At 45.1% G+C, this 272,605-nt stretch overlaps 4 protein-coding genes, 1 long non-coding RNA gene and 1 pseudogene across 5 annotated transcripts in view; 1 reads left to right on the top strand and 5 right to left on the bottom strand.

Moving 5' to 3' along the window:
* Nucleotides 1–20,949: 20,949 nt before the first annotated feature.
* On the bottom strand, nt 20,950–24,058 carry LOC121047961 (vegetative cell wall protein gp1-like). The gene is made up of 3 exons (XM_042287237.1): nt 23,969–24,058; nt 22,387–22,467; nt 20,950–22,059 (listed from the first exon to the last, which is right to left on the bottom strand). Exons 1-3 carry the CDS (start codon nt 24,056–24,058, stop codon nt 20,950–20,952), a joined length of 1,281 nt encoding a protein of 426 aa, XP_042143171.1.
* Nucleotides 24,059–45,490: 21,432 nt separating this feature from the next.
* LOC8043555 (tRNA methyltransferase 10 homolog C) lies at nt 45,491–47,025 on the top strand. Its single transcript, XM_002399979.5, has one exon. The coding sequence runs from the start codon at nt 45,613–45,615 to the stop codon at nt 46,777–46,779; it is 1,167 nt and encodes a 388-aa protein (XP_002400023.4). The 5' UTR covers nt 45,491–45,612; the 3' UTR covers nt 46,780–47,025.
* A 1,115-nt stretch (nt 47,026–48,140) lies between these two features.
* LOC8043554 (L-fucose kinase) lies at nt 48,141–89,318 on the bottom strand. Its single transcript, XM_029982191.4, has 27 exons — nt 89,033–89,318; nt 88,661–88,812; nt 88,482–88,532; nt 87,942–88,049; nt 87,522–87,591; nt 82,003–82,100; nt 76,834–76,914; nt 74,111–74,230; nt 73,626–73,803; nt 73,093–73,208; nt 70,079–70,252; nt 63,613–63,723; nt 63,424–63,525; nt 63,202–63,314; nt 63,032–63,109; nt 62,791–62,927; nt 59,985–60,142; nt 59,698–59,844; nt 55,750–55,914; nt 55,260–55,294; nt 55,095–55,195; nt 51,985–52,125; nt 51,736–51,830; nt 51,032–51,250; nt 50,467–50,569; nt 48,965–49,188; nt 48,141–48,452 (listed from the first exon to the last, which is right to left on the bottom strand). The coding sequence occupies exons 1-27, from the start codon at nt 89,097–89,099 to the stop codon at nt 48,363–48,365; spliced, it is 3,234 nt and encodes a 1,077-aa protein (XP_029838051.3). The 5' UTR covers nt 89,100–89,318; the 3' UTR covers nt 48,141–48,362.
* An 11,766-nt stretch (nt 89,319–101,084) lies between these two features.
* On the bottom strand, nt 101,085–154,681 carry LOC115321905 (protein O-mannosyl-transferase Tmtc3). The gene is made up of 20 exons (XM_029982194.4): nt 154,373–154,681; nt 144,484–144,620; nt 140,246–140,327; nt 139,514–139,628; nt 135,063–135,178; nt 129,270–129,415; nt 128,245–128,497; nt 127,778–127,929; nt 127,061–127,144; nt 123,320–123,457; nt 122,797–122,890; nt 121,100–121,237; nt 119,599–119,681; nt 119,423–119,495; nt 118,414–118,500; nt 115,176–115,249; nt 114,830–114,950; nt 114,075–114,176; nt 107,072–107,155; nt 101,085–104,579 (listed from the first exon to the last, which is right to left on the bottom strand). Exons 1-20 carry the CDS (start codon nt 154,679–154,681, stop codon nt 104,295–104,297), a joined length of 2,673 nt encoding a protein of 890 aa, XP_029838054.2. The 3' UTR covers nt 101,085–104,294.
* Nucleotides 154,682–171,460: 16,779 nt separating this feature from the next.
* Nucleotides 171,461–172,743, bottom strand: LOC121833723 (annotated as a pseudogene).
* Nucleotides 172,744–202,175: 29,432 nt separating this feature from the next.
* Nucleotides 202,176–272,605, bottom strand: part of LOC121833679 — a 103,218-nt gene continuing 32,788 nt past the window's right edge. Inside the window, exons 2-3 of the long non-coding RNA XR_006076753.1 lie at nt 255,822–255,881; nt 202,176–202,219 (exon numbers count right to left, since the gene is read on the bottom strand). This is a non-coding gene — a long non-coding RNA (uncharacterized LOC121833679). The remainder of the gene's footprint in view (nt 202,220–255,821; nt 255,882–272,605) is intronic.

The raw sequence follows: 272,605 nt of genomic DNA, 5'->3' as shown, positions 1-272,605 counted from the left end.
TGTATATATATATATAGAAGACGAAAAGAACCCTTGGTGAAAACAGCAACAACGGACGATTTAATCTTCGACGTTTTGGCCGGAGTCCGGCCTTCGTCAGGAAGATTCGTCAAAAAGAACCCTTGGTGAAAACCTTCGTCAGGAAGGTTTTCACCAAGGGTTCTTTTCGTCTTCTGTACCCACGCCTTCGGCCCCTCCGCCACCATGCCCGTTATATATATATATATATATATACATATATATATATATATATATATATATATATATATATATATATATATATATATATATATATTATAGCCCCCATTTCCGCAATGAACAGAACCACTTTCTCTTCTTTTTTATTATTTTTATCCACAAAATTTTTCAGGTGAAGCAAGGTGAAATATTATATTGATTTTTGTACGCAGTCTTGTCGGTTGTTAGAAACAGGTAAAAACGAAAATACAGAAATTTTTCTTTTAAATGTATAACGCATGTCCTATTTTTTGTTTTAAATTATACTGCTTTGGGATATTTAATACCAGAAATAATTAAAAAAAATAGCCAAACATCACATCTTTGACGTTTTGGTGACACATTTGGTGCTTTGCATCTTAAAATTCATCACACATTTTTCTTATTAAATACTATACGATAATAGGCCTATAAGGGGTATTCACTGGACGCCATGTTTGAGGGCAACGTTTAGAGCGCACGAGCTCACATTAATCGCCTGCTAGGACCGGTAATATTGATGGTGCGGAATGCACGTTGCAAAAGAACTGCGGAAGCTCAGCGTCAGCACGCACTCATCAGCTGCGCACACAGATAAGGTCGCCAGTGAATACTCTCTGTACATGTACTATCGGGGTGGAACTCAGTTGGTCGAACGACGTTTTAGCGAACGAAGTCCCGCCCCCGACTTTTCATCGAAAGACACTTTAGCGAACGGACGGCCGCCGCGATGCGGCGTGTACGGGTGGGCAAGATGGGTTAATAATATACTTGTAGTCAACCGCCGCAGACTGTCGCTGCGAAGCGGCGTGTCCGGGGGGGGGGGGGGGGGGGGGGGGGGGGGTCGGGGTCGGGTCGGGTCCCTTAACACGCGCCTTAGTGATACACGTCATTCGCAAAAACGTCGATTCGCTCAAATGACTGCTGTTCGACAAAACGTATACACGAAAGACCTCTCGAATTGAGCGTGTCAGGAAGCGCTTTGGCACGAACGTTTTCTCCCCGTCGAGCATGACAGAGATCACGTCCTTCTGGTTGGGACCTTGGCGCGAAGATTGTAGCTCGTCTTTCGTGAAATACTCTAGGGCAGCAGACACGTTCTCAAGGCTCACTTTGCACCACGTGTAAGGATCCGGCTCATTCCACACGTCATGCTTTTCCTTACCTAGAGCGTAAACACTGTCGCCATGTTAACCGTTCCTAGGTTAACATGGCGACAGTGTTTACGCTCTATTATATTTAGGCGGGGCTCAAGTATTTGGGGGTTCTGCTGTCTGTCGGTGTGCCTCTTTGTGCCTGATACTATCGTCCGTGACGCCAGCGAGTGGGATGACGACAGGTACCTCAGTAGAAGGCATCGGTGGCCATATTTTGCTAATTGAAGCGAACCCCCTAATCCTTGACAGCGAGCGGGGAAATTAGAAAAAATATTGTATCGGCCGTTTTGCCAGAACTAACGACGAGTGTCGTCTGCTACTTCTGTCAACTATTGCGCCATAGTCGTGATCTTCGCGAGGAAATAATTGTTGCTAGCTATCACGCAGAAAGGGAATGCTTGAACATGTTTTTATTCTAGATATAAGTAAGGGATATATATAAGGAGAGATGGAGATAGAGGGGAAGGGAAAGGAGCATATAGTGTCGCAGGAAAATAAAGCAAACAAAGTTCCCAGTGGCCGATAGCTGCAGGATCTTTTCTCGGATCACTAGTTCGTAATATGTTAGCTCTTTGTACACAGTAGTTTCTCCTCACTTTTACTGTGTGAACGATTGCTATAGTTATCAATTGCCTCATCTGAATAAAAATATATGAAAGATGTGTGTTAGTTTCATGAAACTGGAGCTCAGAGTCACTTCTCGCATAGGCGGCACTGCTAAGTGTAGGCTTTGAAAAAGGACCCTACTTTGGGGAGCTGTGTCTTCTTTCTCAGTGAAATAATGCAACATGTTTCTAATCGAAATGAATGCCGAAATAGAGTATGACAGGGTAACCAAATTTAAAATAAATATTGAAAGTGGTGTTTTTCTTTTATTTGCGTCGGAATTTTTCGTTTTTTTTTCCCCCATGTTTGCCTAAATATATCCCAACTATCGTATCACTCAGATACCTTATATATATATATATATATATATATATATATATATATATATATATATATATATATATATTTTTTTTTTTAGATATTGGCTATATGTAAGTAGAATACTATCTGAAAAGTATATGATAATGACTAAATTATTTCATGAGATACAGACCTCCAAATTTTGCCATTTGTCGTTCGAGCAGGCATGTTTGGCAATTTGTGGAAAACGAAATATAATAGAAATACATATAATTACTCTATATTACAAGCGCGCTCTACACACAGTTTATTTCCAAAGAAGTATTAGAATTCTCATAATCTTATCGTTTTAGTTACTCACTTTCAAACGTGCCCCCTCCATCAGTGCGCGTTAATGCAACTGTCCACCTCTTCATGCCTTACGATTTTTCCTGTCCCCAAATATTCTTTCTGGTCAAAACTATGTGTGGATTTGTTTATACCAGACACTAGACAATAGCACTTACAAATATCAGTTAATTTAAAAATGCCGACCAGCCACCCTTTGATCGATCTTATATGAAATCACCCGGTTGGTGTTTAATGTGGAAAAGGAATTTAAATCTTAAAAAAGTGTGTTCATATTAGTTTCACAAAGAAAACAAAAATCGAATACCAGTATTTTATAAATAACGATCAAGTTACTAAGGAGCTTACATACAGGTATTTAGGTATGACATTGTCATATGACTGTTCGTCGGATGCTGATAAATGCTGAAGTCTGGCAGGGCAATGCATTTCATCCAATGGAACTTAAAATGCTCAGAACCTAACTAAAAAAAAAAAAAAAAAAAAACTGCTTATTTGACATGTGTTAGACCAACTCTAGAGTACGCCTGTGTCGTCTGGGACCCAGCCTAAAAAGCATTATTAGGTAAGCTAAAAAGAATACAAAACAGGGCGGCTATTTTCGGAAGATATGGAGGATAGGAAGCTGAACAGAACTGAAAAAAAAAAAAGTGTTAAACTGGGAACCACTTCCCGCGCGTCGGGAAAATTAAAATTTCCGTTCACGATAGCCAAAGATAAAACTGGAATAAATAGCGAGACCTACTTAAACCAAATTTATTATGTATCTAGTCGGAATGATCGCAGTATAAAATTAGAGAGTAGCGCACAGTGTTGTACGGAACGGCGTTCCTGGGACGCGTTCCTTTTAGGAGGAACGAAGGAACGCCGCCGTTCCATTTTGCATCACTGGAACTGGAACGGGAACGCGTTACATTTTTACTCGAACGGTAGAAGTAACGGCGTTCCTTTTTTCGTCCAGTGGGGAAATTTTTATTTTATTTCTCACAGGGAAAGTATGAAAGTACAAAAACAATATCTTTACGACGTGCAGGATCTCTTTAACTTCTTGGCTACTAATATTATGGATTATATTGTGTGGTCCTCGCTTGCTAACAGTTTCGGGTGCATGAGAGCTGGTGGGCATTTATACTTTTCTGAGTGCCCGAAACTGCGGTACAAAAAGCAAAACTTTTAATTGTAGGAAAAGACAAAGAAAGAGGGTTGTTTCGAACTCAGCTACTTTCTTTGGTTCCATGAATCCTTATACACCTAGAAATCTTATTCTGACTACAGCCATTTTTGAACTTCGATAACGAGACCTGCAATTACAACAAGATCACAGATTGCCAGATATCGGACTCACCCTTGTATCCCGAACATTATTCACTTAAAAGATAGACAAAAGAAAACATTTATTCCTTCTCTTGTCCCCTACCTTCAAACTGAACAACAAATCCAACCGTCACAACGAAGTATTTGTAGCTTTCAAGACTGACTTTCCAAAAGCCCTACCCTCTCCTTTACTTGCTCGTCTTGCGGACAGCAACATCGAGAAGCAACTGTTGTTATGTTCTAACACGGGACTCTGTTAAATTGAAGCGTGTGAGGTTGTTGTAAAACGCTCGTGCAATCTTGGATAAAAGTACATTTGGCTCGTCTGAATTGTCCGCTACAAACATGGACATGGTTAATAGCTGAGATTTTGAACATGAATATATTAACAAATGAAACCCTACTTCCGCGTGTTTTCTCTCCTGGTGCCCTTCCATCACGACATACAAACTCGTATGTTGACTATAAATGGGATAGATAAAAAACTCTGCTTGATTTAACTAAATGTGGTAATTAGCAAAAAATACAAATGTAAAGTATATGTAACGATGCGTTCCATTTTTTAAACTGTAACGGGAGCGAGTTCCTTTTTCACAGATGGAACTTGTAACGGGAACGCGTTCCAAAAATCAGAAGGAACGAGGAACGAGCTTTCGTTCCTTTTTCTGAGGAATGTGTACAACACTGGTAGCGCACTAGGACAAACATGCTTTCCATTTTTTTTTGTTCGAACGATTGCACAATGCAATCGACTCACAGAAAAACAAGGTACGTGCTTATTAAATTAAGATTTTTTTTTGTTTTGTGAACCCCCTGCTGTTACGTCCATGGGCACCGCGAGGTAATTATTGAATAAAACAATTATTTGATAAAAATGAATATACGCTTTAGCTCACTCACTCCGTCGCCCCTTCACCTCCCAAACACGTCCGTCCGACCACCCTTGGCATTTTAAGGCGGAAAATTTTGCGGTGAAGCCAACTTGCGAAGCTAGCCTTTGGCCGATTGGGGTGCATCTATGTGCGTTAAAGCACTTCTACAGAAAAAAAAAAAAAAAAGAAGTGGAACTTTGATATGCCCGGAGAAAGTTAACGTTATTGGGAACAATAAAAAAATAAGGAAGAAATAAAAAATGGAATGTTTCAGTAAGGCGGGTTCCAGGGTTGGGCAGTATTGCGATACAAATGTATCGCGATACATTTTGTTCACCAGTATCTGTATTCCTGTATTGAAATACATTTGAAATGCTTGTTTGTATCGCGATACAATCAGGATTCAATGTATTTCGTTACATTTCTTAAAAAATACCCCCCCCCCCCCAAAAAAAAAACAACAACAAAAAAAAAAAACAAGTCGAAACGTTTTTTCTTTTTTTTTTACTTCTGAGGTCATCAGGGTCAGGGAGATGCTGGGGCATTGTTACTGTGCTGAACAAGGTTCCTTCCGATTCTCCAAACTATTTTTCTATGCGTCTTCTTCTTTCTTATCAGAAGTGTTACATAGTCGAGGACTCGAACCAGGTGGCGTGCCAAGAGTGGAGTCAGGGCATCTTCTGCCGCAGGCCCCTAAATAGAGATTTAATGAGTCATTCTTTGCTGGTATCCAATGCCCGGTGCTGACCGTCTCTCTTGCCTTAGCGTACACAGTACACCCAGCCGGCAAAGCTGAGTCACAGTCCGTTGCAACACGAGCCTGGCGGTGGTTGACTTGAAATAGTACGATGACACACGCAGCGAAGTTCAAAACATATCCGAATGCGTCTGTGCCCGTAATATTGCACGGCCCAAGGGTACGTCATCAGTTGAAGTGAATGTGACCCGCTGCTCTGGTGATCTGATGATACCCAGGATGGAGGCCAAACATGGTCTCGCCGTGCCACCCCAGACTTCGTACACCTGCGACTCATCTCGAGTGCGCTGTTTCTCGGAGGGCTCGCACCTGTACCGGCCATCTCAGGTAGCCATTCACGAGGTCTCTGTCTGGGTCATGCTAGGCGAAACTTGAGGACTGCCATTCATGCGCTGGAGGCGGAGGGCCGGCAGGAGGGACCGTCTCAACAGGGATGCACCGTATCTTTTTTCAACCATAACAGAAGATAAGACGTGCGCTCCAGGATGCTTCAGGTGGTCCACTATTAATGCATCTGCCTACACGATCTTCAACAAGATCACCTACAACGAAAGTACGCATTGCCCTTTCATACAGCGGTGTGGGTAAAGTTTCATGTTCAAGGCAATTCCTACAGATGCAAGAATACCAGTTCATTCCACCGTGACGTCATGTGATCAATGTTGACAGGGGCGTCCTTATTGGACAGGGGCGTGGTGATGTTTTGATGAGATTTAGGATGACATAAAATTTATTTAGAGGTCGAAGTCTTTTCGCATCGCTCGTCAGACAGGATATCAGGGAAGGGACCACAGTCAATCCTTGATGGAACGTTTTTTCGAGCCCATTGAAGATGCTTCTTTGTCCACAACCAGTACCTTCGAGGCAAAGTGCCAAGCCTACGGGAAAGTAATTTCGGGATCAAAAACTTCCACTTCAAGCTTCAATTCAGTTGGCGTCTCAAACAAATTTAAAAAAAAAATGTATTGCAGTATCAGTATTTCAGTATTTGTATTTCTGCCCTCCCTAAATATATTAATGTATTTGTATTTCCAAAAAACTGTTTGCCTCTATAAAAAATGAATTTCCAATAAGTATCGCGATATATTTTTCAGGGTGTCGAACCGGAACCGAACCGAACCGAAAACCGAAACCGAACCGGTATTTTTTCCGGAACTGAACCCGAACCCGAACCGTTATATTGTTATCGCGATGAACCCGAACCGGAACTGAACCGGAAAAAAATAACGGTTACCGGCTCATGTCAAAACGGTTCGGCCACGCGCTGTTCACAATGAATGTGCATTCAATGCCATTTGTTTTTTTAAGTGCCGTCAACTGACGCACACCTCGCTTACATATTTTTCTTCTCCACTCAGTCTTAAGAATATAAACGCTGCATCCATGAATCTTGACAAACACTGCATCCATGAATCTTGACATAGGAACCGGTATTGCGCTGGTCGCGGCTTGCACGGAAGAAAGAAAATTAAAAGACTGTGCAAAAAAAAAAAAAAATCGCGTCACGGGATTTTGTTTTCCTACAATCTCGTAAATCCTAAATGCTGCTGTGTGCTCATTTCATAACACGTTTCTAGAACGCGCGAGTTCTTGAAGCTTGCTTCCATCGGAATGAGAAAAGAAAATTCTGTTTAGTTTGATAATAATGCATCCGGTTTCGTATAGGCACTTAGAAGCTAACATATTTGTGAGACAGCGAACTCTTCTATTTTAATATTTATCCTATTACGTCCTTCTGGCGTTGCGTTCGGTGAAGTGTTTTTCATATTCCGTATCTTGTTTAATGAAAACTTCTTTAAGGGTCTAATTTGAGTTACCGAAGGCTAGTTCAAATAAAGAAAGCTGTATTTTCTCCCCACTGTTCCTTCAATTGCTTACACGCCGAGGTGGCGGGATAGTTAGCGGGTTCTACTTGTAAGTGGGTTTGTAAGGAGGTCGCGGATTTTACAGCTACTGCGTCGGACCCAATTAGATGAAGTCCGGAATGCGTAAACGTCGGTGAGGTAAGCTTTGAGTGCACATAAAGAAACCATTCCTGGTAGAAATCCCTGAGCCTTACACTACGATGTATCCCGTTTCGTATGTGCTGATTTCAGATGTTTTATTTGTAATTTATTTTGATGTTGTAATTTGTCATTTATAATTTCCAAACCCGTTCGCGAACCGGTTCGCGGATCGAATTAATCGAACCGGAACTGAACCGGAACAAAATAAATTTACCTGAACCTGAACCGTAACTGAACCCGTATTTTTTTTTGGTTCGACACACTGATATTTTTACAGATATATTTGAGTATCAGTATTTTAGCTACTATTTTAAAGAGTATTGGTATTTCCAAATACATTTTTGAGTATTTCTGCCCAACTCTGGCGTGTTCAAATTAGGGTTACCTTAATTTTTTTATGAACTTTAAAAATTCGAGTAAATTATTTCATGAAGAAAATTTAAACTAGAATGGTACCAGGCGACAGGACATGTATTGGCCTATTTGAGCATAGTATCTAATAAGAAAAATGTGTGATGAATCCTAAGATACAAGGCTCCAAATATGTCACCAAAACATCAAAGATCCGATTTTTGGCTTTTTTTTTTTTATTTCTAGCGTGAAATATGCTAAAGCGGTTTAGTTTGAAGGAAAACAAAATATACCATGTGTCATACATTAAAACATATACTGTGAGTGTTTTCGTTTTACCTATTTATAACAATAGACAGAATTAGGTAAAAAATCAAGCATCCTACATGTAGCATTTCACCTTTCTTCCCTTCAAAATTCGCGTGGAGAAAAATTACTGTTATAAAAAAAAAAAGTGGTTTTGTTTATTGCAGAAATGTTGCTATAATATAAAGGGTGTTTTTTTTTTATTCTTACACATTTGTTTAAGAAAACCGTGAAAGCTGCACTAGTGCGGTCTGTGCAGGTGGGTTGTACGGCCAGGCGGACATTATGTGGGTGGCTAATCTTTGCGATAAGTCGGCTAATTAATTAAAATTCGTTAATTAACTTTTTAGTTAGTGGAAATAGACATATGGTTTCAATTAGAAACTTGTAGAACATAATCGAAAACCACTATGTCAACTATTTTTGGAAGGATATAACGCCGGGGAAGCATTTTACAGCGTTCTGTAAAAACGCTCCATTTGGACGCGTTTCGAGATTTCGGTTTCTTATCGGAGCGCATCACCGCGCCCGCGGTCCTGCTCCCCAGTGGCTGAGACGCGCAACACACGTGCGCCGTACTTCCCTCCATTCTACGAGGGAGGCGAGGAGGTGGCTGCGCGCCGCGACCACCGGGGAGTTAATTAGTTAATTAACAAAAAAAGTAAAAGTGAAAACCAAGTAAAAAAGTAAATTAACAATTTTTAATTAATTAGCCGACTTATCGCAAAGATTGGCCACCCACATAATGTCCGCCTGGCCGTATAACCCACCTGCACAAACCGCATCAGTGTAGCTTTCACGGTTTTTTTTAGACAAATGTGTACAAATAAAAAAGAAACAAAAAAACACCCTGTATAATGCTTGGGAGAAGAGCGTGTTGGTTCAAGTGATGGATGAGGAAAGAATAAACTATTAACAATGGGACAACACAACCACATCTTTCAACCAGCAACAGACAATTAAAAATTCCCACAGCGAGCAGCCGACTAAACCCAGGAGGGAAAGGGGGAGAAGGGGAGATAAAAAAAACGCGAAGAGCAAGTCAGAAAGGTGGGTTTTTCTCGGATTTTAGAAACTGAACCTCAGTTTTCATCAGCAGGAGAGAAGGGTTTGACACGTTGTTTGCTGTGGTCATGGCGAATGAATCTATGATCTCCCTGCCGAATCTGCTGTTATGCTCCCCCAGGATTTTTGTTTCATCAAAGAGGGGATGACAAAGCGAACACGAACTGGCATGTATGACTATGGGATGATAGAAATCTGGAGAGGCCTCAGAAACTTCGTTGTGTTGTTCCCGGAGTCTGTGATTGGTGCATCTGCCGGTCTGACCTATGTATCGACGGCCGCAGCTCAAGGGAATCGAGTAAACTTCCTTCTCTTTGCATGGAGTGAACTTCGTTTCGTGTTTAACAGTGCAGCTAATCGGAATCCGGTTGTTGTTCACTTGTTGACAGAGTTGCTTAAGACGCATGCGGCACGAAAAGACAACATTCGTGTTTGAAAGATGTGGTTGTGTTGTCCCAGTGTTAACTGTTTATTCTTTCTTCATCTAATATATAATTTTTTGAGGCGAATCAAAGTACCCACCCCGACACGCGTGTTTGATTTCAAATGAAACCACGCTATCGCAAAGCGTGAACTTTTCTTATCTATGAAAAACAACAACAACAACAACAATTTCCGCTCCGTTTTTTTTTTTTTTTTTTTTTTTTTTTTAGATTTTTCAAAGTCAAGGTGCTAGGGTGAGCCGACATAAACCAATCCAACGATCAAAGAAACGTTCTTTTTTTTCTTCTTGAGGAACTGGATGCGTGTGTTCTTTGTTGTTTGTTTGTTCAACAGTCAATAATTCCAGTCTATGTGAAATGTCAGGTGTACCTCCAAGATACTTATATTCCATAACTTTATGAATTGAAAGGTTGCCAATATCATAGTTAAATTCTAAGGCTTGTTTTCTTTTTCATTTTTTTTGCGCGTTACTTTGCCCGAAGACAGTTCTCTTTATAATCATCTCAATTTACCAGTAAGCCCACCACTTGAGTACGTTTTGCAAATGCCTGTTCAGATTATCTTGATCATCGGTGTAACTGGCATTATAAGAAATAATGTTATCCGGGAAGTGCTTTACAGTTATCATTGAATCGAAGCTTCTACTCATCTCGCAATAAACAGAATAAGGAAAGGGGGTCTGAGTATGGAACCTGTGGAACGCCAGTTAGTAGTGACAATAAGTCTGCCATTTCCTCTGTGCGAGGCAAACAAACTGTTCTCGTTCTGATAAGTAGGCTTTCAACCAATTGATATGATTGTTCTTTAAAAGGTGACTAAGCTTATACAATAGTTTTGGATGCCCCCTCCTGCAAACCCAGAGAAACAAAATCCTCGCTACCTCTTCAATGGTATCGGAATATGTCAATTGAAGCACATTCCCGGCGAAGGCAACAAACTGCACATTAGAAAAAAAAAGAAAGAAAAAAAAGATGCCGTATTGGTTACAGCTGAGACCGGTTATTAAGTTTAATTGAAAAATTTCTTACTAAACAGTAAGGCTGCCATTAGAAACTTGCTAGGCATTACCAACAGTCACTAAATGAAAAAGCATGAATGTCCGTTCTTTGGCTCTCTTACTCTCTAAAAAAAATCCTGTGCGTCTACTTCCCCGCACAACACTCGAAAAGCCAATCAGCGCAACTTACGGAGGCAGCTCAGCGAATGACGATGTTTAGACCAAAAAACGCAGTCTGAGTTGTGATATTAAGCAATGCAATCGTGGCGTTTTGTATTGCTTAATGTCACAACTCAGACTGCGTTTTTTGTCTAAACATACGTTTCGGCATCGTCATTCGCTCAACTGCCTCCGTAAGTTGCGGTGATTGGCTTTCCGAGTGTTGTGCGGGAAAGTAGACGCACGGACTTTTTTTTAGAGTGTATAGTTCGTCTGCGGCGTACTGGCGTGGACGGCCACGTTTTGCTACTGCCGAGTTGGCGGCCGACGGCCGAGCGCGCGCTCTCGTGAAGTGGCCGCGCCGGGCTGAGCTCGGCCGTACAGCCACTCCGGAGTTTGCCCGTGCGGGCTCTGCGGCCTCCGCTTCCTCTTACCGGCGGCCCGGCGGCCGGGCCGCTGCGTGCGCTGCGCCGCCATGAAGAGGGCTTCTCTGGTGGCGTTCCTTGGAACTACGCCGCGCGATTGCCAATGGCAGCCTCGTTCCTTGAAAATATGTCGCCCACCAGCCAATGGGAGCATATATCCATCTGATTTTTGCTACAGACGACAGGCTTCGCTCCATTGGGACAAGGGAAGGTGCCGCTGGGCGCGACTTCAAAAGCTGATGACGTCGGTTCGCTCCATGGGACAATTACTTCTTTCGCAATAAATAATACAGGCGTCTGTTCTGCTTTACCGCGCCCTGAAAAAAACATCAAATTCGAGGTCGCTGCCGTGGTCTCGGTGTGGTTTTGGGCTGAGGGATGCAGTCATTGAAATAAGTTTCCGAAGTTTGGGTCTCTTATTAGCTTTTGACACTTACGCGATTCTATTAGGAAAATAAAACCTCGGCGTACGTTCAAATAGTTGCTTTTTTTGTTGTTGGAACGCGGTCAAATGCTTCACGCGCCTTCGTGAAGCGATATACAGTAAACCGCACAATGTAGTCGTATCATCATAAAACATGGTGCCGAAGGCCTTGATGCTATAAGCTACTTGCCTTTTTACGATGGCATCCCGAGCCAAAATAAATATCACTATTAATAATATTAACCTATCTTTCTCAAAGTGATTTAAAATAGCTCCCTTTGGATTTGGGGCAAATTAAAGGACGCTGCCATCTTCGACATTACATTTTTCTTCACGAGGTACTATAGTACCTCGTGAAGTACCTCGTGTCTGCAGCGGAAAAAAAAGAAAAAAAAAAACATTTTGGTGGTGCCTTGGCAATATAATCTATAGATTATATTGCCAAGGCACCACCAAAATGTTTTTTTTTTCTTTTTTTTCCGCTGCAGACACGCGTCATTGCTGAAAAAAAAAAAAAAAATTCGAGGCGAAATCTGAGATCCAGCGCCGAGAACTGTGCGACGTCAAGAAGCTCCAGAAGTTGCGGGGAGTCACTCGAGATGTCTCACTCCATTCGACTATGTGGGCTCAAAGTTTTTTAAAGGCGATGTCGGTGTTTCGCTGGTCGTAAAAATTGTTTCGAAAATACGAAAGAGCTAGACAAAGAGGACGGACAGGACAAACACGAAAGATGTCTGTCCTGTCCGTCCTCTTTGTCTAACTCTTTCGTATTTTTGAATCTATTACCAACGCGTTCAATCCAAGTATAAAAATCGTGTTTCATGAATTCGGTAACCTTTTCGTTTTATTAAAGAAGCTGTGCCACAAACCTCTCGTCACCTGTGAAATATTCTGAGGTATGTGACGTCACTCTACGTGATCAAGGAAAAGAGTGAGAGAAGCCCTGAGCAACCGGTTCTTGACCGGCTGCTTATTTGCGGAATAAAGGTGCATATTATGTACTATGTATATTTGATTGATTGTTGGTTGCGTTTCCGTGTAAGAATCTCGACGTGCATAAACACCTTTACTGAACAAGTCCTCGCAACTAAGCTGCGAGGCCTTTTTTTTTTTTTCATTTCCCTGTTTGCAACAATGGAATGAAGTAGTGATTCCGTCTGCTCCGGTACTAGGTGGTACAGCACATGACAGCATTTGCCATCAATGGCGTCGAGGTCGAATCGACACCTCACTAAAGATTCTGTCTAGTTTGCGTTGGCATACCACTCAGATAGCTTTCCGCGAACGAATGCTATGGGGATTAAAGTCGACTACTGGGAAACTTATATTATTCGCTGGAAAAAGAAAATCGCTGACGTGTAGCAAAGGGGGGGGGGGGGGGGGGGGGGAAGAGAGGAAATAAAACCAAGAAAGTACGCCTTTAGATACCATTTAAAGTTGAGCCAATGACAGATGGGTTAAAACTTTCGAAAACCCCGAAGATTTCTTAAAAACGCTGAGACTTTCAATAAACATAATTACTTGTCGGTGCTTTTTTTTTTTTTACGCTGCCTGGTTGGTAGTAGAAGACCAAAATACAAAAGTGACCTTCCTGTCTGGTATAAACCAAAGTCATTAGGACAATGTGCTGCTAGTGACGTATGGTATGAACTGTTCCACAGTCGATTAAAATCTGCAGCTGCTCGTGGTGCAAGTTTGAAAAGCAATCGAAGCACGGCGCCAAACGCCGTAAGATTTTAGGTCTGTTCGATCGGCCAGAAAATTCAGAACTAGTTCTGTCCGAGTTTCATAGTTGTGCAGGAGTCGTGCAGCAGCTGCGCAGAACCAGTGGCGCTGTGAGCGGTTTCCGGAGCTGTCGCCTGCATCTGTTGGCTCTTGTTTCTCCACGCTACGTCGTTCGCTACATTTAATTATTCGCGGTTTCATGAGACCATTCGCGTTTCCTTAATTTTAAAGTATATAATGAAAATATATTTTTTGGAGAATATTTCTTCATACTAAAATCATTTTTTGCACGAAATGCGTTTCTGTCTACATTTTTAACGGCCGTCCGCTTCCTAACGTTTCCACAAGCGTTCGTGGCCTCTATATTCATTTAGGTATAGTGGGTTCCTTCCAAGTCTCTCGAGTTTCGGATTTCGACGCAATTTTCGCGGCATCAAGATGATTTCGCGTCGGAAGTTACCGGAGGCAGCGTGCGGTAGCGGTCACTTCGAAGACGAAAGCCTAACGAGAGTGTCTTGGCCAAATACAGTTATCGACAGTTATCAGTTTGTCGTCAAGTTGAAGCGTTTATTCTGACTCCCAAGAAAGACCCGCGTGGAACTAGCAAGCCAGTGCCGGTTCTCGGCGTTTTTTCCCAGGTTCGTTAGTGGGCACACGCAGATACCAGCGGACAAAAGCATGCAGTATTATGCTCAGTATCGGGCATACGAGTGTCAACGTATTAAATCCGACACCTCTGCAATGTACCGAGATCGTCAATCTGCATCCAAAAGGGGACATCAAGAGTGTGACACTTTTTCTGCGTCTTTTAAGAATAATAGGCCCATATCATAATACCACGTAGCACACAAAAAAAAAATTACGTGAGCCAATTTTTTAACGCTTACCACAAGGAGCCAAACCTGCACCAAATGGTGCGTAAAACGCTTTCACAATATCATAATCGAGCAAATTCCTATCCTCGATTAGGATCTCGGTTCCGAGTCAACCACGGGTACATGCATGAAAATCTAACCTCCGTCTCGGCGTTATTGTTAAACATCGCAGACATTTGAGCAAGTACTCCGAGAAATGGTACCGCGAGCAGAGACGGACGAGGAGTGTCGTCTGCTCTCGTCGTCTACTTCTGCACGGACGCTGAATTGACTCCGGAGCCGGTGCAAGCTTTTGAGGAACGGGGTCTAAACTCTTTCAGAACTGGGATGAATCGAACGCGCCAGTGCAGCGGCCGTGCAACTTCCGGTTGAATCGAATGCGCCAGTTCCTGCACTGCTGAACTCGTGCAGCCAGTTCAGGCGAATCAAACCCTGGTACAGAGTATGTAAGAGAAAAATCATAAGCAACAATTTCTGTGACCGCTAGTGCGCGGAAGGAAAAACTAATGCGTGCGGTGTTGGCTATGACCGTCGAGGATTCATTTTGTGCCTTATTTAGCGAAAGCTAGAAAATCGTGACACCTTTACACATTAAAAGGGAAAATCAAAGGCAAGTTGCATTTTTTTAAATTGTGTTGCACATTCTAAATTAGTACTGCTACCTATTTTGTACGCAAAGCGGGTTAAACAGGCGTCAAACAATAACGCATACTTGATTTATTAAGGCTATCAAAGGAGATCCCCAATGTTGTTCTCCTCTAACACTGTAACTTAACCAGCACGCTCCATTTCCACGAATAAAAACTAAATTTTACATATTAAGAAAAAAAGAAACTATGGGACGTACGCGAAATCGCACCTAAGCTAAGCTTTCAGACGGACCCTAAGTGAAATGGTAATTGTAGCCGTCAATTTCCTAATTAACTAGAACCAATTAATAAACGTTTTGATTAGATTAATTGGAGGATGTTGAAAACGCCAAGGCGGCCGTATTCAAAGACTAGAGATGAGTAAAGGTACAGGCAAGCTGGTAAATTGCAAACATATATCTACACCTGAGACACCAGAAGAAGCAAAAGGAGGACACGAAAAAGAGGACGAAAAAAAGAACGTCTCGAACACAGTTGAAGGTTTATTCTAAAACCATACCCTTTTATAGGGGTACACCGCAGTCCCCGCCAAGAATCTTCACACCAAGTCACACCCCCAGTTTGTCGGCAAGGGCGAACAAAAGAACTTTCCTCGATGCTTCCACTCTTGCCAAGGTCAACCAAATGACAAACCAGTTAAAAAAATAGTTGCAAAAGGTTTGTCAATTAGCACCGACGGGACATTTACATATTTTTAGCAGTACCACACTTGTCAAGCTAAACCAACTGACTAACACACACACACACACACACACACACACAAAAAAAACATTTGCTAAAAGGTTTGTACCCGCTAGTCAATCGCCCTTGACAAGACACCTACACAATTTCCGTCAGAACCAATACTAAGTGCTTCTTTTACTGCGCGTTTAGACTGATCTCACTCTCGGCTTATCACCGTGGTGGCCGTCCAATCCGGGTGGCAATTGTTTCGAATTTCCAAATTTTTCACAATTTCTTTTTCTATATAAGTGCGGCTAATCACGCATAAAAAATTACGAGGATCGGCGTAAAAACCCTCTCCGGTTTGATGCAGGTCGTACGACATTCCGTATGACGACGGGGCGGAGCTGATAAAAGTTATTTTCTCGCTCTCGGCTGGTGAAGAACTGTTATCAGCTCCGACCCGACGGAATGTCACACTCAACGACCTGAGTCACAGCGGGAAGGGTGTTTGCGCCGGTCTCCGCGTCTTTTTTAAAAATTTTTTTTATGCGTCATTATAGCAGGATTGGATGGCAAATTGGGAGACGGATATCTCGGCACACGGGCTGGTTACGAGAATTGTACAAAATTGAAGTCTCTGAATACGGCCCCCCTGAAGTTTCAGATACAAACTCATACCCGCATTACAGTAATTGAAACGTTTATTAATTGATGTTTGTTAATTAGGAAATTGACGGCCACGATTACCCTTTCACTTGGGGCTAGTTCACACACCTGCTTTTGGTCGCAACCGAGTACGTTGTAGTATTACTTCACGACGAGAGAACAGGCACACACTGGCACCATCTATGAAGTAGCCCTGCAACTCAATTGAACTAGGGTGAAGGATTTGCAGTATTTACCAGATAAAATGTACGTGCTACCTATGAGAAACAGTCGTTCATAACGTTTTCAAAAGTTGTTCAAGCTCAAGGTGAAAAATATACATCAACTCAACCCTCTGACGTGACACCCGATCGCAAGTGTGTGAGTCAACCTTTACTGTCCACCTGAGAGCATAACCTAGGTGCAAAAACAGATTTCGCATACCTCCCACAGTTTCGTTTTTCAACAAAATGTGCAAAACATAGCTTCGAACAGCCTGTATGTAAGTTCTCAGAAGTTAATTGAATATCACAGGTGAAAACAAAGACAACAAGCAAGACGCACTCCGGGTTTATTTGGGACTTTCCAAGAGTCCAAACAATCGAGACAATTCAACGCGAGCACGTGATCGGCACTCGCTTTAAATTTGTACTTGTTTTAACGTTACACAAGTATACAGTAAAACATAAAGAAGAAAAAGGAAAATACGTCCGAGGACACGCCTCGCAAAAATTGTGAACGTTGTGAGCATCATCCGCGTGGTCCATGCCGAGACCGCAGAAAAACCTAACTTGAACTTTTTGTTGTTCGTCGTACAAATGGGAAATGGCAGATTGAAAGAGGGAAGAGGCGGAAAATGTATATTCGTTGAGAAATAGAACAGAAGCTACGAATGAAGATTAAAATAATACATGCTACTCAGAAAGCGCGAACACGCGCGATATATGTACACAACTGGGACATCGATGAACACAAAACCGAGCGACTCGAAGTGCAGAAGTGAAATGAGGCGGAAGCCGACGTTGGTTGCCGGGGCTCCGGAGCCAGACTGCGTTCCACGCCGGCGTTGGCGATGCTTGGGGAGTTGAAGTGCGTAGTGGGGTCCCCTGTGGGAAAGAGGAAAGACCCACACCGGGCGTGAGCCGATCTCCTGTCCAGAACTGTGACAGCAATCGCCTTTCACTTGTATTACAAAAGCTTTCAGACTGAAGACTTCACGGAGTCCGCAAGTAAGCTCGTGATCCCGACTCCGCGCGCGCAACTCTGCATGTTCCGGCAGTCCATTTTAGTGAAAGAGGGCCAGAGAGAAGTGGGAAAGGGCTGCCGCGCGCTTTCCTCCTTGCTGGGTTGGGGCAAACGGGAGAAAGATCCGGATGGTGATTATGGCGTATTTCATCGGACATCGTCACTTTCCCACGTCAATGGCAGATGAAAGAGGTCAGCTTCCGCCTCCAACCAGCGCGGCCGCAAAATCCGACGCATTCCAGGTGGCGCTGTTGTATTCAAAATGGCGCTGCCCGCGAAAAAATACGGTCTACACAAGCACTCGGTCTAAAGGCCTTCGAAATGCCCTTGAAACAAGGGCATAAAACCAGATTGGAAATGCGAAAAAAGAAAATCAAACTAAATTTCACTGTCTCGATAGCATTCCGTTTCGAAACTCGGTCAACTAGTTCTAAAGATTTATATGTTTTTTTGTTTTTTTTTTCTCACTAGGAGGGGGAGAGGGGACAAGAAAATGGAAGGGGGGGGGATAGGGGGAGGGGGCTTGAAGGTTGGCTGTGAATACTTTTGCTCGCCCGAGTTGTGGTATCGCGGACAAGTCGGCATTCCAAGCAAGCCTGAATAAAAGCAGAACGTCTCTAGACTGAGCTCTCTGGGGACTTCATCTATAAGCGTTTGCCTGAGGTCCCAGCTAAGCAAATAAAACATGTTCAGAAAGAGACGTAGAGGGAAATGTCAGCCTCGTTTGTTGAAGGCAAGAGGATCCTGGAATGGTGTAAATACAACCTTACTTTCAATGCTGGCTGGCGCGTTCATGGCATCAGCATCAAAAGTATTTTAATAACGGTGACGTAAACGGTAAACTAGCTACGTCGGCCGATATTTACAGAAGAACCTGTGCCAAGCCGGGCCGAGATTGACTTGATCGCCGTGTGCTTGGAAATAGAAAATCATGTCTAGGGAAACGCCCGCACGCTCAGAATTTTTTTAAAAACGACCGCTCTGTCACAATATTTTACTGTTTTTGTCTTGTATACGGGGTCCCTATCATTTCGTCGAAACTCGTTTCGTGGAGTTACGCTTGGTGGACAACTTTTCATGGACACAAGTTTCGTCGACATTATCGTTTCATCGACACTTGTTACGCGAATTGCACGCTGTAGGTAAATTTCGTCACGCGTGTATCACTGGGGCGATATAGGCGTGACGGTAATTATCCGTAACAGAAAAAAAAAATCGGTAATAAAAAAAATTCAAAAATTTATCAATTGTTATTTCCAAATTTCCACATTTTCGCAAATTCTTTCACTTGGTCTGGCCTCTAATTGTAATTACCTTCAATACCGCAATTGTAACATGACTCCAAAAACCGATAATTAAAACAGTTAATTAATACATTTTAGTTAACTAGCTAACTTACCATGACGATTATCCCCTCATCTAAAGGCCTCCGAGCCTGTTAAGGAATTGGTGAAGGTGGCACTCGTCTAACTCTCACTTTTTTTTTTTTTAATATGTTTGAATCAAAATTAAACACCCTGTGGAGCGCACGGTAAGCACACCCGCTTTGTTAAGTGCTTTGCTGCGATTTCGGCACACGACGCTGACTTTTATATGTTTATGGATACGTACTGAAGCTTTAAACAGTACACACGAGAGCATAACGTTTAAAAGCGCAACCCGGAGCAGTGATATGGTGTGCTCTAAATGTTTGTCACTGGTGTATTTAGCGTTCGATGCGTCCCATGAATCGGAGCGTTCATTTAAAGGTCAACCAATGACGTCACCGAGGCCTGCGAGAAACAGGTCAGATCGTCTCGATTCTGGAGGTTGATCGTAGATTTGGAAACGCAGCAGGTGAATGAACATTAGGGTCGTTGGCATGGAGGCATTCGAAGCCGAGACTGCTGGAGGCTCCGTCGGCTGGTTAGCTGGTACTTAGCATGCCGCTTCCATGTTCTGCTCCCAACGCGAAACGCGCCGAACGATTCCGGCAACTACGCGCAGTGTCGCAACGACCGAACAGGAAGCTCAATATGACGTCACCAGACGGAGATTCAGCGGACAAACTAAACAGGTGTCAGTGGGAGATGCGTTCCAGGCACTTCTGTTATGCCCTTGTAGGAGGTGTAAATCTCACATTCTTCCAGCAATGATAGAATTCCTTTCATCGCACAGCCGATGGCCCTCGTCAGATCGCTTACTGCCAACGACGGTACGTCTGCAAGCAGATTCCAGAACATCCTTCAAACCAGTATTAAGTCCTGCACACCACCCCCTAACGTAGTGACCGTAGCAGTAGTATTGAAGCGCCCGTTTGAAGTCAAGATGGCTGCCTAGACTCCCTTATAACACAGATGGGAGCACTGTCCTTAGTAAGGGCTACAAACATGGCTATATAGAAAACGCCTTTTGCTTATTGACCTATGCCAGGGGTGGCCAGGCTGACCCGGCCTAAGAGCCGCAAACGAAACCACGAAACTTCTAAGAGCCGCGAGAAGGGAGGGGGGGGGGGGGGTGGACGAACTTAAATTTTGTTCAGTCTGACTGTGCGTTTGGGGGCACAAGGCTGCCAAACCGCAAGGCGCGCTTTATTCTGAAATCCTTTCTTTGTTTTCCTGGGGAAACGCGGAATGGGCGCGAAGGGGAGGGGGGGTCCTCTTACGAGGGATCTGCGAGCCGCACTTGGACCAGCAAAGAGCCGCATGCGGCTCGCGAGCCGCGGTTTGGCCACCCCTGACCTATGCTATCGATGTCAACTGCTGCAAATACGGTGGGGGCTGAGGTCAAGGCAAACATTTCATCTCAACGTGCTGGAGGCGCTGTTTTTGTGTTTGTCCTACGTTCTTTTTTTCCCCCTTGAGTTGCCCTTCGTCTTGGGTTTTAATATGCGTTTACCTCAACACGTTTTCTTTATTCGTTTGATCGCTTGATTGACGGATTGTTGTCCTATTTCTCGACTGTTGTTCCCGAAATAATGCTCACACGATTATGGAAGTGAGGCTTGGAACGTTAAATGTTAGGTACTCAGATTGGTTGAATAGATGTTTCGACAGCGGGCAGTGTCTTGAAATAAGCTGACCTGTATCTCCACTGTAGGGATGCGATTTGAGCAGTGCAGTATGACAGCTCACCCGGGGTCCTTAAGTTGCATCAAGCGGCAGTGATAGCTCGAATACCTCTCGGACAGCCTAGAAAAACAAATACTAGAATTGTCGAGTCTGGCTCGCCTACGAGAGCGCTAACCTTCTGGAACCACTTTTGGGTTTTTAAAACTGTCATTCTACGAGTCCAGCATAAATAGCAAACAAAAATTGAGCGGTTACTGTTTGGAATTTAAGACCTTCCTTCCATTCTTTTTTCAAAGTACTACAACGGATGCAAATTATCAGTCACCTAAAAAGTTGATCAGCACGATCAAACTCTGGGTTCCTGGTCGATGTAGTAAGCAAACGTGGGGTTTTCGTTGACAGGCTGCGGCTCGTTCGAATGGAACAGGTCTTCCAGGGACGTCTTGACATCTCCTAATCTCCGTCTGCCAGCGGGAGACGGCAGAAAGCCACGCCTGAAAACCTCATCCGTGTCTTGAGCGGGAGCATTTTCTGCAGATAGAACCGGCGGATCCGACTGCGGGTCAGCGATCTCGTCGCCGCCATCATCGGGTATTGGAACCGGCACAGGCTGAGTCGCCGGCCTCTGAGGTGGCTGCGGCTGGGGTGGTGGAAGTGGCCGGGGCTGGGGTCGGGGTTGGGGTCGAGGTTGGGGTTGCGGCTGTGGCCTGGGTAGGGGTCTTGGTTGCGGAAGCGGCTGCGGCTGTCGTCTTGGTGGAGGAATAGGGTTCGGCGGGAGTTGTGGCAGTGGCCTTGGCGGTGGCAGCAACGTTGGCCTTTTCGGAGGAGGCAGTCTCGGAGGTTGCGGCGATGGTAGCCTCGGTGGTGGGAAGGGACTTCGCGGAGGAGCGGGCTGTCTCGGAGGTGGCAGTGGCCTAGGTGAAGGCGGTAGTTGCGGGTGGCCCGGAAGAGGCGGCAACGGCGGATAGCCAGGCGGCGGAGGCGGTAGGGGAGGAAGGTACGTAAGCTCTGGGAACAAACCGCCAGGGTGAAACCCGTGCGGGTAGATGCCAACGGGGTGCGCCCCTGTCACCGGGTGGAACGGGTGATGTCCGGGTATCACGTAAGGAATCTCGTAAGGGTACGTCGATACAGGATGGTAGGGCAGGGGCACGGAAGAAGGTGGATATACGGATCCTGGGTAGTACAGAAAAGGGGATGACGGGTCGACTAAAGCCTCGGAGGCCTTCTCTACGGCTCCATCCGCACCGCGGGAAATCTCCGGGGACGCGACGGCCGTTGCCGAGTCTCCACTTCCTGGAGTTGAGTCACTGCTCTGACTTAAGCGGTCAGGAGAGTGCGCGCTGTACAGTTCGTCTTTGTAAGCGCCGTCAGCGTGGTTGTCCACAACCCCGGGCACATGGTAGATGAGCTTCGGGTCCACAGGGTGGCTGTTGGTCTGCTGGGCGCCGCTTTTCTGGAACGAAGCAATAAATCCAACAATGCCCAAGAGAAATTAAAATCAAAGCAGTTTATAAGTAGTCGAAGTGAAGTGACGTTGATATTCATAAATCCGTTTGGGAAACTCTAGAAAAATTGCGAAACATCGTGCTATCTAGCTTCGAGCAATGGCTCGCAAAGGCAACCATGTGAAGTAGCTGTGAAAACGAGCGTGCAATCAAAGTTTTTGCAAACACCGCTACTTTGCTCTTTGTTAAATGCTACTCGGCTATGAACAAACTCTTCATTGAATGCTTCGTAAATTCAGCAAGTATCTTGAAGAATGTGAAAAATAAAGACTCACGTCCAAATGTTCCAAACTGCCGATACTCCCAGCAGGGGATCCAGCCAATGCCGCGGCTACAAGCCCGCAAAATAAGGCCACCTGAAAGAACCAAGACCGTCTTTGTTTGCAGGACCGTGCCTTTCTTTAGCGATATACCAAACGCTTCTCACACTGTAGCGCAGTTTACCTCAGCATCCAGGCACTAATAATAAGCAGTGATCGAGTGCAGACGAGCTGGTAATTAATCGACATCTTGTAGACCCTAAGATAGAAAACAATAAAAAAAAAAAAAAACGGACGAACACACAATTTTGTTGTGTTCGTCCGTTTTTTTTTTATCGTTTCTCATCTCACGGTCTACAAGATGTCGACTAATAATATATTGCTTATAGTTTGTTTTCTTTCGTAGCATAAAACCTTAAAAAAATAGAGTAGTAGCTAAAAGCGCGGTTAAATTCCCCTATCAACACCGAGCAACACTACAAAAAAGTATAAAGTGAAAATGGGAGAGAGAATTGGGATTTTCCTGCAATAACATTTCAGCAACATCTAATTGGCCGCAATGTAGAAAAAAAAAACAAATCGATAATCCGGAGCATGCACGATAATCCCCCGCCTCCCGCCATAAACTAGATTAGTCTCAAAGAAGCTGTTTTACGCTCAAAGATTAAAGAACCTAATCTCTACGAAGTACAGCTTCTAAACCTAAGCTTGCTTACAAATTCTCATAAAGGGTTGATGTTCTAGAAGAAATGACCGGTTTAGTTTCCAAAAAAATCTGCGGGCACGAAGATCGCGATAAAGGACCGTCGCACATCCGCCCCCCTTCGAGGGAATGCACCCCGGCCACAGAGCCCGGTTCAAGGTCTCGATCCCCCGTAAGACTCAAAACAACATCCACCGCGCACCCCGCTCTCCACAGCAAGCTCAGCTGCACCTTACGCGATAAAAACGTGTAATGGATGGCGAGATTACTTTTTCTTTTATTTTTTTTCCTCCTCGTTTCGTTGCGATTTCTAAACATTGAATATATTTTAAAGACTGCGCTGGAGATTTATTTTTACTATTTTTCTTTCTTTCTTTCTGACGAGCCGCTGAACATGTTTGACAAGTCATAAGATAAATATATTGACCCTTTGGAAGATTGAGGATTTTAGGATGGTCGGTAGTAATCAGCTTCCAAGGGGCAAACGAGTGCCGGCCATGAACCTGGAAATCGGACAACGTCAACTTTGTTCGTCGACGGCTACGCGGGTGTCATACATATTTGCCGGATCAATTTTCGATTCCGCACTGGCCAATGATGGCTCATGCTTGAGTCTTTTGGGCCATTTACTGCATAGTTTTCCGAAACGGTTTAGAAGAGCATCATACTTTGGCAAGCGAATTGTTGAAGTGTGTGTCGTCAAATTTCGTTCTTCCTTGGTCACACCTTTTCACAATATTGAAATTCACTGTTTTCAAAGTTACACGGCACCTTTTCCGCAATAAGCCTCCGTCAGGAATGTGGGCACCTCGAACGGGATTCGAACCCGCCATGTCGGAATTCGTATGCCGGCGCTTTAATTCGGAGTCACCGAGGCGGCGTCAGTATGCTTACGTACAGGAAGCTGTTTAACAGCCTGACGTATTTGCTGATGACTTTGACTATTACACGGAAATGTATAACAGCAGATATTGGGGACACCATGTTAAGTGGCATTATTTGCAACTTCACTTGGTTGGTCGTTCATTTTACTTCAGCTGCTGTATATGTTGTAAAAAAACTGTTCATATAAGTAATAAGTGTCATAAGACATTTGCGTCAATGAGCCCAAAACACAAAGTAAAACGAGACCTAAAAAGGGCTCACTAAAACAATGCAATTGTTTTAGCCTACCTTTTTGGCCAGAGACATAAACACACACACACAAAATAAAGACACGTAGCGCGGTAGGTAGTTTTTAGTACAACCTGCGAATGTGAATGACAAGAGGCGGGGGAAGGGAACATAAAACTGTGATTAATGGCACATGGTTCGGTAATCCACTGAGGGGGGATAAAAAAATAAACACTATGTTTTACGGTTGTTTTTTTCCAGGTACAAAGTGGATGTTCTTTATTTTATCTTCGTGTAGGTTTTCTTGTACAACCTAGGAACGCAAGTGTTTATCAAGAAGCATGCAAGACCAACATCGTAATAAAAAAAAAAGTCCGGCTCCCCGCGGAGCATTACTAATTTCCACCTTTATGTGCTGACATAAGATAAATGTAGGTGCATTTTAGATTAGCTATATGTTAGTTTATAAAGATGGGCACGCTTCAGATGCCAATATCGTCGTTTATTGATTCGACAACCACATCTTGTCAAAACCACTTCGCGGAGCGCACGAAGAATGCGCAAAACTTGCTTCTTTCTTTGTGACCAAGTAGAGTCTACACTCTAAGAAATGCCTGCGCATCTACTTACCCGCAGAACACTCAAAGAGCCAATCTCTGCGATCTACGAATTAAGCTCAGCGAATGATGAGGCGGAACATCTGTTTAGACCTCAAAAGTGAGTCTGCGCTATGGCGTTACGCAATGTAAGCATGACGCTTTGCATTGCGTAATGTCAGAGCGCGGACCTCATTTTTAGGTCTAAACGGATGTTCCGTCTCATCATTCGCTGAGCAGATTTCGTAGATCACAGAGATTGGCTCTTCGAGTGTTTTTCCGGTAAGTAAACGCGCAGGCATTTCTTAGAGTGTAGTTTAAGTTTTTCATGAACAAAGCCGTAGGCTTAGTTGACCTGCGAATCCTTAAACAAGATTAAATAAAAATAAACATATCATGATCCTAGCAGTTTTTCTGTGGAAGGAAGTCCGTACATTGTCATAGCTTCCGTTCTCATAAAACCAGTATGCAAATGACACACCCACCCTCCACACTCCTTCCACATACACACAGATATACACGCACACATTTCTTGAAGGACTGGTGAAGGCGAGCGGGTTGAACAAGAATACATAAAATTGAAAGAATAAAAGAATACATAAAATTGAAAGAATAAACACAGAGTCCTGTGCTTGTCCTCTGTGTTTTATTCTTTCAATTTTATGCATTTATTGAAACTTACAACTTTTTCACACAAACTATTAGTCACTGACAAGGTAAAAAAGGCGCGGAGTCTCTTTCGAACGCGCGGCTTCCAAGTACACGCTCGTTGTCTTCCACAGTGCTTCGGCTGCTCGAGCACGTTCGAGGCTCACTTGACGCCGAAGCACTATCAAAGGTAGGAAGCTAGTGCTGGAGGCGGGACAACTGAAACTCTTCTGTGCCCTTCCCATCCTGGCAGTCATGGCTACGCAAAGAGCAAGTCGTCTGCTTCTTGCGTAGGAGTTGCGAGTCGTCAGAAAACACATTGAGCTCTAATTGACTCTGATTGAAGGATAGTGAATAGACCTCAAAGCAAGCTGCCTTGAGGTCTACCCGCTATTCTTCCTTCAGAACCAATCGGAGCTCGGCGTTCTGACGTCACCACAACCCCCCGCAGAAGTAGCAGACGAACTTGCAGGCATCGGAGAAATTAGGCTTCGGAGCATGTAATCCATCCGTCACTGGTACTCTGTCTATGAATTATCGACCAATTAAGGGCACTTAGGGATGAGCTTTCTATTGTGATTGCTGGTATCAGAAGGGTCGGTAACGGCGTGCTTTCCGCGCGCGGCGCCGAACTACGATAGCAGCCGCATTGATCGTTCGGAAAACCTCAATTCATCTGTGATGTCCAACGAACGAAACCAAAGGTCAGTACGAACCCCGGTGTGCGTATGTGTGATCTTCCAACGAGCGCATTAACGTTCACAAATGTGCGAGGCCCACACAGAAGGTTGAGGGATCACCAAGACAAAGAAGAACCAAAGCGTGCACGTCGCGACACCCGCACCAGTGGCGCACTCAACTGGATCGCTAACGGCTTACCCCGAGATGCATGCTTGACAGTGAAGCGGCCACTTCACAGCATCCGTATAGGTCTGGTCGATGGACGGATGGACCCGCAAAACTTTCAAGCTGCCCAGGTGCCGCTCGACTGGAAGGAAGCGCGCTCACGAGAAATGCCCACGAGGCCTCGCTCCTCGAAAAAACCGAAAGATAAAAGAAATTCGGACCTGGGCGACACGGTGTCGACCCTTCTTATACCATACCAGGAGCTCCACCCTTGCCGAAGGGAGAGGGGCGAAGGCGCGCATCATAGAGCATCAACAGCATCAACAACACCAAAAATAAAACCAATCGAAGAGGCGACGCCTGCAGAGATTTTAGCGGGCACCGCGAGAGGCAGCATTTTTTGCGCACGTGTTTGGACAGCCAACAAAATAGCAGCAAGATCGGGAAAAAAATGGGAGTATAAAATAAAGTCGTCCGCGTGTCTCGTGCCTGCCGTCTGAGCTGTGCCGCTTGTTCCACGACTCACACCCTCTCTCGGCCGCTAGCAGGACTCGAAAACTCTTCTCAATCCAGTTTGCACTCCCCCTCTCTCTCTCCCGCTCGAGGCAATCGAGCGAAAACGAAATATATATAAAACAAACATAATTATACTAATATTGTGACGAGAGAAGAGTGTAAGCTCGGAGCAAGATGATTGGAGCATACGAGCTCCCACCTGATGGTGGTTCCGCAGCACTACTCCCAATGAAGGTTGGCCGGCGATTATCGTCGTCAGAGACGCGACGACCATTGACAATGAGAAATAAACGGTGGCGATTGGAATGCTGGTACATGACATGTATCGCCACCAGCAGCGACGTGCCGGAAGATTTGTTTGGAAGTTGCACTGTCTGTCGCTGGGTGCAGCGTGTGAATTAAACATGGGCTCGACGGGAGTTTAGAAAAAGCAAAGCCACAGTTCCGCGTTCCTAATAGTGGCAAGATATGATATACATGGACGCTTTCAGGCCACTGCGCATGGGCGCCGCCATAACCGACCTTCAGTTTTTGTTCCCTCTTATTTCGTTCGCTCCACTTCATCATTACCACAGCAGGACAGGTTATGGCCATTTTAACTGTTACTGTGTCCTTCTCCCTAGCATAGGCATTTCTGAAGGCTTGTCAACGCCAGCTTCAGTGGCTCGACATCTTGGTAAGACAAGAGAAGGTCGGCTATGGCGGCTCAATCTGGAGCGCGCTGAAAGCGTCTATATGGTCACCAGCTGATCAAGTCACCACGAGCACCGATAGGCTCATTCTAATGTGAAATTCTCTGGCTGGATTGGGAGCGATCGAAAAGCACTTAATGCTCGCGCCTTTAGTACGATAGTGCGAGCGCGCGCTTGCACGCCCAAGAGGATACCAACAAAAATGGATTAAAAAAACACTCCAAATTCATTGAGAAAATTTTTCATAAGGTACCCCCATGGGACTTCGATAACAAAAAACGTACATGATTATGAAAGACTACGCTTTGATACGTTCGTTCGAGTAAAACCTGGTTCAGACAGTTGCGTTGGACTGCGTTGGACAGCGTTGCGGCTGCGAGAAACAAGGACATCCCTGCTGCTTGTATCGCGTGCCAAGATGATTCCTTGAATCATCTTGGCACACTTCATACGCTTCATACGAAGCACAGATGTGCCGGTGACTCGCTTTCGGCTCTCGACACAACGCAGTCAAACGCAAGTGTCTGAACCGGCCTTAACTCTCGAAACGATATGACAACGCGTGAACCACTAGCGTGCTGAAAAGCAGAGTGCTGAGAATGTTTTTTGACGAGAAAAGACTCATGCTAAGCACGCCTTGAAGGTGCAGCGTGAGCCAACTAAATCACCAATCCCGCACCATCACAGACTCCAGCCTCGAACCCTCATGGCATTTTTAAACAGGTTAATGTAATATAAAATAACGTGGAGGACACTTACGATATCTGCAGCTTATGTATATTGTCTCTAAACGTTTCATTGGATACCGGATTTACGTTTTCAGCATATAGACCTTTCCAGCGGCAGTCTCGAACGAAGCGATTTCCAGCGCGCGTCCCTGGTTTTGAGAGTGTATGTCAGTGTTGCCCGACTGCACTGAGCTGTGGGTTTTCTCGTCAGTGGGCTGTGGCAGCCTGCGTAGGCGCAATTCCGGACGCTGGGGGCGGCTAAATTGTCGCGTTTATTTTTTTCTTTCGTGTTCTATTGCGAATAGAATTTCTCGAGATTTTTAAGAAAGCATTGTACTATTTTTGGAAGCAAAAACAAAGAAATGAAAGCTTTTTTTGTGAGTCTGTGCCCAACAAAACAAATGCAATTGGAATGTTGGTTTCATTTTATGTTGATTTTTGAGTACGCCATACACTTAGCCGCGTCAATCTACAAAGGTCTTAACTGTCGGAAATACGTGACCACACAGGATAGCCGAACTGCATAGGTATTTCCCGCTCACAACATGAAATTCAACGAGTCTCATCAATTGAACGACATATATTGTACGTACCCTACGGTGCCGCGTTATCCGAATAGGATTTCAGAAAGGTCTCGAATAACACAGCATATCCAATACACAGTGTCGACGATCGGACGGAATCCGGCTTGCTTTAGGGCACGTTTTGAAAAGAGCTGTTTTTGTTGTTGTTGTTGTTGTTTTGCACCACACCAAAGCAAATGAACGAACGTTACCGCGGACCCTACCTTATCAGCTACTTTTCGCGAAAACCGGGAACATAACTGGGAAGGTCTTTCGAAGATTATCTCAGCGGAAATAATCCTTGAAGAACGTCGAACGACCCGCGTCGATGTCTGCTTGACGTTCGCTTTTTTCGTTCGTTTCCTGCGAAGGCCGAGCACGCTACGAGCCCTGGTATTCCCTGGTTCTCACAGTGGAAGGTAACACACAAAGGGTAACACACATTACCGCTCAACGTGCGTGGGACGAAAAACAAAAGGCAACTTTTCTACGGTTATGGGTACGTACTTGAACAGGCAAATAAAGTAAAAAGTTGCAAGAAAAGCCCGCGAACTCCGAATGCACAATGCAGGTAGGGAGTCGCGCTGACCGGATTTCCACAGCTCAGGCGGGTGGGAGAATTTTGTGGCTCATAGGGGTCACCCCAGTCGCAAAATGGCGGCGGCCAGAGAGTTATTTTTGCAAAGGTCTATATAGGGTGTCCGATATACCGAGGCTCGATCTACCTGTGAAATACACCTTTGACGATACGTTTAGACAGCTACGTGTAGGCGCCGATTTTTACGTCCCATTTTAGATCAAGCCTAGGGATTTCAAACTCCCTATATGTATAGCTAGGGTATTTTATACGAGTGACAAAAAGAATGCAAAACATGTCCACGTGCAGTCTGCTCACTTTAAACGTCTGCAAACGCTACGGAAAAGTTGAAATCGCAAAACACTGTCGTCTGATATGCCTTGTCATATGCTCACAGTCCTGTTCGCCTTCGGAAATAAATGTTTGCTCTATAGACATTTCCAAACAGCCGCTCTTCGAAGGCTAGTCTGGCCACCCTGGACGGAAAACGCTTTGTTTGGCGCTAGTCTGGAAACCGTGGGTACGCTTCGGCAACGCTTGGCTATCAGACGATCGACTCACCCCAGCAGCAAGATGGCGGCGCCCAGAGGCCATACTTGCAAACGCAGTGACTTCTTATATTCACGCATCTTGCTTCATTCTTGGGCTTTCTTTTCGACTAATCCTTTAATGACACTGGCTGCGGAGGGATAGGAAGAGGCTTGAGAGTCGCCATGGGGTCACACCTTTCTTAAAGGGGCCATGAAGCGATGTTTCGGCTTTGTTTGTACTTTCGCTATATACTACTCAGAATCACTCCCTCGCGTTAATAACCGAATAAACTTGCCTTAGTTTTTCTTTCTAATCAATGCTAGTCGGGCAAATAAATTCGAGAAATATAAGCATCATTCATCCCCTCAACTCGGAGCCAGAACAAGCGGTCACGTGGCCGGGTGTCTATCCTATGCCGCCAAGGTTAATCATAGTCACGCGCTGAGATTGGAAAAGTAGTAAACGCGTGCCGAGCTCCAGGCATTGTTAGAGTTCGGCTATTCTCATTACCGCAGTGGTTGGACTCGAGCCACTGCACTAGTGTGCGCCGAGGCATTGATTGTTACGAGGCGAAGTCGAGTGCTCACGCAGTTCTCGTGTCCAATTCACGAGCCGCGCTCGACTGTCGTCAGGCGGTTGGTTTCGATCCCGCAATTACGTCATCAAGCTTTGCGAAGGCAAGACTGAAAGGAATAGACATCTTTTATCCTCGCAATTTCACCGCCGCAAAGAAGCTTCTGAATCAGTGGTGGTCTGTGCGAGTATACTTTGGCCAGACTATAGGACCAGTACACCTCTAGTCATCAGCATTCCAGCCCGATATCGTTTGATGACCCCTTTAAGCACTCAGTGGCTATTATGGTATACAAACAGCCTTCCCCCTTTTGATGCACATGCGCACCAGAAAATAAAAAATAAATACAACATCACCCCAGCCTCATTAACCTCAAATCGAACCTGTCAAAGGACATATAGACGCTTTACACACGCGCCAGATTGAGCCGCCATAGCCGCCCTTCTCTCGTCTTACCGAGATGCCGAGCCACTGAAGCGGGCGTCGACGGGTCTTCACAAGGGCCTATGCTGGGCACAAGAACACAGTAGCATCTAAAATGGCAATAACCTGTCCTGCTGTGGTAATGATGAAGTGAAGCGAACGGAATAAGAGGGAACAAAAACTGAAGGTCAGTTATGGCGGCGCCCATGCACAGCTGCTGTAAAGCGTCTATACAGTGTCAACCAATTTCTCGAAATACAGGAGTCATATTACCGCGTGCGTGGCCTAATTGGCAGAAACCGCAACCACCGCGGACAGGCACGAGGCTTCGGACCCGCGACTCGAGGTTTTCATTCCATCGTCGCGGCTCTTCTGAAACTTTCCAGTATAGTCTCGCAACTTGCCACCCGTTTTGAAACCTACAATTATAAAAGAAGCCGTGGCCGGCAGCTTAGTGTAGGTCGCACTTTCACCCCCCCCCCCCCCCCCCTGCTTTTCCATCCTTTCTTGTTTGTTTGTTTGCTTTAGGTATCGGCACAACTTTGCCGTATTAAACATTTCGGGGCATGGGAGGGGCGGGGGAAAGGGGGAAGGGAATTTCCCTTCCCTTCCCCCGAATTGTTTCCTAGAAATATCGAAAATGTCTCCCCCCCCCCCCCCCCCCCCTCCCTTTGCCCCCCTGCTCCGAAGCCAGTGTAACCAGTCTGTGCCAGTATGTGCATGACTGTTCGTACAAGTAATTAGAAAGAGGAGTGGCTGAAAGTACTCTCCAAGAAAGAAAAAAAGTAGCGGGACCCTCCCTACACAACCTTGGCCTTGTTTAGACTGACACGGAAGAAAAAAAGAAAAGAAAATAGGACAGAAGTAGTCGGGCAAGCTTATATAAAATCTTAAACACGTACTACTTGTGTTTTTCATTTGACAAAAGAGCGTTGTCCCGGTGCAGCATTGAAGTTATACTCAATCATTAATTAATTAATTTACTTTATTTTCAGTGCCACAGAAACAGTTAATAGCTATACGCCATTTTAGCGGTGCATTGCGTCAAAGTGATAAAAATTCACATCGCGAGAACAAACGTTGACAGATGAAAAGTTAAGGAAGACGTCAATGCACTTTATAAATGTTTGTTCGCATCCAAAAGTATCAATATCAAATTTATCTAGGTTTGAATCGACTTTGTCAAAAACCAGTTTCAGACAGAAAATAGAAGGATAAAACAATAAGCGTGCACGATTAGACATTTGAGGACCATGCAAATATACACAATTCAGTAGCGCTGTGCAAGCGAGAAAACCTTTAACCTTATGCAGAAACATGAAATCACGCATCATCTGTCTATTACATAAAGAGTGTAGGCCCCCCAATCAGTTTACATATTCTCGCATAGTCATAAAACACCTTGATTTGAAGGTAACGATCATAAAAGACAGGTATCGTTTTTGTTTGAACTTCCCCGAGACTGGAAAAGTTAGTCCCGCCGACGCTGTTCCATAAAACCGAAAATAAATCAAGACGGCCTCGCACAAGAGAACGAAATAATATTAAAAACAAAACAAAACACATAGTTGATTTTTAAAATTATTCGATATACGTGTTATGACACCGAGAACACGTAGAGAGGAGCTGATGAATAAAATAAATTTCAGTGTATAAATATACACCTAAATCCCTAATCAGAGACACACGGCTGATAACAGTAGTGTTTAAAACATAGCAGAATTGCAAAACATCTCGTTTTCTACTTAGAAAAATAACTTTTATTTTCGATTCGTTCTTTCAAAGACCATTAGACGAGCACCACAGAGAAATAGAGCATAGATCACGCTGACGATAAGCACGGTCCTCCACAACATTTGTCAGTCGATACAATTTTGTGTAGCAAGCAAATAAGAGCATTGTTTGAGTATTTTACACACGAAGTAAGGCCATTTACAAAGATCAAAAACTAAAGAGGCCCAAGATTGCTTCCCTGTGGAACGCCCGACGTAACCAAGAAAGGAATAGATAGGTAACTAGACACACGACCAAGTTCCCGCGTTTAGATAAGTAACTTTCAAGAAGATAGCAATACCTCGGGCATATACCATACATATTTAATTTGGCCAACGGAAGCCGGTGATTCACTTTATCAAATGCCTTCGTCATGTCAAAGTAGATCACGTCTGCCTGCTCTCGATCGGTTATGAACAATCGCCACAACGTCACACAAAAAAAGGACACAAATCCGTCTCCACCGAACGACCTTTCAAAAATCCGTGCTTTTCAGGTACAATATTTTGACACAATACGCGTTTTGGGGATCATGTAGAATAACTTTAAAAACTTCTGACATAGTGCAGGATAGTGACACACGTCGATAACTGTTCACTTAATTTTGGTCACCCGACTTAAAAAAAACTGGAATAACAACAGAACTCTTCCACATTATCGAGATCGGCCCGCACACCTCACTCGTCGACAAGAGACATTCATTATGTCGCCACTTGTTGCGGTTAATGAGGTCATTTTTATAGGATCGATACACGTCCTGGCCCACGGAGAACGACGTGTATCGTATACAGCCGATCGGTCAATAAACGCCACCGCCTAAATATGAAGATAGCCCTACAGGTGTCTCCCATTCCAAAAAGCATTTGGTACAGTTAATTGGGGCGACGTTATGGTACGCGCCTCCCATAAACAGAAACCGTAGAAATGCAAAACGTGAGCCTAACTGTCATATCCATTTACGCTCCTATGGCGGTGTTTCTATACCATGTTGTAAAAAAAAAAAAAAATTATAACTACTATAGAAGCAAAAACAGTAATACTAAGATGACAGCGGTTGTTTACGCGTGATCGCTGGCTACTTTTATCTCATAGTATTCACGCTCACAAACTCATCTTCCACAGCCGACATGTCTATATCTCAGCTTCACTACGCAAAGAATACAAACCCACTAAATCTTTATAAAATTAGCAAACCAGTGCCCGAGAGCATTAGCCGCGCTTTTTCAAGGTCATCGTAATTCATCCGCCGCTATCCAACTAGCACCGTCAAAGGACGCGTATACATTGCATTTCCAACTAATTAATCTCACTCGAAACAGCTTGTTGACAAGCCAAAGTGAAAAAAAAACACCGAGTAAAAACTGGCAAGAAACTAAGAATAATAAGTCAACTGATTGCCATACCGGTCGCGTTTGCGCTCATGGAAACGTTTACCAAAGCCACCTGTCCACTAAGGTCAGTTCAGGGTCGGTCGTGCAGAGCAGAATCAAATGCTCTATGCGAACGCTTCTGAATAGTTCATGACTCGTAGTCCGCTCGCGAATCGCAGTGATTAAACCTCAAGACGCTGGGAACAGTCTTGAGTAGCAACGCGTTACTAGTAACGCGTTACTGTAATTCCGTCACTTTTTTTGGTAACTTGTAGCTGTAACGAGTTACTTTTTCAAAACGTAACTTGTAACTGTAGTTCTATTACTTTTTTTCTGAGGTAACGATGAAAGTAACGACGTTACTTTTGTCGTTACTTTCCAGTGTTTTATGAATATTATATACCTGAACGAGTACAATTTAGATATTCCTTACACTTTTCAAATCGTTTATTCCAACATTTCGAGTGTCAAGTTGGGCTTGCACGAACCTGTGAATACGTTCTTTCTCACGAGTCACGACCCGAATATAGCCACGTGTAGATTTCATGAAAAAAAAAAAAAAAAAATCTAGTTATCTTTACGCACGCGCTTGTACTTTGTGACTGAACGCTTACATCTTAGTGTCTTGAAGCACTATCTATGTTGTGGGTTTTCTTTTTTCTGTGAAAACGCTTTTTAATCGGGTGAATCAACCATGAAACAACAATACACGCGGAGGGCACTGCGCATGTTTCGTATTTTGATTTGCGCCACTGCTCTGGCGTGGAAATTTTCAAACACTAATCTTGAAAAGCAACTTCTGCTAAGTTACAACATGAAGTAAAAAGCGTACTTTTTAATGTTATGCAATAAAACTTGGTGAAGGGCGTTTTCTAGTTTTCCGTAATTTTTTTTTGTTATAGAAAAGTAACTGAAAAGTAACGTAGTTACTTTTTAAAAGTAACTGTAACTGTAACTCTTTTGTTGCGGTAACTGTAACGGTAACTTCGCTACTTTTTCCTCTGAAAATAACTGTAACTGTAACGAATTACTTTTTAAAAGTAACTTACCCAAGACTGGCTGGGAGCGAGTCACACGCCTTGAAACTGCCCCTACACTCTACAGTAAAGGCGCCTCAAATCGAACAATGCTGCGCTCGCGCACGCAGTCTCTCGTAAGCTGTAGACTGTGCATTAAAAAAATGAAAAAGAAATCACGAATGAACCACCATAGTTATTTATTACAAAAAAAAAAAAAGAAAAGATGTTGAGGTGTGCACGAGAAGTAACAAAATAAAATGAAGGGGGCTGAAGTTCCATCCAAGTATACCAACCTCACTCCCTCTATTTGTTCATGGTGCTGATTTCTTTCGACCTTGTAGTGGGAGCGGAAAACATGAGTACACATGCTTCACTCATAGTTATGAGGCACTGTAAAAGTCACAAAAGGTGGCTGCACTTATGCCAACGGGTAGCCGGTGGTTCCAATCAACTATTGTTCACGGAACAAAAGAAAACTAGATCGTTTTATAACTAAAAGGTTTTAGTGCATTAGTGTAACAATATCAAATTTTTCAGGGGCAAAAAAAAAAAAAGACTTGATTTTTTGTTTGTATTTTTAGGTGATATATTACCAATTAAATAAAACGATTTTAGGCAATCTTAACTCCATTTTTCGAACGTTCCGAGGCCTGCCCTTATAAACAAATGTGTACAAGATACGTAAAAGAAATATAAATAAAAAGCAGAAATGTTTTTGAATATTTCGAATTCAGAATATTATGCTACAACTCGTATGCAGATTCTACAGACACTAAAATATTAGGGTGGGTTAATTGGCTAAATATATTTAACATAAATGGCGCGAAAAATAGACAAGGACATGCAGAAGATGGGACTAGCGCTAAACTTAAAACTGACACTTTTTCCTCTTTTTATTAATTAAAACGCTTTGTGAGTATAGCGTACCGTCTGCTCCGTGTACTTCGCGCTATTTATGTTTAAGATCCCAGACACTAGTAGCGTACTCTGGCATTGCTCTAACAAACGGTTTATAACACAGCAACTTAGCATCAGATACTAAAAAGATGGTCAATACGCTCGCTCAAGTTCAAGCCAGACGTTATAGTCACACCAAGGTATGCCTATGGGCTTCAAGACACTCGGTTTTGACTGCCGACAAAATAATGGAAGTACACAAGACATTTTTTGGATAGATGACCATCCAGTTTGCATAGCTTCAAATTACGAACTCAATGCACCTACAAGAAAAATATTCCCACTAAGTGTGCAAAATAAAGCCACCTTCTCGTGACAGACTATGAGAACTTTCTCAAGTTAATCGTAGGGGCGCCATTGAAGTTTATTTCATTTCATTTTCGAATAACTGCTTCCTCACGCATAACCGCTGGTGTACGTGTCTGAACCTCAAACAGCGATAAGACCATTATTTCTTCATTTTATTTATTTAACAATGATCTCGCACCAGTAATCAATCCAAAACATTTTTTTTTTCAAGTCGAGGTCGACAGCATTCTTTACTTCGTTCACCTTTCCGATCGAAGGTCAAAGCTATAGATCGTCTCTGGCAAAGATCGGTACTCAATAAAGCCATGCATTGTCACGTGACTCTTTAGAGGCATAGTATTTGTGTGGACGGCTTCTAGTCAGAGAGGAAGATGAATGAAGTACAGTTAACGGTGCACTTCGAGCAGCTCAGGTATATATCAAAATGTTATAACTAGGGTTCGGAGTTTTCGGTTTAAACCGATAAAAACCGATAAAAGTACGCCGAATCCATTTTCGGAAATTCGGTTTTAACCGGAAAAGGTCACTTTGACCTTCCAGTCGTACCGCAGAGCCGTGGCAAAAGGGTGGAACGACAGTGTCTATCGAAACGTGTCCGAATATATGGGATACACGGGTGCCATCACGACGTTTTGGTTTAATGTGCGCATCATGGATCGGAAGGTGAAATCCGAAATGCCCCATAACTTCGTCATGTACGAGCGTGTTTTCAAACTCGTTGTAAGGAAGACTGACTTGATGCAAGCTCTGCATGTTGTGTTGAGCTTCAAAAAGTTGCACCGTCTCTCTTTTGGCGGTCACAATTGGTTGATTGGCCGATTTTGGCTCAGGCAGCGCTTCATCTCCTCAGCCTGCCACTGTCCAGTATTAGTGTTAAGAGGGCATTCTCGAAGCTCAGGGCCATATTAACAGGAAAGAAGGAGTGCGGATCAACGAGGAAAACCTGGGAACGTACATATGTGTTTACTATAACAGGATAACGTAATCCTGATGTACAGAAGGTGAAGTTTCATGTTTTTCGGGCATAGGCTTCACATCTGACTTCTTTGTGCTTCTCAGGTTTTTTCTGGTTACTTTTACAGTTGCACACATTTGCCAAATAAAGTGTCCATTTCTTTTTGAATGTATCTGTGCCGTTATTTTTTGAGCGATCACAAATATCAGAGCTACAAGATCTGATCCGGTGTCCGTTGGTGTTTATTTTATATTCACCGAAAAAAGCCGATAAACTTTTGTGGGTATAAATATACGCCGAAAAAAACCGAAAATTGAATTTTAAAATAAACACCGAAAAAAGTACGCCGAATTTTGAAAAAATAGAAGCCGAAAACGAGCAGAACCCCAGTTATAACGTATATGCAACGGGAAGAAAGTGTGTTACTTTGTCTCAAGGTTATGTTTCTTCAATTGTTTCTGAGCCTCCTCCTCTTAGAAGGAAATATATTTATTCCATATGGTTGATTCGTTTGCAAGACCGTACCCCTGGAGACGCGAGTGTAAGTCATCGATTATGTTAACTCAGTCGCAGCCTGCGAACGTCTTAAATTGCTAAGATATGCTACGGTGGTTTCGCTCAGATCGCGTACGACCCGACCCGAAAGAGCGCCGCAGACATATACCTAAGGTGAGGTGTGCAGAATCGATCGCGTTTAGGTGTAGTGATTTACGACTGCGGTGACCCTAAACAGTTCCTTTAGTATTCGGAGGGCATACTCGGACGCATCGAAAAGCGTTCGTACTCTCTTTTCATTCGTGGCCTCACTTACTGCTCCATGAACCAAGAAAAGAAAAGAAACAAAACATTTACAAAACAGAACCTTCATCCAGTGCTTTCATAGTATACAACCACAAATGCGTATAGTCTCTTCGAAAATGTTTTGTTCTTGCTGGGTGCGCTAACAAACCCCACAAAACACACGGGGGCTCGGTACCAGCGCACCCAGCAAAATGCTCCCAAGGTTTCAAGAGAATTCCGCAAATATGACGTCACATCCATCTCCTTTATTCACGATTTAAAAAGATAAAAAAGGAAAAAGAGCTTTTGTGGTGGAATTGTTTCGCCAAAAAGCGAGAACACGGTAGCAAAACTCCTCGCTGTGCAGGCACGAATAGAAGAGTGTGAGTACTCGACGCAATACGCAAGCCTCATGCAATTCCGACTCTGACCGTTCGAGTCTTTGGGTTTACGGAGACAGGCAAAAAGAACGCCGCTGCTTCTGCCTACTTCGCAAGACTCAACGAGTTGAGTTGCGCGAGTCTTGCGAGGCAGGAAGCCATATCTCCCATTCCTTGGTTGACTGCGCGAAAAACAAACGCAGTAACAAGCTTCAGTCAGTGAACTCAGCCATAAGAAAAACCCCACTCTAATTTCAATAAATTTCAAGAAAGAAAGAATGCCCCTACTTGTAAGATGATTTCCAATCACGCTTAAATAAAAGTATCACGCTCGCGTTAAATTAAAGGGATCTGAAGGGCCCTCATATTCCTTGGAGCACATGTCGTTTTTCTTTTTTTGTTTGTTTGTTTCTCTGGGAGGGGCTGTAATTAGCTGAGAAGTGCCTCAATTGGTTTTTGACGAGGATTTATCCCCCCCAAACGTATTTCCTCAGCACTGAAAACACCTAACAAAGTTTTTACAGTCTTCAGCTCTCAGAGAAAAGGAGCGAAGTTCGCCGGCTTAAAATCGTGAACATTGTATAATTATCATCGGCATGCGCATCGGTTGCGTGTCTCAAGCATACTTTCCGTGCAGGGAGTTGCTCGACGGACGCGCTTATCAGTTGCTGTGCAAGTTATTCGACGACGCTTTCTAACTTGTGCAAGTAAACTTTCTACGCTGGTTTTTAATCCGCATAGCAAAAACCACCACCAGGTATTTTTTTCCCCCTTCGCAATGATTTCGTTGTGGTTCACAATTTAGTAGACTATGTTTGTCGCGTACAAGATTAACTTCATACGCAAGAGAACATCTCCAGGAAGGATTGTGGTAAACGTTTAAAATCAAGATAAAAAAAAAAAAAGAACAAAAAAGAGAGAAAGAAACTAGGGGACGATGTTTTATAATCTAGTAACTAACTCTGTCATTCAATATCAGAAATACCTTCTGAAATACTTAGGCGTGTCTGAAAATTACCGTTTTCTCTTATCAATTAAAGGACGGCCGTCATGGTTAGATTCCCTCGGGACCACGTCGGCTGGCGTCGACACCTGTCCTTGAGACATTCAGGCAAACGAGATCGCATTTATAATACTCCCGTAGCTATGTCGCTATATCATATGCGAGACATTAAGCGGACACGAAACGGATGCCTTACACTATTCGTTTCGACGCAAAAGTTAACTGTTGCGCCGAAACGTATAGAGTAAGGCATCCGTTCAGTATCCGTTCAATGTCTCGTATGTATGATAGAGCGACATAGCTACGGGAATCTGCCGATCTATGCCGCTGTCAGATAGCACGACGTGCACGCCGCGCTAAAGACGAATCGGGTTCCCTTGCAAGGAAATCGCCCCAACGACATCTAACACGGCCACGGCCGATATGAAATGCACAAACGTGAATGTTCGATCCGCTTTCGTGCCAAAGCCATGTCGAGAGTAGTTTTGTGCAGCGTTTTAAGAGTCACGCGGACACGAGCGTCTGGATTTCAAAAGGCCTCTCTCTCACCAACCCTTGTTCTACACCCATACTTTGGTAATAATTAAATTTAAAGTAATCAAAAATAAGTAATATCTTATCAGGACCCATACCGACAATTTCCTAAGTATTCAAGTGTTTGAGCCTCCGTTCGATTCTTTCTTTTACGGCGGAAAAAACGGGATATGAGGAGGGGGGGGGGGGGGGGGGGAAGGGTTCTATTGCAAATGATAATTACATCGACATCGTTGAAGTTGGGTAGGACTCAAAGCAAATACATTGCATTACTTCCTAAAAGTAGTGCGTACTTGAAATAAAATACTGTTTTGTGCGCTAGTAATTCTAATTACTTCCCGAGCAAAGTAACTGTAAATGGAACTAAATTACACTTCCGAAGTAATTTACCGTATGTCATGGTATAATAATAAATCACTCCAGTTATCACAAATCCACAAAGTGTGGAACTTTCACAGCCAGCACGCGCGTGTTCGCCGCGTTGGAAAGCGCGAGCTCGCTGGTTCTCGCAGTACTTTGGTTGCGCGTGCCTGAACGTTCCCACTTGTGTTAGCAAGGGCACAAAGCTCGCGCTGAAGGCGGAACTTCTAGTCTCAGCTTTAAGGCCTGAACGGAGTATAAAACTGAAAGTTGCACCGGCCGACCCCTTGGAAACCGCGTTATCGTCCGTTACGAGCGAAAACTTTAATGCTGTAGAACGAACGCTGCGGTAGCTCGGTGCGCGCCAGTTGTGGGCGAAATTCGTTGATGAAACTGGAGCGATTCGTAAGTGTTAGCAATGCACACCAGATTGTGCGTTTGCACGCGCACAGAAAACGCAATGCAAATAAGTCATAAGTAGAAAGCTCTTCGATTTAAAAACACATTCATGCGAGGAACGCCCATACAAAATAGAGAGTTTCAGTATTGTATAGGAGCGAACGCAAGCACTGTGCTTGTTAGCGCTAGCGTTGCGTATTCCATATTGCGCAAGCTTCATACGTACGCAACGCCGAAAAATCGCAATCGATTTTCGCGTGCGGACGCAGCGGTCCTCTGCATTCCCGTCTTCTTGCTCTCGTCGAGCGCGGGACAGCGCGAGACTCAGGTTGGCTTCACCGAATGCTTAGAGCAGTTTGCATGCATGACACATCTAGATGGCGCTTGCTTGCGTATTGTTTTATTGCGAATGCCTTTGCGTTCCGCTGAACTAAAAGCGCGAGTTTGACGCGCTCCGCAGCGTTCCACTGAGAGCTTGCGTGCGTCGTACGTTGCTAACACAAGGGTCTTTACGCTATTCTCAAACTCTTAATGTGTAGAGACGTGGCAATACTGGAATTAGGGATAGGTCCCAGCTATAACTGTTTCATTTCAAATGCATGCGTAGTGGAAGCTACAAAAACGAGGTCCGAGCATTTAGTGTCCCTGCCTGCCAAACACACGCGCTCATGCAGTGAAAACATCGTTCAGGGCAACATGCTTGTACTTGTAGCTTCAGCTTTGCTCGCGCATAAAGTGGAACAAAATATCGATACAACTTTACGTAGACTTTAAACATCCACCCACCCCAAAACAAAAACAGAATTACAAAGAAGTAAGGTGAGTGCTTGGAGGGAGTGTGGGCATAAGGGCGGTATATTGCGTTAATATAACGCTATAAAATCGTGGCGGTTTAGAAAAACCAGCAACACAAAATATCTACGCTTCTTTTGGGTCTTACCTTTCAGGTATTCTTCTTCTCTGAGGTTTCACTCTGAAGCATTAGGCGGTTAACCACCGACTCTAAGAATAACCCTCGGGCAACTCTCACGGCAGATGCCACTGTTTGGCGGCACTCTTCAAGAACCATTTTCCCGCGCATGATTGCTATAATCTCACTTGATCAAAAATCACTTCACTTGGGCGGAGTACCGCGAGGGGTGGAATGCCGGAGGAGGCGATAACGCAAAATCAAGTCACTGCACGTGACGGTTAATCAGCGTGACAAAACACACACACAAAGAGACACAAAAGACGGTATAATGAAACGATGCGCTACCGCTTAGTTACTTACGGCGGCATCCAGAGTCATCTTTTCGTTACCTTGGCCAACGCGAGCGTCCTCGAAGGGTTACGCCCATCTGTACGTGATTAGGCATTTCGCTGCTGCGCGAAACCACGGCAGAGGTACTAAACGTGTGCCAAATTAAGAGCCCCCTCCACGAATGGTAATCCTCGCGCAAACTTTGCAAAGCTATGCTGGATTTAAAAAGGCGGGTTAGGCGAGTTGGGGGAAGTTTGACATTATAGGGTGCTAAAAAAAAGGTCGCATCGCAACGCAGAACTCTGTGTGATACGAAAGCCGCAATGTCGGGATTCATGTAAATGTAACAATACTACACTCATCACGGGGAATATAAAAAGGACCGAAAGTTGTTCCATGCTTCCCGACGCTTATGAGCAGATCCATAGCCTTCCAGGTTCCCTTCAGATTCTCAACAAAAGTGTTGGCTGCTCGACCGATGCAGGACTGTAAATAAATCGTTTAGCTATAGTCTTTTGCAATCGTGCGGCCTGTGCGAGCAGTATCAGTGGTTGGCGCCTAGAAAGCGCCAAACAATGGCTTCTCTGGTTCTTTTTGTTTTAGAGCGCAGCTCTTACGCGCCCGTTTCCGGCTTGAGCGGCGTCGGCGTAACCGTGAGGTTACGTGATCCCCATGACGTCACGGGGGTCACGTGACACCCCCCCCCCCCCGAAGTCACGTGACCCCCCGACACGAGGGGAGAAGGTTGAAGGATGACTGGAGGAGGAGGGGGAGGAGGAGTAGCAGCAGGTAGGATGACGAGGTGAGGAGGAGGGAGAAGGGGTATACCCTCCCCTCAGTACCTTTCCATCCTCCTCAAGAGCTGCGCTCTAATTTGGCGTTACAGGGAGTTGTAAATGCCTTTCATTTTAGAGCGCAGCTCTTAGGGGCCCGTTCCCGGCTTGAGCGGCGTCGCCGTCGCCGTCGGCGTAACCAAGGTCATCCCAAGGTCACTTGACCCCCAAGGTCATCCCAAGGTCACGTGACCCCAAGGTCACGTGACCCCTCCCCAAGGGTCATCGGGGGTTACGTGACCCCCCAAGGTCACGTGACACCCCAAGTCACGTGACCCCCGGGGTCACGTGACCCCCGGTGACGTCATCAGTGACGTCACTGATAACGTCACCGGCATCCGCATCGTCATCATCACTGATGACGTCATCAGTGACGTCACTGATGACGTCACCGGCATCCGCATCGTCATCATCACTGATGACGTCACCGGCATCCGCATCGTCATCATCGCTGATGACGTCATCAGTGACGTCACTGGCATCCGCATCGTCATCATCACTGATGACGTCACCGGCATCCGCATCGCCATTGTCATCATCACTGATGACGTCACCGGCATCCGCATCGTCATCATGACTGATGACGTCACCGGCATCCGCATCGTCATCATCGCTGATGACGTCACCAGCATCCGCATCGTCATCGTCACTAATGACGTTATCAGTGACGTCACTGATGACGTCACCGGCATCCGCATCGTCATCATCACTGATGACGTCACCGGCATCCGCATCATCACTGATGACGTCACCGGCATCGTCATCATCACTGATGACGTCATCAGTGACGTCACCGGCATCCGCATCGTCATCATCACTGATGACGTCACCGGCATCCGCATCGTCATCATCACTGATGACGTTATCAGTGACGTCACTGATGACGTCACCGGCATCCGCATCGTCATCATCACTGATGACGTCACCGGCATCCGCATCGTCATCATCGCTGATGACGTCACCGGCATCCGCATCGTCATCACTGATGACGTCACCGGCATCCGCATCGTCATCATCACTGATGACGTCATCGGCATCGTCATCGTCACGTGACCCCCCTAGGTCACGTGACCCCCACCCAAGGTCACTTGGCCCCCCCCCCCAGTACCCTTCCCTCCTCCTCCTCAAGAGCTGCGCTCTAATTCGGCGTTACAGGGAGTTGTAAACGGCTTTCACTTTTTTTATTAGAACGCCTTTTGTACGCAAACAAATGCTGCTATTTTCATGATTTACGCTACCAGCTCTGCGTTTCGTACGATTCCCATGTCTAGTGTAGAAGGGGTTAGTACCGGCTGTACCCCGAAGTATTCTGTGCAACGTGGCACTCAGTTGAGCTGACACTGTTCAAAAAGCTGCGAGTTCCCAGAACGTCTTAAGGCTATCGTCGCGGGTTTCTCGAGCGGCAGTCGAGTCTCGACAAAACCTGTGTCTAGGTGCGCCGGTGGTAGCCTCTAGTGATGGGCCGAACTTTTGCCGAAGCGAAAATTCGGCGCCGAATCGGGATTCGGCAAAGCCGAAGTTTTGCCGAACTTTTTAAAGATTCGAAAAAAATACATTGTTGTCAGACTTTGATATTGATCTTTGTTTATACATATATATATATATATATATATATATATATATATATATATACATATATATATATATATATATATATATATATATATATATATATATATATAAATGAATTTGTGCAGATGAATGAACCGTACTTAACCCAATGAATTAAAGAATCCAAGTTTTTCAGGAACCCGCCGCGCGATCTTCCGTTCTTGAGGCATAACATATTGAAGAGAACCACACTCGCAAAGGCTGACAAACACACAGTTACCATGTCGCCTACACCGCACCTCGCCGTAACCGCTGGTAGCACTTCACTGTACTATGGTAACTGCACAACCTCACGGCGTCCATTTGTAATCCATGACCCCGTCGCGTTCTTGCGCGTGCACAAACATGTGCCGAATTTTCGCCGAATCTTTGCCGACCTTTCCTTAAAAAGTTCGTCATGTGCCGAACTTTGCCGAATCTGAAGTTCGGCAGATTCGGTCCCATCTCTAGCCTCTCTCTTTCTTCAGTGCCACGTGGAAGATACCGCGGGGCAGGGAGCATACAGGACATTCCCATAATTCACAGTGCCTTTCGTATCACCAGATAGTTTGGAGTGCCCACCAAACAATAGGCCACTTTCAAAACTTCCTCCATGCAACACTGCACGCGTTGCAAGCTGGGGACCAGTTGACCACGGAGCGGAGTGGCATGGTTTCGGTTTTGATCAGTCAGCCGGTGTCTGTACTCCTGCAGCCAAGGACGTGAACTTCCAAGCCTGCATAACTTTGCTTCACGCGCATGCGAACGTGCTTGCACACCAGGGGCACCAGCAGGGACGTTGCAATCCATCGTTCTACATTTGCCCAGAATCCGGCCCCCCACATCGGGAACCACAAAAATAGTACCAAGTGTTTTTTTCGGCAGCGTGTTACGTTCGTGCCACCGTGCCACCAGGGGCGCTTCAATTTGAAAAAAAAAAAGATCTATTCGGAGATTTCGTTAGACAATTTAAAATATTCTCAGCATAAAGTTTTCACTGGAAAATTTTACATTTCGAATTTTTTCCACACTACAAAAACTCCCTTGTGGTTTCGCTGGTTCTAGTGAAGTACAAGAACTGCAACGCTCTCAGCTCACAACACTGACAAAACATGGCCGCGTCCATTGCTGATTGCTTTGACCGTTTCAACGGCGAGTAGCGTGCTACGGTCGCGTGAGTTTTCGTGTGGTCGGGACGACGGCCGCGGTAACAGTGAAGAACGGAAATGAACTCTACGGTTCTCCAACAGACTGTGTTGCGCCATTCATCATTCCTGCTCTTTCAAAGCAGCAAGTATGCGAAGATCGACACCAGACGTGGACCGTTCTTCAAAAATGCCCGGCTATGCAGCAACCCTTCTGTCTCTATGCAGAGGACCCATCAGTCGGTAGAACTGCAAGAGGAGGAATGGTGCGATATCCGTCGGTACAGCGTCACAGATTTTCCAGACCTGGCCGCCGACAAGGAAACTAAGCGACGCCTACGACCGCTACTGCGTCAGCACAAGCTGAGGCTACGCCACGGCTTATTAGCGCCGCTAAACTTGACTCGGGAAAACGTGATCGACTTGCTAGCTCAGCCATCGTTTACCAAGAAGTGTAGGTTCTTCGAGTACCTCGCGCACAAGGAAAGGAAGCTTCTCCGGGAACTTGAACGCGAGGCGGGCGTTGTAGTTCCCGCGACACCCGAGCCGAAGCCACCGAGCCTGCCGTTCGTGCCGCACACGGCAGACTACACGGACGAATACCGGCTTTTCGGCAATTGCTTTTTCATACGCCTCCGCGAAGCAGCCATAAACACCTTCTACGAGTCGAGACAGATACCTGCTGTGCTGTTCGGCCAGAGCCTCGTGTTCGATATGGGCTACGACGACCAGATGACGCCCAGGGAATGCAACAAAGCTGTCATTGATCTCAAGGCAGTCTACAGTCGGAATCGGTTCAGCCGCGACCCTTTTCATTTGCATTTTTGCAATGCGAACCCGAAGCACAGAACGACGGAGTTGCTGCACAATACGCTGTTTAAGCCCGCGAAGCACACTACGCTTTCAGAAGTGACAGAGCGCAGCTACCTCGATCTTTTTCCCAAGGAAAAGATCGTTTACCTGACTCCGGAAGGTAAAGAAACGCTCGATGTCTTCGACCACGATGCCGTGTACGTGGTCGGGGTGTTGGTGGATAAGGACACCAAAGAAGGCGCAACGTTTGCAAAGGCCATCCAAGAGGGAGTAAGGACAATGCGGTTCCCACACACCTTCACACTCGAATGGGAAAAGGATAAAGCCAAAGCATTGCACTTGACTGACGTTATGAAGATTCTGCTAGCATTGAAGCAAACAAACAATTGGGACCATGCTCTTAAATTTATTCATCCCAAGCTAAATGTGTCCTAGCAGTCAAATATAATAAGCATCTGCTTATTTGGTGATAAATACAAAATAAATAAAATTTGCATGTACCATTTCTAAGATACATACCGACGGTTTAATAGCAGTGTGCGACAGCTGCTATTGTACAAGCACAAGGTTGTGTAGAATGCATGCTTCAAACACTAAAACCTTTATATTTGTAGCATTATCTTTTAAATAAATTTAATAGCCCTACTCATGTCTTTAAAATAAAAGCATATTGACGAGCTTCTCCAAGTTGTTTAGTTTGCTACCCTTGGTCTGAATTTTGGAGAATGTTAATTTTATAATCCACTCTCTCCGTATTTCAGTTTTGAGGATTTTCGGTACGAAGCTGTGTGGTCGTGGTACGAGCGAGTGCGAACATTCCTTCGAGTGAACATGCTATACTCCGTTTCACCTTATGTTGTACCGCAACGAAGGCTAGAAGTGAGAGCTCATAGCGTTGGCAGCTGCCCTTAATGCACGAGAGCTTGTGCCGCAGAGATCTTCCCTAGAGCAGGGAGCTCGCGCATGTAGCCTTTTCTGCGGTACATCGTAAGGTGAAATGGAGTATAGATCCCAAGCTTTTGTGCCCATTCTGGCATATTTTTTGCCGTTGGTATAAAGAGGCTCCTCCCCACTCCTTCCTACTATCGCCTTTTCCTTCCTCTGGTTTCCTACCAAGAAATCCTCGATTCTCTTGGCACTTCTGCCAAGAGAGGTGGATTTGCAAACAAATAGAAGCTCCTGCAGCACATACAGAACATGTTGCTTTAAAGGGCAACTCCGGCTGAGAACAAAAGCGATACCAGTCACCAAAGCGACTGGTATCGCTTTAGTGACAAGAAATATGATCACAGCCAAAATATAACGTCAAAGTGAAGCCGCATACTCCACCAAAACAGATTTCAAAGATGCGACCAGCTGCTCTTTAGAGGGCGGCAAGCAGGTCAGCTTTTAGTCAAGCAACACTGGACGATGCGCACTGCAGCAGTCCAGTGACGTCATGTCGTGGTGGCGCTGCGATTGATTCCGCACGTTGTACCGCGTACCGCAGCACCCCCGTGACGTTGCGTCGCAGCCGTACAGCTGATGATCAGTGTTGCTATCCCTTTCTAGCAATAGTTTCGGTTTAGCCGTAGACGCAAGAAGCCAAACTCTGAGCCGCGACATCTATAAAACTACACACAATATCGCAAAAAAAGAATTATACCTTGTAATTCAGGGACACTGACTCAGCTGAAAACAGTCGTAATCCCAAATTCGAAAATATTGACCGGAGTTGCTTTTTAATTGGCACCATCCTATGGCAAAACTTAAGAAGCAGCATACATTGTCAGATACAAACACAAAAAACATAAAAATGAACAAGTAAATAAACACCATATGTTCATGCAGAGCTGGTGAATGCAGCCTGACAAACACTAGGTGCTTCCTTTATTTCAATTTGATACAGTTCAAAGGAAGAGCTCCAAGAAAAGCTGAAGAGCTTGGGTAGTTTAAAAAGTGGTCCTCTCCATATTTCATAGAAAACAACACGTGTAGATGCATAGGTATGTTTTTCCATGTGTGCAAAATGTGCACTTTCAGTGCAGGGGGATTACATTCCCCCTAACACAAAGCCTCAGACCAGCCAAGTCAATGTCCACATGGTGCACAGTTACCCTTTCCATGCCCTGGAATAAAGAAAAGGCAGCAGTGTAAAACTCTTGTACACTGTCATACCCTTAATGTTCACGAGTCCGATTTTCATGAATTTCGAGAATTAGAAAATTTGCCAACTTTAAGAGCACACAACTATTTCTATTGCCCACAGACGAGAATTCACGAATATAGCCTTGCTGCCCAATTCGTGAAAAATTGAGGCCGCAAAGATAGTGTTTTAAAATATTTCCCATTAAACTTTGAAGATCACACACCAACGATTCTAGCACTACTCATTCTTGGTTACGTAGCATCCAATTATCTATATAGTTTTCGTAGATACCAGGTTATGTCATACTTATCAAATACCACCAGTTTTTCCCCTAGAGGCTTCTATCACACATCATGGTAGCAATCTTTATTTTAGACGTACAAAAGAGGAAAAATGCCTCAATACTGCGATTAGTTTGATAATGCTCCCGTCTTCCAAAAACGCCTATAATAGCAGCCACGCACTTTAACAGCAGATAAAACTTCAACACACCTCGGCATTAGCCAGGAGTTTCCTGACCGAGTCGACCATGTGCGGCTGCTTCATCAGGGCACAGAGGAATCCACCTCCACCAGCTCCAAGCAAAAGTTGCCCGTGAACATGAGGACTGAGCAGGTCCATCAGACGCCGAACGAACTCTGGTTCGCAACCCACAGCGAGCACCTTTTTGAGGCTCCAGTACTTGCCCAGGCTCTTGCCGATTGCCTCAAAGTCCCCTGTCAGAATTTTAAATGGTCGAAATGGCAATACTCTCACCGGATGTCGCGAAGGCATTCACTCGCATAGCCCTTACACCCTGTGAGTTCTGGCACACTCCAACATGTTCAATTTGTGGCAATAACGTTTGGTAATTTGTGAAAATTACCAGGTGCAGATTTTAACTGTGTTACACAGTATGCTAGCTCTGCACCATCAGAGTGTGAAATAGCTACACAATGCAAATTATCAAACTAGCTACCATGCTTTTGAAGTTAAACAATTAGAAAGAGGAGACATATAGAGGACGATACAGATGGGAGAATCTTTGAGTAAATGGAATTCAACTGAGACGGTCATAAAACACTCTGGAGGAAAATCATAAATTATGACATTAATAAAACAATCAATTGATAGGTTCTTTGAAGTGTGCTTGGGCTTGGTAAAGGTTGAAGGAAGAGAATAACCCACTTAAAGGGGCACTGATACATCGAAATCATATTTTTTTTTTTTATTATCTGTAACGATTGAAAACTATGCCGGGACATTACCCTCAAAATTCGAAACTGGGGAATTCAGTATTTCTGAATTAAAAAAACAATTTCCAAGTGCCGAATTTGAAGTTCCTGCGCGATCCGCGCCAGTGCAGTAAATAAAATTTTGTGGTCTCCTGCGACTCGACTTTCTTTCGGACCTCCGCTCCACGCTTCGAAGCAAAGCGCCGTTGGCCGTTGCCGCCGCGACCCGAAGCGAGGAGGAGGTGAGGAGGCAGGATAGAAGGGAGCCGCCGCGGGATAAAACCGGTTTCTTCCCCGACTCGCCGGTCACCCTCTGCTTGAGCGCCGCCAAGTTTTCCGAGGGAGGATACACATCCAGGAAGCGACATCTCACCGAACTCTGATTTTTGGTATTTCAAAAAGAGGAGCCGTAGTGCGTTCGCAATTGCGTTAAAAAACATGTTTTACGATTGCCGCTATTAAATGTTATAGAAATGTCGCCTACAAAGCTCCTAAATTTCCCGATTTTTGGCGTCACCGATCAAAAGAAGCAAGGAGGTGAGCGCGGGAGATATAAACGGCAAAAATAAAAAGGCGCGCGCGCGTGCGGGAAAATTTTTTTTCGTGAGGCGGTTTTTTTTGCGAGTCTATGACTACAACTTGCATCGTTTTAGACAATTAAAAAGGATACGACCTTTGGGGTGCCAGTGCCCCTTTAAAGCAGACTTGAAACGGCCTTAAAGCTATTAAATTATCACTATATCACTAAATGCTGATGTGATAAATACATAAAAAGCTTACCTGACAAGAAAACGTCTCTCACACTTGTCTCACACTGATGCAAAAGCTCCCTGAAGCATGCAATCACCTTGGTATCCCTTGTGTACCAGTTCCTTATGACTGTCTGAAAAAATACCAATTCCTCATCTTTAGGCCCGATTACATAACCTAAATTCGCTTGGCATGCCATATTCAATTCTGCTACCTGACTACATCATAAATATTTCGTTATGATCAGGACAAAAAAAAAATACTAGTATGTACAGTTGTGGCAGGCAAGATTTGCCACAATGATCACTTCACCCAAGCTCAAGCCTACTATCTAGGAAGCTTGAGGCCAAAATGTGAAACACTATTCTATTTACATATAGATCCTGGGTATCTTCAAAATACTGAATGTTTCCAGCAGCTCTCTTCAATTTTTATTCCTGTTCTTGTAATCGGCCATGGAAAATTTCTGATGGCTAATGTTGCAAAAATGGGCGATCTCGGCACAAATTCAAGTCAATGAGTTCAAGTTGGATGAATTCCGAAGCACGCTTTGGGCAACATACACTTTCATCTTACACCCAACAGAAAGCCATACCTGGAGTAGATTTTTGGCCAGCCTCACTTTGCCAGTGTAGAGGAGCACGAAGTGAGCACTCAGCTGTGCCAAAAGCTGCTTGGTCAGAGGGAAAGCTTCAATGTGAATGCGAAGGGGGAGTCCAGGGTTTGAGTAGCCCCGGACAAGGCCACCAGTGACCCCACCCACTTGGTCTTGCCATCCACCACCGGTTGTGAGGAGCTGTTCCACACGCAGAACCTAAACACCACAACTTGGCAGTTAAGCATTTTGCTTCTCAATCCTTCGAATGGGTTTACACCCGAGACAGTCAGTCGCCCAAAGGTAATGCGGAGCTCAAGTTCGTCTGCTTATTGCACAGGGGTTGCGATGATGTTAGAACGCCGAGCTCTTATTGGCCGATTAAAAAAATAGTGGGTAGATCTCAAGGCATCTAGCATTGAAGTCTACCCACTATCCTTCCAATCAAAGCCAATCAGAGCACAGCGTTGTTCTGAGATCACCGCAATTCCTGCACAAGAAGCAGACGACTTACTCTCTGCATTGTTAAAGGCTCATATGCACCTCGTGCTTTCCCAGTTTGCTCCCTTCCCCATTTTCCACATTCTCTCCAGCTCTCATCTTGCCCCAACATGGCTCCCCTCAACGTTCAGGAGATGAGGACACGAGAAAACCGAGGTTGCATGTCAGCCTTTAAGAGAGAGCCAACAATAATCGTGGCTCACGCAGTGGATCAGGGAGCTTTTGTCAAAAGTCCAGCCTACTGCTGCCCAGAGAGCTGCCACAATTGCACTGGCCAGGATGCTGCTAGTCCCCAATCCTAAATTTGAAGGAAACAAAAAGAGAAAATCATCCATCTTTCCAGCACTTCTTCGCAAAATTTGTTTTCATTTTTTAACCCGGAAAACTGCACACCGGGAATCGGTCCTGGCATGGGAGAAATGGAAATTTCCAAAGCAATTAATTTGAGAGACCTGATCCTTGAGGAAGGTTTGACCAGCTGTCAAGTTCAATGCCTCCACCGTGCTGCTCCTTAAGCTGCTTCGACAGTGACAGATTCTCGTCTGTAATCTGTACAACGTTGGATCCAACAAGGCAGGCTTTCAAGAGTGCACCTGCAACAAGTACATGTCCCAGCTAAACTTCACACTAAATTGTACGATCTTAGAGCGCTTTTTGGAACGCGGGCCAAACCGCTCCTGTAAAAAGTATGCGTGGCACAGAAAACAAGGTTGATGTCGATATTGGTCTATGCCAAAGGGCGTAGAATTTAGGAAAATGAATAATGTTAATTATAATTAGCTTCTTCGTTATTTTCGAGTAATTAACTTTTTAATGAGTAAATTTAAAGTTATGGTTTCCACTCAGCTTTTTGGGCATCATAAAAAAAACACTAAATTGGTGCACTTTACAAAAATATAAGGCACACAAAGCATTTTATGGCACTCCCCCCACGAAACTACTAAATTTGCAAGAACTATAAAAATCCCTGGAGAAAGGGTACAAAGGACAAACACAGATCTCTAAACAAAGCTAGGTGAATGGTGCATGCTGAAAGAATCCGCCTGGTCCTGGAAACGAACCAGGGAGCTCTCCATTTCCAGTGGAGTGCTCTACCAACTGATCTAAACAGGAGTTAGATGTCAGTAGAGCAAACAGCTTTTATCAGCTGCCACCAGCCTAACACCAACAAGAGTGAACGGCCTGCATTTCAAGGTTATGATGATAATGCAATTAATGCAAAGGTGCAGGTGAGCTGGACAGAATAAACAATAATAATCCTTGGAGAAGGGGAACAAGGGGGACAGAGGACAAACACAAATCTCCAAACACAGCTAGGTGACTGGTGTATGACTAAAAAGTTCCGTCTGGTCCTGGTATCATACCAGGGACCTCTACATTTCCAGTGGAGAGCTATACTAACTAAGCTAATCAGTATCGAGTCAGGCGTTAGTAGAGCAAACGGGTTTTATCAGCTGAAACCAGTCTAAAACCAACAAGGGTGAACGGCCTGCATTTTAAGGTTAAGATGATTATGCAATGCAAAGGTGCAGGTGAACTGGACACAAAAACTATTTTCAGTGTACACCAGTCACCTAGCTGTGTTTGGAGATTTGTGTTTGTCCTTTGTCTTCCTTGTTCCCCTTCTCCAGGGATTATTATTGTTTATTCTGTCCGGCTTACCTGCACCTCTGCACTAATTGCATTATCATCAAACAAATTTGCATGCATTTTCAAGTTTCAGTTTCCTATGAAAGCGCATCTCCACGCCACTGGTCCTGCTCCCACGTGGCCTAAGCATGCAACCAATACACACCGCCACGGATTCTTCATATGATGGAAGGTTAATCTAAAAATCAAAGCTTATTCTTGCAATGTCATTCAAACAGCAAAGCGTGTCATCTGGCTGGTTCGCACCACACTTTTTTAGGCAAGGCAGCTTTAGTCACAAGCTTTGGTCACAGGTTACTATCTTGTCCTTTATTCTACAACCCACAATCATTCTTTTGATCGCCCAAATTCATTTACTAGCATAAAAAAAGATACTTAGTTTCGGTTTCCCGGGGAGCTCCTCTCTCAGCTCTACAAATACGTCACGATAGATAACCAATAGAGAGTATTTGTTGTCTGTGCAAGATGGCGACGTAACCTGGACTTGATGAACGAAGCCAGAACGTCAGATATCGCTCCAACAACGGGACCTTAATGATGTCCTGCACGCAAGTCAATGGATGACATCAGACGTCTGATATTATGCTCAGATTACTGTAACATGGCCAACCTCAATGAGCTTAGCGCCGCCTATTACACCGCGGTTGACTTTTAGGTTATGAGCCGTACGCCGACACTGTATGTTGTTTGTGCTACCATAATCTCCTCTGCAACTGTATGTCATGCAAAAAAGTAAAGTTTGAGGGAATGGTCGGCCATTTTGATCGGTTGAGCCGTGTAACGATACGATCGTCAAATGACGAGCCGTGAATGTGCTATTGCTTCGACCATAAAATTGCTGATCCAATCACAGCAAAAGAATGAGGACGCTGGAAATATAAATAAATTGAATCGCTTTTGGGTGCTTGAGGGAGATTGTGGTAATGGAAAATTAATGGAAAACTTACGACCATAAAGCCAGTTGTGGAAAAACTGGTACAACGCCCTTGGACTTCACTTGCAAAAATAAGCGGCCAAAAACGGACGTGCTCATAGTCGAAAAGTCATGCGCACGTGTCCTTCCTTGCCACTGATTTTGCTAAGTTCTGGGTTCAAATCCCCTTGAGATTATGACTTCTTTATTGCTTGACTTTATGTTTTACTATATTTCTAATCCACAACCAGGTTTCACAACCTCATTCCACAATGAATGCGAGCTGCAGCGGGACAAGCAGCATGACTGCGATGGTTAACAAACAACAGAAGACCCAGATATGTTTGATACCGAAACTATCGCGTTCACGTGATGTAGTGGCGTCTAACTAATACAAGAACGGCAATAAATAATTCAATCTATTTATTACTCCCAATCTAATATTTGAAAATTATATAAAGTTGAATATCTGTTGAACCTTTTTACATAGCTACCGTGACATTTTGTTGCTCATGGTGCTGTAGGGTGTCGCATGGTCGTTTCAGACAGTCTAAAACGCACAATATTTAAACATGGTTTATAAAATGCAGACGCTATATCTCGCCATAATACTTAGGAATCAACGCCTTTGTGGTTTAATGAATATATGAAAATTAAAACCCGGCAAATGCACTTTCTTTTCTTGTGTTAAGTGTACTAATTTAGTGGTTTTCGATGATGCACAGAAGATCTTTAATTGAAACCATACCTTTAAATTTATTGATTATTAAAAAGTTAAATACTGAAAAATAATTAAGAACCTAATTATACTGAACATTATTCATTTTTCTAAATAGGCTCTTTGGCAGAAAGCGAAATGACATCAACCTGTTCTCTTTGCAATACTTTTAGCGAGAGCGATATAACCCATATTTCGAGAAACACCCTGTATATATAATCAATCCACACAAAATGAGCGAAAGATGACAGAAATACCAGCAACATGTTGTCACACCTTACCTCTGGCTCCAGGTTGATTGTAGTCAAGAAGGTCAGCCATGTTTCTAATGGTTATTGTCTCAGGCACATTGTGGTGCAGTAGCGTGAGAATGATGTGTGGTCTGAAAAGACGTGGAAGGCATAAAATATCTATTCAACTATGCAGCCTTTGTTTCATTTACTTACTCAGTCAACCTCCTTGCCTTGGCTCCAATTGGTCTCTGAAGCAAAACAAATAAGGATGTGTAAGTCATTAGATGAATTTGCAAAGGACATAAGAACATGCACCATTCATTGCAATGGGAAAGGTAACAAGTGTCCCTTGAAGTGAGCTTTCCATTGCCAGTAAATGAAAAATGGCATTAAAATTTTGACCACCATAGCAAGGCCAAGGCAAGAAATCCAGTAGCAAATAATGCCTTCCACAGTCTAGGTAGCAGCTTTTCTGGTATAAAGTTACAGCATGAGTACAACATGCAACAGCATGAGCTGATGACAATTGAATCACGCGGCAAACCTGAGCGAGGCAGGTGCGTGTGTGCTAGGCCACGCAAGCTTGTGGTGGCTCAAGGCATGCAAATACAGCAAAAGTGTTCAGCATCTTTCGCAATCCTGTAGGCTGGTCATATTTTCATTCTACCCATCAAATATTACAGGGCTGCATTGAAGTACTCACCTGTCCGTCAACGAGCACGGCCACATTGATTACAGAGCCGCCCAATTCATAGCAGATAGGCGGAGTGTCTGTCCACCCACCAAACAGGTCCATGCGAGCCGGGCATTCGGCCACAGCCCAGACGTCATAGGCGAGGCCTTCTCCAGTTGGCTTTGCAACGACAAACTGAATAGGACAAGAAAAATGCCACGCTTTCGGTATCAGCTGTTGGAGCAACCCTCCTTACTGCAATGAGAAAAACCAACCAACGCAAGAAGGTAGTGCAGTAGGTCTCAATGTCTCAATTTCAACACTAAACAGGGAATAACAGTGCACTTGACTTAGTGGATCCCAAGCTGTGGTCTGTGGACCCCTGGGGTACGCAGCGACTATGGTGGAGGTCCACACTGATTTGAGGTTCGGTCCACTGGGGACAAGTAAGGCACTGAAGAGAACTGAAATCGTTGGACAGAACATCTTTGCAGCTATAGTAGAACTCTCACGATTCATAGTGCGTTCTTGCTTGCTTCCAGTTGTGAGTGCATTTTTACTACAGGCGTTCTTGGAGAAGGCACTCAGACATATTTTAACATTTTCACTTTCTGCTGATGTCTGGACTCATCCACAAGATGCTAAAGACAATAAATGCGAGTTATATTCAACCAGATAGACTTCAAATTTCTCAGATTTATGGCGACATACATTCTTCGGTGCATGTTCCTCAATGTCAATAAACATATTCAAAATAACACCTAAGATAGTTGGGGGTCTGCAACAATGCAAAGTTTGAAAAACACTGCACTAGACAATAAACACACCACTTAACTGCGCTTGTCCTTGTCCACTCCTTCGTGTTCGTCCTCTCTGCTTTCGCATACAAGTTTACTCAATACCACTTAACACATACAAAAGACCAATTCCTACCAAATTACATCTTTAGTGCAAGAATAAATGTTACAATCGAACTGAGATGAAAAACATGGCTTTGCCAAAATGTGCAGGTTTACAATAGACGATTCGGCAGTGCATAGGAACTATTTCATACATATTTTAAGAAAATCATAGATCAACCGAGTATGTTTAAAGGTAGTCATGCAGACTACAGTTTAAAGGGATGCTGAACAGAAAATCAAATTTCAGAAAACAATGCAGAATCGATAGGCGGGACGCTACAAATCCCAAAACGTCACTCATAAAGCGGTACCTCCAACGGATCGTCGTATTTTTGTAAAAGAAGAGTGCGCTCGCACAAGGCCGAAAAAACATGTGACCTCGCGATTCTCATTTCCTCCTCTCTTCGCTTTGACTCCGCGAGGGCGTGGAGAGGAAAGGGAGCCCAAGGCCATTTCTCCTCCCTCTCAACTCTTCTGCGATAAGATGACGTCAACAGTCTCCCTCATTCGCTCCTTTATTTTCCAGAAATACGGCCACGCGCTTGAGATATGGCTATATGAGTGATGTTTTGTGGTTTATGGCGCCCTGTTGAACACATCTCCAAGCTTATTTCGTGAAACCCGAATTTCGGTTCAGCATCCCTTTAACATGTGACAAAGCCCATCATTTTTCATTTGGAAGCCCTTGTGCTACATTTCTTCTATGTGTGCTCCCTTATTTCTTATAACTCAAAAACTCAATTTTTTATATGTACAATTACTAGCATACTGCAAGGTGCAAAGTCTTATATATGCACACCTAGAAATATTAAAAAAAATGATGCACACAGAGTAGGATACTTTGTCGGTTCTGCTTTCTATCTTTCTAAGTTCGCTACCACCATGCACTGCCCCTTTAGGAACTTTTGCTTACCATAAAATATCGGGGGGAGCGCCCACCCCATTTTCACTGAAGATTCCATTAATCTAGACATAGGCCCTTATCCAGTCAAATCAGGCGGTTAATTTGCAGAATTCCCAAGTTTGGGAAATGTAAATAGTGGGCGCTTGAACGAAGTGGGCACTTCTGAGGTATTTTATGGTAGCTGTGCTGTCTTTTTGCGTGCGTACATGAAACAACTCTTGTAACATATACAGGGTTATTTGCTACCTGAAAAACAGACTAGTACATGCCCCCTCCCCCCCCCCCACACACACACACTAACACCTTGTTTGGTGTGTGTGTGTTAGTGTCCCGCATCAGCTAGAGCTGGTCCCGAAATATTTGCTCGCTTGACCACGCATATCCTAATCCCTGATACATTGTTGAAGTGAAGACAGAAACGACTCCAAAGAGCCGATTCAGTAATTTGCAGTTTGCATCCTGATATCCGTAGATAGCTAAAAAACAAAGGCAGTGACTATTTTGACGTCCACATTCAAAATAATTTTAAGTATTATTTTGACATCCCTGACGTGGTGTCAGGAATGTCAAAGTATTTCCCTGTCTTCAGGAAGTGGCTTCCTGAAGACAGGGAAATATTTTGAAAAACTATTATTGCGTCCTCCGTCAAAATATTTTTTTTTATTATTTTGACGTTTAAAACTTGGAACTTTGGACAGCTTTAGAGCTTCGGAGTCCGGACTGGAAAGTGATCTAAAGTGGCGTTCAAAAAAATATAATCTTGTTTGCAGGCGGTGTTGCAGTTCAACCTGCATTTTCCGAAAAACAAAAGTCGTGCAGTCGACTGCAGTTTTTATAGGCCACACGTAATGTTTGCTTGGTTGCGCTAAGCATTACAGAACGCGTGACAACGTTGCATTTCATGATTTATTTCGTGTTTTATAGACAAAGAAGCTTAATCCTGTGTCATAAAATTTGTAGTTGACTGGACGACATTTGATGTCAGAAAATTTGTAGTTGACTGGACGACATTTGATGTCAGAAAATCTGTGTATCTCGTACAACCACGGCGCAGATCGCAATATGAAAATGTTCTGCTCAGTGCGTCAGAATCTTTGTTGTTCTTTCGCACCGGTCAAGAAACATCAAGGGAGCAATGTTTGCATTCACAACATTTTATGTAACCTCCTGATCGTTTCGTAGTTAACCCACTCGATATACACGAACCAAAAAGAAAGTCTAAATTAAACAGCGAACTCACGAAACCCGGTTAAAGACAGGGTGGGAGCCAAATGCAAAGCGAGACTGCAACCATACGAAGACGTGCTTGCACGGTAGTGGAGGCGTGGAGGCACAGAAAACGTGCCACAACTCTCAGTGTTACCTAGTGCATGCACTTGCATGTGTTACGTGCAGTAGAGGGGTACCCAACTCGGCTTTGTTGTGGATTCAATATTTTAGGAGAGACGTGTGCCGAAATGATGTGTGATTGCTCATAACATCGACGCCGGGCGTGCCACGTGCGAAAGGATTGGCTGTCGAGCCAGTCAAGCACACACACGCTGAATAAGATTTTCAGCGCCGAGTAGGATCGAAACCTCTCAGGCATGGGACACAGCGATACCTGACTCTGTCAACACGTCAACACAACAGCGACAACACCATCAGGAACCAAACAACGCAATGGCTATCACAGCGACGGCTGCCTTTGACGGGGGACGTTGAAATAATAAAGCCGCTATTTTGGCGTTTTACAGAAGTGCCGTTACAGACGCCAAAATAATATTTAAGATATTTTGACAATGAACATAGAAATAGTCACTACCAAAAACAAATGCAGCAATCGGCTGGCAGAATGAGTGGTCGACAGCCTTCTTCCACTCCAGTCCAGAGGCTGGGTAAGTCCTGTGATGCGATCGGCACCTGATGTGATATCCACTAGTATAATGCCCTTCCGCCAAGTCGGGGAGTAACATACAAGTATGATGATAAAGTGACAAGTTTGCATTTACAATCAAAACGCCACGCTATATGGATTTTCTTGCATTATGAGGCTGTAGGAGAGATGGGGGGGACTTTTAAAAACATCAAAGGCCATTGTCATGGGCCTCTGTGAAGATGAACCTGCTTCCCCGTTTCAAATCTAGAATAACAAAGTATAACAATAAAAAAGCACTACATTTGCACCCTTACCTGTTCAGCCGTCAGCACAGCCCTGCGTATGAGAACCTGAAGGGCCCCTTCATAATGCCTCGCTGCTCTTATCATGCGATCAGAACGATCCATCCACTTGAGACGCTCCTGCTTCAGGGCTACTGATCCGTTGTGTGTGTCTCCTTCCTTTTTGAAAAACGAACGTTCACAATGCATTAGTCAGGCAGTCCACAAACATGCTATGCTATTATTAAAAAACACAAAATGCCAACCACAAGACATTTTGGTCTGCAATAATGAATTGCTACAAATCAGAGTCTGCCTACCTCTAGAAAATGGAAGGCAGTTGTCCAGGCCTTATTTCCCCCAGGTCCACTTCTCAAACCTCCAGACTTGCCAGCCATAGTTCCCAAATAGTCAGCAATGCAAGAAAACACCCTACAAGCCACAGCAACATCTTTGTTTGCTGCTTCGCTCTCTGCAACTGAAACGGAATGTGACAGTGCAAAGATGTAAACAGGAAGCTTCAAACGTTTTGCTACAAACTATTTCCAAAAGGACAAATTACAGGGGAAAACAACTGTGATAACTTTGAAGAGACATGTTGACTGAGCACTGACTGAAAAAAATGAGAGGAATAGGCAAAAACATTTATTTGAAAACATACAGAGGACAGGAAAAAATTTTAGTCACTCATCTACCCTTTTAGTCACTCATCTACCCTAATATCTCGAGAGATACCCAGCCTCATTTCCTGCCCAACTTTCTAATTTTGGAGAAAAAAACAAAAAAAACAAAAAAAACAAAAAACACAGAAAGAGAGCACACTTCTAGCAATTGCATTTTTTTTTGTTTCATATAATATGTTCCAAGGGGCTGGCAGGCAATATGAACTTTGAAACAACAATAGCATGTTTATTCAACAACTTACAAAGCAATTGAATAAATAAAGCTCTTCCTTTGTTGCTTGAATATGATACTCATGACACGGTTTAGGGCAGGTGGTGTAGGCATTAGTGGACAAAGAGCCAAGTCTACCATTTTTTCGCAGCTTTTGTTCGGGGGTTGCCATTTTGAAACTTAGCCTACCTGCTTCTTCTACCTCATCTGTCTTCTGTTGTGGGTCGATTGTCCTTCAGAACGTTACGATAGTCCCGAGAAAGTGCAAGAATTAGAACATGCAAATCTCTGTATGCATTCATAACAAATGGCAAGCCGACACTGGAATGGTGAGAATTTGGACTCTCTAACCTTCGATATACCATAGTTACTCGAGTAATAGCTGCACTGTTTATGAAGAAAACCTGTGGGGTTGCTTTTCCGCGGAGCACGTGGACTACCAATCACCGCGATCGACAGCATGACTCCAGTGGTTTACAGGACGGAGATAACGTCTTTGCGCGAAGATACCATCTATGAAGATTGCATTTGCATGGAGAATCGTGTTCTCGATCTAATTATTCGCTATGTTATTTATGCGCAACGCAATGATTGGCTGTATATGTGCTTTGCGGGAAAGTAGAAGCAAGGGCCTTGTTCATAAATAGTGTGGCTATTACTCGAGTAAATATGGTAACTATAAAGGTTCTGGACCTTAAAGGGCAACTCCACTCAATACCGAAAATTTCAGGATAATGAGTGATTTCACATTAAAAAGCACTAATGAAAGGCACTTGTCATTTGCTTCGCGAAAACTGGGATATACATTGTCAAATCTTACTTTAAACATGAGCAGAAATCGAAACCAAAACTTTGGTTCCGTACGGCAACATTGACCTCGGGTCGCCAAAAACATGGTTATCAAGTGGTATGAGATGTCACGGGATCCTCTACGCAATGAGGGGCGGGATTGGGGCAGGCCGGCAGGCCACCATTGGGGAGGGCATGGGCCAGGCGCAAGTGTCTTCTGCCATGAATGGTGCGGTGTCTCTGCACCTCACCTATCACCATATTTTGGTGTCTACGACATTTGACGACGTCTGCACAACTGCGGTATCAGTCTTCGCACGTAGTGTGAACGAAACTCCTGAGACAATAATCACAAACATTGAGACGACGACAGAGGTTGTGACGTAAGACACGGCGGTAACGGTGGGACAGCTCTTAAGAAGCGTGCTGTGCAGGCGCGCTATGCAAATCACGTGGACACTACTGATCACCGAGAGGAAACGCTGCCGACGTCACCCATTACGCTTGCCCAGAGAAGTAAAAACAAACGAGACGGGGCAATAGTGATGATATTTCGCTCAAAAATGGCTATGCCAACGCCATAGCTTCGACTGCGCTGTTGTTTGTACCTCAATTCACCCGCTAGAGTCATCCGATTTCGGCAACCTGGCGCGTTGCAAAGTTTGCCGGTCCATTTTAGAAACATTTAGACAGAACTAGGTCTCAAAAGGAAACTGAAGCAGTTCTGTATTTGAGTAAAAACAATTAAATCGTCTGCATCTGGCTTCCAGAATCACAAACATGTTTTGCAAAATTTGGTGAACGAAAGCTGCAGAAAATAATTTTCAAAATACCACTGAAGCCCCTCCTTCCCGGGGCGTGACGTCATATTAAGATTTTTTTTAATCTCCGCTCTCACGCATCTTCAGCGCCTGTCAAAGCTATGCATGCGCACTCTTGCTATTTTAAAACAAAGGTCAGAAAAAGATGTCACGACTGGTGTCAGTGTGGGGGAATATACCTGGCAAGCTTGCAACTGCACGCGCTGCCCACACAAGCGACACGCGCTAGGCGGCCCAAAGATCCTACTATGTTTGATGTCACGACTGGATGGAAGTTTTTTCTGTTTTCTCGCATTTAGTTACATCTTCAGGGAAAACAAACGTGATATTCAAATTCATGGGAGAAAATTACGCCAGAAGTCACCTCTAACTCGTTTTTCTCCAAGAAGTGTTTCAGACGTGTGGTCTTCCTAGGTGATACTGAAGAGTACTGCACTGTTTTTTCAAAACAAAAATGAAGCAGAGTTGCCCTTTAAAATACTATTACACAAGCTAGACTGCTACTGCAATCTTGCAGTATTCTAATTCAGGCAAATAATTAATGGATGGCAAAGACGAAAACTGTCCAGTAAGTATCTAAGAGAAAACATAGATGAGACAAGTTTTCAGACAATCAACGCACCAGAGTCAAGAGCATCCATTAAAGCTGCTTCCCGGCTGCAGGCACAAGCCACACTCATGTAGGGGGTGATCAAGACGTCTGACCCTTCAGTCAGGGATTTTTTTATCACCGAGCTTGCAACAGCAATAAAGGTGTCCCTATGAGAAGGGTCACAATTATTTTATCACTCACTTTTATCATTTAGACACTGTACACATACACTTCCGATTAAACTACCTCCAAAGTGTCCCGTGCAACGCACCAGCGTTTCGAAAATTGCTGTTTCAAGTCGTGACATGCCATGATTTCTGCCAAAGACAACCTCTCTTTTTTCCTCCATCTGAACGAGCAAAAAGAGATGAACATGAAAGACTGGAACCAGAATCTCATTTTCCACAGAGAGCTAGGTGTCTGCGAGACTAAAATGCGGACCTGGTCAAAAGTTCCTTGTCAGACTTGCCACTACAAAGCCACAGTGCATCCTGAAGGCTCTCCTCACCGACTGTGAACAGCTTGGCAGTCAAAAGGCAACTGCTTCCTCCAACCTAGAGCAATAAGGGTCACTGTTGAAACCAATAGGATATTCCATACTGATCGACAATCTGCCAAACAAAGTAACTATTCGTCAGAAAACGTAACAATGGAAACACAAACCTCTGAAAGAGACCACAAGTCCTCCATCGAAATCGAAAGATGTTCGCAGAAGTCTGTCAAGGGACGATTGAATATCGTGAAGCCTCTGTCAGTACATGAAACCTTGCAAAAAAAAAAAAAGGATATTGGAGACATGTACCTCACACATTAATATGCTAGAAAAAATTATCACAGAAGAAGCAAGATTACCGTAATGTTGTCACGTGCCCCAAAGGCAACAGCGACTGGAAATGTTTCTGCACAATCAGCCAACCAAACTTCATACTGTAGCAGACAGGCACCGTCAGGAATATGTAATGCCTGTAAAATGAACAAGCATATTTTGGCAATAAAACCCAACACATGTGCCGCATCAGTGGAAATGTAGTGTCATTGCAAGTGCCTAATTGTTAGGCTGTGTCAGCACATGACTTTCACTTGTTTATATCAGCTATGTGTGTCTGCATTCAAGCATTTCATTGTTATCGGGGTTCAAAAAAGTGCATCCCTTGTACCGATCGTTGTCACGTTTGTGTTGGAACAAAGCATTAACCCTGTTCGAGGTGGGGTTTAGGCCGCACGTCCGGAAGCCTCCTGGCTTGAGACGACGTCCATTCCCCGAAGTGAAGAACCCAGGGGTTCAGTGGAGGTGAGAGACTTGGTAACGTAACGAACGGTTTAATTACATGGTAGCGATACAGTCGTCAAATCCGAGAGAACAACGGAGCAGCCTCACGCTCCGCCTTATATAGGGTCCGTTTCTTTCTCACTCCCCGCCAGGGCAGCCAGTGCGATGCAGCAATGTCCGCCGACCAGTGCAACGTAGCCAAAGTTCTCCGCAGTTAGGCCATGCCTCTCTCCCTTTCCCGAGCGCACCAACCACCATGCACACACACATGTCCCGCTAACGTCACGGGTGCGTTGAGACTTGTTGCCGCAGGCCCCGTCACGCAGGCGACGGTCCCGGACTCGTCGGGACTCGTTTCGCGCAGGCCCCGACAAGCGGGCGACGGTCCCGGACTCGTCTTGACTAGTTTCCGCAGCGTTGAAACTCGGAAGAAGATCGCCGAAGGTTCCATTCTTAACAGCCCACACATGGAGTTTGCGGATAAAACAAATAGCAATGAAGATGGAATAAGGCTCCAGACGCCGACAATGACTGCAACTCTGGAAAAGTAAGTAGAGTTCTGCCCAAACTCTGGCAACATTGACCTTGAAAGATGGGAGAGCGGAGGAAAAAATTACCACATCTCCACGTGGTGGATGATGTTGATTGGAGCGAAGCTCTGGTAGTGCTGATGATACTGATTTTATTGTTCATAGGTAGTGCTGATTTTTTATTGCTCATAGGTAGTGCTGAGTTCCAGGTTGCATTTCAACTTCATTATTACTGCTTTATGGTCGGTGAAATGCAGAGTCATGCATGCAAAGTTTAACGCGATTATATACGCATTAGACCGCAGTGCCCTCTCCTGTATAGACGTTGAGCGGCTACATGCAACATTTCATCCATGACAGAAACCCCAGCTCTTGAGCTACAACCACATCTCAGAGCCCCCTACTCGTCCCATAGTCGTGGCCAAGTGGTTAAGGCGATGGACTAGAAATCCATTGGGGTCTCCCCGCACAGGTTTGAATCCTGTCGACTGCGCAAACATTTTTTCTTTTTTTGTGAGCACGGACGCCGGCCGGACGGACGAATGGACAAGGCTAGACCCTAAGGAGCTTCACCCCTAAAAAGGCTTATATTCACAAAGAGGAGGTTAGAAAATTAATGGAAATGCCTAGAGCAGTGGTTCTCAAAGGGGGGTCCACGGACCCCAAAGGGTTCGCCAAGACATTCTAGCGGTCCGTGAACCCTGCCTTATCAGTCAAGCCCGCCGATAAAAGTTGTTTTTCAGATTGAGAAGAAACGTTCCAATTTTCAGGCGAGTTTTCTCATGCGTATGTCAATGAGAGAAGCCTACTTCACGCAAGCCCTTAATTATATGATTTATTAAATCATTATCATAATTAACCTATAACTTTTTCTTCCCCTCACCACAAGGGATGCCGCGAACTTTTTTCGAATCGAAGTTTCGATGATCGAATCAAGCGGTTCGAAGGGTTCGAAAGATTTCGATTTTTCGAATTGTCTATATCGTAAAATTCGACGGAGGTCGAATTTTCGAACTTGTTAAGCTAAGAAGTTCGACGCTTTTCGAACCGTCGAACTTATTACGCTAAAAAATTCGATCTTTTTCGAACTTTCGAACTAATTGCGCTGCAAGGTTCGATGCTTGTCGAACTTTCGAACTTGACTGACCAAAAAATTCGATGAATTTCGAACTTTCGAACTTATTTATCAAGAGAATTCGAAAAGTTTCGAACTTTCGGATTCTGAAAAGTCAGAAGTTCGACAAACTTCGAACTTTTATGGTAAAAGTTCGACGTTCGTCGAACTTCGAAAGACCGGCGGACGGTTTCATTTGATTTCAAGTAGTGGGGTACATTCGTAATTTTTTTTCTCGAACTTTTACACGCGGTGCTGCGTTCCTTACGAAAGACAATGTCGTTTATTTCAATGTTCTGGCATGCTTAGGTTTAAAGAAATAAATCCCCGAAGGGGCGAGGAAGGACGACGGGTTTTTGACGATTATCGTTTGTGCCAGATTTGAAGCACGCTGCAGCCATTTATGGTAGATATGTTATACTTTTTTTTAAGAATGATCTATGTATAGCCTAGGTAAGTGCCGTCTTAAGATGTGATTATTGTTATTCAACGCGAGTTTCGAAAAATGTCCAAACATGTATCTGCATGCAATTATAACCTAAACTTGATATTTATTTTCGTCTAAGTTGTTTGAGGTATCGCATTTAAATTAACACCACAGACAGTACATATCATTGCCATCTGCAGAATACGAAATAATATATTTATTGTTTTTTCACGTTAAGGAATAAATTAACTCATGGGAGAAGATTTCTAATAGTGTTCAAGTTCAGCACGTCATTAAAAAAAACTTTTTTTTTTTTTGCTTCACGTTCCTGGGACGTGTTTCTTTTAGCCTGTACACATTTTGGTAAAAGAAACTTGTTTCGAAGTTCTGAACCTCTGAATATGCAAGAATAGAACACTTCCGACGAATTCTTGACAGTTTTTTTTTTTTCTCCTGCTTTTTATTTCCGCATTTATTCTCTTTTTTTTTGTTACAATCGGCACAGGTGTTTAGGTCGAAAAGACAGCTTTGAACTTCCGAACCACTAAGCATGTGACGAGCAGTGCCTTCTGACAACGAGTTTCTAACAATGACCATCTACGCAACCTTTTATGCAGTGAAGAGCGACAGTAGCTATACATATGCATAAATAATTTCAGATTCAAATAAGCTCGACCACGCCCTCTTTCCCCGTATTGTTTTCTTTAACAGTTCGAAATACCTGCAAGGGAGAAAAGGAGGATGAAGCCCCCCCCCCCCCCCCCCCCCCCCGCTACCCTCTTTCCCCCCGTTTTTCCTCTTCCGACGCCACTTGTATGGTAGAACGCTCCTCGACCTCGAGTTGTGTCGGCTTTTGTGCTTTTTGCGAAGCGATTCCTCCGTCCCAGAAAATAAACCTCCAGGACAATTATAAACTTCACCGGATCGGATTGCTACCAGCGTGCAAGGGGTGGCGAGCTAGTTTGCCAGGTCGCTTCAAGGTTTTTCTGAGCCTCAACCTCCTGCTCGCCCCTGGCCGTTTCGAACGGATGAGTCTCGTAAAACAGTGTGTTCGTGCAATCACTACTGCGTGATGCAGGTTAAAGACCCCCGGGGCTGGCGGTCACAATTCTGCACTGCAAATATTCTAGCACGTCCGGGACACTCGTCGTCTCATTTAATTGCCTGACCAGCTTCGCAGAATCTAGATATCACACCCTAACTTTTCTAAACTTGATTTCGTGAAAACCAGTGAGTCGTGAAAACGTTATTTGAAACTGAAACTGTGGAAAAACTTGAAAATCGGACTTCGAACTTTGAAAACTTGGATTAGAAAGAAATTCAAAATCTTCAAAGTTTTTTTTTTTTTTTTTTTAATTTAGCGTTAAAAGAGAATCGAAACCTTCGAACTTTTCGAACTTTATGCAAAAAGAAATTCGAAATCTTCGAATTGTTCGAACTTCATGTCTATAAAAATTCGAAGCGTTCGAAGTTTTCAAATTTTTTAACAAAGAATTTCGAGATCTTCGAATTTATCGAACCTGAAGTAAAAAAATATTCGAAATATTCGATTTCGAAATTTCGGAAACCGTGAAAGCTTCGAAATTTTCGAATTCGAAACTCCGCTGTGGTCAAAAGTTGCGAATTTTTCTAAATCGAACCTCGGTCGGTACGAAAATATCGAACCTCAGTTCGCTTCGCAAATATCGAAACCTTTCGAAATCGAACCTAGGGTGGTTCGCGACATCCCTACTCACCACTAAAGGGGTCCTCCATCATATCTGCCGATCCACAAGGGGTCCGCGAAAAATCAATGGTTGAGAACCACTGGTCCAGAGAAGTGCGATATTGAGCGTGACCCGCATATGAAGTGTTTTTGTCGTGCGTTGACGTCAATGCAACGTCATTTCATATGCGCCTGTTTCTCGCCGGGCCAGAAAAAAGCGCACGCCTGGGGCCGACGTCGGAAGTAGGGGTCTGCTATCACCAATGAAAGCTGTGCAAGGTCATTACGACTGTGTCTGTTCGCAGTACATTATTGGGCATCATGGTGGAAAAGAGTGCGCTCAGTGTAGTATTCACTTTCTTTTCTTCTGTTTTGCCACACAGGACGCACCCAGGTTGGCCGATCTTGCATTTAAGCCTGCTTCAGCACAAGCATGCTTCTAAGCAGGAGCAACTTTTTTCTCCACTCCATAACAAAGGCTGCGGCAAGTTTTAGATCACTCTAAACTACCGAGGTAAAAGTGTGAATGAGCCAACGTTGAAACGAGCGTACGAGTCTGCAAGTGAACAACAGTGCACAACACATCACTAATGATGTAGCTGACTCAGCATGCAGTCGAAGGACATTTTTGTGCACTCCAGAAGTCCGGTAACTTTGCAAAAAATGAAAAAGCCTCGTGATTATGCTGACTAAGCTTAAACCACAACCATGCATGCACACTTTATCACTTTTATCTACTGTTTCTGCAACCAAGAAAAGAACAAACAAGCGCGTTGCGTGGCTAAACCACCAAGCCAGCGAGCAGCCAAGCAAAGCCAAGCATGGCAGCGGGCGTGTACATCATGGTACCATCCCTGCCGAAGTAACAGAAGTGATTGACAGCATGGCCACATGGCATGCAAGGCCAACATAGTGATGGAAGCGGCATTTGACCTTCTGTAGCAGGTCTTGTAGCAGGCAAAACATTGGTTTGAGTAGCACCCGATGCTTTTGGAGCAAGTGCCAACATGTATGTTAGCACGTTACCCTCCCCCCCCCCCCCATACTTGAAAATAAAATAATAACACTCATAAACACCCATCTTTGTTGATGACTGAAGGTTCATATTTTTATATCAATATACATATTACTTATTTCTTTTTGCAATAAGAATATGTACTTATTTTAAAGAGAAGGCTTAGGTATTAAAAAAAAAAGAAAAAGAAATCGTTGAAATATCTTTTTTTCATCCAAACAAAAAGAATTTCATGTGGATCAAGTGCGACACTTCAGTTCAGATGATGCCATCTACCCCCCTCCCTAACACTTTACTCCTGTAAAATAAAAAAAAAATAAAAAATACACGCATATTTTCTGAAACGTTGATTGATGCAAATACATTCACCTAGCTTATACCCACAAAAAGTGTATAAACTTACATATGTGCTTTGAAACCACCATCTCGCATTACTCTGCATCATAAGAGCGGCGTTGGAGCTAAACTGAGTCAGAGTTCAGTGTAGTGACTTGTCAATCAACTGATGGTTCACATCCCATTTATTAAAATGTAGAGCTAATATTTTTTTTGTTAACTGTTGGTTGACTTATATTACTTGTGAGCATAATTTTTGAGACCATAGAGATAACAGAAATGCTCTCGCACATCAGCCGCTGCTCCTAGCACGCTGATGCAAAGCAGTGAAGCTCGACCCGTGTGCTTTGGTGCAAAGCAGTGAAGCTTGACCCGAATGGCAGGGCGCAAGTTTTTCAGAAAAGTCTTCAAACACTCACGCATGCTACTGGCTTGATTTGACCAATCCGCATACTTCCAGAAAAAGCCAAGGGAAAGCATTTCCATTCTAGGTCATAATCGCGCTGCATGCTCCTTTACAAAGACCATCTTTTTATATTTTTTGCTTCGTTCAAGCTGATCTTGGTGCAAGTATGGTGCAATTTTTTGCAGAAATGGTATTTTGGCACGGCTTGCGAATATGGAGCAGTTTGATGCAGCACCTTCATCACTGCCAACAAAGCTGGCCTTGAAGGATTACCCAGCACTCGGAGATGTTTCATTCATCCAATATATTGATATCGACAAAGATGCCATGGTTCGTGGTCTGCTTTCGGACAGTGAAGTCATGGTTCGGCCTAGAATCCGCTCTGTTGCCAGCTGTGCCGAGTGCCGCTGATGCGAAGATTTTGTAGGGTGTCAGAGAGGACTTTCCACCAGCCTTATCAGTCTACTGTCTACTACTATTCATAAAAACAGTGAATATAAGAAAACACAGCTTACCTCGTCCTTCAACGCCAATGTCACCCCATTTACGTAACAGTTCTGGCCCACAAATATATCAGCCGCTTCCAAGCAACAGTCCTTCAAAACAGAGCAGTCGCCGACATGACACCGCCCCGGGCACCTCAACAATGTGTTCATAAGAGCACATTTTGATCTTTCTTCCATGCATCCCTATGAACGAGAATCAGGTATTGTAGTATGAACTATAATGTTTGCTCTGGAATCATAGATGCCTGTCCTGGATTCTCTAGAGAACAAAATTTAAATCTATATCCAGCTATAAAAATTTAGACATATACAATGTGGGTCAAACAAATAAATTTTCAGAATAAATTTCACAATAACTCATTGTAGGAAGAGGCCCAACTTAAGAATAAATATATAATTTGAAGGTTTGAAAGACGCTTAAATAAATTTGCCACACTCCATTGGAATGCAGTTTCAGCTCCAAATCTAAGACTTGTTCCTCTGACAAACTGGTAGTGAATGAAAATACCATAAAAAAAAAGAAAAAAAAAAAAAAGATGTGTCAACATTTTTAGGTCATGTGTCCCTGCCAAACTTGTTATTGCGGCAAGGGGCAAAGAAGCAAAGATGATTGTACTTCCCGTCAGCAATGTTCACTTATGTCCCACCATAGCTAACTAGCCGCCTTTACGCCGAGGCCATCATTGATCCCAACACTACTATTACTAAGAGTGGGGTTATCCTAGAGTTCAAGAAAAAATGGCAAATCAAGCCAAAAATAGGGGTGGGTTATCTTTAGGGGGTGGGGCATCTCTGAGGATCTTACAGTAGGTGCAAGCTGCTAATTGAATTGTTGGTTTTCAACAAGAATTACTTTCCATTCATCATAGAAATGGGCATGTTTTACAGTAACAGCATTTGATAGTGATGGCTTAAAGGCATGCCAAATTTTTAGTTTTCAACAAGATTGCACATACAGTAAAACCTCATTATAACAAAATGGGATATAACAAACTAATGGATATAACAAAGCAATCATAATTCCCCTTGCTTACTAATAGTGGGAAGAAATGGACATTGGCTATAACAAACTAATGGTTATAACAAAATAATTACGACCGCCCCTTCAACTTTGTTATAACGAGGTTTTACTGTAATAATAAGCTCCCAAAACTATCACTCTGCTTGTCGGGTGGCCCAGGCTTTCTCAGACAATTAAAAGTAAAAGCTACTCCTACTACAGGGGAATACTCAGACCCTTCACTGGGCCTGCATAGGCAACCTGCAATGCAGTTTGGCGCTACACGTAGCGCCATCTAGCGGCTGCAAAATAAAGAAACTGGGTAGGCCAGGACTACGCGGGCCGCGGGGGCTGCGGGTGGGCGCATCCAGAAACCACGAGTGAATGTTGCATTTCGGATCGGCGTGAGTTTTTTTGGATCCGTTTTTCGTAAAAGTCCCAACTTCACGTCTCTATAACCTCACCGGGTTCCTGTGACATCTCGCCTACTCCTAGAGTTCCCCTAAAAAATAAACACTGCTACTGCTGCATGAAAGACGGCCACAGTCGCGAAGGTGACTCAAGGATCAAACTTCACCGCTTCCTCAGCTTCCCTTCGAGATCTTGGGAAGCGACACGGCGACAGAAGTGGATTACTGCAGTGCGACGCAACAAGTAAGTGAATTTTACAGAAACTGTTGGGAGGGAAGTGAACGAAAACATATGTGCAGGCTTGGAAAGTGGTCGGACGAACTCATTTTGCAGACTACTCGGCAAAATAACATATTTATACAAGTTGTATTACGAGTCGCTTTGACAGCCACATTAGGGAAATAGGATAGGAACAATCGGGGCGATTGTTGCTTCGCTGTGGTGTCGAGAATCGGGCGATCAGGTCTTCAAGCGAAAGGCCCGTCGGCCCATTCCGGCACTCCCAATGCCGTTCGGCACGCGTGGTCGCAACCAAAACCTTCCAAACCTGCGAGTTTTCAAATAGTGGATTTTCGTAGCACAAAGTTTTGTTTCTTTCAGCAACCAAATTTAATGCTGAGTCTGGTAACAAATGTGACGGATTGCAGAAAGCAGGATGCTAAAGTTTTTCTTTAGAAAAATCTCATGCGAAGCGTAAATATCCTTCTTACGTGTACACTTTGTTGGCTGTCGCCATTTTACACCAGGCTTTGCAATGTGCGTACGGTTCTGTAGCATGCAGAGTTTGGTTCTAATTACCCAAATTTTATTCTAGTGTGTGTGGGCGTCGGGAGGTGAGGACGGACGAGCGAGGCGCGAGCAGGGGCCAGCCGGCGAGGAAAGAGGAAGAGCGTGCTGCGCGAGGCTGGGGCCGGGCAGGAACGATAGAGCCGTTCTGGCTGGTCTGGCCCATGGCGATTCCCGGGAGCATTCCACCAGCGAAGTTCAGATCAGGACCGGCGGAAGAGGCGAACCCTGACCATACTGGCCAAGTCCATGACGATCCTGCAGTGGTTCCGCAGCGAGACTCTGGCAGTGATAGCCCAGAACAGCTAGCCTACGCAGCACTGGCGTGGGAAGGGCGATCCGCAGGCCTGGACACGGGCTCCGATTGTGAGTTCTGAACGACGGGCGACAACTAGGGTCGGCAAGTCCGGAGTGCCGGCTCTCGAAGACGGGCAACCGGGATGTACAATAAACCCATTCGCTGCCTTCTTGTTGTATTGTGTCACTTCCTGGGAAACGAGGGAAGCACAGACCGATCGGGCGCCGGGTGGCCACAAGTAGTGAAGACAACTCAAACTGGTGTCCAAATGACGACTCTAGAATATTCTCTCAGCACTTGGACCTAGCAAGGCTCCCGATTAAAAAACTGCATAAAAGAACCAGGGACGCAGGTACACACGGGGACTGCTGAAATCGGGGTCGCTGCCGCTCGCAACGGCCCGACGGGAAAACTGGCCGCCCCATTAACAGAGACGCCTCCGCTTGTGGCGCTGAATGCAGTGCTCTCGTGGCGCCACCTGGCCATTGCCGGCTGCCTATAGCAAACTATCCATGTAACTAAACTTGCCTCCAATGCAGAATGAAGAAAAGGGTTCACTTCGGATGTTCCAAGAAAGCGCTTGGAATGTTCCTCTGCGGTAGTATCATTTGAAAGATACTGATAAGTGCCACCTTCCAATACATCTGCAAGAAATGCGACACAGAACAAAGCTCAGAAATCGCAAGAGCATGCCAATGCACAAATGCATGAAAAGTTATTTCTGCTTATACATTTGCAAATCTCAAAAACAATCTTCAGAGGTGTGATGATAGCTCACATAAAATATGATTCCCCAAGATACATGACTGCAGGCATTTCCTAGGTGCCTGCAGTTAGGAGATTTATTAATGTGGAAGAATCTCTCACGATAACCATACTTCAGTTGAGACAAATCTTGCATAAGGCAGTCAAGATACAATCCCCACATCTTGAGTGCCCAAGATCAAGGAGTGGGCAATCTCGGAGCATACCTTCACAAATAAGAGCCCATGTGGACACACTGCTTCAGTAGAATTTTGAAACACTAGCCCTAGGAAAACCGGGAAAGATGTGTTTCTCACAAGGCTTCAAAGTGTGCCATGAGAGTTCTTCCCAGATGAGACTCCTGGCCCTCTGGGCAGCTTCTTTCCTAGCGAGACAGAACTTGTGGTCGTACCATCGCCCACATGAACCGTTCTCAAAGGACTCTCGAGACACCCCTGTGGTCATTGCAACCAACAGGTCGAAAAAGAGAGACATCTGGTGGAAGAGACAGAAATGAATTCCCATTTAGTATTTGAAAATTCAAAATTTGCACTGGCATCTTCAGTCACATTTTTATCATGCATTAGACACTGAAATGCAAATGGGTTCACATATTTACGACTAAAAAACAAGTGAGAATTTCTTTTGCGGGGCTTTGCTAGATTGAGTGGTTGAGACAATGATGATGAGGCACGAGCAGCAACGCACTCCGTCTACTGCAACATGAAACACTGAATGTGCTACAGGTGTTGAATGTAAGAATGCAGCTGACTTTTTAATGAAGTGATCTTCCAACACAAACCTGCATTGGTTCAGCCCCACTGTCTACGCCCATGTATGTGCAACTGTCCAAGGGCGACTTTGCCTGCAAGGCGAGAAGGCTTTCTGCCACTTCAGCACTGAGGAACACAATGCCAGACACCTGCAATATACACATTAGCAAGAATGACTAACAAATCCATATAATTCTCTAAAATAATTATATTATTAAAAAAAAAAGCTGGATTGGGTGCTGTTTATTATAGCCTTTTGTCTTCTTAATTGCGTTACCACACTCCAATTGGGTAGGATTCAGCATACACTGCATATATTATTAAAAAAAAAAAAAACAACCCTGCGGGAAATGCGGTGAACCTTTTTTCCACCTGTTATCTATCAAAAAATGCCATTGTGGGCATCTGCGAGTAAGGGTCGCCTGACGCCGCCAATGACATCACTTTTGCTAGGTTTCAATTTTCCTCCCTTCCTCTCCTGCGGTTGGCAGGCAGCAACAGCAATGGAAAAATCTTAATTTTCAAATGTCTCTTATTTTACACACATTATTTTTAAGGTGCCTACATCCAAACTCAGTTTTTGTAATTTGAAAACTACTTCAGCTTTTCTTTAATGTGCACTGTAAAATACTACTCCCCCAAGCAATCAGCACTGAGAACAATATACTATAGAAACACTCTACCATGATTGATACTCTACAGTGCTCCATACCATTGGCCTTAGTTAAGGGGCTGCCAATTAAAATTTTTGAAACCTACAACCTATCTGTTATCAGCACCAAAATTTCCACCCCATCTAGTATCAAGTGTAGCTTCCTTAGGCATACATTCTTGTAAAATGCAGTGAATGGTAGCAAACATTAAACGCTTTGATAGTGCACGAAATTCATTTAAAAAACTCTCCGAAGAGACTTGCAACTGCTTATGCGTAGGAATGCAAAAGCATTCTACAAGCAGCGCGCAACGTCTTCCTTTCACAACAAAATGTTCAGTTGGGCTAGTTGCTTTATGACTGAATAGAAGCATCGAAGGACAGGGACAAACTGGAGGAGGTATTGACAACACGGAGTAAATTCGCACACGGCGCTCCGGCAGCGACATCATGCGCTCCCCCACTGCGCAGGCGTGGTGAACCTTGCCGGCTTACGTGACAAAGCATCTGTGTTGCTGTGCTTTTCTTTGTGTTTTACTGCCGACGCGTGTCCGCTTTGACCTCGAGCTCCCCCGCCGGCTACCGTGACGAAGTGTGGCTGTTCTATTCTTTGTGTTTTATTTCTAAAGCGCACTCAATGATGTAGTTTTATGACCATCTTTCGGGGACAACGCTGATGGCTTTTCGCGTAATGGGACAAGTAAGGCTTTCGCCTTAATAAATTAATCAAACAGGTCTCTTTGCTTCATCAACTGTAAGTAAGCATAAAAACAGGGCTGTGTTTCTGCAGTGCATCACTGCAGACTATGTCAAACTGGAATAGCACTGCTCATCTTCTATGAAAACAGCACCTTCATAAAAGGCAATGCTTTCATGAAGCACCGTTGCTCTCACATCGGCTTCATGAGGGCTCATTCGACTACGACTTCCTTCCCTATCCTTAGTCAAACGTTGCTTTCTCTCTCCTCCAGCATCTCTTTGACACGTCAAACACAGTCATAATTCAGCATGTAGCGCCTTCTGTTCAGCTATTCAGTCCACTCTGTCCTCTTGCAAGGCATTGTGAAGACTGTGGCACATCCAGTGGGCACCTCATTCCGCAACCCACGCAATAAGAGGAGAACAGCATGTGTACCTCACTCTAATGAGCATGTGCATGCATTTCGACGTGCTGACTAAACCTTTTGAGGTGGGGGGACCACACTGAAAGTGGTACAGATGTTGAACCTAAGAATAAAGCTCGCATTTTATCAAAGTGACCTCCCAACATAAACCTGCATTGGTTCAGCCCTACTTTCTACACTCATCATCCATAATATAGTAGAACATTGTTGATGCATTCTCGTTTATGTGTTTTCCTGCGTGTTACACTCACAAACACGGGTCCTGTTGAACTCCCATGGAGATATTCACATCAATTTACTGTTTGTTGCACTTGCCTTTCTAGCTACAACGTCCAAAATGTTGTTTGGCACGGCCAGCGCTAGGAGTTGGGCTGGCCAACCATGGCTGTCCTATTCCTCTTTTTCTACTCTCCCTCTTTTTCAGCTCTTCGCCTCTCTGTGCCACGCTTCCCGCCCCTGGGCGTGTATTACCTTCATCTAAGCTTGGAAAAGATTCAGGCTTTTGCAATAGCTCCCTGATCTTTCATCTTGTCCACCAGCACATGCACATGCTTCTGCTGTGTTCGTGGCTTGGGCTTCTCCTACCCCTGGTTTCGAGTAAACCTCGTAATTGTGCACCGCACGAAAGCCGAGCTTCACAGCTCTGCATTCGCATGCTAGGAGCAGCGGCGGATGCGGAGAGTTTTGGGTTAGCTCGACGGGCAGAAAAATTTTGCACACTCTTAAAAGTCAATATTCTTTGGTTCATTTACATTTGAATATAGTAGTTCTCCACAACCTTGAAAGTCCATCAGAAATAAATTGTTGATCGAGTGTCGCTCCCTGTCTCATCTATAGGTCTCAAAAAACGTTACTGGTTGCTAAGTTTGCCCAATCTCATACTTGTTTTAACATGGTTCTACTGCATCATAAATGTTAAATGATGCACCGAACAAGTCAAGCTAAATTAAAAAAAAAAGAAGAAAAAAAGCCTTACAACAGGGACTGTGCCATCAGGTCTTGTGTAATTGTGCAGTGCTTCCAAGGTTCCACAATACAAAATGCTGGATACATTTCCCTGAAAGCAACCAAAAGAATTATAACAGTAATACCACATACCAGTCACCAAGGCTCAGATATGACCAATTTGCAAATTTTCCTATCACAATCTAATGTAAAATAAATGCTTCAAAAACATTGTGTGCAGAATGGAGAGTATTACAATGCACCAGGGATTCATGTTTTCCGAATAAATTTTTGGTGAGGTCTGGAGAGCATTTTTGGAGCTCATTTTTGTATTCCAAATTTGGCAAGAAATTTAATAGCACTCTCTCAAGGTGAAAGTATTACGGTGGCTCAAGAATTCCCCTACTTAGATTGGATTCTGGCGTGACAGAGAATGGAGCAACATTGACCTGTCGTCCCAAAAAGTAGATGACAAGTTGTCCTTCGTTGATCGTCCAAGGTTCGAAAGGAGATAAGGATGATCTTGCTTTAGGGCCGCTGACCTGGTACTCTAACAAGTGTAATATGAAGTGTTGGTTTTTCTTCAATGCTATGTTAAATATCAGTTTTTCAGAAGTCCAAATTGATAAACATATTACCAGTAAGTATTTATCAGATTTCGTTAATTTTGTCCCAAAACACAAAACCCTAGTTATAGGACATGAGCAGGCTCACAAAACAACGAGACATAATTCACACAATGCATACTCACATCAGTATTAATAACAAAAATGCAAGGGAGTTTCTCAACCACCAAAGAGAAAAAATCAGGATTAGTGTACAGTTCCTCACATCTTTCTCATGTACTGTCACTTTCCTTAAAAGTTCCTCTCTTTGAGTTCTTTGTAGAAAAACTCATCCTCCATTTTTTTTTTTTTTTCAATTATGCAATGATTAAGAGAAAAGCTATATGCCTCAAGATCTGAAAACAACGAAAAGCCGATAGCAGTTACAACATGAAAATTATGAGCTATCGGTCGGTCGTGAGTGCAGTTCATGCTGTGGGCACTTTATTTTTTTTATCCTATTAGCAAATGGAGTTTTTAGTAATAGAAATTGTTTCTACATGTGCTATCATGCAGAACAAGCACCTCTTGAGGTATTGCACAGACACAAAAAGTTTTCACTCTGCTCCAAGCTAAAGCATAGTTTTGCTATTCACCACTGTACACATTCTGGTACAGACTCGTGGCATATGGTAATCCAGGCCTAAACTTCTTGACCCACCTCTTTTTCTGTTTTAATATGCTGTTCCAGCTTCTCTAAGTCACCACATACATTGTTGCTAACCCATTAAAACACAACACATGCTTACAAAAAAACTGAAATGAAAAAAATTTTTAGAGGGATTATTTAAAACAAAATTTCTACCCCCCCAAAAATTTGTTTAGCAATATTTATGTTGTTAGACACAATTCAAGTGGTGGTAGCCTGCCCAAACCCCGCCCAGGAACATAGCTAAAAACATTCCATTTCTCGGCTCTCATTGGTTGGAGAGACAGACGATTGGCATGCGGATTATCTGTTGAAGAACTGTTTCACCAGGCCATAATAGTATCTTTATCGACAATATTTTTATGTTTGAGAAACAAATAATCTACACAGTAATTTTTATTCTCAAAAATATCCCGAGATTGCCTTTCCGCTTTGGTTTGAAACGTGACAAACATGGCTACTGCCATTTGCGGAGTGCTCAAAGAGCGTAGTTCGTTGAGATCGTTTATTTTGAGGAGTGCGAGTCGTTCTGCATTCACCGAGATGTTTAGAGGAAGATCTCCTCAACCAACCTAGCTTGCAGCAAACTGTCACAAGTACACGCCTTTGGAAGTGCTGTGCGGGGTGCTTGTTTTCGAAGCGGGACAGGCATAAGCCTAGTGTGCCACATTAATTAGTGATATTTCGAGAAATAGCTCACCTAAAATCAAAAGCAAATCTGGTGGAAAATAAGGAGTGGGCTAACTTTCGGTAAGCGACAAAAAAAAAAAGTTGAAAAAAATACTAGCTTTAGATTTTGTGTCCTGCTAAAACTTGTGATCGCAGGGAGGGGTGATGAACCAAAGACTGTCCTTTTCAGTCAGGAACGTTCGCTTATCCCCTGCCATGGCTAAGTAACACCATTTCTGCTGAAGTCACCATCGGCCAGTGCCCTGCAATTACAGTCAAATCTCGTTAATTCATACTCGAGGGGGATTGAAAATTTGTTTGCATGAAGCAAAGTTTGAATTACAGGGAGTTTCCTCCCATAGAGACATATAGGATGGGACCTGCATGTTAGTTTCAATTACCATATTTACTCGCATAATAGCCGCACTATTTATGAACAAGGCCCTTGCATCTACTTTCCCGCAGAACACTCATATACAGCCATTCGTCGCGTTGCGCATAAATAACATAGCGAATAACTAGATCGAGAACACGATTCGCCATACAAATGCAATCTTCACAAATGATATCTTCGCATGAAGACGTTATCTCTGTCCTGTAAACTGCTGGAATCATGCTGTCGGTCGCGGTGATTGGCAATCCGCGTTCTCCGCGAAAAAGAGAAACCTCAGGTTTTCTTCATAAACAGTGCGGCTATTACTCGAGTAAATACGTACGGTATCCGCAAGCTTGAATTAAGAGAGTTTGAATTAACGAGATTCGACTGTACAAGAAGTGGGCTATCTTTCTGTGTTTTTTGCAAAAATACCAAATCATGCCAAACATAAGGGTGGGTTATCTTTCGGGGGTGGTATCTCTCTGGATATTACGGTATGTTGCTTGATCTGGCTTGATTTGTTCCTTTGCGCGTATTGATGCTGAAGATGTTGGTTCCCGTAAAAGCAGCCCCGCTGCTCTGTGAACTGTGCAACCGACATGATTGCAACCATGGCTTCAATACCAAGAAGATACCTACAAAAGTAAAAATTTGTGAGCCATTTAGCTGGAGGCAATCGGGTGTTCGGCTCGCTTCAAGTTTGTCGAGCATGTTCCTGTCATTTCGCTTCGAAAGGCAAGTAGCTCTCAAGTTTTGCAGTGCACCTGGCCTGCCAAAGCGAATATTTTTAAGGCCCTGTCACACTGAGGCAAGAGTTGGACAACTCTATCCGGCAATAAGAGGAAATTGTGTTACTGGAGGCCCAGTCACATCGCGGCAACAACAGCAGTCGGGCAACATGTTGCTGTCGCCCGGCAACCATGTTTGCCAACATTCTGGTCCGACCACCCTGTCACACCGTGCAGACGGCGGGTCCAACACGGGGAGCACTACGCCATCTTGATTGTTTATCTCCCTTCGTGTGTGGCGCGGCGTCGACGGAAATGGGTCTCTACGAAGTGCTAGTGCGTTTGAAGGGCCGGAAATTACCACGGGACGACATCAACCAGTGACTGTGATTAGAAAGCTTGGCACGGGGAGTATTTTCCACCCTTTAGTTTATCAAAATGTTCTTCATCCGCTGACAAAGCAGATAGCCCTAACCGAGGAAGGCGAGACCGCTGACATATGTTTGCCATTTACGCCACCTTATGAAGTGTTCCTGTCCGGTTCTTTTTTTCATGCAATTCCAATTTCTCCTGTAAAATTGATTTAGCACCGGCAGTACCCCCAAACCGTCTTTTGTAGTAAGGTGTTGAGCTAAATTGAGTGCTTAAAAACCGCGACACCTACACGATTGGTCTTCATAACAATCGGTGGAATATTTTTCAACACTGTTTATTTGCCTACCACCTTCTATGTGATTGCTTCCTTCCCCAAAACGTCCTCGGGATTTTTGAATCAATTCAGGAGTCTGGTAGCGGCTGTTTCCACGTTCCAAGCATCAACAATCATAAGAGCGGTTGTTTAAATGCTTCAATTTTTTAATATTTGCTTTCCTGGATTGTTTTTATTATACTTTAGCAGCGGGTGAGTAGGCATGCCATTTTATTTCCCTAGCAGTAATGTGAACTGGTCTCTCAGCAGTTCTAATTTAAACACCTGTCTGAATGTTCACAACCGTAGCTTTGACCATTTCGACAATCACTTTCCGTAATTATGCAGTAAAAACATTCATCGAATTATTTTAGCTGCTAGCCAGTCTAAATTATTGTCAAACAACGTTTTCCAAGCCCTTATTTGAGTAAGCTCGTAAAAAAAGACGCTGATAGGGAACTAGCTCTACCATTGAAGCTGTCTGTGTTGTCGTGATGCCGCCCCGAAATTCACTCAGCCACCGATTAGGGCAACACACATTGTCCAATGCAAGGTGTTGCTGTTTTTGCTGCCGAAAGCTGTCATACCGAGGCAACATTTCCATTGTCGTCCATGTTGTGCTGCTGTTGCTGCAAAGTGACAGATTTGACGGAAAACACGGGGAGCGAGCAACAAGTTACCTGACTGTCGGACGTGTTATGTTGCTGTTGCCGTCGTGTTGCCTCAGTGTGACAGGGCTTTTGGGTTGTGTTTTAATTATGCGTCAAGATACTTGCCTGCCTGCCATGCAAAAAAAAAATAATAACAAGAACAGAAAAGCTGCAAGGACTGCATATTTATCTTGTTGACTTTTTTTAGTCCTCTCGGTCGCTTTTTATTACACATTGACCGACGCTGAGAAACGCTTGTGTTGGACTGTGGCTCGTACATGATGGAGCACTAGAACGCCACTTTCATGGTCGCGTCTTGTGAGCGTTGCAGAAGTTTTTAGATGGGGGCAGAATAGCAGACGGACAAAGGAGAAAACGGAGACCAAATCGCAGCTTTCATGTCCGCGTCCTACGGGCATTGTAGACGACGATAGACGGTGGTGGAATAGCAGACGATACCAAAGGCTGCCGCGTGTCAGCTCGCACGACTAGCAGGCGGTGTCAAAAGCCAGACTAGACGCACCGAATGTCGTGAAAGAGAGACACTAGGCTTGTTAGCATGTTTGGCCGAGCAGCCAAGCCAATCCATTAGCAATGGGCAGGGTCAGTGATTTGTGGGCGGGGCTTAGAGCGGGCCGTGACCTCTACCTAGATTGCGTCTAACAACGTAAATAATGCAAAAAAAAAAAAAAAGCTTTCTTTGTGGAAAAATTACAAAAACGGATACTAGGTGTCCCATATATGCCCTTTAAAAATTTTTTTTTTATTTCAGTGTTTTTTTAAGCTATTATGCTACTTGTTCATAACCAGCACTAGCCAATCTGTAAAAACTTACATCAGGGTCAGTCATGACAGCACCATGACCAGTAGCATATTGTGGATCACTTGCACAACAGACAAGCAAGCCACCTTTTACAGTTTCCCAGTTGATGGCTGGAAGTAAAATTAATTAGGTTGATTAATGAACCAAAGCCTCCTACCATAGCCAAAGAATTATGCAGGGTTCTGATAAAACACAAAGATGCACATGAATGATGAAACACTACCTAATTTTGCACATGCAGTCATCATTTCACTTAACTTCATACCAGCCACTGCAACCAAAGTTTTATTAACTTTGTCTAAGAGAAGATATAGAAAACAATGATTTTTTTTGAGTGCACCAATGGGTCAAATGCCTCGCCGTCTCCACAATAACATGTCTAAAAACATTAAAGGCTATGCTGGATCCCATTTTTCATAGATCCCATTTGGGATGCCACTGTCTAAGCATTATCACAGATTTTAGATTTTTTTTCTCTTCATGTAAATTAGTATATCTCTTCACACAGCTGCAACATCGCTATTGAAACCTAATTTTTTCTAGTCTATGTTTCTCTCACACACAAACCAGAATTCAGGCATCTCGTTTATGCTGAGGATGTCATGTAGTACTGAAAAGCATACAGCATACAGACCTAGAAAACTATTTATGGTTAGTTTATGGGACAAAGGCCTAATATTAAAGTTGCTTACAGAAATGCAATAGATCCAAGTCGTTTCATAGCACCTTTTGGAGCAGCTAAAAGTATTCTTGGAGCACATGCACACACTGCATTTTAATCCATTCTACCACAAACACTATGTTAAGCCTCTCCAACAAAATAGCAATGGCTTCTTTGACTTCTCACTTCTGTGCAACCCCTTGTTGGTATCCACTGCAGAGCAAGTTTGATTCCCTTCAACACTCAACTTGCTGCTTCGTTATGCTCAAAAGTGCCAGACATGGCAACGAAAATGCTGTTTCAGGATCTACTATTTTTGTTAAAAAAGGTTCCTTTGTAGCAGCACTTCTGAAGCACGACTGATGAACAATACAACATGAATGATAAACATATGTGAAGGGTTATACTCTAGGTGTAGAACTAAAGGCAAACCAAATAGCACTCAGCTAAGGTAATGTTTGAATAGAATAATATACTAAGTAACAAATTGGACTAGATAACAGAAAGTATAAAACAGAGAGAGGACGAAACACAGACGAGTACATACTTTCTATTATCTAGTACATCTTACCAACACGCTCGTTAGGAATATAACAAATTGGAGTTGCAATAAAACTGGGCAATTCTTGACTCGCTTATTAAAAAAAAACAAAAAAAGAAGCTTTTATTTAATTATTCACATCATTGGCATCTTACATGTAGACTGTTAATGGTGAAAGCCGATGGACAATAAATATACTATCTTAAAATGCCCAGCTAAACTCATTCAGGTTCCATTCCACTGCTATAGTTAATTTAGTTTTTAAACTTGATTGACTGCACCCTCAAACACGGCTGAATAAAAATCAAACCTGCAGTAGAACACACTGAAGCGGGCAACTCGTCTGGATATAGCAGTTTATCATCTACACTAGCCATGGTTGATTTTGTGAATTTTACCACAAGGAAGCGTTGTCACGTCATCATTCACTAAGTTTAATTTTTTTTTTCCGACACCTGACACATGCACACATTTTACTTTGGAAGAGTGCTTTTGCTCCTTTGTACATGGCAGTGATGGAAGCAGCATTTGACCCTTTGTGGCAGGTTCTGTAGCAAGCAAAATAGTGGTTTGGAGCAGCCACTGATGCTTTTGGAGCAGATGCCAATATCTGTTAGCACAACACTTGGAAATGAAAAGGCGATTACATCACTAAATGAGCTCATCTTTGACAATGATTGAGGGTTCTTCATTGATACTGGAGCATGTTACTTATTACCTTTTGTAATAAAAATAGGTAAGGCACAAAAGGAACACAGCCTTCTTTTTAGAAGGCTCTGGTCAGCGTGGCTTCCATTTACAAAGGGTACTAAAAAATGCTTGAAAAAGGAATCGTAGCACAACACTTCAGTTGGGATAAAGCTTCTCTCCCCTCCCATTTTTTCACCCTGTAGTTTATTTAGCCTGCAAATATAAGGCAGAGACTATTTCGACGTTCACTTTCAAAATAATTTTGAATATTATTTTGACTTCCTTGATGCCACTTCCTGAAACGTGAAATTATTTTCAAAAACATTTTGACGTCCCCCGTCAAAATATTTTTGTAATTATTTTTATGTCTCCAACTTAGAAGTTTAGAGCTTCAGAGTCCGGACTGGGGAGCGATCGAAGGTGGCAGTAAAAAAAAAGTATCATCTTGCTTGCAGGCAGCGTCGTGGTTCGACACACATTTTCCGAAAGCAAATGTTATGCAGTCGACTGCTGTTTTTATGACCTTTTAGGTGATGTGGAATGGAAAAAGACCTTCTCAAAGTACATCATGATCATCTATCAAGCCGAAAGTATACATTCTTGATTGTGCCAAACATTACAGAACGCGGCACCGCTGCTTTTCATGATTTTTATGGACAAAGGAGCTGAATGCCGTGTCATAAAATTTGCAGTTGATTGGAAAATGTGTTCATCTCGTACAACCATGCTAGAACCTTTGTTAGCTTGCACCGGTCAAGAAACATCAAGGAGGAAATGTTTGCATTCACATCCTTTTACTTATCGTACCATAGTTATAACTCGCTCGTTATACATGAACCAAGCAGAAAATCTAAACTAAACAACAAACTCATGAAACCTGGTTAAAAACCGGGCGGGAGCCAGATGCAATGGAAGACTGCAACCATAGGAAGACATGCTCGCACAATATAAAGGAACAAAAAGCGCGCCAAATTTCTGTGTTACGTAGTGTACACACTTACATTTGTTACGTGCAGGGAGACGGGGGATATCGAGCTCGCCTTTGTTGTAAATTCAAAATTTTAAGTGAGACACGTGCCGAGATGTAAGCTCAGAATGCTCAGAACATTGCCACTGGGTGTGTCACGTCCGAATAGATAAACTGTCGAGCCAGTCTCACACACACGTTGAATAAGACATTTCCACTGCCAACTAGAACCAAAACTATCTGTAACAACGGCAACACAACACCGACGACACCACCAAAAACTAAAACAGAATGAAACCACAAAACGGCTACCACTGCTACGGCTGCTGTATTGAAGGACGACGTCGAAATAAGAAAGCCACTATTTTGACAATGTTTTATAGAAGTGACATCGCAGACGTCGAAATAATTGTTGAGATACTTTGACGGTGGACGTCGAAATAGTCACTGGCTAAATATAATTTCTGTACAATGCCAGCAGAAAACAGCCATATCTGCCAACACGCCAACCTATAAAAAAGCGACCCCCAAACTTTACTTTATGAACCTACCAAACTCAAGACTCCAATATTATAAACTGCAAAAACAGCCACCCACAAATATTATGAAAATCTATATGTGCGCTTTAAAAGTGACGCTGCTCTTCAGTGGCATTGGAATGAGAATGAAGTCAATGTTCGCTGCTTTTTCGATCGACAGCTGCACGGGAACAATCTTGACTGCCGTATTTATTCAAATGAACACATTTGCAAGTCCGGCTTCAGAGCGCTGCAATCTTGCTCGGTTGGGGTGCTTGGGCGCAGTCATAATTTAACTAAGACGCCTTAGAAAGGCTTCGTAATCGGATTATGACGCGTCCAAGTGCACCCCAGCCGAGCAAGATGGCGGTGCCCTGAAGCCGGACTTGCAAACGTGTACAGACATGTGGTTGTTGTTGTTTTTTTTCGGCGCAGTTTTATTCAATTAGATATCAACCTGCAATCATGACCGAAGAAGGTAGACCTATAATAGTAGTGAGCATAATTTCCGAGCCTATCTCGCTAGCCCAGGTGCTCACCCATGTCAGCCGCTGCCCCTAGCACTCCGGTGCAAAGCGGTGAGGCTAGACGCAGCACGGAGGCATGTGGCAGACAGGATAATCAAGTGATCGCACAGGAGTGGAAGACCTTGATTCTGTCTTATCACAATAGTTGCCATCATACTATTTTGCAACGTTTTCTCACAACTTTTAGCTCCTGACATCGCCAACATCTTCTGGAAATTTAGACAATGTCGGCGATTAATTGGTTAGCGCATCAACTGACCAGCGCGGTTGACGAGCAACCTCTTTACTTCGTTCCACCTTAATTTAAAGTGCAGCCGACGCTACGAGCCAGTGGGACCTACCAAACAGCGTCAAAGCATGACATCATGGCATGACATCATGGCATTTGTCCATCTTCCTGTACGTGTTCTTTCGTCAGCTAGACCAATGGTTCTGGAATGGAGGTCTGCAGACCCTTTGGAGTCTCTGAAGGCCTTCTTCACAAAGCCTTAAATTGCCAATCAAATGGAAAAATATTATTTTTTTTCCTTTTTAAAATTTATGCTGGTTGTTTTACTTGCGTGCTGAGTGAGTAGGGTTGATTATTCTATGCTTCAGAGCTTCAAAGTTGGTTTGCATGCATTTATATTTGTTTATTTACCCTTGTTATCGTAATCAAAAAATGATTCCCCTTTCCCCCAGTGGAAGGGGTCCCCCGTCACTTTTTCTGATCCAGAAGGGGTCCCTAAAACATCAGTGGTTGAGAACCACTGGGCTAGACCAATCAGGTGCAGTGAATATCCTGTGACGTTCGCTTTTTGTACGTGTGTTTGTGGTTGTATGTGTTTGAGCCTCCAACTGTGCTCTGACCCAAGATGAAACAAACTACATGGTAAGTAGAGATGCTGTGAAATAAATATTTCTACCGTTTTCCTTTCCTCTTACTTCTCTATATATTAGAATCAGCCAATAATAAAATATATTTTAAAATATTTTGTTTTGCTTAAGCACATCTCGGTGCAGGTGTGGCGCTATTCATAGATGTAGCAAGCTTTCGTTCATGGTGCAATTTGACGCAAAGGGCACAGCACTTCCATCACTGACATGACTGGGCTAGGATAAAGTATGATGCAGAAAATCACAATTTCCACTCTGCAGGCTCCGCAGTGCACCAGCGCTCGCTAAAAAGTGCACTCAGAAGAGCTAACTAACCAGCCCGAACAGATTATGAGAAATAAAAAATACTGAGGAACGTCCGAGTAGTGCCAGGGTTTGATACGAAGATCAAACCGAATATTGAGTTATTCTAAACAATAATTGAAAGTTTTGAACACTCACAGAAGCGAATTGCAATAATCTGGCAGCGTAGCAGCATCTAAGCTCCGTATTGGTAAAGTGAAATGAACGTTTGGCGCAATGTTGGCACAAATTCCTCACATTCAGTTGATACAGGGTAAGTTTGTTGGCCCACATCACTGTACTTAACTAGAGCAAGGCTTTTACACAGCATTGCCTATTACGTGAAGTAAGTAGTGCAACAGTAATGGAGATTCATTCCTGACGAGTCAGTGGCTACATTAGTTTCCAGCCAGCTTCCCACCATGGAAGGTCATTACTGAGATTATTCCAGACAGACCAGGACTCCTACCAGTCTCAGAACAGCTTAGGACCATGTCTGTGCTGCAAATCCACACACCTGGCGGTCCACTCTCTTGCATCTAGTAGAAAAAAGAAAGATCTTGGAATCAAATTTTTTGTTAGACAGGAACAGTCAATAGTCTGTGACAGGTCAAGAACGAAGTGGAAGCTACTCCCATCCCTTTCCACTTTAGCAGAGCGATCGCCGATGAGGAGGCAACCTCCTCTCCACCGTTTGCTCTGCTAGTACAGAAAGAGGTGGGAGGAGCTTCCACTTCATTCTTGACCTGTCACCGACTATAGCATGAAGCCATAATGGAGCTCTAAGAGACTGTAGACACAATCGAAGCAAGCCAAAATGTAAGGTCCATGGAAGTTTCATAAACTTATAAAGTGCAAAACTACAAACAATGATACTCATCCGTCGCACCTGTGACACAAGCCGGAGAAGGTTTTCGAGGTTGGAGGCGGTGCCGTCGACTTTGTTTGGTAGGGCCATGAATGCTTTCCCACAGGGCTCATAAGCATATTCTCGGCCCTGAAGAAAAGCATAATAAAACATAAAAACAAACCAAAAAAAAAAAAAAAAAGCATTCTTCCTTTTAGACCAAAACGACTGCAGACTATATCTACTGTAGACACAGAAAAATAGCAACGAAAAAATAGTCCGAGCGCAGGCGAGCTGGTCTAAGTTGAACATGATGGTAAGCTTGAGACTGGGGTAGGAAAAGGAAAACGGAAAGAAGACAGACAAAGAGCAGGCAACCTGACACGTTGCCTGTTCTTTTTCCGTCTTCCTTTGCGTTTTCCTTTTCCTACCCATCTCAGGTTCACCCTCATGTTCAGAAAATTTGTGTTTCCACTTCACAGAAAGAAAATGAGAACGAAGAAGTGAAGGCCATCTTTCCACAGTAATGATAATAGCATCATGTTGAAAACCAAGAACAGGAAGGGTGTGTTGGGGACCTACATGATGTAATACCAGGATTCGGCTCTTTGTAAGAACGTCCGGCGATATAACCTGTGGAGTCAAATAAGGAACAAAACATTCATACATTCACTTATTTGTTGTTCCACTACAAAAGCGTGAAATCCATCCCAAGTGCAATAAACTACTGATATCAATCTTCATTTGCGCATCGCACTCACTGTGTAACCGCTGTCGGCGCTCAGCAACTCGGTGACAACCAGCAATGCATTTAACGTAGCAGCTCCACTACCGATGTTGTTCGCAGGATCTTCAACTGTTAACGTTTTCGTGGATGTGGGTATAATATTCCGATTTCGCAGTATTGCAAGCTCTGTTGGAAAGCGAAACACGAGGGTGGTGTCTCAGAACAAACCGTCCAACATGTACAACACGCTTAGATCCTTAGATCACTTAGACTTAGATGTCAGAACGCAGCCGCGCTTGCTGCTGTCAAGCTGTGACGCAATTTGAAGTAAACACGGAAAGACGACGACACAAAAACAACTACCCCTCACAGCAAAGGGTACACGAGCAAAATCAGGCGGACTCACCGGCTTCAATCGCAGTAGCCCACTTCAGAGAAGCGCAAGTTACTGCGATGCAATCAAACTTCGCCATAGCAGATTGCAAGTGCAGTGTACAGTACGCCGTAGCGTTGCGGCATAGAGAGACAACTGAACAGCGTCAAGGAGCGTAAAAACCAAAAGCCAGCGGGGAAAACCGCGGATGGTCGTGGTTTTGACCTGACCGGTTTTGGCTAGCCACTAGCCAGCCGTGCGGCCGTGCCAACTCATCAGCCAAAATCAGCCGTCCAGCCGCGGGTAGATGGATGGTAATAACATACCTATAATCATAGTTTTGTTTAACCCGAGACTGGGGTATTACGGAAAAGGGACGAGAAGAAAAGAGGCCACAAGGAGGCGACGTCTCAAAAGGGACGCTTCTCGTCCCTTTTCCGTAATACCCCAGTCTCGGGTTAAACAAAACTATGGTTAACTTCCACCAGCTCGCCTGCACCCTTACAATTTTTTCAATACCTATAATCTTCGCAATGGGTAGTAGCTAGCGCCATCTAGCCTATATAAACTCTCCAAAATTATTTTTAACCTTTTTTTGCTCGTTTGTTCACTAACTGATCACTCCACACCTTCATTAAGTGAGGAAGTGTGTGTGCCTGTGTGTGTGTGTGGGGGGGGGGGGGGGGGGGGGTGTCAATAACAAAGTAAACAAAAAAAAAACGATGGCCGACAGCGATCAGCGATGCGTAATTAAATATTTTTTTATTAAAATATATAGAAAGACAACCTTACATATTTCGAGGACACGCTGTACGTATAAAAATTAGTTGAAGTAAAGTAAAAAAAAAACAAAAAAACTGAGTACTTCAACCTAATGAAGTAAAAGACTGATCTAAAAATAAATGTAACGCCTTGCAAGTGGGCTCATTTTCGTCTTCTGCGCATAAGAAAGGAAGTAGCGGTGACGTCAGAACGCCGAACTCTGATTGGCTGATCGCGACCCCCTATCTCAGCGTCGTCTGCTCCTTTGCAACGTCGTCTGCTCGCAACGTCGTCTGCGTCTGTCTTACCTTTCATGCGACTTTCGGAGCGAACTCGACCTCGCCTTTAAGAGAGGGCAGACGAAATAACTCGAGCGGTACGTTGTTTTTGTCTAACAACTAGCAGACGCGCATCAAGGAGGGAAGTCAAAGGACTCCCTGGCGAGGTGTCCCGGGGCGCCGAGGTTTTTTTGCTTAGAACCGAGGGAAGTTCCCTCCCAAATACTTTTCCCTCCATTCGTGTGCGGCGAGACCCCTCACTCTTTAACGGCGTCGGCGGGTTGGCGCAGTTAACGTCGTCTGCTTTACATCTGCTAGTCAAAGCGGTCAAAGCGATGGCTGCTTTACCTTTGCTGCGTCTGTCGGAGATTCACCGCTTTTTCATCGGCGAGAGTCACCGTTGCCTCGGGAAACAAGGAGATAACAAGAGGAAGAAATTGACATTTTAATCTAAAACTGAGGTCAGCAATCAAAATATTATACGGGAAGGGTTCACAAAGGTCGCGCGGGCATATTCCACTCAGCACGCCAGCCGGTCGTGGGCAGACGGTCGCCGAGTCGCGGAGAGCCTGCTAGGCCTAACTGCCCAGCTCGTTTGGTCGCGTTCGGTGGGATCGTGGCCGTGGGAGCTTTTCCCGGGTGTTTGTGGATCCAGCGTTCTTGTTCGTCGTGGTCTGTTTCAAGTACTTTTTACTTTTTTCTTGCTGCTTGAAGTCGGGACGCGTCAAAACCGCACGTAAAAAAATAAACGTCCGTGGGTCGTCGCGACCGCGACGTTGTCGGCCATGCTGATTTGATCGTAAGAAGTGCGTAAGACAGCTTCGGAGCTGTCGTAGGATTTTGTCGTAACCTGCGCAAAACGTACGAAAATTTCGTTTCGTGAATACGAATTTGTTCTTAAGTTTTGTCTTACGCACATTTTTGGCGTAAGATCGTTTCGTGAATCTGGCCTCTGCACTTCCGAAAGTCGCAGGAAAGGTAAGACAGACGCAGACGACGTTGCGAGCAGACGACGTTGCAAAGGAGCAGACGACGCTCAGATAGGGGGTCGCGATCAGCCAATCAGGGCTCGGCGTTCTGACGTCACCGCTACCCCCTGCGCAAGAAGCAGACGAACTTGCCCTCCGCATACGAGTATGTTGTGATGATTCGCTGTCATAAAAAAATAATTCTGATTGTATAATGATAGCATGGTGAGTCTGTTTGGTTCAATTTGGTTGTGTAATTTCTTTTTTGTTTCCTTTCTGAGAAGGTAATGCGATTATTTCATGGAGTGCCTCCGTATCACCAATAACGAAATAATTTTTTTGAGGAGGAAAAAGAAAGGGGGGGAGGGGTTGAGCGCTGAGGAGGCTGGGATGTCCATGAGGTGGGGAGGAGAGGAGGGTTCAGACTGAATTTCAGGCAGGGAAGAAGGGGGGGGTGGGCCTAAGCACCGTCCCCCCCCCCCCCCCCCCACTCCCCCTTTCTTGGTCCTCACCCAAGCACGACAATGCTTAGTGAAACAGCACTGCATGATAAAACAAAAACAAAAAAAAGCAAGCAGAAATTGCGTTAAAATTATTATTATTATTAATATTATTATATTAAATTATTATTATTATTATTATTATATTTTTAATCTTTTGTAAGGCGATTTCGTTCCCCTTACTTTTTTTCTTTTCTTTTTTAGTGTGGTACGCGTAGGCTGCTTAGCTCCCTAGGGATACTCGAGTGCGTGATCAGGGCACATTAATTACTTTGGAGTCTGTGAAGAGCCTGAGTTCCCTCGGGCGTAGGTCTTGCCGTTGATGCGCGAAAAGGTTCAAAGCCAGGAGGATGGCTTCGAGCTCTCTTCCCTTGATCGTGGTTCTTGCGGGTAGTTGGCAGCATTCCGTGACCCCCGCAGCGGGGGCGAGAAACGCCGCTGCCCCAGCGGGCGTTGGTGTGTCATCTCTTGCGTGGTCTGTGTATACTGCCAGGATCTCGCTCGGGTCGGTCCAGTGCTGCACCATATTCCGGTGTGCCTTGGCGATCCGCTCTTTCCTTTTTTCGTCCCCTTTCTTGTCTCTAAGAGGCCTCCTTTCGGTGATGTCTGCCATGTCTTCCCACGGCGGAAGCCATTCCGGCAGGTTTGGTAGGTCTTCTAGGTTGTTGCCTAGCAGCCCCAGGATCTGTCTTCCTTGCTTTGTGTGTTGAAGTCTTTCTTCGTGCGCCACGACCCTGGCCTGGACCGTGTCCTGTAAAGTGTTGAGCTGCGCCCATTTCTCTAAATCTATCTTTTTAGTAAAAAAGGGTAGGCCCGTAATCACTCTCATCGCATGCCTATTGAGTGTCTCGAGTCTTTCCCACTGAACTTTAGTTAGATTGTAGTGTCTCGCGCCATAGCAAACCCGCGATGTCACGAGTGCCTTGACCATGTTCTTGGCCACCTCTAGAGTCGCTCCCCCTTTAACGATGCATAGTCTGCGGATGACTCCCAGCGCCGAGTGGCAATGTCTGCTTGTTTGTCGAAGCCAGATGTCCCCTGTACCAGTCTCCTCGAAGACCAGACCAAGCACTTTGACCTCTCGAGACGGGAGAATCCTTTTCCCAGCCAGCACCAGGGTCATCTTCTCTCCAATCTTTTCTGTCCTCTCCTTAAAAGGGGCTAGGACCACATACTTGGTCTTCTCCGGTGCCGCACTGAGTCCCACCTTCCGCAGGTGATTCTCGATGACGTCCAAGCCTGCTTGTAGCGTTTCTTGTTGTTGGTACAGGTCTCCGGTCTGCGTCCAAATGGTCACGTCATCGGCGTAAACCGTTAGACCCAGTCCTTCGATCTGTTCAAGTTGGTGCGGTAAGGCTGCCATCACTATGTTAAAAGGCATTGGTGAAATCACAGAGCCCTGTGGGACACCAATTCTGTTCGTCCTCCTCCCACCTTGCTCTCGTCCGCAGCGAACCGAGTATGTGCGGCCCTCGAGAAAGCTTCGAATAAAGTTTAAGGGTCTCCCGGAGATTCCCAATGATTGAGCTTCGCCTATGACTGCGGCATGTGGTACCGAGTCGAAGGCTTTTTTTACGCCAATAGCGACGATCGTTCTAATAATCCTTTTCTTTTTCTTGATAATATCCTTCGAAATGAGCATGAGGCTTTCCTGCGTTCCGAACCCCGGCCTAAAGCCCGTCTGCGTAGCGTGAAAACCTCCTGTTGTTTCAAGGAACCACTCGATCCGCTTCAGAACCATCCTTTCCACTACCTTGCATGTGCAGGATGTCAAGGATATAAAGCGATAGTTGATGATGGATCCCTTGTCTTTTCCTGGTTTCGGAATGGGTACCACGCTGGAATGTTTCTATTCCTCCGGCAGCTTACCTGTCGCCCAGACGTTGATGATTTCTTTCAGATATTCCTCTTTTGATTGATCTGGCAGATTCCTTAACATAGTCATTGTAACTTTGTCTGGCCCCGGTGCTGTATGGGCTCTTCCGACATGAAGCGCTGCTTCCAGTTCCCCTGACGTGAACGGGCTGTCCATTCCTGGGTTTGGGGCGAGCATCTCAATCATGTATGGTTTAAATCCATCTGTGGCGTCCGGTGGAGGCTGCGGAAAAACGAGCTCTCCCGCCATTTCCGCCAGGTCCTTCTCGGGCTTGTTCATCTTTAGTGCTAAGGACTGCGTCACTCTGGTCGTATTCTTTTTGCCCAGCATCGCTCGGCTCGTCGCCCACAAACGTTCTATTGATGTCTTTTCTGAGAGTGAAGTACATTGGTCAAGCCACCTCCTCATTCCCAGCTTTTCTGCGTACACCTTTGCTTCTACCGTCGCTCGGGTGATGTTCCTTCTGTTTTCCGGTGTTCTCGTCCCTTTCCTCTATTTTTGTACGGCCTGCAGTCGTGTTGCCCAGAGCTTTAGGAGGTGCAAGTCTGGGGTTGTCCACATTGCTACAGATGGTCGCCGCCTCGATCGCCTTCCTTAGCCGGGCCTCGAAGGGGGCATCTTCCAGGTCGCACTCTTCCAGCTTTTTTCGGTACTTGTCCCAATGTATCGTTCTTGTCTGTTTTTTCTTTTTCTCTTCTTCAGGCTTCCTCTTGACCGAAAATTCGAAAACGATCGGGAGTTGGTCGCTTCCCCAGCTGTCTTCGAGGCAGTTCCATTTCTGGTATTGTGGGTATGGGTTGTCCACCCACGTGAGGTCCGGTGTGGTGTCCTTCTGTCCTGTTGTGCCAATTCTCGTCTTCGCTCCTTTCGAGTTGGCCAGGTGTAGCTGATATGTCGTCATCTCCTCAATCAGATCTTCTACTCCATTGCTTTTATTGTGGTACCCCCACATTGTATGGTGTAGGTTGAAATCTCCTCCGTAGACTTTATGGTTTCTAGGGTACATATCGTGCAGGTGAGCGATCCAACCGTTCTCTGGTTGGCGTTGCTTCTTTGAGGGCAGCGGTCTATAGTGGACAGAAGCCATCGTTATATACTTCTGTTGCCAGGAAATCTTGATGGCGACAACTTCTTGGTCGTCGGTGCCAAAATTGCGTGGTGTCGATTTGGCAGCGTGGTAAGTCTGTGCTCACATAGATCATTGCTAAGCCTGTGGGATACTTCCCAAACCTTTTGTTAGTGATTGATGGGCACGAATACGCCTCGAACCCTGGTAATGCAATCTCTGTCGTGTTAGTTTCCTGCAGAAGTAGGATATCTGGGCGTTCTGATGGTATGTCGAGAAGTCGAGCCCTGAGCTCCGCAGCCCTCTTGCGCAGCCCCTGGCAATTCCACTGCAGAACTCTTTGCATGATTCTGCAGGGGAAAAGGACTTGTGGGTTGTCATGAAGTTCTCCTACTGCATGATCATCTTGTCTAGTTTCGCCTCTATGCGACCACATTTGCACTCGCCGTCGAATGCCCCGCTGGTCTCGGACGGCTTTGGCGCTTGTCCTTGTGCAACCTTGTCTGCCCAAACCCTTTCGCTAGGCGGTACTGGAACCTTGGTGGCCCGTTCCTCGTCCCGTGCTTGTGTGTTCTGGCTGGCTTTGTTTTGAAGTATGTATCTTGCTTGATCCTCACGCATCTTCTTGTTTGCCGCAACCTTGGTCGGGCATGCCTTGCTGCTGGTCATGTGACCCGTCTTCCTGCACTCCTGGCAAAATAGGCTCACTTCCTCACACTCCTTGTGGCCCGCTTGCTGGTCCGCGATGTCTTCTTCGTGCCTTCTTCCACACCTTCCACATACCTCTGGGTTGTAGCAGATGTCGGCTTTATGGCCTATCTTCTGGCAATTGTCGCATACCACCGCTTTGGGTCTGTGTGGATAGACCTCTTTGTAGACATTTCCGTAGAATATCGACCTGGGAAGCATGTTGCCATCAAAAGTAATGATCGCAGTGTTGGTTTTTCCCAACCGATGCGCTCGACTCGCACGCTTGAGCCAACCAGCGAGCGACCGGACGTGACGTGTAGACTTTTCCGGTTTGGACGTGTTTTCGCGGTTTTTGTTTTCGATCCACAAGGAAGTCGAAAAGGCAGAGGGGTCAAGGGATTCATGAAGTTGTCAAACGCCGCTGGAAACATTTCAGCGTAGAGAGAAGCAACCTGATTGTAACATCTGACTGTGAGCAGTGTTTTATGTGCCTGTATGACGTCGCGAAACTACTTTTCATCGTTTGCGCGAATGCCGCCATCGAAGTTCGCAATGCCTTCCGAGCACCGACTGTGCGGGAGCGATAACTCCCTATGTGTTTGGTGTATTCTTTGTGTGTACGGCCACCACTACGGAATGCAACAGTTCTTCTTCGAAAACACAATCGCACAAGTTGCGTGCAGTGTAAAAGGCACGCAGCTTGTGCGTGCCTTTAACACCGCACGCAGCAGGGACGCGCGAGCGTAGCACCGTGCTTTGTTTGCATAAAAACGCGGTAAAAGAGCCCCTTCTAAAGATGCCCGCTCGAGTCCGTGCCTTTCGCATATGCTGCATACAATCAGAGTGTAAACTTATATGTAATCATCGCCATTATCCATTCAGTGAAGACGGTTGTCTCCAAGCGCATATGCAATCGCGGAGGCAAGGTAACAACAATCTTACGAAGCAGACGAATAAAAAATTTCGTGTTCTTTCGACAAACGCAAGGTTCCCCGGGAAGACGCCGACGTCAGGTGGCCCTGTGCGACTGCTTCGTCCTTTTCGACGCCGGCGTCAACGTGGACCGCAACGCGCGTTTTTTGCTCAGTGGCCGCGTAGCCCGCCCGGGCAAACTCCGGAGAGGGTGCACGGCCCAGCTCAGCGCGGCGCGGCCACTTCACGAGCGCGCGCGCTCGGCAGTCGGCCGGCAAAACGTGGCCGTCCACGCCACTACGCCGCAGACGAACTAAGGGGGTAGAAGAACGACATTCGTGCTTTCGCATTCATAACTAAGAAGTGCTTAGGCGTCCTCGGACTTTTTCTAATAGTCGCATATAATAAATATCTTCAGAAAGCAACCAAGCGCGAGAAATGCGATACAAGCACCTACATATAAGGGAGTTTTAGAATAGCGCACGCTAAAGCTTTGCGCACGCAAAGAATAGCGTCGTCGCCACTGCGCATGCTCCGAACGCAAACTAGGTTTTGCGCTTTGCGTACGCAATTTTAGCGTGCGCTATTTCTCGGAAATAGCGTGCGTACGCAAAGAGTCTTTGCGCTTCTTCAAGGAGGATTCGTGATGGCAAGTTGGCTGAAGCCAAGACGAGCAAAGTTAAAAAGTGGCGGCTTCCAGGATTATGTCGGTGGCTAGCTGCTTTGGCGGCGTCGTGAGTGCGACGTCGGCGGCATCCTCGCGACTGCGCTTTTCAATACGGGACGACGTTGTACTCGGTTTGACAATGATCACCGGCAACTTGATGCTTGCGACGCGCGAACATTGCTGGGCGAAGGTACGATGTGCGAAGGTCAGTACGCGAGACCTCTCTTGCCGAGGCGACGCAAGCGGACACGACCGGTCAACCGCTCGCGTCGCATTCTCATGTTTAAACAAATCTAAAATGGTACTCTGGACCAAAAACCTTTTTTTTTTTTTTTTTTTTTTTTTTAAAGTTACAGCATTTCGTGTGTGAAATAAAAATTGTGACTGTATCTTGGTGGCGTCGCAAGCGCGAGATGCTTGGGCTTTTGCGTCGCGACGCAAAAGCCCAAGCATCTCGCGTGCGCTAATACAAGCGCTTAATTTAGCGCTAGCGTGCGCTAAAATTGCGTACGTTATTCTAAAACTCACTATAGTCATTTTCTCATGGCCGCCGTGGTGCCTCACCTAAAGGGGCCCTGGAATGACTTTTTTTACTGTTTTTTTTAAAATTTGCACCGAACCTGAGCGCACTGAACGTAGTAACTTAGTGAACTTTTTATTTTCTCGCAATTTGCTTTATTTTAAAAGGGTTCGACATATTAAAATTACAAAAACAAGCAAAAAATGACCTCCTTCATGACGTCTTTGGTCCTCTGTCCCCCCTTTTCCCGCGCCAGACGATTCCCCTTGCCGCGGTGACTGAGGAATGTGGGAAAAGAGGGGAAGACGGGAAAAGGAGGTGAGGGCGAAGAGAGAAGCTGCCCGGGTACGGGGCAGCTCTCTCTCTTCGGCTGAAGTCTGAACCAAAAACGTCACGATTTCTTCATATGTCGCACGCGTTCGACACCACGAGGCGCCCCCGTAGGAGGAGGAGGTCTCCGCGTCGTCCGGTTAAAATATGACGCACTGATATTTAGTTACTTTCTCCTTGTCCGCTGGGTTACCCGAACCACAAGAGACGTGGAAACTGCAAAAAAGGTACACGCTTAAATAGGATTGCAGGGCCCCTCTAAGTTGACTACTATTCCTGACATTGTTTCCCCTGTAACTTATCTTCAAGGTCTTAATTTCTGCTAGAAAAAAACGTTAAAATTATACAAAAATTTAAACATGCCGATGTCGCGCCAATAACATCCGAATTAGAGGTGTTCCCAACTATCTTGCTAGCTTCCCAGAACGTTCGGTTGATGAAAACTGGTCTCTTTATAAAAGCAAAATGATATTTAATTGGCCGCTGTATTAAAAATAAAGGAGGTTGATAGTAACCCCGGCTCGCCTTAGTTTGATAACTCGCTAAAACGAGTGCGTAACAAAAAGAAGCGAGTGTTCCCTCGCTCAAAATAAACAGGCCATCTCGATCGATGGTCTGCCTATCACTGCGTGGAGGAGTACGTCAATGCTGTTGACAACGCTAAGAATTTTGTGTTTGTTTTTGTATATCACTCTTACACTACTTTTACAAACCAATCTCCATAAATTCTGGAATATTGTTAACGGCACCAAGTGCAGATATATACAAATTTGTAATGCTAAGAATTCCATTGTTCCGCCCAGTCAGTGTTGCACAGTTTGTTAACAACGCCTTTGCATCACTTTTTCAGTACAGTGTACCTCAAATTGTCTTCATTTCTAAAATTTTATATTTTATTAAAGGACCCAACTAGCATTGATTGGGTTGGTGTTAGAGACTCATTAGCAATTTGCCTATTTCCTCATCTGCTGGCCCCGATTTAATAAATTCGAAGATGTTAAAATGTACTGAAGTATATTCATTCATTTTTATATCTGACATTTTTTACCACTCCCTACAGTGCTCTTTTATGCCCAACGATTGGAGGATGGGGAAGGTGGTTCCGGCTCATAAATCAGGAAGCACTCATACATCCGATAACTATCGTCCCATTTTCTAACATGCATTTTCTGAATCATTAGAGCATTTAATAAATGCTCACCTTATTCAATTCCTTGAGACTAATTCGTTACTCAGTACTTGACAGCATGGCTTTAGAAAAAAACCTTTTCTTGCGAAACTCAGCTAGTACCGTTTACTAACGCTGACGAGGGATTCGACACAGCTAGTATCGCTTGCCAACGCTGACCAGGGATTCGACACAGATTTCATCTTTCTTGCCTTTGCTAAAACTTTTAATGCTGTCAGACACGACTTACTAATCCTCAAGCTTAGCCAGCTTCGTATAGATCCGAAGGTGCTTGGATGGATACTCTAACACTTGGGCAGTAACATCCGGAGTGCCGCAAGGCTCTGTGCTAGGACCTTTCCTATTTCTTATTTACATTAATGACCTTCCCGACTGTGTCACTTTTTGTTCAATTAAACTTCTTGCAGATGATTGCGTGCAATATAAAAAAAATACTGATCCGGTTTATTCCCGTAACCTTCAGGATGACCAAAATATTGTGTCCAGTTAATGTGGCAAATAAATGGATTATAACATATCAAACGTAAAAAAATGCCAGATTATGCAAGTTTCCAGCCGCCCTAACCCCAAGAACCGACGTGCATACCTCCTTGATAACTTTGCCCTCTTACCTGTACATTCTTATAAATATTTAGGCCTTTATATTCCCAATAACCTATTATGGAATCCGCATGTTGACTATGGAGCTAACACTGCCAATCGTATGCTTGGCTATCTGCGTCGCAATTTCTCTTCTGTGCCTAGTTCGCTTAAACCCTCTACAAAACCCTTGTCAGATCTAAACTTGAGTACGCGTGCGCAGTATGGGACCCCCATTTAACACTTGATCTTACCCGTACGAAGCTATTCAGAGTCGTGCGGCTTGTTTTATTTTATCAAATTACTCTTGACATGCTGGAATTACAGCTATGAAACCAACCCTTCATCTGCCTGACGTCTTCTTGCACCGCAAATGTTCCCGCATTTGTTTATTTAATCAAATGTATTATCATAACTGTGTCTCAAAAGAAGCGCTCGTCACTCGACCAGCTTACATCTGACCGTGGTCAAAAAGTGGGCATTCCATCGTTTTCTACTAACATGTAATAAAATTCCTTCATTCCCAGAACGAGCCTTGACTGGAGACACCCCCACACCCGTCATCGCCATGTTGAACGCTACAAAATTAAATGACGCCGGATATAAAGCCATTTGTTAACATTATATTATTATTCGCTGCAAATATAAAATCATCTCTCCTTTCTGTAATTCCCTTGGGCCCTGGAAGTATTTAAAATAAAATGAAATAAAAAAAGAGTAGATTTTTTTTTTGTGCGTAAGCTGCTCTATTAGCACGGGGAGCCGGATTCCACAGTCCAGATTGTAAAGTCACCCGAAGCCAATAATGGGTTGTACAAATACTGTTGGACTGCCACTTATTCAGCTATAGTTCTCTTTCAGTGCTTCCAGTACCTTCCAGTGGGCTCCCAAGGATTAGCCAATCATTGCCTGCCTCGGCCAGGACGAAGTCCCATGTACTTTGGTTTTCAACCCAAAGTGATAAGAAAGCTTTGTTGTGATTGTGTTTTTTCCTGTACACTTACAGCGAGTTCCGTGAACTGTAATTTCACCACTCCGTAGCGAATTCATACTATAGTTAGTTCATTGCTTTTGCCAATTTGTAATACACTACGGCATCAATCCCTTTGGTGAAATATGAGACATGCCTCTGTTATGTAACGACTCAGCTTGATTTTGACTTCGTATGAATAGTTTTGCCAATGCAACCGCACAGTAAAGGCAGATATTAGTGCCAGAGTTTTTTTACATGCATGTATTATTACAGTTGATTAAATAGACACTGGAGGCCGTCAGGGTCAAACTGGCGTTCTGGCTTCTCGTTGATTTGTTTTACAAAATACAAAATTAAGCACAAGAAAACCAGCAGTCGATTAAACGAAAAGTTTGGCTGATCATCTGAAAGATGGAAGAAGTGACGTTCCAGTTGAACTCCGCGCAGGAGTCTACTGAGCTTAGAGGATAATGACACTGGGTCGTTGGAAAGTACGCGTTCGCTACGCCAGCGGCGACCGATTGCGACCAAGGGTAGTGAGCTGTTTATCCCTTAGCCGTAATATCGCGCTTAAAAAACAGGCACCATCTGGTGCGCCACCGAAATGGAGGACCAAGAGCAGAAAACACATGGACACAATCCGGTCAGGAACATTGCAGGCTTTCAGAGTTGTCCCTCCTACCTGAACGCAAGCCGAAGCTGAATCCATATCTTGTATCTGCGGACAGGCACCTTTGATAGCCGACACCACGGATCAATACTAATACAAGGCACACAGGGGTTGTGACTCTTTTATTTCTTAACGCAAGCGACGACAACACTGCATTCGTTTTATTCATACCGCCTTTGTCATTAAAAGAAAGAAGAACGCACAAAAGCGAGCTTACACCAAATGACTTCCTATAATTTTTGCTCTCGTAAAAACGTATGCGGTCAGTCTTCCTTGCACGAAGCGCACCGCGGCATAGTTAAACAAGAAGCAGATAGAGGTCAACAATCAATAGACAATCAGAAGAACCGCACAGAACAGAGATGTGTATTTGTGTGTATAGAATATATATTTATATATATATATTGAGAAGCGTGTTCGCGGCTTTCAAACATTCAAGTTTACAGGATTTTAAACATTAAATGACTTACCATAGACAAAATATAAAATGAAAAAGGGAAAACTTTTTTTCATAAAGCGGCTTGTGAGCCTCAAAGTTGACAATGACCAAAAATGACGTTGCGAGTACCATGGTCCCTAAAACGTTTTTTGTTGCTGCTGTTTTGTTGTCTCTTTACACGCCTGTTTTGGTAATAGAAAAATGCTTGCGTCCTTCGATATTGTATATACACTCCAGACAGAACTACACTCAGTCCTGTCCATTCATCGCTGGCCGAACAACCGGAAATTTCCAGAAGCTATACAAAAGCACCATTCTCGAAACACGAGTTCTACCGTCACAAAAAGAAAGAAAAAAAAAATAAACAAAAAAAAAGAAAACAATCCCCCATATTTGCTCATGTCGCGATTCGACGGCATACCTCAAAATAAGACGACGTTGCTCCAAGTATGTTCGACCAGAAGATTTAGAAACTAGGTATATACAGGCTAGCATGTTATATTTACAGCCCGAGCAACATCTCTGTCTCTCCCTATATATGTATATATTTATATCGGATGCTCCGCTATGCAACCGGAAATCCGGAGCGCTCTCTGCTCGATCACAGCCATTACTCGATTCCGGCGTATTGTCCCGTGCCAAAAATAGAATTCACGGCGTGTGCTAAAGGAACACCAGTGACGTGCTCCGTGCTGTTCCTCCGAAGCCGAGGCGCTGAGTTGCTGTGAGAGCCAGCACCGCAAGGTGAGTCGTATACCGTCGTGCCACCAACCCTGCCTCATCCTTGCTGCAAGTTTGCAAACATACGCTCGCCAAAACCCTTGTGAAGAGCGTTGGGATAGACTCGCGAGTTCCACGCAACGGGGGTGAGGTGAACCCGGCGAGCGCTCCCTTCTAGGAATGGCGAAACTCGCATTCTAAGCGCTCCAGCATTTGTGTGGGCACTGCAGAGCATCGTGCAGTGCGGCGTATCGTTTACCGAAATATAGATTATATGTCTGGCGTCCGTATGCGTTTTGTGATTAAGTGTTTTGCTCGAGAGACGCTGTATATATGTACAGGATAGCGCCACACAGTCGTTGCTTTAGCAACTGTGGTAACCGCGGCTACAACAATGCGTTCCCCCGGAGAGTACGTTAAGCGAAATCAAAGGGGAAAGTTGCTTCGTTGAATGGTGGAATGGTTGCGCGCATTTCACAAGCGACGCTCGAATCAACAAAAGATACAGAAAAAGTAAAAAAAAAAAAAAGTCGGACTTCGGAACGTTGGCTTTGCGACAGAACAAAAGCTTCTGGTACTACCATCTATTACGACCATTCTTTGTGACTATTTTGGCACTTTGGATACATAAAATAGAAACTCTGTCCGGATAACGTTTAAACGCTATCACTTCGCAGCGAATGCGACGTCAACAACATCATCATCATCAACAACAAAAACGTAAACGTGAAAACTGACTGACTCGTTCACCGTTGGTCACACACTAAATGCAGCATCGAAGGGCTGCGGAGAGCAGCAAACACAAGACGAAAAAGAAATCAATATGTGTTCGCAATTTACATTTTCTACATGAAGTTACTCCAAAGCATAAAACGGTGGGTCTCATTGTTCCACACGCAAGCGAACTATGGCACAGTCACGTGGTATTCCACGCAAGCTACCCCTAAAAAGCAACTTCGAGTGCACGTGCTAAAGAAAGTCCACCAAAAATAAAAATAAGACAAAACGAAATAAAGCAGAAAACATCACATTTCTCTTCTCTAGGTGCAATCCTGCGACACTGAGCGAATGTTCAAAGCCCACAATCCACTATAGTGATTGCAATTATGCTCTTCTACTTTCCGGATCGGCGTTTGTTTCTCAAGAGCATTCCCACCCTAAAGCGGAGGCATGCGGTTTAGAGAAGCTCGTTTTAGCGAACGCCATTTTACCGACCCCTGTTTATCGAATTCCTTTATAGAGATCCCAGTTTAGAAAAAAATTGCGATGAGCCTCCTTTTAGCGAATTCGGCCGCCGCGAACCGGCGTGTACGGGTAAATCAGGTGAGTTACCATTCTTTGTAATGAGCCGCCGCAGAATGCCGCCGCAAAGCGGCGGGAGCGCAGCGGGGGGCCTGGGTTAACACGCGCACCAGTGATATACGCGAGAAGTAGGAAAGCCTTTTTTTAAAAAGCGTCCCCTTTTCGATAAACGGCGTTTCTCTGAACTGAGGTTCTGCTTTCTCTAAACGTGCTTCAATAAAATGTGCCCATTTTCTAAAACGTGCTTCGATGAAATGGCATTCGATCAACCGTAGTAAACCCTCCGTAAAGTAGTTTGTTACAGAAAAAAGAAAACTAGTAAGATCCCCTTCGAGTAACATTTTTCTTAGTTTCGCATGTTATTCGTGCATTTCTCGATAGGAACGTGCGAGTCTGGCTATCAAACAGACGCGAGCGCGCCAAAGTTGACCCATGCACAATAAACGTAACGCACAATTCAACACAGCACGACACTTCACAAGCCCCTCCGCATCTCCCAGTGCTTACAAGCAGTAAAGTGGAACACCTAATCCGACAGCACAAATCATTCAAGTGCGAAAAACGAGCATCGATCAATACACCATCACATACAAGCTTGACCAAGAAAAGGCAGCCTTCGCAGAAGCAAACAAGAATCGTCAATCAATCACTCTACCAATAAATCACGCAGCCAGTCAATCAATCAATCAATCAAATCACAAAACAAACTGTCACGCTGAAGTCATTTCCTCCTTGTAGTTCCTTTGTTCGTGGCATTCAAGCCAGGCCAGTTACGGATGGAGCCAGGCTACTTAAGCCTAAGTATGTTCCTCGGTTAGGCCTAATGGACCAATCATCCGTCCACAGCACCGATTTCACTGCACGTTCGCCGCTGAAGCGGCGGCGGCAGCGAAGGGTTGGAGCACGGGCGACGATAGCGCGTCGTGCTCGGAGGCAGCCGCGTCCCCGGATCGGTTTCGAAGAAGCGTCTGGGTTACTTGGAGGTGCTTGCGGATGTACGTGGCGTTGGGGTCCAGGGTGGTGGCATGCTTGAAACACCTCTCGGCTCGACTTAGTTCCCCGCGTTCAACGTACACGACGCACAGGTTGTGCGAGCCTTGCACATGGCCCGGATCTAGCGCCAAGATCTTGCGGTAGCACTGCGTAAGAAACGAGGGAAGGCAGGAACCACTCGGTTATATGTGGGCGACACCGACAGTCAACCAACTTGTCTGTATGTTGGTCATTGGCTAGGATCGCTGACTTCCCGGTCAGAGGACGTTCGGCAGACGAATTTTCGTTTGTACACACTCGTATAAGAGAAACTTATAAATAGCCAAATACGCTAAAAAAAAAAAAAAAAAGTACACGGTTAGAAAACAATTTGATACGCTGCTCGGAACAAAGCCATACTGCGAAGTTTTACGTGTTGCTGACTCAGATGAAAACTCTGAGAGAATTAATTGTAAATTTTCAATTATGTTTGCTTCGAAGGCACTCATTCCACTTTGACTCCGAAGTGATGTCATTGTGACTAAAATTTAATTTCCTATCCAATTTAATTTCTTATCCTTCAGGCGAATCAGAAATCGTAGTTTCAGTTTTATATGTTGCAGGAAATAGGTCTTGCCTGGCGAGAAATTCCTCGACTACAGTCGAAAAATTTCCGCCCAGGTATACCTGGGCGGAAATGGGTCGCTCGAACCAACCTTTAGTCCCAACGACATCACTGCCCTACGGTTCCTTTTTTGTTCTATACAAGTTAAATAAATGTGTGCCCGGGCACTTCGCGTGACAAATAATTTAATATAATACAATTTTGATGAAGCTCTAAAATAGAAAGAGAGGCAATTTTATTCCGTCGGAATTAGCCCCTTTATTTCACAAATGTCCCGCGCGTCTCTTTTCCCGCAAAAAAAAAAAAAAAAAAAAAATATATATATATATATATATATATATATATTTGTTGCGTTTATTTTTGCAAGGAGCTCAGCCTATGACAAAGCCAGAAAAAAAAAGTTTCGGCTTTAAAATATTGAATTGCGCGGTGGCACTGATCCTGACGTGAACACATGTGAAAGGTTTACTCAGTATGGCAGCTCACTTCAATTTTTAGTTTATTTGTCGAGCGTTTTTAGCGTAGATTGGAGGCGTTTGCCTTCCGAGTTCACCAGGTGTGCTCGAGACTAGCTCCCATTTTTTTTGTCAGCTAAGAACGAGGATCCTGCCTGGGCGGAATGTCCGATGGACGTGCATAATCATGCATTTCCCCCAATGAAGATATTCCTTCTTGGCATGCAGGTGATAAATGGGAGCTGGCTCTGAGCATGCTCTGCGAACAGCGACCATCAGCAAGTTTAAAGGGGATTCGTTAAAAAAAAAGTGACTGTTCTTTAGAATTGTATGTGTCTCATGTTTAGGTAGATAGCTTACCGAGTGCCGCTTTTGTTTCCCGCGTACTGCATGCATGCAGCTACTTATTTATTTATTTATTTATTTATTTATTGTACATACCCTCAAGCGCCGAAGCATTGTAGAGGGGAGGGGCAAAGCAAAATAAAACAAACTGACAAAACAATAAAAAACAAACAACAAGAAATTGAAATATCAAAAACACACAGCCATTGGCAAAAGCGGCAAGCAATATATTTTACGGAAAAAAATAAACAAAATAAAATGACTCATGTTGGCTCATCAAACAGAAATGTAGACAAAGATTGGCGAAAAAGAGAATAATCAGGTATAGTTGCGATATCTGCTGGAAGGTGGTTCCAGTCGTTTGATGTATGCGGGATAAATGAATAAAAAAAAGTGTTTGTTTGGCAACGTGTTAATCCAACTTTATTCCGATGGTCCAGACGGGAAGAGTAATAGCTAGGCAATGTAAAGAAATGGTCTCGCAGCGACTGATGATGATACACTTTATGAAACAGGCAAAGTCGAAAAAACTTTCTGCGCAATGACAAAGAGGGTAACAATAAACTGGATTTCATTGATGATATGCTAGCTGTTCGATTATAATTAGACAGAATGAAACAGAGACAGAATCGGCACCTTTCGAGACTCCGCGTATTCGTTCTCTTTCCGCACACTCGGCCACCTTTGCAGACGTTTCCACCAAGCACAAGTGTGCAAGCCAAGCATAGGCGGACGTGTGTACGCACATTCCGGAGTCGGTGCTGGTACGCGAACGTTAGCGTACTTCTGGGTGTTTCGTGCCGTCGCCATGACAGTCAACGGCTCCAAACTTAATCCCAACGGGCTTTTCAGCACGACGTAGTCAGTAGCTTAGATATACGTAGAGCCCGAAAGAAGGAGAGGTTCCTACGAATATGCACGCGAAAGAGCTATAGGTCTGAGCCCGAGACAAGCAGAGGTTCCTGATGGCGCGCGGACAAGCGGAGAAGACAGCCGGGCCCTTGCGGACAAGCGCACACAGCGTGAATTGAAGCAACGGCGCAGGGGCTTCTTAGGGGCCGAACCCCTTCGTCTATTCTTCCGGTGCAAGTTGTTCGAGATGAGCTTGTTCCGGGCTTTGGCTCGTTTGATTGGACGCCTCGCTCTGCAGACGCCCGAGATCCCCGAGTCGCGTGTCCCTCAGTCCACGCAGAATTAGGAGCAGCATTCCGAGCCGCTAATCCGCCCAACTCACCTCTTCCGCTGCCTCGAGATCCTTGAGGTGATTGACGTTGATGTCGCCGAGCAGCACTAAGCCCTTGATGTGGTTCGGGTGGTACTGAACGAGAAAATAAGAAAGAGAGAGATCGCCTTGTTTGCGGAGGCGTCCGGCACAGAGCACGCTGTCTGAGACGACGTAGGCTCGCGGCTCGCAAACACTCCCGAACACGCTCTCGCGCGCCGAGACGGAAACGAGAGCGCTCAAGATCCCGTGGATTCACCCCGAAAGGCTGTGCGCCGTGAGGCCGAATGGGGAGAGTTCTCAAGCGTCGGACTTAGTCCGTTAGCCTGTGTCCCGTGGCATTATAGGCTTAGCACATATGTTAGAGTTATAGAGTATGCCACGCAGCGACACGTGATCCAACCATCAGTGTTTCAGTGTAGCCGCCTATAACGCATAGGTGCTTCACGCTGCGTATGCGCGTCGTCGCCATAGACCCGTTGCTCTCGGGCAGGGGGCGCGAGCGCGTCCGCAAGACGCGACCGTGTTATGCTGGCAGCACCATCCAGGCGGCACTATAACGTTCGATTTTGCACGTGCGACGTTCGAATGCGAGCATCTGTCAGCATCCGTAGACGCGCGATAAAAAAACCTCTAAAAAAAAAAAGAATTATGCAGCTCGCGGACTCAGCGTTCAGTTCAGCTTTATTACTTTATTGCATTCTTTCATGGCTTCCGGGAGTTTGTATATTTCATTTTACGTGATAGCGACGCTGAAGCTACTTGCAAGAACATGTTCCCCTGAACGATGCTCGCATTGCACGAGCGCGCGTGCTTCCTTTGAAGGGACACTGCAAGCTCGGCCCTCGCTCCTGTAGCGTCTGCTACACTGCAGCACTTAGAATGGAACGGAGTATAAAAAAGTGTAGTGGGGAAGCGTGATGACGCACGTTCGAAACGCGAGCCAAATATTCTATTTTTCTCGCCTGGAGCGCTGCTCAAAACTTGAGAGCTACGGGCCTATTCGCCAGTCCAAGACTCAGTTTGGGCTACGCGCACGCGCAGTGTGGAACACGCAAGCGCACAGAGCTTACGTTCGCTCGTATACGGAATACTAAAACTCGCGCATTTTAGCATACGTACGCAGAGGCCGTCTGCGTGCCCATCTCGTTGCTCTCGCGGCACGCGAGACAGCGTGAGACTTCCCCATATTCAAAAAAGCGAATCACACCTGGAACTGCTACCCGTGTACTTATTAATCTAAAAAAAAAAAAAAAAACAGACAAAGCACGTACACAGCCGGCACCCGAAAGTAAGTGATCGAAGTTTGGGTCGTAATGGGATTCGCGGCATCGAATTGGCTTGACCAAATACCGCCCTTCGAATGCTTGGAGCAGTTTGCACGGGCATATCAAGGTGGCGCTGCCACTGCTTGCGGAGGCACTTGCGTTCCGCTGTACTAAAAGTGTTGGTTTGACGTGCTCCGCAGAATTCCGCTCAGAGCTTGCGTGCGTCGTACGCTGTGATACTGCGAGGGTCTTTACGCCATTCTAAAACTCTCTATTATCATTACGTTTGAAATTCTGGATTTTGAATCAGACGCTGCTTTCTTTCCGTGCCGGCAATCGAAATGGCCGTTACCTTACTACACTACGGCACCGTTATCGCACTGCGAGATCGGAGTTGAGGAAAATGTTTTTGGTACTGGTCCAGAAAATAAGAAAGAGAGAGATAGCCTTATTTGCGGAGGCGTCCGGCACAGAGCACGCTGTCATGACGTCATGTCAAACTTTCAATCGAAATTTGTGGACTTTTCACTGGGTGGGGCATGGTCCGGAAAATACGACAATACAGAAATAACATAAAAATAAAGTAGGCTTAGGAGCACACGAATGGTTGTACGCTCATCAACACGTTGCACCGGACACCACCAAGGACACGATATAAAGGCCCGTGCACTTCGAGTCGTCCACAGCGAAACGTCAGAGCACTTGGCGTGACGTCATATCAACGCTATGCACTGATTGAACCATAGCGTCCAGAGAGGAATCGCCGCCCAACGACTGCTCCGGCACCGGTCAAAGCCAACGCCTTCTAGGTGGCAAGGTCGTAGTGGTAGATGTTTCCTCGTCACTTGCAAGAGGCCGGCGCGGTATACAGATTGAACATAAACGCTGCTTCAGCGCTCGTCTAGAACTCGTGTTGAATCTGTGCCCCTCCTTGGCCTCTTATAGGGGACGTAGAAGACCCATCACTATGGCCTTCTGTATAGGTGTTGTTGGGAAAGCACGCTGACGGTTTGTGGAGGTGAGTAAAAGTATGCAGGCCACATTGTGTTACCTACGTGGTGCAGGCATAGCACGGACAACACATTTTGCGCCTTGCTAAAGCTTTCTACACAACTAACAATCAATTTGATACTCTCTTTCACACCATTCAAGGGATGCTGGACCGACATTTGGAGCTCATATAACAAGGCTCGAGCGATAGGGGGACGCTGCAAAACCCCAAAACAGCATTGATAGAGCGATTTCTCTAACGGTTGGCTGCATTTTTGGAAAAGAAGTGCGCGATTGAACACGACGGGCGAGTCCGACGAGACGTGTCACGTCACGACGCTCATTCGCCCTCCTCTTCGCTTCGTCCCCTTGAGCAGGTAAACCGAGGTGAAGAGGAGAGAAGCAAGGCCGCTTCCCGTCATTCTCAACTGTTCCAGGAAGATCGTGACGTCATAGTCCTCGCTTAATCGCGCCTTTTTTCTTTTTTTTTTTTCTACAAAAAATACAGCTATTCGTTTGAGTTATTGATGGATGAGCGATGTTTTGGAGTTTGTAGCGCCGCGTTCAACACTTTTTTGGCCTTATTTTGCGAAATCCAAATTTCGGTCCAGCATCCTTCTAACACTGTGAGAGAATAAAAAGTTTCAAGTTTTGGCGCGTTTTAAAGAATAGTTTCAGAGAGAATGCTGGCTCGAATATGCATGAGACTATGATTCACAACGCCAACAAAGAAAGTGTTGAAATCTGTTCTCAGCACTAGCTCTTTTCGAGCTCCACGCGTTTAAATCGAATTTTACGATCCATACACAAAAATAGGCATCCTTTAAAACTTATTTTAAATTCATCCGGCTGCGTTAATAGATCGTTATTCTTCCTCTAGGTCGCTGCACTCTTTAGTTGTACTTCCTTAAGATTTATATTTTATTTATGGTACGCGAAGAATATTAGCGTGCGCATGGAATGCTACATCATGCAACACCGCAGCTCTAAAAAAGCAGACGAGGAAGGCGGGGACGGAAAAAGAAAGATGGGGAAGCCTTATAAATGGCCATAAGGAAAGTAGCGCGAGTGAATAATACCAACTCTAGTATCAAGCCAGTAGCTAGATGTTCTGCCCGTCACAGCATGCAGTCGTCTCGCGATGGGAGACGAGTAGGAAGTCAATTTGCTTGTCGTATTCGTTTTTTTTCCCCTTTTTCTTTCTCTTTTTTTCTCGCTCGGCGTGAGATGCCACAAATCAGCCGCAGTTCCACAATGACCGAACACAAAGAGGGAGCGAAAATGACTGATGAGGGCCCCAAAATCCCGCCAGTTGAGAAACGGGGAGCTTTTGAAAAGATCCCGAAAATTTTCACGTCTGCCTCTGATAAATGAAATCTTGAATTGTAGGCAGCGCACTAAAAAGAAGCGGAAGGAAAGGGATAAAATAACCAAGCCCGCGAGCAAGGCCTCCACGCGCCATTTCGGAAGTTTCCCATGCGCGGCCTCGGGCAGAATGCGTGGAGGAAAGGAAGGGGGGGGGGGGGGGGGGGGGCTGTCATTTCGAAGACGGTCGAATTTAACCTGACAGATGAAGCGACAGTGTACCGGACGGAAAGCCCCGTTAGTCGTATTCGCGACTCCAACTGTCTATAGGTGGCGCCACTCGTTTTTCTAAATGGCGGTTATAGTGAGGGTCGGATATGCGTGCTGGGAATGGAGGTTGCTGAGCCCTGGCTGGCTTCACTGAGGGACACAAATTATTCCCGCTTATACGAGGAAGCTAGGCTGTTATGACCGCAGGTCACCTCTTTATATTTAAAAAAAAGAAACGGTGTTTAGCCGGGAGGCGCGTTTTAATTCCGGAACGCAACCGAAACCAACTTCTATTTTGGATTTAATTTTCTGTCCTAACTTTATTTCGTGACAAACATGTACAATCTAGGAAAAATATTTCGGAAAGTTCAGTGTTCCTTTATGCTGCTTATGCGGCTTATGGTGTACCGGGTCTTGCGTACACCACACAAAAGACGGGCTGCAAACTCGAGCCACCGCAACATCCGTGATTCGAATTCGCGTGCCAAGTCTCTCCTTATTCAAGTGTCTTCATGCGGCATTCGAAGCACGGATCTCGCGGTGACTCGCCTTCGAATCTGTATGCTGACTGTCTTTTGTATGATGTAAAAACAGTGTGACCCCGGCTTTACAGGTAATGAAATATTGTATTTGTTGAAAATATCTGCGCTGACATTTGTGTGTTCTTGCTCCCTTTTCTCATTCAAATAATCGTAATGTGAAATATTGACTTATGGGTTTTGGGGCATTTAGTCTATTAATTGCTTTAGCATTATTCCTAACACAATAAAAGTAGAATCAATCAAAATATTACAAAATATCTCCACGGGTGATGAGTTTAGAGCATATTCACAAAAAATATAAATTAAGGCACGCTGTCCTCACTACAAAAACTCAAAAACAAAATCCGAGTGAGACAACAAAATTGTGTTTTTTTAAGGCAACGCGTGACGCATAGGACTTTATATTACATCCAGTATTTATGTCTATCTTGACAACGACGTCAATGTTTCTCATGTGCTAAGAACGAAATAAAATGAGACCCATGTAAAAACTGTTATGGTTAAATAGCGTATATTTGTGATTGGGGCGTTTATTGGGGGCCTACATTACGGCAATCTGTGAAAAATAATACCATTAAGATATCTTAACAAATAGTGTTTCAAACTCTAATTTAATTTGTTGCTCACGATCTAATCTCAAACGCGCCAAATTTGACAATCCAAAGTTGGAAAACTATCACCACTGGTGCTAACTGAAGCATTCCTAATTAACAAGGTATAACATAAAAATATTCTAAAATCAATTAAATCATTATAGCTGCTCTGAGAAATCCACGTAAAATTACATTAATTGTGCATAAAGCATATGGTGATATCAAAGTCGCGACTTTATATAATTCGCCTTCCGAACCAAATGCCCCGAGATACTAAACAACAAATTCCGTAGTTGTTATCATTACAAAACTACACAGAACATTTATTTTCCATTATTTGTACGAGCTGCCGTTTTGCCAATCTCAGCCTTTCCAGTTCGAACGAGCGCTTAGCCGCTTGCAAGTCTGCTCACAGCAGTACATTTCGTTGGTGTTGGAAACCCGATGAAACAGTAGTGAGTTTTAGTATTGAGTATACGAGCGAACGCAAGCACGTTGTGTTTGCGTTAGCGTTGCGTGTTCCACACTGTGCGTGCGCGGAGCCCAGAATTGCGGTCTTGAAATGGCGCATAGCAACAGCGCGCATGTGCATCGTGGAGCACGCAACTTTAACGCAAACGCACAGCACTTGCGTTTGCTTTTATACGCAGTACTAAAGCTTTCTAGTAAGGTAGAATCACATGACGGCTGCAGCACTACATTGCGACAGTGAAGAGTGTTGTTTGCATTCAGAAATGACCGTTCGCGAGCCATGATCGAGAGTTGTTCCGCCGTGCCCGCTGAGCAGGAGAATCGGGGGACCCTCACTAAAGCGCTTCCCGTTTCCGCCGCGAGAGGGAGAGCAACGAGCTGGAGACACGAATGGACCAACACGCGGTTCTGACGTCACGCCGCTGCGGTGGCGCTGCTGCCGGCACGGCGCATGGGCAGGCAGCTTACCTCAGGCGAATCTAGTCCTGGTGTGGACAAACTATTTTCGAACATCAAAGATGTTTGAAAATAGTTTATTAGTAGGCCGCGTTTGCAAACATAAACATTTATCGAAGTTGTCAAGCAATTGAAGACCCATGAAGGGATTGACAGTGTTAACATTGCCACTTTCTGCAGGTAATAAGGTAAAAAGAAGGTTTGCGAACACGTCCTAGCAAACGTCTTTTGAATGTATGTTCTATAAGACGACGAACGATGCTTAGACATCGTACAAACATTTAGTGTATTGAACCATGGTTAAAAGCGCTAAAAAGACGTACATAAGATAGAAGTCAAACACAGATGCTACTCACAACTGTATTGGGAAAGGAAGATGGAAGTATATATCTATCTATCTATCTATATATATATATATATGATACAGTTATCGTCACCCAGGCTACACATGCGCGAGATACAAGAGCATAAACCCATTTGCCATATATTTATCGAAAAAACGAATCTCAGTATTATACAATGCTATTGACGTGTCGCTGACGCACTGGGGTCCCCTCTTGATAAAATATGCTTCTTGCAGTTCGCGTGCGCTTTGAATTCTGCTTCTACCGAGAATCTTGGTATCGCCGAAGCGTGCCTCGCATTTGCAGGCTCTACAGTGCCCGGGCAAATGTGCCCCGTCATTTGTCTTTAAATTTTGTGCGTGCTCTCTTAAACGGTCATTCGCCCGTGTTTGTCTTTTATCTTGTGTACGTCTTTTTAGCGCTTTTAACCATGGTTGAATACAGTAAACACCAACTAGCCCAACAGCAAGTTCTTTTACAAACATTTAGTGACGAAACAAGCGACGCAAAGGTTCGTTCTGATTTCGAGACGTTCTTCCTAAGACGCTAAGATAACTTTGGAAAACGTACAAGCTGGTTGCGTAAACTGTGATATTGTTGCTTTCACACTAATGAGGGATAAATCAATTCGAATACTTTTATTTTGCATTTTAATACTCACAAAAATTCCCGATGGCGAGTAATAACTGGGTCGTTACTAGGAATTTAGTCGTTTAACTTTGACACGTTTTTAGAAACGTATATCTAAAAAAAAAAAAAAAAAAAAAAAAACTCACCTTAAGGAGATCTTTGAGGAACATCATGGCCTCCATTGGTCGGTGCTGCTCTGACAGAAGAAGCGCTAAGTTGAAGAGTGCGCTCCGTAACTTTGGTTGAATCTAAAAAGAAAATCAGAAAAAAAAAACAAAAAAAAAAAAACATGTGAGGTGAAGAACAACAACGAAAGGCGTTTAGAACATAAACGATACATCACTGAGGAAACTCTGTATTCCGATTTTTGTTGAATACTTCCACCCGTCGTACAGAGAGTGATGTAGTTATCAGGAACACGAGATATACAGATTTTCTGGTTTTTCTTTTCCACAGAGCTGAAATTGAGTGACCGAAGCTTCTACTCAGTTTGAATGTGCTTATGTGCGGTGCTAAGTAGAAGAGTTTGATATTTTTGACCTTAAACCTGCACGAGTGATATACAATAATGCGCCGATGTGATGTTTGCACTAGATGCGCCTCGCAGTGTACGTGTGCACCTCTGAACCCGCCCGCGTATTATATGTGGACGTGTTAGCACAGGGACACATGATCGCACGCACGTGCACGCTCGCACAAACGCAGTTTCAGAGAAATAGCAGTTTCAGAAAGCCTTTTTTTCAGAGAAAAAAAGGCTCTCTGAAACTGCTATTTTATGCCATTTCTTCAATGTTTCTATTATATTTAAAAGTCGTCTGAGTGGGGTGGGGAAGTTGTTCAACAAACGAATAAAAGAATTAGAGCCGTTCGTGGTCGTTACGCCCCGGTTTGTCGGACTTACCAGGACGGCCTTGCGAAGCCAGTTCTCGGCGGCGGCAACGTCCTTCTTGTCAAGAGCGAGCATGGCGAGGTGAAAGTAAGCCCTCTCGTCCCTTTTTCCGCTGTGCACCACCCTCTGCAACCTGTTTGTAACAAAATGAAACACAATGTTTTGTTTGTTTGCCACAAGGCAACGAGAAACCAGAACCACAAGGTAGATAATCTAACAAGGTCTACAGCACAGCTGGAATCAAACTACTTTCTAAAAACTTTGTGAAATAGCACTGGACAACGTAGGCATTGACTTTTTATGTATATAGGAAAGTGTTCAGTTTTTTCAATTTAAAAAGGTAAAAATGACACCTCACCGTTCGTTGGCCATCTTCTTCTGATTTGCCGTGCCGGATTCTTGCAGCAACAGAGCAGAATTTACCAACGCGTGCTGCGAAAAGACAAGACGAAATGTTATCTTAAAAAAAAAATACCGAAAATCGAAGAGGATTTAAGATAATATATGATAATAATACTCTTTATTTCCAGACATACATTTGTCTGAGGGGCTGCGGCAAAAGAAGACAACACGTTTTTTGACGAGGCCATCAGCCCCTTTTTACAGCAGTCAACAGTGTGCAGGACCAGTGTGAGTGTAAATAAAATATACAAAAATAATCAAATTGACATTAGCTCAGCATCGTAAACACAACAATTAACATCAAAGTCATAAATATTTTCAAATCAAAATCATTCCCATCGACATCATTGAGATCACATTCATTAACATACAATATCCGCGAAACGCTTTAATCCAAAAAAAAAACCACTTCTGCACATTCAAACAGTTGAAAAAAAAAATACATAAAAGTCATTGGTACTTTTGTTTTCAGCAATCCAATTATCACTGGACTCAATATTTAGAAAATATTAAAAGCACTAAAAACTCTTTGAAGTCCGTTAGCCACTGGTAAGTGGCATTCGCATTCGCGGAACAAATTGCAAGTTTATGTCACTACGGCTACACATATAGGCTTTTACTATTTTCTTGAACATGAGGATTGTTCGACCTTGGCATGCTATTTCAGCTACATGGGGGTGGTTATTTAGAAGCTCAAATAATTGGTAGTTAAGTTTTTGAGTTTCATAGCTTCTTGTAACGTTTGGTTTTATGAAATAAGTGTGTCTGAGAGTGTAACCAGCAGGCCTAGGAAGGTAAGTGTCGAAGAAGTAAGCGCAATACTGCTTTGTTTGATCTTTGCCCTTTTTTGGTTTCCAACTATACACCCATTTCACTAACCAGCGTGAGTTGGAAGACTCTTGACCATATAATTAACTCTAACATATTTCATCACTTGCAAGCAAATACATTTTTTTTGTCCAGTTTCAACATGGCTTTAGGGCAGGCTTCTCTTGCGTCACTCAGTTAGTCGAATTTTCGTATGATGTGTTTTCTTCTTTTGATTCTGGGAAGCAGGTTGATTGTATAATGTTAGTCTTTAGTAAGGCTTTTGATACCGTGCCACACTCGTTATTGCTTTTAAAACTCTCATCTTTAGGTTTACCTGTTTCTGTCCTTGGTTGGATAGCTGACTATCTAACCGGTCGGTCCCAAAATGTAGCCCTTAATGGCTCAGAATCTTACTTTGTTTCAGTAACGTCGGGTGTTCCCCAAGGATCCGTGCTTGGTCCACTTCTGTTTTTAACCTATATAGATGGTATAGGCTACGGAGCTAGCTCAAAAATAAGATTATATGCAGATGATTGTGTGTTGTACAGGGATATAAATAACCAGACGATGCTGCCGCTTTACAAACTGATCTTGATCAAATACTCACATGGAGCAACAAATGGAAAATGAAACTGAATTTTGCAAAGTGTAATTGTATCCGCTTTAGCAATTACTACCTAGATGCAAATCAGATTACCTTGGCGAAGGATGTGATGTATTTAGGTGCTATTTTTTCATATAACATAACGTGGAGTACTAATGTTGAATTTATAACAATGAAAGCAGGACGTGTACTTAACTTCATAAAAGAAACTTTAAACAAGCGCCTCGTGACGTCAAAGAAATACTATACCTTTCTAGCGTACGTTCCTACTTAGAATATGCTGGTGTAGTATGGGATTCCAACACTAAAACGTTAATAAATAAATTTGAGGTCATCTAAAATCGCTCTGTTCGTTTTGTTACTAACTTTTATCATTTTGATATCAGTGTCACGGCATTAAAAAAAATCATTGTCATGGGAGTCGCTCGATCTTCGCCGGAGGTTATCAAGGTACTCTTTTCTGAATAAAGTGATTCGTGAACGTACCGGTAATGATAAGAGCATCTACTTAAAACCCCTTACTTTCACTTTCCAGAGATTAGACTACTCGGGTAAATAGCATGCCACACATCTGTTTTTCAATCGTCATTTTTCCAACGAACAATAAATCAGTAGATTTATTGTTCGTTGCTCCCCGAAGCTGTAGTTTCGGCTTCGGATGAAACATTTGATTGTCTCTTATGTCTTTACTTACACGAGAATGATCCATGAATAATGCATTGTTTTGCATTGTGCTGAGGTTAGCAGCTTATAGTAAATACGTGTAAGTTGTGTTACTTTTTTTTTTGTGATTGCGCATTGCATTATTTGTAGCAGATGTCACCATGTATTGATATTTTTTTTTGCATTTCCATTTGTGTATTTGTTGTGTTTACATGTAAGTTACCCCCCCCCCCTACAATAATGCCCCCAGGGCTAAATGTAGGTAACAAATAAATAAAATATATAAATAAAAATTACGTTCATCAGTTTTAAGAAGTGAACGTGTTTAATTAATAATAGCTTATACTTTACAAAATAGAGCGGTGTGCCGCTCAATAAAGCATAAATTGTCGATAAATCTTACAGCTTTCTTTTGCAAGAGGAGTACCCTGTTATTGTTCATACACGTCGTCGTTCCCCAAATCAAGAGACAATATTGTAGGCAAGAGTATACAAGGGTATAGTAAAGTTGCAGCTTAAGCCAGTTTGGCAGTAACGGTCTGAGTTTGTTCAGCATTCCAATCGAACGTGAAATGTCAGACCTAAGAAGATTGAAATGATTAGTTCAACCTAAAAAAATTCTTCTAACCAAACTCCAAGAACTTTGTGCGCCGTAGTGGACTCTATAACTGAGTTTAAAAAAATGATGCATACCTTATGTTGCATTGGCGTGTTCTTAGATCTGAACATAACATATTTTGTATTATTTGTGTTTAACTCTAAGTCTCTAACTGATTACTTTCTAACCATGTAAATAGTTCTTTAAATTACATGTTTGCCGTTTCTTCAAGTTCTTGAAAGTTTTCCCCGAAAAAAAACAACAACATTAGTGACATCAGCAAACAAACAAAACAAAAATAACAGAGGTCCAAGGATGGAACCCTGTTTGAAACAACCAATTTGAAACATGCTTTTGTTTTAGACAGGAGGTCTAATAAGAACACTGATTATCTGTCTCTGACTCTCTCACCAATTTGCAGGCTTCTTTCCACTCATTTGTTTTATTCTTCGGACAAGAAAGACAATGAATTCATTTTTTTGCGCCGTTTGTCTAGCTTCTACCTTGCGCGTCACGTACCTCGTGGTCTGGATCGAGCTCCAGGGCACGGTTGAACAGGGTCATGGCCTCTTCGCTACGACCTTGGTCCACCAGAATGACTCCAAGCTGTCGTGGAAAGTTAACAGATGTGTCCGTTGCAGTTTTGTTTTTCCTCAAAAACATGCAGTTCTTACTGTTAGTCCAATACATATTTAAACCAATGCAGTAAAAAGTATTTTGCACTAGACTCGATACTCGTCCTACTCTCGGGAACAACTTCTATTGGCATTTCCGAGAAGAGGAGGAGAACTCGCGCACAGCGTTATTCAGCACTCAAAAGGAGAGAGGGCAAGCGTGCCCGTACCTCTGACTGCATTGCCAAGAAAAGTTGTCCCCTATAGTCGAAAGACGTAGCTACAACTCCTTAGCCCATAAATGTATTTTTACAATTAGCGATTGTGTTAGACCCGGCAACGAGCTAAAGTGTAAATATTAAGTGAAATATACACAGGTTAGTGTAACGAGAAATTTGGAAGAAAAAGAAAAAAAAAAATCAGAAGAAAAGATTAAAAATAAGAAAAATTAAGAAGTGTGGGAATAGTGGTTAAGATGGAAGCCCAGAGTCATCCCCAGCACCACTGCAAAGGGAGCCTGTATTCGTGGATTACCCTAGCACTGTAAAGTATACATGAAGAACGCAGGGCTATAAATGAGGTCATCCATACAACCTCTGCTCGTTGCGCACCTCGTGCGTTTGTTTACCCGCCAAAAGCACCTACGTGGTTGTGTCCCCCCCCTCCCCCCCTCCTCCGCCACCTCAATCAATAACGGCGCGAGCTATGCTGCCTCGTCATCGCGCGTTCCCTGGGCGTTCTCTATGTTACCCTTTGACTGGCGCGCACCTCCTTGCCTTCCAATGCGCCAAAAGAGGCATTCTGGAACACTTTCTCGGTGTATTAAATTCAAACGTCTGTTCTCACACCCCTGATATTAAATAACAATTGCTCTAATTGAGAAAACAAAATGAAGAACCATGAGTCTTACTTACGTTGTAGTAGAGGTCGGGATTATTCTCGTCCAGTTCCAGCGCCCTCTCGTACATCGCTTCGGCTTCTTTCGTCCTGTTTCAGAAAGGAATTAATGCGCTTGGTGGATCTCAAGTTCTCAACGAAAGGCTGACGGAAGTAAGTCAGGCTCGCGACCGCGGAGTCGCGGCGCCCCTACCTGTTCATCCGCATCAGAAAATCGCCGCGATTCAGATAGGCGTCCGTGAAATCGGACCGGAGGCTGATGGCTTCCTTGTACAACTGCAAGAACGAACGTCACGAAAGATCCATATGAGTGACACAAGCGTACACGGGAATCAATGGGCGTTATGAACGACACGTCCGTTTTAGATGTGTTTTTCGCGACATCGTATTGTTTTTAGAGAGAAGCTGAAAACAAGTATTTTGGGCGATCCGCTTCTATGAGCATATTCCTTGTATCCACAAGGTAGCGCGTGCTTATGTGAGGATACAATCTGCTGTGGACATAGCTCCAATTATAGAGCGAAATAAGGTGCATATGCAGAATGTTTCATTATAATATGATTTTTTTTTAATTTCAGTTTTAGTTATTCAAAATTTTAAAGCAGGCAGCAGGCTAATTGGGAGAATTGCGAGCGGATAATAATCTTGCACTTCACTGTTTTTTCTTTTCTACATATGCACACATAGAATGCGGCAGGTGCTGTGACGCTGAAAGTACTAGAGTGCATCAACGTCGCATGCTGGCTGCGCCTTGCTAGAGGGGCGACATTTTTTAGGAGGGCAAGTGCCGCCTTTTCGGCCGCGGCCACCATTTTGCCTCCCACGATATGGTGACTTCGTATACGTGAGACCAGTGGATCGACTTGTGCCCGTGAAAATGCAAAATTATGAAGTATACTCGGTAAGGTCGGAATATATTATTCCAAGTAGAGGCTTCCTCGACTGCTACAAAACGTCGCCAATGCAGTCATTGGCACACTGTTTTCGCATTATCAATATAAATGCAGCGCCGAAAACAAGCGCATAGTTGACGGAACACGTAACGTCACATGTTAAAGTTCCCACGTCATTTGATAAGTGATAATGCTCAATAACTGCATAAATAGCTCATAAACCACTACATATGAGTGGAAGGCAAAATGGCAGTTTAGCAAGCAGACAACAGAGTTGTCTTCACTCTGCGAGGGCCGCCAGCCCAGTAACACGGAGGCACTCTAAACATCATAACGTGAAAATCAAGACTATCATGATCGGTGTCTTAATGTTTTTAGAATGTCTTCCCTGGTACGTCATCCGTCGAGCTCCACGCGTAGACTACAATGATTGACTTCCCAAGTGCTTGGGAACGAAGGCGCGAGTGACTTGGAAAGAGAGAATTTAAGTTTTTATTGAATACAGATTTCCAGCACTTATCATCAAGGCAAAAATGTTGAGTCACTGGGCTGGGGGCACATTATTCGCATCTAAAATATTCCGCAAAAGAAAGCTACTGCGCATGCCCACAATACAAATAGTAGAATGGCCAAAAAGATGCGAAAGTTCGTACTACAAATAAAACGAAACAGAAACAAAAATACTACGCATAAAAATGTGAGATACTGGTTCTGCTACAGTGAGTGTTGTGGGCCACATGTGTTATAACACACTATAGTGTGTAAGAGTGGCAATGCAATTGGCCGGGGGAAGAGACGTACCTGATCAGCTTCCTCGACCCGGCTGCTGTTCTGGGCAATGAGAGAGGCGAAGTTGAGGTACACCTGCAGGTGGCTCGACGTCACTCGAATCAGGTGGGGCGACCGACTTGGTTCAGGTTTCGGGAGCAGACTCAGAGCCTGAAAGCCAACACGCGGAATTACGACCCCGGAAAACAAAACGGTAGCAAAAACCCAGTAAGTCACGTCATTCTCCGAGTGTAAAGCCCCAGTGTGTTAAAATTAGGTGTGTGTGTGTGTGTGTGTGTGTTTGTGTATGTGTTTGTGTATGTGTGTGTGCCTCTGTGTGTGTGGATGTGTAATGGATAACCTGATATACCCCAAAACGCAAGAAGCAATTAATCGTTTCACCTTCGGATCCCCAGGTGGCGGGTTCGAGTCCCGTTAGAAGTGCCCACAATCTGACGGAGGCTTATTGCGGACAAGGCGCCGTGCAACCGAGCTTTCGGTTGCACATCAAAAGATCCCTATAGGTGGCTGAAATTAATCCTCAATCCTCCGCTGGGGCGTGCCAGATGCCCGTCGTTGGTTTGGCACGTAAAACACGCACAATTGTTTTTTCTTCTTTCGTTTTACTTTAAGACTGAACGCAGCCGACGGTACAAGCCGAGTGACCAATCAAGCTTTGTCGAAATAGCAGCGTCACGTTTTTCGCCGTCTTTTTGTGCGGGCTCATCCGCCGGCTCATTCAATCCAGCGCCGAGTGCGCCGTGACTTTACGCTATTAGTCTGTGTGTATGCGCTCGTTCGCTTGTTTGTTTTCTATAGGCTTCGACCGCCGCTCAGGCTTAAAACTAAATATAATAGAGAGTTTTAGTAATACGTATAGGAGCAAACGCAGACCCCATACGTTAGCGTTAACGTTGCGTCGTTCACACTGCGCATGCGCCATACGTACGTACTGCGGCGAGCCTTGCGTACGTACGCTCGCTATCGATTTTTGCGAACGTACGTAGCGGTCCCCTGCGTGCCATCTCGTTGCTCTCGTCGCGCACGGGAAAGCGCGAGACTAGCCCAGTTTGAAAAATGGCGGCGGTGAGGCAAACCAGCGGAAGTGCTACGGGCATTGTACGGGTTCGCTCTACCATTGAAGATGACATCAACCTCCTCAAAGAAGTCAACGCGACGAACCCTTTCGAGCACCCACAAAGATGGGTGTCGATAGCCAAGAACGTTGGCCACGCCGTCGAACCCAAAAAGGTGTTTACCGTGCGGTCGGTACAAAAAAAAAAGTAAAAACACGTACACAACAGGCACACGGAAACACGCACTTCCCTAACAAAGCGAGGAGAATCGGGGCTTTGGATTGGCTGGACCGAATACCCGCCTTGGATTGTTTGAAGCAGTTTACAGGAGCACATCTAGATGGCGCTACAAGTCTTTACGTATGCGTTTTTCTTCCGCTGTACTAAAAGTGCGTATTCGACGCGCTCCGTAACGTTCCGTCGACGCAACGTTAACGCTAACGTAGGGGGCTTGCGTTTGCCCCTATACGTATTACTAAAACTCTCTAATAACTCCCGTTGTCCCCGTCACTATTTGTGTTCTACAGTCGCGGGCGAAGCTGCGGAGCATTTGACCGACGACAGAACACAACCAAAATACGACCTCAAGCCAGATACTATACGTCTTTTCTCTTATTGATTTCATTCGATCATGTGTGATCTTGAGCACTTTACCTTGACAAAAGCGGCTTCCGCTTTCTCAAAATGCCGCATGGTCGTCAGGACTCTGCCCAAGTTTAGATGACCTCGGATATCGTCCGGTTCCAATCTAAAAGGGAAGCGAAACCGCGAGAACCAAGACCTTGGTTGAATTTAGAATCATAAACTTTCGTTGTCACAATGCAAAAAAAAAAAAGTAATTTTAAGTTTGGACGTTGTGAGAATATGAAATAATATTCGAAACTTTATTAGAAATAATAAAAAATGCTGATAGGGCCAGACGTGCTATTTCTAAGCTTAAGCTCTAATTAAATGCGCGTGAAATAAAATAGCGTTATTTCGAAGACTACGAACAAGTTAGATGACAAGTTGCAACTGAACATAAAAGGAAGACGAACATCAGGAGGCGTCTCGATTCTTGAGATTCCAAATAGAGATCAAAGTATTTATTCGAAATCTAATCGAAGCTATCTCCGAGACTGTAGGCGCGTGCAAGCTGGGAAGTTTGGATAGTGAAGTGCTGCCGAAGTTGGCTTACCGGACGGCTTTGGTGTAGTATGAGTGCGCCTCTTCAAACAAGTTGGCCGCTTCCATCGTCTGCCCAAGATTGTTCAGCATCTTGGCATTGCTGGGACTCACGCGGAGAGCCGACTCGTACAAGGACTGCTCGGACCACCTGCCCCAAAAAATGCAAAAAGTAAATCAATAAATACAAACGAGTCTAGATTTGTGACAGATACGCTTTTTTCGAAAAACAAGTATGACCAATAGCTTGATTTCGTTACATAATATGTGATTATAGAAAATCGAATTATTCGAAAAGGTTACGCCGATCGACATCATTGCACTAGATAAATAAAGAGGTTCTAGGGTACCCGAGTGCCAGCACAAAACGTGCAGTATTAACGAGATCGTTGAAACGTCGCTGTAGTAGACCGCGCAGGAAACGACTTTGTGGTAGCAACGCAGATCGTTGAAGTCTCAGCTATTTGTTTGCGTCTCTTGCTTGGCGGAATTCTGTGAGAGGTAAGGACCGCAAGTGCGTCGCACTCACGCAGCTCCTTGCGCGACTTAGATTTTTATTTTCGGAGAAATCAGCTCGCATAACGCCTCGGCCAACTATACCAGACCTGACGTTAGCAACTACGTAGGCAGGTAGGTCTTGGCCAAATTCATATAACTCTAAGTGTGACCGGTTAAAAAAAACAACAACAACAGCAGAGGAAATAGGTGACGAGGTGTCTTAGTGGCGCCCTCGTGCGGTTTATAGCCGTGACGTCAGGACCAGGACAAGGCCTACAAGAATTTTGGCACGCGAAGCTCTTCTCCGGCCCTTCTAAACACTTGGCTGCCCAACAAATAGAGCTTATAGCGCAGCTTCTCCAGAGCTCCGCAAGGTGGGGAGTGTTCGGGGCCACACCTTTAGAAACACCGACATCACAAAGATAAAATTTGTGCATGCGGCAAAAAGGCGGCATGAAAAAAAAAATGTTTTGCCTAAGCTATAGGGCACGAGCAGTGAGGCATCTGATATCGAGTCTAAAGCGCCGGCGCGTTTGGCAGGCTTTTGTTTCAGTTTCTAGCTTCAAGCCAGCCGGCCCTGGTCATCTGCAGCAAGGTAGGTGCAGCTCTGGTGATACGCTATTTTTACTGCTGCTTCTCATTTTTTTTTCTGCATTGCTTTCGATAGACGAGACCCTCAGCCTGCAAGATTATGCAAATCAGTAAGTTTGCTTTCCGCAGGTAAGGCTTGGGTCAGCAGGACACAGATACAGCTTCTCCTGTCGTCGTGAGAAAACCTTGTTTAACGTCGTTTACATATTTCAACTTGCTCGTTATAAAGATCAGCAAACTCTTTTGCCGCGGAACGGCAAAAGAGCGATATCGAGGTGAATGAAAGGAAAAAATAAATAAATAAAAATAGGTGGCCCTGCGGGTTGCGCGATAGTTTCACCCGGAGGATGGAACGGCCTGGGTGGAGCTCAGTGTGCAAAAAAAAAATCTAGGAGGCCATGACCAGAATTATGAGCTGCGGACTGCAAGTTCGATGTTGCACGTAAAAAATCATTGTGGGGTCACGATCTCATCGCGTTCTTACACTAACACTATCAAAGTTGACAGTCTGACATCACTCTTATTTCCGTCGATGAAAGCAAAAATTAAGCATCCCAGGAGAAACGTCATAGTGAGCGTTTAGCCACTCGTGGAAGACCAACTGCAGCGACACTTCTGGTCAAGCACGTTACCCATATTCGTGGCTTCAGTTATTCTAACGGAGCGAAACGACTTTTCTCATCCACCTGTTTGTTTATTAAACAAAACAAATATTTGAAGACAAGGAAGACAACAAATGTGATTGTACGATTTATGAAATATAATCTAGCTACGTTATTTACGAAACCAATACAATTTATTGGGTTTTAGAAACGAAAAACGTGAACTTATGGGGGTTTCGAGACGCGTTATCGGCAGTCATGGAGTCCTTTCCTGGTGAACCATAATCTATCCAGAGGCTGAAATAGGAGCTCATTTCATATTCATGCACAATTCAAAAATAGTAGGAAAAACGAGATCTCCCAGGAAGAAAAATATTCAAAGCTGAGACGTACGTCTGTACAGAAATATCGCAACTGGGGTAAAACACACAATAGAGCGAAAACGAGCCTCCCGACACTCAAGAACAATGCAACGATCCACATTAGGTTCTCGGGGCATGTTTTTATTCCTGCGTTTGTCGACGTAAACGCCAGCGTTGCAAAGAGAGCACGTTCGAAAATGGTCAGGATATCGCGAAAGATGACAGTGATTGATTGTCCGGGCCGGAGTTCGATTCCGCGAAATCGATGTCGACATGCATAATTTGTTTTTGTTTTATTTTTTCTCCTCGCCGCGCCACACACATGCTCTCTCTCTCTTTCTTTTTTTCTTCCCCGTTTTGTTGTAGGCTCCAAAGGGGATCGTTCTGATCGCTAGAAGATGCATATACCCGAGACCCCGTTTCGCTGTGCAACGACAAAGAAATCTTCAAGCACACTCGACGCTCTTCCATCCACGATTTTATTCACGTTTGAAAGAGATCCCTATTGGTATCTCTTATTGACGTTTAGTATTGACGTACCAGCACGAACATTTCTTTTTTTTTTGTTTTGTTGTGTTTAAAGCATCTCGAAATACACTATATCTCCAAAATTTTGTTTCGTTCCTTGCAACTCATTAACGTCGAGCTAGAAAGGTCCAAACGACGTTCCTTATGCGAATTCATAACTCAAGCCGCTGTCACGCTCCTAAAACATCGTACAAAAGGCGGTCTGCCTATATCACTGTCTGAGGTCTTCCTCGCATGACAAACACTGTCCGCAGACATGTCCGAAGCACTCATGAAGCAAACATACTCTTGGAACGTGCTTCAGGTGTGTCCGCATATGAATATGTCATCATATCTGCAGAGTAACTCCGTGTCTTTTTTTAGGATGTACGGGCAGCGTGACAGCGGCTTAAGGCCACCACAGTGTCCACAGGAAATACACGTACGCAGAATTTCGGCGCAGTTGGAGGGTCCGAAATGCCGTTTGTGCTCCGTGACGTGTTTATTTTTTTTCACTGAATGCGAACTATTAACCTCCGCAGGGTTTGTGAAAAACTAAAGCTCCGACTTTGTTCACAAAGCCTCTTGCACTATCTGAGGGAACGTACGGTGCTCACGAAGTGGGACCTCTACGGCGGTTTCCTGCTTTGTTAGCCGCCCAAAGGCAGTTGGTAATGGACATATAAAAAACAATTGAATCTAAATACGGTCTTTATGTTGTAGTTATACTTTAAATCTGAGGAGTTCGAAAAACAGAACTAACAGATTTAACGTATTTACGCATATCCGATTCGATTGTTTCTGATCTTGAGAGAAAAAAAAAAGAAAGCCGTTTACAACTCCCTGTAACACCGAATTAGAACGCAGCTTTTGAGGAGGAGGAGGGGAAGGTACGGAGAGGGGGCTGTGCCCCTCCTCCTCTCCTGCTCGCCTCCCATATAGGGGAAAACGTTCCGCTAAATTTAGCGGAAAAATTCCCCACTAAATTTAGCGGGGAAATATTTCTGCTAGATTTAGTGGGGAATTATTTGGTGTGGAAATTTTTCCGCTAAGTTTAACGAGAAAATTTACCCATCATGCACCGCGCGGTTACGCCGACGCCGACGCCGCTCACGAGCTGCGCTCTAAAATGAGGTTAAAAGTGACCGCGATGTTCCAGCCCCATTTTATGACGGGTGAAGCACTGCAGCTTACCAGTCGTAGTTGCGCAGGAACGTCTTGGCGGCGTGAGTGAGGAGAAGTACAGCGACACCCAGCTTCAGCCAGGCACAGTACCTCCTGAGAAGAGCGAAGATACGTTTGTTGCCAATACACTCCACGGCTCGACTTAACCACCGTCATTACGTCCAGGAAGACATGGGTGCAATAGGCGCAGAAATTAGAACACGATTTCATCCAAGTATTGCCAACTTCTAAATGAATAAAATATAGTATTATACAATTCAGATAGAGGTCTGCAGCTGTCTTAGTCTCAGTTGCGTAGCGAGTAATCAACGCTTGAAAACAGCCTGGCTTAGCTGCTGAAAACGCGTACCTAAAAGAAATACTATCACGAAAAAAAAATTTCAAGGTGAGCTCTGAATGGACAAGAAAGAGGTGCATTTTATAGATCGCATAGTAATACCAGCTTACGCATACATACGCTGTCAGTACTCACGTTTGTTTTATAGACAACTCATTTAATAGCCAGTTGTTTCTTCGCAGCTGCGAATTTAAAGAAAATTTGAAGAAACACTTCGACACTATTATATTTTTGTTCGTTTTGTTGGTTGCCTTGTTGTACTAAAGATAAATTCCGAAACGTTATTGTAAACAATCTAATTATTATTATTCTTGCGAGGATAATGCTATCAAAATAGGAACACTTAGCGCTTAAAATAAAACTGCAGTTTCAAGCTAAACGGAGGTTACCTGTACTGCTGGGCCAGAAGGCTGCACCCTTGCGCCACCAAGAGGCAAAAGCCCAGACTGGGCAGGTAGAGGACTCTCTCGGCCACCACGAAGCCCACCGGATGCAGAAGATTGGACGCCGGCAGGTACGGAAAGCACACCAGGGAAAGGCCCTGCACGAGTCACCAGAGTGCCGTCGACAAGGGTTCTCCACCCCCAAAGACCAGAAGCACCTTGAAGACAAGGCCTTTCCCCTATAAAAGCCATTACTAGGGGATCCAGGCAGCGGCGCCTAGCAGGTGTCAGCATCGTCGAAAGCGCGTCTCCCAGTGTATCACAACAAGCGCTACGATAGGACGCACGCGTGTGCCGCTTGGAGGCGGCTCTTGTTGAGCGTGTTTACCGCTTGGGCGGGTCGGGAATCCGCTAACAATGGCGTCACGCACAGGCCTTGTCTTCTAGGTGGTATTGCGGAGCCTCGACCGTACCATGAGCAGCGGTCTCCTATGTCGCTCGTCCGATTCCAGCGCCGCTCTAGTAGCCACCGCGAGAAACAGGTAGACGGCAACCGTGGCCAGGTTCCGCGGATCCGTCAATGACGTCACCAGAGGCACAGTTCCCATGGTCCAATCACAGCACAGATCACAGGGGAAGACTAGGAGCCAGGCGTTCAGGGCCGCCAGATAGTTGTACGTCAGCTGGCGTGCAGGCGCAGGCGCCACCGACGCTGGGTTGTCGAAACTGCGCCGAAGAGACGCTGGGTGTCACCACAACCCTATGGCGACACGGGATCGCCCATGCTGAAACCTCTGGACAAACGGATAAATTTTTAATATTTGGAACAGTTCATATTTCCAGAGCAACGTGGAATGTTCTCCGTCCGTCTTGAGGGATATTGCTGTCTTGGTTTGTTTGCTTGCGTCGCTGTAAAATGCAGCTACTTTCTAAAGTTTTTTTTTTTTTTAACATTTTATATAATGGTCATAAGTTTTTATTTTTTTTTATCAAAAACTGCTCCGTCATCATGGCTGTTTTAGAGGAGTAGCCGATTTCAGAACTATGTTGTTTTTGTTTTAGCATCTAGAGCTCGGGTTAGATTGTTAGCATCATTTCTACATATCCCTTTCAGTTTACAATCAGAGGAGAAATAAGCGTTCGGGCGCAAGTGCGGCTTGTATATATATATATATATATATATATATATATATATATATATATATATATATATTTTTTTTTTTACATTTAGGCACAGAGAAAGCTTAATTGATATGGGGCGCTGAAAAAACGCTTGTCGCATTGCTCCCTTTTTTCTTTCTGCTAAGTAAATAAAAGAAAAACAGACAAACAAAGCGTAGTTCTAAACTTTGCCACTCCGCCTTCGTTATCTGCGTTTCTCAATATAAGATATCCGATTTAAAGGGCGTTCATATCAATGAGGTTAGGACCACTAACGCCGCTGCTTCTCTATTTTGGCCGAGAGAAAGAGAAGTACCTTTGCATTTTAACAACTCACCGACTGAAGGCAGGTAGGTGCGGCCCATTCAACCGGAGGCGCATCAGGACAGCCGCGATGGCCGACGATCCAAGGATGATGACTCGGAAAAACGCATCTTTGGACGCCAGCCATGTGGTTGTCCAGGCAGACGAACTCCAGCACGGCTAATGGGACGCATTGTAAAGAAAAAAAAACAAAAAACAAAAAAAAAAACAAAAAAAAAACAACGCCAATGAGCGAATTAAGATCAAGTTACGACTTTGGGGACAATCAGTGTCTTGTGTTATCTTTATCTGTCTATGCGTTCCATAGTTAACTTCATCTTCACGCTATTTCTGTGTCATTAGACATATTTGATCTTCCGTGTTTTCCAGTATTGCTTATCTGCGGCGACTGGACGTATAAGGGGTTTTGACCCTCCGATGACTGTAATGTTACCAAAACCATCTTTGTGAAAACGACAAGAAGAAAAACGTCGAATAGCCCATATTAAAAAAAAAAAGAAAAGAACAAAGGGAGCAAACACTGCTCCAAGAACTAAAAAAAAAAAAAAAAGAAACACAGAAAAAAAAGCACATGCCCCTGGGAGCTTTAAAATGGCAGGGAAAGGGGGAGAAGGCGGGGTCCGGCGGCCAACTGGGCTAGCGCACACCAGCTCGGAGCACATGGAACGAAAGCTCGCGCTGCAGAACCCAGGGATCCTGGGTTCAATTCCCAGCCCTGCCCGTTTTGATCTGGATAAGCATCTCACCGGCATGCGGTCGTGTGCCATTACTGCGCGGTGCACGTTAAAGAACCCAGGCTAAATTGCTCATCTACCGCTGAGGGACAAGTCGCCCGTTGAGAAAACTAAGTGCAGGCTGTGTAGACATGCACCCACACCAAATTTTTTTTTGTTTTTTTCAGAATGACATCTGTTCTGTTTTATGACCCTGAAGAAGCCAAATCGGATAGAAAAACGGCAGTCTCTATTTAGAAAGTCCGCAGAAGTGACTTTCTTTTTTAAATGTGAGAGTATTTATTTTGCCTTGCATTTACAATGGGCATTACGTTAGAAAGTGCGGAATTCGGAGGTTTCAAGTTCTGCCCAAAGTACAAAACTCAAGCTCGAAGTCCCAGGAGTAGGGCTTTCCCACGGAGAGCATGTGCCTGTGGCAAAGACTGTTTTAAGCGAAAAAGCGCTGTCGCCCAGCATAGCATTATTCTATTCGCATTTACTTTTGCCCCGTAAACACATTCACCGGGGCCACTACGTTAAAACAGTAGAACACAGCGACCATACACGTATGCACGGAACAAATAATATGCCGCCCGAATATTTTAAGCTCGCCGCTGCAGGAACTGGAAAATATCGAAAGGCGCGCCGGACAAAGCACCTCATTCGCGCACAGAGTTGAAAAGCACCTTTCGGCCGTTCTTCCAATTTTTTCCAAGTACTATAAATAACACAACAAAAATATAGAATGCCCCGGGGTCTCCTACCACACTCGCGATCCCCTTCAACATTCCGCGCTCCCAACCAAAAAAAAAACAAAAAACAAAAAAAAAAACGGACGAACGGTCACGCCCGCGAAGAGTCCGAGCCGACGACGACACGCGCGAATTCGGCGAGCCAAACACGATGATTTAATTTTACTTATCGAGAGTTGAAGCGGACTCCCGAAACCATCTCCTTTCCTCCCTCGTCTCCCTTGTGCGTTCGTGCTTGTCCCCCGCGTCTCTTTTGAAATGTGGGCGGAAGAAAAAAAACGAGGGCGAGTCCGGGATCAAACGCCGCGGCTCCGTTCGGAAGGGCACACACACACCGTTCCACGCACCGAAATCAGGGGGTCCGTTTTGTTTCCGTTTCGGTCTCGTGATCTGACGCGATGCAATCGATTTGCGCGTCGCGTGGCGTCCGCGACGACGCGCTGGCTCTGCCCTTCTCTCCCTCGATAGTGAGCGCCAATGTTTGCGCCTCAACTCGCTCGTCCATGGAGCGGCACCGATAATGGTATTTGTCACGCTCGAAGCGAGGGCGCCGCCGCCACCAACTGCGCCGTGCCGCCGCTCCCCCCCATCCACCTCGCCCAGCCGCCCCGGGCAAGCACGTTCACGGACGCACGCGAACATCGTCAAGCATTCCACATTTCTTCGAGTGGTCGGGATGGCAGAGTTTTTGTCCTTTCCCCTTCTTGTTTTTTTCTGCATGTTCGGTGGTTGTTAGCAGGTTTTGTTTTCTGTTTCGCCTTTACATTAAAGCTTTCAGTGTTTACTTGCTCTTCTCCTCTTTCTCATTGTCTCTCTCTTTCTTTCCGTATACATACATACATATATATATATATATATACGGTGCAGCATGTTTTTATGAGGAGGAGTGGTCGCTTAAATACCTGGGAAGACAGTCTCTTTCCGACATTTCCGAGCTGAAATGACGTGTTACGTCACTTCCGCAACTCGGAACATTAGCATGGGCCTTATATCAGCAACGGCTGTCGTCTACCCGGTTAAGCGAACTCGAAACTAACAGTACACAGAGAGCGGGGGAAAAAATTGAGTCGGCCGAAACCAGTGGCCGGGATGGTCTAATCGGCTAAGGCGTTGCCCCGGATAGGACCAAGAGCGAGTTCGATTCCCGCTCCTGGCCCAATATATATATATATATATATATATATATATATATATATATATATATATATATATATATATATATATATATAAAATGCTTACACAGTAAAGCCCGCTTTTCTCTGTGCGCTTCTACATTTACGGCATGTTGGCTCACCAACATTGAAGAGGGAAGCAAACTTCATAGACTGTGTGTCGGCGTCTCGTCGCCAACAGAACGACTTGGGACACCGCCTTCTAGGTTTTTGTGAAGGAGAGGAAGTATAATTTCCTTAACCCACCTAAGACTGGGTGGAGAACGAGCGGAATCCAAAGTGAAAGAGAAAAGAACTGAATGACAGAAGTCTCAAACTCAGCTGACTTCTTTAGTAGGATCTTTATATATAAAACATTCTTAAGGTCGCCACCCCCCCCCCTTTTTCTCCCTCCACTTTCTCACAAAAAACAAAAACAAAAAACACGCACAAGTTCAGAACACAAACACACACCAAAAAAACCCGGCCTACCTCCTAAAACTAGTTATAAAAAAAAAATATATATATATATATACTTTCTTTAATTTTTTTCAGTCATTAACATATAAAAAAGCAAATTTGTTTTAATGTTTTTAGGATGATTAGTTCTAGGAGGTATGCCAGTTCTTTTGCGCGTGTTTGTGTTCTGCAGTTGTGAGTGTTTTCGTGTGGGCGGTAGTTGTTTGGCGACCTTGAAAATGTTGTATATTTGAGCATGCTACTGAATAAACAAGTCCGCTGAGTTTGAGTCTTCTCTCCTTCTGTTCCTTTCTCTTCCACTTTGGATTCTTCTCGTTGTTCACCCAGATGAGGTGGTTTAAGAAAATGGTAAACCTACACCAGCTCGCCCGCGCCATTCCTGTTTTATCGAGAATGTATACCTAATTTACAAACACGCGAATAGGGGGGCGGGGGAGGATAAGAAAAGAAGTTGACTATTGTACGTGAGACATGACTAACATGATTATGTCTTCATAGCCAATAATTTAACCCATGTAGCGAGTTTTAAACATGCTTGCAACTTTTGCCGAACGAAAGCCATTGAAACGTAACGCGAGTTTTGTTGTCAATGTCGCCTCGATACATTGTTTTTAGTTCAATTATTTTTATACGCTCCGCTATTTTTGAATCAGCGGAACATCTTTACAAGCGAGCTCATGCGCCCCATCGCATATTGTAACGCGTCAAGGAGCGCAAGACACGAGACACTTTTCGCAACTCCGAGTGGCTCTACCATCGTTTGAATTCAACAAGGACTGATTAAAAACTGGCTGTATGTTTCGTGACGTAAGAGTTCTCCAAAACCTCCATGTAATTATTCGTACGGATCTTAGAACGCAAAGTAAAAGTTGATAAACAACGCACCCCCGATGCTAACACTCTTTTCGTAAGCGGGGCTTTTCGCCTTGTATTCTAATTCATTTTTTTAGCAAAGAACGAAATATCTATTCGTCAATAAGAGTGACTTACGTTCACATCAATCAAAATTTGTCCAGTGAACTCATTGGAAGCCCCAAAAGTACAGCGGTATTTAAAACTTGTCCCATCGGTGGCGACAAGTTAGTTGGCTTGCTATATGCAGTGTCGCTGCGAATAACAAGCTAAATAACAGGAAACTGGGCCGAACGTGTAGTTCGCAGCCATAAATAAGCCAACTGTTAAAAGTATCGATATCTATTTGTTCGTGCAACGGCACTAGAGTCAGTGAAAGGCTAAAATGCAGTAGAAACTCCACCGCCAGCACGCCTTCGCAGCCTTCCGCTGGGCATTGGCTGCACGCACGTGCGACGAAGTGCTATCAAAGACTGAAAGCTCGCGCCAGAGGCGGATCATCTATTGCATTTTTATCATGCCACCAACAATAGAGTATGAAACTCGCGAGCGCACCATGTAAACCTTCGCTCGCAAGCAGCACACGTAGCAGTAAGTATGGAGGCTAACTAACTCTCCCAACAGTGCTCCTCTTGCCGCCAATCTAGGAAGTGGAAACGTAGCTCAAGAGGTATCGATCACTCATTCGGCTAGCCTACTCACACACTTGACCTGGTTAACTCGAGGGAACATCTGTTAGGTTAGGGATATCATAAATTAATTCGCATCGTTCGAGGATCGATAGCACCAGCGGTGATTCGTAGTACGGTTTATCTTACGGACAAGCATATTATACTAGACATAACAAGACCCAAGACACCGGAAGAAGAAAAAAGAAGGACACGAAAAAGAGGACGACACAAACGTCCTCTTTTTCTTGTCCTTCTTTTCCCTTCTTCCGGCGTCTTAGGTTTTGTTATGTCTGCAATTCACCAGCTTGCCTTTTACTCTTCTCTCATATTATACTATATGCTCGTAGAAAGTACTGTCGTTTTATTCTTTGTAGATACATAAAAATACTCATGAGAAATGACCGAAACGCACAAAAAGAGTAGGGATGGTAGCTTTCGAACAAATTAAACATACCCTAGTCGGTAACAGGTGAAAAAACCCAGAAGATGCTTCACCCGGAGCGCGAACTTTCTGTTTTGATAGCACTTAGTTGCACGCGGAGTCAAAGTCCTGCGGAAGTTAACGAGCGCGCGCGATAGGCGGCGTATCTACTGGCTTCTTAACCTGTCACCGACTGGCCTGTTTAACATCCCGGAAATGCAAACACACTCGCCAAAGAAATAATGAAATAAGTCCGCCCTTGCTCTGTTTCACATTACGATGGACCGTAGAGGACGTTAAGAGTCATCGGAACCAATCCAACGTTGAGTAAGTGTCACGTGACTTTCGGGATGGGCGCAGCGACGCGCGGGGAGCGTGGTCACGTGATCCTTCTCAGCGCTGGATTGACTGGGATGGATCGTAGCATCCGCCGCGATCCACCGTAAAGAGAACGGGAGTATTGCAGACTGGGAGAACGGAAACCGCGCTAGGGCGCGGTGGCAGTAATATGAACGTATCTTCAAGGTACGTTTATACTCCAACGTAACTTCGACGGGCGCGGCGTAGCGCAGTGCGCGCAGATACTGATAGGTCGCAGATATCGAGTTCCTGGTCGGCGGCCAATGAAATGTGCGCGTTCTGCGCTACGCTGCGTTCACTGCGCTCAACGTCGGAGTATAAACAGCCCGCCACTTAAAAGCACAGCGACAACAACAAAGCTCAAGCTCAGGCTAGCGGGTGAAGGAAAGTCCAAGTAATGGCTCACAGCAAGTGAAGCAAGCTCGTAGATGCAGCATACAGCAATTACTGTGATGCCCTGTTCTTTACAAAGCATCGCCACCATGGCCAACGTCGCTGTAACCAGGCAGCGCCGCCAAGGACCTGAAATAAAGGCAGTTTCCTTTGATTAACTGCAAGTAAATGCAAAGGTGCAAGCCAGCTGGACAAGAATGACGAAAATAATCCCTGGAGAAGGGGAACAAGGGGGAGAAAGGTCAAACACAAATCTCCAAACACAGATTGGGGGACTCTTGCGCGACCGAAAAAATCCGCCTGGTACGGGTATGGAACCCGGGACCTCTCTTATTTTCGGCAGTTCTTCGTCCTAACGGGTCATTGTATGGACACTAAGAAGAAACGAACCATACCACTGCCACGAGGGAATTTAAAATGGCATTTAGCCAAATGTAATGGACCTTTTGCCAATTTACCTAATAACCTAGGAGCATGCTGGGAACGTAAGTACACACGGTGCACGCGCTTGTCATTGCCAGTATACACAAACTCATCGTTGAGAAAAGAGCATGTGGCCACGTGAAGACTGTGGGAACTACACGTATGCAAAAGGCCATCTCTGTTTCACCATAAGTGCGAGTGAAATAAAACCTACAAGGGCGTGCATACTGCCTTGAACTGCTCTTGCGCTGCATGAGCGCGCGTGCTCGCAAGGCCAGTTTAAACCGCGGAGCTCGGTTAGGGTGCACTAGAACTGGGAGGTGTGCGTCGACCTCTCCATAGGGGCTGGCTGTAGTGTGGCCCAATTCCGTCGCAGGGGCCTGGGGTGGCGCTGCCAGTCGCAGCGCGACTAGGAGGCCGGTCGGTCAGTGTTTATCGAGGGTGGCATTGGGCGTGTTGGTCTGACTATTTTTTTTTAAAGGGCGAAGCTCCTTAGGGGCTAGCCATGTCCGTATGTCCGTCCGCCGTCCGGCGTGCCCCTGCTCGTGAGCTCACAAGCAGGAGCTCACGAGCACCTGCTCGTGAGTTCAGCAGCGAGAGCAAAAAAAATAAAAAATAAAAAGATGAAAAAAAAAATTTAAGGGGCTCTGAGATGCCATTCCATCTGTCTTAAAAAAAGAAAAAGAAGAAAACCACACATTCTTCTACTGACATGAATGAAAACGGCGCCATCAGCGCTACCTTGACCAAAATCAGTATCAAGAAAAAGAAGAAAGAAAAAAAGAGTAGGGGGTTCTGAGTTGCCATCCCATCTGCCTTCTTACAAAAAGAAAAAGAAGAAAACCACACATTCTTCTACTGACATGAATGAAAACGGCACCATCAGCACTACCTTGACCAAAATCAGTATCAAGAAAAAGAAGAAAAAAAAAAAAGAGTAGGGGGTTCTGAGTTGCCATCCCATCTGCCTTCTTACAAAAAGAAAAAGAAGAAAACCACACATTCTTCTACTGACAGGAATGAAAACGGCACCGTCAGCACTACCTATGACCAAAATCAGTATCATCAGCACCACCCGAACTTCGCCCCAATCAACATCATTCACCACGTGGAGATGTGGTAATTTTTTTTTTGCTTTGCGTTGTTTGCGAAGCGATACAATGGTGTGTGGCCGCTAGCTGTGTCGAAGAGACGAGGTACTCGCAACGATGCCAAATATTGTGAAGAAAAAAACGGAGCGGTTGTATTTTGTGCCGGGGTGCAACATGGGTTACAACCGCCGTGGTTACAACACATGCAAAGAGAAACACTCCTTGTTTTGGACGTCGAGTGACGCCTCTTTCCTCGCGGAATGGGATCGTTTGATTCCAAGAAAAAATTATAGTGCATCACGCGTTTGCCTTTCTTTCTGAAGGAGAAAAAAAAAAAAAAACTGGTGCAAAGACAAAATAAAAGATTAAGAAAAATGTGTGACCTGTGAGACATGTCAGAGAATTTTGAAGTGGGATTGCTTTTTATTAAAGACAGCGGTTGAAGTTGCGTCATTATCTTGTCAGTCTTAGTGTTTATTTCCAGATGATGTATGCTCACTAAATGAAATAAATTCAGACATTTCCTGGTCTATAAGCTCTGGTTGAGAATGCAGAAGTCAAGAAAAGCTCGGTTTCAATAAACCATGTTACACACACAGACACACACAAAAGATCCATTGGCACCAGAACAAAAGCTGAGTATTTAAACGTCTAAAAAATGTACAGCTCCGCAAAAAAAGAAAAAAAATATTAAACGAGCTTTGACACTAAAGTGGAAAGGAAAACATGGCATATCATATCATACTCAAAATTCGCTTTCTTAATACCGCAATAAAAAGTGAGATTGACATATATTCTTAAATAGAAGCAAGACAAAAATCCCGAAAAATATTAAAGAAACGAGACTATGTAAGTACCTGACCGCTCCCAAACGGTATTTTCGCTTTGAATAAGCTTCTGCCGCTCGCGCAAGTCACGATTTTTCAAAGAGGTGCGAGGCAGGATGGAACATATTCTTTCCCACAACCGAGCAGACAAAAACAAACGAAGGAAGCGACCATTTTCACGCCGAACAATGCATCTGTCCTGTGACCGCCAGACCTCTGTAAGCCATCGAATGGCCTCGCTCTGCCCCACAGCGCCCTCACAGGCGTGCTTGCACATCGCGACACACTCACGGCCGCCGGACGGCACACCTCCCCCTTCTAGGACACCACAGCTTGGTCTTGAAACATCTGCTATGTCGAAACAAGTGATGCAGGCGCGCGCCAAATACTCACACTTTGCGCGTGAAACATCGGAACAGTGCCACCGCTGTGGAGTGACGTCGAAGGTATGAGTCGTGTAAAATATTCAAAGTAGCCAATTAAAATGACGCATGTGCCAAGTGCCATTTGGTTTACACTTTTGCTTTAGTACAGCTGCTGCTACTGCAGACGCCAGCACGTGCAACGCGCGTAACTACGTTCGAAGCATGCTCCTTGGTCCTTGGGCAATAAAAAAAAAAAGAAGGTCTATTGGGACATACAGTTCGTGATCTAGACTCTGCACGTGTCACACGGCATGCGCTGATAAAGCACGCATGCAGTGTGAAATTTGAAGTGCACGTGTGGCAGGGTACACTAGCAAGTGAGGGCCCTCGTGACACGAGCCGTGGTATGTGTCCGAGGTTTTGCCGGAGTTGTCCTTGTCTTTCAAATTAAAATAGAATTAATGTAAAATAAGAAGGAAACAAAATTGTAACCAGAAGAGACAAAAACCTCACATATAATCCGCCACTAAAACGTGCATTTATGTATAGTAAAAACACTGATGCACGAAACTCGGAGGGTCAACGCACTGTCGTTGTTTCTTTCACTGTGCAAAGCTCTAATCTCTATAATCAACACGCTTAAAAAAAAGGCATATTCTTACAACCCCCGTTTTATATACGACACCCCAAAACTTCAGTTCGACGTACGGCGTACTGAAGTCGAACCGACGGTACCAACTTTCACGAGCTGCTTGATAGCCGAGTGGTACACTTTAGTAATATAGCTAAAGTACGTGTTACTGACCATAACAAAATAATCGGGGTTTTCTTGGCTCTACTGCAAAACCTCTGTTTGTTTGTTTTGTTTTATAGTTTCGTGATACGTACTTTAGCTGTTTAATAAGTTGTATCGCACCGTTATCAAGCATGCTGCACCAACGCCCATCTTTTACTTTCTTTATTGTAAGCGCCATCCGCTCTGACTAACAAAGAAGAAGTTAGGTTCTGCTCGTGGCTTGATTGACGTGGTCGCTCTTATCTGCTTACAGGCACAAGCTAGAAGGCTTCTGCCCTCAGATTAGTTTGACGTCATCGACCTAGCCGATCGCCAGAACACCGGTGTCTTCACCGCCTTCTAGGCCCGCTGCTAGTCGTCAAAAGCAAGACCCTACGGTGCAACCATGATTGTGGTCGGCAACGAGACAGCCATCTGCAGAATCTGTTACGAGAGAAGTCCCGTGGCAGGGTCCCTGTCGCGCCCTTGTCGATGTTCAGGAACCATGGCCCACGTTCATCAGTCCTGCCTGGAGCCATGGCTCGAGAAAGTCAGCAGGGACACATGCGACATCTGCAACTACCGCTTCCGGTGGGACGTCCATGGGAGCCTGCTTCCTTGGTCCCACAGCAAGCCTTCCAAGGTGACAATCCTGATAGACGTGATCTTCCTCGTCTTGGGCCTCGTAGCCATGCTGGCCACTACAACGTATCAGATCGTATCGCTGGACCTGGCGAAAAGCTGGAGCGGGATATTCTACTTGACCACTTCTACTGTTTGCCTCATGAGTTACCTGGACATACAGTTCATTGCTGTCCTCAGGAGAGATCTGGCTGCATTTAGAAGCTGGCACAAGCATCCTAGAAAGCTCAGATCATTGCCAGCACAATGACCAACACGTTCGGGGTGGCGTTTTGGATGGCAGTTTGGGGGGCTCGCGGTGATAAAGGGCAAAATTTAACGGTACCAACAGTCGCGCTCACCGTGGCTTGGAGTCTTTGGGCCACAGGTCGAACCTCCGCTGCGGATGTAGAAAAGTAAGGCACTCAGGAAGAAGACGGCGGACAGAAGTTCCGCTCGGCCCACGACGCTGGCCACCTGCACAGAAATAGAGGCGCTCTTGGACTACCTTCAAAATTTATGGTGATATAATTCAATAAACGAAAACTACCCCCGGATGTGGTTCATGGCAACGTTCTCAAACGACATTCACGTTGCACTATGTCTTCAGTAGCCGGAAAATCAAATTTGCTATTCTCGTATTTTTGTTTTTACAATGTAAATGGAGGGTGCTCTTTCCGTTTTCCAAGACCGGATGCGAATGCAATTATGGTTTATAGTACGGGAAAAATCTTCAAATACTGGAACAAACAACAAAAAAGAGCAAATTCTTTAACGCCAAAACTTTTATATTATAATGCTCGTTCTATTGCACTTCGTAGATCCGCTTAAGATTGGAACGAAAACACCTAGTTTTACTGGAAATATATCAGAAGTACTGACCAAAACTACGTAGTGTCAACCTTGGGTTCGTTATTTCTTATAAAAAAATAAGACAAGGGTCTCAGGTGGCACCTCATAACTTACCTGAACAACCCCAGTCGCCGTGGGAAAAAGGCAATCGTCAGCCGACGTTGTACGAACATTTTGCACTTAAATGTCCCTTCAAAAACCATAATTAAAAAAAAGAAAACTTAAGTAACGGCTTTACTTACCGCTTCTGTGTGAATTGGGTGGGTGGAGAAGAGCAAAGCTGCGAGAAGAGACGTCCACCCTGGTAGCAGAGTGAGGCACATCCTGTAAAATAGAAGCACACGCTCTTGTCCTTAAAAAGCCTCCGCGATTTGCTACAAAAAAAATCTGGTCGTAAAAGTACTTTGAGGGGTTCTTCGAATTGGACATATTTCGCCCCCTAAAAAGTTAGTTTAAGCACCCCCTAAAAGGGTTCCTCGTGAATAACCTATAAGGGGTTCTTTTGAGCTCTTTTTTTTATGTGAAAGAGTTCATTATCGCCCAGTTGACTTACTAGTGCGATAGTGCTTAAGGCCAAACCGTTCTTTATGAGTTGATAAAGTTCTTGGGACGTCGAAAAAACACTGTCCAGTCGTATAAGAAAAACCCGACCGCAAAACCGGGCCTCCAAAAGTGAAAAAAAGAAGAAATCAAAACACACTTGCAATTACTAAAAATGACTGAGCAATTCAGTCGTGTTGAAGCGAAACACAATGAAACAGAGCGGACTTCGCCATGCGCCGATGAACGCTCACTCAGCGTGTGTATAGACAGGCTAAACCATAAGCTTCGTTGTCTCCAAACACGGTCGAACACGAAAATATTTGTGCAGTTGGAATTCCGCTATTCTTGTGTTCACTGGGCGCATTAGCCACCTACCTTGTCGTGTTGTCGTTGTCTCTATTTTTGACATGCATTGTTTTTTGTCTTCGTAACGGTGTATCCGCCTACTGCCTTTTTAATAAACCTAATTTACGAACCTCTAAAAAAAAAAAACTTATTTTACTTTTTATGCGCTTCGAGTAAAGAAATGCCCCAGAAAATACGCACACAAAAACAATACCCATATTCCACTCCCTATGCAGTCCCCCCTTGTACACACACACACAAAAAAAGCGTCGATTTAATTGTTAAACGCCTTTCCGCTAAGAGATGGCAGTAATGACATTACTATAATTAAATTACTTTTTGCGGTAATGAGTAATGTAATGCATTGCTTCTCTAGGCTGGTAATTTAGTAATGTAATGAATTACTTTCAGGAAGTAATTTGGAGAAAAACACTCATTACTTTTGAAATTACTTTTGTCCCAAAATAGAAAGTTCGTCTGCAAGCTTTAAATAAAAGAAGAAGAAAAATAATTTGCATGCTCGAATGTTGCGAAAAAGACATCAGAGAAAATACACGACGGCCGCCTGAGTGCAAAGCCTCGTACGATGAACTGAACAGACGCACAAGGGCGGACAGGAAAGGCGAAGGAGATATGCTTCCGTGTAGACATCGCTGGAAGGTCACGGCTCACGAACTCCAGGCGGTACGTTATCACGACGATACTGCACTTCGTTCATTCCTAAACTGAGAGTGCGGTGGGAGCTGCCGAGCTAACAACAAGTAATCAAACACCTCCATTTAATCACCTGACCCGTCCCTCTCTCTGCGCGTGGGTATGAACGAGGGCTTGGTTACGTGGTGAAAAATAGACGTGTGACTGCTCCAAGAGCACGAAGCTTCTACCGCGCTCTCAGCTTATGGATGAACGGCTTGTAGGATCCAATGCGAAGGGCACATCACCAGTGGTCAATACATTTTAAGACTTGAGAAGAAAGGACAAACAGATCCCCAGCCTTCTTGCTCTTTCGTCAAGCAAGGTTTTACCGTAAGCTTCGACCATTGTGAACAATAAACGGCCGGTATAAATAATTAATCCTAAATGCCTCGTCAAGGCCCCAGAACGTTTCGTGCGTCCTCGAGCAAAGCAGGTGCCGCTCGCGGTATGCCTCGCTGCCTTCCCTTGGGAAGTTTATTCAAGAATAAGCCTACTAGCTAATATCGCTACCCGTTCGTTGGCAAAGTACGCGATTTAGGAAGCTCGCGACATTCCTTTCCTCACCTGGCGACTCTTCTGCTTAGCAATTATCCAGCCCCATTTGTGTGACAATGCGCAAAAACTTGGGCTCTTCGGGGGTTGGGGAACAGTACATCTTGAGAGGAATGACCGGGGAATACGTCAGCTAGTGCGCTTGGAACGATAGGATTATACTGCGTCCGAGGCCAAAGGGAAACGTTTCACGTGACGACTCCCTGTAAGAAACGAGCTGCCATTGCCTGGCCTAAAAAGTGACACGGACTATAACTTCGTCTAAATCAGGAAGACGGAAACATATCACCCTTTTAGTAAAGACCTTCGCCTTTGAATGAACCGCAAAACCGGTGAGTGGACTGTCTTTGAGTCACATCTAAAAAAGCTATTCGTCATATTTAACAAATATGCCATGTGCGCCAGCAAAACGACTGTTCAGTATAGTTCTTTGAGGCGCATAAGGCATGCTGCAGTGTAGACAGGAAGGTCTGAGTTTTGGTATATATACGGTAAATCAAATGAGCATGAATTACTGCCTCAAGGTATTCAAAAGTAATGTCATAGTAATTTCATTACTTTTGGAAAGTCTTCGTAATGTCATGTCACTAGTTTTAGTCTGCGGTAATTTGTAATGCAATTTAATTACATTTTTTTAGTTTTCAGGAAAGTAGTTACTAATTTATTTTAATTACTTTTTAAAAGTAATTTTGCCATCTCTCAACTTTCACACGGGGTATGCTTTTCGGGGAGGAATGTGCGTGACCTCTGTGTGCGTGACCTCTGTGTTTTTCTACTACGAGAGTAGAAAAATGGGGGCGTACATGAAACAGCGATACGGGATTAGGGCAGCAGCGCTGTAAGGTGCAGAAGACGACCAACTGTTTCCTGCTAATAAGGAAGATGCTTCTCCAACGGGTGGATGCAACGCAAAGGACGTTGAATCGAAACCAGTTGTACGAGGAGCAGCTTGAGGACGGCATTGATGAATATGATTAGACTCCTTCAGGTGCCTCGGACGACACGCGCAACAGCGCAAGCCGCAACAAGTGTAGCTCATCCCGACGCCACCGCCGGCATCTCGCCGAGCAAAATCTGCAAATGTTGCCAGATATGCGAATAAAATACCGCCAATTGCAAAGCGATCCCACGCCAAGGCGGGGGGGGGGGGGGGGGGGCGTTTCTGCAGCCAGAGAAAAAGCTGCCCCCTCCCCCTGGGATGTCCACGTCAGTGCGGCTAAGCGCAAAAAAGCGTGACGTAGTTACCACGTGATGCGCTTCCCGGGGAGCAAAGGGAGGGATTTATCCCCCGTGTGAATAGCCCTATAGGACAGGAGCGTCTCAGCAGAGTTCGAGAAAAACCTGGCTACCGGACGGAACCAACTGCGGCAACCCGAGGAAGTGTCGTCTCGAAAATCTCAGCCACGCGTCTCTTCTGGGCGTGAACAACAAAACCCGGTGCGTTCTTCGACCCCGACTGATCCTTGAGCACCGAACTCGAAATTCCAGGTACGAAAACGCCAAAGAAGCGCGCTGCGGTTCGTGTTCGGGACCGGCGGACGTCCTTTCCTCCTCGCGTTGTATACGGTAGCCGTGTCGTTCGTCTCTTGGGTTCCCGACGGCGTCGGCGATGGAACGGTTCCCTCTCAGGGCGCTCCCGTAACGCATGCAAGAACCATTAGGCTCAGCACGGACCATCAGTCTCTGTCGAGGTGGATCTCCTGGCGCGGCTGCACTAATGGTTCGCTCCTTGCCAATGTCGTGCTTGGCTCAGGAGCGCGGGAGACTCCCACGATGGTGATGTCCGGAAGCTAGCCAGCGATGCCTTCGCCATCCACGAGTCGGCTCGGAAACGATGCGAATTGCGTCGGTTCCCAGCGGCGCCCCCAAAAAACGGCTCCGAGAGGTACTCGGCGTTCGGCTCGAGCGTTACCGGCTCGTCCATTTCTCTTACGAAATCGATACAGATACGTTTTTAATAAAACGGTGCTGTTCGACATCAGTTCAACATTGGCCAGAAATTTGTTCAACATTCAATGATAGCAAGTGCATCTAATATGTGTTACCACGGATCGCACCCGCACGTTTCCTTTCTCGCAGCAATCCACGTATACAAACCACCTGCTTTCTTCGACTCCCACTGATCCTCGGGCACCGGACTAAAACAAAACTCTAGATACGAAAATACGAATGTTGGTACAAAGATTTCATTTACCGTCTGCACGGCAAATATGCTTCGTTATGCCAACTGACGAGCCAGGTGATCTCGACTGATCAGCAAATTGGCCAACGTCGTAACGATCCGCGTTTCGTTACTTATGTTTCAATACGCAGTCATTTTCGCAAATAGTGACAGAGTGCTTACCTGTGGTAGAGGAGGCATACCAGGGCATGCAGGAGTAGGTTCACGATGTGATAACCGAACGGGTCGATGCCGTGGACGGCGAAGTTGAGTCGGAACGTCAGCACGGTCAGTGGACGGTAAGACTTGTGACTCTGCTCCTGCGTAGACAATAACGCCGAATAAAAAACAAAACAAAATAACAACAACATCAAAGCTGTTTAGAAACAGTATAACGTACACATTTCGCAAGTCATAGTTATTTTTCGTCATCTCCCAATTGTCACAGCGTCGGAGGTTTACACTAATGCCAAGCTCCTGGTGCGTGTTCTTCTCTACCACTACAAAAAGGAGCGCACATTGCAAGCGTTGAAGTGAAATAAGAAAGTGCGGGGAAAAGGCTTGCGGGCACCAGTGACGCCACGGATTGTCTAAAAACAATTTATATTGACGAGAAGGGTAATGTCAGTGTTCTTTTAGACGTAATTGCAGAATTTCGAGGCAAACAAAAAGGCTTCTTTTTGGCTGGGGCGTCTTTGCACGCGATGGATTACCATACCACTGCCGCAGATAAGATAATACGAAAGACACAGAAATACAGAGACTAATCAGAAGGATGACTGGTGCGGAACACCAGGCTGAAGATAGTACCCACTCTCTGTTGGCCAGTCGTCGGGTTTCTAGCCCGTCAAACTCGACTTACGGCTATAAACAAAGCTACACTTTAAAGAAAGAAAAAAGCAGTAGACAGTTCTCTTTCTTACAGAATACGGAGACAGCCAATCACGGCCATCATTAGAAGGATCTCATTCTCAGCGTATGACAAAACTCAGAATACGATGAGACTAAAAAAAACAAAAATGCGATGGGTGCGGGGACAGTAAGCAAGTGAATCATCATGCTCACTGTCGCCTGTGCAGATCGCATTGCTTTGGTCGAGTAGTAGTATGAATTTCATCATTCGCTGGGGTCATTTTATCGTTCGCTCTGGTTGGCTGTCTCCGTGTTCCCTAGACAAGCTAACTCATGGACTTTTTTTTCTTCTTAAGTGTACGGTGCCAGGGACAGGGCGGAGGTTATCGATTCACGTCTGCGCGCCAGGACTTTCTTGTCGATAGTTCTTCAGTCCGTCACGTGTTCCATTAGACCAATCCTGGCAAAGGCTCGTTGGTTCTCCGCATTTCCGGTAATTCGTCGGTTGGTGACCGCGGGCGGTGCTACGAGCTGCAAGTCTACGAGCTGCTCAAGAGGAGGGTGAGATTTCCGCGTGGCGTGGAAGAGTAAAAAACGCATCAGTAACGTAAACATAATTTAAAAAAAAAAAGTTGGCAACGTACGCGGCTTGTTCGAGGCTCCCACGCGGAAGTGGGGGGTTCAATGCCCGTCGTTAGAGCTTTTTTTTTATATTACTTTTACTCGTCCAGCCCTACCTCGGAAGTTATCATGCGTTCTGACATATAATATATAGGAATATACGTTGTATAGGTTGTCTTAGGGCAGAAATCGTTATGACCCGGCACCTTTTACAGTAATTTCATGGTAATATGACGCGCCAAAATGTTTCGCCTTAGCTAGAGAGTGTAAAATTGATTCGGTCCCAATTTCAACAGCACAAAGCGCCGGCGCACACATACGTGACGCGCGACACGATAAAAGAATAGCGCCATTCACGATCTCTTCAGCGCCCTCACTGAATGGATGGTTCCCAAGGAGCGCCAAGCCGCTTATTCAAAGTAAGATCGGCCTCCAGAGTCTGGGTGGACGGAACGCAATCAAAGGCCAGACCATTAATTTGTAACTCCTTAAACGGGCTCCTCGCAACTTGCTTTCTTTTAAACGGCGCGCGGCCACATCAGCGCCTCGAGCGAGCGCGGGGAGCGGCAAACAAGGACCAATCGAAACACGCGGCTCGATGCGAGCCCTGCTTTTGTCTTAACGAGCCGACGCGGGTGAAAGCAGAGCCAAGGGTATACGTCGCAAGTGCACCGACGCACAGGCCCACCGGCGTCGCCGAAGCAAACGCATTAATACGAGGGTCGATGGCAACTCCCCCGCACCCCCATTGCGGATGTAAACAAGGCTCCGGCTTTCTTTGATCATTACGCGGGAACTTTCTCTCCAGCCGGAAAGTCGAAACAACAACAACGTGAACAACAACAACAACAACAACAACCACAACAGCCACGGCAACAACAACAGCGGCAACAGCAACAACGCGACCGGCACAATGGGAAAGGCAGAAGATGGCGAATGAGGCAGCTTTCAAGAAACAAAACGAAGTACGACGTTGCTCCTCGGTATTGGGATGTCCTCCCCACTTTCCCTTCTCTTATGCTTCCTTTCTTCTTCTTTTTTCTTTTCTTTTTCGGAAATCAATGAGGCATTTTGAAAGTAAGGAGGGGGGTGAACAATGTTGAGAAGGGAGCAAAGTGGCCCAAAAGATGGAGAGGTGGGTTTGAAAGAGGGGGGGAGTAAAAGGGGGTGAAGAGAAGGGAGTTTTTCGCAAACCTAGCGAATTGAAACTTCCCCCGAGAGCCCCGAGACGAATCACTAACGACGCAGAATGAGGCACGCGGTATTTTCCTCCCTTGGCAGAGATCCCTCTCCTCGCAGCGCCCTGGTGGGCACTGGAGGTGTTCCTCGTCGACTGTTTCGTTCTCTCTAATGAACGCGTCGAACCGTCCGCGCACGAACGAACCCACCCGTGCCGAGACTGCGCACCCGCCCGAATTTTCAGCGATCCTTTAGAATGTTCGCCATTTATTTCTAATTATTTCTACTTGGTTCGGATGCCTTGTAATGACTGCTTTACCCAGGCAGGGAAAGGCAGGCTCGAACAAAAATGATGCTCGTATATGGCGAGTACCCGAAATCATCATTAGTAGGAGGCAACAGAAGGAGCGAGACGGTTTTTCGAGATCTCATTGAATTCGCTCCACTCAAAAGCTTAAATAAAAAAATGCCTGCCAAGTAGTAAGTTCCTAACTCACGATGGAAGATATATTCGCGAGCCGAGACGCGTGTGCTTAATTCTACGTTGAAACTAAGGGCGTCTTTTATTTTCCCCCAAAAAAGTTCACGAATCGAGTTGAGGTGTACATTCGAACTCACTTAATGCCATGCAATTTTCTAGGGGAGCGTGGAAACGACAGGTGCCTGCAAAAAGAGACGATTCTGATCGTTCCAAATTCTTTGCAGACTTCCGTGGTGTTTTGTTGTGTTGGCGCATTCGTCGCTAGTTATGTGCGACTACAACTACAGTACAGATCAGCAGCTGCAGCCATGCTCACGGAAGGAAACGAGTGCTCGAAATGCGAATTTACCCTTTGGGTCTCTGGGGCTGACTCAACGCTGTTCAACAAAACCTTTCAGGGCGTGGTGAATAAAGCGTAAAGTTCTCGAGTAAATGTATGAAAGTATACGTGCTTGGAAATGCCAATAGATCATTCCAGATAAACGGCACAGAAAATATAATTTTGATAGCCTTTTTTTGTGTTTTTTGCGCGTGCATTTTTTTAATTTTTTTTAGAGCGGCAGGTGTGCGACTGCAAAGGAAGTGATTTCGCACATTTTTTACGTGACTTTGGTGCGAAGTGAAATCACCTACAAAATAAACAAATCGAGGTTGTTGTTTTTTTTTTTGCGCTGGGATGCTGCCGCGCCAATTTTAAAACAAGTTTCACATTAGAGAGTCAATGCGAACAGATTAAAGATAAGTAAGCCGTCGTTGTCAACGATTCAATTTTCAAATCGGCCAAATAAAACTCACTGCTAGTGCTAGGTGCATGACAAAAAAAAAACAAAAAAAAAAAACATTTATTTGCCAAAGGGTGGAACGAACGCCGGACCTCTTCGCTGCTACAGTATCCGATGTCTTGTCCGACATTTCATTACCACCCGGGGACAGCGCTCTCCTTACAGAGAGAACCCAGAAATTCGAGCCCTTCGAAAGAACATCGAGTCTCTAATGTTTCCCCAGGAGCCGAATTGGCCGAAGGAAGTTGATGGCGGCCACTACGGCTCCATTTCCCAGCTGATCCGGTTCAGGGAACGATCCCTTCAAGAGGCGAGAGGCGTGAAACGCGCTTAAGGTACTCGCGTTATTCCCACATATTGCGACTAGGTTTTATTGCCGCAGCTCGCGAGAAAGACAGACAGCGATCAAAGCGATGACGAATGATCAGCGCATTCTTTTTCTGTCCAATTGGTGCGGTGTGCTTTAAGAAGTTCCGGAAGATTCAGGACCGCCCGCTTTTTCCCCTCGGCTTCTAGAGACCAGAAGAAGACGGCGTGCCACATGCACTGGTACCAGAAACGAGAAGAAGCGACGCCCGCAAAGGAAGCAAGCGGCACGGAGGAGAAGACCAAACGTACGAACAGGCTAAGAAAACGGGGCCGATGCGTCTCATTAAAAATGCATAGAGGCGCCTCGCTCCTCCCGCAGAACCGACCCTCTCCGCGAGATGTGCAAGGCAGCGGAGTGATACATCATGCACGAGCGCTGGAATTGAATGTAGTCCGGGCAGCGCGCAGACGCGCGTCGTTGATGCACTTCTAGGTTTTTTTTTTTTTTCTTTTTTTGTTTTGCTGGGGACGCACTTGCTGCGGCATGTCTTCTTCGCGGAGTGCTTCGCTTCTTCGTCTCGCCTTCCTTTCGATGCGTGTTTTTCCCCTCCTGTGTAGGGCGTAACTCAGTTCGACGTTTCCGTTCAAACCGCGAGCACAGAGAAGTATGAAAAGCCATCTACGTGTATATATATTCGCCAGATCCTGCGGGTGCCTCTAATAAAATGCTGGAAGGGAACATTCGGAGTACGAAATGACTATGGTGAGTCGGATTTGATCAGCTGACAGGCTCTAATACATCTACTTGGCGCGCAGACGTAAAGCAGCTGCAAGAAGAGGTAGAACATTCGTTGAATTACTGGGACAGACTCGATATATATGCATTTTGTATTTGGAGAAAGCTAAGGGTTGTTTCGTTAGTTAAAAGAATCTCTGCGAAAAAAAAAAGGAAAGAATTTGTAAGTTACTAAAAGGCTTCAGTGAAATAAAATACATTGATTACGAATGGCTCTACAAAATACGAAAATACTGAAGCGCTAAAACGAGGCAACAAAATGACAGACACTGCGTCAACATTTCGCTTGGAGCTCTTGCTGAGTTTGTTTCGTCTTTCTCGTGTAATACAAACGGACGTTGAGGGGCTCTTAGTAGAAAATTGATGCGCAACTTCAAGCGCTCAAAGAGCCCGGCATTTTATTTTGATTGCTTGCGCTCGATATTTAAGTTATATTCTTAGCCGAATAATGTGTCGACAAATGTGACGCAGATGTGACCAGGGAAGACGCTGAAATGGTAGAGAAAGTTGAGTGTACGCAGGTATATTTTAAATATCGAACTTTAAAATATTAATCAGGTAGTATAATGATTTGGGTTTCTTACATTGCCAACGAACTACTTACCTTACCATCATTTTATTTTGCCTACTGTAAGACATATACAATAATACAACAAATGATCAAACATTTAGTAAGTGGCCCATAGATTCAAGCACAGTACTTATAATGTTCCTTGATTTAAAGGAAAGCTGGAGCGGTTTTGAATTTGAACAAAAACACATGATTATTTTTACTCTGATCTCAAGCATCACGAATATCACGAAAGTAGGCTGTTTCATGCCCGTGTTACCTGATAAGACGCCTCTGAAGTTGGGTTGTAACCACGCCTCTCCGCGGCAGCGGGAGAGGGCAGTAAAAAGAGAAGGAAGGGAGAAATAAAAACATGACGTCACGAAAGGTTACTCGCGCGTGCTCCTCAGGTCGCAGGGCCAGCGTCGTGCGTCGTCGATACTGAGCTAGTATGTGATTCGTGCTTCTGAAAGACGCCAGCTGAACGTAGGAAGATACACGAATAGAGAGAGCGAGAGAGAAAGAAAAGAGGAGCAACACACTGCCGGACTAGCAACAATTTACTGAAGATCTTCTTTCATACCCATAAGTTTCATATCTGCGAACTAATGGGTGTGGAAGAAGAAGAGGTTTACCTTCAGTAGTGTTGTGTTCTGGACACGGCAGAGAAAAAGAACAGGACCAGCCCAGTCAACGTTCCAAATTAGACTGACTTTTATCGAAAAAGAAGAAAATAAAGTACAGATCATATGGTGATGATGATGATTTGTACATATGTTGCTAACACAACGCAGCTATGCAAATCAGAACACAACAAGTAGATGATTGCCACTCCAGCAGTTCCAAGCATCCTTCTACAGAAGAGGCAGGCACCTCAACGAATCCGAGGAGCTTATGCGAAGCGAAACGAGGTATGGATTGCCAGTTGATCCTTGTGGAGAAAGATGCAAATGGAATCGAGCCTGGTGATTGTGCGACGTCACGGCTCGACCAACGAATGGCGTTCGGCGGCGGCGAGCGGCTGCATGTTTTTCAATTTATTTCACGTTTAGTCCCACCCCTACCCGTTTCGATCTGGATGAGCATCGTACCGGCGTGCGGTCGTGTATCAATACTGCGTGGTGCATATTGAAGACTTCAGGCTAGCGGTTGTACTGCACTGGCTAAATTGCTCATCTATAGATGAGAGGCAAGTTGCCCTTTGAGGAAGACCAACTTCAAGCTGTATAAACATACGCACAACAGAATTTTTTGTCTTCATGTTTAGTGTCGTTTTCAGGACAAATGATGGTGATATGAAGATTCTCCATGAAAAACTATGCCATAAAGAAGCATTGACTAATAAAAAAAAATGTTTCAGCTTTTCTTTAACGTACCTCAGTGCTACTACCTGCCTTTTGTTTTGTGTTAGACAGATTTTTTGACACGAATCGTCACTACGTAGCGAGCCATCTCAAACTTACAGTGAGCACGTTGCAATCGAGAAGCCCGGCGCATCGCGAAAAAAACGAAGCAAGACGGCGACCACATAGAGGGAGACCAGAAAAGCAAATGAAAGACACGCGTAGCGCTATTTCGTGATGAACGCGAACGGTAGTATTCACGAGATGTCGGCGTGTGGGCAGGGAAGACTCCGTGTGGGACTACATTCTCCGAGACGTAAAAACGTACTGCCACGCAAGGCACCGACCCAGGAAAACGGACGGAGCGGCCGGAGAAAATGGAACCGAAATCGATGGAAGAAAGAGCGGTGCCGTCACTGCTGCTGCTGCGGCTCCAGCCTTCCCTGCGAAAGAGCTCTCTTCCCGAAACAGACTATAGGGACGGCAAACAAAACCCAAAGAGAGAAGAAGGCGCAGATGCTCCGATGCAACGATAACAAACGAACGCAAGAAAGACACGGAGGAAAGACACGGAGAAAAGAGGAAAGGACCCGTGGAAGGAACAAGGAGAAGATATTGTTCGTGAATTTGCCGTTTTACCGCGGTCCCGGTCGATGGATGCACCCGCGCCAGCGGAATACCGAGGGCCTCCCACGCAGATTCTGACCTTTGCCAGACAGCGCGGCCGACACGAAAAGAAAAAAGGCACAAAGGCACTGAGCGCCGGATGGACACAATTGCGAGTCGCGCTCTTGCCGACGCCAGAAGCGGACTGCTAACGTCACCTTCCGGCTCCCCGTTCATAGTGGAACGCGAGCTGCCTGTCGGACGTTATGCGGCCCTGGGGCGATTCGTTGCGGAACAAACACAGGAATGTGGATCGTTCCCTCTCCTTTCTTCCATATGCCATATAACCGGAAGCGCAATTCGGCTCGCGTTAGACGTGCGTCTTGCGGGGCAGTCGGTGCATTCCTTGCGCGTGTGCGCCCGCGTGCATGGCCAGACGCCGAGTTAATTGGCCCGCGTCATTGGCGCGTGCCTCTCTGCCTATCAAAACACGCGGGTCGTCGGAGCTCTTCGCCTGCACAGTGTCCGAGGGTAGCACCAGTTGTTGATACTAGCGAGTGTTCAGTTAATCGGTATTGACAAAATGACCGTAGATATTTTCTAACTAGGGCGTCGCGCAAAAAAATTGTCTAGTTGCTGTTTTAGATGGGACTGAGGTTCACAGTACAGGGTCATGCCACGCCAAGCGATCCAGGCTTTCTATCGACCATCCCGGTGGGGTCTTGGCAACGTAAAAGTACCTTTGCTGATATATTTTCGCATTACAAGTGTTTTATTTTTTATTTTGACGCATTGATTATCGCAGACTATATATACTGTAAGGGGTACCAGACGCTATTGTTTCCAAATTTTCTTTCGCAAGTCATTTGGTCTCTTTGAAAGTCAAAATAGTTTCCATCGTGGACTTTTAAGTGGTTTCGTAAGAGCTGCGGTCTAAAATGATTATAGTCGCAATTTATATCTAAAGCATCGCAAGCATAAGTCGCAAAACCTTAAAATTATTTGTATTCGCAGCATTAGAAAGAACCGCTCGGGGCCTGTAGTTTGCTATAATCAAAGCGTCGCAAATAATAATAATAAAAAAAAAAAGAATTGCGGCGAGAATGTAGCGAAAAAAAAAAAAAAAAACCAGCATAACACTGCCGAGAAAAAGATAGCACGCTCACACACACGCAAAAACCGTTGCAAAGTCGGCTGGAAACCGACTTTGCAACGGTCGATAAACGGCCTGGGTCGTTTGGCGCGAAATAACCCTCGGGACGTCACGAGGGTCACTCGTGAAGGTCATTGTAAAGGTCGTGACCTTCGTCGTGACCTTCAAGAGCGACCTTCGTGACGTCACTCGTGACCCTAGTGACGCCACTCGTGACCCTCGTGACGTGACGTGTGACGTCAGGGGAAACTTCCCGTAATGCAACGCGCGGTTACGCCGACGGCGACAGCGTCGCCGCTCAAGCCGGAAACGGGCGCCTAAGAGCTGCGCTCTAAAACACGACTCTTAGAGTGTCTGCAGACTGTCGTTTGTATAAGGAGTATTCACTGGGCGCCATATTTGTGGGTGCTGTCTAGAGCGCATGCTCAGTACGAGCCCACATTAATAGGCTGCTAAGACCGGCAATCTTGAGGGTGTGGAATGCATGTTACAAAAGAACCGTGGAAGCTCGCCATCAGCACGCGCTCAGCAGTCGCGCACACAGCTATGGCCGCCAGTGAATACTTCCTATAGGAGTGCGACCGCGGCCCAAGAGTGACCAAACCGACAGTGCTCCAAACTGAGTCGCGCATGGAGAAGCTGACGTGGATGGAGGTGCCATTACGAGCGGTGTCGTGACCGAGCGGTTGTCCGCGACTTGGAGCACGGCAGGGAGCCGAGCCAGGGCAGGACTTCATCAGGAGGCAGGAATCGGGAAGGATCAGGGAGCAGGAGGGGTGTCTCGTAAAACTCTGTTTATTTACATATTGACAGGTTTAACTTGAGAGCACACTCTGACAGCCTCCTGCTGCTCCTTTTATGGCGTCGCATTTCTCCCATATCCCCAGCAGGAAGGTCACGACGAAGGTCAAGACCTTCAAAGTGACCTTCACGAGTGACATTCGTAACGTCATACGTGACCCTCGGGACGTAACGAGGGAGGAGGGAGGGGAGGAGGAAGGAAGGAGGAGGAGAGGGTACGGAGAAACTTGAGCACACCCTCCTCTCCGTACCCTCCCCGCCTCCTCCTCTTCAAGAGCTGCGCTCTAATTCGGGATTACAGGGAATTCTAAACATCTTCCTTTATTTTTTACTTGTATGGCAGTGCTGTGCCATTGGTCACACCAAAACTGTCCTTAGACATGTTCGAAGCACACTCATGTGTGATGCAAACATGTTTCGGACATGCGTGAGGCTGGTCCGAAGACAATTATGACATCATGCCTGCAGAGAACACCGCGCCTTTTGTATGACGTATGAGCAGTGTGATTATGGCTGTACTCATTATCATAAAAATTAAAATCATCCTGGTCTTGATTAGCTCGTTTAAAGTCGTCAAGGCCGTTGAAAGGAGTCCTTACTTTTCTTAACGGCGTGCCCCAGAAGTCGTTGAAGAAGAGGTTGACCATGGGAGTGCCCGGCCGAAGGTCTCGGTTCCCCTTGATGGCCGCCAAGTCGTCGTAGACGAGGCCGGCGCCCAGCGAAGACGCGTACGCCGTGCAGGCGGCGGCGGCCACTAGCACGACCTCGGCGGCCCGGTGCGCTGGACAGTGTCCGGGCCCCTGTCCGGGGCCCTGGCCAGGGCCGGAGCCCGCGCGCTCCTGCCAGGGCGCCCAACTCCGGCCTCGCCCGCGGGACGGAGATCCGCGCTTGGACGAAGGCTGCAGCATTCTGGTTTCCTGGGGGAAAAAGGAAAGGAGAGAGAGAGAAAAAAAAGAAAAAGTATGCTTGCTTATGTTCTTAAAGAGGCCGTGCAACGAAATCCGCTTGGAATGTTTCTCAATTTACACATGCCTTACTGGCACTATACTTTGTCTCCACCCTACGACGGACTAAACGCAAAAGCTACCGACCGCCAGATCCAATCACGAGCCACTTAGAAATTGCGTGGTATTGCGCTTCGATGCCCGTATCGGCGCCCGCGTCTCGGAACGCTGATGGGGATGGGCAGACAGTGGTTTGAATCTAATAGCTGTGAGTGATTCAACAATTTTGCATAAAACAACAAAAAAAAGCCACGACACACAGGCTTTTTTTAGTGTCGAAGCTACACTCTAGAAAAAGCCCGTGCGTCTACTTTCCCGCACAACGTTCGGAGAGGCAATCAGCGCAACTTACAGGGGCAGCGCAGCGAATGACGATGCTGAAACATACATTTAGACCAAAAACGCAGACTGAGTTGTGACATTAACCAATGCAAGTAAGATCATCGCCATTCGCTGAACTGCCTCCGTAATTGCGATTATTGGCTCTCCAAGTCTTGCGCGGGAAAGTAGACGCACGGTTTTTTTTTTTTTTAGAGTGTATAGAAATCTTGCACCGCTTTTGGGTTCGGAGCATTATTCGTCCTCCCCTAGTCAATGCTAATTATGTCATAGATTAGCGTGGAACGTGATTAGACCTCTCGGCCCGTGGCTTTGGCCTTTAGCCCATCGTAGGATGAGAGAAACGATAGTGGGACCCAAGTACATACGCACACAACGCCACTGATGAAGACACTCTTTTGTTGCGGCGCCATTTCAAGGACAAAAGCGAGCGTTTTTTTTCAATCTCGCCTTCGCAAAACTTGATAAAGAGTTTTAGAATAGGAGGCCCCAAAGCTTGGGGATACCCCCAAAAAATAGGGGCTCACCACTGCGCATGCGCCGAACCCAAACTCCGATTTTGGGTTTTTTGTTGGCGCTCGCCCCCAACGCAGAATTCGAAAAAATAGCGTGGGGCCCCTATTTGCTTGGGGCCGGGTTGCGTCGGCAAACATGGCGGCGTCCTTTCCGCTCGCTTCGGAGCAAATTCGTCATGGTCGCTCCAGTATTAGCCAATTTCATTACCAATGAATGGTGCAACCGACTTTCACTTTGCTTTATCTCGCCCAAGTCACAAAGAATAAGGTTGTGGGCTCTCCCCATTTTAAAGATCGTCCCTGATTCTGGCCGCTCCTAAGCCTAAAGAGACGCAGTAACCGTTGACGTGGCAACGTATCGCCATTCCGTGGTTCCGAGTGGACTTCGTTCGTGACACGGTACCAGCTAGCTTAAAACAATTATTACAAGGCTTCAAAATCGCTCCACCTAAGATCTAAATAGAGCAGCTGCTCGCAGAGTATGCTCACTCGCGTTCGTCTCAGTTTCGGCAGAGTTGAAGGCCTAAGTCTTCGGCGACAGACGGTCAAAGCGCGCACGAACTAACGAGCTTGAGTATTATTTTAGAGCGGTAAACCGGAACCCACGGCCTGCAGCGGAAATGCCCCCCCCCCCCCCCCCCCCCCCCCCCGGTTGCCGTTATCTTGCCTGTTTGCAGCATTAGTGATCACGTGACGTTAAGATGGCTGCGTCCAAAGGTGGGCCAGATCAGATTGGCCAGATCACGGTCAGCAGATGGGCCATCTGGGGTTGTGTTCCAATCTTTATTCGCGTCCAGCGGAATTTACTCTCTCTCACGCTTGGATAAAGGTCTTCTACCCGTTGCGTTCGGAAACCTACCCGCGTCCAGCATTGCTGTATCTGTCTTGTTACATGACTTGATCCGCCGGAATAACTCTGATCCATTGAGTAAGACTCGAACACAACCACAGAGGGCCCATCTGCTGGCCGTGATCTGGCAAATCTGAACTGCCCCACCTCTGGGCGCAGCCATCTTTACGTCACGTAATCACTAATGTGGCAAACAGGCAACATGGCGGCAACCGGGGGGGGGGGGGGGGGGTGCCACTTTGGGCCGCTGGTTTATCGCTCTAAGTTTACTCGAGCTCGTTGACACGAACGCGCAAAAAATCCGAGAAAGAGCGCCAAATTAAAGCGCTAAGGATTGGATTGTTTTGGCTGAATACAGCCAACAACATATATACTGATTTTAGATTGTCTCTTGTTTTAGCCGGCTTGATTGGGATTTATCTTAACTATTATTCGTAAACGAAGAGTACTTGCTAAGCGCACATGTTTTACGTTCTTTTTTAATCTTTTTTTCTTTTTTGATTATTACGCTCGTTAGCCGCATTGGCGCTGTAAGCCGGAGGCGTCAGAGCCGTTTATACTGAGAGAGTTTGGCCAATGGGCGGAGCTTCTTGCCTGCTAGAACCAGCGGATTGCGCGATAACACAAAATGGAGTTACTTCTTTTTCTTCTTTATTCCTGAGAAATCGCATAGAGTTCCTATGAGTCAGAGCCCCAAAATGGCGGACGGAAGTAGTCATCCCCCGGTTGTCAGACTACGCTGCTCTGGTTGCCAGGCTGTTAAAATTTTCTTAAGAAGGCCAAACTCTCCGAGTATGAACGACTCTGGAGGCGTAAGCGCGCTGCGCTGCTGTTGCGAAACCCCTATTCTATAAGCCGTCACGCCAACCTTGTTGCGTTTGGGTCACCGCAATCTCTTAGGAAAACCCAAACATTGGGGCCCATTATTCTCAAACTCTCTAATGACGTAGCTGGCGGATCGCAGTATCCTCAAGTGACCATATATCTAAATGCGGCTCATAGATTGGACCAGAGCATTGCGTGAGCACTCGATTTGGGTTCGTGATAATCAATAGCACGACAAGCATTCGGGAAGTGGCCTGTGTCCAATCGCTGCAAGGACGACAATAGCTGAACCATAACAATGTCTGGAACTCAGCGCGTGTTATGTGCTTCGCCAACCCCAACGCGTGGCTATGGTCAACATTGGCGGCGTAGAATCGACTCCAGATCACGTGGCCTCTTGTTCTGGCTACAAGTTGAGGGGTGAACGCTGCACGTTTTTCTTTTATTTTTTTCAGCGACTTCTATTGCGCGTGGTGAAAAACGAACAGGCGTTTCATAGGTCCTTAACGTCAGAAATTTGTTCTAGGTGGTAGCTGCTAAAAGTACAAAAAAAAAAATGTTACATCAGCCCCTTAATGATATACTATAAATAAAGCTGGGGGGATCGGTGGCCGAGTGGGCTAGCGCACACCAGCTCGGAGCACATGAAGCGAAAGCTCGCGCTGCAGAACCTAGGGACCCTGCGTTCGGCCCGTTTCGATCTGGATGAACATCGCACCGGCGTGCGGTTGTGTATCAATCACTACTGCATGATGCACGTTAAAGACTTCAGGCTAGCGGTTGTACTGCACTGCTTAAATTTCGCATCTACAGCTGGGAGATTTGTCGCCCCTTGAGGCAGACCAAGTTCTAGGCTGTAAAAACATACACACAACCCATTTTTTTTTTTTTTAGAGAAAGCTATATTTTGTGATTTCTTCCGTCCTTGAAACTGTTCGTTTCAGTTTTTCCTGTTTCAAATTCCATTTGCAGGGCCACGAAACCGTAAGATCGTGTGCGTCCGTCCGTACCGGCTCGATGGATAAGTCTAGAGGGAAATCCTGAATTGGTGTATTATTATAGTTACACTTGAGTTAATGAAGCAAACAGTTGGTTCAAAATTATACACAAATTCAATCTCTCCGCCAAATATAACGGAAAGCGTTTTCCCTCAAATATAAAGGGAAAACCTAAATTGTTTGTATAATTTTGCACCAATTCAATTTAGGAAGAATTGGCGCGTAAACGACCTTGGTCTAAAACAGATCGAGAGCACTGACCTCGAAGGACGTCTGAAGATGTGAAAAGGAACCGAAATGAGCATCACGTCTCCTTTGGCAGCAGTCAGAGATAAGGCCGTAGATTTCTATTCTCTCTTTCCCAAGGCATTATTTGTTAATAGACGTATTCATTATCTTGCGATTGTATATTGCTGTTAAACTACAGTTGTGGGCAACCTAAACTAGAAAAAAACGAACGAGTTTGCGCTGCGTGTTCGTACTACTGTCTAATGAAAATAGGTATCTCATGGGATAGTTCTACTAGGCGAACGAAGAGCCAAATGCTCGCCAACATAACGATGGTAGCTTTTCTACGACCCGCGCCATCTTTAATATGCACCTCTTGTTCGCAGACGAACTCTTCTGTCGCTGGTTGGCAACGCCCAAACGTATACTAAATGCTGCGACAAGATGTCTGGCATGTCTGAGATTTGTGTTCAGCGAACGTTTGTACGGTGGAGCTACTTGTGGAACTTAAAGTGGAAAACCTTTAAGGAGCTACGAGAATTCTTTTCTCTTCGAGCTTTTATCTGTCCTTACTTGGCTCCCAGTTTATAAAATATACGCGTAATTACCAGCTCTTTGCAACACATCGGACAACGTGAAAGTCTGACGCACTAGAAATGTGTTCCCTTTCCCTTAAAACACCTTGATGGGTTTGTGTTTGTCTTGTAAGTAGTGTCAAATGCACCAAAGCATGAAACCCGTGCCCCCAGTAGCCTTAGGAAGTGAATGGCGGCACATCTCTGTAATGAACGGCCCTTGGAAGCAAATGGCGGCTCAGCACCTGCTGGAGGCATGTGTTTTGCGCGTTCGCACAACAATGGTTGTCGGTACTTGGACGATATGTCGAGCGTGGATTTTATTAGTGGGCATTATAATGATGAGTCGGTTTGTTTGTTTGTTTTCCGCCGTCATAGTTGCTTCAGTAGTTGCTTGCGTTACGCAATCACATGAAACGAAAAGACGTTTGTTCAGAAGGGAAAGGAATCAGCTGCAACAGTAAATTTGTTTGCTTTTTCTGTATTTATTTTCTGCTGCTTTATTTATCTCTTGCCGTCTAGTGACGCCATTTCTAGCCTGGTGGGGACAGGAAAAGAAGAGAGGGTAAAATCCTTGGCTGTGTTATGCGACACATGCCAGCGTCGATGATTACCTGACACGATAAAAATTAAGAACGTTCATTTAATAGTAAGGTGTGTAGTTGTGGGAATCGGTACATGATAATAATCAATAAAACAGAGCAAACAAGAACACAATGAAAAGGAGAAGAAGACACAAACACAGCGCTGATTATCGACTGCAATTGTTTTTCGTTTGTTGGGGAAAAAAAACTGTCGATAGTCAGCGCTGTGTTTGTGTGTATCTTATTGTCATTGTGTTGAGTTTTGCGCCCCTTTATATATTCTGATCTTTGACTCTCCTCTAATACGACAAAAAGTCAACATAAATTTAATTTAAAAAGAAATTGCAGGCGGTTGGTAGTGTAACTTACAGTGTATGAGTTTGTTTACCCGTCTAAATGAGTATTGTGTTGTGGTGATTATCACTGGCTTGGAAACTTTTGTTACACTCACAAAAAACAACACAAAATGGCGTGATTTTTGATATATATATGTTTTTATTTTACAGTCGACCTATGGAAACACTAAGTGATTAGACCACAACATTCTTCAAATATTTGAAAGTCGTTTATACGTGAGGATGCTAAACATTCACAACCCAATAATCAAAACATGAGGTTGATAAAAAAAAGTCGTCAAAAGTTAAGACAGGGTTGGCAATATAGTATTATGGTGACTGTGCTGACGCTCGACTTACCTTAATTACATATTGAATATAGGATTTTATTCTTGCTGCGTACAGATGGAAAAGAAAATAACACATGTCTCTGGGAAGAAATTAAGTAGTTTGTGTCAATTCAAACTTGAGATGCCTATTAGTCTTTCGTCCGCCAAGCGGAGGTTTACTCAACTATAAAGTCAAACCCGCCACTCCATGCTTTGTGAACACTTTGTAACGGGGGGAGGGGTGGGGAGGGGGGGGGGGGGGGGGGACCCGGTATTAGTATCTTCAAAACATTGCAGTTAAAAAATACAACATAGTAAAAACAAAAAGCGATAAAAAAAAAAGAGATAATGGCCAAATTTCGGTTATTAGAACACACATACGACTTCTAACGAATTTGCTTTCTAAGCAAACTGGTGCCTTCGTATTCTGAGAAGCCCTACACTTGTTTGCAAGGAACGTTGTTGTGGAATGTTGTGCACGATATTATGTGTACAAAGAACCAAGCAACTGCAACCCCGGCGACGCGTCCTCATAAACCGAGAGTGCGGCGGACTCGAATGGTCACTGATGGAAGCATTCGTCTACTAAACCAAATGACCGAAAACCAAATATTTTCCGACGTCAGATTGAACTGGAGTCAAATAGGGACAAAAGGATCGTTGTGAGTGTGCGCATGTGTGTGCACGTCTGTGGACGTAATAAAGAGAGAAAGAGAGAGAGAGAGGGTGAATAACTTTGAAGGGGTCCACAACAGAATCTTAATGCAGGAAGACCCCGAGTATACAGCGATCGTGGATAAAAGAGACGAAGGCAAGAGATAAATGGTAAAACAAACAAACAAAAAAAAAATACCGGGATTCCTAGCAATGTTTTATTCACAACGCTTCGCGATCGACACGCACCACCGGTTCAGGCTGTGGTTCTAGGTTCGCTGCAAACCCCCGTTGTTTTATACGGAGCGAGGAAGGAAGAAATACAACATAAACAAGCCTTCTCTATACCCGACAGGGGGGAAACAACAAGGAAGCCATCCCCTCACGACGCGTGCGTCGCATGCGCGCGGGCTCGCGCGCGCGAGGAACATGACGCGAAAGGATGAAAATGCGTTCGTCTTGCTGGTTATGGGCCCGACCGCCCCGCAGAGTCCCGGCGATCGATCGGGTCTAATGGTCTTCGGTTACAAGTAAGGCTTAGAACCAGATCGTTGTTGCTCAGAACGGAAGGAAAATAGCTCACGGCTCAGCGATAATAAACAACGGGAGAGCGGTTCAAATGGTCCGAATATGGAAATATATATATATGAAAAAGAGACGGCGCTGAAACATGAACTTGCTGTTGTTGACTTCCAGCAATCGAAAAACGACAAGGGCCAAATGCATTCGGGGAAATAAGGGCTGCTGAGGAAAGCGGGATTTCGCCTTATTCCGTGCGCGTTAGAGTTGATTCATTCCGCGTGGCACTGCCATAGAGATAAATCACCATATACCAGCGACAATATGGACTTCGTGCCGCTCAATCGAAGCTCCGTATTCATGTTTATTGATCGAAAACTATAATAATTTCTATTCCGTTGATGCACGCCACATGCTTCTCAGCTTATAAACGCATTGCGAAAACAGGACGAAGTTAATTTCACGAAGAGTCACGGCTGACTGCTTTCTTTCCAAAAACGAATGATGGAACTATACCATTCGCATGTGCAACTTTAACATCAGGATGCATTTATGCGTCTGGTAAATGTCCTTACATAGGCATGCGTTCCGAACATTTTGAACGTAAACGAGCATAACTCCTCATTTCGACAAAAAAAAAAAAACCGAGACTGGGTCAAAAAGGGACTGACAAACACAAGTCTTTTTGAGCCTTTGTGTTTGTCCGTCCCTTTTTGACCCAGTCTTGGGTTTTTTTTCGAAATGTTTAACCACCACCAGCTCGTTTGCGCCCTTACCTTTTGTTCAATAACTCCTCAGAATGCTACATTTAAGAAAACTATTGTTTTACACATCGCAAAAATAGAAGAGTTGTATTTTTATACATGATTTGAATTAATAAAAGATTTCTTACCTCACGACCCCCCAAAAACACGCGTAATATTTCTAGAAAACATTAAATGGACAGCGTATATAGTTATGTGTTGTAATATGAAAGGAAACACGGCTTTTCACGATGCTACATGGAAGGTGTCTACTGTGAAAAAGGAAGCAGCTGGCCTTCAATATTCTCTCTCTCAAGAATTATCCAATACGCGGGAACTTGAGTGTGGTGATCTGCACGACGCTTGTATTGCACCAGCTCTCGCACTTGAAAAAACTTTTTTTCCCCACATAAACCTTGCGCTCGCAGCCGTGTTTCACAGTACACTGCACAGAACTTCTGAAATAAGTGTAGTTGACGAAGTAAAGGTGCCTTCAAGGTAGGAGGGGGCAGGTTCGCACCGTCCGCGAGTGCTTGCGAGGGTTGTAACCCCCACGGACTATATATATTAACTGAACCGCCCAAGCCGGCTTTCCTCGGCGTCTGCGGGCCCCTCATGCTATATTATCTCTCAAGTTGTGAGAGAGTACAAACTATGGGGAGTTCAGAGTACATATCTCTCAAAAACTGGCAGGTACGCCAAATAAGCATGAAGGACATGTTGTCTGCGGTAGTACGAATGGAGATTGTGTTATGTTTTAGTTCCGTAGTAACTGTGGTACTATAAAAGATTCTTTTTTATCGGTCCAAAATTGAAACGAAACAAAAAATGAACTTGAGTTATTGTTTTTTGTTTTGTTTTTACCCTAGGAACCAAGTTGGTGGCCATGGGCCAATGAAAAAGAGGCGAAAAGCTTTAACTATTCATTTTGGCGGCATAATTTACATAGAGAATGTACACCCGACCTCAAGCCGTGCTGTGAAATTTTAATTAAAAAATTCGTAGTGGGTGCTATGCAGGGCTTCAAACCAAAACTGAACGCGTAAATAGTACCAATGATGTTGATCCCTTTGTCCCCCGCAGCCTCCACAACCGAAGCAGGCAGCAAGAGCGGCACTCTTTGCCCACTTAGTTTCCTTTGAAGCCGTGTACAAGGATGCCATTTCTCGCCCCGTAGCGAAAAGCTACGAATAAGATTCCCACGTGCGGGGCCAGCAATGGCGCGCGCTCACTGTCCGATCGCTCAAATGTCATTTGATGAAAATGACAATCTTTACCGTGTGAGATGGATATAACAGATAACAAAGTGCACTAAGCCTCGAGCGCCATGTGATCACCTTGGGGCTCATCCGCTGTCAGTTGCAAGCGATAGAAACAGGAAGAACCAATCGGAATTTGGGACAAGGAAAGGTCTAATACAAGCGCACCATTTGTGATCACGTTTAATCGAATTTGCATAGAAGTGGGGGATATAAGATCACAGCGAACTGGCCAGTCAAGCAGCCGAAGCAGATATCCCAACTATCTTGACAGGAAGACCGCAGTAGAGCGCTAATAGAAGGTGAGACGAAAACAACCCGAAAAATAAAAGTCTTCCAAAGTGTACCTTAGTGCTTCCTCGAACCAAAGATAACTCTTTCTCGCCCACGTGTCCAAAGGAGAACATCTCGGGCACTCTCCGACAAACTCCCCGAAGGTTGGATCAATTAAGAACTTCTCAATCGAAAATTCGTTTTTGGAGCAGTTCACCACGCCGTCGCCACCGTTGCTCGCCTGCTCTTTGATCTCGAGCTGGGCTAAAAGGGTGTCTTTCGTCTGCACACGGTCTCACTTTTTTAAAGTTCCCGTTTCCTCCGAAGGCTTCCGCATAGAGTGCGGTTCGGTTCGCTCCCGTCCCCCCCCGCCCCCGCCGACTCTCGTGGAAATGCGGGGGGCTCTTAACGTCGCCTCCGCCAAGAAACGAAGTTCGCTCACTATTCAAAGCACGAAATGTTCGCATATACGTGCTGCACAAGCGATCGTCGCGAGACTGGGAGCTTCTTCTTTTCTACGTCCTTGCGAAACCGTCGCTTCCCCTATTTTACATCCTTTTTTGGGCCTCGCTCTCTGCGTCTCGCACTCAAACCTCCCCTACAGTCGCACACGCGAGGCGGCGGCGGCGGTGGCGGCTGTTTCAAAGCTTTCGGCCGCCGCACGTGCACTTTCAAAAACGATCCTGCAGCGCGGCAAAAGCGCGAACCGTCTGGTCGCTCGCTGCCAGCCACTCTTCCCTCCCCTCTTCCCATTTTTTTTCCCCTCTCGGTTATATACGGGAACCCCACCTAGAAACTCTCGCACACGCGGAATCCTAATCGTCATCGCTATCAGCTCCGTGCTCCGCTCGCGATGCGGCTGTCGTCGTACGTGACGGGATTCGGCAAACTCTCTTTCTAGGGCCCTTGTCGGCAGCCGCGTTTCATTCAGTCGGTAGACGAGGACGGCCAGATTATGGCACGAGGGAGGCAGCCTGCGCGTCGGACGGAACGGAATAAAGAATGCATTAGCGGCATAAATTGGGAGAGAGGGGAAAACCGCCGCCGCCGAATTGTAGCCATAAATATGTAAGCGGTGCTATGATGAAGGAATGAGCTCGCGTCGGAGTCGCTGTGTGCGAGCCGCGCTGGGTCCTCGCTTGAGTTTGGAAGTAAGCCACGAATTTTGTTTCTTACATTTCCCATTAATTTTCTTTTTAACCGACGTCGGCGATGAAAAATATATACCACAGGGATAAGTTCGAATTCTCTGTAGGGTACTTTCAGTAAGCACGCGTTGCTCATTTGTCAACCCGGAATTTGGCTTTCTCGATGCGCGTTCAGGGTTAGAATCCCTATCAATATAAAAAAAAAAAAAAAACAAAAAAAAAAAACAACGTGCGTCTACTTTTCTGCACAACACTCGGAGAGCCAATCATCGCAACTTAAGGAGGCAGCTCAATGAATGACGTTGCCGAAACATATGTTTAGACAAAAAAAAAAAAAAAAAGAAGAAAAAAGCAGTCTCAGTTGTGATATTAAGCAATGCGAGCGTAAGGTTTCGCATTGCTTAATGTCACAACTGAGATTGCGTTTTTTGGCCTAAACATATGTTTCGGCATCGTCCTTCGCTGAACTGCCTCCGTAAGTTGCGGTGATTGGCTCTCCGAGTGTTGTGCGGGAAAGGAGACGCACGGGCTATACCTGAGTTGGCTTAATCTCGTGGCACCAATAAATGCGCAAGTCATTGGGCTTCTCCCGCTTCTTCGCGGGCATTTAATAAAATGACTGTTTCCACTGCTGAGTTACATGCTGATTTATGATGTCGAAAAAACTGTGATAGAGAGTTATGTAAGGTATAAGCGAGAAGAAAGAGAGAGAGAAAAATCAAAATAAAAAGTATCTACTTCGTTTCAGCTGAAGTCCAAACGCATCCGACGCTACGAGGTACCGGAACCAACCAAACAGCGTCAAAAGCGCAGGTCGCCTCGATATCACGAACTCGATAACACATTGCGCGAAATAGTGGGTAATTGTACCTGGCGCACTATAGCGATATAAATCACGGCGAACATGTGTACCTTAATGCCACTGACTCCTTCCACATACACAGAAGGCATTAGATACGGGATGGTGGGGAAGTAAGCAACGCGCGTGCTTATAAATGAGAAATACAATAGTTTAAAGTTTGAGGTTTCCGGACCGAGTGCGTAACGGGACATAAGCATATTGAAGCGTACATCTAACGATGCAGAATCTTCATGTTCTGCATGAAATGGCAACGATCAAAGGGGACTCGTTCTTTTCTACGTCGATACTACGCTGCATTATCGAAACCAACGACACACCAATCTGTGTGCGCGATGAACCGACGTTAAGATGCTGCGAATAAATGCGGCCTACCATTTGGACGCGAGCACCGCATCAGCGCTATACGCTCTCGAAAGTTCCCGCGCGTCTACTGTCCCCCCCCCCCCCCCCCCCCCAGTACTTGTAAAACCGTTCACTGATACGAAAGGAGTGAACCAACTCAACTCTCTGACGTCACGCCTCAGCGGTGGCGCTGGTGTCGGTGCTGCGCATGCGCGCACGCTTCCTCTCACGCGAATATGGTTTGTGCGCACGCGGACTGCTCGCACCCGGTGTGGGCAAACGCGGGCTTGTGTGTAAACTCTGCGTTGGTGTTATAGTCAGATACAGGTTAACAATGCGCCAGAAGTTCCTTTCTTGCCCTTACTAAAACCCCAGCATCTAAGAATGCGCACTCCAAGTTCCGTGGGTCTTTTTTCAAAAAGAGGACAAAAAGGTTACGTTTTGGACACGAAGGTGATTGTGGCGTATAGGTGGATAGCCCTCTTATATTTTCACGTTGTTTATTATTTCTAGTGTTCTGTATTTGTTGTGTCCCGCGGTAACCTATACGGGACCTTTGCCGGGTGTTTTTATTCAGCTTTTGTCTCGGCCAGCCTACCGAGTGGTTAATAAATACAAATACAAGTCAAGTGTGCGAATGAAATATACAAAGAAAGTTACGGAAAACAATGCGTCGGGACTGCAGGTATCCGACCTTGAGTCTTCTGACTACCGGTCAAGAGACCCCACATATCAAATTCGTTGGCAGCTTTCTTACTTCATTTCATTAGACGGTTTATTCCCCTGCATGTCTGAATTAGAAAACTAATTATATATGTCAGTTTCCCTTCCAGTATGCCTGCAAGGTAGGACGACTATTCGATCTTTTCTCACTCTTTTATTTTGCGGCTGTGAACGAGAGTTCTATCTGTTCTTTAGGCTCCAACACACTAGCTTCGTGTCGAAACAAGCGAACCACCAGATAGATATAGGCAACCCAAACTCAAAAGAGGCGGCGAGTACTTTGATGACGAAAGTAAGGCGTTTCGTAACGTTCTGAAACCAATGCGGCCAGCTAACGCAACCTGCCTTTCTTTGCCGGTTTCAATGGAAACAAAAAGGACGCTTGACCGGGGAGAGAACCTGAGAACCCTTAGAATCTTTTTTGATGCGACCCTGCAGCCCCAGATAAGCCAAAGAGCGCTCTCGCCGTGCGGTACATCTCACTCGCTTTTACGTTTTCGCTCGGCCCGGGGCTCCGTGGTACCACCGCGAAAAAAAGAAGTCGGACGACGCCCCCAGAAAGTACGGGCCGGACAGGCTTACCAAAGACAAGGACAACACTTCCCGTTTCTATCCGGTCGCTTCATTGTTTGCCGCAGTGCAGCTGTCTGGGAGAGCTTTTATACTCTCGGCTGTCTACGAGCACTCTCCTCTCCTCCTTTCTTTTTTATTTTTTTTTCTTCGCTGCATGTTTGCAGGCGTCGATGGACGTTGGGCACGACCGTGCTGTCTGTCCGTGCGGTGCGCGCGCGCGGGCGGACGCCGATGGGGCCGGAGGAGAGCGGGGGAGAGCCTCTAAGTGCTTTCCATTTCGGCTGCTGAGTCCGTCGGAGATAGCGGCAGACAAAGACAAGATGGCGGCGCCGTAGTGCACACCGAGCGGACGTCTACTGAGGCGTTTTCTCCGCGCGAACTCTAGCCGATGATAAGGCTCGCCGGACGGTGCGCGCCGCGTTTTAGCAGAACGTCTCAACAGCTGGGGCCGCCCAACACCACGGCGAGGGTAACGAACCGACGCAGACGTACCATGTATCACCATTTCGTTCGTTCCTGAAATCGGCTTAGAGTTTGACGCCTCGCAAACCCTCAGTTAATCTGTTCAAATATTTATTCGAGACAAAAATAACATTAGAATATTTGGGACGATTTCAGGAGCTTCATCAAAACTTTCCCCGAAAAAGCATAAAAACTCTTCGCAAGAAAGAAACAAACAAAGATCAACGAATATATGTTTGTACGAGAGCGCAGTACACGCGCTGCAAAGACCTCGACATACAAGTTCATTCACCATCTATGAGGATTCGCTGAAACAACCTACAGAAATAAATGTTTTTTTTTTTCTATTCGTGCTCATAAAACTTAAGTCGTTAACGAAGCGTATATAACAACATTTATTCCGCGTTGCGGAGTAAGCCTACGTGTGAAACGGATGACAGACAGCAATATCCAGCTTCCAATTGGGATCTGAACGGATTAATACAAGAGTGATAGTTGATCTTAAAAAACAGTGTAAGGATGTTCGTCTTTTATGTGAATGTTAAGGCGCAGGGAAAATTCGAGTGTATAAGATTGAACTTAGAATCGTATGTAGACATTGTATGACGAGGCTTTGGTTATTCACATCCTGTATTTTTCCTCGACTCGGGCTTGCTTCAAGTGCCTTCGTGATGTTTTTGCTATACTCAGGGACCACGTTTTCTGGCATTTCTGAAGAATTGAAGACCGCGCGAACACAGCTGCGATCGGCGCTCAATCTGCTCGAGCGCACGGGTACCCATATTTTTTACTTCATTGCCAAAAAAGTTGTCCCCAACAATACATTCTAAGAAATTCCTGCGCGTCTACTTACTTGCAAAACACTCAAAAAGCCAATCTCTACGACCTATGAAATCAGCTCAGCGAATGATGAGGCGGGATATCCGTTTAAATCTAAAAATGAAGTCTGCGCTGTGGCATTACGCAATGCAACGCATCATGCTTGCATTGCGTAATGCCACAGCGCAGACTGAATTTTGAGGTCTAGACAGATGTTCCGCCTCATCATTCGCTGAGCTGATTTCGTAGCTAAAAGAGATTGGCTCTTCGAGTGTTTAGCAGGTAAGTTCACGTGCAGGCATTTTTTAGAGTGTAGGTGGTACAAGTTTAGACAAGCGTACAGGCTGATGTCATTGGTAAAGTTAAGCGCCTGCAGTGTCACAGACAATCCAAGGACCCTCGAAACGAATATCGACGAATCAGCTCGCGATCTCGACTCTGCGAGTGCCAATGTCTTATGCTATTCTTCAAAGTAAGAATAACGCAAGTTTCTTTTCAGAGTAGAGCACAAGAAAAAAAAAACCTTGCGAGTCTACGTGTTCCGTCTTTGTACATAAATAAACGCGGATAATGCACAGAATGTCTCATGGGAACAGAGGCGATATCAGACGCGTTCTTTTGAATCGTGTAGTAACATACAAAAGGCTTTGATCCATAGGGGCGCCTCCGCAGAATCTTCTAGTACCCACGGCCGTGCGAAACATAAAGCGAAAGAAAGGTTTCGCAGACGATTCCGTCTCGGTCGTCATTGCGCAGCGCCCCAATTTGATTAGACACAAGGCAAACAGAGGCCGGAGGAAGTAAGCGAGACAAAGACGTGAAAAAAGAGAGTACGCGCCGCACGAAAGTCAATTAAAGCGCTGTTATTGCAACCTGGACGAACTCTCAACGGCGACGCGTCTCGCTCGGAGCATACAAGAACCGAAATTACGTGCGCGGTACGACCGCCCGAACCGGAAGTAACGCGATGGTTTTCATCGCCACGGGGTGTCGCTCAAAAAAAGTTTCTTCATGTATAAAATATATGTATATATATATATTTTTTTTTCAACAGTGTTATTAGTTGCAACGAAGTGACAGCTTAGAAAAGTTGTTGCTCCGTTGTCAGTAGTGTCACGCTCAGATGCATGTCGTAATCAAAAAGCTAGGATTGGGAGTACCGCTTTGTCAACAGCTGAATTCGGATGAACATGCATGATTCGATGTCATTCAATAGGGTAAAAACTTTAGAACACACACACCTACACACAAAAGATGTGCACTGGAGTTATTGACCAAAGACCCGAAATTCCCAAGCTTCGATTCAGAACCACGTCGAGATGTTGCACTCGATGACTGTGTGGCGCAAGCCGCCGCCCAATTTAAAGGTCCTTATGAATCCATCCATCTATCCGTCCATCTATCAACTATTGGAACCTTCTGAATTCGCTAAGTTAGAAAACAAAGATGGAGAGGTTTATCAAAACGCCTCAGAATAATCATCTGGGAAGAGATGAGGCACTACAACCTATAGAAGCTATCGGACAAAACTAATGAGAAAAATCTGAATTATTTTTTTTTTACTTTACTTTCTACAGGCCCGGATAGTATGACAATTATTTTTGCAATAATTTTAGATTCCAAATTTCAGGCAAGATTGAGGCAGGTATTCAAATCATAATGAAAGGAAATTTTCCAAAATATTGAAACTTAGTAGAATTAGTCCAATATACAATAAGGAACAAGAATACAATGCTGATGTCAGCAACTACCATTGAGGCCCGTTCGCACACTTGCGACTTCTTGGAACCGAGTATCTTGAAACCGCTAAAAATATCTTACGACGAGAGGGCACACTGGCACCACCTATCGGGTAGCAGTGGAATATTCGGCGGTCTATTATATTTTCTATTTCTTTTTGGGATCATTCTTTCTTTCTTGACTCCAAAAACTTATGTTATAAGCAATTATTTCTCATAAGTAGTACGTATATTTGACCTCGCAAATACCGCCAAACCCTCGCTCTACTGAAACGCACTTGCAGGGTCACCGCATAGATGGCGCCAGCGTGCCAGTGTGTTCTCTCGTCCCAAGAGATTTTAAGAGGTTTGAAGGCGCTCTATTCTAAGGGGTCACAAGCGTGTGAACGGGCCTTCATGGGACAGTGGCACCAGTTGCTAGCGAAGCAATCGTGCAGATCATAATGGGCATGTTAAAGAGATGGATAGAGAACGAAGGGGCGCTAGGTGGGCTACAAGATAGATTGCAGAATCCAAAGAGGTCGGAGAAAACAAGTTTATTTTAATGCAGGGAATTTCCTGAATATCAAGAGAGTTTACGACAATGTAAGACGAAGAGATCCCTAGGCATTGTCTCACAATGTTTGTTTGTACCGTGTACTTAAATCTTAGAAATACTGCCCGCCCCCCTTATGTAAAGCCCCACGTGGGCATTTAAGGGATAAATAAATTAAATGAAATGAAATCAAAGCGTTCGTGTGGGTGTCGTAATTAAAGAAGGCAATTAACGTGAAAACAAAACACAAACTGTATTTACACTAATAAATCAATTGAATATACATCATTTAACAGAAGTGTCTCAATCGGCTTCTGTCTGTCGCCTCGTTCCGCTCGTGTCTACAAACTTCTTTTTTCTCGTCGTTTCCTCGTGAGCGTCTAATTCTTTCCAATCTGCAACATCCTCCCCCCCCCCCCCCCTCTTTCTTTTTTCGCATGAGAGTTGCCTTGGTTCATTCACTTGCCAGTTCCAGGGGGTAAAGGAGCTGCACGGGGCGCCGAAGCGTTCCCCCGCTCGGTAGGCGCACCAGACAGGAACGCACGTGGTTGTCCCTGCCCAGCTGAACTGTTTCGATCCTCCCCGTTTTCTACATGAGCCGTGGGGTCTTGTCTTCGTGAACAAGAACGAGGTCCCCGTTCTGTAGGTCGTTTGACCGCGTCTCAGGGCGATTGGTGTGCGGAGCGGAGCTGAAGGAGGTATTCCATCCGCCATCTCCTCCAGAATTCGTCTAGCAGTTGCTGCATGTGTAGCCAACGTCTGTGATGTCCCCTCTCGCAGAACCTCGTATAACTTCTACGTTGACTGATGGGAAAGCCGTCAGGCGCCTGCCCAAGAAAAAGTGCGCAGGCGTTAAAGCATCCTGCTCGTGTGGAGCGTCGTGAACAGGGGCCAAAGGTCTAGAATTTACGACGGCTTCCACCTCGTGTAGCATGGTTGTCAGTTATTCTAAACTAAACTTATTCCTTCCTAATATATTCCGTAGACTACGCTTCACTGTCTAGACTATCCTTTCCTAGAACCCGCCCCACCAGGCTGCTCTCTCAACGATAAACTTCCACTTTATCCGATGCGCTGAGCAGTGGTCCTGGAAGCGTCGGTTCGTGAGCACGTCCCATACGCCGCATAAGTCCTTTGCTGCCCTCTTGAAAGTGAGGACATTGTCTGAGTAAACGACGCTGGGTAAGCCCCGTCCAGCAGTGAAGCGCTGGAAGGCCATGATGAACGCTTCTGTCGATAGGTTTGAGACAAGCTCTAGGTGTATGGCTCTCGTCACCGCACAGGTGAAAAGTGCAATGTACGATTTTTTATCTGATGCTGCAATCTTTACCATCAGGGGGCCCGCAAAGTCGATCCCGACCACCTCAAAAGGATTCGCTTGGGTAATCCGATCCTGCGGCAAAGGTGCGGTCGGAGCGTTGCCGGCCGCCACCCGTACATTTGTTGATGACCTTCTTGGCCAGCTGTCTTGCTCGCGGTATCCAGAACCGTTCTCGAACTTGGGTTAAGGTGTCCTGAAGTCCGCCGTGCAGTGTTCGACCGATGGCAGTCTCTTACCAATAACTCAGTGAAGCGGTGATCGGGAGGTAGCAAAAGCGGGTACTTGACCTCGATTGTTTCATTTAATTGTTGCAGTCGTCCCCCCACCCACAACAATTGATTGGGGTCAATGAGGGGGGCGAGCGAGACTATGCTGGATCGCCTTTCCAGATTCACGCTGTTCGTTAAATCGGACATCCCTTGGTCTTTGCTCTTCTCATTCGTTGATTCGGACAGTCACGTCAGGTCTCAAGTTTGGCGTCCTTGACACACGAATGTGCAATAGCATGCAATGGTACTGTGTGAAAACATCACAAGACACCCCACTTGTACTACGCCAGCACGGCGGCCACGCTCGGTAAGGTGACCCGATACCTGAATCGAGCCGGTGCCAACGGCCAGGCGGAGGCATTCGCTACCTCCCAACGAAAACAAACGAAAAGCGGTCGCACCGAACCTTACAGTAGTAAATACTAATACGTTAGTAAGTATGAAAACAATGCAACTGCTAAAGGCAACATGGAAGCAGTTGTAATGCATATTGTACCATGGAACCACAACCGGTATGAAGTGATAAGAGATCTGTAATTATGTTTTGCTGCCTTGTCTGACTTTTGAAAATTCAGTTTCCTGCATGAAACTGGAATGCCAAGCTGCTTTCCCTCATTTCTCTAAGATCTCTTTTTTTTGTTTTCTTTTTGTTGTGATGTCTTAGCGGTATTTATTACAAATGGCAAATCAATAATTGCGAAGAAAAAAAAATTCGCAGGTTGAAGCGAAGAATCTGCAAAAATGGAAGGATAAGAAGTAAAAAAAAAAAAAAAAAGGAGTTTGAAGGCGATGTTTTCGAATTCCCGAAACAGAACGATTTACAAAATGGTTCGCATAGCAATGGCTTGTCAAACCAAAGTCTGCTATAAAAATACTCGGGGTTCCCGTCAAAATATCAGGCGCCCTCTCTTGGGGTTATCTGCGTCAATGCCTTATAACTTCTCGCGGGGAAATGCGGGCAGAGTTGGAGTGAATGCACGAGATGCGGGACTTCCATGCCCACGTATCCACATTTACACATTTATAGGCTTCATGAGAAATGACAGGTTTGTCTAGATCACTCAAGAGAAGTTTCCGCCAGAGTCTTGGCGATCGGTTCAGAATGAAGCAAAGCGTGGGATGCGGGTTTATTTTCCCCGAAAGGGTGCTGTGTAAAAGCGGCGCCTCTGAGGAATCGCAGAAACGCCGACGAGGAAAGTTCGGTTTTAAAGAGAAGGTATTTCTACTTTTTTTATTTTGTTTTATTACCAGACACGAAGGTATAGTAGAAGATAGAAGAAAGACCTGGAGCAGAATATCGGCAGTCGCCATAAGGTTGCTAGGATGCGCGTTTTAAAGGTAATAATTCTGAAACCTAAAGAGTAAAAATGTCATACAAGCTTCAAGCACTATCGGTTTAGCCTACGTTTTATTCCTTTTTTGTCGTTTCCTTCTCCGCTTCCTTTTGTTTTTCAGAATATAAGGTTATGAAAAAAGCTGGGAACGAAATAAGGCAAAAAAGAAAAAAAAAAAAAAAAAAACCTTAGAAAGATGCCTGTATAGCAAAACGCGGCTGAAGAGGAGATAACAAGGTGAGCGGGCTTCAGTGGTATTCCTCAAACACCCTTCTTTCCACCTAAAACGTGTTCGGCCAGGTAAGTCCCTGTCATGACATGTAAAACTAACCGCCCCCCCCCCCCCCCCCCAAAAAAAAAAAGAGAACATTATGGCTTTAGTACTTTCTAGGGACCAATAGCTTCTTAGCTCTACGACCAGTAGCTATTTCCGATGGCTCAATACCTATTGGAACAACTCTAGGACCAATTGCTATTTCCAATAGCTTAATAGCTATTGGAACAACTCTAGGACCAATAGCTTTTTCTCGCTCTCTCCGCTTTTGACACCTATAGCAGATGGGGACACAAATACATAGCTCGTGAGCTGCACCTCAAGTTTGAGCGGTCCCGGTGATCAGGAACCGCCGGGACGCCGACCCGCATATATTTGACGACCCACACAATTTCGTCATACGATGGAAATGGCGACCTTCGTCGCCCGCAAGCAGGCGACTAAAGGCTGGACACCTTGGGGCAAATATGCCGCGAAAAATGGACTAATTTTTCCTGGAGGCTTAAGCTCTGCGCGTGGCATCAGCACAGTGGCTGCTATACGCCGCCCGCAAAGCGAGCGTGCCGTCGGGCGAAGTTCGTGAGTTCTTCGTCGCGTAATTCGCTCCACGGAGCTCAGCCTTAACTGTTGGACAGTGTAACTGGCTCCACGCCATCGTCTTCCGCCTTGCACTGGTTGATCGGCTCGCACTATGGAATTCCTCAAAGGCACGTGGCCACGGGTGCTTGCCGGCTACCTCGCCAAAGCGCACGCACTCCGCACGTGCCTGATGCACGGTGACAGAAATCATAAAAGGCACACTATAGTCACTAACAGGGTGAGAACGACTGCACGTTTCTTTTTCTTTCTCGGACACCCAAGCCTTCAGCACGCGCACGTTGCCTTCTTTCGTGCTTTAACTGCGCGTGCGCTCTCGAATTTCACGAGACGCCGAAACGTTGCCGAAGGTGAGAAGCTTGCAATGGAGGCGGGAAAACTGCCGTCACCATCGTGTCGGTGACTATAGTCAGAACCTTGGCCTCACTCTCAGTGAAGATTAGAGGAATAAAGATGAGAAAAAAAGAAAAACAAAAAACAAAAAAACAACCAGAACATTAAATAACAAAAAAAATCTCTTAGGCTTGCCGCGAGAGAATTTGAGTTTTCTAAACAAAGTTCAAGCATCCAGTATACAGTCAATAACCGCAATCACGAGGTAAGAAGCAATACAAAAATGAAGACTAGAAAAAATAACACGCAGGTACTTCTTTATTTTATTTTGCATCTTCTGGGCTATACGCTTCTTTATCACGAAATGTGGCGGCCAGCTAACAGGTTATTTAAATTGTACCAAACATACGTCGAGGACCAGAAGCGATTGCGAAAAAGCATAGTGACCATAGCACCTAGCTTAGTCTTGGGTTGGCGCAGGGTGCCCCTTCATCGCAGTAATTATATTGCCCCCCCCCCCCCCCCTAAAAAAAAGAAAGAATAAAAACTACGTTCCTGCTTTATCTTGTGCCCTTCTATAGGGCAACGGAGCCAACAGAAGGACGGGCGCAGGTCCCTCGGGGTGGAGGAAAAGAAAAGGCAGCTACTTTTATTACGCCGATATAATTAAAAACACAGATGGGTAGGCGCATCAAATGACGTTCATTAAGGAACTTCCGCAGTGCACCGACGCGCGTTTGAATAATACATTGCTGAGCGGTCCTGGCTCACATTCCCCAAGAAAACCATTTTCGACCTGTCTTCGAGCCTGTTTTCTGACAAAACCTAATTATTCTCTTTCTCTATTATTTTCCTCATATTCTTTGCACATGTTAAAAAGAAAAAAAGAAAAAAAGAGACCCAACCGAATTTTGATATGGTAGTCTTCAATCATAATATTTACAGATAGCTACCGTAACGCTCTACAGCGTAAGAAAGTGGAATAAACGTGCTTTCATTCATTAGAGATAAAGAATGTTAATTATGTATCTCCTCCTCTCGGACGCAAAGCAACTATAAAGGACGCTAGCCGCAGTAACTCATATATAATATATAAACTCGGATCTCTATACAACTGAGCCCCGTACGCAATTAAACCGCAGATATATTATATTTTTTTTCTTCGTTGCCGCCGTAATTAAAGCACGAACCGAGACCACTATTACAAAGCCCCGGAACATGCGGTGGTTCGCCTAATCGTGGCTTCATTTGTAGCAATTAGGGGGCCCCATACGCGAAGTGTCTCCACGTTCCTGCGACGCCTAATTCAGAAATATTGACTGCTGTCTGCCAGGTTTCTTGTGCTCCATTTTTTTCCTCGCCTTCTTTTTTTTGGGGGGCTTACCGCCTAACGCGCTGTATTTATTTTCATCCACCTCGCACGGCCTTTGCCGGAACACGATGGTCGAATGCGGGCCTTCGTCGCTTTCAGACAACGACGGGGGCGAAAATGAAACGCGACGGGCCGTAAACTGATACTCGCCGAGTCGTTAGCATTTCCAGGGAATGTGATTAAGGCCTTCCCTCGAACATCATTAGTCGCTACATCTTGAGGGCTAGATGCGTCCCCTGCGAGCGTGCGCCCTGGCCCGCGACGCACATTTTACCCAGTGATGAATAATTCGCGATTGGGAGTCGATACTGGCTTTGGAACGAGGCATTTGGTGCTGCGGACCGGTTTATTTAGTCCACCCAAAGGTGTCCTAACACGTGATAACGAATGAAAAAACAAAACAAAAAAAACAGTTCTTCGCGCGAAATATAATTTAGAAGTTAACCGCTCTCTTAATATAATTTTAATGCAATTAGGACGGGCGCACTTCAGACCGCAAAAATTAGGGAGAAGCTCTACATGATGTGCCTGCAGCAAGGTGGTAATTTTAAGCGCGCTGAGTGGGGAAGGTGCGATGTGTTTTACTGTGCATAACAAAAACCGAGAGACTGCGGGTAAAAACGACACATACACTAAAAGGTTTAAAACTCAGCTGAATGATTTATTTTCCAAAGAAGTGTTGAAATAGGAGGTGCGCATTTAAGCACTTTTTTGAAAAATAAACAAAACACAGGCCATGCCCTGCGGTTTTTTTTAAATCTCACAGTGACTATAGTAGTGTACAACTGTCGAGCGCGGATGCTCTTATTCGTGTTTTGATAATGGCGGCGTATGCACTAATTTTGTCAGCGGCAACCTAATTGAAGTTTTGTTTTGTTTTTTTTCCCCGACTTTCGAGGTCCGCCGCACGCCAAAATAAAGCGGGAAGAGATATTTTAGACAAAACCCCAAGAACTGTGTGGAGGGAAGGACAACACAACACGAAATCTCAGAGATATTTTGGCAACGAAGAAGAACGCTTTGATGAAAGAGTTTGAAAAGAGTAATACCAGTATGAAGGAATATGCGCGAATGGTACAAGAGTATTGACTTGCAAAAACAATGGCCCTAGAAGCTTGGTGCGTGACATATAGCATTAAAAAAAAAACGCCTCACATCTTAAAAAAAAGGCATTTTCTAACGTCGGTCTTTTAAGAAGCAGGCATGCTAGCCAACTTCATACAAACATTTCCTCTTAGACTCAAAGGCGCTTTCTTCGACCTCTGGGCACAAAATAAGGAGTGAGCACATGACTTCACTTATGCACTTCCAAAGTTTGTTGGCCATCGAAAGGCAAAGTCCTCCTTCCACATCTACGAATTGAGTTCGAAAACATTAAACAAAAATCGCTGGCTCTTCTTTTTTTTAAATTTTGTTTTCCTTTTTCGGGGGAGCAAAAGAAGCTCCACACTCCGTCACGAATGCCTAAATGAACCTAATATACAACACTGCAACAAACGTGATAAGGCAGGAGTTAAAAAAGAGTTTCAATGAAAAACGTCCCGTGAATAATGTGCCGTCCTGGCTGATATTTGACAACCAGTATGCACGAATAAGCTTTTTTTTTTTAAATTTGTTTCGCTTTACATGTATCGTTCCGCTTTTGGTATAACTTTTTCTCGCGGCTGCAATGAGGAAGAACGGCACCGAAAGCAAGAACTGGAAGTTTTGAGATAACAGCAGCAAAATAAAATAAAGTTCGAAGATCGTAACAAAAACGGGGACGGGGGAAGAAGAGGGTGGATTGCCGGGGTGCTTTGACGGATGAGGTGATGAGCTAGGGACCCAATGCTCCGTCAGGAGCCGGGGCGGGAAAGGGGGGGGGTTGCACTAGGGGTTGAACCCGGCTCGGTTTAGTTGCCGGGTTTAGCCGCACTTCATTTTCTCTATAGTGGCAGCCACCCCCCGATCTCCAAATCCCGTCCCGATTCTTGCAAGCTGTGCTATTTTATCCCATTATTTGCGTCTATGTGAGTGTGCGCCTGTGTTTGTGTGTGGTGTGTATGTGTGTGCGTGTGGGGAAAAAGGGGGGGGGGGCAGTCGTCGAGTGTTGAAGCGGTTTTCCCCGAGCAGGGGGGGGGGGGGGGGGGGCGATGTGCGACCCTGCGTTGTGCATGGCAGTTTTGAGAGATCGCTATCGATTTTCGAAACGCTTCCAACGACATGAAGCGAGGTGTGCTGGTTTATGTATCGTAAGGCCGGTTCATGAAAATAGTTTTCTCGTTACACGTATAAAAATGAAGTGTTGTTGGCGGTGGCAAAAACATACAGACAAATTAAGCATAAAACATGAGCCGCTATGCCGAACGAGGCGCGACTGTCGACCTGTAATAGCACTACGATAATGTCATTAACTCGCCGAGTATTCCTTATGACTAGACAGGGTTCGGCCAGATAATACGTGGACAGCCTACTTTGCACCTAAAACCGACGAAACTGTCAAGGATGTATAAAGCCCTGGATTAATTTTGCGACTTTACGGACAGACAGTGTTCATTTAGTGGCGATTTCGAGCCACGACGACGTGCGCCAATCTTTTGGGATTGCTACTTCGATTGCACTCGCGCTTGTCGACAACATAGAGGAGTCAAGGATCAGGCATATAAAAAAAGAGGACTAAAAAAAAAAAAAGAACTGGCATGGCTGACTACAGTTTTATTTATTGACACGTAAATTGTGATAACATGTTACCAAAGCAAAGCATTTTTTTAAGCACTAGCGTAGCTTGTAAGGTTCAAGCACAAAGTTTATGAACGTACCACGGGCAGAATCGCAGTCAAAAGTCAAGTTTGTGTGGACAACGGACGAAGAGCCTTCGAACAAACCGAGCGAGCACCCCGAGCACAAAGCAGCGGTATTGTTGTACTAACCGAACACAAAGAGTATTCGCAAATGGGTTAGTACCAACTCCAGGATGCGGCTTCCAGCCAAGTCCTCGCTCGCTCGCTCTCGGCTCTTGGGACCCCGTCCCTAGACTTCCTGGGCGTTCTGCTAGGGGCGGCGGAGTCGGGCTCCGAGCTCCGTCCCCCCGGCACGACTCGTGCGTCCACACAAAGACCAAATGAAAAGGCGATGAGGAGAGCGGGACAACGTACGCTGGAGACGCGGACACACTTCCGTTCTATCACCCCGCATTAAGCGACACAAGAGAAAAAAAAAAAAAAATGGAAAGACGGGCGAAGCGTGAGCTAGGAGCAGGGGAGTCTGGCGGGTAGCGTACTAAATTCAAATTACACGGGGCTTTCGGCTTCCATATTCTGCGTGTAAACGCGTGTTCCGTATATTTTTTCTTCCGCTTCTTTCATTCGCCACGCGAGGTTTAAGCACGCCGGCCAAATGCGATGGCGTGGAATAGGGATTTACGTTGTTTGGGGCCCACGTTAAAAGCCTGCAAAATTTATATCCTCACTAGAGTCCAAAAAAAAAAAAAAAAAAAGGTTTGGGGAATATCAATTTTTTGCCCGAGCGTCACTTTTAATTTTAGAGTTTTCTGTTTGTTATGTCAACTAACTGTTATCGACAGTTGTTCCTGGAAACCGATGATGCCTAGATAACTTATTGCACTAGGAGTTGCTTTTCAGTGACATACATCTGATTTCATTCATTTACCCTTAAGGGTCCTAATTACATAAAGGGAGAGGGGGGCGAAAGGCGTACCACTGAAACAGAACAAAGTGCATACTTCAATATCACGAAAACAACAAACAAATACAAAATAATAGTAAAAAATACACATTCAGCTTTATTACATTAAATAACATCTGGGAAGGACAATCACCTAGGACGTGATTGTTGAATCTCGTCACACGTACACCAAAAAGGAAAAAAACGACAACGAGGAAATAGAGTTCAACATGAGATTAATTACATGAGATTAATTATTAAAAAAAAAAGTGAGGGCAATGATTTACGAATTAATTTTGAGCTTCAAACGTCTACTACGGAATTCGGAAAGTCGTTCCGATTTCGGGGTCACCTATAATTTCATCGAAACTCGTTTTGTGGAATTACGTTTAGTGGACAACTTTTCATGGACACAAATTTCGTCGACACGAACGTTCCATCGACACTCCTTATGCGAATTGCACGCTTCAGGGACATTTCGTCACGCGTGTATCACTGGGGAGCACGTTAACCCCCCCAACCCCCCCCCCCCCCCCCCCTCCGCCTCCCTTCCCCCCCCCCCCCCCCCCCCCCCCTGCGTTCACGCCGCTTCGCGGCTACAGTCTTCGGCGGCTTGTTACAAAAATGTTAACCCACCTGACCGACCCGTACCCGCCGCTCCGCGGCGAAAGTCTCATGCAGCTTATTACAGAAAAAAAGCTAACCTGAGCTGTCAATGAAACAATCTGTCGATGAAACATCGCGTGTCGATGAAACTTTGTTCGATGAACTGATCGCCACCGCCAATTTCGGATGTCTCGTGAAATGGCTGAGTTGATGAAGGCCTTAGCTCTACAGGTTAGGTGCTTGAAACTTCTGCTGTTGCTGGTTCGATGTAAAGATCTATTAGGGGGCTCAAGGAAGGAAACACTTGTATCCTGACACTAGTATAGTTTATGCATAATGAGGCATTGAAGAGAAAATTTACGGCGATTTTCAAGAAGCAGGAGAGAACATAGATTTTTTAGTCTAAAAACAATTATATATACGAATAACTAGATGTTATAAAGCGTGCCACTTGGTTTTGAACCGTCTCGAGGCGTTTTGTTAGGAAGATTTGATGGGGGTTCTAGATCGGGTGAGGCATATTCCAGTTTAGGGAGAACGTAGCTTTTATGGGCTAGTCTGCGGAGATGGGGATGTGCGGCTTTGACATTACGTTTAATGCAGCCGAAAGTTCGAGACGCGCAAGCAATTACGTTGTTAATATGTGTTTGCGTTGTTCATGCTATGTTATTAATGTGGGTATTGTAATACTCAATGAGCGGGATTTCATAATTATTGTGGCTGCTTATTACATTTATATGTATAGGCGAGTGCTGTATGTTTTGGTCATTTTGTTTTTCCTTCCTCAAGCGGGCTCCCAAATGTACGAGAGAGCTCACTGAGTGCGAAGTTCGTGGTTCTCGAGGCTGGTGTTTATACAGCCCCAGCGCCGAGAGAATTCCAGCAACCGACTCCCTATTTCGCATGGCCCCGTGGAGGCACGGCTGACAGGCACCTGGCCATCTACGGCATCGGATGGCAGCCGAGCAGCGCGGAAGACAAGGGCCAAGACGAGCAAGTGTCAGTCATTGTGCAAGAGTCGGAGCGTTTGCGCGGTTGTGGGAGCGTCATACTAACCCCGGATGTGTATTTTATCTATATCGCTTATTAGAACTGTAAATTGAATTTCTACGTATCCCTATTTAACAAAATGTTTTACTCCACCAATGTCATCTTATTCGCCGCCTTCGAGAAGGAAACTCGCTAACAGATGGTTATGGTGGCACTATACTCAATAGTAATACTTCTTTACTAGTAAAAGCTCCCAGTTATTATCATTTGCATAACAATGGTGATTGCACAACACTAGGAGCATCGTTAAGCAGTGCTTAAGTCACTGATTTCCTACGCTTATAGCTTTTAAGGAAATGAGCACCACTGAACGATATGAACCATACTTCAAATCAGGCACACTGACAGAAAATATATATAGCCACGACGTTCACGGCAAGTGCAAATTAAAATTACTTTCTTCGTACACTCTTCGTACACACTGATTTGTTGAGAAGCCTTACATCGAAATACAAATACACAGCTCAACAAAATGATGTGCCAAAATGTAGTACACTGCTCGTGACACGGTTGGAGAAGCCCAAGCCAGGCATTTGAAAGCAATTTGCATTACACGAAAGCGTGTAGCTCACGAAAATAATCTACAATAAAAACAGAAATGACAAAAGGGGGAGTAGCGCGACAATAAATTCAACGTCGATACCACTTTGCAGCGCCCAGAGACCCAGAGACCGCAGAGACACACGGCGAAACCGACAGAACCAAACAGCACACCGCAGGCGAGCCAAGCGAAACCACGCACACACGTACGCACCGTGGGAAGGCTTAAAAACAAAAGTGAAAAAAAAAAAGCGAGGAGCCCACGAAACGCCAGCAGGAAGAACAAAAAAAGTACTCTTCCGCGAACCAAAGAACAAAAAAAGAGGACTACAGAAGAAAGAGACCAAGGGGAAAAAAAGGATAAAACAAAAATCGAGACCGCGTGGTGTCGCCCACCAGTTTGCACGTGACCACGCGACGCGGTGCCACCCCCTTTCTGTTCCTCTCTTTTCCCGCCCTCCTTTCCTCCAAATTGCACACAGCTTCCCTACGGAACCTCTTTCTGCTCCTATGACACCTACTACGATACAATCGTTGCCTATGTATGTATGTGTGTGTGTGTGTTTGCGCGTGCGTGAGTGAGTGTGTGTGTGTGTGTGTTTGTTTTCGTTCTACCCTTTCCCCCTCGTTTTTAAAATTATTTTCGCTAGGAAGTCGGGCGTACAGGTGTGCTCGTATTTCTACGTTTTTCTTTTTCTTGCTTCCTTTTTTTACGCACGATGTCCGAAATCGCTCTCCCCCCCCCCCCCCCCCCCCCTGGCCACACACACACACACAGAAAAAGACACCCTAGGGCACGCGGACGCACATACAGAACCGCGGAGCGTGGAAAACACATCGAGACCGGCATAAAACGTCAATAGCCATCCTGGGCAGTGCACCGAGCAGCTCAGTGTCGTCGTGAACCAAGTGTGCGTTGGCAGGGGGGGAACCGCCAAATTGCCGTGAGAAACTTGCGTCGTCGAGAGCAGGGTGTAAGGTACACACTGAAAGCGCATTTAGCGGCCCCTGCTCCCCCTGGTGGCGAGATGGGAAAGCAATCACGGGGTTCCGTGCGCGCGTGTTTGGGAAGGCCGAGAGGTTTGGAGGCGCCAAGCGCCCCGAAACGAGGGCCACTGTGTTACGCACGCTCGAGGCTGCCTGAGGACCTCGCCCCCTGCTTTATTCTTTTGACGTTGTCCGGGAGAGGCTGCCCCTGGATATGGCGCTTACGTCGAGTGCCAGCTCCCGGAGGCATGGCAGGTTCGTCAATTTAAAGTAATCCGATAATCGCCTTTTTTTTTTCTTGTTTTACGCCACTGTATTACGCGGAGACTTGAGAGACATGCGGTTTTTATGTAAAATATTGACTCTGTGTCGTCGAGGCTACTGCTGGAGCAGGTTTTTCCGTACAAAGCGCGCATCGGTAATTTAAAAAAAAGCAAAAAAAAAAAAAAAAAGAAAAACGGAACGCCGATTAGCACCTACAGAGCTTTTATATCGGGAAGCTATCTATGTCGTTGTTGTGGCAGAGGTCGGTATGAATTGGCTTCTCTGAAGCTCCATACTGCTGCCCTATTCGACTGATAACAGAAGCTCTTTCATCGTTGTAGATCTGATGTTGTGTACAATGTTGAGTTCTATTGTAAGGATGACGCACCATGAAGGTATATAATTATTTAGTCAAGAGCAAGGTTTTTGCGACATTTTGCTACTGTCCAGAAGGATAACCTACGGAACTTCATGTCGAACTTCTGATATGCTCGAAGCCCTGGCCTCCCATGCATTATTCTCTCTTTGTCACAAAGTGAGAGGTGTTAAGAAACTATCTTATATCACCAAATACGGGAGTCACTAATGGCCTGTGTTTTGTAAAAAAAAAAAACAAGTTAAGCTGAAAATACAGTGTCGATCGTTTTTCTTTGTACATTACAAGCATCGAAGCCGTGGACACTGTTGAATATTTTCAATGACATGAAAGCATTCGTAATTTTTTTTTCTTGTAAAAACCTTTAGGTTTTCTCACAGTTGTTTCGCTTGTCCGTCCAGTAATCTACTCAGCTAAAATTCAAATAATGTAGTCGTTTTTTTTCTTTTCCTTTTTTGCGATCCCTTGCAATCTAGATCTACTTCTTCCGTCAGAGGCTAACCTCTATCTTAAATTCATATTTCATAGGTCAGAATGCACAGCATAGAAGGCTCATAATATGATTATATAAAAAGATATGCCATTCATAATTAAAAACAACAACAACAACAACGAAGCAGCTTTATAATCTGTTTTGGCTGTCAGTCTATCATGTGCATATAGAGTCCATAAAATATAATGCTCACAAATGCCAAAAGCCTATTCGTTCGCGTCCTATATACGTGCAAAGCACAAGTTTGCGTGAGGCTTTGTCTATAGACGCAAAATAAAGCGGACCCCACAGTTCTCATCTGCAAGTCAAATAAAGTCTTGCAGAGCTCCATGGGCGCGCTTAATTCGGGTGAAGCGAAAAGGATTTGGAGCGTCGTTCCTCGTGTATAAATAATAGGCCCAAAGTCATTGTGGTCAATACTGAGGCGTTCGGCATCCGCTCGCAAAGCGCTCCAACGCCCCAAGCACAAAGGGCCGGAATATTAAGCGAAAGCATTCATAGTCCTTCATACTTCCTTCCACAATAACTTGGCGAACTGTGGAGGCTAGGACCCCGCGACCCAATAAGAGCATCGGAGCGAGGCACGTGATCCGACCTCACGAAAGCATTTGTGTCACCACGCCAAATGCGAGGCGCGTGGCCCGGAGGAACCGGCTGTCGTCTGCTAGCCAAGAGTCGTCTGCTCCGAAACCAACCGACTTCGGATGAACGTCCTCCGCAGCACCATTTCCGTCCGCTAGAATAGCGAGCACTTCGGGAACAGTTTATAAGAGAACCACACGCTCAATCTAGCCGCGAATCTGGGACGGGTGCTAATGCCAGGGGCCAGTGCGATGTTTTGAGCGGAAACGGCCGATTACACGGCTGCCATCACCGGCGATCGCCAACGGCCACGGCGCTACAAGGAGGAAAAAAGTCGAGAGTGGATACGGATGGGGCGTTACATTTTTGCTTTAAATATAATTAGAACTCAGAGATTTGTGATTATTTATCTTTGATTCTTCACATCTTCTCGTTAGAAATAGAATCGCGTGAACTCATTTGCCATTAAAAGCAAAAAAGAAGCCTAGAACTGCTTTTTGTCGCGAGCGGCTTTGTTGCTGTGGCGGTAACGAGGCAGACATCTTACCACTAAGCTACGCTCAACTTAGGAAATATTGTTTTGTCAATTTGTTTTATACGAGACTTTCGGACGGCACGAAAGTCCTGAGTGGAGTACCATCGGACGGCACATGAACACTCTGCAAAAGTGCCGTCGGACGGTACTCTAGACACTACGAATCTTCATTTGCAACAAGAGTGACGGATGGCACCGGGCGAACGGAATTGGAAAACGCTTACCTTGATGTTCCTGGATGTCGGCAATTGATACGGAACAGAACGCGACGAGCACAGGCGGCAGGTCGACAGCACAAACCAGCGAGGACACCGCCGAGCACCCGAACACGCACACACTCGCCGACCGATCGACGTTTCAAAATGCAGTCGGCGGCATCGAAAATAAATGTATTTACGTTAAAATAACAAGAAATATAATTTTGACGCCCGTGACGTCATTGGCCGCGCCCCCTGTACAGCAAATTGGTGCCGTAAATACGCATCCCGGTAACGAGGCCCCCGTGGCCTCGACCATGGAGTGTTATCACGTGACTTGCTCCGGCGTTCTTACTGGGTCGCGGGGAACGCAGCCTCCACAGTTCGCAAAGTTATCGTGAAACAGAGTATAGACAGACGTAAGCCCCATCATTATCAAAGAATGGAGGCGCCTGTTGAGATACACGTGGATGCGAGAATCAAAACGTCCGCAATCATGGAAAACAAACGAATGACCTTTTACTTCTTATGCGAGGCAATTGTTCGCGATACAATTAAGCATTAGGTGTCCAGGAAGAACAGTTGACTTATTCATCGCTTTGGCGAATAGTTTCCATGTGTGTAGGTGTGTAAGCTATGTAGTGCAGAATTTTGTGCAAGCCAGAGCTGCAGTTGTGGCTGCTAACTTGCTCCATGCTAGGGTGGTTAAAGTGCTAGGTTAAATAAAGACGATACGACGCACCGAAGGGTTTCAGGGGCACCGTTAAAATGAGAGTCCCTGGGGCCTAGAATTTGTCATGCCAAGCAGAAACGTATTTGTGCGAAAATTTCTTACATTCCAATTACGACGAGAGACCAGGCAAGCAGCCGCCTAGGAAAATTTTGAGGGTCCGAGGATGTTTCTTATTTCACCGGCAAAAGACAATTCGGTGTAAATTGTGAGGGTACCAAATATTCTTAATGCGGGTACTCGGCGGGCTTGTTGGTGGCTACCTTTACCCTGCCTCATAAAACGGTATAGATTTGTTTTTAATGATCGAAGTCGTAAGAAAACGAGCGCGAGCCAACTGTAGTTGTTTTGAAGGCCAAAGAGTGCCATGAAATTACTCCAGGATTTAAATGAGGCATGCCGTGATTGAATCTAACGACTCCGCGTCAACGAACTGTTACTGTAAAATACGTCGATTAGCTTGAAAGTTCGTCTTTTGAACGCAAACAAACTGGTAAATTGAAGATTTTGTGCTGGATGTCCAAATCAAGGATTCTTACTCACCCGGATGAAGCGAAAACCAAGTTACACACGCGGCGAAATTCGGGGTAGTTCGAAAGAGCTATGATAATACAGATAATGATCAACTTTTCTCGACTCAAATTACACCATGGAAGGACACGAGCGGCGAGGAAGACAATACTGACTTTAAAAACCTTGATCGGTTCTTTTCTCCCTTGTCCCGAGATCACGAGCCAATTCCGAGATCGATGACAAATCTTATTAGTAAATACTGACAAAAGTTTTTACGCGGCCCGTTACTTCAAATTTAGTCCATTTAAACATTCACGGCCCGTAATAGACAGCTTTGAAGATGCAGTTTAAATAAAAAATACCGCAAAAAAAAAAAAAAAAGGTTTTGATTATCAGAGCGATCAAACTTTGTTTGCTTTTTTTTTTTTTTTAAGCAGAGGTCACTATTAGCAGCTTATGGGGATCGCTAACTTCATGATAACATGGTCCGATGTCGCGGGTGAGCATTTATCAACTACCTCATGTATGTCATCCTTGTTTCTTCTGTCTCAAGGTTTTTATTTATGATTGCGTACCAGCTCACCTGCGCATTGACTCTTTTCAGTACCTCATGCGCATACGTTTCACGTGCATTCTAGGGCAAAGCTGTAGAGTTTAGGCAATTCTTCTGGTTGTTGAAAGTTTACATCATTGATTTCTGAGGCGAAGTTTACGCTCTAATATCCGCGAATTAATGAAAAGCATGTTTAGAGACTTATAATTTACGAGAGGAGGACACTAATTTGATTTACTCGGCCATATCAACGAGGCGTGTGACATCGGTAGTTTTATTGTCATCAACTTTGTTTCTAGAGGTAAACCTGGTATGCTCGTGTTCGCGGATATTTAGAAGAAGAAAAAAACTATATATATAACCACCTTTTCAAACTGTTGTCTGTCGCATCGCGAATAATAAGCAGCAACCGTGAAGGGACCGCCATCCAAAAATAGAAGCAATAATAACGCTAATAGCAAAAATACGAGCAGAGGCGCTCTCTCTCGAAACGCCACGCTAGAACTACCCCACTGACGCGGCACGGGCGTGTACATCAAACAAGGGTCCCAACAAAAGGTAAAAAAAAAGAAAAAAAGATATGAAAAGAAAAGTGTCCAAAGAAGTGATGCTGAAGTAATAACGTTACGCCGTTCAGGAGACAGATGGCGTTCGGAACAAATTTTTGTTCCCGTTTCGCATTTTGCCATGGTCGTTAGGCGGCGTTCCAGTTTGTTTTCATGGAGGGGCGCAATCGTCGCTCTGCGCCATTAGCGAGGGGCACGCGATGCGTGACGCCAGTCGCTTCTCCCCGCGTTCACGTGCGTCAGCTGGCACGCGCTGCCCGTTCCGCGGACAAAGAGCCGTCACGTGACTAGTCTCGACCAATCGTGGTACCAAAAGAAGCAAAACACAGGTCAATACACCCCCCCCCCCCCCCTTCGCCCCCAAATCCCAGCCCCTCTTCTTTTCATTCTACTCCCCCCCCCCCCCTTCCCAAACCCGGGGTCCCCTCTTACTGCTTTGTTAAGTCTCCTCGAGCGTGCGTCTGTACTAACCCTTTCTGCGAGGTTTGGTTCCGGATATAAGAATAGTGTTAGGGGAACAATTTATTATTGCCATGAACTGGGATTGCGTGTTTCGGTAAAATTCTCTGGAACTTGGGCGGAGGTTTCGAAAAAAAGATTCCTGTGCATACGTGGTTCTCGCACCTCCTGTGGATAAACGCGCCAGTTCATATAGAAGACGAGTGACTGTACACCGGTGATGAATTTTGTATGTTTTGAATCTTTTGCTCTATGCTGGAGACAGTCGGTACGAAGCAAACGTCGTTAAAGTGCGCAATTTTCGGTGCCCTGAAAACCGGTTCAACAACACAGCACAGCGCCAAGTCAACACTAAAACAGTGCTGATGGAGCGCTTATGCGATTCTTGCCCTCCTTCGTGCATTGGCTGCACGTGCACGGCCGAAACTTACGACATGCCGAAACGTTACCTATGGTAGGAGGCTCGCGCTGAAGAACATATCTGTTGTTCTCATCCTATTAGCGGCGAGATGTTTTGGTGGCGCCCTCCTATGGTTCCCCCTTGTGACGTCATTACCTTGCGGACAACAAGTTCGATGGTGTTTGTAAATAGCGTGGTGGAAGCCTGAAATCCTTGCGCTCTCAAAGGAACACTGCCAACACCGTCGAAATTAAAGTTCTTTCATTCCTCTTATTTCCGTCGATGGTATACTGTTTCCGACGTCATAGTCAGCTTTTGGGCCAATCGTGGAAGGCCGATCACAGCGACGCTTTCGGTCGCGCACGTCGCCAATCAGTGACTGGAGTCCAGCTTAGGACGACAATATTCAAGGCTTTTCTTCCTGCCATCGCAAGCTGGAAGTCACTCCGTTGAGTTCGTTCCACCTAACGCAGAGAAGCGCTGCAGGCAAAGCACGCTTTACAGGAGCAAACAAGAAATTCAGCGTGGCTCCTTCTCAAACGCTCCCCCAATACTAATTATTTATTTATTTATTTATTTATTTATTTATGAGGACTTCCGAAAAGTCACATAGAAGGGACGCGCAAAAAGGACGACAATAGCTATTTATTCCAGTAAAATCAAAATTGAAATAAAAGATAACGCTCAACGAACTCCACGGTAGACTGTCGAGTGCCACAAAGAACTAGACTGAATTTAAGCAGATCGTTTTAACGCAAAATACGATTTTGGCGAGGGTTACTAGGTGAGAGCGCAAGATGCAGTAGCAATATGGGAAAGGGAGACTTTAAAAGGAGACACGAAAGTTTTACGATTGAGGAAATAATTTACTATATTATTACCGCCGCACAGTGGCGCCTCACTCCCATTGACGATCATGTGATGCCAATAGCGACAAATAACGATGTTATCGTCGGAACTCGCAGTACGAGTCTCGGAATATAAACCACTGCACAAAAGTTTAAACACCCCCCCCAAAAAAAAAAAAAAAAAAGATAACGTATTCTACAGATGACGTCTTTGTCGGGTACTTGCCTAGAGTGATACAGGTGCCAGGAGCACGCGTTGTCTTCTCGAAATATACTTTTCAGCACACACCTAAATGTATGGAGTCTGGTAAACAATTTTACAAGGCTTCAAAATGCTCGGTTACCGCGTATGCGGTAACCGAGTAGTTTGAGCACCAAGGCTACTCTGATTTGAGCCATAAAAATAACAATCAAAGTAAAAACAAAAAAAAGTTCTTAGTAGTTACGTTTATTGTGAGTACTCTTGCCGTCCCGACTCCTCAATCATGTCGCTTGAAGCAAACTTTTTTATATATAGTTTAGACCATTACAAACACTCTCACCTAAGATAGCGAACACACGAAGGGTCCAAGCTTTACGACAATCGAATAGACTGAGGGAGCACTTGCAAGTGTCAACCTTCTGTACGAGCGGCTATACTGTTCCGGTGCCTTCTGTTTCCTTTTTCTTCGACGCCAACAACAACAACAGTTTACTGAACAACGTATTGGGGTGGTTTACTGACGCTGATCTAATGCCGTCATTGATATTGTAAACCAAAATGGCCAATACATAATAAGAACAGACTATTCATACTTCGATCACAAAATGATGGTGATGTATCTGAGCCGAAACACCAAAACGCAGGTAGATATATGAACCCAGAAGTTGCGAATCGGCAGGAAGCGACATCCACTTCACTGGGTAGGCACCCGAACGTCTCCAGCTTCAAGTAATTCCCGAGTGCCTTCTTTTTTTCCCATTTGAAAGTAAGCTTTATTGCGAACCTGCACTCCTAGAGCGAAACAACGTGGATAGATCGTAAGGACAAAAAAAAAAAAAAGCACTACCATCTCACAAATAATTATATAAAAAAGAAACGACTCTAAGTAAAATGCTCTTTTTCTATTCAAATTATTTTCTCCTTTTTCAGAGCCACCGAGATGCGCCCGTTAAGAAACTGAAAAAAGTAAACAAAAAAAAAAATATCTATATATATATATATATATATATGAGAAAACGGAGGGAGAGGGCACCTAAAAGAAATTCCCGCTGGGCAGCACGGTTATTTAAGCATGAATATCTCGAATACTTTTGTTTCCTTGGTTACAGAAGTTTAGGAATAATAAAACTGACTCCATTACCACAAGGAGCGGGGGTTAGAAGAGAACGAAGAAGACGGGGAATGAAGAAAACTTTGTTTATAACTTTCATCGCGTTTCTTTCGCTTCTTTATTTATCTCGCGGAGGCCCATTTGGCGGGGCGTGAGCGGCAAATTCGGCCACCGCCGCGTTTATGCGTCGCACGTACGTTATGAGTCCTGCATTTTTTGTATCCATTTTTGGGCCGACTTGATTTCGTTCGCTACTTGGGCGTCGCATCAGACTGTTTTTGAATTGTGTCGACTTCGCGTATTTAATGTCGCGCACGATATCGAACAGCCGCAGCCGTGACTATGGTAAGGAGTGTTTTCCACCGGAATTAGCATTCTCCCTCCCGAGAACAGCGAGATATGACTTGTTACCTGAATATATAAACTACACGCCGTTTTATTGCGGTCCAGGCTCAACATCGACTCGTTCTAGTTAAAATCCCAGAAATGGCGTAGAGGGCATTTAACAAGAAGCAATCCATTGCGAATCAATAATCATGCGATTGTATTTTTTGGTTAACAAATTCAATAGTATTTATTTATTACTATCGTTTTTGTTTTGTTTTGATTTAAATGTTTAATCAATGTAACTAGGTAGCGACGTGTGTCAGTAGTCGTTCGGAAATGGGTACTTTACTTCCAGCGATAGAACACTGAACGCCGTTTAATCAGCGAACAAGGTTGGATTAACGAAAAAATAGTCAGAGTGCAATCGAGCTGGTGTAAGTTGAACATGATTGTAAACCTGAGACTGGGGCAGAAAAGAGAACACAACAGAAGGTAGTAAAAGAGAAGGCAACGTCTCAATTTGATTGGTTGGATATTGTTCAAGAAGGTGCAGAGGAAGAACGGTCGAGTCTCTTAACAAACACGTGGATGGGAGACAATGAAAATCTGGAGAAAATCTCGTACAGTTTTATTTTGTACTGCAATGTTTCTCAATGTTATATCAAGTAAATTAAAAGTTGACAATTTCAAGTTCTTCACCAACGCGCATGCGCTGCATCAGAGGAGGTGATAGGTTTTTGATGCAACCAAAGCCTTTTGCAGTCGCATTACTACAAAAATTACCGTGAACAAGAGTTAAACCCAACGAAACTAGATAATTCAGCGTAAATGTGACGCAGGTCACGATCCAACAAAAAGAAATATAAAGAATTTCACGCGCCACTTTACGCGGATACCATTTCACGTTTACAGAAATAAGCGAAGTCAACGAAATAAAGAATTGAAAAAGAGGTTTCAACGTTATTATAGACGTTTTCAAAACAGGTTGCGGGTAATTTCAATGCAAATACATCTCTAACCTATCTTAGTTTTGTCATGTGTGTTCACAAAAAACCCGTACCAGCCCGGCATAAAAAAAAGCCTTATGTTTTGAGAGTGTGGGTGCAACTCAAACGACAACAGTATACATGTCTAGCCATAACCTGCCATAACCTCCTATGTACTGGAAAGCCCGTTAAATTGACAAGGGAACAATAGAGCACCAGGTCGCCGGAAAAGAGAGAGGAGAAACAGCAGAAAGGCGAACGCGATGGTAGCGCAGGAGGCGATCTCTCATCAGCGCCATCGGACCTAGCGGCCTCTCCCCAAAACACATTTGTATTGTTTTTTTTTTTCTCTTAGCTTTTTAGCTTTTTTTTTTTTTTTGTTTTCCCGAACGCGGTGGCGGCGAGGGGCGAGGCAACGCGGAAAGGATGCGGCGACCGTTGCACGGAGGAAGAAGAAAAAGGGGTAAACCAACGTCATATTTCTCCCCTAAAAAAATTTAAAAAAATTAACAGGTGTTTTTGGGTTTGACCGCTCGCGCTATGATGGCGCCACTAAGAAATCCGCTCCAGGATATTTTGGGAACCCTCTGTCACCGCCTCTCCTCTCCCCTTTTCCGTGACCGCTTCTCTTTGGGTTCTGCCAGTCTTTCTAGTATAAAGGAGGCTATGGTCCTAACAGACCCACCCCCTCGACTCCCCTCTCCCCCAAACCGGGCACCTTCCATCCTCGCAATCGAGAACCGTGACCAGTAGATGCTTTCGCGATAACCGGTCCAATTAGAAACCAGTTTGCACCCCCGTATCTAATCACATGACTCACACCCGTCGCCAGAGGCACTTTTCCTCCGGGGAACACGTCCGCGAGGAAAAGATACACAATCCCCCTCTTCCGCCCTTTCCGTTCCTCTCTCCTCCTCTCTCCTCCCCTCTACTCCCACATTCGCCATTTCTTCGTCCCCGTCCACCCCGCCGCCTCCCCTCCACCCTCGGGAGAGTAGAGTCGAGCCCAGAGTTCGGGCTTCCCATCCCCGATCCAAACCCCGTGGTGATGGGGTCGCGGGTTCAAATTGGTTTTTGCTCCGTTGGGTCTCGGATATCCAAGCCCCTTCTTACAACGCTTCTGCAACCTTTTCCTCTTTCTCCCCCTTTTTTTTTTTTATTCCTTGCATCACTGCCAGACTTTGGGGCTGCTTTGGGTCGCTCCTCGTCCCCTCCCACCCCGTGGCTTCCCTTCCTCTCATAGTCCCCTTTCAATCTTCTTGGTCGGGGGAATCTCTCCTTTTGAGGCCGGTCAGTGTGTGTGTGTCTGTGTGCCGGGAGATGATATTTCTGAGCGGTTGCGTTTATACGCGATACGCCGCGATATTGAAGAGAGGGCGTCCAGCCGGACAGGAGCAAGAAAGGAGACGCGAGACCCAAGACGGGGGAGAAAAGGGAGAGTTAAGGGGACGTGCGGAAATCGAGAGTGGACGGAAGGCCGAGAGGAACGGGGGTGTCGGCATGGCGTGAGGGGGCAAAAAGATACACCAGAAAGATGAAAGACGAGGTCTCGGCCGTCAAATATTAATCCGATCGCGGAGTGGGGGCATGGGGGAATGGTTGGGGAGGCTGGTTGAGCGTTAATGAGGAAACACAAGCTGGTGTTTTTCTGGACGTAGAAGGACGGTTGCGAGGGACAGCCAACAGATGTAGGGAAAGTGTGGGACGAAACAACTAAGAAAGGGGGCACGGGCGAGAGCGGGCTTTCAATTAAGACCTGCCTTCGTTGGCCAGTCGCTTGAAGGACGGTTCGACCAGAAAGGTTGCACTGTGCCTATTGAGATTTTCTACGTCTGAGGGTGCTGACTTTACCAGTACGCCACTTGTTTCAGGTAGTCCCGAATCTCTGCCACTAATGTAAGTTCTGGCGACGTTTGGAAATCGGGGTTCGAAAAATGTTTTCCTCAATAAATGACCAAATAGCTCATATTGCTTCCTTTCATTTTGCAAACGTAGCTAGGTGTAGTCTAGGACCACACATTTGAGTGAACTTTGCTATAAAGGTAAGCTCATGCAAATATAGACTATTTTTTATAACGTTTATACGCAACTGAAAAAAGAACTTTCAAATGCATTTAAAAAAGAAAACGAAAATGATGGTAAAAGGATTCATCTTGATGTCGGTCTGGATGACCCGCACTAATATCAACGATTTATTGCAAAAATTAAAATCTATATATCTCAGGCGCATTATGTGCGCGGTTTCGGGTAACCTACGTCATTTCGTGTCGCCTTGTTTGCCCCACGTTTTACTGAAACGCCCGCGACCAGCGAACCCAGACGCCTGTTTGTTAGCTCATCTCTGGTTCGACAACATCCATATAGATAAGGACGCAATTGCTGAAACAACACCACATTCTTTTCCTCCGAGTTCCTGCCTCATCGGAAAAATTGTTTCCATCGAAAAAAGGATAAAAGGACAGTCTTCGGGAAGCAGTTGGCGATCGGAGAAGTCTTCCGACGGGAAGCCCCAAAGGCCCCGACCCGCCGTGCTTTCGAGCGAGTTTCGTCGTCACGGAAGAGTAAACTCGTCTACAGATGCCATTGTTTGCGCCGAGAAACGCAAAGGACGAGGCGAGAGACAAGAATCCCCGCGGGTTGTCGATCCCTCCTCCTCCGCCGCCTCCGCCGTCTCATCCTCCTCACTTGTCTAGTTCCCGCTTCCGCCGCTAATCGATCTCGGTGACGCTGCAAGCGCGCACCTATACAACCCACGCGACTAGAGCAGCGTGGCGTGCCTGTTTACTCGATGATTTTTGAGTATGTACCTTCGCGCAAACTCAACCGGATGCACAATGTTTATATATGCCCGACTGCCACCCCCCCCCCCCCCCCCCCCCCCCGGTTCGATTTTCCTATTCATTCTCATGTTGGTTTTGGTGTTAGGGCGTGGGTCGAGCGGATGCGAGTTGTCAAAATGATCCAGGTAAAGGTACGCGTTTTTTTTCTTCTGCATAAAATAAACATAAAACGAATCAGAAATGGAAATTTACCACTTGGTGAATAAAGTATATTTCTACGGTTGCTGTGCTTATTTACAACTCAAAATATTCACTGTTGCCGAAGCAAGTTTAATACAACATAGCTGCCACTATGCCACTATACCGAGTATAAAGAGAGATAAAAGTATGCTAGATTTCGCTCGCTGTTTAATGAGAATGATGTTGCTAGGGCAGTTCTAGATAACATAATGTGAAATGCACGTTGCAATTTTGTTAGATTGCCACGCTATGAAAACGTATGAAAGAGGGCGCGACACGCATGATCTTGCAGTGTAGGTAGGTCCCCTACTAATAATTACGCAATCATTGACTCCTATATACTCCGTTTCACGATAACTTAGCGAACTGCGGAGGCTACGGTTCCCTAGACACAATAAGCGCGTCGAAGCGAGGCACATTACACCACGTCACGGGAGCGTTCGTGCGGTTCGTGTCGCTGCGCCAAAATGCGAGGCCCGGAGAAACCAGCTGTCGTCTGCTAGTCAAGCGTCGTCTACTGCGAAACCAGCCAACTTCGAATGTACGTCCACCGGCGCAACCTTGCCTTCCGCTAGAGTAGAGAGCTCTTCGGGAACAGTTCATGAGGCGACCATCCGCTCAATTTACCCACGAACCTTTGGCGGGTGCTAATGCCAGGGCGATATATTTTAAGCGGAAGCGGTGGATTACACGGCAGCGATGGTTCATACATCGTTCAAAGCCATGTTTTTTTCACGAAAAAGTGTTGATCCGAATGAAGTATCGTTTGAAAGTAGCACGTCTTCGCCTTGCTTCCGTGCCGTGTAGTGTTGTGGTCAGAAGAGTCTGACCGCAACGCTACTAAAAGAAAAAAGAAGCCTAGAACTACTTTTTGTAGTGGATGTGGCAGTAAAGAGGGCTCCGTGGCCTCGACTATGGAGTGTTGTCACGTGCCTTGCTCCGACGCTCTAATTGGGTTGATGGGGCCACAGCCTCCACAGTTCGCCAAGGTATTGTAAAACGGAGCATAGACGTACCATGTAGTACTTGTATGTCTTGTAACCCCCCCCCCCCCTCTTTTTTTTCCTAAGAAAAAAAGAAAAAGAAGAGACGCAAACAAAACAACAGTACAAATATAGATATTATAAAGACATACCAATAGATATTTTAAAAAAAAATGCCACGAATTACGAAGCCCTTATGCGAAGTTAAGACTCACGTATTTCTTTCTTGCTGTGAACGACGAAGTAATAGAGTTGTTATGTTGTATCACCATGTTTCAGTGCCACACAATTATAAAACAGCACTTTTGTGTGTGTGTGTGTGTGTGTGTGGTAGTTTTACGTTTAGTTGTTTGGAACTTATACCGTAATGCTCACCTGACTGCTCTAACACTCGGTTTTCAGCGATTTTTTTTTTTCAGTCGGGCTTCAAGTTTCGTTACCGGTGAAAGCGTTTAGCGAAACTGCCATTGCGGGAAATGACAAATGAAAAAATAAGTGTCATCTCATTTTTAATTTACACTGTAGGAAATGCCTGCGCGTCTACTTACCCGAAAAAACACTCAACGAGCCAATCATTGCGATCTACGAAATACGCTCAGCGAATGATGAGGCGGAACATCTGTTTAGACCTGAAAATGAAGTCTGCGCTGTGGCATTGCGCAATACAAAGCGTCATGCTTGCATTGCGTAATGCCACAGCGCAGACTGAATTTTGAGGTCTAAACAGATGTTCCGCCTCATCATTCGCTGAGCTGATTTCGTATATAGCAGAGATTGGCTCTTTGAGTGTTTTGCGGGTAAGTAGACTCGCAGGCATTCCTTAGACCGTACGAAGCAAGAAAAAAATATTATTTATATATTTATTTAGGCATTTATTTATTGTACTCTAATGTAATTAGTATTAAAAGAGGGAGGGGCTTAACAAAACATACATTTATCTTGAACATAAGCACATAATAAACGTATAAGGAATGATAGGCCTGAAAACATCTGACACTAGGTGCAAAAAAAAACACAAAAAAACCCAGAAATATTGCATATTAATGTGATTGATATAGACGAGAACAGGATACATTATATAAGGTTATAAAGTGCTACTTAAATGCAATTGCCGTCACTGATTCTGAGAAAAAAAGACAGGGAGACGGTTCCATTGGAGATATGCCCTTAAAGAAAATGAGTATAAATACGCCGCTGGCATTTTGACTAGGTATATCGACTTTGCGGCAATGGCCAAGACACGGTGAAATAAAAGATGCAGGTTTAATAAAGAGTTAACTAAACAATTGACTGTGATGATAAGTCTTATGACGTGATGACGGGCCGGCACAGGTTTTTCTGAAAACAACAACGACAAGTGCATTTGAACACGAGCATCGCGAGCTTTTAATCACGCTGCTGGAGTCCGTTAATGTTTGCGTTTTGTCTTCTCGGCGGATACAAGTCTCCTTCACTTTTCTGCGCGTCTTGTTTTTAGCGATCTTGTCCTAATTTTCTTTCTCCTATTTGGAGGCGATGTCTGCGCACTCCAGCCAAAAAGCAACTGCCCTCATTCTACTCTCTTTTCTTACTCAATCAAGGAGCAAAAAAAAAAAATGAGCACTGGAGTTGGAAAGAGGAACGCCGGGAGTGAGAGTACGATAGTAAAAAAAGGCAAGAGAGACCAAGCGACTCGTGGGTTATTTTCACCAAGGGCAGTTATATGTTTGCGGAGATTTGGCCTTTCTAAGTCGACTGCGACCGCGTCTAACTTCCGAAAGCCATCCACGCTGGAAATTGGAGAGCGTAGCACTGGCCAGAGAGAGAAAGAGAGAGAGAGAGAATGACAGAGTTAACGCGAAGGTTCGCAAAAGGGGCAAAGCAAAGAGGAAAATCCGCAAGGGCATCTTGAATCATGCCATTACCGAAATGGAATAGTTCTGCTTTGTTTCGAGGACCCAGCGCGGTTGAGAGGATAGCTCGTTCCGGTCTCTACGTTGCCGGCAGTGCTAGGGATTCTACCCGTTCCAGACGCGACATCAAAGAGAAAGAAAGGAATGAAAGTACGAGAGAAAGAAATAAAGAAAGGAAGAAAAAAAAAAAGGTTTCTTCATTGTCATTACATGCGTGGCGCTACCACTCAAGACGGTTATCCCGTCCGGCTGCGCTTTATGAGCTTTCCATAGCACTTATAAATACATTTTGAAAGGGCGCCTCGTAACGACCGAGCGTGCAGCTATCGCTGTTACGCTCCGCGGCATAAAGTAGGCCCCGCTATCCAGAAAACAAGATTTTTCCATTTTCGTCGAAGAGCAGAAAACAAAGGCCAATGAAATATTTATCGCAAGACATCGTAAGGGCAGTTCCCTTGTACGTGGCTGGTCAATGTAAACAACGTCCCCCTCATGTTTTTGTTTGGTTTGTTATAATGATGATTGAAGGGCAGAGAGTTAAGCCTGGACTTCTGTCTTTGCTGGCTAGCCTGCACAGGGGAAGGTATAAATGGATAAATAGGGGGATGAGGTAATGACTATGAGAAGGAAGAACTGAAGAAATGAAGGGTTGAGTGGTTAAAGGTTGAAACAGCTAAATAGTTAGTCCCTTTTTGCCTATAGGGATTAGAGTAGACGGGTGTCCTGAAGGAATTAAACGGACGCTTTCTCGGCTCTCAAGGAATATTCTGTGCACTGCCATTCCCACACCACCTCGTCACAGGAAAAGAATTGTTTTCACGGCTCTAGACTTTCCTTTGAAAATCTTATTGTTCCACTGCATAGATAACCGAGTCCCAGGTGAGCTGACGTACGGTTTCTGGGACATCGGAGACTAGTTAGGGGGGCTGTCTCTTCTTTCTATACGATGCAGGAAGTGCCGGATAAACGCCACCCTCAATCGGAGTCTGTGTAGCACTGCCTGAGACCTGCGTATATGACTTTTAAATACCCTCACGTGTGGGAGTGTAATATAACCTCGGGGTACGTTGACATTAGTCTAATATCTGTATATAATTTGGTGCAGCATAATCGTTTGTATACTTCTACATCATGCTTTTTGTTTTAGACACGCGCAGATTTTATATTTCCGGGAGCTCGACTTTCTGCTTACTGGATCATTGACTGTGGTCAAAATATCAACTGCGTTTAGAAACTAGTTTATTATTCACTAGGTTATGGTCGATTAGATCCATCGCCCAAAATACGGGGGATACCTTGCAATACTCAGGAGAACAGACATGGCGTCTCGTCAACCGTTGTCGCATAACATACCTTTAAAACAAACCAAGAAATATCTTTAGTACGCCTGCGAATAAAATATACTGTCGCCGTTGTTTTCTAACTTGTGTATTCGAGCTAAACGTAATTTCTCTTACGTCTCTTTCTTTACTAAGGTGAATAAAAAAATAAGTGAGTGTCGAGCCGTGTATCAGAGTATACACCACAACTCACCATCATCATCATTTTTATTAAGGCGAAAAGCTTACATGTTTCATGGTTCAGTCGACCTTCAAGGTCTTTGAGCGAAAACACGTCGGCAACACGAAAGGTACCAAAACGAAAGGACCAATGAAACGGCGCCAAAAGTGCGTCGTCAAAGAGCACGCAGTCTTCGGAGGTTCGCTATCATGTTTACATCGGCACTTGGACTCTCGCTTTGAAGTCGTGTTAGGATAACATAAAAAAAAACCGTGTAAATGTTTTCTGTGCTCATAGAAAAAATAAAAATAAAAAAAAACAGTTGCCTGTAACTTTGTCTGGTGTTGACACTAAATATACCACTCGTTCGATGGTCACTATAGCATGGACTCGTTGTAATATGAAGCTAACTTAAAGCTCGTTACATTTGTTTTATATTTTTGTAGCTGACACAGATTTTTACTTACCAGATTGTGACTATACTGCGAGTAAAAAAACAAAAGTACGGCAAGGCGTTGTTAGGATGTCTTGTTTGCAGCCTCAATTTTACGAGGGTTAAATGTGGGTACTCACTGGTGTACTTGACAGAAGTGGTAATGCAAACAAATTATGGTATAGGGTACATTCCTTGCAAACAATACATCCCGGAAGCCTTCCTACAAGTTCAGCGCGAATACAGAAACGACTGCCCGCATATCTCAGTCCCCTTTATTAATCACGCAGTCTATTACTGCTCTATGCGGGCCAACAAGGTTTGCTCGCAAACATTAATCCAGACGCAACACAGAAAGTAAACTCACGTGAACAATTTTAATATTCGCCGCAAACGTAAAACCAATCAGGAACGAAGGATGAGCGAAGGACAGTCTATAAACAGAGGTAACCTTCCTTTTTTTAATTTAAATAGTTTTTGAGTAATTATGTTTTGCCAAATAGCGCACTGTTGTGAAAAAGTTGAAAAAAACTTTAAATTTCAAGGAAATGTTTTATTAGCCGAATGTATGCCAATAACTATAAAAACAAATAACGTACATTTTGCGACGGTCACAAAATGGCAACTGACTGGCTTGCTTAGTCGACCGTGGCTCTTTATTGCCTCTGTACTTTAGGTGTAGGGCTCCAGGGAGTCACTATGGTTTCGGCGGCCGGTCACAAATTCAGGCGACGGGAATCGAAGCTGACGCGAAGACATCAAAGCTAAGCAAACTTGACGCATGCGGCAATGCAAAAAATCACGATATATGGAGTCATAATTGTTTCTACGAGCGATATTGTTCCTGAACCTAGGGCTTTTCAACGTCACGCCAGTCAGGCCACCATACCGCTTACTAATGATCAATTAGCAGGCAATAAACTCAGACCCGTAGCCGAACAAGATTGTACGCAGGTTGCACTTATAATTATGTTAGGTGCATAGGAGCTCATGCGTCTGTCACTTTTTTATTTTGGTTCCTTCTTGCAATTTAAACTAACACCAGTCTCGTTATATTACTCAAAACATCTCTTCACCCCCCCCCCCCCCCATTTCCTCTTCCCCCGCAAAAAAAAAAAAATCAAAAAAAATCGGGAGTTTGGTATTGACTGTTGTTTCATCCCGAGCCGCTTTCCGCACTTGCCATCAGCGCCCTTTCCCTCTCTTTTCCTCGAAAAACGCGCCGCTTCCAAGTATCAACGTCAAACGAACTGATCTGGCTGGGAACGCGGCGACAGTGTAGAATTACGGGATTAAAGGAAGGGGGCGCCGTCAGCCTACCGAAAACATCGCTAACGACTCTTAGGCCAACAGTCCCTAACGCCTGGCGCCAATTTGGACGGACCCTGGACTCCCGGGAACAAGCTCCTCGGGAAGACCAGATTCGCGGGAGGGCAGCCGAGCGGGCGGCGTCGGCGTCCCCTCCCCAATTAGGAGCACACACACACGTTTCAAAACGCGGGGCGCCGCCCATTTCAAAGCCCCCCGAGCACGGACGACAGGCAGAGCTGTTGACACTCCGCCGCGCAAAGACGGCCGCCGCCATTTGTCGTCTTAGCCCCGGCGAGCGCTTATCTGTCTACCACCCCTCGAGGCTCGGACTTCAGAGGCCCGGAGTGCGATCTGTCGTCCCTAGGAAAAAATAACTAGCGAATATATAATTTGAATATGCGCATGCAGGGACCTGGTTTTTTGACACAGGTTGGAAACCAACTTCCTGCACGCAACACTTTTCGACATTCAGGCACGCTTTGTTTCTTGTTATAACAATAACGCCAATACGGAAATGTAACCGCAAAGGGAAACAAGACTACTTACCTTGCTAGTGGCTTATTTAGTCGCTAGGAAGTGGTTTCATCTGGAAAAAAGTAATATAACTACAATTAAAATTCGTCCTTGTCTTATTTTGACAAAAAATAGCACATCGTCATATTTGAATAAAAAATAGCACAACGTCTAATGTCTAGAGAACGCAAGGCCGCGTTAAAACGCATTCCTGCCCAGGAAAGTTCCCCTCCCCCCCCCCCGCACCGCCAGCACATACAGTCCGTCTCGATTTACGCGTTTTCATCTAACCGAAGCTGTTTCACAAGAAAGCTGCTCGCGCTCGTACAATAGCACCTAAACTACAAAGCCCGCGCATGGCATCACCTTTAGTAGATCCCCTCAAGCGACAAAAACGCGGAAGCTCGACGGACAACCCGTAGCCCAACTGTGGCTACGGGTTGAACTAACTGGAAAACACTCTCGTCAACATTTCAACGCACTATACCAAAATGCTACACACACTCTTAAAAACAAAAAAAAAAGAGCACCAACAAAAACAAAAACTAAACAAAAAACGGAATTGAGCTTATTTACCTGCAGAACACAGAGACGACCAATCACGGCGAATGACGCTCAGCTCATAATACGATTCCACCAAAAAAAAAAAAAAAAAGTGCGATGTGCGCAGGTACAAATGAGCATGACGATTTACATGCATTGTCCCTGCGCACATTGCTTTTTTTTTTTCGGACCTAATCGTGTCCTGAGCTCCGTCACTGGCTGGGAACCCTTTGGCTCTTCGCCGCGAGTGGTTGTTTCCGAGTGCTGCAGGAAAAGAGACCTCGCAGACTTTCCTTAGAGCGTACTACGTGGTCACCATGACTAGCGCTCGAGAGACTCGATTATCGTGTTTGGTAATGTATTCGGCAGCAGATACTCGAATCAAAATACTGTATTTACTCGAGTAATAGCCGCACTATTTATGAACAAGGCTCTTGCGTCTACTTTCCCTCAGAACACATATACAGCCAATCATCGCGTGGCGCATAAATAACATAGCGAATAACCAGATCGAGAACACGATTCTCCATACAAATTCAATCTTCACAGGTGGTATCTTCGCGCCGAAGACGTTATCTCTCTCCTGTAAACAGCTGGAATTATGCTGTCGATCGCGGTGATTGGCTATCTGCGTGCTCCGCGGAAAAGCGAACCCTCAGGTTTTCTTCATAAACAGTGCGGCTATTACTCGAATAAATACGGTACTACTACTACTACTACCAATAATAATAATAATAATAATAATAATAATAATAATAATCAATCAATCAATCAATCAATCAATGTTTTTATTCGTGCCCGGGAACAACCTTGCGGTCTTGGTACAGGTGCACTGTGTTAACATGTAAGGCAGAACAGGGTATAAAGCAATAGTACGGACAACACAAACAACGGACAAGCCCTAGAAAAATACACTTAAAAATTATAAAAAGTAAACACAAAGTCACAACACACGATAAGCTTAATGGTACTACCGCCAACACCAATTGCTAGAAAGAAAGAAAAAAAAAATGCATTCAAAGTGGGGAATTTCGGCGTGAACGCCGCAAGTTAGTGCATACAGTTCAAATTTAAGTGATCGCCTTTAACGTTTTTACAAACTGCAGCGTGTTATTGTTAAATATGTCGAGTGTTTCAGAAAAAGAAGAATTATAAGTATGCCCAAGTCTGGACACAGGATCGTGGAGGTTGAGTAGACGCCTGTTGCAGAAGGACGCATTTTGCCTTGTTGTTTTTAGAGGAATTTTTAAGAGTACTCTTGACGTCAATACCGTGCAATCAATCTTTATTATACAGTGCCCACGAACAACCCTGAGGTCTTGGTGCTGGTACACTGGTGGATAAAAAAAAATACATTAAACACATCTCCGCAGAAAAGAAGGTACATCTTTAAGCAAAATACTAGGCGGTGCACGACTAATTAGCAAAATAAAATAAAAACGAGGCAGTAAGAGTAGACACGGAACACAAGACCGAAGGACAACAAGTGCACCACCAGAAAGCAGGCCATGGAGATGACGAAATTCAGACATGACGGAGCCGTTCAGCAATGCTCATCCTGCACGGGCAGGTTTTTAATAGAAAGGACAAACGTCCTGTAGCAAGAGTGGGAAATATCAAGTTTTTCCGAGTAATGATACAAACGCTGTGCCATTCTCACAATTGGGTTTACCGGACTAAACGTCTAGAAACATAAAAAAGATGACAGAAGACGAGTAGGCACACGTGGGACCCTAAGGCACAGTTCAGATAACAGGCTCGGAGAATTGATGAGTCCATGCAGCGTTTTAAACAAGAATAGTAAGTCCGCGTTTTCTCGACGCCGGTGCAAGCTAAGCAAACCAACACTCTCTAACGCAGACTCGTATGCTAAACAGTGAACATCCTCCCTTATGTAGCAATGTTTAAAGATAGAAACAAACTTTTTTTGCAGACGTTCAATCTCCAAGAAGTGACTTTTAGAAATTCCATTCCAAACAACTGAGGCATATTCTAACTGCGACCTGGATAGCGAAGAATATAACGTGATAAAAGCAGTCGGGTTTTGGAACTCCCTGGTTAAGCGAGAGGCAACACCCAACATTCGCAAAGACGAGTTAACCAGCTTACCAACGTGATCAGAGAAACGCAACCCAGAATCAACCATGACTCCGAGATCTTTCATTACACTTACTCGAGACAAAGTCTCTCCTTGAATATTATATGCGAAAGAAATATTGTGAGTTTTTTTCCGAGAGAGCGTCATGACCTTGGTTTTGGACGGGTTCAAGAAAGGTCGTTTTCAGAGCACCATCGGTAGAAAGAACATACATCTTCGTGGAGCTTAGCACAATCATGTTCAGTAACTATTTCTCGATAAATTTTTATATCGTCAGCATATTGCAGGAATGTGGAATTAAAAAAAAGCAAAAGAGACGTCGTTTACGAAAATTGTGAACAGAAGGGGTCCTAAAACAAATCCCTGAGGAACGCCAGAGCGAGCCTTGTATAACGAAGAGTTAATGTTGTTGACCCGGATATACGCCTCTCTCTCTCTCTGACAAGTAGCTTGTTAGCCAGTCATGTACTGAGCCACATACTCCATAGGAGGAAAAATTTGATAAAATAATAATGTGATTGACTACGTCAAAAGCCTTACTTAAGTCAAAGTAAACAACGTCTAACTGACCTCTGTTGCATATCACACGAGATGCGGCAGACATAAAGCTAACAAGATTAGTAGTAGTTGATTTACTGCTCATAAAACCATGCTGATTGGGCATTGCTAAGTTTCAAAATTTGAAAGACAGGAATTGATGGACGACCATTTCAAAGAGCTTAGAAATAGGTATATAGTTACAAATATCCCCTTTTTCCCCCGACTTTTAGACCGGTACAACAGCAGCGACTTTCCATGTTTCAGGAAAGGTTCCCAACCTTAACGAGTTGTTAAATATAGAGCACAGTACCGGCGTGAATATGTCGTGATAAGTTCTGAGAATCACAGAGGGAATGCCTTCGGGCCCTACTGATAATGTTGCTCTCATTTTCTTAATGCAGGACCGAACGCACTCCTGATCGACATTAATGCAACTTAACAAGTCACCAAACCCATCTGAGTGAGGCAGCGCAGGTGTAGAACGCTGCGTACTATCTAGGGATGTCGCGAACCACCCTAGGTTCGATTTCGAAAGGTTTCGATATTTGCGAAGCGAACTGAGGTTCGATTTCGAAAAATTTCGATATTTTCGTACCGACCGAGGTTCGATTTCGAAAAATTCGCAACTTTTGTCCACAGCGGAGTTTCGAATTCGAAAAGTTCGAAGCTTTCACGGTTTCTAAAATTTCGAATTCGAATATTTCGAATATTTTTTTACTTCAGGTTCGATAAATTCGAAGATTTCGAAATTCTTTGTAAAAAAATTCGAAAACTTCGAACGCTTCGAATTTTTATAGACATGAAGTTCGAACAATTCGAAGATTTCGAATTTCTTTTTGCATAAAGTTCGAAAAGTTCGAAGGTTTCGATTCTCTTTTAACGCTAAATTAAAAAAAAAAAAAAATTCGAAGATTTTGAATTTTTTTTTAATCCAAGTTTTCAAAGTTCGAAGTCCGATTTTCAAGTTTTTCCACAGTTTCAGTTTCAAATAACGTTTTCACGACTCACTGGTTTTCTCAAAATCAAGTTTAGAAAAGTTAGGGTGTGATATCTAGATTCTGCGAAGTTGGTCAGGCAATTAAATGAGACGACGAGTGTCCCGGACGTGCTAGAATATTTGCCAGTGCAGAATTGTGACCGCCAGCCCCGGGGGGGGGGGGGGGGGGGGTCTTTAACCTGCATCACGCAGTAGTGATTGCACGAACACTGTTTTACGAGACTCTTCCAGTTCGAAACGGCCAGGGGCGAGCAGGAGGTTGAGGCTCAGAAAAACCTTGAAGCGACCTGGCAAACTAGCTCGCCACCCCTTGCACGCTGGTAGTAATCCGATCCGGTGAAGTTTATAATTGTCCTGGAGGTTTATTTTCTGGGAAGGAGGAATCGCCTCGCAAAAAGCACAAAAGCCGACACAACTCGAGGTTGAGGAGCGTTCTACCATACAAGTGGCGTCGGAAGAGGAAAAACGGGGGGAAAGAGGGTAGCGAGGGGGGGGGGGGGGGGGGGGGGGCTTTAGCCTTTTTTTCCCCCTTGCAGGTATTTCGGACTGTTAAAGAAAACAATACGGGGAAAGAGGGCGTGGTCGAGCTTATTTTAATCTGAAATTATTTATGCATATGTATAGCTAATGTCGCTCTTTACTGCATAAAAGGTTGCGTAGACGGTCATTGTTAGAAACTCGTTGTCAGAAGGCACTGCTCGTCACATGCTTAGTGGTTCGGAAGTTCAAAGCTGTCTTTTCGACCTAAACACCTGTGCCGATTGTAACAAAAAAAAAAAAAAAAGAATAAATGCGGAAATAAAAAGCAGGAGAAAAAAAAAAACTGTCAAGAATTCGTCGGAAGTGTTCTATTCTTGCATATTCAGAGGTTCAGAACTTCGAAACAAGTTTCTTTTACCAAAATGTGTACAGGCTAAAAGAAACACGTCCCAGGAACGTGAAGCGAAAAAAAAAAAAAGTTTTCTTTTAATGACGTGCTGAACTTGAACACTATTAGAAATCTTCTCCCATGAGTTAATTTATTCCTTAACGTGAAAAAACAATAAATATATTATTTCGTATTCTGCAGATGGCAATGATATGTACTGTCTGTGGTGTTAACTTAAATGCGATACCTCAAACAACTTAGACGAAAATAAATATCAAGTTTAGGTTATAATTGCATGCAGATACATGTTTGGACATTTTTCGAAACTCGCGTTGAATAACAATAATCACATCTTAAGACGGCACTTACCTAGGCTATACATAGATCATTCTTAAAAAAAAAGTATAACATATCTACCATAAATGGCTGCAGCGTGCTTCAAATCTGGCACAAACGATAATCGTCAAAAACCCGTCGTCCTTCCTCGCCCCTTCTGGGATTTATTTCTTTAAACCTAAGCATGCTAGAACATTGAAATAAACGACATTGTCTTTCGTAAGGAACGCAGCACCGCGTGTAAAAGTTCGAGAAAAAAAATTACGAATGTACCCCACTACTTGAAATCAAATGAAACCGTCCGCCGGTCTTTCGAAGTTCGACGAACGTCGAACTTTTACCATAAAAGTTCGAAGTTTGTCGAACTTCTGACTTTTCAGAATCCGAAAGTTCGAAACTTTTCGAATTCTCTTGATAAATAAGTTCGAAAGTTCGAAATTCATCGAATTTTTTGGTCAGTCAAGTTCGAAAGTTCGACAAGCATCGAACCTTGCAGCGCAATTAGTTCGAAAGTTCGAAAAAGATCGAATTTTTTAGCGTAATAAGTTCGACGGTTCGAAAAGCGTCGAACTTCTTAGCTTAACAAGTTCGAAAATTCGACCTCCGTCGAATTTTACGATATAGACAATTCGAAAAATCGAAATCTTTCGAACCTTTCGAACCGCTTGATTCGATCATCGAAACTTCGATTCGAAAAAAGTTCGCGGCATCCCTAGTACTATCCCTGTAGACGGACCTAAAATGCTCGGCAAGTATCTCAGGCACGGACTTCAAATTGCTCTTGTAATTATCCAGGACAATCTTCGACTCGATATGCCTCCCAGAACGTGAATTAATGTACCTCCAGAATTTTTTCCGATTATTGACAAGTTATGATTCCACTGAGCAACGATGAGCCTGGCGGTCGCGATCTAGGACCGTCTTACGTTGATTTCTGCAGCACTTGAATTCTACCTCGCATTCTAAAAGGCCACTTTTCTTAAACTTCCTGTGAAAGAAGTCCTTTCTTTTCAGTAGTGTTTTTAGCTCACTGGAAAACCAGTTAGGAAAGCGAGCGTTAGTAACTGTCCTTAACGGAATAAAAGTATCCATGGCCGCCCGAACAGTTCGCGTGAAGGGTATCCATGACCCGGTCATTTACATCAGGCGACTCCAAAATCAATGCCCAATGAAAACTCGTGAGGTAATGATGCATCCCGACATAGTCCCCTGCTGACAGATTAGATGAGGTGTGCGGCGTGGAACCACCAGAATGAGCATGAACAGAGGAAATTTCGAAAGAAAGTTTTATGTCAAGTGAAGGATGATATGTATCCTGAGGGGAACTAATGGGAGTTCACCACGTGCTACACGCACACTGTCCATATTTGAGAAGCATAAATCTAGAGCATTAAATTAGTGATTGAGAACAATATTGTATTGTGTGAGATTTAAGAAAGAAGAAAAGTTTATGAGCTGAATGCCTTTCTGCCTGCAGTAAAAGTTGTCCGTAAAAACATCAAACTGCGGCCAGTTGACTCCGAGAGCATTAAAAAACCCCAAGATTAAGACTTCGCATCCCTGTAAGTCATTCACTGTACTCTCTATGCCAACAAGACAACTATGAAATTCATCTGGCGGTATCTGGGGAGGGAGGTAAAATAAACCGATTAAAAAGCGTACTCCCTTTGCAGCCTCAATCTCGACCCATACGCTGTCGGGAAATTTCTCTAAATCTTCGCGTCACCTAGAGTGGTAGCGCCTGTCGACTGCGGCCAACACTCCACCTCCCGTTCTGCTCCACGGGGTAGAATCACGATCGCGACGGTGCACCTCAAAACAAGGAGGGAAGTAATCGGAGGAGCCGATGCTAGAACACAACCATGTTTCAGTTAAACAAAATATAGAGCAATTGGATAAGGTAACGTTAGAGAAAAAGCAATCGGCTTTTGTACGCAGGCCGCGAACGTTTTGGTAAAATCAATCAATGTGACTCATCCTTGGTTTCGCCAATGTTCAAGGGGCGGCGGCGGCGGCTGCTTCGGATGCATGGAGCAGGTCTTCGCGAAGGGCGCCACGAAAAGCCTTAAAGAGGCAGGATTTGGGCCACACTATGGGATCAGAGAGCTTGTCAAAGTCTCTGGCAGGCACGGACACACGAAAGAAGGCGTAAGAGTCGTAGCGTGTCTTCAGTTTCCGGCACTGCACCTCCTCAACTCCGACGGAAGGGAGATGAGAACTGATGTCTTCGCAGCTAGTGTCCCGGTTCAGCTTGGTGACGAACAGGGCTCTTCGTCGAGTTGATGGAGGGGCAACGATCAACATGCAGGTTTCCGACACCCCGGTAAGCGCTGGGGTCCTAGCTTTCGGTCGTGCAGAGTTGATGCCACTGGGAGGGACGTCGTCTTTCGGCGAAGCATTATTCTGGCCATCCGAAGGGAGAGCTGACGCCACAACCTTCGTAGGAGAAGCTTGGGGGAGAGAGCTTTGTAGAGCGGCAGCATAAGTGTCTTTCCCAAAGACCCCCCCGCAGCCCTATCCACGGGCTGCCGCCGGCGATCGGGCGCGTCCGGCTGTCGTCGCTGGCCGAGTGCGTCATGCAGACCCCGGACCTCACGGAGAATTTCACTGGTCGTTTTCGAGCGCGCCGGGATCGACTTTTCTTGGTGCGATCCTACACTCTAAAAAAAAAAACCCGTGCGTCTACTTTCCCGCACAACACTCGGACAGCCAATCACCGAAACTGACGGAGGCAGCTCAGCGAATGACGATGCCCAAACATGTTTAGACCAAAAAAGCGCCGTCTGAGTTGAGACATTAAACAATGCAAAACGTCAGGCTTGCATTGCTTAATGTCACAACTCAGACTGCGTTTTTTGGTCTAAACATATGTTTCCGCATCGTCATTCGCTGAGCTGCTTCCGTAAGTTGCGGTGATTGGCTCTGCGAGTGTTGTGCGGGAAAGTATATGCACGGGCGTTTTTAAGAGTGTATTTCACAGGGCGATCGGGATCGAGACGGACGTGTTCCAGTGGTCGTTTTGGATTAGCTCCCGCTCCCGATCTCGATCTGGATCCGAGAAAAGTCGCTCCGCCGATTTCGGCGGCATCAAGCGGAAACCAGCAGGGTTAGCCCTCGGCGCACACAAGGGACTTCCTTTCTCGCGGGGCATCTCGCCTGATCTCGCCCATCTCGCCTCAGAAGAATTCGTAATGGCCGCTCGGGAGGTGCCACCTGTACCGCCCGTCTTACTGCTGCTGCTGTTTGACGACAGTTCGTCGTCAAGTTGCTCGAGCAGCTTCCGGCATTCCGGCAATCTTTGCTAGAAGCTCCTGAGCCATTGCTGCCGCTCGTGCGTTGAACACGTGTTAGCGCCGCGATTGCGAAAACGTCTTCGGAACGACCGCGGCGGCCGAGGAAAAGGGATTCCCGGGCAGGTGAATGACGGGAAGGCATCCGCCAATCCCGGAGCAGTGGTCATATGCCACAGGGGATCCGTAGGCGGCGCGACCCCGTTCGGATCGTGTGCTCCATTCCGGATCTGGTCAACTGATCCCGGCGCGATCCAAAACGCCCTCTGGAATTCGCCATCAGATTGTAGTACGGCCATGGCACCCGCCTGTAGCTCGGCGCCGCGCTTTTGCTCGTGTCGGAGGCGCGCGTTTTCGTCCCTGAGGGCAACGACCTTGTCGTTCAGGAACGAAATTCACTTCATAGCAGCATCCAGGAGCAGGCTCCGCAGGTCAACGGGAGGAGAGGGCCGCAGGGGTGCGGGAAAAGTCCGCAGCGTTGCTGGCGTGATTGCCGACGACGCCATCGCTGTTAGGCCTCGCAGCACTGCCCATAATCGCACAGCTCTAACAGAGAAAGGGGCTTACCCCAGACTGAAGAAATGTGTCGACGTTGTCCGGCCAGCATGCACACTTTGTGTGCGCACGACGTTTGCATCCAGAACATCGCAGAAACCTTTGTCTTCCGTAGAAGACACGGGAGGAGATTGTGCATGCGTCCGTATTAGGCGGCATCTCCGCTGCGAATGAGAATAATAATAATAATAATAATAATAATAATAATAAAAGAGATAGCTGAGTGTAAAGGGAGTGACAGCACATGCTCGAACTAAGGCCCTCGAGAAGTCCTCGAACATGCTGCGACGGACGGGCAGGTCATCTTCGCCACCGGCGAGTGGCGGGCAGTCGAGTCCGACCGCTGCATAATTAAGACCCAGCGACGCCTACAGCGCGTGCTGCACGAGCAGTCGTCCCGGCGCCGCTCGTTCCCCTTGTGATCGCGTAATTCGGTTAGCGGCCAGCCGGCGCCTCTCCAATTATAATTTCCAAGCCCGGCTTTCCCTTTCTGGCTCCCCTCATCTCCCTTTCCCCTTCTCAAACTGCTCGTTGTCTTCAATGAAGCGTTCGACAATATCGTCCCCGTCCGCTGAGATTCGCCTCAACGGTCGCTTCAAATCGTTAAAAAAAAAAAAAGAAAAAAAAAGTATGATTATCGCTTTTGAGCTGCGACACGCTGGCGGAATCGACGGGGAGAATCGTTCGGTGTAACTTGATCACAAAAACTCCCGCAATAGCGGAAAAGTCGCTCATGGTACGACTTGAAGAAGGCTGGAGTCGCGCCCGCTACGAAGCGGAACTGCGTGTTGCTAACGCGCGCCACCGTGTGCAGGTTCCGGGGTCGGTTGGAGGCGGCTTCAGATGGGAGCGGATGTCCAGCCGTTTACTAGGTGCTAAACGCGAGGCACCGAAAACTATTTTTTTTTTCAGCGGAGGTTACCAACCGTTATTAATTGCTAGCTGCAGAAACAGCTCAATAAATAAGTAAAAAAAATGAAAAAAAAAAAAGTCATTGCAAAAAGGCGCGTGTGGATATTCGAGATCGCAAAGGTTATACTTGAGGGTGGCGGTGTTTTCCATCTTTCCTACTTAACTTGTATTCGCAAGTAGCGCTCGGTGTGTGCGTCTTACGTCTTCTTGTTTGTTTTTTTTCCTTTTTTTGCGTTTCAATTTTCGCAGTTTCCAGCCCAAGTAGCAGCTCTTCTTCGTACCAGATACTTTTCGCCTTACCAATTTTTTAACTGAAATGTGATTTATGTTTTCGGTCAGATGTAGCCGACGGTTTAATGGGTCCTTGTAATCAAAGAAAAACTATGTGAACAGAGTTTGTGTCTGTAGAAATAGGCTAACGGAGTAATATGAAGGATGGGGCCAGGGAAATTGTAAAGATTGGCTGGTGACGAAATAAATATTGCGAGATTACAGCAATGATTAATAACAACCCAATACAACTTTAAGGTTTAGTTTTAGGTGGTTTGCTGTCTTCAAAAAACTTCAAAAAACCAGGTTTGCACCATCCGTAATATATTTTGTTATTTTCTGTAACAAAAAACAGCCACAAAATTTGAGAGAACAAACTCCACGACGCCTAATGGAAAGTAACTTTCTATACTTCATTTGGATTCGTATGTGGCTCTGATGCGTATTAATATTCCCAGTGCCCTGATGCATCACTACGACACGCAGCAGATTGTGATGTATAGCGAAAACTAGCGTTATGCATCGCCGAAGCGAGTGCCTAGACAGATAGAAATGATTTAAGGAAGCTCGTAATTTTTTTTTTTATTTTTCTTGCGCCAATTTGCTTCGATTCTCTTCATCACTATCATTTATTTTTATACGCGCCAACTTGATTTTTCCACGTTAATATTTATTTCCTTCGCGCTTTCTCGCTATAGGTGAGATATTGCCCGATATCGAGAGGCAAATCATTTGCCATGGTTCATTAATCTTTCTCACACAATGCAGATCCAAGGCATCAGCAGCGCACAGACATAAAAAAAAGAACGCTAGGCTTTTCCAGAAATAAGAGCTTACTTTATATTTAACACATCGCCGGTAATAGGAGGGCAAAACTTGGGAGCGGAGTGCCGAACACTCAAAAGTGAGAGGCTCATTAGAGTGCCCTGTTCAATGAAGGCTTCCGAAAGAACCCTTTCAAAAGACCGGTGAGCAAAGAACGCGTCGCCCCCCCCCCCCCCCCCTTCCCTAAACAAAAAGAAAAAAAAAGAGAGATTTAAAAAAAGTTAAAAAGAAAGGACATCACTTGTTCTATATTTACCTCCAATTAACTGCGCGGGTCCACACGATCAGAGCTCAGGGGCGACTACACGACTTTCGAGCCGCGGCAAACTTTAAATCCAGGAAATCGGAAGCCGAACCAGCCGAAAGAAAAGCAGAAAGAAATGTTCGCTCCCCTCCCCCCCCCCCCCCCCCCTTACATAAACCGGGCTTGCGAACTTTCGGCAGAAACGTCGGCACCCATCCCCCGGCGTGCTATCCTTGGACGCTCGTCTTTCCGCGCGACACTGCAGTATAATGTGGCGCGGAACCGACGTGCGGGAGATTAACCCTTGCGGCTTTTCGGCGTGGTGTGTGTACAAAACCTTGCAGTTTTAATAAGCACAGTGGCTGCCTTCTGCCGGAGAGACCCCCGTGTCATTAATTAGGGCCAAGCAGCGCTTGCGGGGAAAGAATGCGGGACGGGGTATGACCGTACGTCGCAACTATCAGCTAATAGTTGGGAAGGTTGGATTAACAACTCTATCGGCACTGGCGGTAGTTCGTTACGCAACAGCAACCGCTGCCCCGCGACACTGGATTATGGGGAACTTGGCAGTGGCCGGCACCTTTAGAGCGGAGCTGATAATATTTAATGCGTAAATAATAGTAAAAAAAAAAATAGAGAAATGGGTGGCGCTGCTCGTTTAATAGGCTCGTGTGGGAGGTGTGTTCGTTGCCAGGATTTTTCACAGAAGTGTTACGACAAAGAAAAAAAAAAGGCGTATTTGGTTAATGATGCAAAGCTGGTTTCAAAGCGTAATTATGATGAAATTTAGTGCAATCTCAACATCCTGAACGAGAGCGGGGATGTGATAATGGCAGGTAGTATGGCGCGCGAGAACCTTTTGTTGCGCTTCATAAATCATCAGTTTAGTTACTTGAGCGCTGAAATGACTTTGAAGTTTGTTAAATTCATCGGGGAAAGGGTACGTGGGCCAAACGGGCAGATGTGTTAATTAAAGGGCAAGAGCGCACGCGCTATTAGTAAGGAATTCCCCCTCGGGCAATTTAGCTATTCATTGCGACAGATGCCCTTGCGCCCCGGAACTGGAAAAAACAAAAATTCTGAGAAAGCTGAGAAGTAGAATCTCGAGAGAGATGTTCGAGTCATTTAACATTAGAATGCATGGGAATGACAAATGCATTAGTGCCCCGTCAGTGCACCTAAAAGACAAGGAATTTTAATTATTGCTTCAGAAGCCCGATTGGGGGTGTATAAATAGTGTGTTGTCTCAATAAACATTCAGTTGAAAGTAGCGCTTCGTGTTGTCTTACTTACACTGTCCTTGTCTTGCGGCCCATTTTGCCAAAATAAGTCAAGTACCAACTGGTCCATCTGTCACTATTGATGTAGATTCATCAATAAATAAATCAAATTTTATTATTAGTATTATTAGTATTAAAACAAACCAGTTTCTGTGCACGCAATTCTACCCAATTCCTGTAGTTTCTAAGGTGTCGTGGCTTTAAACCCATGCGCAAATGCATTAAGAATGCGTAGCTATGATTAGTTCATTTTAAAAATAAGACAGTTCCCATAAGTGCCGCGAATTCAAAAGAAATTATGGAATCATACGGACAGTTATGATGTGTACCCTGAATCGCGGTGCACGTTTTACTGCGAAGTTGTATATGACTCGAAGGTCGGGTTGTTTCGTGTCCGTCGACAGAAAACCCACGCGCGCGTCTTATCACTGTTCGCTAACGCCTTATTATTTATCATGTGGATTTGACACTTGTTTCAATAAGAAAACCACAAACCAACGTTACTAGAACCCTCAGTTGGGAAACTCACCGTTGAAACCTGGGCCACCGGCGTCCACCGAGACCGAGCTAAATACTACAACAGCGCCACTCTTTATCATTTGTTTGTACTGTGGTCACCTTGAGCTTCTAGAAAACATGTTTTTGCGTAAAAACGAACGGAAAAAAACTGTTTTTGTAGTAAAGTTTATTGGAGTTTAGTACAAAATGAAGGGCGCGTGATGTTTTCTAAAATATTTAGTTTGCAAGGTTTTGCAGCACAGTTAATATTGTTTTTATACAACCATGCCTCAGCGGTGATTTCAGGTAGCGCGTCCCGATCTAGGCGCATCTTATTTTCGGTAGTAATTCGCGGCGCGTCCGCTTGGAAGACAGGGGTGGCATCTCTAAAAGGCTAAAACCCCTTCCACCTTATCTGTTTCGGAGCCAAAATGGCCGACTAAAGCCAAAATTGAAGTCACGTGCAGTTCCTCGTGTGGCCGCTGCGGGAGAATTGGCGGCGTTGTGATCGCCATTAGCTCGGTTCTCGAGTACGGATCGGTGGCACTTTTTCACGGCAGTTTCTATGGCAGTTTCCCAACCGAGTGGTTTTAGTGACGTTGCCAAAAACCAAGTATCAAAACCACTTGATAAATTATAAGGCGCGTGCGAACGATGGTAAGCACGTAGCGCTCCCCGCATGCGTTTCTTGGTAAAGACTGCGGTTGCATAAATTGCCGCGGCAAGGGCAGAGTACGCGTAGTCTTTCATATATAAAAAGAAGTGTTGGTAGAGAGCATTTACTTTTCTTTCGTCAATCATTTGGTATAGACCCTTTGCGGTTTGCAAACATGAACTGCCACTTTCGTCCCAAGCGACTTCCGGTCGCACCGTCTTTGCAAGCCTGTTGAGCTTGGCTATGTCACCAGTGCTAGAGAGCATAAATGCTACACGGACAACAAAGTTGGAGATTTAACAGGGCCTACGGCTGTACAATATTACATCTTGGAGGAGGCAAGTTGGTTAACAAGAATACTCAAAAGATTTTAGCACATCGCGCACTCCTTCGTTCTTTCAGCATTCACCTTCAAGCAGCGGTGTTAAGGTGTCCTTTGTTCATTATTTTTATTAACCGGAAGTTCTCTGGGACGTCAAAAACTGGAGCACCAACTGGTGGCGTTTGCCATAAAAATAGGTTATAGTGCAGTGGACAACCGTTGCAAGTGATACCACAGCTTCGCTGCACAACCCCCTTCACAGTGTGGATTGGGGCCTTAATTTTTACATGTTATAACTATTATTGCACCGCTAGTGCCTCGTCAATGAAAGCCGCTTGATCCCTTCCTCTATTTTCCTTACGTCGTAAAATATATCGTTCATGCTTTTTCTACAAGATTTACCATTCTAACGCTTCACTAAAAAGTGAATTATTCTTGAAAGGGATATACTGAACCGATATTTCGAGCTCACAAAACGTGGCTGAAGCGATAGGCGGAACTCAGCAGAACCCAAAAATACCACTCATACAGCAATATCTCTAACGGATGGCCGAATTTTCGGAAAATAAATGCTCGATTGAACGCAGCGAGGAGGCCGACGAGAAATGTGACGTCACGATTCTCCATTCCATCTCCTCCTCGCTTCGTCCCATCGAGTTGGTGAACCGAAATGAGGAGGGGAGAAGCAAGGTCCCTTCCCCTCATTCTCAAATATCCTAGGAAGATCGTGACGTCAGAGTCCCGCTTTGATCCCACCATATTTTTCCAAAACTTCGGCCATCTGTTTGAGAAATCGATGTATGAGTGAGCTTTTGGAGTTGGTAGCGTCCCGTTGAAAGCTTTTGCGACCTTATTTTGCGAAATCCTAACTTCGGTCCAGTGTCTTTTTCACCCTTCATACATTTCTAGCCGAGTGGATTATAATTTTAAAGGGGCCGTGCAACGATGTTCGCTCGGAATATTTTTTGTTTTACACGAGCTTACTGGCACTAGTGGGACCCAAGTATACTCGCGCGCAACGCCACTGACCAAGAAAATTCTTTGATGCGGACGGTGTAATTTCAAGGACAAAAGCGAGCGTTTTCTTTTCAATCTTTCCTTCGCAAAACTGAATGACGTAGCTGGGGGGTTACAGTATGCTCCAATGACGCTATTTGAATGCGGTTCATAGATTGGACCCGAGCATGGCGTGAGCACTCGATTTGGGCTCGTGATAATCAATAGCTCGACAAGCAGTCGAGTAATGGCTCTTGTCCAATCGCCGCAATGACGACAATAGCCGCACCACAGCAATGTCTGGAACTCAGCGCGTGTCCTGTGCTTTGCCAACCCCAACGCGTGGCTATGATCAATATTGGCGGCACATAATTGCCTCCAGATCACGTGGCCGCTTGTTCTGGCTGCGAGTTGAGGGGGTGAACGCTGCTCGTTTTTCTTTATTTTTTTCTTCGACTTCTTTTGCGTTAACTGAAAAACCAGCGTGTGTTTTATGGGTCATTAAAATCAGGGATTCGTTCTAAGGGGTATTTGCGCAAAGTACAAAACTCGTTGCATCGTTGCTTTAAAGTCGGCATACCTCATTGTCAGACGTCAGGGTACATCCACTTCTTCATACAAAAAACGTCATCTGACTGGAACCACCTTTCAGCACCTCTCGTGGTGTGCACTACAACTGGGAGGTGTGCTGACCGCGTCGGCCTCTCCATAGGAGCTGGGTGTTGTGTGGCCCAATTTCGTCGCGGGGGCCTGTGGTGGCGCTGCCAGTAACTGCAGGGCCAGGAGGCCGGTCAGGCAGCGTTTAGCGAGGGTGACTTAGGACGTGTTGGTGCGACTATTCCTTCTAGCTTTGCATTGTGTGAGAAGCAATGCAATATTGTGTGGATGTTAGCTACACCGAAGAGAAAAAAAAAACTCACAGCGATGTCAAGTACGGCGAATAAAAAGATGTAGCGTGGTGTTTTGTACCGGGGTGCAACGTGGGTTCCAGCACATGCAGAGAGAAACCCTCCTTGTTTCAGACACGGAGCGACGCCTCTTTGTTCACGGAATGGGATCGTCTGATTGCAAGGAAAAAGCAACATGATGCAGAAAAGACAAACAAACAAAGAAGTCTAAAAAGAATGTGTGACCTGTGCGACATATATTAAAAAAAAAAAGTTTTCTAAGTTTTCAATAAATACAGCATTTGAATTAGCTCTATTTATCTTGCCAGTTTTGGCGCTTTTTAATGCGAAAGCATTAACGCTCCCATAGAGCGAGCCGATGTCATCAGCTTTCAAGCCGCGCCAAACGGCACCTAATCTTCTTTCTCCGAGTAAAGCCGCGCAAAAAGCCTAGCCAACAGCACCTAGTTTCCCCGCTCCCAATGGAGCGCAGTGAAGCCGACATCTGATGGATTTTGACTTCGTCCCATTGGCTGGCGCGCGTCATAGTTTTAAGGAACGAGGTTCCCATTGGCCGCTGCGCGTCCAGTTCGAACATGTTCACACACACGTGTCCGCATGAACAGTGGATATTCGTCATTTATGTTTTTCTGTTTTAGGTACGGCTCCTTCGACACACGTATATCGCAGCTATTCAAGATATGTGTTGTTCGTGTTCGTACGCGCATCCACACCCCGAATATGGACGAGTGAAGTCCAGCCTATACGAATACACGTTCGCGTCAATGTGACCTAAACTTGCAACTGCGGTGCTCAGAGCCTCCTTCTTTACCGACACAAAATTAAAAAAAAACTGAACTATCTACAGTACATTAATGGTAGCTGTGTGAACCTTTGTAGTGTTTAAGACTTGACTGCGGCGATTTTCAGCCCACAAGCATTTTCACTAATTATAAACTCCCCACGATTAAGACCGCGCACCATATTTTTACGACTGAATATTTGGAGTTTCTGCACTTTTCAGCATGCACTAATAGTTTCCTTTGCCTAATAATTTCTCTAAACCTTATGGGAGATGACGCTGGAATGTTCCGATTTGTAACTTATTCACACATGACAGTAAAAAAAAAAAAAAAGGCTTTGCGTAGACGGACGCAGGCTCTAACATTCGGTAAAAACGCCGCCATTGTGTCATACAATCTGGCAACATTCTTGTGACAGCACACGTTCTTATATAGACTGGTACGATTTCTCAACACAAGGGTGCGCTGACGCGCTGTATAACACACGATTGCATTTGCCCGCCATCAACTCAAATCGCGAAGGGATCGAGACTCAAGAGATGTGCAAACGTCATGGCCATTTAGAGATATTGGTTTGTTTGTTTTTTTCGTCGCCAACGACCTCCGCTAAGCCGGGAAGAATTCCGGAAGGCCGCCGCAGCTTGAGCGAAGCGAGACCACGACATCGGAGACCCACCGAGCGAATTTTCAATCTTTCCTCGCCGTATCCGCTTAACGGGACATTACGCTTCGAGAGACAAACGCGGGGGACGGCAGCCCACTTCTGCCCTCATATCCCCCGGCAAAGTGCATGGCGCGCAAAAACACAGCCAGGAAGACAAAAATGCTCGAAAAGCGCGAGACGCGGATAATTTACGAGCGGAAGGAAAGCGCCGGGAAAATTAGGTCCATTTTTCTAAGACGCGCTGCGAAACCAGTAGCTCTTCCGGTATCGTGTGATGTTTATGCAGCCAAGAGTGTTCCAGGTCGTTGAAGAATACTCCCTTCATCCTGCCAACTTTTTCTTCTTCTTTCTCTCTTTCTTTTTCTTTCGTTCTGTCCGTTGTTCCAGTCCCTCGCACAGACAAAGGCCGCCACGGCCTTCTTTCTCTTGTAGCTACTTCTAATAGGCGGAGATTTACTGGCACCCGCTTTCGGGAAGCCTATTAATCAGTCACTTAATTTTAGCCGGGTCAAAGATAACAAAAAAAGAAAAGAAAAGGAACCCGGGGGGGGGGGGGGGGGGCGGGAGGAGATGAATATCGGCTGCAGCTCTCCGTTAGGCGATGTGCACGACGTTACGATAGAAAACGTTACGTTACCAATGCATATGTCTCCTAGCGGGAACCACTAGATGGAAAAAAGAAATGCGACTGCCTTTCGTGCGCACGAGCGGAGTGTACGCCTACCGTTTTCGTTCATGAGGTAGAAATGAAATGGGTACGATTTTTCCCGAGAGAGAAAGAAATTGGGGAAACTTAGCGCAGGCTGGGAACGAGCCGGGAGAGAACCGCACGAGCAAGCTGGACGCGAACGTTCTGTGGAAGGCATTATATAAAGCACTTTATCGTGTTTCGTAATCATGGGAACGGGGACATGTGGTTCAGAGGCACGCCCCAATTGAGCCGTTGCTGCGCGGTACGCCGCGAAAGAAGCTGCAAACGGTTCGGAATATATATATATATATTTGTTTCGTTAAAGAAGCACATCATATGAGGGGCGCTAATGACTAGTGCATAATAAACTTAGGTGTAGTCAATAGTCAAAACATTCTTCTTCCCGCAAGTCGGGAAAAAGAACGAGAAACTCGATCATTTTTAGAGTATCTCGGTGACTCTTTTCGTTTCGTCGCACGTATATTGAATAGAAGTCCTAGTGGACCGCGGAAGTTTTCGCCGTAACATGAAGGCGGCAGCATTCGGGATCGTTTTCATTGTGAGGATCTCAAGCTTAACCGCTGGCTCGATCTTTGACGTGTTGTTGGTGCACTTTCGCGTTCCCATTCGCTGAGTTTCGATCCTCCTAATGAGACGTGTCGTCGAACAGAAACAAACGAAAAACCTGGTCTTCGTTCATGCGTGACCTTACCTGCCTCGTACAAGAACGGGCTTCCCGGAGCTTCGCGTGAATATTTGCGCATATTTGTTTGCGCAATTTGTCGGCCGCTCATTTGTGAACGCTCGTAATGACGCGTCATATGCATGAGCTCTAAAAAACGGCCGTAGCGAAATACCCTTTATTGCAAGAGTCTTCGCGGGAAGGTCGCCGTGCCTAACTTTGACGTAAGTTACACTTCTATTTTTTTTTTATTGCATTAGCATTAAAACGCTCGTTTTGACGAAAACCCGGAGGTGTCTCGTTTGTCAGCACCGGAGAGAGAGGGAGAAGGGGGGGGGGGGGAGGTTGACATGTGCGGCTCTCCCATTGGTCCGCAGCGCTGACGTCGCTATCCCTCTCTTCCTAACGCTGACAAACTGACAGACACCGCCGGGTTTTGTCAAAAAAACCGTTATCGTTTTTGTCGAAAGAGCGTTGCACAGCTGGCGCGAAGCCAGGGAGGAGGAGGCGCCGCGGTGCAGTGGAATGCGGAAGTGCTAAGTTGCCGCTCTGCCGTCGCCGGATGTTCTTCTCCCTGGGTTTCCGTAGTAGCGATGCGTGGGCTGTGATGTGTGTGTGTGTGTAGTTAAAACGATGGATGCGGTTCCCTCTGAATCAAATTTGGGGGTTTTACGTGCCAAAGATCGGCATCTGGCGCGCCACAGCGGAGGACTGAGGATTAATTTCTACCACACGAGGATTTTTTTGATGTGCAACCGCCGAAAGCTCGGTTACACGGCACCCCTTCTCCGCATTAAACCTCCGCCAGGTTGCGGGCACCTCGGCCGGGATTCGAACCCGCTACCTGAGGATCTGCAGGCCGACGCTTTGCGTCGGAGCCACCGAGGCGGCTGAATTCCCTCCACGAGTGATATGGATGCGGTTCTTTGTACGAGTGATATGGATGTGGTTCTTTGCACGAGTGAAATGGATGACCGACGTACTCTGAGAAGTAGAGTACAGAAGAGTGGTGAAAACAAATTACAGGAAGATCCATTCGTGGATTCTAAGGGCACGCGTTAGCATGACCGTTGGGAAACGCCACACACGTCCCCCTTTGGGAAACGCTAACCCTGACCCCGTAACGAGGCCAAAAAGAGACAGCAAGAAATAGGGGAAGCGAAAGAGAAAGCCAAAACATGAGAAGTGAAGGGGTCAGTGTGGCGTTTCCAAAGGCCAGGCTAACACACTCCTTAAGAATACACCAATGGGTCTTTTTTATATCATAAAGTAACCAAATCCATTTAATTCCTATTAACGTGTTCACTTGTTGTGACCTAGAATATGGTGGCCATAAATAAACTAATGAAATAAAAAAAAATTAACGGAATTTTTTTTTTTTTTATGTGAAGAGTAGCGAACACAGTAATTGTTGTTATGCTCGCCCCTTTCTGAGGTGCTACTGCTAAAAAAAATTCGTGTTATTCTGAACCAAGCCTATTCGGTGAACATACAATCAATATACGTGTAACGCACGTCATTATTTGATTATTGTCGCCTTGTCCTACCTGATCGGTGATACGATGCATTCTAGAATTAAAAACTATATATTTTTGAGGAATCAGGCGCGCCACAGGTTTTATTAAGATGTGTTTTCTTTAACAATAACGGGTCTCTACTATTATCAACTTTAATCGCAAAGGGAGCAAAATATTGCGAGTGATGAGCATAAAGAATATATATAAAAAAATAAGAACAATAGGTGGGTGGCTTGACGTCTCTATTGTGATGGCCGCCGACGCAATCTATCCAATTAAGGAACAAAGCTTAATTAATATATGAACCATTAATTGAGATTCTCCCGGGGCTACAGATACCGCCCTCTAATGGTGGCGGTGGTGGGGGATGGATGGATCGAACAAATTTGCACGTAGACATTCCACAAAACAACGGCAAAAAAGAGAGAAAAAAAGATAAAATAAAACCGAAGACATAATGTGGCGTCTCGGACGCAAATCAATCAACGTTTTTGCCCCGTTTAGAACAATAAAAAGTACAAAACTGGCAACTATTAAAATGAAAGGGGAAAAAAAAATAGCTTCACGGAATTTGCTTTGCGCTAATATTGATTTCGTTTGATTTCTTTCCCTCGGACCATCCACATCTACTTTTTCCCCATTTCCCTTAAAAAGAAAAGAAGAAAACTGAAAAAAAAGGGAGGAGGGGTGGGGGGAAGGGAAGCTGGCACACCCGAATTGTGGGACGCTTTATTAATTTTACCGCCTCTCGGCGCGCTCTTGTCGACGGTAAAATAGCAAAGAAGAAATAAACGCGCGCCTCAAATCGTCGCGTACTCAATGTAATTGTTCGGCGCCAGCCACCTCGATCTGATGAATTAATAACGAAAACGATTACTCTAATTGAACCCGAATGCGTTGTATTACTTCCTTTTCCTGCCTTTGCTCTAGTCTTTATTCTTTTTTTTTTAATGTGGAATCCTGTGGGCGTATCGATCACCCAAGACGATTCGTCACATTGAAACAAGGCTATTACCCACTTCAATGTTAGTGTTTCCTATTGAATACAACTTCTCCCTTTAAATTTATTTTATTTTACTTAAAAAAAATTGTTTTTATGCTGGACGCATTGTTGCATTAGCGCTCTTTTTTACTGAGCCAGCGCATGCACAGCGGCTAGCGGGAAAAAAGAAAAGACAGTCGACCGCATTTTTACTTTGGGTTTGAACTCAAACATCTGGCAAACAGTCCGACGATGATACAATTGAGCTGAGAACTCGAATAGGTTTTTTTTTTATTATTTTTATCACACACAAAAGCATAGTGCATCAATTTTCTCAAATCTATGACTAAAAAATATACTTTGACAAAAAAAAAAGAAAAAAAAATCGTCCGGAGAGCACTACGGAGCTCACGTAGAATTACTCTTCTTCAGCGCATCTTACACCTTTTGAAAGTTTTCCATCTAAAAAAAAAAAAAGAAAACTGCAAGATAACAATGACAAAAATTAATTTCGCTTTCAGAGCGCATTTGATCAGCACAGACAAATCCGCCAAGATTAGGTAAACAACAGTGGGAAAAAATTCGCGTTCTCTACTACGCCGTCGAACAGGTAATACAAACGAAGAAATACTGGGCACTTCTGAGAAAAGAAAACCGTGATATTCGGATCGGATAAAATAACTGTATGCATCGCAGAAAGCTCAAGCTTCGTAAGAATGTGACGCTAGCGGTTCGGATAGAACGCGAAAGTTCCGAGAACAGGACGTTACTTGGATCAAAAAATCAAATGGTTAAAAACGAAATTTATCTACGGGACAAAGACAGAGACAAAGACAGCCAGCCTGGCGTCTAACCACCAATCCTTCCAGCTAGAGCTCGTTGCGCTGACGTCAGCGCCCGCGCCTCTCCGTCTCTTCTTCTCTCTCAGTTCCTACCCGTATGAATGCGACATGCGTCCAGAATCTCAATTATTACGTTAACGACATTAGGCTTCGGTGGAAGTCGGCTCATATACCGATATCGCCATTCTCAATGATCTTTTCATTCAAGAGGTTTTTGCGAAGCCTAGTTCATTTACGCGGGCCGAAAAACACGGTCCTCTTTCCTCACGAACACCCGGTACAACTATGAACATAGCACGGGGAGTTCCCGAGAAAAGAGAACCGTGATTTTCGTTTCGGATAAGTAAGCTATATGCATCGGGGAAAGCTCTAACATCGTGAGAATATGAAGCTAGCGGTCGGGATAGAAGGCAAACTGTTTGAAAAGATGACGTTTAAATGAGAGGAAAAAAAAACAACGATATTGCTTTTTGAGTCGACGTCCACCTACGCCTAATGTCGTCAAAACAAGCAATTATGTTTTGAGCTCTCGTGAGATTAATACCAGTGAAAAACACTTGCCAGCAAGAAGTAGAATGTTGCTTTATTTCTTCCTGACGAGTTTGTTTCACCGCAGTAGATAGTACAGGCGGCCAAAATGTCTTTTTTTTTTTAATGGAATTATGTTTAGGATGTCGGCTCATAAGAAAGTTAGTTTCTTCCCAGGGGATCTCAGCCGTCGTCTGGGACGGCGATGGATGAGACGGCTGCACCCGTCACCCCGCTGACAGTGCTAGGGCAATAAAGTTTTATTCTTCTTTTCTCAATTATCATGCTATCCAGGTAACCTCACGCTCTCAAACGTTTTCATTCTATCCCAACCGCTAGCACCACATTCTCACTGAGTTCGAGCATTCTGCGATGCATAGTTTATTTACCCGCGGCGAAAAACACGGTTCTCCTTTCTCGGGAACTTCAAAAGTATTATACTTTTAAGACTGGTTCTGGCATCCGCGTTCTGAATACGACCGACTACGTTACAACCGTTCCCTTTACGTTTATTTTGCGGCGTCGCCGAGCGCTCGAAACGGGACAATTCACGCTGGCCGTAAGACCCTAGCTTGCCGCAAAGGCGTCTTGGCACAGCCTCCACGGACTAGGTCCCCGATTTTTCCCGTAGGCGGAGTGACTACCGACAGCAAGGAGAGGGCTCCTCTAAGCGGCAGCTCGCGGGTTCGCCGCTCGGTTGTCTGGATGACTTAGAAGCTCGGCGCAGCAGTACACATCCGGGTCATTTTTCTGCGGCATCGGGTGGAAGCCCACCAACATCCCTCGAGACTCAATCAAGGAAACCATATTGGAACGGCCGTCCCTTTCCTCATCCTTCTTTTTTCTCCCCTGTCTCTCTCTCTCTCTCTCTCTTTCTCTACCTTATCCTAACTTCGAACTTTCTGTATATATTGTACCTACTCTTTCTTCTTCGCTCTTCGTTTTCTTTCTCTTTCTGTCACTGTGATCTAGCCGCCACCTTGCGTAGATGCCCTGCTCGGACGGTAGGGCCGTTGCTTACGCCAGGACACCTCCTGTTTCTATTGGTGAAGCAGATGGTGTGGTGAGTCGGCCTTTGGTGGTGACGCTGCGGGCCAGGCGCCGCCGACCCAAGATTGGACAGTGTTTGGAGTGGGTCACACACACGCGCGGGAGATTGGATTAGTTGGGCTTGCTTCGCCGATTGGATTTGAATTGGACTTGATGGGTGGCTCGCGACGACGGACGGAATCCGACGAGGTTAAGGCTACTGGGACGACTGAAAAAAAAAAATGGGTTGCCATCTACTGTTGATTGAATGACTGACAGAAAAGAATCGGCGCATAGAAATGACGCTACGGTTTTGCGTGCGTGTGTTTTTCTTTTGCTGGGAATGATTAAATATTGGGCATATATATATACACACAACAGTGCTTCCGAGAATGGTGAATACTAAATTCAATATACAACATAATTTTCTTCGTAAGAATTGTATAGATAAACGTGCAAGATCAGATAAAAGGAGTGTGAAAAACAGTATTTGCTATATTTTTTTGGTTAATTATTTGTCGGTAATCAACTATTTACAAAACATTGAAACATAACAGTGCCTTAATGCTCTACAATTTCAGGAATTTCGTTACAAAAAAAAATTCGTTAAAATATATATTTCTGTACTCCACTGCACCTGAAACCCCACTGCTACGCCAGATAGAACAGGCATGCGAAAAGAACGTGTATGCCAACCTATGCTTAAAATAAAAATATAGATGCATAAAATGTTGCGTAACTTTAGGATCTCTTATGATAAACGCAGCCTATGAATTCTCAGTCCCATCACGTCCAGCACGTGCTGCCCACTTGTTTTCCCTCTCCGAGGTGTGAGAATAATATTAACTAGTTATTTTCTAAACAGACTGCTACTCCCCATTCGGAAACCGCGTTTCCCGATTTTTCGACGGCAGTCACCGCAGTTGAACGTGCCGCCGCCATCAGATTACCATGTTGCGCCCCGCCAATGAATGTGTCCGCGCACCCTTCTCCGTCGCTTCAGTCGCTGTTTTCGCAAGCTCAGTCACCTGCATCGGTCACGCTCTTATAATCCTGCCTATGTTCTTGGGTTGAGCGTCGAGCGTCCAACCTGTTACCTCCGGGAAAGTAAAGACCATCTCTTATCGGCTCTCTCGGCGACGGAGACCATTTACGTATTTATCAAACCTCGTTCGGGTGTGCCCGAAGTTTGTGCATTCTTCCTTCGAGATGGCAATGAGACGAACCACGAGACAGATACGTGCAACCTGCCATGTGATAGCGGCACGCGCATACTGCCACTGTTGTGCGTTAGGTCTCATATGTTTTTTGCCTTTCTTTTTTTTTTTCTTCGGGATGCCCTCTTCGTTGAAGTTTAGTGAAGCAGATAGGGTGGCATACGGACCGGCACGAAAGATGCAACTATACATACCAGAGCGATGCTATATTTTATAGCGATTACTAGGTTGTCAAACGATTTTATCTAGATGAATGATTGAATTGAAAAGATCATTCATCACTAGATTGAGAGTTAACGTGCCGTCGAGCGGATTATGCATGATCACACTAAACCATTGGAGGCGAAGCACACAAAGTTAGAGAACAAAATACAATCTCTTAAGATACGGCGTTGTGTTGTGCATCTCTCTTTTTCGTCTTGAGTGTTTCTCAGTATGATCGTGTGTTCTAAAACCTGCAACATGAAATCACACGTTACCGATCAGAGGGCAAGGTTCCCCTTTAATTTAAGCGATACTTAGAAGCTGGTATCACCAATTGTATGCCCACATATCTTTCGCAAATCAGGCAGATAAATGTAAAAAAAAATAATCGTGAAGACGGAGGAAAGAACGTTGAGTGCAGAAATGTTTTCGAAAAAAAACCGAAGGGGAGAGAATGTTTTGACGTGACGTCCTTCACTTGCCGTGAGAACGGTTGCTTGCAAAGTCCAGCGCGAAATATTTTCCGCCTTTTTGGAACTTAAACCTGTCTAACAAATAACCTACTAAAACGTATTATGACCTTTTTAAGAGTCACCCTCAAGGTCTTGTACGGACAAAACGAAGAGGAAGATTTCGAGCACACACAAATATCCCAAGACATAAAGCCAGTGGGAATAAACATACATTCACTGCCGCATGACAGAAAGGAACTGGACACACAAAAGCGCCCTTGTCTCATCGTACAAAGTCAGTGACGGCATACGTATACGATTTCCAGCTCGCGTAATCCTAATAGTTTTCCTAATTATCTTCTTATAAGTATTTTTTTCTATGCTAAGGACAGTAGTTTGCGTCCAATCTGGGAAACAATTATTACAAAGGCCTAGGTGTTTCACGATTTCAGAATTGGCGGGACTTGACTTAACCGCTCTTTTATGTTCTAAAATCCGGGCAGTTAGGCAGCGTACGGTTTGGCCAACATACGATAACCATCAAGCCAATGTAATCTCGCATACTACTGTCACCTTTCAACTAGTTACTGGATCTCTGTGGTTTTTCTGGCAACCAAGTTATTCAGCGGAAAAGGAGCTAACTTACTTAGTTTGAAATAATTTTTAAAAATAATGTGTGCACCATAGATTATTGACAGAGCCTCTAAATTGTGAGAAAAGAAATGAAAGAAAGGAACACACACTCATTTATCAGGCTTCTTCCGCGGTGCCATAATCTCCCCAAAACTAAGAATAGCACTCCTTGACATACTCATTAGGACAGTCGAGTTATAGCATGAAGCGGCCAACCTCTACATTTGAGATTTAATCTTTTATTAACGTAATGACTACAAGACTTATTTAGGGCACTTGTGAGGAGAGACCTTACTACCCCTATTTTAAGTGCTTTCAGGTTGCAGATTTGAAAAGGCAACAATGGCTTAGGTGCAACTTTGCCGTCATTTTAAATACAAAAACTGAACACGTTCAGTTGTACAAATTTCACTAGTGAAGACAAGCTCTAGTGCTAGTTGCTTCATAAAGGAAATCCAAATAAGCTCATCTAGTCTTTCAAACACATAAACAAAACAAAAAAAAAAAATAATCTACATACCTCTTGATTTGTACAATGTTCGGCAATACTGAATTCACTCTTAAATCCATATCGTGGCCCAATACTGCTAAATAGATTTTAGAAAGTAACGGTTCCGGTGAGGACCCAATATAAACACCTTGTTTTTGTGGAAAAACGTTCATATCGACCTCAACCGCCGTTGTTGTTAGATAAAGTTTAGCAATCTCATGAAGCTTGCAACATCAATACCTGATATGAAGGCTTGTTGGCCAAACCATATGGTGGCCAAACCGGACGCTGCCTAAATGACCTGATTTTGCAACACAAGAGAGTAGTTAAGTCAAGTTCCGTCAATTCTGAAATCGTGAAACACCTAGGCCTTTGTAGTAATTGTTCCAGTTTGGACGCAAACGACTGTTCTTAGCAAAGAAAATGATCCTTATAAGAGGATAATTAAGCAAACTATTAGTAGTACGCGAGCTGGAAATTGTATGAGTATGCCGTCACTGACTTTGGACGATGAGACATGAGCGTTTTTGTATGTCTAGTTCCTTTGTATCGAGCGGTAGTGAATGTATGTTTAGACTCATTGACTTTATGCCCTGTGGTATTTGTGCTTGCTCGACACCTTCCTCTTTTTATATTTTTTTGCCCGTACAAGACACCAGTGTTTTTTGCCTTCTAGTCCCGTGGTGTTTTCTGGTAGTGTGGTGTTTACCTTCGTTCTTTTCGTAATGAAATTTCCCACTCAGTCGCATCTGGGAGTCATGGTTTTACTATTTATAATTGGTGGTGTGTACCAAACTTTTCAGACTGCCTTGAAATCTGTGGCTGAGTGCCACATACTTTCACGATGTAGAATTGCAGATGATATGAGAATGTGTTTTAGCGAGCAAGGAAGAAGCTTGTCCTTAATTCAATCATTTCTGTGCTGGTTATGAGATGGTCTTGTCTCTGTCCCTTCTGTTCCTGGTCTCAAGGTTTCTTAATACAAGAAAGAAGAAAACAAAAACAACAACAACAGAGCTTTGAGCTCATTTAATTACTAGCTAGAAATATCTTATTTTTATATACTAATTTTGTTCAACAATGCTCAATATAACATCGATATTATATACAAACGCCTACATGAGACCGGATACCTATTATTCTATCTAAAAAAAAGACAGTTATCTTCGCACAATCTCAGCCTTCGTCCTCTGTTTGTACACTCGGCGCTTACGCCTGGACACCCAAAATGAAGAGCTCAACAAAGAGAGACAAAAAGAAAAAACAACAAAAATAAGCGGCAGTTTTCCCCACTTTGCTTCGTTCACTAACAACACAGCGCCACCAGGAGCCAAATTGACACTAGCCGGGGGCTAATACAACCGCCGAAACTCTGTTTTGACCGCAGCTCCTTGTGTTACAGGAATCGGGCTGGCCATCTCGATAATCAATAAGAGCGCCTGTGCACTGTCGTCCAGTTGCGCTGTAAATCATCAAGCTTCGCTCGATCCCTTCCCGTCGTCTTCCCGGCGCTGGCCCTTCGGCTCGCCTTCGGACAAGGAGCCAGGGCGAGCCACGGCGGCTAAAGCGGTTCCTGTGACACGCCGTGATTTGGGGCCGGGGTGGCCGCGGCCCCAATATTTCCCGAATCCAAACCCCCGGGCCCCCGAACTTACCTTCTTCTGAACGAAATTCTCACTCTCATCTGTCCATCCCCTCCATGCGCTACGAAACACACGAAAAAAAAAAAAAAAAAAGTAAACGACACTATTTTGTACTCGATGTGTGTTTGTACGTCCCCTTAAAAAAAAAAAAAAAGCCACTCCATTTGTCGCCCCAGTCTTGAAAATATTGGCAATCTGTACTCCTCGAGTTCTGGCTCCGTGGCTTTTTACGTCGTTCTTCGGCGTTTAGATCAATTACGTTGTGTCAAAGCCAACGGATCGGTAGATGTAAATTAATCAGTGGTGGATGGCGCAGCGTGTTCGTGTGAAGAAACGACAGGGCGAGGGATCCATATTGAGATTCTCACACTGAGAAGTAGTTTTTTTTTTTTTCAAAAACACTAAGGATAAATGCAAAAATAGGGGTGAATTATTTACAAACAAATTTAAAGGTTTCATTTATATAGCTACCGTATGCTTCGTAAAGTGATTAAGGCTGAAAAAAAAAAAGACATCTCACGTCAAATGTTGTGTTTCAGTTAATGAAGCGCAAACAACATTTTAGCGTTTATTGCAACGCGCTCTTGAAATGCGGAGATTATTACCTTTTTCCCCAACTTGTTTTTTTTTTTTTTCTCATTCAATAAAGTTGCGGAGTTCGTGCACGCAGCTATAATACAGCGACAATAAAGGCAAGAAAAAGTGCACACCGTGTGTACAGTACGTATTGATATCCAGAGTTTGCGGAACTAATAAAAGAATTACTGCCGGCGTTGTAACGTCGGGGGTTGTCTTTCTTTTTGCGACGTTCGCCAACTCATGAAAAGGCTCCCAATGACTGCGCTACTGGCACGAGCAACACCCGCAAAAGATAAACGCGACCGATAAAGATAACGCCCTCGCGTCAGCTGATTCAGCCATAAAGCACAACAACAAGAACAATAACAACAACAACCAACAATATTAATCGTAGTTTACAAGTTAATTCGGACTTCTTGTGTAAGCTTTTGACGCCGGCGCTATTACGTAACCGATCGGCGAGTCGTTTGTATCGGCATATATCACGAGATAGCGGGGTGCTCAAAGCTGAGCACCTCTCGTTCGTTACGTTGCTTAGGCTGTAACCGCCGCGAGGGTGGTTTACACCGCTACGGGGGCCTCGATTTTTGTCCACTCTTCTCCAACCCTCGCAAAAAGGCGGTGCGCTAAAACGTAATCAATGAGCGATAAAATAGGTATATGTACAGGTCTCGCGAACATGGTTCATTTTATAATGCCGCGGGTGGTGTGTTAAGGTATTCAGAATACCGATTAGACAGAAGTTGGGAAAGTTTAGAATGAACTTGGTTATTAGAGCGCTGACATATATTATGTGGTTTCAAAAGTTGGCGCCCTTTCAAAATGAAACACCTCAAGCACGATGTGATATATACTCAGATCACGCGATGCATTTTTATTTTTGTGCGCCTAAGTTTATTTGTACTTGTATCTCAACAGCGCAGTCTGAACGCATTGCATGAAGGGGAAACAACATTAACATTTTCTAATCAATATTTACACTGTAGAAATATATTGATTAAAACAATGTTTAGAAATGAAAACAAAACCCAACCCTAAGAAAGCTTGTAGTTTGAGCCATATTGTGTTGGCAGGTCGGGATTGATGGATGACAATCACATTTATTATAAATACACCGGACATTCCGTAAATAGAAGAGAGATTTTTTAATTAGTTTTATTTTTTATGGGAAAGTAGATAGGGGGGGGCTCCATGTACATAAGGTTTCCGCAAGGTGCCCCGCAATACAAAGTACGCGCACACACACGTACACGCAAAATAAACAAGACCGACAATAATAAAGAAGAAAAACCTTTATCATCGGTGCGTTCGGTGGATTAATACGACATGCATAATTCATCCGGCAGCAATATCCCAGACGTCACATTTAGGCTCTCTATTTATACGCTATTCTGCAATCATTCACGGGCAGTGTCGGGCTCTCGAAAAAAATAGAACAGCAAAAAAAAAAAAAAAAGAAAACCACAACGGGTGTAGTATTAATCAACAGCGGTTTTCGCTCTACTTCCATTACCACGATTAGAAATGGAAATGCCGCGGAAATTTGGCTTCTTGGGTTTTTTTTTCTCCGTCCTTCTTTTTGGCACATGACCCGAGTGCCGAGCGCTTGGAGCCCTTCGCGGAGCGGGAGCCCCAGGGAACGACACCGGGTCTTTTCAGTATTTCACAGAGGCGCACCATTATCGAAGAAACATTCCACCTTGTACGTGTGGAACTGCGCCCCGAAATACCGCAGCGACCAGCAAGCGCGATCTTTTGACGACACCCAGCTCTCGCCCAAACGTGTTCGTACTTAATGACCGCGCCGTGAACCTTATAAGCTGCAGGCTCCGCGCGAGACCTCGAGATAACTGTTCAGTAGTGGTTCCGGGTCACGCGTTTCTACCAATAAACTTTCGGTCTCCACGTCAGAGTAGGCTTAGTGACGTCCCTCGCAAGAGGGACGTCACTAAATAACTCTAAATAGAACGGACTTCAACATTAACTTTAACAACACGTTACCTGGTTTTAAAAGGGATTGTAGAAGTTTCCTGGTTGGCAGTGAAATCGCATTCTCATTTGGATAGTGTATTTCACCAAGAATACAATCACTAGATATAGCTAATTTCAAAGATTTGTTTTCATTGTATTCCTTCATGTGAACTTGCTTGTGATGCTGATATGTCGGAGGAGCACAAGATTGCATTCTAGTTTTTTGTTGTTACTGTTTGTTGTTACTGTTTTTGGTTTCTTACGACCAACACTCGTTTATAGAGTTTTTTTTTAGCAAATGAATATAGTGTCTATTCTTCTTGTTTCTTTGACTTGTTTCTCTTGTTTTATTTTAACTGTATGATGTTTTGTAGAATCTGTTATTATGTAACTACTTTGAGCTGCTGGACTTTAGGGGGCAGAGGGTTTGTCAGGCATCACGCCTTTATCTCTGCCCCCTACGCGGCAAACCTGCGAAACAAATAAAGAAAAAAAAAGTATACGCATGTGTATAAATTTCTACCAGTGAACGGCCCAAGATTGCAAATGACGTATTCAACTCACGCTCCCCCAATACGTCAAAGAAGATAATAACAGATCAGCTCCATAATAACGCGAAGCTTGGGCCCAGTGCAGAGACGTCAGCCATGTTGTCGAAAGGTGGCACTCTCATTGGGCACAAGCTGCATCAGCATACCATAGGACGGAGTTGTCCAATTCATTTGTTGGAATAAAAAGTAATTGTATTGACGCTCCATCGTGGGCAAGGAGGGAACATTTAATGAACTTTTCCTAGCGGTATTCATTGCTAGTTTGAAGCGTGACCGATAATTTGATGCTGCTTCTATTTTTGTCGATGCCCTTCTTCCGGCTAACGCTTCCGTACAATACGCCTCGTACTTGCCGGAATGATAAGTGAGAAGGTTTCGTGGGCTGTTAGTTCAGGCAAGCCTGGCTCATATTTTCCTCCACTTTTTGACGTCACCGGACTCTGCTGACAAGCGCACCCACGCAGGTGCAATTTAGTTTTTACATTTGTTTCCTATTGACGCTGTACACACACAGGCTCACGTTCGGGGAATTCCAGATCCCAGACTACGATTCATGAGCTAATAGGCAAATATTTAACCAAGTCTGCTGGCATTCAAAAGATATGATTTACAAACTAATCATTCGAATGGTGGCTGAATTTAACAACAAAAACCTATCATTCATTTACTAATTGGTTAATATGCGAGGGTATTTATAAAAACTTAATTAGGGAGTAATTGTTTTATCATAGTATTAAACAATCGCCTGTAATTAAGCGAACTAAACATTTGGGGAAGAATGACACAATTAGGTCTAATAACTATTACTGTCAAATGTGTTACGAGAGCCAATATATAAATAAAAACATAATAAAACTGCTTTTATCCTTGCGTACAAAAATTTTCGAAAACACAATAGATTTAATCCTCATTCTAGCAATTGCATTTTGTTCTCGAACGGGAGCCGTCGCTGTTTCTTCTAAAGTGCTCTGCTTTTCCGGACAGATCGGCACAAAGCCCCCTTTTACTGTTTAAAAGAACGGCTTACCCGTCCATCTGAAGTAAAACCGGAAGAATTTCAGGAACACACTTGCGTCAATAAGAAGGTCAGCCATTTTAATTGGGGTTTATCTCTCAAAGAAAGCGAAGGCTGAGAGCAAATGCGGAAGCGGGAGACCCAAGCTGAGCGAGGTTTCAGCTCGAGCATTCCAAGTGGCGCTTCAAAATCTGGACACACAAAGACCTCGCTGGAGGGTCTGCGCCAAATCCCAGCGTCTGAGAACGAGACAGAGCCTGCCAATTTCGAAGAAGTAGGTTCAAAGAATGGCCACTTATCCGGACGGACGGCTACAGTAACCGTAATATATAGATATTTCAGAACGTCTTATTGTACCTTTAAAGGCGAAGCAGGTTAGGTGAAAATTTTTAACTATCAAAAGAGTCAATTATAATACATGTATATGCTTAAATTATACTCACTGCTAGCTGAATTGGTAGAAATTACTTCTGCTTGCAAAATTTGTGCTGGTTGCTAAATACTCTTTGCTTCCTCTAACCTTTTTTTGTTATGGAAGTTTATTAATACTAAAGCTTGGGCTAGGTTGCGCAACATGCTTTCAAACGGCGAGAACAAAGCACATAAAAGAAGACTACAAAAGGAAGGCGAACACACACCGAGCTGCACAGTTGCACAATTATTATCAAGGGTCTACGGGCTCAATTTTGTTCGAGCATCGCTAACTGATTGAATTTTTACTCAAATGATGCCCGATAAATTCTATAAACACGAAATTAGAAGTAGCCTATTAGAGATGTCTGTTCTGAATTTACAGTGTGAAAACATGTGCGCCCTTTATATTAGGAAGGGGGGCCGTAATTCTAAATTTTAGTATATTGGAAATCTTTTGAAGCCTTCTGGAATATTCTGTAACGCTTGTATTTTGCGTCTAAACCACGAGGCAGTTTTAACACTAAATAAATAAATCATATACAGTTTTAGCGGACTATTGCGCCGTAAAACCAAGAAAACGCTTGTAACATGATTATGCTGAGTTCCTTAACCTTTCCTTCACTATATAAGACACAGATAGATGAAAATAAGTTTTGAAATAAGAGATGGTATTACCAAAACACTACAAATGCCAACATTCAATAATGTTCTAAAGTAATAATCCAATTTAGTTTTTATTTTATTGTTCCTTGCCAGTTCGGCCACGGCAATTGCTGCAGTCGCCGCCACGCACTGCGCGTACTGTGAAGAAAAAGGCAATCCCGCAAGCGCACACTGTGGAGGAAACAAGAAAATCTGCCATGAAAAGTACATCAGAAAATTACCAGCGCATCTTCTTGCACTTTCCTCCGGAATTCCGCCGTTGCTCCTTGTTTCAGCATCGTAGGAGTATTACAACACACACACACACGCACACGCACACACAGGCGCGCGCACACACGCCACACACACACACACACACGGGAAACCATTCCCGGGATTGGAATCTTGAAATCTGAACTCTGTGCCTAGCCCAAGTCCTTTGCGAGGTGTTTATTTTCCCGTTTCTTTTGTTTATTTCGCGTCTTCTGCATTATATCTTATCTCACTTCCGATTTCGAAACAGACCTTGATTTTTGGCAGCTTTCCTAGGAGGCAACGGCGGCCACTCATGATAATTGCAAACAAAAAGGGCGATGCAGGAACACTGAGACAGGGAGTGACGTCACTTCCACGTATGGGGTGGGCAGCAAAACAGAAAACCCCCTAAAAATAAAGAAAGGAAAAAAAAAAAAAAACTTCCTGACACCATTTTTATACAAGAAACGATTGCGTCACTTTTGGGCAAATCTCGAACAGGTATTTGTTTGTTCTACAACAGATGTCTAGAAAAATCACTCGTCAAGCCAAAACCGTCGCTTCGAGGCCTCGTGTGTTAGCCGATAGGCACTGTGAGAGCTTGGGGAACGACGGTGAATAAATGCGCGACCAAAACTCGCATAAAAAGAAAAAAAAAAACAAAAAAAAAACTAGGGTACGAGCACGAGTATTTTTTCGTGTGACTACTCCACAAGTGGAAGCACTTTAGACGCCCCAAAAGTTTCAGAGCGCATAAACAAAAGAACGGAAAGCGTGCTTTTCCGCATTATAATGCATAACAAGGGAAAGACAACTTACGGGGGCCAACAATCCGCAGGTACTCTTGAAATGTACTCTTGAAATGTACCCAATGTACTCTTGAAAAGGGAAGTCAAATTACACCGACATATTGGGTAGGAGAGCTAATAATCACTCTGTCGCATTACATTCAAACAGCGTAAGCATCAAGCATATAAATATTTGTTTTTGTAAGGCAAATGGCTAGCGAGTTTTACGGAATGTACTTGGTCAAGAAAGGATTGAGCGATTGAAGCATTGTTCTGAGCTAAGAGCTCATTTCAAATGAAATGTGGCCAATGTTTACATTCGTTGATGTAAACGTCGAACTGTGTGAAAACAAGAGGTGGATGACGTATACCGTTATTGCCCTCCCGACTGACCCAAAGATAAGACAGCTGCTATGCCTCTAGTAATGACACGAGGTTTCGCTCATATATTCCTTTGCGCAGGTTGTGCGGCAACACGCGCGTACCCAAACAGAAGATGACTACTGATCAGTATTCGGTCGAAATATGTGATACTGTGAAGGCGAGTAACGCGAGCTCAAGGATTTTTAACTGGTTGCAGTCCCTTGCGATCTAGTCGCCTTGTAGAAGCTTTCAGATCCCGTCCGAACCATTGACACGTTCACCTAAAAAAGCGAAAAAAAAGCACAAGGACGTGGAAGTAGACAGACAAGAGCGCCATCTATTTCCTCGTCCTTGTGTTTTTGTGGCGCTTTTTTAGGTGAACATGAACCAACTGGTTCAAATTGCTACTTTAATGTCATTGACATGTACCACGCTCAGATGCAAAAGGAGCAGATTATTTTTGTTTGCCACGCTAAATGGAGTGCAGACAAGGGACGTTTCACTTTTTGAGTTTAACCTTCACACGAAAAGAATGCATCTACTAGACGACACTCTTGCGTGCATGGGTGCAAACCACTCGCTGTTGTCGAGCTTTTCCACCGTGTTCATCTCGCATAATTGAGGTTTTTTTTTTTTTTTTTTTTTTTTTTTATAAATGACGAAAACAGCTGAATCTATACTCTTCGCATATGAATACCTCTAACTGCACTTCAGTAACACGCTCTAAGAAAGACCTGCTCTACTTGTTGTTCATCACGCGACAGGTGACAAAACAAAACAAAAAACAAAAACAGACGCATTTCTAGCCCAGAGGGCCGTTTGCGTCAATACTTCGCAGACCGCGTCGTACACGGCTGCCTTCGATGAAGGAGACGTCGCCACGGGCGAGGAATTGGCGCAGCCGAGTTCATTAAGGGAAGCTCTGATTGCAGTCGCCGTCAGCGCAGCGGAGACATGTAGCATCATCGGCAGGGAGGGCGGCCGTTGGGCGGAGCATTATCGTCATTCGGGAACGGGCGCCATCGCTCACTGTCGGCTCGCCTGTCAGCGGTGGGGCCGACTTCGTGGTCCTGACAAAGCATCCGGCAAGCTCCTTGCCAAAGGCCTGTCCATAGATGCTGTTCAGAGTCTCCTCTTCTTTTTTTAGGTGAGCCAGAAAAACAAAACTCGGAGAGGACAGTCCGAAATACGAGGCTGAAGGAAGCAAAGATAAGAAAGAATCAATGATTCCACCAGTGCGAACGTTATAAAAAAAAAAGAACAAAACAAAAATAACAGACGGATAACACGTCGGGCGGATTTTTATCGTATTTTACTGGGGATGACGGTACAGTGCTGCTAAGCTAGGCGATAGACCCACACTTCCGCTTTTTCGGAAACGGCTCATCCTTAAAGGGGCTGTGCAACGATACCGGGTTGTTCTTCACTTTACACAAGCTTGATGGACCTTATGTGGCCCAAATGTTTCGCATACAACGCCACTCACGAAAAATATTCTTTGTTTGCGGCGTATTTTCCGGAATAAAGGCAGACTTTTTCTTTCAGTCTCGCCTTTGGAGAACACTATGACGCAGTCATGGGGACCGCAGTGTGAATGTAGTTACAAGTGTTACTCAATGGTGACGATAATCAAATCTTACTCCTAGGTGGTACACAAATTGTGCTAGTGACAATAAATGCCTCAACAGGCAAATTAGTAGCGGATCTTTACCAATCACTCCAATACCAGAAAGAGACGAGCCCTAACAATCTCTTGAATTTAGCGCCGGCGCTGTGCGTTGCCAAACCCAACGCGTGGCTATAATGAACATTGCCAGCATGTAAGCGGCGTCCGAACATTTGGCCGCGATTTTCGTCGGAAGGTTGAGAGTGAGAACGCTCCTGGTGCTTGTTTCTTTTCTTTATTTTTACGACTGCTGTTTTGTGAAGCAAAAAAAGGTAAAGCGTGTTTTTAAAAAACAGATAAATATTTAAACGTTAGAAGCAGTCTCAAGAATGGCGCGCAGATGCAGCGGCCTCGGTCTTTCATATTACACGACTTCTCTGTTCCTAATTGCGCGGATATTCACCTGAATCAGAACTTAATTTGCATACGTTACTTGCGATTCGTGGAGCGCCAACATTTCCAGAAACGCGAGCAGCGAGATGATACGATTTCGGCGACGGTTTGCGCCGACGAATAAAATCTAAATAAATATGAAGGATTGCAGAAATTTCCGTGATCCGCCCGATCGAAGCCAAGGAAAAATGAAACGGGTACGGGCATGCGAGTCGTCCAGCACGTCTGCTTTCTATATTTTCTTGCGCGCGGGGTGCGACCAAAAAGATGACAGAATAGACCGAACGGCAGCCAGCCAGAGCCAACACGGTAAGACAACAGGACCGAAATGACGCGGTCGCTCAACGCCTTCTAAAACAGCGACCTGTTAGAGCACTGGACGCTCCCTCACCCCCCGGAATCCCCCGGAGGAAATGCAAGTTACATACAAAACACCTAAAACAACAGCAGCGACAGCCCAGAACAACAACGCCAACAACGAATGGGGAAAAGACACCGGACGTGAAAAGCGTGAGACAAAACAATACTCTAAGGTGGAAGGGGGGGGGGGGGGGGGAAGAAGAAGCGGAGACCCTGAGGAGGCGATTTGGACGTGGATAGCGACGGGTCCGATGGAGACGTACGCCTAACGCACAGCTAACTCTGGAAGTCCCATTCGGAAATCTCGAATTCGGTGTGTGCGTGCGTGTGTGTGCGCGCGCTCGTGGGCTGTAGTGACTCTGAGCAACCAACCGACGAGCCAACCACCCAACGGGCCGGGCCCGCTGGCCCAACATATTGATCCCTCTCCCCGGAATCTCATTTCATCCTTGCTCGGGGGGGGGGGGGGGGGGGGGGCGCCAGGATAAATAATCCCGAGCTGGTTCCTTGGCCAAGACAGAGGGCGGCCGCGAGACGCAGGAGCAGGAAATGAAGGGAAAGGGAAAGCAACGGGGAAGGGAAGAAAAGAGGCGAGGGAGAGGGGTGTGAAGCCACGAATGGCTGCGTCTAGGCAAGGGAGGGAGGCACGGAAATATGCTCAAGGGGTGATGAGAGGACGTTGAGAAACATACCGTGTGGGAAGGGGTGAGGAAGCGAACAGGGTTCCTAACCGTGTTGTATTTTAGCTATGCAAGGATACAACGACGCAGCGCGAGAAAGCAAGACGCCCTCCCTTTGTTTTTTGGGGGGATCGGCCAAGGTTGACACGTTTGCCAGTAAGACGCCTTTCTTAAGCCTGCCGGAAGAGCTTGGGGGTAAGAAAGCTTAGGACCGCCAGAACGCGACTCACCCTATCTAGACAAATACGTACTCTCTCTCACCAATTATTGTGCAATTTCTACGTTCAAAGACCGTGGATTCACCAAATATTTAGACCCGACCAAAAGTATTAAACGGGGGTGACATGTGAGAAGATCTATTTTTATTGACAATAGGGGCTTTCAGCAAGCCGTTGCCGTGTTTCCCGTTTCGCGTAACGTACTACTAGATAGAGCCTTTAAAGTACGCTTTTAAACGCGTGCCTGGAGTGATACCGCGACCGCAGGGCGCGCGCTTAAAAGCATGCTTCAAAGACACCAGTAGTACGGTATGCTGATCGCAGTAACGGTTTTCTAAAAGTCCCTAATAGCTTTAGAGCTTGAATCGCGTCCTTACGAAATCACTGCTTACTTAGCAAAAAAAAAATAATAATAATCACATTAAAAAAAAAGAGAAGCACATCAAGGTTGGAGAATAAAAATTAGGATGATTTAAATCGCGATTTAAATTATGATTTATTGTTATTTAAGTCACGGAGGTTCTACTGTGACGATATAAATTAACCACATTGAAGTAACCCGAGTTTGGGATAGATCATCGTCTTATAGAGGAGGTATTACATTTCCAGTTGTCTCGGTGTTGTATTTCCCTCCCACATGTTGTGAGAAAATCACGTTAACCGCTTACTAACAACAATAGCTCAAATTAGTGGCATAATTCGCCGTATTAGACACCTTATTACCACGACGATTAAGTTGATTCTTTCTAATTCACTTCTTAATCACATTTAAAGTTTTGTCAAGTGGTGTGGGGGACCACTACATTTTCAAACCTACAGAGTGTTCACGTAATGCAAAATAAACATATACGGCACATCTATAAAGCGCCGTATGGTACACCAAGTGCAATTTTCTTTCGTCGTTCCCGTGTGGCCAGAGCCTACAACTTATACCAATATCGTCTGAGTGTCCGCTATAAATGAGAAACACAAAATAATATAAATAGTAGCCGTAATCTAGCCCAATTGCGAAAAAAAAAATTCAGTTATTCTACAAGACATAAAGAAAACTGGACAGTACCTACAACTCGACTAAATTCCGCAAAAGAGTGCCTCTGTTATTTCTTGACATCTCTGTTAAATAGCTATCACCTAGTTCATTTTAATCTATACACTTGCAGGTACACTGAAGTTCGCGCAACGCATGTATGCATGGAAAGTTAATTTTTTTTTTTTATGTGTGCTACTGAGATATGCTCAAATAGTTTCTCTAATTTTCTGTTTTTGTGTGTGTGTGTGTTTCGCTTTCCAATCAATTTGTTTTAGTGTAGGAAAACGTCTCTCCTGTCAATTATTTTTTTTTGTGTTTTCTTTTGTTGCATTTGTGATGGAAGTACCTTGTATTATTGTGTAATTTCTCGTGCTATTTTCATGTTACTTTTCTTACCCCTGCTATGTACATGAGGGCGACTGGGGACCAGTCAAGCTTCTTGTACAGCTTTTGTATCCCCAGCTCCCACTATACTTATATAGTAATAAACTATTACTACTATTACACCTAACGTAAAAAAGAGCAGAAAATAGACAGGACGACGTCTCAAACTTAGCAACAAAAACAAGACGTCGTCCTGTCTATTTTTTTTTTTTTTACGTCTTGATGTTATTGTTCTACCCCAGTTTCCGGTTAATTCAACATGGTTTATATTCACCAACCCACCTGCACCCTTACTATATTTTATTTAATATGAATCAAACCTTTCCCAAAACAAATTCGCCATAATATAATATACTTAATATCTGCCTAACATTTTGTGCTTTCTATGTGCATTTGTTTTTTATTGAAATCAAACCATCATCGAGCAAGAATGATTTATAGGAGGTTGAACACAAACAAAAAGCTGTGCTAGCAAATCCGCGTTGAGCTTTCCTTCTACCTGACACTTCGATCGTCAGTTACACAAAGTCTTCTGCAAGAAAATCAGAACGTGAAAGAGAGGAGAACAAGAAAAGTAATGTCCTATTGAGAGGAAATCAGAACACGAAAGAAAAAAGCAAATAAAGCTTTTTAATTTACCAAGAATATCAAACTGATTTTGTTCTAGTATGGCGTTGTTTACATAAAAAGTTTGTGATTTGAATCGAACTTTAGAAGCTTAAATTTACAGTATATTTTTATTCCCAATTGTTTTTAGTCAATTAGTCCATCAATGAATCGTCTATATTTAAAACAGACATAGAGTGATGAAGAATTACTCTTTCCAGGCTAGGGTCATTTAAATCGAATAAATTTGATTTAATCAAACAAATTTGATTTATCTAATTTATAAATAAAATTCAACGTTGTTTCCACCCTGGTCACAACACACACATTCGGACAAATTTCTCCGCCTCAACATCAAATATTCCAAGCGCCTTACATCTTCCAATAACATATGAGCGAATGCAACCACAAATCACTTACAAAGTCAGTGGACGTCCAAGCTATAAGTCTAGTTGATGGTTTAATCGCACCTTTCGTCTCTCTGTCTCTCTCTCCTCTCCCTACAAAGACAAAAAAGCAGCGGGATCAGTTCTACCGGACATTCAACGGTGATAAACTACAATACCAGGCATTTGAGCCACGGGGGCAAGGATGCTCGGCTGATCTTCGCGTCTCCTTTAAAAGCTGTCCTAGTATTTCCGTTGCTCGTCCGCAGGCAACACTCGTCGCCCGGGTATTTCCTTAGTAGCCCCACGGCAGCAGAAGGGGATTTAAGGGAGGCGTGCGGGGGAGGAGCGAGCCAAAGACACAGCCAAAGGCGATCCACAAAAGACGCCAACAAAGAAGACACCCGCAGAGCCGAGAGAAAGACGCCGTGAACACAGGGGCAGAGACCCAGAAAACGAAGTTGGCCTCTCGCGGATCCCTGGCTCCGACTATGCGGGCGAGGGCAAACGTGTGAAGGGTCACGATAGAGAAAGAGAGTGCGGTGCATTAGGCTATCAAGTCACGTGCTCCGGGAAGCGCATCTCCCGGGTTGACGCTATCCTCCGAAGGGCGAGATTAAGATGCAGGGATCAGGAGCCTGCCCTGATGCTCCCCAAGCTGCGAGCTATTGCTTTCTTTGACTCTCCTCCCCCGCTTTCCCGAGATCCCCCTTCCTTACTCTCCCCCTCCCTTTTTTTTTTTTTTTTGAAAGATACTTTTTTTTTCTCGTTGGTTTTGTCTAAGAGAGAGGGAGAAAAAAGTAGGAGGTTCTTTGAGATTGGGAAGATCGAACACGGGATAGGTGGTGAGTGGAATACCAGAATTGGGGAGGAGTGGGTGCTGCGAGTCTATACTGTGCCGTGTTTTATTTATTTATTTTATTTTATTTTATTTTTGGTGTTTGAGGGGTGTGGTGAGAGACTCTGTTGTTTCCCCTCAGCGCTACTGTTACTCGCTAATATGGTAGCTCTTGCAAGCATGTTTTGAATTCCCGAGGAGACACCGTGAATCTAAGGCGTGCCCATTTTTCGCCGGTAGGCGTCTTTGGAGTGTGTAATAATTAGGTACGAATAAATATTAAAGAAACATTAAATTTTCTTCAGAAACAAGGCGTTTATGTTTTTACCCAGCGTATAGCAATAATAGGTGTAATAACATCTGTAATAATGCATCAACGTGAGAGAAGGTTAAGACAAATAAAAAATAATAAGAGGGAATTATCAATGATTGTTACCATTTCCTGTTTGACGACTCCTCTCTTTTCCTCTTTTTTTTTACAGTGTCGTAGTTCAATGTACCTAGCTCGGCATAAATGTAGCTCTGCAACTGCTTAGTTAGTACTGCCCCTGATATCGATGAGGTGTCAGCAGGGATCGTTCAGGAACCACATTTCCTGATGACAACTCCGCCAGGCACGCGGCGCAAACGACGCGAACTCCGAGCGGAAATTAAAAGACGAGGGTGCTGCATGCGAGCGAAAGTGATAACCCTAAGATGGAAGCCGCCTCGCCGCTAGGGAAGAGCACACGACAGACGTCGGAAACCGGAAACTTAATACAAAATCGTCCGGGCCGCTCTGCATTGAGGACGCCCGTTGGCGCAAGAAGTCAGAGTTCTTTGGAATTCAAGAAAGTGGATCGGGAAGCTCTTCCTGGTTTTCCCACCTGTCATGTGTCATTTGGGCACTGCGGAAACGTAGAACCAGCATTCGGTTCGACAAAGATGTCGCTTAGGCGAACTTGGCAGAAGGTAATTTTCGGAGCAAAAATATTTCGAAAAGTGGCACGAATAATAAGGTTAAGAAAGGTTTATTTCCCGGTACGCTTTACGGCTTAACGTCAATAGAGAGTTTTAGTAGATCGTTCCGATACCTCCGATAGCCCCGATAACGGTACTATGCATGCACAAGGGAGGCGGTGGCGGAGTGTCGGGTATCGTTATCGGAGTCTACTAAAACTCTCTAATATGCGTTTATACCACAATCTGTGTGCGAAAAAAAAAAATTCAATCAAGTACAAGCATTCACCCAACGCTCCAGGAGTATTGCAGTGATGAGGTAACAGAATTTTCTCAGCTTCATCTAACGCTCTATTCGGCAGCTGCGCCCGACTCAGTATCTTTCCTTCTAAACACCTCCTCTTCTTCACTCTATATATTATTCTGAGAGAAAGAGCAACATTTGTCAGTGTCAAGATGTTGAGAAATATACACGAGCTAACCCGTTGTTCTATTATGAACGTTTACTTTGCCGTACGAGGTCTTCACCCGCAACTGTGCATATGCGATAAAAGAAAACACATGCACAAACACATGGACGCAGACAGAAACGCACACATACACACACAGGCATACATGCATGAACATCAGCAAAAATAAAACGTAAATAAATATGAAGCACAAATAAAATCGCTGGTGTCCTGGCTGAATTATGTGTTTCACCTGTGCGCAAAGGGACGATGGCGCCCACGTGAGTACACTTTACCGCCACCCTTTTTGAGGTGAAAATCACCCCTTGCCGTATATAATTCCAACTTCTTCCGTTCTCGTTTTTTATCATATTTGGCGCAGCGCAACCTCGTTATAACATACAACCCACGATAGCTGAGAAAAACAAAACAATGAAGAATTTCAGAAAACGGCTCTTGTTTATGTTTTGCGGTCCCGTACAAAAGTCACAAAAAAAGCGAGTCGAACGCAAACATACAAACCCAAAGATAGGTTTCCTCACTTGTCTTCGATATAAATAAGACACAAGAACTTGATTCGAAGAGAACTTGAAAGAGGAACGGAGGCAGACGGAAGCCGAAATGAAATTTCTGGAATCCCGTTACACGAAGAGTGCCCCACGAAATGGGTTCGCGGATTTTGTATTTTTTGGGGCAATAATAGCTGCGACAACGTCCCGCGAGCTGAACAATCTTCTCGTATCATTTGTACTGTACGGCGGCAGCCCGACATCGCACGACCAAGTGCCGGGTGTATAGTTTTTTTTTTTTCTTTTTGCTTTTGAGCCTAGCGCCACCTTTCGAATGTTTGTTCACGCTTTGAACTTATACGAAACTGGATGTGAATCTTGGCGACAGTTTCAATCAGACCGTCTCTTTGCTAGCCTAGAGGCACCGAACTATCTCTTTGAGATACGCGCGAGCCGTTTCTTGATGGCTCTCGTCGCCAAACCGGAAGAGAACTGTACCGGGTGTAACAGCAGCTTCCCTGAGGTTTGTCAGGAGCGGTGCTGGCATCGCTGACCGGGTCTAGCGCGCCTAGATTCGAGAGTGTTTCCGACTGGCCGATCGGGGTCATGTGGTTCATGACTCGTGTTTGCAATACGAGATGCCAGGAAGTGACGAAGAAGCTGATCGTCTGCAAGCCTCTTCGCCTCTCCAACCGCTATCCTCCTCTATCATTTCACATCATATCCCTCGTTCCACAATTGCCCCTGCCCCTACGCGAACGTTCAGCATCTCCTGTCTACTTGCCCCACAGTTATCCGATGAGCCCCTCCTCCACACTGGCGGGTGTAACTGGCCTCGGCGGCTCACGTCGATCAGCTGGCTCTGGTCCGCTTAGCGGAGGAGCACCCTCTAGGGCCTTTATTTTACCCAAAATGAATTCATTTCTTTCTCTCTGTCTCTTTCTCTCTTCGCCGCGCGACAGCGCACGCTGGTCCTCATGCGACCAATTTGTGTATTAGGCGTCGGACATTAAATTTCAAACGCTCTCCGTTGTTTAAGTTGCTCCCTCTTCGGTCCTCTTTCGAGGTTCGATTATTGTTTTCGAAGGTTGAAGTTGTAAACGGTTGAAAACGACGAGGTGTCAGATTTGAGCTTGCTCTCATTCGCGGTCGGCCACTCATGTTGAGCTAGTTGGAATTGCTCTCTTTCAGACACGCGAATTTAATCATCGCTGCTTTGTTTCACGGTGCAGGTGCACAAATGGCGGCGACCGTGTGCACCTTGCGGCTGCGTGAAGTACTGTCCGGGAAAGAAAACAAAGCATTTCGAGCAAGGAAGCTTTTTTACAGGCTCATTTCTTCGAACCAATATTTTGAAATTATAAGCAGTTTACATATTCTTACTGACCAAGCAACGCGAACACTCCTCGCCTGCACTGAGACCTGCGGCCTCAAAGTCAGAGCGTAAACGAGCCCGTCCCTCACCACTGCGCAATCGGCGTGATCCAAGACGTCGACAAAGACCTACCAGATGCCCACATCAAACAGAATTTGAGATCACCGGACGGTCGAGTCGCTGAAGTGCGCCGACTTGGCCAGAAAACTGCAGTGAAACAATCATTCTGCACATCAACACTGCCAAGTTATGTATATCTTGGTCACGTGCGTAATCCGTTTTCCGAGTATAAAGAACGTCCAATCCCATGCCGCAAGTGCCGCGGGTATGTACATCGTGAAGCAACCTGCAAGGGCGCCTCCATCTGCAACCGCTGCGGAGACACCCACGAGGGCGACATGTATTCTGCACAAGAGAATTGCGTCAACTGCGGAGGGGCTCATGTTACCACATCTCCATCCTGCCCTAAGTGGAAGAAGGAAAAAGTGGTCAGGAATTACGCTCGAACACACATAGCTGACTATCGCGCTACAGAGACCTCCATACATCGGCCTAAACGGTCAATGCAAGTGATAGAACTATCCAGACGTTCCCAGACACCGCGATCGATAAGAACCTTCCAAAGCCAGTGATACCTCAGCGCTTAAAGGTCAATAGAAATCTACAAAGAGGGCAGCTCAGTTGCAGAAACAGAAACCTTACAATGAGGAGCCCAAAGAAAACAGCCCAAAACGGTCAACAACAGGCACCACCTCTTCCAAACGACAGGCTTCCTCTGACTCTCCTTCTGATCATGCGAAAACAACATTCGAGGGTTGGAAACCATTACTTCAGTCGGCAATACGCATGGCCCGCACTCTCCTGTCTTCCATTAACACAGAACGGGCACAAACCACCATTACTTTTCTTGACATAATACTCTCGTTCATGGGATCGCATTAAAAACAGGGAACGACAATACAAAATGCTCTCCAGCAGCCAGCATTTACAACGGCGTCACCTCCGCTCTTTGACCCGGTCACCCAATAGCCAGTCACCCAAAGATCGCCCCACAGACAAACGACAATCCCGCCACCACCATTCCCATCCCCTCTCCTCGCTCCCCGTCCTCTGTCCCTTCACTTCTACCCCATTACCAGTTCTGCTCTCCAGTGGAAAAGTAACGGCTTGACAACGCGACTCCTAGAACTGCGAGACCTCCTCTGGGATCGCGCCTACGATGCAGTGGCCCTCCAGGAACCCAGGATGCCAGCTGAGAGTATAGGAATCGCGGGTCACGCAGTGTACTACAGCAGGCCCCTTCGGCCGGGCGTGAAACCACGGGCCGCCCTCCTAGTTGAGGACAAATTTCACAAACTGAGGTGGAACTCAGTGATCTCTGCGCGGAGGTCGCAGAGTTTGTGGCAGCGACTGTCGATCTGGGAAAACGATCTGTCACGATTGTCTCGGCATACGTTGCCCCTGGTGCTCCATGGGATACTCACGTACTTGAAGATATCCGCGCACGAGCAGAAGGAGAACCGATAGTAGCAGGAGACTCTAATGCCCATTCACAGTGACGGGGGCACAAAGAGGACACCCTGAGAGAATGCCAACTGCAGTCAACGCTTGATAGGCTCGAACTAAGGAACATCACAAGCGGGAGCCCGATGTTTGTGCGCCCCGGAATCGCGGGGAGCGCAATGAACTTATCTTTCACAAGTTTGGCCCTACGACTTAGTGCGACTCCTCAGGCGGAAAGCTGGGGAAGCGAGCGTATCTCGATAATATCAAAAACCTACCTAAACCACTTTGAGAACCTGCCAAGTAGTCCACTGGGGCCTCTATGGGACCGTGCTCGGAGGGGCGGTCAACGCGGTGCACCCGTTCACTTCAGAAACTCTCTCTCGCGCCCTCCGCGCAGCCCCCCGTGAGATCAGAGTTCCTACAACACGGCCCAATCCTTCGGGCAAGAAGAAGACGAGCCCAGCGACGTTCATGGAGACCCGCGGACGTTCAGGCTTACCGACGACTGTATGCCAAATTCAGAAGATTCAAAACTGGCACGCCGATACGTAAGTCCAGGTTGCGCCTCAACTGCGCAACATTGGACATACAAGGCGGAGAAAGCCGAGCCTGGAGGATAGCGCAAACACTAGCGAGTCGCCGGTTTTCCCAGATTCCAGTCTTTGAAATGGCCGTAGCCATGGGCATTCAGCCGACACAGATGGTAGAGCTTCTCGCGGAGGCCTTCACAAAGGTTCCACCCGTGCAAACCGCGGTCCCACCACCCGAGGGTTGGAACGAGTTTTGTCGCCCAAGGCACCGCCATTGCAGCGTACGGACACAGACTTCCCACTACACGAACTGCAGCACGCCCCCAGCGCTCTGCCCCGACACCGCGCGGCGCAAGGCCCGGAGGTTGTTACCAACCAGGCGCTAAGAAACGTCGGCGAGTCTGCTCATCCAGCAATGCTGGCCTTCATTGATGAAGTATGGAGGACAGCCCAGCTGCCAGACGCCTGGAGGGAGGCAACCGTGGTGCCACTTCTGAAGCCCGGCAAGCCCCAGGACCAGCTAATCTCACACAGGCTAATTTCCCTGACAACATGCTTCGGCAACGTAATGAAGCGGATGGTGCTGCGTCGCCTAGTCTACCATCTAGAAGCCGCCGGGGCTCTGTCAGGCTGTTTCTCGGATTTCCGTCACCACTGAAGCACGGCAGACGCAATTGGGCACCTCACCAGCTCGCTGAGGAGGCCAAGGCACAGGGCTGGTCTGCGGTGGCCATCTTCCAGGACATACGCAAAGCTTTTGGCGCCCTTCCAGATAGGGTTAACATCTCTGCCGTTCGTCGGTAGGGGGTGAGCGGGCGGCCACTGGCCTACATATGCGCTTGCTCAGCGAACGCACCATGCGCGTAAAGGCTGGTGGCACACTGAGTAACCCCCGGCGAGTTGTCCGCGGCGTTCCCCGGTGGAGTGTAAGCAGCCCGCTTTTCTTCATACTGTCCCTCGCGTCACTCGCAGCGACAGCAATGGTAGGAGAAGAACTGACGCACCCGATCTGTATGGACGTGTATGCGGACGACGTGGCACTCTGGGCTACTGCCCCGAGCTACAGCAGGCAACGTATGGCATGCTCCCTCCAATGAGTTCCGACCAACACGGTGTATCGTCTACGCCAACTCGGCCTGGCGACATCGGCCGAAAAAACGGCTGCGCTTTGTTACGCACCAAGGAGACTGTGGAGTTTCCAGCCTACGCTGCTCGTCGAGGAGACACCGGTGAGAATTAAGAAAATGGTAACCTACTAGGGGTCACGCTAGACTGGAGGTTGTCCTGGGGCCCAGCGATGAAGGGAGTGCTCCAAAGGATGAAAGCTCATACAAACATGCTCCGCTCGCTTGGTGGACCACCTGGGGCACCTCATCTCAGATGCTGCTGCAGTTCTATAGGGGCTTATTCTAGCCAGCCCCCTATACGCCCTACCACTCGTCGTACTCAGCGCAAACCAGCTCAAAAATCTGGAGGAAGCACAACGTGTGGCACTCCAAATCTGTCTTGAAGTCCCCCGCACGGCATCGTCGAGGCACACGCTCACAGAGGCCGGGTTCAACTCGGTGGAGAACGCCTGCAAGCACAAACGCTAGGTCATCTCATCCGCATGAGCAACTGCGACTCCACCATTCCATTTTTGATGAGGACCGCTGTGCGTGCCGAGTCGAAACTGAGGGCGCACCACTGCACCTTCGTCGACATGGCGGGAACCCGGACCACTCGGGTTCCCGCCACCACAGAGGGGTCCATATTAACGAGACATCGCTGTAGTAGTATCTGAAATAAAGCAGGCGCTATGTTTTTCTTGGCGGATAGGGCGGTGATGGCTTTTAACATACGCTGCGCGACATGACACTCCAAACGCCAACACGACATTCGTTTTTTTTTTTTTTTTCACGTGGTATTTTGAATTATCATTAGTAACAATCATATTTTACCGCTTAGGTTAGTGAACTTTCCATAGTTCTAGTAGTTTTAATAACAATCCTTGAATTCTAAAATAAAAATTAAAAAACGGCGATTACTTGTTCGCGTTCAGAGTGTCGTGCTATCTAGAAGCACACAAGTATTTATAGGTAAGCTAAAGCGGTTTTGTATTTGAGTAAAACACTTAAATCGTCTGTATTTATCCTCCAGCATTATGAATATAAAGATTATTGTTCGATTTGGTGCACGGAGGCTGAAGACAAAAAAATTCAAAGTACCGCTGAAGCCCCTTCTTCCCGCATCGTGAAGTGATATTAAAAGTTTTCGGAATCTATGCTCTCGCGCATCTTCAGCGCCTAGCAAAGCTATGCACGCGCCCTCTTGCTGTTTTCAAAAAGGTCAGAAAAAGACGTCACGACTAGTGTCAGCGCGAAGGAATATACCTGGCAAGCTTGCAATTCCACGCGCTGTCCACACGAGCGACACGCGCTTGGCGGCCGAAAGATCCTTTAATGACGTAACGACTGGTCGGAGGTTTTTCATGTTATCTCGCGTTTAGCTACATCTCTGGGGAAAACGAACGTGATATTCAAATTCACGGGGTAAAAATATTCTAGAATTACCCTCTAACTCGTTTTTTTTTTTTTTTCAAGAACCTTTTTAGCTTCTTTTAACGTGCACCACGCAGTAGGGATACACGACCGCAAGCCAGTATGATGCTCATCCAGATCCAAACGGGCAGGAATGTCCTATACTCTGTTTCACCTTTTGATGTACCGCAGGAAAGGCTACAAGCGCGAGCTCCTTGCTCTAGGGCACATCTCGGCGGCACAAGCTCTCGTAGGCTAAGTGTAGCTCCCAACGCTATCAGCTCGCGCTTCTAGCCTTGTCTGCGGTACAATATAAGATGAAACGGAGCATAGCGATTTTACTGCCCTGACTACATTTCTCATTTACAGCTGAGACACCAGACGCCCATTAAGGTTGACTAAATTCCGGCTCTATCCACATACACATAATGTATCGAGTTTTCAAATATAATCTTTGCTTCTCGGAGGGTTTACACATTCGTTTGCTTTTTTTTTTTGTTTTGTTTTAGGCGAATTATATATCCGCAATTACGTGGCCGAACGGGAACCTTGCTCTTTTAAACAGCAATCCCGATGGCAATGTCTCATGAAGTTAAACATGATTGCAATAAAGATTTTGTTTAAGCTCTCCATCATTACCCTGATACAGAAAAACCCCGTTTCGAAAACAAATTCATTTCCCGGCTATCAAGTTTCGCAAAGCTCCGTTTCTCTCTTCATGGAGAAATCGAGCTCCGCTTGGACGCAAATAAAACTGTAACAAAATATTTCAGATTGCTTCAAAGAGAAACGATAAATGGGCAAACACCATCTTAAACTACACGAGAAAAACCTTCACTGAACGTGGAACGTCGAGGACGGACGATAAATAGGCTCGGGAATGATCGAAATTTAATTTGTCCTCCTTCGAAAAAGATACGAAGCCCGTGATGGATGGCGACGGCATGAAGTGCGCCGGGTTCAATCTTCGCAGTACAGCACAAAAACGTCGCTGCGAAAAGAAAAAAAAGAAAAAAAAAGAAAGAAAGAAAGTATATACCTGATGAAGAGCTGTCCCCGCTCGAAACGTCGCATTAAACTCCATAGTAACTCTCAGAATACACGTTTATTTATATATACTTCTCTACGACAACAACGGAATAAGGTCATTTTTTTCCAATGCGTTCTTTTTTTTTTCCTTTTTTTTTTTCGAATGAAAAATCTTGGCACTCGCAGTTTGTCGGGGTAACGTCGTCGGAAAAACAACAAAAAAGGTCATTTGCTTAACCAATGTCATTTTATCAATATAGGTTGTAGATCTTTAAATTTCCCACGCGAAACAAATTTTGAACCAATGTTAAAGGATCGACCGCGACAGTTTTCTCGCATTGAATCTGTCTCGTCTTGTGGTTTTCAAGCCTTTCCACGCACATTTTCGGACGAAAGTACTTAGGGGCGTCTTTTATCTTCAGTGAAAACATAAACCACGTCCTGCAATATCCGGAAACGGCCCACGAAGTGACAAACAATTCGATCTACATCATGATTCTAAGGGATGACATGGTATACAATAGGATCCGGTCTGCAATATGACCCCAAGGAATGACACGCACGTAACTTGCTTCTTGTTTTAAAAATAAACTGCACGGATCTCGAGCAGATGACGAGTTGAGAATGGGCGCCCTTGTCGAAGAAAGGTCTAAGCGCTCAACGCAAACAATAGAAGGCCAAACGCAAGATTCTAGTGACATATTAATGTCGAGAGTTGGGCTAGTTGGTATTCGTTGATCATAATGTAAAAACAGCGCAAACAAACACGGACGAAGGAGAAGAAACTTCCTTTTTCAAGTAATAAAGTTTCAGTTGCGAGTCAGCGCTTGTCCCGTCTGCGTGTTTCTTCTCCTCCGTCCGTGTTTGTTTGCGCTGTTTTTACGTTATGATTAGTGACATATACTTTAAGCGGTACGTTGGGAGCAGTATTAGAATCAGAATAAAGTAAAGTTCGCTTGCCCTCAGAATAGAATAGTTTTTTTGAACACTCCATCGCTCCATCCATCTTCAAATAGTGGTGCGCGATGCATAAACTTTAATTAAATGGTGAAAAAAAAAAAGTTTTACCGAGTCTCATTTCTCTCACTCTTAACTGCTTCATATAAGGGGCAACTAAGCGAGGTTTGGGGCAGCCCTCGTTTCCACTGTCCGTCCCACAGTGCGGACGAAAGAAAAAATAGGTTGCAACGCAAGAAGAATACACTTTAGCATTGGAGCAGCTAACCGTGATTTAGAAACGAGCGGCCCTTATGTGGTGTCTATTTTACAATACGCGACTGCGAGTGATGCCGTAAAGCGAGCGGAGACCTTCGCAGCTCTATCGGTGCACGTCAACGATGCGGTTGCTGGAACTATGCCACGTAGTTATTGAGATGTTGCTCCGAAATGTCGTCGATTTCTACCGTACTTCACTTCCAGTAGCATCCACGCGTGGGCCATTTATCGGTTACGGATAGGATACACATAGCCCCCGGACACTGAAAATTGTGTGCGTGTCCGCTTCTCTTCTCCCCTTTTGAAACGACTTCGTTTGTACCTCAGCTCATTCATTTCTCTACCTTGGAACTCGAGTTTCTCATCATAAGTAGGAGTCACAATGTCTCAAATTTCTCTGAGCCCTTCCAACGCTTATTACTACCGTATTTTCTGGTGTATAGTCCGCGGACTATGCATGTTTAAAAGTTGAAATTTTACCCGGTGCAGACTATCTACAGGTGCGGACTATACGAGGTTTCGTATTTGTCTAGATGGTTCACCGCGACCAGACGTGAAGTATTGTATGGATAACCGACTATATTAAAGGGGCTGGGGCACGAAAATTCAACGGATAGATTATTCTTGAAACGGAATCCCCATAGTCTACTTAGTGTATTCACCAAGTTTCGCGATTTTTAGAGCTCTAGTAATTGCAATAATCAACTTACGAATGTCGATCATTTTCATCTGGCGACCAGGCAACACTGCTCAAGTTAGTCACACCATGGCGCCCATAAACCCCGTGATCATGAAATCTCTCTCATTGTAGGCGCCCCCATTATCGCCCAAGCCCGCCTCGCCGCGGTGCGATCCAAACCGCTCACGCAACCCGTCAACCCCCAACGATATTCTCGCTCTCGCCCACCGCCCTTCGAACTTCCGCTCTGCATGCGCCTGCGAGATTGTCCCGGACGACGGCGATCACGGCGAATTCGTCCGTGACTCTGCCGCCGCTGGAGCTGGTCGCCAGCGGGTCGTAGTGAAAATGAACAGCTTCCTGCATATCTTGATAACAATCACTCCCATCGCCGCTGCAATCAGTGTCGAAGACTTCGACGAAGCGAGCGGTGCCATAGACGTAATCGTCACGAACCGCAGGCTCGAGACGCCAAGAGAGTCAAGTCTGCCAGCGCGTGCACGGGGACGCCGCGCGGTTGGCTGGTGACGTCGCCAGCCCTTCAGTCACAGCGATCTTTTCGAATGGGGCAGATCCGAGGCTCCCGAATATAATAAATCGATTTATCCAAGAAACTATCGCGCCGTTTTTAAAACAAATTTAGCGGGATTATAGCAGCATACAATGGGTCCTAGCAGTATATTTATCTCAAATTTTATCTCTGGCGTGTTCTTACCCCTTTAATGGTGATCTGTTTTGTGGTACAAGCTACTTTGCGTGCTTATAAAGAAGGCATTTGTCAAGATGTGCTGTGTATGATCATTAATTTTATGTTGGGATTAGGCACTAATTGCGGACTATGCACCGCGTGAGGACTATGCACCGGGTGCGGGATCTCTAAGGATTTCTTTTTTTTTTTTTTAAGCTGTAATGTGATATGGTATTACCCCGAGTTATCTTATTCGCATTGGAAGAAACATACCGCTTTCTTCAAGATGACGAAACGTAATATTGGTGGTAGTTTTACGTATTCCGTTAGCAGACGGCTGCCGAGAAGTGCTGTCTGCGACGGATAAGTAAAAATTAAAATGGCGCCTATGTTCTGCAAACAGACAACTAGCCGATGCAGTTCGACATTCATTTAGTGACGGATCAAAGATACATTAGCTAGGTGTGTTTCCTATCTCAATGAAATGCGCAAATTTCACTGTCTTTGTTTTTTATTGTCGATAATTTGTCTTTACATCCCCATTTTCCTCACGTATCTTTAGAAGTAAAAAAACATTGCACAAAATTTAGACAACGAGTACTCACCCCAGATGTCTTGGGTCGGCAGGAAGCGGTGGCAGCGAAATTCACGACATTGTTCTCCGTCTGCAAAGAAAGCAGGGGTAAAAAATCAGAACTTCACGAGCGTTGAACAACTGAGGATGACTTTCAATTATAACTATATATCGAAAGTGCAGCATCCCAAAAAACGACGCGACGCGTTTTCTCGGAAAGTCCGCGCAAAGAGCGCCACAAATAATCTAACGTCAAAGTGGGCCATCAGAAATATAAACGGAGATTTCCAATCGCTTCTGTAACTCTATCTTCGGCGCTTGTTTTAATGTTTATTTTTCTTGATCATTTTCTGGGGACAATTCAGCCTCGGGAAACCCAAACATTCGAGAAGGATTACTGTCCGAGTGATGATCGCGAAACTTAAATTGATAGCCCCAGATTTTGGCGGGGTTGTCGTCGGTTCCCCCGGTTTTATTAGAATCCATTTTTTATTCTTTGCACTTCTCTCATCCTTTTTTTTTTTTTTTCCCGGCGTCCTCCGAGTTCCGGGCGATTCGTTCTCCCAAATGCGCACCATCAATCTGCGAGGCCTAAACCCACGCGCGACAATTCCAGACAAAACAGACAAACACGGCCAACGGACAACGAGCACCGCAAACACACACACACTCGGGCGCGTAAAGCCAGTGGGAGGCAACAAACACTTCTTAGCGGTGACGTCAGGCATCGCCCAAGGGAAGATTGGGCACCGCTTTGGGAAGGCCATCGCGGCGAGAAGCGTTTAATGCTCTGGATCACCGCGAATGCGAGTCTCCGAAAGAAGAGGTGGGAGAGAGAGCAGAGGTTCGTGGCATCCGTCTTGCGCCACAGAACGCTCGAAATCCAGCGGAAGGCACTCGTCATTTCCGCTACCAATTGCAGCAGCCGCGCCGAATCACGGCGAAGCTGATGTCTCCCTTTGGACGTCACAAGACAGACTCAGAAGGACATTTGACGCGTGGGGTGAGATAGAACTACCTCTGCGAAAAAAATGTATTTACCAGATTGATGCTAAAAACCTTACTTGCTACAAACCTTACAATGCGAAGAAAAGTGAACACACATATATGAGGTGTAGGGCCCATTTTATGTAAAGTAGTGAGAGAAATGTAAAGGCTTATTCACACTGCCCCATCACCGAAACTTTCGTATGTCGAATGTCGCGTGTCATGCTTCCTCCTTGAACTGGTAGCCTCGCTTAATATGAAGCACAGAGGTCCCGGTGATTTCTACGTAATATTTCGTTACGTAACTTGACGTAAGAAAATGGGGCAGTGTGAACCAGCCTTAAGTCTCTGGAAGTATATATCGTTGGTCCTTTTTTGTATCTATTTACAACTTTTGCTGTTGTTGTTGTTGTTTTTTTTTTTGCATTAATTACCTGGCGATAAATTTGATGCACAGAGAAAGTGCGCGCGGCTAACTTTAACGTTTATCTTAGGGCCGGTTGCACCACCTCCGCTTACTTTAACCCAAAGCGGCTCTTTCTTAAGTTGGCTTGGCGCCCTAAACCGAGCTCGGCTAAGCAGGAACTTAAATTCTGGTTGCACCAACATTAACTCGGGCTTACACACGCGCCCCTAGATAAACGCTGGATTTGCGCAGGGAATGCAGGGGCAAACAAAGCTAACTAGGGAACGCTCAGAGGGACGAATACGATTGGCGGAGAGGAATCACGTGATGTAAACATGAGCTCTGCCGTTGTAGTCGGCGCTGCAGGCTGCTTTTCGCGGTGTTTCTTCTGTGAGTGACGAATTAAACGTTTCGAAATCCAAGCATTCATACGCTGGCTTTTCAGAAACAGGAGTCAAAGCTTTAAATAAACATGAAAGCTCTCTACATCTGTGATTCTGTGTTTACTATCGGGTGATACCAGCATATTTTGACAGTGACAGTATAGTTTTCGAGCTCACATTTCGAGATACAGGAGCCATCCGGGGGCTTGAAATTTCACCGAACGCGAGAAGGACGCACTACTCGCTACATCGCTGAAGACTGCCAAAACATCATGGAGAATAAATAGGTAGATGAATACAAAAATCAAGAATCATGCCTGAGACCGAAGAAGTTCAAAACACTGACGAGCTCGCCAGGGCAGCTGCGAAGTACCCGGGAAAACGCCGAATAGAAGGCGTCGAGTAATCAGGTCGCCGGGTAGGGTTCCTTGCATCGACCGTACTCCTTGCCCTCAGCAAGGTGGCTGAGATGGTCTGTACCATCGTTGAGAATTTGCGGCAGTCCAAAACGTACTTGAGTTTCACACTGCGCTGTTCGAATGTAGCTGTGCAGTGTCATTCATTTCACAGCGAATCTGTATATGACACGCATGTCAGATTTCTGGAATTGTTTCGTGTCGTCGTCCTCACAGAAAAAAATAAATAAATAAAACCTTTAGCGATTGAAGCGAAAAGAGCATACTTTATGCACACAACATACAGCACAGCATTCGTTTCAATAAAGGGCAAGCACAAAACAAGCAGCCGAACCAGATAATTGATGGGCGCTTCTGATAACAATTGCGAAGCACGTAGCGCTCACCGCATACGTTTCACGGTAAAGATTACTGTTGCGCAAGCTGCCGCGGTGACGGCAGCTAGCGACGTGGGAAATGACGTCACTAGCCTTTCATATTTGACTGTTTACAAACATGAACTGCCCTTTCACTGTTTACAAACATGAACTGCCGCTTGCATGCGACTTCCAGTCACTCCGTGTTTGCCAGCCTGTCGAGCTTGCTTATGCGACAGGCAACAAAGTTGTAGATTTGATGAGGGCCTTCGGCTGCACAATTTAATGTCTTGGAGGATTCAAGTTGGTTTACAAGATTATTTGAAAATGTTTAATAGATCTCGCGCTTCTTTGTTTCCTTGGCGTTCACCCGGAGAATCGGTGGTAACGGTTCATCGACATTTCTGGCAGCAGTATTGAGGTGGTCTTTGTTCATTATTTTTATGAACCGGAAGTTCTTTGGGACGTGAACGACTTGAGTGCCGCCTGGTGGCGTTTGCCGTGAATGGGGCATATGAAAAGTTTTGGTAAAGTGCATTCACTTTCCTATCGTCAGTCATTCGGTATAGCGCAGTGAATAATCATTGCAGGTGATACCACATCTTCGCTGGCTAACCACCTTCACAGCGTGGATTGGCGCCCCGAATTTTTTTGTTTATTCTATGTGCTCCTCCGCTGGCACAGATTACTTGTCTACTTTATATATGCCCCAGTACGCCAATATCCTGAAAAGGGAACTCACGGTGAGCAGTTTGAACAGCTCGCGATCCCCAAGCCGATAACTTAAAGAACGAGCCTATTTTGCCGGCAGAAAGCACAGTAGTCGGGGCGAAAAAATGCCGGCAGTTTCCTCCCATTGTCTGGCTGGAACCACGTAACTATAGACATTGCAAGCATGGCGCCACAAGTGGTGCCCCATGCGTGCAAGCGCGTGCAACGCGCGGGTGAACGTACCTTTGGCAAGCTCGTAATCGCACGGACGTGCCTGCTCGAGCAGAGACATGGCGGCGGCCAGTCGCCCAGCTTGCAATCGTCTATAGACCTTTCCAAAAAGGAGCGTATGGCCGGTGAAATTTTGAGTGTTCGTGCGTATGGCGCGTGCTTTCCTCGCTTTCCGAAGCGACGAACACGCACGTGCTGGGCGGTGAAGATCGCACGCTGGACTGTGATTTTGTAAACTTTGGAAAGGTGTATACTGCCGGCATATTTTTGCGGTTATCACAACCCATTTTTGCGGGTGTCATATTTTCGCGTGTATCCCTGGGGCGCGTGTTAACCTTTGCCCACCTTTGTTCACGTCGCGTCGCGGCGAGAGTCTGCGGCGGTTCATTACCAAACTGTTAACCCACCTGGCCCGCTCGTGCACGCCACTTTGCGGCGGCCTCGCCCGCCTCGCTCACCGGCAGACAAGCGTCAAAAATACACCATTGCAAAATTTACAAGTCTTCATCCCAACGTACAATGTCCTCAGCCCAGCATGCGCATGTTCGTTGCTTCGGAAAGCGAGCAAATCACGCGAGTTACGCACGAACACTAAAAACATCAAATACCCAAAGGTCGCCCAGAACCATTTTTTTTATTCCTGCTGATAGAGAACCAGAAGCTCATTCGCGAGTGATAACAGGCCGATCTGGAGTTCACTAAGAGTAATACTTTTGCCTACCTAGTTGAACAAATATACGGCGGTGTCCCCCCCCCCCCCCCCCCCCCTTTAAAGTACCGAAAACTCCCACTAATTCATGACATCCTGTCGACGAGAACGATCGTCTCTCCGCACTACTTGGCGCAGCCTGCCCCAATACAGTGCTAAAAAAATCTCGCACCGTAGTCGTTATGATTTGTCGTCGCCACAAAGGAAAGGTATACATCCAAATATATCTAGGAAATCACGATCACTAGCGAAGTTGCCGTTCTCGAACGCTACAGTTTTCTGGAGTTAAGATTCTACCCGCGAGAAAAGGAAACTTCACTAATGATTGTCACAAAGCTTTTAAAAAGAAATATATATCATTTTCGCTGTTTTATTATTAAAAATAGTGGTTCGCCGCATTCTGATGCGAACGGCAGAAATGCCGAAAAAAAAAATACTGATCTCCGAGATTCATGCACTGCCGCCATTCAACTCACCGATAGCAATGAAGGATATGCGTTGCAAGTAAAAATCAACAAGGTTGTAAATAGCAACACGTTACAGCTATGCAAAAATAAGCAAGTGCATACGAATAAGCTCGATGACGAAAAAACTAACGCGAAAACTGACGTGAGCCCCACAGCTGCGCACTTTTCCCGGTTAAGCGCAGCCCAAACTGAAACCAAAACCGAAAAAAAAAAAAAAAATCGTGTTTTGGCGCACGAAATACGGAGAGGGATTGTACGTCTTTGGACGGCCACACGGAAAACATGGGCGTATTCTGAATACGGGCGAAGAAACTGTCTCCACTGTCGAGCAAATAGCGCGTAGCCTGGTCCACGATGCGGCGACATCGGCAACGTCGATCGGTTTCTGGCGCAATGCTCGGCGCCGATCGAGCGAAACGACATCATCGCGAGGCGGCAAAAGTCCCTTCACTACTTGGCACGAAACTGAGAAGGGAGACGAAAAGGTTTCTTCTTCCTGTCGTCGTAACTAAAAAGGTGGCGGCAGGGCACGATTGTAACTTTGTCCCACGAAGCCCCAATGTGCGACAATGGTGGGACGAAGCAATCATATCGCTTGCCTGATTAACCACGCGACTGATCGCAAACTACCGTACTTCGCATGAAGACCACATATTACTGACGAATAAGTACTTATTGGAAGGCGACGTTTGAGTAGGTATCCGTCGTTTCATAACGCCAGCAGAGGAGTAGAGGAAGTCCGGCGAGGCAGCACGGTGGTGGCGTCACTCCAGCATGAGGTGAGCACAGCATGTTCACGGCGCCCCACTGAAACCATCGCGAGGGAAGCTCACACAACCGGTCTCGTCGGGCACATCATGTACACAGTCGGCTCGACCAAGCGCGGTTATATTGAACAGTCGTCGGCGAATTAGGCGAATTTTCGCGTCATCAGACCGAAACCACAGCGCGCAAAAGCGAATACCGACACAAACTTGCGTCGGGGAGACGCGACTCGGCGCAGAAAAATCGCTGCAAGAAGCCGGCAGCAACGCAGGCAGCCCACCCCGCGCGCCCACGCTCGGCGACACCGGCCGGCGCCGGCGTCCCAGCGTCCCGGTGTCCCGGCATCGGAGACGAAGCGGACGGTGTTTGTTGGTTCTTTCGTCAAGCACGGAAAGAGCACGTGCTCAGCGGCGGGAGGGAAGCGCACTCCGTGATTGGACACTCCCTCAATGCGCATGGCTGCGTCACGATACGGGACACGCAAAAGTGGAGACATTTGATCTCCAAATACTGGTGCCGAAACTCGTAAAAACGGAGCGGTGACGTCAGAACCGGAAGCGGGCTTCCATACGGGTTCCGGCATACGAATCCGGAATACGCGTCGGTTTAGACCGCTCTTTAGGGCTAACACGCACTCAGAGTGGAGAACCAACTTGAAAACAGGGGTTGATAAAAACTTCACGCGACAATATTTTGCATCCTGTCACTAGGGAGTTTTAGAATAACGTACGCAAGTTTAGCGCACGCTAGCGTTAAATTTAGCGCTAGTATTAGCGCACGCGACGCAATAGAGTTTTAGAATAGCGTTTCTCCGTCGCGACGCAAAAGCCCAAGCATCTCGCGCTTGCGACACCACCAAGATACAGTCACAATCTTTTTTCACTCACGAAATGCTGTAACTTTAGAAAAAAAAAAAGTTTTTTGGTCCGGAGTACCATTTTAGATTTGTTTAAACATGAGAATGCGACGCGAGCGGTTGACCGGTCGTGTCCGCTTGCGTCGCCTCGGCAACAGAGGTCTCGTGTACAGACCTTCGCACATCGTACCTTCGCCGAGAAATGTTCCCGCGTCGCAAGCATCAAGTTGCCGGTGATCGTTGCCAAACCGAGTACAATGTCGTCCCGTATTGAAAATCGCAGTCGCGAGGATGCCGCCGACGTCGCACTCACGACGCCGCCTCAGCAGCCGCCGACATAAACTTGGAAGCCGCCATTTTTGCTTAACTCTGCTCGTCTTGGCTTTAGCCAACTTCTCATCATGAATCCTCCTTGGAGAAGCGCAAAGGCTCTTTGCGTACGCACGCTATTTCCGAGAAATAGCGCACGCTAAAATTGCGCACGCATAGCGCAAAACCTGGTTTGCGTTCGGAGCATGCGCAGTGGCGACGACGCTATTCTTTGCGTGCACAAAGCTTTAGCGTGCGCTATTCTAAAACTCCCTACTATCGAAGGTCATTCTGTCGAGATTCTCACGCTGTTGTAGCCTAAAACACTTTTTACAACCACTTTTATCCACCGCGTCGACCGCCACAAACAAGACGCCATGTTTTAAATCCGGGATTAAAAAACAGCCAAAAGCTAAGCGCCCAATGTTGAGCGCCTACGATAGGCGTGGTTTAGTACTACTAGGTCACGCGATAAGAGATTTTGGTGCAACAGAACGAAACCGAAACTCAGCCTAGGGTCCCGGCTAAGTTTCGATTTGCACCAATCGGCGTTGGTGCAACCGGCCATAAGAAAACTAAAAGACATATAAGTTTTAACAGCAGTTGAGGCCTTATTGGGCAACGATTTTGTGAAGACATTTACCGAAACTTTTGACGATGAGAAATTTCTTCCCGAAATGTTTCTCCAGTAAACCCTGTGCTGCTGTTCGAGCTTTCTCAAAGTATATGCGTTTCTTGGTGGACATTATCAGTAAGTACATTTAGTTCAGCTTATAAGAAAAACACTTTAGGTTCTACCAAAGGGTCTTTTCGTTGGCCTGGGTGCAAAGGTTACGCTCCATAGTAATAAAAATTAGGAGCTGCTTGAAAACTCAGCGCAAGGTTCTGGAAGTCAAGTCAATGACTCAATCAACGAAACGGTCGACCCAATTCGGCCGTAAGCGTTAGCAATTTGGGATCTCCCACTGTCAACAACGACAGAAGCCAGGTCCAAGACAGAGAAAGAAAGAGAGAGAGGGAGAGAGAGATAGAGACCAGACCAAAATAGCGGCGCTCCAGCCAGCAATTAACAAACGGCGCTAACGAGAAAGCGCTTAATGAGCGCCAGGTAATGAGCTCTTGCGCATGCCGGACACGTTGCAGGAACACGGGCTGCATGCGAGCCTCGGTAAACATGCGAGCATGCGCATTAATCTGGTGACCCCTTACAGACTCGGGGGAAGTCCAGCCACTTATCGGTCCCGCGGTTTCCTAAAAACAGCCGCGCACACGCCGGACCGCTGGACGCTCTTCATCGATCTGTTTGCTGCAAGCACGAGACGGCGCGGTAATGGTTCCAGAGAAAAGCGCCCCTTTTTCTTTTGCTCTTTTGTAAACAAAAAAAAGATGCATTTGAAACGATCGTCGCCACCGGTTCAGCTTTAACGATTTTGTCGTTCAGCTGTTAGGCGGCGGCGTACAGCGTCCACCTCGAGAAAATGTCGTTAAAGCGAGGGCGTCGCTCGCCGCTTGTGTGTCATGTCAAGCGGAGTTGCAGTCGTGCCTTTCTCGTTTAGCCGCGCCAGCGCCATTTGACGACGCTTTTGGAGACGAGGATACGACTGGCTCCGCTATCTGATGGGAACAGTTCAAGGTATCTGCCTCGGGTTTAGACAACTGAGGGTTTTCGCTATTAAAGTAGTCGTGCTTTTGGCAGAATGCGGGCAATGGCTAGCAACGTGCGTCATCAACGACCGGCAGAAAAAGAAAAAAAAAAAGTTTACTTTGCCTTTTTGTCAGAAGATAATGTAGGTGGCAGTCCAAAGTATTTGTGCGAAGTGGTTCAGCGACATTTTAGTTGATTCCGGCGCTTCAGAAAGGATCTGCGATAGCCGCAGATTTCATCAGGCATCAAAAATTTTCCAATGGCAGTGTAGCCAGTACTCGCCGCAAATATTTATTTATTTATAATTACCCGCAGCACCTATGAAGGCATTATTCTAGAGAGAGAGGGTCTCAAGAAACTTCTCAGGTGAAATTCAGGTGAAAAAACAACCTGATTATTAAACATATTTCATTGCAACGCCGTTATAATAAAAATATAACTTCACAACAAGAGTCAACAGTCGCTACTTTGCATTTCTGGTCTACCTATTCTAACACGTAAAATGGGCATCAAATTTACTTTTCAGGAGTGACACAAGTAATAACTTTATAAAAGAAATCAAATAAGAGTACTTTCAAGTTATTTCGTCTTAATGACAATAATTTTTATTATAACCGTGGTTTCATTAATTTGTAGTTCTCGCTTTAGACATTACATCTAGCGCAAAGAATTTGAACTCGTTATAATTTAACAAAAAAATCAGTCAGTTCTTCGGTCCCAGGCTATGCACGCATATTAGAGAAGTGAAAACACAAGTAAAAAAAACAAAATTTACTTTCGCTCTATGGGGAATTACGGAATTTGCGACGTAAGCCCGCCAATACGCTGTTTACCTCATCTACATCGAGTTATGACTGTTCCTTGATAGGTCACGTGAAAAAAGGTCACCGTAGTTACCAATCGTATTTGTTCCTTCAAGTTGTCGGTTGTTACTAATGGCTGTTATGAATAGAGTGATGGCGTAATTGCCAGCTAATTTGGACCGAAAGCAGTAAATAGTTAATGGTGGTTCGCAAACGCATCTGGTTCCGTGAGCAGCAGCCCACACGATCTTTAATTGAACTGACTCGCAGGGGCCGAGTATAGCTTTGACCAAGCCCAAAATTCCACACGAGGCATGAAGCCAGAGTTTACTAAAAGGGGCGGGTGCTTTGATCAAGTCAGCCGAACCCAGTTTCCAATAAAATTTGTGAAGCTACACGTGTGGAAACAAGTGGTATCACTGTCGGGAATTCCAGGGTTCGTTATATCATTGTTGTTGTGACGGCGCGTTTGGAGGGACACGCTTCAATATACCCAGATATAAAAAAATGGCATGGCACGATTACCACGTGGCGCAGGTCCGTTGAGCGTTGAAAACTGATAAATACGCAGCTGTAAATGCTGTGTTACGAAAGGTGGTGTCACTCAAACGCGTTGCCACCAAAAGTTCCATCCAAATGTCGGTGTTCGTAACATCCGTCCCATTTTAGGAGACACTTCTGTAATGAAAACAGTATTGATACGTCACACTAAAGCTCTTCAAAGCTGATTCCCTTATATTGTAATGCAAAAAAAAAAAATCGTTGAAAAATTGTTGGTTTCAAAGACGGTGATGAACGAAAGTATACTGGCTGCAGGTTTCGGCTGTCGTCCCGATCGTGCCGCCTAAAGGACGCGGGCTTCAACCTGGCTCCGAGCAATCGCAAAGGAGGCGACATTCCTTGGAAGATTGGGCTGTGCAAAAGCCGCCTAGGGTGACTCATGCAATCACAGAGCTCATTTGTTTACGATGCAAGCCTCCATCAGCGACGTCGAAAGAACCCTCCGCTGAGCTGCTTTTCTTCCCGTCATCGAAGCTCTCGTTCTCTAAACCCCTGCAAATCTGGGACTGGGGAAAACAATCTCCAATTTGCGACGTAATGCTCAGCGTTTCCCTTTCTTCCTCTGTCCTTATTTATTTTATTTGCTAGATCCATCCGGCATGTTTTTTTTTGTGGTTGTTGTTTTTGTGTTTTTGCCCGTTCGCACTTGCAAGGCTCGCGAAGGCGAGTGCTCGATCCGGAAAGCTACGTTTGGCTCACGTCCACCGCCACTCGCCCTCTCGCGAGTTTCCTAGGCGGGAGAGCGCGAGTCTTTTTTTTTTTTTTTATTGATTTGTTCTGCGCGTGCGTCTCGGGAGTGGAATATGCGGAAAGTGATATAAGGCGGAGATGAGGCCAACGCTGATAAGCCTTTGTCCTAAAACTCTCTGAGTCCCCCTCTCTCTCTTTCTCTCCCTCTCTCTCTTCTTTGTGTACTTGCAGCTTCCACAAAAACTGTATACTTTTAGTACGCGAATTCTCGGGAAAAGAAAACATCCGCATACACACGTGACTTCAAACTAAATAAATATTGAAGTATAAAAAAAAAAAAAAAAAAGGTTCATCCAAGAGCGCGCGGTTCCTTATTCCGCGTATGCTCACCTCTCGGGAACGCTCGTTTCTGCATCTTTATTTTTGGAGCTGAATAAATTGACCTCGCCTTTAAGCCTGCATACATCTTTGGCGTAAGAAGATTAGGCTCCGCTCGCGTCTTGCTTCAAGATATCATATAAAGTTCCACCGTGCCTCCTTTTCCTGCATATGTTTGTGCGTGTCTTTTCACAGACTTATTATTCATAGTATTGTCTCGCTTAATGTGCACTTTTTTTCAACGTTCTCAAAGTGTGTATTGATTCCCTTCTCTCTCTTGCCAGGTATTACACTGCGCCGTTAATATGCAGCATTTGTTTTTTTAATAATTAGAGATTTCGTGTGCTAAGTGAAAGAAATAACAAATGCCCTCCGTAATGTGTAGGCACTAGAAACACGATAGTACTCTCGGCAACAAACGTCTCATCGATAACTTTGCTACGACACAGACGCGACTCGCCTTCCGACGACATGTTTTCTAGACCTTCCACTCCGAAACTGTTTGTCTCTTAAACAATTTCCGGAGATTTAAAACAAGAGGTAGGTTTGAAGTCCCGCAATTGGCGGGCGATATGAAACGGTCTAGATAAGATGCAACTACTACACACTTTTTAAGGCAAAAAAAAAAAATTGAAAAAAAGCGCAAATTCCTCAGCAGCCATTCAGAGGTAACCCGATATTAATATTCCTTTGAATATTATGTGACCTGATCGCATCACGAGCATTAACTCAGCAATGTTATATTATCTAGATTTTTTTTTCTTCATAAAAGGCTGTATAGACTGTGATCGTGGTTTAGGCAGCTTGTTTTAGACACCCAGCAGCCCAATTCGTCTACTTCAAACGCCTTTTCAAACCGATCGTCTCCTATAACTTCAAAACTACTGGCCGTGGCTCGGAGCTCGCCACGCCCTGTGTTTCTTGGATGGATGGATGCTAAGGGCTGTACCCCTTAAAACGGGTGGTAGCTTGCGCCGCCTAGCCTTAAGCTGTCAGTTTCCACAGTTAGCGACCAACCTAATTTTTTCTGCAAATGACCTGCTCCCCCCCCCCCCCCCCCCCCCCCCCCTTTACAATTCCGCTGTTGTTTTACTTTTTAACCAAGCCAGGAAGACAGGTACTCCTGTCGTGATCGAATCAAAAGCCTTTCATGGGTTTATTGTTTTTGTTGTTATTGTTGTTGTTGCTGTTGTTTTTTTTTTTTTTTGCTTTTTATTCCTTCGAAGAGCCCTGGCACAAGCACATATAATAGAAATAATAGAATTAAGCAGGTTTATACGGTTTTTTTCTTCCTCTTCCTTTAAACGTGCGTGCGAGCAGAATAAATTAAAAAAAAAAAAACACGCAAAAATCAGCAAGCAATAAACCTCTTCAGATTAAGATAACGAGGATAAGAAGGTCTAGAATATCCACTGGTCCAATCCCCAGAAGGGATTACATGTGCAGGGCTAATTAAAAGTACATCCCGCTTTAGGCTACGCTGCCAATTAACATGTTCAAAGCCTTTCGTTAAAAGAAAGAGTTTTTTTTGTTTTTTTCTTTCCTGGAAAGTACACTGTTAACACTAGACAACGTTTGATTATACTCAGATGGCTTGACTTAGCTAAACAAAGGACGACTAAAACATTTAGGTAGTCCCGCTCCCCTGTTGCAAATTTACGAAGAAACAAAAACTCTCGCCTGACCATTTTTAACAAAGGGCTCTTCTAACTTGTCTGTTTTCAACCCAGAGTGCTCACTTATCAAGTATTTTGGTAATACTATTTTCATTTTGTGGTAGCAAATCACACCACATCTACGATCTTTTTTAGTTTACTTCCAAGTGAGCGCGGTAGTTTAAAAGGATCCCAGAGGAAAAAGAAAGGGTTAAGCTCGAAAGACAAAGGAAAAGTATTGCGTGCAGGTCTCCGGCAAGAACGTTCGTCACGCAATGGGGACCCAGATTTTACACTTAGCGTGCCGAGCAAGGGTCGCTGCAGCAGCAGCCCCCCCCCCCCCCCCCCCCCCCCGCACACACACACACACACACACATACTCCGCCCTCGTCCACAGCAAAGTGCACGAGGTTCGATAGCCTCCAAAATCACTTCGTTTGTTAAGATTACTTTATACTTTTAACGCTTTGCTTAATTCATTAATTCATTCATATATGTTATGTTCACGGTTCTTGATTTCTGAATCGTTCTTCCGGCGATATCCACAATCTCATCGGTAGTTTGTTTCTTAGACTGTCGGTGGCCATAGCACGCTAAGGCTCATAACGAAAGTATCCTTCACTTCAAATATCTCGAAAAGTGAGGTAAGTTTTTGTGAAAAAAAGAACAAAACAGTCAATTTCCGTTATGTTGCGAGTGTGTGAGGGATTGCATAGTTTCAAAATTATAAACACACACACACACACGCACACAAAAAAGGCTTAAGAGTTTGGCATTGTTCCTGACAAAGAAGGGTGGCCATGTTCGCGGAGATCCTGGTTGCACTTAGTATCGATGCGGCATCATTTTTCACCGTCGGCCTGCCTCCAGCGCTGTCGCCCTGGGGGCGGAAAAAACAAAAGACAAGCTGCGCTTGGCTGACAACCAGAGAAATCTGAATTCCAGGGAAGAGAAAAACTTTGATTTCGAGCCATAGTTCCCCCAGGCTTGCACTAAAATGTACAACAATAAAAAAGAAACCTCTATATATATATATATATATATATATATATATTCAGTACGAGCGCGCGCGCACGGGCGAGTGTGCGTGTCTTTGTTTGCGGGGCCGGGGGGGGGGGGGGATTATAATTAGAGACAAATAGCTGCTTTTTTACCTCAGGCAGTAAACATATAAAAAGGCCTTAAGACATGGAATCAACATTCCGCCCCTTTCCGAGTGGATGAAGGACCCTGAGGCACTTTGTAACGTCTTGCGATCGTTCAGCTCGAAGCAGTTTGCATTTCCTTTCTTTCAACGAGTTATAGGAAGAAGGAGAGCCTTGTATTCTGTCTCCAATAAAACCCGCCACAAACTAAAACAAGACACACAGCAGCTCGGGGCCACGTTGTCAAATATCCATAAAACAAAATTTAAAAAAAAAAAAAACGCACCAAGAACAGAAAAAAAAAAAGTGCGATGCCCCAGTGTTCCTGGTTGGTCGAGCAATGAGAATATATTGAAACCGAGGCCCGGAAACCCCAGAAAATTTTGTCCGAGGCAGAGAGATCATTATTCCCCGCGGCTTATGTAATGCTTTTTGCTGGCTTCCACGAATCCAGCCCATTCCTTATCGTTTGTACGCATTCAGGATGGTTTGCAGTTCCGCCATGACAAAAAGTATTATTTTTTTTTTATGTCGCGCGCAAAGGCAACATTATAACTACGGCTGACGTTTGGCGTCGTTTCTTCTTGTACGTGTCTCGTTATCTTCCACAGGTGAGGAATTTCAACTTAAAAAAAAAAAAAAAAAAACTGGTACGAAGAAAGAAGCTCTGTGCGACCATGCTTTAATTCACTCGTCAATTTATCATTGTGCGTTAATGGCGACGTCCGCCGCTTAGGGCGTTGCTGATGTTGCCGTTCGATGAGTGACCGTCAGTTTTGATGTTTCTGTAATGTTTTTGCCCGATTTTGCGACTGTAATGTTTTCTTTGTTTTGAACGACAAGCGTTTATGGGCAATAAAACTACAGCGGCATTCTTCAGCTGTAGCTTGAAACTGTCTATCACTTCTCTTTTTTTTTTTCTGCATTCCACGGTGTTGTAGATTAAACATGAGTTCAGTCGAGTATGCTGTGCGCTTTCACGTTTTCTGTACTTTTTTTAAGCTAAACATAAAGGTAGTTATAGCTGGTAGTGAGAACCCGAAAACGAACCTTTTGGAAGCCGCGTAGTCTCGGCCGAAGTTTCGCGACGAGACAACTTCTTATTTGGAACATAAACGGAATAAAAGAGGTTCCTTTGTTTGATTTCTTGGCATATTATATCACCAGGAAAATTAGAGGTTGCTCGAATAGCAAGCGCTTACTTTACGAACTGCTCCAAACAAGTTTTCGTCTATAAATTTATCACCCACTTTTGTAAACAAAACAAAAACGTTTTCCGTATCGCGAGTGATACTTTTACGAAACAAATAAAAAAATATAAATATATACGTGCAATTAACTTTTTAAACAAGCGACCCGGTGAGCATGATGCACTGAAATTTAAAAAAAAGAGAGAGAGAAAGAAGAAGAAATAGAAAAAAAGAACGAAAAAAACAACAACAACAGATCCGGTTATTTTTATTACCAACTCCCAACTTTTCTAACATTGGTGAGATGGACACTAACAGTCCACACATTTCTTTCGACATCCTAAAACGCATTGAAAAGATTTCAACACCAAATGAAGAGGCAGGAAGAAGGTGGGATAAATAAGGAGAGTAACTTGGAAAGGAAGCGCTGAGGGAAGAGTCAGCGACAGATAGTCGGAGCAAAAATGACGAGGTTATAACGTGAGAGAAAATATATCTCCGTGCCAATTCATTTTTTATGCTATAAAACTTGAGCAGATAAAAGCGGAAAATGCCTGTCGAAGCACGGGCGCCTGTAATGAAACCTTATTCAAATTTCAAAATATTCCAGGCTGCTGCGCAATATAACGTCGAGCTATACCGGACGAACAGGGCCGCGAGCATTGCGCAAAAAAGACGTCCCGAATAATGTCGAATTTCAAGGCTAGTAATTGCATCCCTTCATCCCGCGTATTCTTTCTTTTTTTTTTTTTTTTTGCGCTTGAAGAGAACATTACAGCCCTTACACAGAAAGGAAAATAAATTCGAATAAACGTACGAAACTGTCCTCGATTCGTATCCAAAATTGGCATGACGCACCTGTTAGAGGGCACTTCGAAGGCAAGATTCTGGGCCGAAATTAATTATTTCGCTTGTCAGTAACTTTCATTTTGTATATTATCGCAGACTAAGATATTAGGCAACATTCGTTGAAAATAGAGCCTTGTCATCTTATATATATCAGCAAAAAGCACCGTGCGAATTCATTGCGAATAAATACAGCAATACCGGCTCAAAGTTATCTTGGACACCCCTTTCTTACGTCTCGTGCAGAAGAAAAACTCCCAACTCGCTGTTATTCAGTATCCATGTCTCCCAGTTAAAATTATCGGGGGATTGAGGTGCGTTTGACCAAGAGCACAAAATCAGCCAAACAAAATATTTCCTTTGGCTGCATAACCTCCTCATTTTTTTATTAGAAGCCTCATAAGAGCAACCGGAAATTTTTATTAAAAAAAAAAGCATATTGATGAAAACTTTAAAGACATAACCATAGTACACTCAACTTGCGCACGCATTTGCGCCAGGCAATCTTGCAGCCCCGGTCCCAGAAAGCAGCATTAAGCAACCGTGTACCTTCGGGATTTCAGCTGCTGCACGAAGCGGCCGTGGATTCCGCAATTTACATATTGTAGGCAATCTCGCGAAACCCCACCGAGAACCTAGAAAATAAGTGCGCTGGGTGCAGTGAACTCGTCTTTCGAAGCTTAGCGGAGCAGGGATCGATGCTGGGTGGTTCCTCTCAAATTATTTCGCCGGGCCGGGCAATTAAATACACCCGATAATCGAACTGTTTTCTTTCGTTTTTTTTTTGTTGGTAATTTATACATTGCTTCGGCGGACACACTTACTCGTGGACTACCCGGATGATAAAAGCCCGAGTAATATATTAATCGTGTAATTAGTAGCCCGTGACTGAGAAATGCCAAATCGATGCGGATACGGAAAACTATTACTGTAATAAATATATACGTATAGAGGAGAAGGAGGAGGCGCTTATTGACGGGACGGACACAACTGTCTTGCGTCTTTATTTTTTTTTTCCTCTCGATATGGATCTATAACACATTGTGTTGGCCCTTCCTGCAGGTTCCTGGCAAGCTGATGTTCAGGGGTCGTGAAATGTGTAAGAGCTTGCGGCGCCCGCACGGAACTCTCGCCGTTAGAGAGAGAATATTTATTATAAAAGCGTAAGTGTAATTTTTTTGAGCACGGATGATTATCGCGCCATGTGACACGACCTTTGAGTTATTCTAGCTAAAATGCTCCAATGTTTTTCTTCTGAAGGTTCTACAATTATCTGCTGTGCCCGACTCATATAGCGCTCAGTCAG

This window comes from Ixodes scapularis, unplaced genomic scaffold (genome assembly GCF_016920785.2).
Source record: "Ixodes scapularis isolate PalLabHiFi unplaced genomic scaffold, ASM1692078v2 PGA_scaffold9__187_contigs__length_104089568, whole genome shotgun sequence".
In the NCBI taxonomy this organism is placed as follows: Eukaryota; Metazoa; Arthropoda; class Arachnida; order Ixodida; family Ixodidae; genus Ixodes; species Ixodes scapularis.
The sequence above is the reverse complement of the archived record's forward strand: the minus strand, read 5'-3'. Positions and strand labels throughout refer to the sequence as shown.

Excerpts from the sequence above, each read along its gene's own strand:
- LOC8043554 (XM_029982191.4), bottom strand. The coding sequence starts at position 89,099 with ATGGCGAAGTTTGATTGCATCGCAGTAACTTGCGCTTCTCTGAAGTGG. Across the intron at positions 76,915-82,002 it reads CTGTCATGACTGACCCTGAT|GGAAATGTATCCAGCATTTT; the intron begins GTAAGTTTTTAC and ends GGTTGCTTTCAG. Across the intron at positions 55,915-59,697 it reads CTGTGCTGACGGCTGAACAG|TTTGTCGTTGCAAAGCCAAC; the intron begins GTAAGGGTGCAA and ends TGTCCTATTCAG.
- LOC115321905 (XM_029982194.4), bottom strand. The coding sequence starts at position 154,681 with ATGCTGCAGCCTTCGTCCAAGCGCGGATCTCCGTCCCGCGGGCGAGGC. Across the intron at positions 129,416-135,062 it reads ACGAGCTTGCTTCACTTGCT|CCGTGCTGGAGTTCGTCTGC; the intron begins GTGAGCCATTAC and ends GCGTCCCATTAG. Across the intron at positions 123,458-127,060 it reads TTCCTGCGCAACTACGACTG|GTGGTCCGAGCAGTCCTTGT; the intron begins GTAAGCTGCAGT and ends TTTTTGGGGCAG.
- LOC121047961 (XM_042287237.1), bottom strand. The coding sequence starts at position 24,058 with ATGGTGTCCCCAATATCTGCTGTTATACATTTCCGTGTAATAGTCAAA. Across the intron at positions 22,468-23,968 it reads TGTTAAACAGCTTCCTGTAC|GTGGCCTTATTTTGCGGGCT; the intron begins GTAAGCATACTG and ends TGGTTCTTTCAG. Across the intron at positions 22,060-22,386 it reads GCAGTTTGGAACATTTGGAC|AAAAGCGGCGCCCAGCAGAC; the intron begins GTGAGTCTTTAT and ends GCTTCGTTCCAG.
- LOC8043555 (XM_002399979.5), top strand. The coding sequence starts at position 45,613 with ATGAACTCTACGGTTCTCCAACAGACTGTGTTGCGCCATTCATCATTC.